Source organism: Macaca thibetana, chromosome 5, assembly GCF_024542745.1.
Source record: "Macaca thibetana thibetana isolate TM-01 chromosome 5, ASM2454274v1, whole genome shotgun sequence".
Taxonomy (NCBI): domain Eukaryota; kingdom Metazoa; phylum Chordata; class Mammalia; order Primates; family Cercopithecidae; genus Macaca; species Macaca thibetana.
Genome location: NC_065582.1, coordinates 15191224 through 15479581, shown reverse-complemented (window position 1 = coordinate 15479581; position 288358 = coordinate 15191224). Strand labels below are relative to the sequence as shown.

General features: G+C 35.5%; 1 protein-coding gene and 1 long non-coding RNA gene across 3 annotated transcripts; one reads left to right on the top strand and one right to left on the bottom strand.

Annotated features, from left to right (window-relative positions):
- Window positions 1–81397: 81397 nt before the first annotated feature.
- On the top strand, window positions 81398–86595 carry LOC126954643 (uncharacterized). Its single transcript, XR_007725678.1, has 3 exons — window positions 81398–81495; window positions 82738–82827; window positions 86578–86595. It is a non-coding gene; the product is annotated as an uncharacterized LOC126954643 (long non-coding RNA).
- A 3727-nt stretch (window positions 86596–90322) lies between these two features.
- GLRA3 (glycine receptor alpha 3) lies at window positions 90323–266433 on the bottom strand. Of its 2 annotated transcripts, XM_050789937.1 has the most exons (10): window positions 265920–266433; window positions 226174–226301; window positions 211098–211165; window positions 170776–170999; window positions 158197–158279; window positions 133917–134054; window positions 128343–128557; window positions 109583–109726; window positions 107270–107314; window positions 90323–96268 (listed from the first exon to the last, which is right to left on the bottom strand). In XM_050789937.1, the coding sequence occupies exons 1-10, from the start codon at window positions 265988–265990 to the stop codon at window positions 95990–95992; spliced, it is 1395 nt and encodes a 464-aa protein (XP_050645894.1). In that variant the 5' UTR covers window positions 265991–266433; the 3' UTR covers window positions 90323–95989. The 2 variants fall into 2 exon arrangements, with proteins under 2 accessions (XP_050645894.1, XP_050645895.1); XM_050789938.1 differs by lacking the exon at window positions 107270–107314.
- Between the last annotated feature and the right edge of the window lie 21925 nt (window positions 266434–288358).

Sequence of the window (288358 nt, the reverse complement as noted above, 5' to 3'; positions counted from 1 at the left end):
GGATGTAGGGAAAGGCCTGGATGTTCAGGCAGAAGTCTGCTGCAGAGGTGAAGCCCTGATGGAGAACCTCTGCTAGGAGAGACTGAAAGAGAAATATGGGATTGGAGCACCCACACAGTGTCCCCAATGGGGCACAGCCTAGTGGAGCTGTGAGAAGAGAGCCACCATCTTCCAGACTCTGGAATGATAGATCCACCAACAGTTTGCACTGTGTGCTTGGAAAAGCCACAGAGATGCAACATCAGACTATGAAAGCAGCTGGGGGAAGAGGGGAGGCACTGTACCTTGCAAAGCCACACGGGCAGAGCTGCCCAAGGCCATGGGAGTCCACCTTTTGCATCCATGTGACCTGGATCTGAGACATGGAGCTAAAGGTGATCATTTAAGAGCTTTAATATTTGACTGCCTTACTGGATTTTTGGACTTGCATGGGGCCAGTAGCCCCTTTGTTTTGGCCAATTTCTCCCATTTGGAATGGCTGTATTTACCCAATGCTTGTACCCCCATTGTATCTGGGAAGTAACTAACCTGCTTTTGATTTTACAGGCTCGTGGGTGGAAGGAACTTGCCCTGTCTCAGATGCAACTATGGACTGTGGACTTTTGTGTTAATGCTGAAATGAGTTAAGACTTTGGGGGCTGTTTGGAAGGCATGATTGGTTTTGAAATGTGAGGACATGTGATTTGGGAGGGGCCAGAGTCAGACGGATGTGGTTTGGATCTGTGTGTCCATCCAAATCTGACCTAAAATTGTGATAATCCCCATTTGTCAAGGGCAGGACCAGGTTGAGATAATTGGATCATGGGGGCAGTTTCCCCCATAGGGTTCTCATGATAGTGAGTGACTTCTTAGGAGAGCTGATGGTTTTATAAATGAGAGTGCCCCTGCACAAGCTCTTTTCTTGCTTGCCACCATGTAAGACATGCTTTTGCCTCTCCTTTGCCTTCTGCCATGATTTTGAGACCTCTCCAGCATGTGGAACTGTGAGACCATTAAACCTCTTTTTCTTTATCAGTTACCCAGTCTTGATTATGTCTTTATTAGCAGAATAAGAATGAATACACACACTACTCATTCTTCAATACATTAAAATTTCTTTTCCCTTCACTTGTTTTTCATTGTCTGCTTTCCCCACTTCTTTTTGATATATCCCAACCACTAGAAAGAATTTACTTTCTATTTCTAAAGCATTCCACTTCTTAGGACATTATGGGCCCTTTAAATTTTTTGAATAAATAAATGGATGATGAATATCAAAGGATGATGAATGATAGGCACTGAAGGGAAGGAGAGGAAATGGTACCACCTTAGCTTTTCTCTTAAGATAAGAGCAATATTCATCATGCAGTGTCCAAGTATACACGTACACGTTGTGGCCTTTGTCATTTCTACTCTCTTTAGCATTTGACCTTCTTTATCTCTTCTTGAACCATTTTCCTGCCTTGAATTTCATGCTTCTGCATTCTGTTTCTTGCTGCCCCAGTTTTTAGCCATTTTAGGGTTCTTTGCAAGGTCCTCTTCTGTTAACCTATTGGTGTTGACTTCTGTCAATTCCTCTTAGGACTTTAACACAGGCTCTCTTATGTTCACAGTCTACATCATGTACACTCCCTCAATAAGTATATTTACTCCCATGGCATCAGTTCTTATGCCTACATTCCATCTATAGTTATCACTTTGCCTTTTTGGCCTCTAACTACCCATCTCTAGCTGTCCATGGAATCAGGTCTTACTCCTGTATTCCATATCTCTGTGAGTTGTGGCACTATATCCCCACTTTCCCAAGTCAGAGACCATGGTGATATTCTCACTCTTCCTTCATCTTTTCTTTTTCTTCCTGATGATTCTTCTTATCAAGTCTATTCTGACTCTGCAGTATTTTCAGACTGACAATAAAACCAATAGTTTTATGGACAGTTTCTACTAACAAGTAACCTTAAACTTACCCATTATAGTAGAAATAGTAGTACTGTATGATAATTATCTGTTCATTTGTCCCTTTCGCTTAAAAAAGTACAAACTCCTTAATGGTAGAAAGTATGTGATAGTCTTTGTATTCCAAGCTCCTCAAACATTTCTTGGAAGTTAGTGTGTAATAAAACAATTTATTGAGTGAGACATTTGAGATAAATTATAATTTTGAGTAATGTAATAATTTCAATATTTTTGAGTTTAATAGTGTTGAGTACACAGTGGCTAAAATTATATATTGGGGTAATATTCTAAGTTTTACCTTGATTGAGGAAATAGACTAGATAATATACATGAGTCAAAAAATCTAACTTGAGTACAATCTATTAATAAATGCATGTGGTAAAGATTTACATATAATCATCAAATTAATACTAGTAGTATGAGTAAATATGAAACCTTTTCTTTGTGTGCATACACTTTAAACATTAGCAGAGATGAGGTATGGCTGCAGATAACCAGAAAACTATATTTGAAAGTAGAGAAGATACCCTAGGAAGATACTTGTCTTGCCAAGTAATGATATTGGCAATGTGTCAGAAATGTAAACAGTATAAGAAATTCCAACTACAGCTTGGCCAAATTAATCTCAACCTGCTGATGTTCAGAATTTTTTAATACTCTAATGGCAGTTGCAAAGTTTGTGAAAGAATTTAACATTGCTCAGTAACTTGAAATAGACTCACAGCCCTTAAATATAATTTATTTTTGAACACATTTTTTGAAATTAATAAGTTTTTTAGAGGAGTTTTAGTTTTATGGAAAAATTGAGCAGAAAGTACAAAAAGTTATTTTGGCCCTCTCCTCTTCTACTCTCTCTCCTCCTGCTCTTATTAATATCTTACATCAGTATGGCACATTCTTTACAGTTGATGATCCAAAATTAGTACACTGTTATTAACTGAGGATCATAGTTTACACTAGAACCCATTCATTGTGTTGCACGGTCTATAAGTTTTGACAAATGCATAATGTCGTCTATCTACCATTATAGTATCATACAAAATAGTCTCGCTGCTTGATATGATTTGGCTCTGTCCCCACCCAAAATCTCATCTCAAATTGTTGCAGGGGTCCATCCTACAGAACCTGACCCAATGACAAATGAATAATGTACACTGACACAGATATTATGCTTATCTGTTTGACTGATGGTTTGGGCCGCTTACATACTCCAACAAGAGTGCTGTAAAGCGTTGCAACTGGGCATCGACTAGCTAGCCCTCCCGGCATTTATTCAGCACATATTAAATGATAAAATTCTCAAGTAAACACCACTAGAAGGTAATTACCATTGCCAAACCCCAAGTAGAGAGCAATCATGCAACTGTGGATGGTCAAAGGTTAGTTTTAGGACCACATGAGTAAATAAGCTATTTAGATAGACTCCTCTACATTCCTATGTTAATTACCCTTGCTATAGTCAAAGAGGATTGGGCTGCCTTCAGTCATAACTCTATCCTGAGGTTTTTTCAGAAACCTTCCAGCTTTCTAAGACAGTTTGTATTTATTTTACAATTTATCCCACCATCCTGACTGAACCCCTACAAATTATAGCTCCCATAATTCCCAAGTGTTGTGGGAGGGACCTGGTGGGATGTAATTGAATCATTGAGTCGGTTTCCCCCATATTGTTCTATTGGTAGTAAATAAACCTCACGAAATCTGATGGTGTTATAAGGGGAAACCCCTTTTGCTTGGCTCTCATTTTCTCTTGTCTGCCACCATGTAAGACGTGACTTTTGCCTTCTGCCTGACTGTGAGACCTCCCCAGCCACATGGAAATGGGAGCCCATTAAACGTCTTTTTCTTTATAAATTACCCAGTCTTAGATATGTCTTTATTAGCAGCATGAGAACAGACTAAAACACTGCTTTAAAAATATCCTGTGCTCCACCCATTTATCTCTCCCTCTCTTTGCCCAAATCCTAGGAATCACTGATTTATTAATTATTAATTATTATTATTTTACTACCTATAGTTTTGCCTTTTCCAGACTGTCATTGTGGAGACTAAAGCAACTCCATCTTGGATGCTAATCTGCCGTGTTGACTTCTGAATAACACCAGTTCCGGAATGCCTCTAAGATTTCCATTTTACCTACCGTTCCTTGTGTAAGAGCATGTACTTACTGTAAATCCTCCCTTAGGTCAAAACAAGCTTGATGTTATCGTATTTACCACAAATCCTGCTCTTAAGCAATCATCAGACACATCCCTTCTGTAACACACATACCCTTTCCCTGTGGCATATTATATAAGCCCTGGGCAGTGTGGCGATCCACCATCTCATCTTGTGGCTGCTTGAGACATGACTTCTGTTCTTAAGTCCCTATTAAATGTTTCTTTCTGAGAAACTGGATTTATCAGCCTATTTCTTCAGCCTCTCAGCTTCCTTGGCCTTTGCGGGTAGGTTTGCATAGACCTGCTCAATGCAGAACAGTCAAATACTATATAGCCTTTTTGACTGGTTTCTTTCACTTAGTCATATGTATCAACACTTAATGAACGCTTAAAATGTACAGAGCAGTGAGCTAGAAGTTGGAGAAATAAGATTTCACCCCTTTAAGGAGTCCGTAATTTAATAGGGCTGGCAGATATGTAAATAAAAAAATAAATTACAATAGAGTTGTGTCCAGAGTTTGTTCCTTCCAGTGGGTTTGTGGTCTTGCTCACTTCAAGAATGAAGCCGCGGACCTTCACAGTGTTACAGCTCTTAAAGGTGGCACAGACCCAAAGAGTGAGCAGCAGCCAGATTTATTGTGAAAAGTGAAAGAACAAAGCTTCCACAGTGTGGAAGGGAAACTGAGCGGGTTGACCCTGCTGGCTGGGGTGACTAGCTTATATTCCCTCATTTGTCTCCATCCATGTCCTGCTGATTGGTCCATTTTACAGAGCACTGATTGGTCCACTTTACAGGGTGCTGATTGGTCCCTTTACAGGGTGCTGATTGGTCCATTTTACAAACCTCTAGCTAGCCACAGAGGGCTGATTGGTGCATTTTTACAGAGCAATGATTGGTGTATTTTACAAACCTCTAGCTACGTACAGAGCACTGATTGGTGCATTTTACAATCCTCTTGTAAGACAGAAAATTCTCCAAGTCCCCACTTGACCCAGGAAGTCCAGCAGGCTTCACCTCTCAGAGTGAAGTAAGTATAGGAGTCTTAATAAAAACATAAAGAGATAGTAGGCCAGGCACCATGTCTCATGCCTGTAATCCCAGCACTTTGGGAGGCTGAGACAGGTGGATCATGAGGTCAGGAGTTCAAGATCAGCCTGGCTAAGATGCTGAAACCTGTCTCTACTAAAAATACAAAAATTAGCTGGGCTTGGTGACACGTACCTGTAATCCCAGCTACTGAGGAGGTTGAGGCAGAATAATCGCTTGAACCCAGGTGCCCAAGGTTGCAGTGAGCCGAGATCACGCCACTGAACTCTAGCCTGAATGACAAAGCAAGACTCAGTTTCAAAAAAAAAACAAAAATAGAGAAAGAGATAGTAGAAAACTATCTATAGATGGGGGCAAATGGTGGTTTTTCTTGGTTAACCTTCCCAGAGGAAATGATTTCTAAGTTGGATTCTGAGAGATAGATATGGTTTTGCCAGAACAGAGGTGTCATCCTCTAATTTCTGTATTTTGACATTTCCAGGGGCCATTTACACTAAATGCATTTCATAAATATAACCCTTTTAATATGTCTTGATGTTCTAGTATTATTAGGTTTGTGCAAAAGTAATTGCAGCATTTTTGTGAATATATTGGCTATATGTTCTGGGCACATGACAAATAGAACTAAGGGAATACAATGTAAAAATCTTGCACTGCATATGCAAATGATGATGTTATTGACCCAATCTGCTTGTACTTTGACTTGTTTTTCTCTCAGTGATGACAGGTTTGTGACCAATATGGGTGGAATTAAGAGCATTGTCAGAGCCTATAAAAGAAAGTCAGCTGTAGTTACATGCTGGACCTAACTATAAGACTTTAAGTTTTATGTCAGAATAAACTCCCAAAATGATTTAAAGATTGCTATTCAAACATGAATATATACACATATATACACAATATATCTCAACAAATATTGCTGGATTTTTCCTTTAAGTAAATTTTTATTCTGATACAATTTGTACTTTAAAATGATTATAGATAGTTTGAAGTTTTGTTTTTTACATTTCTATACTCCCAAGTATGTTTTGGGTATCTGTAATTGTGAATGCAAATTGGATGAAAACACTCAATATTTGTTGGATGAAAGCATAAGTACTGGACTGATAATGCAGAAATTAAAGATGTAAAACCCAATATCACACTGAGGTATTTTAGAACACATTTATTTCCTTTTTAAAACATATCCAGAGTGTTGCCAAACATTTATGTCTATAGTTACTTATTTACGCCTTCTAATTAGACCAATAGTATGGATCATTACAAATAATTTAGAAAACATGAGGGGTCTTATCATCAACCTGTTACTTTAGGTAGCTGAAGTTGGGTTATTGTGCATAATAATCTCACAAAGAAGTTTGCAAATCATGGACATAGCTTTAATTGGCTATTTGCCTCAGCTCTTCTGAAAGACTCAATCTTTAGTCATGTTTTAAAGAAAAAAGAAAACACAGTGTGTCTCAACTTATTTCCTGTACTTAAAACATTTGGCAAAAATGAGTTTCAGCGTTGTTAAAACTGATGTGTTCAAATTTGGCAGCCTCTTTTGTCCTCAGGGTACATTGTAACATCTGCTATTCCACAGTGCATACATTAATCATGAAAAGCCTTGCTTTAGTATTGTTTTTTTTTTAATCCTTAAATATATATGAAAAGCAAAACTTACAACATTTTCGGATGAATGATACTATAAAATTATATTGGCCTACTTTGGGAAAACACATGTTTCTCTTTTGAATTATGTCCAAAACATATGAATTGAGCACCTGCACAAAAATTTTATGCAAAGAGCATGAAATAAATAAATTTTCTAAACTGCACCATTGAGGAAGACTTGTGATGACCTTAGTTCTCATTGACATATCTATAGCAAGAGTCTTATTATATTTCAATTATATTTCATCCCAGACCTGGGGGCATTTTTTGGTGTCTCTTAGATGGGAAATATTAGCTTTATGAAGCACAGATAGACAGATTGAGCCCTTGTAGCAGCTGTTCATGTGATTACAAAACAAACAGCAATTCTAGTCTCAAAGAACTGTATGTTCAAGGGAAATAACAGGCCACTCACTTACTAACTAAAATGTATTGGATTCAAAGCAACCTATCTCATACACCAGAAAACAAGTAGATGTGCTTTAACCCAAGCATCTCAGCAACCCTGTGTGTATGGGGGTGAGTGTGTTCGTGTGTGTATGTGTGCATGTGTGTGCATGTGTTCAGGTATATGATATTAATGAAACTGAGAATGGAAGCCAGCTGGACTTCCTGGGTCGAGTGGGTACTTGGAGAACTTTTCTGTCTTACAAGAGGATTGTAAAATGCACCAATCAGCACTCTGTAAAATGGACCAATCATCAGTCTATAAAATGGACCAACCAGCAGGACGTGGGCAGGTACAAATAAGGGAACAAAAGTTGGCCAACCCAGCCAGCAGGGGCAACCCCCTTGGGTCCCCTTCCACACTGTGGAAGCTTTGTTCTTTTGGTTTTCACAATAAATCTTGCTGCTGCTCACTCTTTGGATCTGTGCCATCTTTAAGAGCTGTAAAACTCACCGCGAAGGTCTGCGGCTCCATTCTTGAAATTAGCAAGACCACAAACCCACCAGAAAGAACCAACTACGGGCCGGGCGCGGTGGCTCAAGCCTGTAATCCCAGCACTTTGGGAGGCCGAGACGGGCGGATCATGAGGTCAGGAGATCGAGACCATCCTGGCTAACACGGTGAAACCCCGTCTCTACTAAAAATACAAGAAAATTAGCCGGGCGAGGTGGCGGGCGCCTGTAGTCCCAGCTACTCGGGAGGCTGAGGCAGGAGAATGGCGTGAACCCGGGGGAGCGGAGCTTGCAGTGAGCCGAGATCGCGCCACTGCACTCCAGCCTGGGGCACAGAGCAAGACTCCGCGTCAAAAAAAAAAAAAAAAAAAAAAAAAAAAAAGAACCAACTACGGACACAAAACTTCATATAAGTAAGATCTCAGGTGCATAATTTGCTAAGTGTTTTATATGTATGTAAACAGTTGAACAATTTTAAAAATAAATGTAATTTTTAAAAATAGTGTTAGATTTTTTACAGAAAGATTATGATAACAGAGTTTCCACATACTTGGCACTCAGTTTCCTGCTATTAACATCTTATTTGTTATAATTAGTATGATATATTTGTTATAATTATTGTACCAGTATTCACCCACTATTATTAATGAAGTTCATATGTTATTCACATTTCCTTAGTTTTTACTTAATGTCCTTTTTCTATTCCAAGATCCCATCCAAGGTAATACATTTAGTTGTCACATTTAGACTCCTCTTAGCTGTGATAACATGTAAAATTTCCCTTGTTTTTTATGTCCTGGACACTTTTGAGGAATACTGGTCAGGTGTTTTGCATAATTTCTTCATTAATCACTCTCTTGAAAAATTACTTAGCCAGTGGATAAATGTATTTTTTGTCTAAGGTTTAGGGATCCAAAAAGTGACACTAATTACCTTGAGGTGAAATCAATGTACCCATTGCTAAATCTCACCAGCAAGAAGCTTCCTTGATATAGAAGACTGGACATTTTTCCATGATTCCTGCTGTGAGAAACAATATCCTGGCACTTGTTATGAACCTTTTTCAAAAATACATTTTTATGGGATGACCTTGCAAACTGCAAAGGTCTTGGGATGACCTAAGTGACTGTAGAGACAGTTCTGGGCCTTTCAGTTAGTAGCATTCAGCTGTAATTAGGTGCTGTTCTGAATCAAAAGTGTAGCTGTTATGGGGTTCTCTCATGTGATGGAAACACTGAGTTATAACCAGTAGTAATGTGTCGGGAATTGGTGGGTTCTTGGTCTCGCTGATTTCAAGAACGAAGCCATGGACCCTCGTGGTGAGAGTTACAGTTCTTAAAAAGATGGTGGGTCTGGAGTTTGTTCCTTCAGATGTTCAGACGTGTCTGGAGTTTCTTCTGTCTGGAGTTTCTTCCTTCTGGTAGGTTCGTGGTCTCGCTGACTTCAGGAGTGAAGGTGCAGACCTTCGCGGTGAGTGTTACAGCTCACAAAGGTGGTGCAAACCCCAAGAGTGAGCAGCAGCAACATTTACTGAAAACTTAGTTCCTGAGCCATTTGCATATCTTTGTTCTGAGTCCCCAGTTTCCCTGTTCCCTATTTTCTGAGTTTCCCAATAAACCATTGAAGAATGCTTCTTAAAGAAATACACTTGAATTGATCTTAAATTATAAACAAGTTGGATCAGAAGTAAATATTTTTAAACTGTAAATAAAGGAAGTTAATTACTATTCAAAGCTAACTTTGTACCTGGGTTATGCCCTATAGTGTAATGTATGATGTAGTAACTTGTGATTTACAAAAGTAAATCATTAAATTGGGAGAAAAGGTTATGTATTAGGTGGCATTACTTTTATCCCCCTATCTCCAAGTCATTTGCTTTTTAAATGTTTCGCAAATAAAGATTTCACTATTTTGTAAGTCAGCTAATATTTTTAGTTCCACGGTTTTAGCAGGTAGATTGCATCCATATTGATGTCTTATGCAGTCAGTAAAAACTGTCCACAAATAAAAAGAAAAAACATTTAAAGGTTCTGTATACAAGTTTTTTAAAAACTTATTCTTGTCATGCCATTTAGTTTTATTTTGTAAATTCCAATAATTAATTGATGTACTTTTTATATCATGTCTTTTGTTGGATATGAAAATCAGTTCTTTCAGTCTCTCATTAGAAATAGTTAAAAAATATCTTGTGTCTTGAGTGCATGGAAAGCAAAGGGAAATTTTTTCTGTGACCCTGGGTAACTTTGTACCTTTAAAAGATATCATGTACTCAAGGTTAATTAATTACAGTATCTTGGAAATAATATTACTTAAATATACAACATCAATATAAAATCAATAAAACATTAGCTCTTGATTTTGAAAATATCTACACATTAAAAAATAATTTCTGCAGAAGTCCAACAGGTTTTCTTTTCTTTTTTTGTTTTGTTTTGTTTTTTAGGATTTTCTTTTTGAGACGGGATCTCTCTTTGTCACCAAAGTTGGAGTGCAGTGGCGCTGTCTTGGCTCACTGCAACCTCTGCCATGCAGACTCAGGTGATTCTTCCGTCACAGCTTCCCAAGTAGCTAGGACCACAGGTGTTGCATCACCACACCCAGCTAATTTTTGTATATATTTTTTTAGAGATGGGGTTTTTCCATACTAATTATAATAACCAGACTGGTCTCCAACTCCCAGGCTCAAGCAGTCCACCCCCTTGGCCTCCCAAAGTGCTGGGATTACAGGCGTGAGCCACCACACCTGGCCCCCAAGCAGGTTTTTGCTGTGTTTGGTTTTATTAAAATTAGAAATGTTGTGGCATCCTGTGGATAGATCTCAAATTAAATCCTGCCTTGTTTGGAGTGTGTCTGTAAAGATGCAAAGTCATCATTAATACGTCAGAAACCTAAATAGAAGGTCAAAAATTAAGTGTTCTTTGGAATTAGGTGTGTGGAAGAGGAGAGCTCAAGTCCTCTACTTATTAGCCATCTAATATTTTTCCTTATGGGAAGAGGGAATATTGATACATTTTTGTGCTCAACTCTTACGTACATTATGCCAAAGGTTTTATTATCTTTTATTATAAGATATTTGCATATAGACGTTAAGAAAGAATACATATATTTGTAGATTCTCTCAATTAGAGTTCCTTTGCTTAGGGACCATTCTAACTCATTCTAACTCTTTGCAAGGTGTTTAGGGAATAACTTGTACCTCTTTTTAAAGATTCACCTAGGACTTTTCAGGCACTTAAATTTTCTGCCTTTGAAAAGAAGGTTGGAAGCAATGTGGATAAAATATACTATTCATAGAGCATTGTATTTATAAATATGTACTAGGAAATGAATGAGCATGTAAAAGCCATTGGCCAGTTTCCTTCTCTCAGTCTCATGAAAGTACTATCTTGTGGATATTAAGATAAAATTTTGTCTAACTCAGACATGAGACGTGCAAGCTTCAAATTCTGTGCACCTGCCATTAATAACACATGTTTCTAGAGCTCAATCAACCACAGAAGGATAGAAAGAAGGAAACAAGAAAAAAAAATCTGATAGGTTTCTTTCCTTATTCTGATGCTGGTAAGCTGATAAAATGAGGGAAATCCTGATATTGGCCATAAGCTGTAAGAAAGAGTGATTAATAATAATAGCCTATTATGTTAGTTTGCTAGGGCTGCACTAATAAACTGCCATAAATTGGGAAGCTTGAAATAACTGAATTTTATTGTCTCACAGTTCTGATGGTTACAAGTCTGAAATCAAGTTCTCAGTAGGACCACATTCCCTCTGAAACCTGTAATAAATCCTTTCTTAACTCCCCTAACTTCCAGTGGTTTGCTGACAACTTTTGGTGGTCCTTGACTTACAACTGCATAACTCCAGTCTCTAACTTTGAGACCACATGGCATTCTCCCTGTATTGTCTTCACATGGCCATCTTCTTATAAGGACAATGATCACATTGGATTAGAAGGCCACCCTACTGCAGTATGAACTCATCTAAGCTTAGCTAGTTACATTTGCAATGACCTTATTTCTTAAAAACATAACCATAGATACTGCAAGTTAGAACCTAAAACATATTTTTGGGGGTGAAAAGAACACAATTCAACTGACAACATTTATTTATTTATTTTTGGCCCAGTTGTTGTACATTACACGGCCATTATTTGCTCTGAAAAGCGGGGTTACATTTACATTGGTGATAATTGTTCAACAAATCTGAGCAGGCAATGTCTAGAGATACCAAGAAGAGGAACTTCCTGTCCTTATTAGAGGGTTAGAATCTAGTTGAGGAAAGAGACCATTTTAAACTGTTTTATGAAAAGTGATAATTTCTGTCATGGCAATATGGAAAAAATACTATGAAAAAAGTTGATGGAGGGATACATTTTTCTTGGTTTGAAGTGATTCTTATTTTCTTTATGCCTTAATGTTTTCTGAGTTTTCTATAATGAGAGTATACTAGTTCAAGGAGACATTCTTGCACAGGGAATAGACAAAAGAATATAATTTGAGGCATTTAAGATATAGGCCAGAAACCAGCTATGCACTGCTGTGGAGAAAGAGAGTGTATAGAAATGTTTTCCGGGTTGGGCATGGTGGCTCACACCTCTATTCTCAACACTTTGGGAGGCCGAAGCAGGCAGATCTCTTGAGGCCATGAGTTCCAGACAAGCCTGGCCAACATGGTGAAACCTTGTCTCTGCCAAAAATAAAAAAAAAATAGCCAGGCATAATGGTAGTGCCTGTAGTCCCAGTTACTCGGGAGACTGAGGTGGGAGGATTGCTTGAGCCTATGAGGCAGGGGTTGCAGTGAGCTGAGATTGTGCCACTGTGTTTGGGTGACAAAGTGAGACTTCTCAAAAAAAAAATAAATAAATGAAAAATAAATAAATAAATAAAAATAAAATTTAAAAGGTAGCAAATCTCATATTTCTGGTTTCAAAACTCTTTTACCCTCTTAAAAACTACGAAGGACTTCAAAGAACTTTTGTTATTGTGGGTTACGTCTACAATGTTTACTTCAGACCTGATCTTACTGTTCTAATTTCGTCGTTCAACTCAGGTTCCTCTTTACTGTGCCCTGGGACCAAGGTAAGCAGGCACAAAAGAACGGCTTCTGAAACAAGTAGGCAAGCATAGGCACATACCAGCGTATGCTTTCAGTAATAAGGAAGAAGAAAATGAATATAACGGCTCAGAAACTTCCAATATCCCACCAAATCTGTACTCTGGAGACTCCCAAGCAGACTGTATAAGCTAATTGCCTCAAAGCATCAAAATCCAAATCTAAAATCATATCCTGTCCTTTCTTCTGGCACCTATCAAGATAATTCTGAGGGATTTATAAGTAAGTTTCTTATAATAACCTATTTCATAGTATGGAAAAATTGTCATGAAACTCCTGTTTGTTACTTCATTATGGTGTTCTTGTTTCTTGTTTAGCAATAGCCTAAACAGGCTCTGCAGGATGCTCAGAAAATGGTTACACGGGTGTAGCTACAAGCTAAACAGGAATGCAAAGAAAAGAACTAACAGGCCCTGCTGGTTTCTCAGATGCACTGCTGAATATTGCAAGAGGCCTTCATTAGGAGACACGCATTAGGAGGGGTTGATGGCAGGCCAATCAACTAGCTGCAGTTTCAAGGCTGCTTCCAGCTTACTCCTCTGAATAAGTTGAGCTAAATTTAACTACAAGGAGACTCCACTTCTATTTAATCAAATAGTCTTAATGCAGTAAGGAATCTTAGTGCAACAAACCATCACCATCCTAATGCGATCACCTTGTAAGATTCCTCTTCCAGTGTTTGAATCCCTTGGGGGTGGGGGGCAACCCCCATTATTACTAACCAGGTTTCCTTTAACATCTTCAGTAATTTAAATCTCACTGCCAACACCAGGGAACCTGTTCTTTTATTGAATAACTCGAACCATTTTGAAGTTGTTATGCTGAGCAGCGAAGTTTTTACTAAGTAGAAAATGCCCTCCTGTTCTAATTCTATCCCTTGGTATGACATTAAAAAAAAAAACAAAAAATTCCAGTCCCTCCTTCTCATGTGATTCAAACATTTCAAAGCAACCAGAGTATTTTGCCCAAATAGTCTTGTTTTCATTACAGATATGTATAGTTTGTTCATCACATGGTTTCAAGTCTCTTTACAATCTTTGTCATTTTTCCCTGGACGTATATGGAATTAAACGTTATCCCACAGTTAAACACAAAATTCTGTGTCTGTGTACCATAAAATTGTACATTCCTATGGCATTTACAGTTATAAAAAAGTTTTAAGTATATTATCAGATACCCTGTTATCTTACCTCTTTCTCTGTATTATACTATCTGGGAACAGTAAGTTCCAAAGTACTTTTTGGGAACAGTAACTTTTTAGGGAACAATTCTTTTTTTACTCAGTTTTTGAATTTTACTCCTAACCCTGTGAAATCTAGTAGTGGATACAATATCACAACCCAAGAGTAATTCTGGATCTCTAACTTTTCATTCAAAAACTGGACTATCTTAAGCAGCTTATAGGAATCCCTTTTTCTTTTGATTTTGAAAATGATTCACTTCACAGAGGTAGCTTTGCTTAGGTTTATGGCTGGGTTCTGATTTCTTGATGTCCAAGGCATACCAATAGTTACGTATTTTGAATGTCACTCATTCCTGATCTTCCATATATGTCAAAGGGATGGAACATATATTGAAATAGACCTAATGTAAAATATTAGAATAGTACATGTATATGTACTCCTCTAAAACACTAGAGAAAATAAACTTATAAATGTTATATTGCCTATGATATGCACGTTAATTAGCCAATTTATATATTTTTATATGATGATAGTTATGAAAGTTAAATGTTGTCTACCCTCTGAAAGTACACCTGTTTGATGTTTTTCTTTTTCTTTCTTTCTTTCTTTCTTTTTTTTTTTTTTTTAAAGTTAATCTCCTTTAAGCAAAATGTGTTTGGTATTTGGAATGCTGGGTCCTTTCTGTGGAGGCTGTTTAAAATGTAAAATAATCCATTGTTCTCAGCTAAAATAGTTCTCTGTTACTATCTTCTTGCTATCTTTGTCCTTCATGCAGTTTTAAATCCGGATGCATAATTTTCCTGCCAGACGTTAATGCTTACTTCTCATTTGTTTTCTTTTCCTGTTGCCTTCAGAGCTCACAGAGAGAAGGTACTATTTCTGCAATCTCTAAGACATGTGGCTTTCCCAGGCAGATTGTTTATTTAACGAAAAAGAAGAGAGGTCCACTCTATTTGTTTGGAGTTACATAAATATTCTTTAAAAGGAGGATTTCCTCATTTATTCCACTTTAGCCTTCCTGTGCAGAGAGAGCTTTAAATACAGCTTTAATCACTATATGATGACAGCTTGAGTTAACACTTTTATAACAGTACCAAATATATTTAAGATGTTGTGAATAAGAAAGGAAGAATGGATTAATTCCTAATTTATCTCTCTGTGTATTACAATATAAGATTATTGCATATCTTCACATTCAAAACCAGTTTATCATTATAAACCTAGTAATAAGAATAATGCATAGTGCTATGATAATAGCTAAGTTTGAATAGAAGGTTCAAAAAGGAGATGGATAAGGTATTATTCTATACATTTAGTACCAATAGTTTGCTTCTTTTTTTTATCTCACATTCTTACTCAGGTAGAGTTTGCTCACCAGGTTGTAACAGAAGTTGGAAAACTCTTTTAAATGTACCATAATAGAAGGATGTTTTAAATCGGAAACAGTGTATTTTTTATTTCTCTTTTCATCATCTTGTGAGTTGAGTTTTAAATTAAACATAGAATTCAGATAACACCATGAATAAATCTTAAAGCATTTCATATTTTGCAAATGTAATTATTTCTCAAATATGTAACCTGAATGGGCATATGGTAGGTACTACAGAGAGAAAAGGATAGCAATGATTAAAATATTAAAAATAATATTGTAGAATGATAATATTTAATATAACAAATGTTTACATATATAATTACATGTAATGTATACGTATATGTTTTACATGTATTACAGATAACACATATAATATATATTTCATATCACATGTTACAAATAATCATATATATTTTAAATATACTTATATATTTATAAATATAAATACACTGTCAAGGGTTGGAATCACATCAGGGTGTTTTCATTTTATGTAGTGAATACTCATAGATCAGGTACAGATATTTTTTCTCAGAACATTTTTATACTACATTAAACATTATAGTATAAAAGTGGTGAAGTGAAGCCATCAAAATGAGTATGCCAGCTCTTTTATAATTACTTTTAAAAAGGCAAATATTAGTATATAATTTTATCCAAAGCATAGTATCTATGGATGTAGATGACCTGTTTAAAGAGAAAAGAAACATGTTCAAATCACATTGAAATAACAGAGAGAAATGTCAGGGTTTCAGTGTTATGTGAGGGAAACATCATGTTTCCTCCAAATAATAATAAGTTGCCAGGTATTTAATCATAGCTTCTTGAAATTGATACAGACTTTTAGATCTGTTGTGCATCGTACATAATTTTCTTGTTTGGCGTTGCACTGGTTTTAAAAGTTCTGCAGTAAAGCACATTAGATTACATTGTTTTCTTTTCATTTAGAATTTCAGACATTATTTCCAGAAAATTCATAGTTTGAAGCACTTCAAAAATCTTTGAACTCAGAAAGGGAAAGGAAGTTGCTTTATGTCAAAACTCTTATAAAAGCAAACAAACATTTAATAAATGTTGGATAGACTTAAAGAGTTTTCCTTGTGTTCAACTCAAGCATACATTGAAAGTGTATTAAACTGTATTAACTTGTGTAATAAATGTTATAAAAGAATTAGAGTTCTGGAAGATTCTTGTTTCCTTTAGGCAGAACCACATTTGAAGCAAACTGAAGTGAGAGAAGGTATGATTGTGCAAAAGTGCTTAGAGTTTTATGCACCCTCCCAACAATTCTTCCTATTAGCCTCACCTGTACTGCCAGGTCATTCATGCTTCCTTTTCATTTGTCTTCTTTGGTTACTGTGAGTTAAGCCAAGTAATTGCTGCCTCTGCTGTCCTTAGGTTGAAACAGAGTTAAATTAGTTCACCTCTATGTGTGCCAGATGTTCCTTTGGCCAAGGTGGCTGGTTCTCTCTGTTTCTGTAGGTGAAGAATTGTAATTGCTTGAGCTTCTAGTCATTGTTCTTTTTTATCAAACCTTTCATCACCATGAAGATTTTCTTCTGCGCTTTTTATAGTCATCCATAGTTTTCAGAATTGAGGTCTAATTATCACTGATGTGATTGACTGCCATTCTTTCCTAGTTATAATTTTCTCAATACAATTTCTCTTCACAAGTCCTCTTAGGATACTTCTGAGCTATTTCCACCTATTAGTTTAACAATTTTGTAACTTCTTTCTTTGTATTTCTTAATGTGGAAATGTAGGTGGATTGAAACCCACATTTCCATGGAATAAAACTAAGAGTGAATTTAAAGAGAAGGCTCATATATACAACTGAGCTTTTCTACTGTCAGAGTATATAGAAGATAGTCTCTTCTTTATTTTGCAAATATGAGAACTGGATCACAGGACATTCATTACTTTAGTAAACCTCTGCTTAGCAAAATCTTTACAACAACTTACTGCTATTAACAATTAGAGTATTGGCAATATTGAGTGATGTAATTATTGCTATAGAGGTGATTTCAGAGCCTGCTTAACACAGAAATCTAAATCTCAGATCTAACTTATTGCATTCCAAGACTAGGCAGGGAATTTTGCTTAGATTTCTTGCTCGCAGTTAATCTTGAGTGGTGTCCAATAGTTCTAAGCCATAGACACTGGGTTTAAGTCACTGTGGGAATTCCTCATTGATTGGTTCCACTGAACCGATAAAATACAGTTATTCACATCTCAGTTAGGTGATATGCTCTGCAGTTAGGCTATAGTGCAAAATCCCATATACTAAAAATTACTGATAATATTTTAAATAGTCCATGAACTACACTAAAAATTGTCCAATGTATAAAACCACCAAATAGTAATACAAAGCCCAAATCAGAAATGCTCTGAAAACTGAAACGTGAGTGCTGACCTGATGCTACTGATTGTCCATATGGGTGGCTAAGATAGGGACACCTTTGCTTTCTGATGGTCTAGCGTACACAAACTTTGTTTTATGCAAAAAATTATTAAAATATTTTGTAAAATTACCTTCAGGCTATGTGTATAAAGTGCATATAAAACTAAATGAATTTTATATTTAGACTTCAGTCTCATTCCCAAGATATTTCATTATGTATAAGCAAATACTTAAAAATTCAAAAATATATGAAATTTGAAACATGGTCCCAAGCATTTTGGATAAAGATACTCAACCTGTAGTGTACATATAATAAAATATAAAAACTACTAAGCTAGACAGAAGATGAAAACTCAAGGAAGATGTATAATGTGTATGTTTGTTTAAACCAGTCTTCTTTTAACACAAGCATCAAATTCCTAGCAGTGACATATATACCTACTATGTTGTACCCATAAAAATTAAAAATTAAAAAAAAAATCCAAGCAGTGAACTGAAGATGAATGGAAGACTCTAAATAAAAGGATCTGATTCCTGGTACATTTTACTTCATTCTATTCTCACAGTAAGCCTTATTCATGCCAATCATGTTGTGAAGACTACAAGAGATAGTAAAGTCACATCTGTGCATAGAGATGAGATACGGGTCAGGTTCTAAACTCAGGGACTTGACTAATTGGGTAATGTTGCAACCCCACTGTGATTCTCCTTTTTACCTACATATGTCTTAATGTATAACACCTATATGGATTACTGTATCTTTTCCTTTGGTTGTTAGTTATTTTTGTATTTGTATTAGCTCTCCTACAGGGTCTAGGCCTTGTATAAATTTTTAATTCATTTTAAAAGAGCACTAAATAAATGCTATTGAATAGCTAAATTAATTTCTGACCTGAAACTTCCTGACTTATTATTCTATATTCTAGTCCACGTCCACTCATGTAGACTGGTGCCCTTTTGCTTCTTTTCATCACTTCTATTTTTTTACCATAATCTGACATGCAGCTTCCAACTTCTTTCCCCCACCTCCCACCTTATCTTTCTCGATCTTTCTCACCTTCTTTCTTCTTTCCCCTCTCTATATTTTCCTTTCAGCCAGCTCCATTCCAGTTCATTTGAACACAGGTTTAAAATAAAAGTTAGTGTTTTTATAAACATTTTAACAGTTCATAAAAATTTTAGCATTACAGAAAGTACAAAGAAGAAAGCAACAATAAGCTTGCCACCCATTGTTACCACTTGTGAGCATCATTCCACCTGGAACAGTCTGTCTCAGATAGATGTCTGAATTGATAATTATAATAAAAGCAGCAGCAGCCAAAACTTGCTGGGAACTGTGAAGAATGCTTTCAGTATATTTATTAAATTCTTCCTGTGAGATCATGATTATTTTCATTTTCATTTTCATTTTACAAGTAAGGAAATGGAGACTCCTAGAAGTTAAGCAACTTACCTAAGGTTATATAACCAGTAAATGCTGAATGAGTAAACAAGTGTCTTTAGAATTAGTGGGGGAAGTTAGAGAAGATGAAATGGCATTACTATTCATTTTCATTAAGAGGCTTTTTTTTTTTTTTTTTTTTTTTTGAAACGGAGTCTTGCTTTGTCACTCAGGCTAGAGTGCAGTGGTGCGATCTCAGCTCAATGCAGCCTCCACCTTCCAGGTTCAAGCGATTCTCCTGCTTCAGCCTCCTGAGTAACTGGAACTACAGGCACGCGCCACCACGCCCAGCTAATTTTTGTATTTTTAGTAGAGATGGGGTTTTACCATACTGGCCAGCTTGTCTTGAACTGCTGGCCTTGTGATCTGCCCGCCTCAGCCTCCCAAAGTGATGGAATTACAGCCGTGAGCCACCACGCCCGGCCAATTAACAGACACATTTTTTTAGAACAGTTTTAGATTCACGGCAAAATTGAACAAATAGTATAGCGAGTTCCTATGTGTGGTCCGTTCCATGCCCCACATCCCTCCCTCCCCTGCCATCACATCCTACACTGCAGTGATACATCTGTTACAATCCATGAACCAACAGCAACACGCTGTTATCACCCAAAGTCCATAGTTTCCATTAGGGTTCACTCTGTGGTACATTCCATAAGTTTTGACAGATGTGTGATGACAGATATTCATCCTTACAGTAACATACAGAATAGTTTCACTTCCCTAAAAGTGACCTGTGCACTACCTGCTTATTTGTCTGTCTCTCTCTTTTTCCCACACCCTGGCAACCGTGTATTCTTTTATTGCCTCCATGGTTTTGCCTTTTCCAGAATGCATAAACGTGGAATCATATGATATGTAGCTTTTCCAAACTGTCTGTTTTCACTTAATAATATGCTTTTCATATTCTTCCATGACTATTCATGGCTTGATAAATGATATTACTTTTGAGTCAGAAAATTTTAAGAAGCACTTAAAAGCAATATTTTTTGTTTCATCCTGAAAAGAGAAGAAAATATGCTTTTTGAATAGAAATTTTATTTCTTTTTTGAACGTTCCCTGCTTCCCACATAGAATGTGGTCAGGAGCATCTGAAAACTATTACAGATCACTTAATGTGGAAGTTAAATAATATAAAAGGTAATAAAAACTAGATTATCAATTCTGATCTGTGTTCGTTAGGAAGCATGCACTGTTAACTAGTATGTAGATAGTTTTTATTGTTGCTCAGCCCTTATAAGCTACAAATGAGAACCAACTGTGTCTTACAGAATTGAATAGAGTGAAACTTAACATTATGGTGCCCAAAGAAAAGAGAAAGGTTTAAATGTAATTTTTGTCTAAATTTATCCAATTTTACAGATTTTCAAAATAGTCTTTCATTCAAATGTAATTAAAATGAAGGTAGACCTTGATGTGGTATACAACGTCAGCAAAGTTTCAGGATACAAAACCAATGTACAAACATCGCTAGTATTCCTGTGTACCAACACCACCAAGCTGAGAGCCAAATGAAGAATGAAATCTCATTCACAATAGCCACAAAAAGAATAAAATACCTAGGAATACAGCTAACCAAGGAGGTGAAAGACCTCTGTGATGAATATAAAACATTGTTCAATGAAATAAATGATGACACAAACAAATGGAAAAACATTCCAGACTCATGGATAGGAAGAACCAGTATTATCAAAATGGCCATACTGCCCCAAACAGCACTGCTTCAGTGCTATTCCCATCAAACTACCAATGACATTCTTCATGAAATTAGAAAAAACTATTTTTAAATTCATATGGAACCAAAAAAGAGCTCAGATAGTCAAGGCAATTCTAAGCAAACACTGGAGGCATCATGTTACCTGACTTTAAACTGTTCTACAAGGCTACAGTAATGAAAACAGCAAGGTACTGGTGCAAAAACAGACATGTAGACCGATGGAACAGAGCAGAGAACCCAGAAATAATGCCATATACCTACAACCATTTGATCTTTCACAAAATCCACAAAACAAGCAATAGGGAAGGATTCTCTATTCAATAAATTGTGCTGGGATAACTGGCTTCCCATATGCAGAAGACTGAAACTAGACACATTCCTTACACCAAATACAAAAATTAAGATGGATTAAAAACTAAAACCAAAGACTAACATCAAAAACTATAACAACCCTGGAAGATAATCTAGAAAATTCTATTCTGGACATAGGACCTGGTAAAGACTTTCTAACAAAGACACAAAAACCAGTTGCAACAAAAACAAAAATTGGCAAATGGGACCTAATTAAACTAAAGAGCCTCTGCACAACAAAATAAACTATCAAAAAGTAAACAGACAGTCTACAGAATGGAAGAAAATATCTTCAAACTATGCATCTGACAAAGGCTTAATATCCAGAATCTATAAGGAACTTACATTTACAAGCAAAAAACAACACCATTAAAAAGTGGGCAAAGGACATGAACAGACACTTTTCAAAAGAAGACATTCATGCAGCCAAGAAGCATATGATAAAATGCTCAACACCCTTATCGTTAGATAAATGCAAGTCAAAACTACAATGAGATACCATCTCACACCAATCAGAATTATTATTATTAAAAAGTGAAAAAATAACATGCTGGTGAGGTTGTGGAGAAAAGAGAATGCTTATACACTGCTGGTGGAAATGCAAACTAGTTCAGTTATTGTGAAAAGCAGTTTGGTAGTTTCCAAAAGAACTTAAAACAGAAGTACCATATGAGTCAGCAATCTCATTATTGGGTATACACCCGAAGAAATATAAGTTGTTTTACCACAAAGGCACATGCACACGTATGCTCATTGCAGCACTATTCACAATAGCAAAGACATGCAACAACCTAAAAGCTCATCAAAGATAGACTGGATAAAAAATGTTGTACATACACCATAGAATACCATGTAACTATAAAAAAAAAATGAGATCATGTGTTTTCAGCAACATGGATGGAGTTGGAGGCCATTGTCCTAAGCAAACTAATGCAGGAACAGAAAACCAAATACCTCATATTCTCACTTGTAAGTGGAAGCTAAACATTGAGTACACATGGACACAAAGAAGGGAACAACAGACATGGGGGTTTACTTGAAGGTGGACGGTGAAAGGAGGGTGAAGGTGAAAAACTACCTATCAGGTACCATGTTTATTACCTGGGTGACAAAATAATTTGTACACTAGACCACCGTGACACACAATTTACCTACGTAGCAAACATGTACATATACCCCCGAACCAAAAATAAAAGTTTAAGAAATAAAATACAAGGTATAGAATAGGGTAGTCATTGGAAGCTCATGATTAAATAAATATAACTCTGGTGGGAGGATCACGATGGAAAATAATTTTATTTTTTTTCTGTGCTTTAAAACTTATGTTCTATGGTTTGTTAATAAAAATCGTGGACTCTCAAAAGTTTAAAGGAACTTAAAATGTCTTCAAACTTGAGAAACTATATATATTTTGTACTTTTTGACTATTTCTTCTTTCAGCTGGTTGCTTTGGCATAGATATTAACTCTGATATTTATCTAAGAAGAGCTGTTATTATTGATTCCATGTCATAGAATATTTTTTCAACCTTGCTCTGATCTTAGGAGGAAATTTAACCAGTTAGGAACTTGATACAGATCACCACAGAAAACTGAGTGGATGATCACTGTCATCAGTGAAAATTTATTTTGTGTGCATATATAAATGTTTCCTGTTTACAATGGCTTGACTTCATGGTGGTTCAAAAGTGATATACATTCAGTAGAAACCATACTTTGAATTTCAAATGTTGATCTTTTCCTGGAATAGGGATATGAGGTCTGATACTCTGGATTTATTAATTTCCCAATGTCTTCTCTAAGGCAAAATTTAATTGGAATTGAAATCAGATACATTAGACACATCGGAGTTAATATAAAATCAAGAAGATTTTCGAAGTATAATATTAACAGTAATCATTCTAATCATAATTATTCAAAAGACCTGGTTCAATACAGCATTGCATTTCTTCTATAGAAAATGAGGTAGAAAGATTAAATGCACTAAAAATAAACTCAACTTCTCTACAGTATTTTCTTTTCACTAAATATTAATATTTATATTTCAAGAATAAACATTGGTACGGAATCTACTAAAATCAGATAACAGTGTTCTATGAATCTAGTGATTAGAAAGGAATTCAACTAACTGGTAAAGGGGATACATTTACATATTTTCCAGGCTACCACCACCCTTTTAAAACAGCCCTGACTCATCTTTGGCAATTGTGCCCTATGGGAAAATAATATAATACTTTGTTTTATAATTTTAACTTTGGAAAAACAAAGCCTCAAGTAAATGACTAAGTTTGCTTTTATTCCTATTAAACGTTAAACTTAAAAGTTCAAATGTAAGGCTGGGTGTGGTGGCTCACGCCTGTAATCCCAGCACTTTGGGAGGCTGAGACAGGTGGATTGCTTAAACTCAGGAGTTTGAGACCACCCTGGCTAACATGGTGAAACACTGTCGCTACAAAAAATTTTTAAAAATTAACTTGGTAGGGAGGCACATGCCTGTGGTCTCAGCTCATCAGGAGGTTGAGGTAAGAGGATCACTTGAGCCCCGGAGGTCCAGGCTGCAGTGAGCTGAGATCATGCCACTGCACTCCAGCCTGGGTGACAGAGCAAGACGCTGTCTCAAAAGAAAAAACAAAAATTCAAACTTAAAAGTGTGAATGCATCCACTGTTGGAGAAATATAGTTGGAAACTAAATCTTTCCCCAACCCAGAACACTTCTCAACAAAGATACTAGAGAAATAAACCAGTTTTATTATTTAAAAAAGCATTAAACCAGGATGTGATGCTAATCACATTGAAAAGACAGAAAGGAATTTCACCCCTTATAGGTCCAAGCAGATACACTTACTACATACATGCACTCAAGACAGACAATCATTAGTCCTCAAGTAAGAGGACTTTGCAAATACCTTTTGTCACATTAGTTTATCTTAATTTTATCGTGATAATTGGGGAGACTCCCTGTGACTGTATTAGGAGGAGTAACAAACTTCTCATTGCAAATTGGAACAAGATGCCCACAGATGTTAAGCTCTTTCTCTCCCACACTAACTGAAAGGTAGGGTCACTATCTCTCTTCATGTTTGCCTTTCAAAAAGATGGCTACCTGATGAAGTCTCCCGAAAAGACCCAAGAGAACGGGATTCAAAAGCTTCTCGATGGCTGAACATGGGGAGGGTCCTGGAGGGTTGACCACCAGGGGAGGACTTGGAAGCTCCACATCCCTTCCCCCATACCTTGCCCTATGTACCTGTGTCCTTTGTAATATCCTTTATAATAAACTGGTAAACAATTTTTTAAAAAAGGCTTACAGGTACCTGAGGAAACATTCTTGAATTGTGAGACTGGCGGAGGTTTATTTCTTCATTATCAAGATCTATATACATTTGAAAAGGACAGAGAAAGAAATTTTGAAATAAAAGGAAACAGGGGAGAAGTCTCTTGCCTGGTAAAATGATAATTCTTATTTTTAATCTGTATTTGCCCCACATCACCCACAGGAATATAGAAGTAGGATTATTTTATTATGACTTTTTTCTCTCCCCAGCCTTTCAAAAATAATCTGGAGAGCTTTCTTTGGGTGCTACCTATTTGTTTAATGGCTTTATTGAAATGTAATTGACATCCAGTACACTGCCCATATTTAAAGTGTACAATTTGATATTTTGACATATGCTTACACCTGTGAATCGAGAGAGAAGAAGAACGAGACTAGGCCCCCCACACTTACTAATGCATTTTTTCCCCACATTTGATGATACAGGCTGAATGGTGTTCCCGCCCAAGTCTCATGTTGAATTGTGATCCCCAGTGTTGGAGGTGGGGCCTGGTGGGAGGTGATTGGGTCATGGGGGCAGAATTCTCATGAATGGTTTGTTTAACTTGCTCTATAATGTTATATAATAATACAACATCTATAATGCAGGTTGGTCTATTTTACCACAGATAGTGAGGATTGTACAGAGATCATTGACAAGCTAGACAACAATCGAGTCAAGGATAGAATTGGTAAAATCCAGCCTTCTCAATTCCAAGATATATTTTTCTTCTCCCTTTTATGTTTCACAGTTCATTTCTACTGTTTCAAAGAAAATCGTTCTTTCTAATTAAATATGTATTCCTTAATAAACATCCTCTCCTCTTGGTACTGTCCTTGAGATAGTGTGTGAGTTCTGGTGAGATCTGGTCATTTAAAAGTGTGTAGCACCTCCCCTCTCACTCTCTTGCTCCTGCTTTTTCCACGTGAAGTGCCTGACACGGCTTCATCTTCCACCACGAATAAAAGTTCCCTGAAGCCTCAACAGAAGATGAGTCATGTTGGCACCTAGTAATACAGCCTGCAGATCCAATTAAACTTCTTTTCCTCAGAAATTCCACAGTATCGGGTCTTTCTTTATAGCAATGTGAGAATGGACTAATCCTCATGCCACACTATCATGTTCTTTATTAAACAGTTATAGTGGTTTTCTATTACATTATATCTTGTGATTAACTCTCTTTATATCATTAATTCGTTTGCTTTTCCTTCTTAGATTTTCCAGTGTACAGGGCAACATACACTCTGCTATTTAACTTACTTTCTACCTTTTCCACAACCTAAGTGAGTGTTGGGGAGTGAGGGGTGAGCTTCTTTTTTTTTTTTTTTTTTTTTTTTGATCGATCTTGCCCGAACACCCAGGCTGGAGTGCATTGGCATGACCTTGGCTCACTGCAGCCTCTGCCTCTTGGGTTCAAGTGATTCTCCTGCCTCAGTTTCTGGAGTAGCTGGGATTACAGGTTCCTGCCACCACGCCCAGCTAATATGTTTTATATTTTTAGTAGGGACAGGGTTTCACCATGTTGGCGAGGCTGGTCTCAAACTCCTGACCTCAGGGGATCTGCCCGCCTTGACCTCCCAATGTGCTGAGATTACAGGAATGAGCCATCGCACCGGGCCTGTGGGCTTCTTAATGGTTTCCTGAATTCCTTTGTGTCTCTAAAAAAAACCCTGCCCCATCCACCAACATTTTGTTAAACATCTATAATGCAGTTCAGTCTGTTTTACCACAGATAGTGAGGATTGTACAGAGATCACTGACAAGGTAGACAATTGAGTCAAGGTTAGAGATGATAAAATCCAGCCTTGGTCAATTCCAAGTCATGTTTATCTTCTCCCTTTTATGATTCAAAGTTCATTTCTATTGTTTCAAATCAAACCGTTCTTTCTAATTAAATATTTATTCCTTAATAAACATCCTCTCCCTTTCTATTTCAGTCATTGATTATCTGTCCTTCTCTAACTTTGGACTTTTATTTATTTATTTTTGCTGAGCAGGTTCCTCACTGAATTTAAAAGAACTCTTTCCCCACAATATCAGCATTGCTTATATCCCTTGAGGGTGAAAGGATATTTCTGATCTGACCTAATTCTTCTCTTTATTCAGGTACTTTATTTTTTTTAATTATTATTATTATTTTTTTTGAGACAGAGTCTTGCTCTGTCACCCAGGATGGAGTGCAATGGCAGGATCGATCTCGCCTCACTGCAACCTCTGCCTCCAATTCAAGTGATTCTCCTGCCTCAGCCTCCCGAGTAGCTGGGATTAAGCTGGGATTACAGGCATGTGCCACCATGCCTGGCTAATTTTTGTATTTTTAGTAGAGACGGGGTTTCACTATTTTGGCCAGGCTGGTCTCTAACTCTTGACCTCAGGTGATCCACACATGTTGGCCTCCCAAAGGGCTGGGATTACAGGCGTGAGCCACCGTGCCTGGCCTACTCAGGTACTTTCAAATACAATGCTTCGTAAAATCTCCATGAGATCTTAGAACTTCTTTTCCTGGTCTAAGCAGTGGAGGTAAATTTACCAAATCCATCTTCCTTGCAAGCATATTGCCTGCCCTCATTAACCTTCTCAACATTCTTGATTCTAGCCTTTCGAATGGTTGTATCTTCATACCCAGGATAGCATATGCTATCCACTATCTTTTTTTCTCAAATACAAAAATCTGGATTTACTTTTGGAACTCACTGAAGTATCACTGAACCAAATCCTGATTATTGGAATGTTTTATTACATTTTACTAAGTTGCATATTTATTTATATTTAAGATGTAGTTTACAAAAATTACTCTCTACTTGGCAAAATTCCAATTTTTGATCCAAATTTTCTGATATGGCTGGTGGAATTATTTGGATTCAAAGAACAGTTCTGCTTGTGTTATAAACTGTTGTGAGATTGAAGAATATGGAGATGTGTATTAACGTAATGAGTAATTAAATGCTTATTTTTCCCCCCTCAGTATTTTGGATAAAAGTCAAGCTAGGTTGACTAGTTTAGTGTGGGTTCATGCTCAGAGCCATAGGATACTTGTTGAAACTTTCATCAAAGTGAGACTAAAATACAAAATCAAATATATTTCTATCTGAGACTAATACAATCATTATAAGTAATAAATAATCTTTTTTTCTCTTGATTACATGCTTCCAAATATTACTTTAAACTTTTCCACATTACATTTAAGCAGTCATATTGTTGTTGTGGTGACTCCATCTAAAAATAGTAATATTATGTTTCAGATGCTTTTGAAGTATACAAAATAGTGTAGAATCAATTGCTTAAAAAATAAACAAATTATGACAATTTTCTACTGTGAATCCAAAAGTCAATTTAAATGAACCAGGATTTTATGAATTATAACAAGATATTTATACATTTAGTGTAGTAATATACATATATAAGTATGTGGGAAACATACTATTTATTTATCTACAGACTCATATTTGGAGCAAATGTTGCTTCCTCGACACGTTAGATTCCAAACAACTGATAAGCGTATGGAGAGCAAATGAAACAACAGGGTGTGATCAAGGAAAGAAGAGTGGTGTTCACAACACGAAGTAAGTCAAAGGGAGGTAGAGATGGTCAAATTCCTGTGGAATAAGAAATACCGGCTTTTGTTCAGAAATCCACACACCTGGCATTCCTAAAATTAAGAATGCAATGGACATTCCAGATCAAAGGAAATTCTCTGGCAGTTAATGTGTAGCTATGCATTCTAACTTGTGTTTGTGGATTCCCTGTCACTGGATGGAAACAGACATTGCAGCACTTTTGCAGATACGTTATAAATTTGATCAGAGTTTATATTTTCTCTTCTGGTGGAGTTTTTACTAGAGTTAGCCCACAGCTAACTGAACTGACCACAGACAACACTATGCTGCATAGCACTGAAGGACATATAGTACAATTAGTAGATTTGTGGCACCTCCATGTAAAATCCAAGGAACTCTAGAAATGCAGCCAAGTCAAACAACATGAGTTGTGAATGCTACGTGAAAATAATTCCTCAGACCATTGAATGCTACTTAGCATTGAATAGCAATGATTTGCTTTATATTGGCTTTATGTTTTACAAGATCAAACTCCTTTTTTAAAGATTTTTTTTCAAATATACTTTGAAGAACAATAAACAATATTTTTAAATTCACTGAGGAAATGTTGGAATAGCTATTGTGCCAAACTATTCAAGGCAAAGGGTATAAGCTTTTTTCTGCTTTAGACTGTTTCATGCTTTGATCTCAATTATGTTTTCTCTCTTAGGCATTTAGCTGGAAAAAGATTTAATTATCCCACAATAAATAATGTCCCTATCTCCCGGAAGTTTTCAGATACTATTACTTTTCAATTTATTTCTCTTAAGAAAGATATATTCTGATTTACACATGATATGGTGCATTTAAAACAAGATGATGAGGGATAGTTTAAAGTGGTGGAGATTGGGATAATCTTCCCAAATTCTGTCTTCCCTCCACCCCTGGTCTATTCTAATTATATAGTTTGGATGTTTTGTCCTCTCCAAATCTCATGTCGAAATACGATCCTCAATGTCAGAGGTGGGGCCCAGTGGGAGGTGCTTGACTCATGGGGGTGATTGCTCATGAATGGCTTGGTGCTGTATTCATGGTAATAAATGGATTTTCATTCTGTGAATTCACAGGAGATCTGGTTGTTGAAAAGAGGCTGGCATTTCCTCTCTCTCTCTCTCTCTCTCTCTCTCATTTCCTCTCCAGCCATGTGATGCACCTATGCCCCTTTTGCCTTCTGCTATGATTGTGAGATTCCTGAGGTTTCACCAGAAGCCTGACAGGTACAGGTGCCATACAGAACAGTAAGATGAATAAATCTGTTTTCTTTAAACATTACCCAGCCTCAGGTATTTCCTTATTGTAATGCAAAAACAAACAAACACATCTAACATACATTTGAAGAACTATTGATTGGCTTGGCTGTGTACACACCCAATCGTATCTTAAATTGCAGCTTCAATAATCCCCATGGGTCATGAGAGGGACCCAGTGGGAGGTAATTGAATCATGGGGGCAGGTTTTCCCATGCTGGTTTTGTGATAGTGAATAAGTCCTACAAGATCTGATGGTTTTATAAAGGGCAGTTCCCCTGCACACACTCTCTTGCCTGCCACCATGTAAGATGTGCCTTTGCTCCTCCTTCACCTTCTGCCATGATTGTGAGGTCTCCCCAGCCATGTGGAACTGTGAGTCCATTAAACTTCTTTTTCTTTATAAATTACCCAGTCTCCAGTATTTCCTCATAGAAGTATGAAAATAGACTAATACAACTCAAATATTAGATATACATTTTATCAATAATATAGCACAAGGACCACACCTGCAAAATATTTAATTTAAAATCTAGAAAAAAGTTTTGTTTAATCAAGGTGAACAGGTATAATGCTGTGCAGTAGTCTTTAAGGAAAAGGAAATAGGTAAGATTATGTTTAAAAGCTTTTTAAAAATAAGAAATGCTATATAAATTTTGAGAACCACTAGGGCTTTCTCTTTTAAATATTAAATTAACCTCATTTAGTCAATGTGACATATGGGAGTAATTTAAAACTGAAGAATCATAAAGTATAATCTCTTGCCCTAATATTCTCTGCACCCAAGTCCTTCCTCAGAGGAACACAGTGTCAAATCTTTTAGCTATTTTTAAGACATTTCCTTTTGTATTCATACATGTTATGCTACTACTATTATTACTTGATTTATCGTGTGTGTGTGTGTGTGTGTGTGTGTGTGTGTGTGTAGAGAGAGAGAGACTCCATCTTGTGATATTAACAGTTTAGACCTGTTATATAGACCTTCATGTTAGTTTTCCATTCTCATACAACATTTTGTATATTCTGGAGTTAATAATTACTCACTTCATCTGGTGTTTAGTTATCAACATACCAATCTCTAATATTTTCTTAAATGTTCCTATATCAATCTCTGTTATTTTCTTTAATGTTCCTTCTGATGTGTCAAATACTTATCAATAAATATACTGAAAGTTCAAGCACATTGAATTATCTCTTAGTTACATTTCCTCCCCCAACCCCCAACGAGAGTTCCTCCTTCCAAAGCCTTCTGCTGCCCAGTTCAAAACAGAATTATTTGTTTCTAGGAGAGAAAATAATTCTTAAACCAGGCATGCAATCCCTATCTGCAAAGGAAAATGTTAAAAAATTGGACTGGAATAAAACCAAAAATTGTTTATCAAAAGATATCATCATGGGCTTAGACAGATAAGAGACATATTGGGAGAAAATATTTGCAGCTTATTGATTTGACAAAGAATAGAAATAAAGAATATTGAAAGAACTTCTAAAAATAAATAAGCAAAAGCTAACACCTCTAACAAGAAAACAGACAAAGACTTGAACAAGAAGATCACAAAAGAAGACATCTAAATGATCAAAATACTTATGGAAAGATGTTCAGCCTATTAATCACCAGGGAAATGCAGACGAAAACCACAGTGAGCAACACCACTGCAAATGTACCAGAATGGAGTTGCCAAATTTAGCAAAGAAAAATATAGAACTCCTAAATATATTTGAATTTTAGATATAAAATGAATAATTTTTAGCATAAGTATATCCCAAATATTTCTCATGTAAGTAGGCAGCCTGCATTTTACATCTGGTAATGCTAGCCAGAAAGTATGAGATTGAAATAATGAGCAACACCAAGTATCAGTGGCAATGTGGAACACCTGGAACTTTCAAAGACTGCTGAGTGGAGTGGCAATTGGTACAACGCCATTTTGCAGAACTATTTGGTAGTATTGCTTAAAGTGGAACATAGTAAATCTTAGAACTCAGCAATTCCTCTCTAAAGGTATATTAAAAGTTATGTAGAAGGATGCATACTACAGCACTCTATGTATTAAAAGTCTTTAAAAAGATGTTCATGTTAAAAAGTTCATTAATAATGTAATAAATAAATAAATGTGGTGTAATCATATGATAGAAGATCAAATAGCAATAAGGAAGAGAAAACTGTGTCTATACTCAATAGATTCATGTCATCCTGAAACATAGGTTGACTGAAAAAAGGCAGACACAAAATAGTACATTTCATATGGTTTCATTTGCATAAAGTTTAAAGACAATCAATCCACTGTGTTAGAAATCAAGAAAGTGGTTACCATGAAGAAAATAGTAGTTGAGAGGAGGCATAGTGAGAGTTTTGATAATGTTTCATTTCTTGACTTGGATATTGGTTTCACGGGTGTATTTGTTTTGGAAAATCATCATGCTGTACAGCTTTTTTGTTTGTGCACATTTTTGTGTACATTATACATCAATAAAAAGTTTGTTTAAACAATTATTAACAAACAGTACTTTGTTTTTAGTTATACGATATTATTTCTGATTCACATGACAATTGATTTTAACTGGTGAGTCATGATGACGCATTTGAGGACAACTGCTGTAAAGAACTCCTATGCCTATGCTCAGGAACAGAGTGTCTTGACATTCTTCCTGTCGCAACTGGGGACGAGCAAACAAAAATGACTGTTCTGGGAAAATACGCTGAGATGCATGTGTTAGCTTTGTTGAGAGCAACTGTTCAACAGGCTCAGGGCATTTTACTCAAGTCTTTTCTCTCTTACTCACTGTTAAACATTGCCTCTCTGGTAGACTATCTCTAATATGTGTTATTTGTCCATCTTCCTAGCAGTTGGCTGGGATTTGGCTTTGCTTTAAAAATTAAATATTTCCTCTTTGTATACCATTAGCTTCATGCTTCATGTTTTCTAACACTTAGGATTATCCGGACCAATAATACCCCATGCCTTGCCTGGATCCTGTGGCTTTGGATTGTGTTTTGTCTAGGATGCAGATAAAACTTAAAGCATTATATTATAAAGAAGTGACATTACTGTCTAGCTATATGGCTGAGGGATTCCTTTATCTCAGAACAGGAAAGTGGGAAGTTACCCTTGAGAGTCATCTATATTTATCATTATCACAAACAATGAAAATGATTATGTAACTCAAAGTGTCATTGGCCTCTTGGCCTCTCGTCTGGTTGAAGACAAATTCCTGGTCTCCTGTGGGTTCTTCTTAAAATCCCCTAGACTTTACTATTATTTTTAAACTTAGAAATAGACCCCTAATGTTTTATGCTCTCCATGACTCTTTCCTGATATTCTGTAAACTTGAGTACAACTCCTCTGGAACACATACATGTTCTTTCGTGTAGTGGAAAGAATGCTTTGGAGTCAGACAGACTTAGCTTTGTACCCAGGCTGCTCCACTTACTGGATGTGTGAACCTAAGCACATTATTCTCTGAGCCTCCATTAACTCTGAAACCAAAGATGATATTGTTATCTAGAGCCTAGAATTATGCTTAGATTATATGAAGTGTGAGACACCACTTTTCTTAGAGTACAAGAAACTTTCGAAATATACTAGTTTCTTCCTTTCTCTTCCATCCCTGCCATTACTTTCACAGTTTACCATGTCCTTCCTAAATTAGATGATCAAAGATCCAGAAGTGCATCAATTGTGCGTTCATAACGTCACCACCATGTACATATCTGTTTGAACATTTATTTCCTAGAGGAATATCAGAATGATAATCTTTGAATATCTTCATTGATCCCATGCAGGAAACATAAGCAAACTGCAGTTGACTAATATGATGGGAAATATTGCAGACAGTTAGATCATGTGGCTGATGAGGACACTGAGTGGTGCAGGGAGGAGGAGGAGAGGTCAAGTGAGTGCAAACCCATCCCTCAGGAGGGTAGCGTGAATGTAATCAGCAACTCCCTTTTTAGCTCTTCTTAGGAACTTCGTAACTATAGTTCCATTTTCCCCAGAAACTCTCCTCTTACTGCCTCTCTATGACAGAAACAAACAGAAAAGTTGTAGATAAGTAATCAGTTTTATTTGTTGACTGAGTGAAATAAATGAATGCAATAATGAGCAGTACCATGTATAAAGAGTATGAATTTTGGTTCAAGACAGCACAGGCCCAAATCCATGATCCACCACTTACTAGCTATGTAATATTGGAAATTTAATTCAGTTATACTCTGAAAGACTCAGTTTCCTATCTGTCAAATGAAGATAGTATCTGTCTCATAGGGTTATGCTAAGAAGTAAGACGATGTTTATACGGTCTTCAGTGCATTGCTTAATAATGTTTATTATTAATATTACTATCACTCTACGACTCCTGTTACCGCTACCTTATTTAAATGTCTCATCCAGACATTTCATGTCTTATGGTCAACACAGTCCCATTCTTGCATATAAAGGACTCAGAGGCCCCAGGCTTCAATTCCAGAAAGGACACTAGGTTGCTTTTCAGAGATACATGCTCCCTCCCTCTGCTGCTTCCAAGAGTCCAGGTTTGCTGCCCCTTTCCACTAAGAGAGTTGTTGGAATTGCAGCTTCTCTCCTTCTCAAGCTTCTGGGATCACCTAAGTCTTCTCCTCCGGAAAACTGGAAAAACATTCTCCTCTTTCATATTCAACATTTGTGCCCCTGACATAGTGGATTTTTAACTGAATAATTTATATACCTTTCAATCTATAGATGGAAATTATAAACACTGGCAGGTCTGTTCAGTTATCCAACATCAAATTCCCCTGGGCTGTGAAAATCAGATGTCTACGTGCTTTATTTTTGTGTAAATAGATTGTAGTTTGTTCCTGAAACTTGTTTTTAATGGCTGAGCCTCATCTTCCATCACATTTATATAGGGTATATGTTTAATAACAACTGTGGTATTGTACACAAGTATTTTTAAAAACCAGAACACGTTTTCTCAAAATATATACCTCCCTTGATGAACTCTTCTGTTGCATTTCACAAAAAAATAAAAAATAAAAAAGGAGCCTTTGCAATAAAATCTAATTGTTTGTAGTATAAACCTTTTTTCTCTTTTTATTTTTTCCCTTATTTGGAATGCTTTTGTTGTTGTGTACAATGCTTGTGCAACCAGTTTTTTGCACCAGCAGGATTTCAATAGGCACAAACATAAAGTAAATTTGTTCGTTCTCCCTAAATGCTCCCTTTGACTTAATCTGCCAAATTGTTCTTTTCTATCCATGGATATCCATGGATGAGGATTCCACAGCTTTGTCAGCTACCCTCTGGAATTAATGAGTAGTGTCAGTTTCCAGCATAGAAAGAACAGCCTAATAGAAAGTGATCCATATGTGATCAGATTTCTTTCTTTTTCTTTGTTTCATTTAAGACAGATCTTGCTCTGTTGCCCCGACTGAAGTGCAGTGGCATGATCACAGCTCACTGCAACCTCCACCCACCAGGCTCAAGTGATCCTCTTGCCTCAGCCACTCAAGCTGCTGGAACCACAGCCACCCACCACCATGCCCGGCTAATATCTGATCAGATTTAAATCTCCCCTTCCCTAGCTCAGTCCTGCTTCTGGAAAATCTGCAGTAAGAAGTAGGTTTTGTTTTTGCTCTCTTTCTTCATCTTTTTCTTCCACTTCCCCTGTATTTACTATGCAACTTCTGACTAATGGTTGGGTGTGAGAGTGAAGATTGGTTAATGGGGAAGTGATATAGGACACAAAACTTCTTACACGACTGGCGCGGTTATGATCTCCTACTGGAGTCCTCTGACACGGCAGATTCCAAATGCTGATATTTATCTTATAAAGCAATCTTGTGGGTTCTTTGAAGTTCCCCTGCTGGGAAGCCTCATGGGCAGTTCCTGAGGTAGGCCATATGCATCTCAGCTGCCCTCTTATGACTCTGACCTCAGTCCTTGGCTTCTATTGGCCACCTACACTGACATCATCTGTTGGGTCACTTGATTCTATATAGTATTCTCAGATATACTCTCCTTTTCAATATAGCACAATCCTAGATCCTTTCCTTGGGCCCTCATCTGGTCTATGGAAAACATGACTTGCAGCCATGGAAAGGCAGACCATGCTCACAGAACCCCCTTTGCGTTTTGCCACAGGTTGCTCTATAAGCCTCTTGCTTCTAGACTTCTCAAGCATACATCAGGTAGCAGACACTGCATTTCTCAAATCCAGAGCTCACCAGACCATCCTCCATTCATTCCTTTCACTTAGCTTGGGGATTTGGTACAAAGACCCATTCTTTCTTTTCCCCAGCTTTATTGAGGTCTTATTGACAACATTGTATAAATTTGTGGTGTACAATGTGAAGATTAGATAGATAGATTGATGATTAGGTAAATAGCTAGACAGATATATGATAGTGAAATGATTACCACAATCAAGATACTTACATCTATCACCCCAGTTACTATTGTTTTTTTTTAATGCTGAGACAAAGACTCTCTCTCTTATACAAACTGTAGCCAGGTTCCTCTGAGCCCTCTTCTTAACTAGACTTCAACCTTGGCCTATTAAGACTTAAACAACACTCATATAGTTTCTAGAAGCTCGAATTTGCATCTGCAAAATAACCTTTGTCCCCCTTAAAGTGCCTGAATGAGAAAACTGAAGGCTGCTGAAAAAATGTATTATTTGTTCCAGCCAACACCTGAGAATAGGGCCTCTGTCTCTGAGTCTCTTGGGGAGAATAGACTCCTACCTTTGATAATTGTTAGTTAGTGGACACAGCTGGCCTAATGACATTTACACTAACTCTTTGTAATTTTTGACTTCTAGGACTCTACTAAGCCCCCAGTTCCCTCTCTTTACTCACTCACTCTCCCTTTAAAACACTTGCCCATCTCTGTACAAATTGGAGTTCAGTTCACTCTGGACCCTTTTTTCTATTGACAAAGTTATTACTGATGAAAATCTGTCCTTACCATTTTAACTAGTGTCTAGCTTTGCCTTTGACCTTGGGGCTGGGGGTAGGAAAGGAAGTCTCCAGGAAGGTTTCTATCTCTTGACCTCGTGATCTGCCCGCCTTGGCCTCCTAAAGTGCTGGGATTACAGGTGTGAGCCACTGCCCCCGGCTGAGATAATTTTTTAAAAGGGGACAGGCTGGCCGGGCGCGGTGGCTCAAGCCTGTAATCCCAGCACTTTGGGAGGCTGAGACGGGCGGATCACGAGGTCAGGAGATCGAGACCATCCTGGCTAACCCGGTGAAACCCTGTCTCTACTAAAAAATACAAAAAACTAGCCGGGCGAGGTGGCGGGCGCCTGTAGTCCCAGTTACTTGGGAGGCTGAGGCAGGAGAATGGCGTAAACCCGGGAGGCAGAGCTTGCAGTGAGCTGAGATCCGGCCACTGCACTCCAGCCCAGGCGACAGAGCGAGACTCCGTCTCAAAAAAAAAAAAAAAAAAAAAAAGGGGACAGGCATGGAGGCTCACGCCTATAATCCCAGCACTTTGGGAGGCTGAGGCGGGTGGATCACGAGGTCAAGCGATAGAGACCATCCTGGCTAATATGGTGAAAACCTATCTCTACTAGAAATACAAAAACTAGCCGGGCATGGTGTGGCAGGCACCTGTAATCCCAGGTACTCAAGAGGCTGAGGCAGGAGAATTGCTTGAACCTGGGAGGCAGAGGTTGCAGTGAGCCGAGATCGCGCCACTGCACTCCAGCCAGGGCGACAGAGCGAGACTCCGTCTCAAAAAAAAAAAAAAAAAAAAAAAAATCTCATTAGCAAGTTCCACATAGATGCTAGAACTTCTCTTTAGATTATATGGGTTCTTACAATCCTTTATTCTGTGCAATGGCTGCTCAACTGAGAGTAAGACAACAAAATGTGTTGTATATTTCTAACAAAGCTGTACACCATGAATAGCATAAGAGCTTATAAACAGTTTCTGATAGGTAGCACATTAACCAAAATTTATTTTAAAACTTAATGTTATAAAAGGAATATTAAGCAAATTGTGGAGGTCTGAAAGTATTGTTGTTTGATATACCTCATAGTATAGCTCATATTCAATTGATATCACATGGTACTATCACATAATGTGATAGTAATGCTATATCAATTGAATATGAGCTATACTATTTTCTCTTCTTTAAAGTTTGAGGATCTTCCTTTTCTATTAATTTTGCCATGTTTATGCGGGTATCTTATTTTTTTTTATGACGGGATGAAAGTTATTAAGCCAAGGCTTCTATGCTAGCTGTACTTATCAATGATATGAAAACAGTCATTTTTGAACAGTATAAACATATTTCAAATGAAATTTGTAATTACTTTTAAAATAGATATGATCATTAAAGTGGTAAATGTCTATTGTAGCAAATTGAAAAATACAAATATATATGAACAGATAGAAAACACCAATAATTGGTGAAAAAATCATGGGTAACTTATTTTAAATTTTGATGTATATTTTCTAGTTTCTACATCCACAGTGCATATTTTGTTTCTATGAATGAAATAATATTGTATATTTGCAGTTTATCTTACTTTACAATTTAGTATATATCAGAATTAATCAATAGTATTTGAGAACATGGCAAATACGTTTTAATGGCTGAATAAAAGTCTATCATATAGTTATAATATCACATATTTTATTGTGTCTCTACTATTGCGTATTTACATAGTGCCCAAGTTTTATTATAATAAGTATATCAATAAATTTATTTATATATAAATCAATGTATAAAGCTCCTTTTATTAGAATGTAAATCTGCACTGACTGAATCAAAGATAAAAATTTGAACATTTTGCTCTTCTTGAAAAATATTTACAGTTTATTTTCTAGATTCTGTTAGTAATGTATGAGTGCCACTATTATCAGACACTACTAGATTGAATATTGCTTTCTAAATATCAACGCTTTTACATGTAAAGATGGTATTTTATTATTTGCATTTTTGTTTCTCTGATAATCATGCCTTTTAAGTGCGTTTCCATTTTCATGAATGAAGCCAATTGAAATACTCAATCTGAATATGCCTTACTCAAAATCAGATATTTAATGAGAATATTTTCTAGTAGTGAAAAAATAATTTCCTTTTCACCATGATGGTGGACTGGTAACTCTGTGTCTGGAAATCTAGGCCAAAACCATGTCAACTATGAGTTATGTTCTAGACCTTTGTAGCCTTGACTTTTCATTTATTTTGTGTGTAGCAGGAAACCAAACTACTTTCTAAATGCAATTCTGGCCCTATTGTCAGCCCAGCCTACATGAGTTCTGTGTAAAGTCAACCCTTGCTTTTCTTGTGAGTGTCATCCTAATGGCCCTTTCACCCTAGTGACGCAACACTCCTGCCTCCTCATAGCAGCAGCTGAATCCAGTTTGCAGCTTCCCCAACACTTGCTAAAGTAGCTCCATCACATCACATCTCACAGATTTTGGCACCAGCCAGCAGGCAGCCTGTCAGCCAAAGCTGGGGTGTCAGGCCCAAGGAGCCCTTCTCCAAGCTCCCATGCACCATCGTCAGTTGAGCTGCAAGCACTTCTAACTCTGAAATCCGAACTTAACCTTCATGAGGTTGCTCCAAGTTTCTAGGTTTTAATAACATCAGCCTCTTCTCTCTGTTTCCCCAGCCCCAATTAGCTATTTCCTTTAATTGTTACTCATCATGGTCCCTTTCAATGCCCCTTTAATCCTTTTGTGACCCTGTTAATAAATAAATGTGTAGTTTAAAATTCTGTATATTATTTTCTCTTTAAATAACTGATGAGATTTCTCTCTCAACTGAACCCTGAGTGATACACTTAGATAGAGGCAATAACCAAAAATACGGACTTAGTTCCTTTATTGAAAAGTATAATGCCTATTATGAAAAGGGCCAGACTTTTATTAATGTGCAGGAACTTTGAGTTATATTCAGATTGCATAGTTTGAGATGTGAAAAGTATTATAGAACACCACCTTTTAAAGTTGAGTAGATGAATACGGCAAAACTAAAAAATTAGGGCGTTTCATAGGACAGAATATTTTTCATCCACTTTGAGAGAAATTATTAAAATTAGATGGTTTGTGGATGAAGAAATGGATGAAAATACAATTTTTCGGGAGAAATCTAGGGCAAAAGAATCATTCTCTGTGCTCACTGGTTCAGATAAATTCTATGCTCTGGAATGCCAGAAAGCTAAGTGATCTTATAGCTGGCAGTCATCAATTTAAGACACAATGACATTTCATTCACTTATAAAACTGGCACCATTGGCTTTCTGATACAGTTTTCCAGGAGCAGTGTTGAATTTTCCCAGATGAAGTCTTACTCTTTCATATGACCCAATATACGCTAATAATTTGTTGAAGAATAAATAGAAAAGAGTTATTTGATCAGGACCAGACTGAATGTGTAATTTTGCTATTTTAGCATTGTGCCCTATCTGATCCAACTATTTTAACATTAACTCATAGAATTTTAGTACACTGAAGGACCAGATCAAATTTCTTGTATTGATTGATGTTTGCCATCCTAGCAAGGCATGTTTAGTCCCAGAAGAATGAGAGACAGGTTAAAATAACCTTTTAGGTTGACAGTTGACATAAGCCACTGCCCATTTAAGAAATAATAGAAAATACAACATGTGGAAGGAAGTATTCCTAAGGGTACTGTTGCCCAGAAACTATGTAGTGACCAATCAGCCACAGAGGAATAGAACTCAAAAAGCTATACAAACCTGTTGAGGGGGAAACGTGAAAAGCAATTCTTTAAGTAAGAACAGGCAGCTTTTCTAAAATGTTTGATAAAAGAAAATAATATGTAAATGGTATAGAAACAGATTAAAAATGAACAGACACATTTATATTTGTAATACATTCTCATTTCCGAAAACCAGATGATTTGTGCTGTGGATGGTCCTCTGGCGAATTTTGTTTTGCTTTGCTGCTGTTGTTGGTTTGGAGGTAGGGGTAGAGCAGGACATACAGAATGTGAATTTGTAGCTGTGAGTAGCCATTTTGTTTTTCATTTTTATATTTACATGCATGTTAAGAGTGAATATATGGTGTAAACTGTAAGATGACTCTATTTGTTCTTATACTTGAAATAAATTAGGGAATTTTCCACTTTTTTATTTCCAAGAACATAACTATAGTTAGAACCATTACTTTACAACTCCAGAGATGGAGAAACATGGAGATGAAATGATGTAAAAATAGTAAAAACATTCACATAGGAGTACATGTGGTTCACAAAAGCTTACATTTTGGGTGGAGTTTTATAAAACTAATATTTTACCTATTAAAACTTCTTCAGTGCTCTCTAACCTATGATATCTGAGAGTCAAAAATCAGCATGCGTGATACAAATATTATTTCTGTAACAACTGTGTAACAGCTATTTGGCAGAGTGAATTACTGATTATCTTACTTTAAACTGCTACCAGATTCAAAACCATAGCTATTACCTGCTTCTTAGTACAGCACAAACAGAAAGAGCAATATTGCTATTTAAGATTAGATTGAGTCTAGAACCTTTTATGACTGGACAGTTACTCATTGTGCAAAAGCCAGATGGATGAAAGGTGCAAATTTTAGAGTCAAAAGTGAAGGAGTAAGAAAGACTCAAGCTTTCCTTTTACATTGCGTGTTCCAGCTGCTAAATTGTCAGCAGAGCTGGTTTTCAGTTGGAAATTGTCAAGAAACTATACCCAAGTTGTGGAAATCTTTAGGATCATGGTATCCTCAAGTTAGAGAGTAGAGTTATATGGATCAAGAAATGTATAAATACAGGAATATAAAGTTTACGTTTGATCACTACTTATTTACCTGAAGCAAGTAAGCAAATGCATTATACATACTAACTGAAGACTTACGTGATTTTAAAAAATTTTCTTGAGTGAAATTATTAACCATTTGATCTAAGTAATGTATAAATACACAGAGTGAGTTATCCTATTTCTTCTTCTGCTTATCAATAGTAAAACAACACAGAATGCTTAAAAATTAGGAAAAAATCACAAGCAATCAATCCTAAAAAGTAACCTATTATTTTGTTTAGTCCCTTAAGGTTGTGTGTGTATATATATAGTAATTGTAATATTAATGAAAATGGCATTTTTCACTGTAATATTTTATAAATTATTATTGGATAAGCATTTTATGTATCATACTAAAGACAATATAACATATGCTGTAACTATATACTATATGTTACATAAATTACATAAAAATAGTATATGTACTACGTATTCTATAATAATTACATACTCTAATTTAACTATTTCTTGTTAGAAAACAAGGCTTCTGGTCTTTTTTTCTATTAGAAAAATTGTTTTGCTTATAGACCTTTTGGGCTTACACTTTGATTTTTACCTAAGATGGCAATGATAAAAGGACTGTATGGGAATGAAGCTGTAGCTTGGAACTCATTAATGCAGTAATCTCATTAGCCAATGTAAATTAGCCAGAGTTGCTAATGGATTCTTCAGCTGAGCTGATGCTTTCTTTAATATGTCCTTCCAAGAATTGTGAGAAAAAGAGCAGGAGGCACTTCAGGGCGATTCTACTTCCTGACTCCAATTTGTGACTCCCAATAGTTTCTCTTTTGGCTGAAATGTTTTACCTGTTGGGAGAATCCCAGATAAATATGGAAATATCACTGTGGAAAATGAAAACATGGCAGTGGTAGACTCTGAAATTGATGAATATTTTGGGGTAGGATGCTAGTGGGCTCAGTTATAAGCACAGTGTGAATGGCAAAGGAAAATGTAAATAAACAAAATTAAGAAATTCTAGCCAAGGTAGAGAGTCCATGTTAAAAAACAAACAAACAAACAAACAAAAAAACAGATTCTATGAGTTTTTTCTTTCCCCTCAGAGACTCTCAGATTTTATGACCAAAATGGTGTTAAAGGAAGAAAAAGAAGAACATTACTGGTTGCATTGTAGCATTTCCAGCTGCCATTGAAGTATTGAGTGTGTGGAAGGAAATGTATTTTGTCTAAATCTAAGAAAAATTAATTTTGATTCAATAGGGACTATTTAAAACAAATATTTGGCTACTTCATAGTGACCTGGGACTAACAAAATCTGTTTTTGCTAGTTTATCATAGCTCAACTTGAATCGAGCTACCAAAATGTTATTTTAATGGATTTTATTGGTCAGTTTTAACTCTTAAGTATAAACACATAAATTCACTTAACCTCAATCTAATCTTATTTATAGTATACATATGGCTAACATAGATTTTTTAAAAAGCATGTTCTAGTCACTGAATACAGTTTTAAGATAATTTAAAATTGTTGACTAGATTTTTCCAAGAAGGGTTTCCATGGATTTTTGGAAATAAACATGCCTTCAAAAATAAGACATTATTAAGTTATTCTTCCTGATCCTCTCTTGACAATCTCCAAAACAAAAATTGAAACTTAGTTTGTCCTCTTGTACCGTACTGTTTGCCATGTATTCAAAAACTAAATTGTACTAACATCACAAAGAAAACATTCAATAAAAGAGCTGCCATGGAAAACTGATTTTGAATGGGACATTCCAGAGTTTAGCATTATCTTTAGCATCGAAATCATACAAAACTTGAGCTGTCGTTGGGTGTTTGGTACTCAAATTGGCAGTTTTTATATATTTTCGTTTTGTTTACAATTTTATGTTCATTAAAATAGTATTACTTAATTCAGTACAAAATAATACCACTTTGTTACTTAAGTGGGGTTATGATTAGAATATTTTTCTACTGAGAGAATCTGGAAAATAATCCTTTTTTATTCAATTTATACTGCAGAAAAGGTACTCTAAACTGACACAATGGCGTCCTGCAAATTTTAATTTGATTCATAAAGAATACGCCCTTTACTGATATAATATTTACTTTTTTGAGTTGGCTTTAATTCCCCCCATGCCACCACCCTGCAATTGCAGGGACCAGACTTCATCACATCACACAAAACCTCCTTGTTTTGAGTGCCATGCCCTGGCACTCAGGATGCCTCTAAGGGTGGGATAGCTGTCCTCCCTGCAGCTCTTACCTATGGGAAGTCATAAAACCAGGTTGGAGCAATTCACTGAGGCAGGTTAATAGTTTTTCGCATTTGTTTTTTTCATTCTTCAGTGATGGGATAAAATTATAAGCAAGAGTGTGTCTTTTTAAAGGGTTGTAGAAAGACACTGATAAAAAGTTCTTGTAAATTTCTTGTATCTTCCCGATATAATCAGGTGACTTTCTCATGTTTTAGATAATATTATCATAGACAATCATTTAACCTGTAGTTGTGGAACTACATGATAACAGTAGCTGTTACAAGTAGCTAACACTGATGTGACACTTCCTCTATTATGTATAACAGTATCAACTTAGTAAGTCATGCAAATCTACATAGGGAGCATTATTGCTCCATTTGATAGATGCGGCAACTTATAGTCCAGCTCAAAGAAGTTTAAGTAACTTGCTCAAGCTCACACACAGGATAAGTAGCAGGGTTGATATGCAAACCCAGGTAGTCAGACTCTGATGATCATTGATCTTTGGTAGTTTATCTTTCTTTCATAAGCAGAATTTAAAAAATAACCTGGATTTTTCTATCTTATGTGTTCTATAACTTAAAACCAAAGACTTTACTTCTAAGGGCTGAGTTAATTTCTTAAACAGAACTCACAATATTTCTGAGGATGACTGAAAGCTGTACACTTTTCAAGAGATTATTATACATGAGATGACTTAGAATCTATGGCTGAGAAGAGATAGGGAAGCGGTAAATGTGGTATCTGATCTGGCCCAACCCTACTCTAAATGGGACATTTCCCTTCACTTCCACCCTTTCTTAGTAGAATGATAAATATTTATCAGTGCTTGCTAAGTGCCAGGCATTGTGCTAAGCATTTTGATAATAATGTATCATGTAATTAATATCCTTTGCATTTTATAGATGAGACAACAGAGGCTTAGAGGGTTATGCAGTTTGCCAACTCCACCATAGTCAATAAGTGGCAAAGGAAGTATGAACCCTGATGAAATTATATCAAAAATTTGCCCCCCTGGGCCTTTGATTATATAAATTAATAAATTATCTATACTGATTAGGCTTGTGTTTTTATTATTGGCAACCAAAAGCATCAGAATTGTCATAAGAATGTATAGCCAATGCCATTTGGGTGTACTTCATAGGAATAGTATAGTGTCTTATCTTGGGTAGAGAACCTTGGGATTTGTTTTCAAAAATTTACATATGCTTCTTCATTAATATTTAAAATGGTGGATGCAGCAGCAGTACATACTGTTAGGATTATGCTTGCTTCAAAAGGAAGTTGTGATACAGAGAAATTAAGTACTCTTGTGATTCACGCCATAATTATGTAAAGTTAAGAAATTAAGGCCGGGCGCGGTGGCTCAAGCCTGTAATCCCAGCACTTTGGGAGGCCGAGACGGGCGGATCACGAGGTCAGGAGATCGAGACCATCCTGGGTAACACAGTGAAACCCCGTCTCTACTAAAAATACAAAAACTTAGCCGGGCGAGGTGGCAGGCGCCTGTAGTCCCAGCTACTCGGGAGGCTGAGGCAGGAGAATGGCGTGAACCCGGGAGGCGGAGCTTTCAGTGAGCTGAGATCCGGCCACTGCACTCCAGCCTGGGTGACAGAGTGAGACTCCGTCTCAAAAAAAAAAAAAAAAGAAAAAGAAATTAGAGAAAAGAGTGTGCAGGAAGGTAGAAGGAAAGAGTTGAATAAGACGTAGTCATTTAAATGAGAAAAAACATAAATGGCATGGAGAAAACTCAATCTGTTGTTGTTTCCTCTTTACCAAATTAAAGAAAAACATATAGGTAAGGTCTCATACTCAGAGAGAAAATGGTTATATATTTTTTTAGTCTCATTTAATATCTCAAATTCCATAGCAGTTAGGCCCCTTTCACGCTCAATATATTGAAGTGAGAAGAAGAAACACACGCAGTCTTCGTTGATTGCTGGACACAGGAAGATTTTCAGTAAGATGGTAAGATTAATAATTGATATTAATATTAATTGATATCGTTTCTATTAATATCTTTATTATTATTAGTTATTATATCTTATTAATATCTTCTCTATTATTTCAGTGATTTGGGTTTGTCACTTTTACACATTATTAATGGATAATGAATAGTATTTTTTTGATTTTAGTAATCTGTTATTCTAGTTTTTCAAAGGAATTTTGCCACACAGCAAGATTCATCCCCAGCATGGGGCTAAGCCAGGGACATGCCTCAGAATGATCAGGATAATCCTGGATAAAGGGGCTGTGGTCACCACAACATTAACTTCCAGTTTTTATTTTTAGCACATGAGTAGCGTCACAGAGCTATGCTTTCAGCCTGGCTGAGTCATGATTCATAAGATGACCACCATTCTATTGCTCAAACTTTCCATCCTGCAAATGGAGAAAATCCGAGTACTCACAAGTCCCAGGAAAATTTTTTTTTTTTTTTTTTTTTTTTTTGAGACGGAGTCTCGCTCTGTCGCCCAGGCTGGAGCGCAGTCACTGCAAGCTCCGCCTCTTGGGTTTACGCCATTCTCCTGCCTCAGCCTCCCGAGTAGCTGGGACTACAGGCGCCCGCCACCGTGCCCGGCTAATTTTTTGTATTTTTTAGTAGAGACGGGGTTTCACCGTGTTAGCCAGGATGGTCTCGATCTCCTGACCTCGTGATCCACCCGTCTCGGCCCAGGAATTTTACGAAAGGGTTCTCAATTCAAGCTGTACATTTAGTGGATCAACAATCCAGGAAATAACCTCCAGAGAGGATATGTGGCATTTTCAGTCTCTTTTCTTACTTGCAGAATGTTGAGCTTCAGTTTATGGCCAATATCTAAACTGTCTCTTCACTGCCGCTGTCTGCCACTTTAAATTATTTCCTCATTTATGTTAGGTGGCATTGTTCAGATTATTCATAAGAAAAACCGTATTAAGACATTTTTCTCTCACTTCAGTGCCTCTAAAATAAAAGACACTAAAATTTATTGAAACAGTAAGACCTTTCATGGTTGGCCACATGTAATATAGAATCATCATATTAATATTGATTAATAATAGATTTCAGATTGACTACTAAATCATCCATTATATTCAATGACATTTGCTACTTGTATAGTTCGGGCCCTTAAAGAGATGGACATATTTTTGTAAAATTTTGTGCTAAAGTGCTTGTATTATTGACCAAAAAGGTTTCATTGTATCATTGTTCAAGGTTGTGGAAGTATTCTTGTTTCTAGTTTTCCTTTATTTGTCTTTTTTGAATGGTTCATTTCGTTACGAAGGATACTCTCACCACTCTGAAAATACTTTTCTCAAGATGCTGTCACTTGAAAAGACAGCCATATGCATATTATCCAACTAGATGACATAGTCACAAGTCTGAAGCCTGTGTCTTTCTGAGCTTTATTAAGAATGTCAGGTACAATATGGAAAGGTCGCACTTTCTTCTAGACCTTTGCTAAAGACTTACATTTGCCTAAATTGACTCACTGGCAGCAAATCAGAGACAAAGATAACTATGCATACTCCATCCTATTAGCAAAAGGTTTTAGGGTTGCATATATCATTTTCATTTGGGCAGGTAGGAGGTCATTTTGTTTTTAGTGTATGTGCCCTGGCATAAGAGAGGGTACTCGAGATTAACAAGGCTATTTGTAAATCTAGTAAAAACCAGGCACTCTTGAGGACTTACGCTTGGTAGATTAAAAGGGTACCATCTTCCTTCTTATGCTTTCATGATTTTCCTCATTTGTAGTGTCCTGCCACTTATACACACAAGGTTCCTTTGTGGTAGTGATGGAATTGAGATTCCTTCTAGAAGAAATTTGCCCTTTTCTGCCCATCCCCACTTCCCAGTTGCATAAAAGGAGATTGAAAAATGTGAATACTATACATAAAAACTGAAATCAGAATATCAATTTCTCATTTGTCTACTTAAAAAACAATGTTAAAAAGACAATTTTATTTAAAAATTAAAAATAATTCTATCAAGAAACCAAAGTATCCCAACTAACATTTTGATCTTCTACATTCATTTTCAGTTGTTCATATGCATAAATATGACCTATGTAATTATCACCAAAGAATGGAAATTTCCTTGTTCTGTAGAGTTTATATTTTTTTCTGTCTGTGTAATATTTTGTCTAATTGATGAAACATAATTTATTTGAACATTTTCATGGAGTCAGATATGTTAGTTTTTTAAATGGGATTTTGCTGTAAAGGGTACTGCTAGGATTAGCATCTTCTTGTATAAAGCTCTTTTGCTTCTTTAAAATAAATTTCCAGGAGACGTGTTACTAGATCCTAGTGAAGATAATTTTAGTTTTATTTGATCCATTTCTAAAAGAACTGCTTCAATTTACTATGTTTTGAGCAGTAAGCCAATGTTCTGGAATCACCACGTGATGGTTAATATTTGAGTACTGCCATTCATGCTGTCACTCACGAAATATTTATGCCAAGCAGTCTCCTAGGAGTTGGGAATACATCAGAGAACAAAAACATGGAGAAACATCTGCCCTTGTGGAGAAAATAAAAGTGTCTATTTAGTATGGTTCAAGATAAGTCATAAAATTGGTTCTAATATACGTTCTTTCAATTGCTAGTGAGAATTAACATTTTTCTATGTGTTTATTTACCTTTAACATTCTTTTCTGTGTGAATTTTCTGCATATTCTGAAGTGAGTCTTCAAAGCAGAGATTCCATGGTCACTGTGGCCTACGTGACCTAAACAAATCGTTCCAATATTTTAAATGGGCTGAGACTGTTGACAGTCATCTCTGCTCCTTATACCCTGATCCAGCATTGGTATTTCAGGTATCTGGTGACACAGATTTCTGGTAATGCCTCACATCTGATCATCACTTCCTGAAAAAGATAACCAAAGGCAATGTAATAGGAATATTAGCAGCCCCACAGCACTCAATCACCCAGGGAAATCTACACGTTTAAGCTTTCATACCCGGTTCGGTTTCTTGTAGAACTCACTCAACACCAGGAGTGGATTAAATAGACGATGTACATTTCAACTGCTTAGAAATATCCATTTCTGCCACATTTCCTGCTGCCTGTTTTACTTATGTGGAGTTATTTAGTCGTCATGTTGGATGAGTCTGAGCTATTTTCCCAGCGCGCTGTACTATGGTGTGAGTGCACCTTCTAGGGAAAAGGGCACAGACTGAACAGCTTATCATCAGAATCTGTGTGGACTGAAGGAAGGATGGCAACAGTCTCCTGTCAGATGATTTTGCCTCAGACAATTTGGCTGTGAGTGCTCAAAGCATGAGGAATAAGTACCCAGGGTGTAGAGCATAAAAGTGGGTGCTATTTATCATTATATAGCATCATTTTGACGACAGGAAAAATGCAAGTCACACTAGGGACCTACAGCCATGTTAGGGTAAATGATTGAATGATTGTACATAACACTTCTCTCAGTTCTAAGAACACTTACTCTCAGATGTATTTGTGGACTACCGAGTCCATGAAAAAAACAGTGGAAACGCAGTCACCATCAGCATGACAAGTCTCCTGAAAAGTGAAGACAAAAGATCAAAATATACTAGCTGAACCCACTTTTCTCAGTTGATATTGAGATTTCTGTCTACACTGGATAGCCGAATATTATTCATATTTCATATCAAATTAGTAAAAGTGTTATTTTAAAATGAATATGGAAGGCCGGACTTGGTGGCTCACACCTGTAATCCCAGCAATTTGGGAGGCTGAGGCAGGCGGATCATTTGAGGTCAGGAGTTCGAGACCAGCCTGGCCAACATGGTGAAACCCCGTCTCTACCAACAATACAAAAATTAACCGAGCATGGTGGTGGACATCTGTAATCCCAGTTACTCGGGAGGCTGAGGCAGAAGAATAGCTTGAATCCGGGAGGCAGAGGTTGCAGTGAGCCGAGATCACGCCACTGCACTCCAGCCTGGGCAACAGAGCAAGACTCCATCTCCAAAATAAGAAAAGAAAGAGTAATGAATAATGAATCTGTCCAGCCCTCTGTCTTGACATTTTCAGCCTGTGTGTATGTTCATGTACTGGTGATCCTCTCTTGTCCTGTGTTTCCTGGGCATTTGTGCATTTGTTGCTGCTGCTTCTGTAAAGATGCTTTTATCTTCTTCTGCTGGATAGCTCCTGATCATTCTGAAGCACAGCCTCCTCTGGGAAGCTTTCCCTAACTCTTTTCTCTTCCCTCTCTCCGTCTCAGGTATCCGTTGACATAGCAATGTGTAGTGTTTATCATATCATTCTGCATGTTAATATTTTATTCTGTTGCCTCTCTCCTTCACCATACTGAGCAACTTGAGAGAAGGAAATATTTATTTTATCATTGTATTTTCAGGAACCAACTATACTAGGTTCTGATAAAAAGTATTTGAAAGAATAAATGACAGAAAAAAGCTAAAGAAGTAATGGCTTTCAGACAATATGGCAATTTCACAACAGAGAGAGCAGAGTCATGTTAACAAAAAGCCCGGTGTGAAGTGATTGCTTTTCTCTGAATCTTCTCTTGCAAGGTTCTTGTAGACTTTTTTAACAAATCTTTGATCAACTAACTGATGCTGTCATAATCATTCATTATCTGTTTGTGGACCTCCACAATATAGCACTCCACTTAAAATGAACAGGGAGTCACCAAACTTAGATTGTGTGATGTCGTAATAGAAAAATAAAGGAAGTCAATTAATAGGAAATGGCAGGTATACCCTTTATCTTTTAGTAAATACATGCATGCCTGTTATTACCTCAAATAAATTGTGATTGAGATGTTGGACTGGAGCTGATTTATAATGCAGTCCTGACGGAATGGTGGAATTAGAGTAGAATTTTTGTCTCTCATTTATTTTCTATATCGCTAAGGTAGTATATGTTAGATTAAAGACTTCGAGTGGACGGGCACAGTGACTCACACCTGTAATCCCAGCATTTTGGGAGGTTGAGACAGGTGGATCACCTGAGGTTGGGAGTTTGAGATCAGCCTGACCAACATGGAGAAACCCCGTCTCTACTAAAACTACAAAATTACAAAATTCGCCGGGGGTAGTGGTGCATGCCTGTAATCCCAGCTATTTGAGAGACTGAGTCAAAATCACTTGAACCTGGGAGGCAGAGGTTGCAGTGAACCAAGATTGTGCCATTGCACTCCAGCCTGGGCAACCAGAACAAAACTCTGTCTTAAAAAAAAAAAAAAAAAAAAAAAAAAAAAAGACTTTGAGTCATTTTTTGTTTTCTTAGCTAGCATGGCAAAAGAAAAAACTTTGTGTAAATTATCAAATTAAGAAGTGTTATCTTTTACACTCAAATAAATTAGCAATGAAGAGAAAGAAACTTTGAAAGTCAAAACCAAAATACCCCTAACCATCAGATTCAGTATGAAACATTCATGAAGTAAGAGAAAACATTTTGGCCAGGCGTGGTGGCTCACACCTTTAATCCCAGCACTTTGGGAGGCTGAGGCAGGCAGATCGCTTGAGGTCAGGAGCTTGAGAACAGCCTGGTCAAAATGGTGAAACGCTGTTTCTACTAAAAATTCAAAAATTAGCTGGGCATGGTGACGAGTGCTTGTAATTTCAGCTACTCAGGAGGCTGAGGCAGGAGAATTGCTTGAACCCAGGAGGCGGAGGTTATAGTGGATTGAAATCACACCACTACATTCCAGCCTGGGCGACAAAATTAGATTCTGTCCCAAAAAAGAAAAAAAGGAGAGAGAGAAAGTTTTATTTGTGAGTAACAACCCAGGAAATACAAGTAAAACTACTTGAAACAAGTGGATAATTCACTAATATAGTGGGTTACTAAATATGTCAAAATCATGAGCTCATCTTTTCTTTTAAATAAATTTTATTGCATATATTTGAGGTTTACAACATAATGTTAAGGAGTACAAATAGCAAGATAGTTGTTATAGTGAAGCAGATGAACAAATTAACATATCTGTCATCTCACATAGTTCTTATGTTTGTGATAAGAGCAGATAAAATCAACTTATTTAACGAAAATCCCTAATACTATAGTTTCACTAACTTCAGAACTCATGATAGACATGAGAGCTCTGAACTTGATCATCCTACGTATCTGCTATTTTGTATCCTTCAACCTAGATCTCCCGATTTCTTCTCCCTCCCTCCTCCTGCTTGTGGTAACAACTGTTTCGTGTTCTATTTCCGTATTTGAGCTCTTTTAAAAATATTCCACATATAAGTGAGATCATAAAATATTTTTCTTTCTGTGACTGGCTTGTTTTACTTAGCATAATGTCCTCCAGTTTCATCCATGTTGTGGCAAATGACAAGATTCCTTCTTTTTAATGGCTGAGTAGTATTCCATGGTTTATTTCTGCCACATTTTCTTTCCATTTGCCCGTCAATGAACATTTTGTTTTTTTCCATGTCTTGGCTATTGTGAATCATACTGCAATGAACATGGGCGTATAGACATTTTTATGAGGTGCTTATTTAATCTCCTTTGAGTATATGCCCAGAAGAGGTGTCGTTGGGTTGTATCGTGGTTCTATTTTTAATTTCTTTAGGAACATCCATACTGTTTTCCATAATGACCCTACCAACATACATTCCTACCAACTGTGCATTTGGGTTCCCTTTTCTCAGCATCCTCACCAGAATTTATTACTGCTTCTCTTTTTGATAATAATCGTCCTTATGAGTGTGAAGTGATATCTCATAATAGTTTTAATTTGCATTTCCGTTTGATTAGTATGAGCACCTTTCCATAGACCTGTTGGTTATTTTTATATCTTTGGAGAAATGTCTGCTCCGATACTTTGCCCTTTTTCTTTTTCTTTTCTTTTTTTTTTTTTTTTTTTTTTTTTTTTTGAGGCAGAGTCTCGTTCTGTCACCCAGGCTGGAGTGCAGTGGCATGATCTCAGCTCACTGCAATCTCCACCTCCTGGGTTCAAGAAATCCTCCTGCCTCGGCCTCCCGAGTAGCTGGGAGTACAGGTACGTGCCACCACACCCAGCTAATTTTTGTATTTTTAATACAGACGGGATTTCACGGTGTTAGCCAGGATGGTCTCGATCTCCTGACCTTGTGATCTGCCTGCCTTGGCCTCCCAAAGTGCTAGGATTACAGGCATGAGCCACCGTGCCTGGCCTTGTTTGCCTATTTTTAAATCGGGTTTTTTGTTTTTCTACTATTGAGTTGTAAGAGTTCTTTATAAATTTTGGATGCTAGACTCTTGTCAGATATGTGGTTTATAAAAACGTTCCCAGTCCATAAGTTGTCTTTCAGATTCTCTTTAAATTATTGCTTATGAGGAAACAAAAATAGTCAATTTACAGTGATCAGGGCAAATGTATCTTTTAAAAACACATGAACATTATTAGCTACTAAAACAAGTTACAACTTTAGACTTTGGCTTTTTCATAATGTAATGCCAGGTTCTCATGAAATGATGATATGACAGGACTGTTCAAACCAGGATACTAGCTACATTCTTTCCTTTTTAAGTTAACTCAGGCAGTGTATCTAAGACTGAATGCCATGAGCCCTTGTGTTTTGGGCTTTCTTAGTTTTCTCTGCCAATTATGGTTTGGTTTTTTACTATGCAACATTGTTCATCAGGAACAAGTTTAAAGCATTTAGGATCCAACAAGTGCTAACCAAACAAAAGTGAATAATGGAATTCTAGGCTTCGTCCCAGCTTCTCCCATTCTCTCCTCACGGATGACAGATGCTTAAGTAATAAGAAGCAATTTTGTGAGTAACTTTTGAACTCCATCTGATTCCCGTTAATAGTCACAACTTGAAAGCATGAGAATATATTTGAAGGCAAAAACTTTTTGCTACAGCAAGTTTGGTGTTCTATGCTAACATTCCTTTAACTATTTCCACCAGCTTTACCGTAATCATATGATAGAATACATGCTAGCACAAGAGTTTGCTGCATATAAAACATGCTTGAGACTAGGCCAAATACATAATCCAACATTTCTATTCTATGGAAGATTTCTTTTCCTTTGAATTTTAGTTATTTTTGTTGTTTTATAGTCACCATAGAAAGTGTAGTATACATAAATTATATACTATAATAATTATTGCCAGTCTCCACCTGTTTCTTTAAGGGGAAGAAACTCCCCAAACATAAAAGCATGCAGTTTCATGAGTTTTGACAAATGCATACACATATGAAACCACGATCCCATCAAGAATAGGATGTGATTATCTCTGGAAAATGCCCTCATACTCTCTTCTGTGATAATTACCACCCTTTCTCCCAGTCTTTAGAGACAGCCAATGTTATGATTTTTTCCCAAACCACAGATTTGCTTGTTATAGAACTGTTTCTACTAATGGACTTACAGAGTATGCACTATTTTGTGCCTGGCTTTTGCTACAGATAATGTCTGAGAGATTCTTCTATGTCTTTGAATGTAACGGTAGGTTCTTTTTTCTTTTTTTTCCTGGGAAGTTTTTCATTGAATGAATACACCAAAATTTGTTTATGTCTTGTCATATTGATGGACATTTGGGTTGTCTATAGTTTTCAGCTATTATAAATGAAGCTGCTATGGACATTTCTGTACAAGGTATTGTGGACATATGTTCTCTTGGCTAAATTAGTAGAGATGTAATTGCTCGACCATATTGTAAGTATATATTTAATCTTATAAGAAACTGCCAAACCTTTCCCCAAGTTTGTTGTGCCACTTTACATTCCTACCAGCAACATATGAATTTTCCGGTTGCTCCCCAACATAACATACTGTCAGGTGTTTAATTTTAGCAGTTCTCATCCATGTATTGCAGTATTTCATTGTAACTTTCATTTGTCTTTCCCTGATAATTAATGAGGCTGAATACTTCTAAAAAGTGCCCTTTAGCCATTCAGATATCCTTTTGAAATAATGTTTCAAATCATTTTAGAATTCAAATTTTAAAATTTGCATGTTCATTTTGTTAATAGAGTCTTTGGATGAGCAGAAGTTTTAAATTTTGATGAAGTCCATTAATTCTTTTCCTTTATGGTTATTGCATTCTATGTCATTCTTGAGAAATCTTTGTCTAACCTCAGGTCAGGGAGATATTATCCTATGATTTCTTCCAAATGATTTCTAGTTTTAGACCTTGTGTTTGGTTTTATGATCCACCTTGAATTAATTTTTGTGCATGGTATGAAGGAGTTGAAGTTCATTTTTTTTTTTTTCTCTCCTGGCATATACCCCATTGCTTAAACACTATTTGTTGATAAGAATTTCCTTGGATTTCAGGACAACTAAAGACAATGGTAGCTGCTTAGGTCCCTGTCTCCCAACTTTTCCCCCCAAAATAACACAGAAAAACAAGAAGGTAAGAAAAGCAAAAACAAAATAATCCTACCCCAAAGCAATGACCTCAGCATAATGTAAGGACAGAGAATGCTCATATCTCAAAATAACTTGAAATTTTCAGAATAAAATTATAAATCTCCAGTGAACAATCTCTTGCTCTCTTATCCTACTGCAAGTATTTGTGGCAAGAAAAAGCACGTCATGAAAAACTGTGGGAAGAGAGAAGAGAGAAAATGATGGCCATAAGATTGACCTTACCTACTGCCAAAAGTAAGTCTGTGGAGAAAAGACCAGAGCATGGTCTGCAGGGAAGAGACTTAACAGCATGTATGATGTGAAGTGACAGCTTTTGAAACCTATAGCCTCCATAGAGGAAAAAATCAAAACAGAAAGAAGTGGCTCTTAGAAATTAGGTGGTCAAAAAGAAGGTAGCAAACGGAGAAATTTTTGAGTAGTACATGTATCACAAAAGACAAACAAAATATGAGGAAACAAACAATCCCTTTTCCTCCTCTGTGGAAATAACCCACTAAGGAATATGGACTTTGTTATACTGAATGAAGGTAGTGCCACTGAAGCAGGAATCTTGTAAATTTCCCCAGTACTACAAACATATGAAACTGCCCCAATAGTCCCATAGATTGTTCTTTTGGATAAACATAGAAATTCACCTTTCTGATTTTAGAGCTTGAAGCTTGCATTTATTTTCTTTGAGGAAAGGACCTTCTGGCCTCTTTAAAAAAGCATAAAACACTGAATCTCACCAGATCACCACATCCTCAAAATGAGCTGACAGGCCCCTCATTCATCATGATTGCTTCCTAGCCCCTCAAAAGTTCTTGAACATTGTTATATTTCTTTCTTGCTATATAAACTCTTAGTTTTAGTCAGTAAGGGAGATGAGTCTGAGACTGAGATCCCATCTCATGTAGCACCCAATTAAAGCCTTCTTCCTTGGCAATATCTGTCATCTCAGTGATTGGCTTTCTGTGCAGTGAGCAGCAGGACCTAGATCAAACCCTGTGTGTTTTGGTAAAAAATGAAGTAAATAATACAGAGTTATGAAAAATTACAAAATGAATTCTGATATGCCTCAACTAGGGAAAATCCTTCCTTCAAAAACAGAATTCATGAACCAGAAGAGATGATAATCCCTCAGAGTTATAATTTGTTGTACAGTTTGTGGACTTACAGGAATTTACTATTTAGCATATTTTAAATTTAAATTTTTAAATTTATTTTATTTTGTTTTATTTTTTAGAAATAGTGTCTCGCTGTGTCACTGAGGCTGGAGTGCCATGCCACCATCATTGCTCAATGCAATCTCAAACTCCAGTGCTCAGGCAGTTCTCCCACCTTCACCTCCTGAGCAGCTGGGACCACAGGCATGCACGATCATGACTGGCTAGTTATTTATTTGTGTATTTGTTTTGTAGAGATGGGAGTCTCACTATGTTGCCCAGGCTGGTTGAACTCCTGGGCTCTAGCAATCCCTGCCACTTCAGCTTCCCAAAGTTCTGGAATAAAGGCATGAGCCACCACACCTGACCTATTTAGCATGTCTTAATATTGTCCTTAGTATTTAATATTTTAAGGACTCTTTGCATGTCTGAACCTCTAATATTCCATTCACTATTGTCTTAAGTTAATACAATACCTGTTACATTCTATTTTCTAGGAAGACAATGAGGTTTGACCATTTTGGACTTCAAAGAAAGGGGAGAAGAATATCTGTATTGTGACTTGGTGCAAAATGCCAAATATTTGCTAACAGTAATGTCAATTTTCCCCTGAAAATCTCGTCAAAAGATTGAATGAGTGGCTAGGAAAGACTCAGATACTGGAATTAGAATTCTAGGACTATAAAGAGGAAGTCTCGCATAGGTTGGGATAGCACAATTTTATATAAAATAAACTGGGCAGATTTTCACCTAAGAGAACTTTGAAAATTATGCGAATTCTAAAATTTGAAAGCTATTTATACATTAAGGGGAAGACACAAATCTAGACTGTAAATGATTAACCACTGTAGGTATATAGTGGCATTACAACATTGTTAATTCCAAAGAGAAACCAAAGAAGTTTTTATATGGTGTGGGAGTACATGAATGTTTACTAAGAATTTGTCAGCATTATATAATACTGACTAAACGATAGCCTCCTTCCTGCATTTGGAGGACACAGATGTTCAAATCACTAAGCAATGTGCTCTTTAAGGTGGATGGGCTATTTAACTCAGACTGTCAGGTTGCCTAAGTAACCATTATGTAAGAACACTTATCTTCCTGTGCTGATTCAACATACATTAAACAATTGAGACTAAAGACCTACTAGGATGTGAGCACTTGAAAGTTGGATTTCTCTTATTTACTACAACATCAGTGCCAGGACAATGTCTGGAAACTAGTAGACACAAAAAAATTAGTTCATAAAACAAAGAAGGCTTATTAGGAGCTGCTATACTTTTTATCCTGTATTCCAATACTTGGCAAATACTAGTAGTTCAATTACTGCTTATTGAATTGAATTCCTAACTTGCATTCCTTGAAATGGTAGGCTAGGAACTATAAAATAAAAATAGACGTGTACCATAAAATGTTAGAAGTTGCTAATAGAAAACTACCTGGTTTTGTGGGAATCCAAAGATATGACTTTAAATATTAATCTGAACTCACTTATTCTACTGGTGGTTTTCAGTAACTATTGAATTTAATCTTTGTTAATAAAGGCATACTTATTGGTATTCCTGAAACTATTTTGATATTTCCTAACCCACAATTCTAAACCTAGTAAAATTAATATTTTAAAATCTGATCTGCCCATGTTATTTTCATGTAAAAAAGATTGCTAATTTTGAGGAATCTCTTCCATTCTTGTGGCTTTATAGGTCAGATGGTGTACAAAGTTTGTTATTCTATAAGCTGGTTGTTCTTCAAATACATATCTTTAATTTACACTTCTCTCAAGCTCCAAACTCTTAAATTCTTTAGAAAAATCTACATAGTAACTTTCTTTCTTCAGAAAACCTGTCAGATGTGCCCTACGTGGAATAGGGTATCCTCCTTTATCTTTCTCTGCCGGGCCTGGTGTCTCAGTGCTCATTCAGAGCTTCAACAGCCAGTTTCCCAAAGCTAGTACTTTTCAGTGACTTTTCAGTATTTCCATCTTACTCTCCACTGGGCCTACAGTGAAATATATTAATAAAGAGTAATGTGGTACTGAGAAAGTGAGACGGCCCAGGGGTTAGTGCAGGCTTTGCCAGTTACCGCCACTGTATCCTAGCGCATGCGCGCAATCTCACTGCTCCCCTCTTTAATTATGCTAAAGGTCAGATGTGCCAGTGGATAATTGCTAGGATTCTGTGAAAGGAAAATAAATCTTGGGGCCCCCAAATCACTAAGTTTCCCCCACTAAGGAAAGTCAAGCTGGGAACTGCTTAGGGCAAACCTGCCTCCCATTCTATTCAAGTTGTCCCTCTGCTTACTGAGATATATGCATGTCTGATTGCCTCCTCTGTAAAGACGAATCAGAAACTCAAAAGAATGCAACGGTTTGTCTCACACCTACCTATGACATGGAAGCCCCCTCTCTGCTTGAGTTGTTCCACCTTTCCAGATGGAACCAATGTACATCTTACATATGTTGATTGATGTCTTGTGTCTCCCTAAAATGTATGAAACCAAGCTGTGCCCCAACCACCTTGGGCACATGTCATCAAGACTTCCTGAGTCTGTGTCACAGGCGTGCATCCTCAACCTTGGCAAAATGAACCTTCTAAGTTAACTGAGACCTGTCTCAGATATTGGCAGTTCACATTTTGGTAACCACGAAGGGATTCTGAGCAGAGGTGCCCCTGACCTTTGACAAATCTATTGGTGCTTGGTACCAGCTTGAGCTATCTTTATGGCTCAAACCAATAGGACAATTTGCTGAGGCCTGGAAGCACCCCTCCAGAGCATCCCTGATCTTCCAATATTTGGTCAAGATCTAAAGTTCATTTTGCTGTAAAACTCATTGTGTGTGTGTGTGTGTGTGGAATTTTATTGTTTCCAACACAAGGAAGGCAAGTTTTTCCTGCTTCCATGACAATGGAAGGCAGATAACTACTGTATGGAGTTTGAACTTGCTTCCAAGAGGGAAGACAAATTTGAGATTTTTCCTGCTTCTAGGATGGTAGAGAGCAGTCTTAAGTCTGAGACCCCTCCCTAGGTGAGTAACTGAACTGGGGTTTGTCTTGGCTAAAGTTAAGATTTTAGCCAAGACAAACTAGCTGATCTTAATTTCACCTTGCCATCAACATACTCCATAATCTTGTAAGTTGTACCATTGTTTGTTTTGTTTAATTTTTGTTGTTGTTGTTTGTTTCTGGTTTTATTGTTATTTCCTTATTTTCTCCACTGGGTTTGATCAACTCTGACTTGATCAAATACAAAGGAAATTTCCAAAATATGGGGAACAAGGCCTCTGAAGCGGCTAAATTCCCACAAGAAAACAACAACAACAAAAAGGTGGTTTGGTAGCGAGGATAAAAACAGACAGCAAAAGGAAAACAGAAAGGAAAGAGTTTGATTTTGATTACTTGAGGGGCTTTATTTACATAACAAGACCACCTTTTTGCTAGCCAAAATGTTAGTTCATGAAACAAACTGAAAGAGCAATGGCTGCCGCCCCACACTGCAGTTCTGTAGCTAAGAGTTCTGCCTTCTATTTTTCCACCATGACAGCCTGGGTTTGGTCCTGCTATCAAACCCTTTCTGAAACAGCAGCAATTTGTCCTAGCTGAAATACGGTAAATAGATTAAAAAAATTTTTTTGAAGGAGCTTAATGGTTAAAAGTCAGCTTAATTAAAAACTAACATCCAAGGTGTGTGTGTGTGTATGTCTGCATGTGTGTGTGTTTGTATTTAAAAGGCCTTCATCTTTTTTATTGTTTTGTGTGTGTGTTCTTTCTCTTAGTGTTACCGGGGGTTCCTTGTTCCCAGCGCTCCCAAGATAGTGGCGAGCCACTTCCAAAATGGCATCAGGCTGCTTCCAAGATGGCCACAAGTCTGGTGTTCTCTGACCTGGGGTTCTTGGCCTCACAGATTCCAAGGAATGGAATCTTAGGCCATATGGTGAGTGTTAAAGCTCTATTAGAAGCCGTGGGTCATGGAAGAGAACTGTGTAACCCAGTGACTAGTGTTCAGCTCGATTAGGACTAACCCAGGCACTTAGCCATGCAGGACAATGGTGAGCCTCTAGCCCAATCAGGAGCGGCAATGGGTGCCTCACTGGATCAGAAGCACAGCCGACACCCTGCTGGATTCGAAGGGATGGAAGTCAGTAGCAGGTCTGTGACGGTGGCAAACAGCAGTGTTGGACGGCGAGCGAAAGCTCAGCTTGAGACATAACAAACACGGACCAGAAGAGAGTGCAGTTGCAAGATTTAATAGACTGAAAACAGAGCTCCCATACAAAGGGAGGTGACCCAAACAGGGTAGCTGTTGCTGGCTGGAATGCCTGAGTTTATATCTCGATCTTTGTCCCTCCCACTGTGCTCTCAGGCGATAGATGATTGGCTATTTCTTTACCTCCTGTTTTTGCCTAATTAGCATTTTAGTGAGCTCTCTGATTGGTTGGGTGTAAGCTAAGTTGCAAGCCCCGTGTTTAAAGGTGGATGTGGTAACCTTCCCAGCTAGGCGTAGGGATTCTTAGTTGGCCTAGGAAATCCAGTTAGTCCTGTCTCTCATTAGGACTTTGTCTTTTTTGGAGCAAATGTCTTTTTCATCTTAGTTCACTGAATTATGTTTTCTTCATTTAACCTTCTGCTGTCTCTCCTTTCTCTTGCACCCTCTGCTGCATGAGGGACCTAAAATAGTTTATAATAGCAGGGGGTTCCTTAAAGAAAACAGAGAAGGTGCCAGACTTCCTTGTGGGGGGAAAAAAAACACTGTTTTTTGTTATGGAACTCCAAGAGTTTACACAGGCAAGTTGGTCTCAGCTCTTTTTTTTTTTTTTTTTTTTTTTTTTGAGACGGAGTCTCGCTCTGTCGCCCAGGCTGGAGTGCAGTGGCGCGATCTCGGCTCACTGCAAGCTCCGCCTCCCGGGTTCATGCCATTCTCCTGCCTCAGCCTCCCGACTAGCTGGGACTACAGGCGCCCACAACTGCACCCGGCTAATTTTTTGTATTTTTAGTAGAGATGGGGTTTCACCGTGGTCTCGATCTCCTGACCTTGTGATCCGCCCGCCTCGGCCTCCCAAAGTGCTGGGATTACAGGCGTGAGCCACCGCGCCCGGCCGGTCTCAGCTCTTAAACTGCTTGCTTTTGTGTTGTGTTACCTGATTTTTTGACTAAAATCGTTATTGCAATAGAGGTTACTCTTGCGTTTTTAAGGAAGTAAAGTTTAGATGCTTGTGTTACCTGATTTTTTTTGACTAAAATAGTTATTGCAACATAGGCTACTCTTGGGTTTTTGAGAAAGTGAAGTTTAAACAAATGTCTTTAAAAAAAATTTTTTTTTTTACTGTAAAAGCATCACCTGGTCTAGCCTCATAATAATTCTCCCTTTTTGGAGACCCAGGATTCAGTGTGGGCTCTGCCTAGAGTTCAGAGATCCAGTTAGAAGATAGATAATCCCTGTCCAAATAGAACTGGTCTCCTCATACAATCCTGTGATAGATTTCTATAATTTTATGTTTGATTTGGCATCGATCTTTAATCTCCCTCTAGCATCACCAGACCTTTTTTCTCTGTACCTTGAGATGTACATTTTGCTAATCTGATTTTTTATCTAAGAGTTGTTTCCTTCAATATGCAAATTTAGACCTGTTTACCTGACAACTGCCAGGGTAATGAATCAGTTTATCAAGAGTTTGCAAGTCTAAGATAGGGGAAAAAAAAGGAGGTCGTAAGAATTTATAAGATGTACTTTTATCATTATGCCTAATACATCTATGTATTTGTGTGTTCTGTACACAATATTTCACTACTGAAATATGTAAAAGAGCTCTAAATAATTGGCTTCAAGAAAAATAAAAGTCCTTAAATCAAATACTTCATCAGAGAAAAAGGAGACTAGTCAAATGCTTTTTCAATTTTATGTAAAATCTTTAATAAATAAGCTAGCTTTAAAATCATTGGTAAAGTAATATTAGAAATGTCTTAAAAATTGCCAGCATACATTTTTGTTTGAATTTATTGATCAAGCAATTTCATACTTATCCCTGCCAAATACTATAAGGTGTCAAAATTTGGCATAGGGGTTATGAAACTATAAATGCAGCCCAAAATGGAATGATCTTTCTTGTGTAATTTTTAATAAATAAGATACTGATATTGGTTTAATGAAAATTGCCACATCTTGAATTATTAATAAAATTACCGCAACTTGTAATCTTGTGGCTTTAGGCAGTCTAGACCACAGGCAATAAGGAGGCTTGTTTGGAAAAAGACTTAACATCTTTTTTCAAAGCTAAACTGTAAACTAAGTTCCTTCCAAAGTTAGTTCAGCCTATGTCCAAGAATGAACCAAGACAGCTTGGAGGTTAGCAGCAAGATGGAGTCAGTTAGGTCATATCTTTTTTTATTGTTTCAGTTGTAATTTTGCAATGGGGAGTTTCATAACTTTAAATGATGCCTGTCACGGTTTTCATAAGTAATCTTGGTAAATGATTAAAATAAGATAATTAGGTAAATGTAATGGGATAAATACTTGTAAATAAACTTGTCATAATTTGGAATCAAAATTTATATTAAATTAAATAATAGATATTTCATTATTTGGGTATTTTTCAATAAAATATATTGTAGGAAAACATTCTTTTTAAAAAACAAGACAAAAAAACAAAAAAGTTTATATGATCAAGTTGTCTGTAATTAAAGGGATTAATAATGATCTTTCTAGAGATTAAATTTGATGATAAATACACTTATACACAAAATAATTGATTAGAACAATACAATTTTCTTAAAAGATTGATTTACTCTTAATGAATTATAAGAGATTTTAATTTGTTTTAAGTCCAAACTTCAACTTGTATGGCTTCTCGGTGTTTTCTGTTTTCTCGTCTCTTTTAGAAAATGTGAAATAGTAACGCTCTTCTTCAACTCTTTTTCAGGTCATATACGTTTTTGTTCCTTCAAGTTCCTTTTGTTGTGTGGCCTGATGTGGACAATGTTTTCTTTCTCTCTCTCTCTTTTTTTTTTTTTTTGAGACAGAGTCTTGCTCCATTGCCCAGTCTGGATGGAGTGCAGTGGTGCGATTTAGGTTCACTGAAACCTCCACCTCCCAGATTCAAGTAATTCTACTGCCTCAGCCTCCTGAGTAGCAGGGATTACAGGCATTTTGCACCATGTGCAGCTAATTTTTGTATTTTTAGTAGAGACGGGGTTTTGTCATATTGGCCAGGCTGGTCTCGAACTCTGACCTTAGATGATTCACCCACCTCAGTCCCCTAAAGTGCTGGGATTACAGGTGTGAGTCACTACACCCAGCCTAACAATGTTTTGTTAAAGGCCTAAAGGAAATGTTTTCTTTCAACATAATATTCTGTGCACTGCAGAAGGTCTTTTCCTCTGTCTTTTGATAACTGGCCTAATAGATTTTATGTTTAATCAAAGTAATACCTATGCCATTATTATTAAGTTTTGGTTTGCTTAGAAAAAACAGATTGAAAAATTTTTTTAAATTAAAGTTTTTATATCTATGTATCTTTCTGTATGTGCTTTTAAAGTTCTTATGACATTGAGCTAAAGGGCTTTGACTCCTGGGTCTCAAAAGTACACCAAGTACTGCCAAATCTTAAACATTGAAACACTGACAGCAATTAAAGCCTCATCTGCAGACCCCGTAGAAGATGCCAATCAAAATAAACTGTGTTCCTGAGACACAGGGGCAAAAATTAAAGCTATTCAACTCCTCAAGGCCAAGGATTATCATGGAAGAGGTGGATGGGTGAGAATGTAAGGGCCAATTTTGAGAGATAAAGTAAATTCATTTTCTCTGTAAACTAACCGTTAACATCAAATGCACCCTGATGCAAGACCAGCATACAGGCCCCTGTGTCAGATTAACAAGGTTTTCTTGAAGCTTTAACTGACTCCTTAATAAAAGTTATAAAGGCTATAAAAGGGAAGTTGTATCTTATGGATCAAGATGAAAATTTTATAGATTGTTTACAAAGTATTGGAAAACAAATATAATTGACTTCATGCTCTTTTTATTGGGGCTCAGTGGCTGAAAAATTAAGTCTCCTCTCTCAAAGAATGAAAGTTTTTGCCATTTTTTGAAATCCTTGAATTACCATTTTTGTTAAATGAATGACTTATTTTACATTGACTTGTGATCCTATTTTGTGATATCAAGTGTTTTAAACCTTTGATATTTGGCAAACTTTCCAAAATCAATTTATAAACTATGCATTTTTCTGATCTAATTAATCCTTTAAGATATTAGGTTCCCTAAAGTCCAAAAATGACATATTTATCTTATTTAGTATAAAAATTATATAGGAAGCATTGTAAAATGTGAAATGGTGTTTGGTTTTCTTTGGGCCATATTCGTATAAATGTTATTGGCATATATTCCAAAATTATGAGACACTTCTTTAATTCTGATATGACTTAGTGTACATTATAAGTAATAATTATAATTGTTATATTAAATTATTGTACACCACAGAGGAAACAAATTTCCTTGTCAATTGTGTCTTTGACAATGTTTTCTCTAAAACATTTTGTCATTCATAGATGTATTAGTCAAGGTTCTCTAGAGAGAAGGAACTAATGGAATATATATATGTATGTATGTTAATAGTTAACTAACTTCCATAGTTAAGTAAGTTAATTATTAACTCACATGATCACAAGGTCCCACAATAGGCCATCTGCAGGCTAAGAGGCAAGGAGACATTCCTAGGATCAATACTTTGTATCCTTCAATCAAGTGGACGTTCAGTATTAACCATCACAATGGACAACTGTCTGTTTTTTGTTTTTTTTTTTTTGAGATGGCATTTTGCTCTTGTTGCCCAGGCTGGAGTGCAATGGCACGATCTTGGCTTACTGCAACCTCCACCTCCTGGGTTGAAGCAATTCTTCTGCCTCAGCCTCCCATGTAGCTGGGATTATAGACACTCACCACCATACCTGGCTAATTTTTGTATTTACTGTAGAGATTGGGTTTCACCATGTTGGCCAGGCTGTTCTTGAACTCCTGACCTCATGTGATCTACCCACCTCGGTCTCCCAAAGGGCTGGGATTATATGAGTGAGCCACTACACCTAGCCTTTTGTCCTCATTAGAAGCTAGTTTCATAATCAGCTATAAAGCCCTAACAGGTTCTCCTGAATGCAGGTTTCTGATAACTATGGACATTGTGACATCTGAATATAGGAAACACTTTCAGGACTCACAGAGAGCTGAAATGTTCATGAATATTATGCAAAACAGGAATTATCTGCATGAACTGAACTAACAGAAGAATGAACTAATCTTTTTGACTTTTTTCTTAAAATGCTCTTGATCAACTGGGCACAGTGGCAGGCACCTGTAGTCCCAGCTACTTGGAAGGCTAGGGCAGGAGAATGGTGTGAGCCTGGGAGCCGGAGCTTGCAGTGAGCTGAGGTCACACTGCTACACTCCAGCCTGGATGACAGAGCGAGACTCTGTCTCAAAAAAAAAAAAAAAAAAAAAAAAAGTTCTTGATCCTTTGTTTAGTTTTTCAGAACCAAGGAAATTTTTTTGAGTTATTGACAGCTTTTTTTTTTTTAAAGTAGAATTTTTTTTTTTTTTTAATACTTTAAGTTCTAGGGTACATGTGCATAACGTGCAGGTTTGTTACATATGTATACTTGTGCCATGTTGGCGTGCTGCACCCATCCACTCGTCAGCACCCATCAACTTGTCATTTTCATCAGGTATAACTCCCATTGAAATCCCTCCCCCCTCCCCCCTCCCCATGATGGGCTCCGGTGTATGATGTTCCCCTTCCCGAGTCCAAGTGATCTCATTGTTCAGTTCCCACCTGTGAGTGAGAACATGCGGTGTTTAGTTTTCTGTTCTTGCGATAGTTTGCTGAGAATGATGGTTTCCAGCTGCATCCATGTCCCTACAAAGGACACAAACTCATCCTTTTTTATGGCTGCATAGTATTCCATGGTGTATATGTGCCACATTTTCTTAATCCAGTCTGTCACTGATGGACATTTGGGTTGATTCCAAGTCTTTGCTATTGTGAATAGTGCCGCAATAAACATACGTGTGCATGTGTCTTTATAGCAGCATGATTTATAATCCTTTGGGTATATACCCAGCAATGGGATGGCTGGGTCATATGGTACATCTAGTTCTAGATCCTTGAGGAATCGCCATACTGTTTTCCATAATGGTTGAACTAGTTTACAATCCCACCAACAGTGTAAAAGTGTTCCTATTTCTCCACATCCTCTCCAGCACCTGTTGTTTCCTGACTTTTTAATGATTGCCATTCTAACTGGTGTGAGATGGTATCTCATTGTGGTTTTGATTTGCATTTCTGTGATGGCCAGTGAAGATGAGCATTTTTTCATGTGTCTGTTGGCTGTATGAATGTCCTCTTTAATTCAAGATGGATTAGAGACTTAAATGTTAGACCTAATACCATAAAAACCCTAGAAGAAAACCTAGGTAATACCATTCAGGACATAGGCATGGGCAAGGACTTCATGTCTAAAACACCGAAAGCAATGGCAACAAAAGCCAAAATTGACAAATGGGATCTAATTAAACTGAAGAGCTTCTGCACAGCAAAAGAAACTACCATCAGAGTGAACAGGCAACCTACAGAATAGGAGAAAATTTTTGCAATCTACTCATCTGACAAAGGGCTAATATCCAAAACCTATAAAGAACTCAAACAAATTTACAAGAAAAAAACAAACAACCCCATTGAAAAGTGGGCAAAGGATATGAACAGACATTTCTCAAAAGAGGACATTCATACAGCCAACAGACATATTGACAGCTTTTAACAAGTTAGTATACTCCTGTGAACAAAATTTGGAGCATATTTGTTTCTCTCTACCTAATTTCTTCAGGATTTCGAAACTACTTGTGAGTATTCTTAATTTATGGCAATATAGTTATTTGCATAAATGCAAGAAGAATCTGTTTTCAATTGTAACAGGATACAATTATAGAAACTGGTTATTTTACCAAGGCTTTGATTGGAATGGTGTGTTTTCCCTTAAGGAATCAAACTGGACTTATAGAGTCAATAAAAGCCCCTTGGGAAAACTGGCCTCATACCTTGTCTACACAGTTACTGTGAAGGGTTCCTGACCTGTGGTAAGTAAAGAATGCCACTTTCTGACAGGCCCAGGAGCCCCAAGTTATCTTGGGGCCTCAGGGCCTGGGATTGGAGGGGCTGTAGTAAAAACCTCTGACATGCCCTGGACACATTTTCCCCATTGTCATGGGGATTAACTTTCGGCTTCTCATTACTTATGCAAATTTCTGCAGCTGGCTTGAATTTCTCCTCAGAAAATGGGATTTTCTTTTCTATCGCATTTTTAGGCTGCAAATTTTCTAAACTTTTATGCTCTGCTTCCCTTTTAAAATGGAATGCCTTTAACAACATCCAAGTCACTTCTTGAATGCTTTGCTGCTTACAAATTTCTTCTGCCAGATACCCTAAATCATCTCTCTGAAGTTCAAAGTTCCACACATCTCTAGGGCAGGGGCAAAATGCTGCCAGTATCTTTGCTAAAACATAACAAGAGTCACTTTTGCTCCAGTTCCCAGCATTTCCTCATTTCCATCTGAAACCACCTCAGCCTGGTCTTTCCTGTCCATATCATTATCAGCATTTTGGGTAAAGCCATTCAACATGTCTCTAGGAAATTCCAAGCTTTCCCACATTTTCCTGTCTTCTTATGAGCCCTCCAAACTGTTCCAACCCCACCTATTACCCCGTTTCAAAGTCATTTTAACATTTTTGGGTATCTTCAGCAGTACCTCACTCTACTGGTACCAGTCCATTACTGTACATTACCAGTCCATTTCCAATCCACTTCACACTGCTGATAAAGACATACCCAAGACTGGGCAATTTACAAAAGAAAGAGTTTAATGGACTCACAGTTCCACATGACTGGTAAGGCCTTACTATCATGGCAGAACGTGAAAAGCACATCTCACATGGTGGCAGACAGCAGAAGAGAATGAGAGCCAAGGGAAAGGAGTTTCCCTTATAAAACCATCAGATCTTGTGAGACTTATTCACTACCATGACAATAGTGTGGGGGAAAACTACCCCCATGATTCAAATATCTCCCACTTGGTCCCTTCCACAACACAAGGAAATTATGGGAGCTACAATTCATGGTGAGATCTGCGGGGAGACACAGCCAACCCATATCACCATTCATGAGGGATCCACCCAAACAGCTCCCACCAAACCCTACTTCCCACACTGAGGAGCACACTACATCATGAGATTTGGAGTGAAAAAAACATCTAAGCCACATTATCAGGTTTAACGAAGAGCAGCAATTCTGGAAAAGTAACTAAATTATGTGGGGAGGCTAAGGGAAGATAAGAATTATTTTAACAAAGTCTGTTTGTAAAGAATTCTCTTGGCTATGATTCCCTGTCAAATATTTTTTTCTCCTGGTACAGAGAGGGCATCGTTCACATGGGAATTTTTATCTCCTGATTTTAGGAAGAAAAGAGAAGATCAGAATGTCCTTTTGCTTCTGCTGTTTCTCAAGTGCCTTTATATGAAAATGATCCTTATGTCAAAGTGGTGTATTGGGGGTAGGGGAAGCATATTCTTCCACCCTTCATTGGTTTCTAAATACGTCTGGCTTATTGGAATCTTAACAGTTTGACCATATCTATCCTTGTTATATTATTGGACTCTTAAAACATTTAGAACATCCTTCTTTTGACAAAGCTTTTTATTTAAGTCTGTAATTTTATTGTAGTCTCGAAAATCTCCTGTATCTAAAGCCTGTATATTCACTCTATTTACATTCTTTACTAGCAATCCTAAGCCACCTTGAGGCAAAGGAATGACTTCCATGGATGATGTTGGACAGATCATGTTGATGATGTTGGTACAACAGATGATGTTGGTAAAATGAAATACAAAGGAGTAAAAGAACATTTGTACTGTTCTGTGACTATTACCGTGATACACTGGTAATGCTATGATGATGGAAGGAACAAATAAATGTCTCAGGATCTTGATCTTCTGATAATAGAGAGATAGGTTAACAGGAAAATGCAGGTAGAATTTTCGCAGGGTAAACTTCAAAACCGGTAAAGGCTTGGGTGTTGCTACTATGAAAAAGAACAAGAAAGCCAACCACAAAAATTAAACACTAAATTAAGCAAATAAAGAAAGAAATGCAATATTACTACTGAACTATTAAAGAGCACTCACTATTTCCCTGAGTATTTTATCTGCATGTATAACCTATGACGCTACTCATTTATTTCTCTGTATGTCATCTGAGAAGTGACTTATGGAGAGAGAATAGATAAAATAATTCCTTAATTAAATATGGTAGGTTGCCAGGTTTATATGACTAATTTGGGATAATATTTCTTGTGTGTGCGTGTGGCTTTTTTTTTTTCCTTTTTTTTTTTTTTTTTTTTTTGAGATGGAGTTTGGCACTGTCGCCCAGGCTGGAGTGCAGTGGCACGATCTCAGATCACTGCAACCTCCGCCTCCCAGGTTCAAGCAGTTCTCCTGCCTCAGCCTCCCAAGTAGCTGGGATTATAGGCACCCGCCACCATGCCCAGCTAATTTTTTTTTGTATTTTTAGTAGAGATGGGGTTTTACTATGTTGGACAGGCTGGTCTCAAACTCCTGACCTTGTGATCTGTCTGCCTCTTCGTGTGTGTGTGTGTGTGTGTGTGTGTGTGTGTGCCTTTTTTTGTTTTGTTTTTGAGACGGAGTTTCACTCTTGTCACCTTTTTATATAAAGAAAATGCATCTAGAACATTAAGATCAGTTCTTGACCGTATTCAACAAATCATATAGCATTAACACAAACCATGTTATCTAAATCTTGGGCTTTTGAGCCTAAAAGCCTGTGCCTTACTTTATAATAAAAGGTCAAAAAGGTCAGATCTATAAAGAGAAGGTACAATGATGAACACTGGGTGACTGCTTTGAAAACTTTCTTGCAAATGTAGCTTCCTTGGGGATTTTTGTTAATATATCTAAGTCTGTAAGCCTGGGTGAGGTCTTAGGTTCTGTATGACTCAGGAGCCCTTGGGACACTCTAGTGCTCTTAGTGGTAGAGCACCCTTTGAGCAGGATACTAACGAAGAGCTATTTGACTTGAATGGCCTGGCTGGGTTTCAAAATTGTCTGGGGTGTTCTTGGACTTCTATTTTTCTAATTCACTTATGTAGCATTGTGAAAAGTTTTCTGAATGTTCTGATTGGAATCACGTTCAACTTACAGGTAAATTGGAGAGGAAATAGAAATATTTACAACAGTGAATCTTCCTATTTATTGATTATGCCTTTCTCAAGATATATTCACTTTGTTTTATGTCCATCTGTTAGATTCCATAACTTTCTGTATAGCAGTTTTGTACATCTTTTTGCATGTTTTGTTCCTAGAAACTCTGTTTACTGCTGGTATCACACATGGAATCTTTTATATTATTATATTCTCTAATAGGTTATTGATGTTGTGCAGAAGCATCATTGACTATTTTGATCCCTCTGCAGAGCTCCTGCTGAAGTCTAACAGGTTGTCTATACATATTTTTGAATTTTTTATGTAGACAGATGTTTACATATAACAGTTGTGTCTCTTCTTTTCTTACCCTGCTATCCTTAATTTATTTTACTTTTTTCTTTTATTGGCAAGGAAATTTCAGTACAATGTTGATTTTTTAATAGTGGTAGTGACCATTGTTTGTTGTCTTCTCTTAATGGATTATGCAGTTGTTTATAGAACACATAATATTATTTTCCACCTTGAGAAATTTTCTTATGCCCATTTCTCTGCCAGGAATGTTATTTTGTCCATAGTCCTCGTATTACTGTTTCCTTCACATTATTCATAGCAAAGTTTACATGCCAATGGTGAAAAATTCTTGACTCTTTCAGTGTAGTGATGTAAGAACAAAACACAAACTAACTAAGGCAATTTAAGGGAAATTTATTAGCCTCAAACTAAAATGTGCAGAGGTAGATTCTCGCTGTCATCACAATTGGATTTGGTATTGATGGTTCCATTTCTTTCTAAATTCTTGAGAAAATTCCCTCTACGTTGAAAATTTGATAGGAGCCTACTTTTTACAAGCTAAGCAACTCTGTTAGGATGGGAACTTCTTCCTGTTTAAAGTTAAGCTTCCTCCCTGACTGGCCTTGCTTGGCTATGTACTCGTCCTCAAACCAATCACTGGTTAGGAGAAAGGACTCATAATTCTCTCGCTGTGGTAGGCAGAGTAGGCCCCTTGGCCTAGTCTTACCAAAATTTTCTAAGCATAGAGAACAAATAGTTCATGGATCCCTGAGATGCAGCTGGATAGAACAAAGCATACAAAATCCACTAAATTTGCTTAAAGACATCCTTCCTGACATGCCCATCTTTTTATTTCTGTACCTAAGCTCTTAGTAACTATTATGTCATGAATCCTGATTTGTAATTTATTCATTTATGCTTCCTGTACTAGAATATAAACTCCGTGTCAGAAGGAACACTGCTTTCCTTGTTTACTGTTGCATCTCCAGGATAGACAGTGATGTATGCTGCATGGGAGGAATTACATAAATAAACTTAACTGAAAATATCAGGAATCTATAATTGGGAAAAATAACATTCTAATTTGTACTAAGAGACGGTGATATTGAATATGATAACCTTAACTTCCTTTTGAAATGAGTTGACAAGAAAAATTTGAAAATTGTCTTTTTGCTTTTCTTTTTTAAGAAGTCAGTTGCCAATTTAATCTATTTGCAGCCTGGAAGATCTATGACTCTCACAGTGAACTTGAATGAATGAAATATTTAGGCTGATTTTTACACATAATGTTCTCTTTTTTGGTCATAGCTATACCTTGCCTTTTATATGTATTAGTTATCAATATGTTTTCATACATGTTGTTTATTTGGTTTAAATTCTATCTCTGCCCTTTGGGAGGCCAAGGTGGGCCCATCACTTGAGGTCAGGAGTCCTAGACCAGCCTTGCCAACATGGTGAAAGCCTGACTACACTAAAAGTACAAAAAATGGCTAGACATGGTGGTGCATGTCTGTAATCCCAGCTACACAGGAGACTGAGGCAGGAGAAGCATTTGAACCCGGGAGGTTGAGGTTACAGTGAGCTGAAATTGTGCCACTACACTCTAGCCTGGGTAACAGAGCAAGACTCTGTCTCAATAAACAAACAAACAAACAAACAAACAAATTCTATCTCTGCCACTTACCTGCTATGTTATCTCAGGCATTTTTTCCCCTCATTTCCAGTGGGGTTGACTATTTCAGGCATTTTACTCAACTTCTCTAAAAGCTTTCATTTTCTTTTCTGTAAAATTGGAGTCTTAACCTCTATTCACATTGTATCATAAAGATTATTTATTTTATTTTATTTATTTATTTTACTTTTTTTGAAATGGAATCTTGTCTGTCACTCAGGCTGGAGTGCAGTGGTGCAATCTCAGCTCACTGCAAGCTCTGCCTCCTGGGTTCACACCATTCTCCTGCCTCAGCCTCCCAAGTAGCTAGGACTAGAGGTGCCCACCACCACACCCAGCTAATTTTTTTGTATTTTTAGTAGAGACGGGGTTTCACCATGTTAGCCAGGATGGTCTTGATCTCCTCACCTCATGATCCGCCCACCTCGGCCTCCCAAAGTGCTGGGATTACAGGTGTGAGCCACTGCATCCAGTCCATAAAGATTAAATGAGATAATGTATTTTGAAAAACCAGTACAATACTTTTCAATACTAACAATTAAAAATGATCATGATTTTATTTGTTTCTATCTTTTTGATATAGAATATCTGTTTTGGGCAGAATGCATGCCAACCACAATAAAGATGGCTGGATTTCCTTACCTGATCTTCATATAAAGTTACCTTTGGCACATGTGGAGTAAATGTAGTACCTTCCTCTGCCTTTAGGTTAGCAGTATTTTACAGTTCCCTAAAGATCATATGGTAGAAGCCACAGTGACTAAAGAGAAAATGAAAAAAAAAAAAAAAAAACAAAAAAAAAACTGGTTAGGACCATTTTCTCAAAAGATGATAGTCCAAATGGCAGGCCCCCAGGCTTCTTGAACTCACCTATGTTCACATTGTTAGTAAAGTAGCAGAAGGAAGGCATGCTAGGAGTTGAACTTTGTGTTTTCCACTAACTATCCTAAAGTCAATCCTTTTAATTCTGTGGAGTCCTAATTGAGAAAAAGAGGCTGACTCCTTTTCAAGAGAAAGCAAAAAAAAAAAGGAAGCAGGTAAGCTATAAGTCTGCCTTTCTTCATGGTCCAGGGCACATAGCTCTCCTGTGCAAATAACTCACAATCTTCCTGTACCCAGTTGTCACCAGACCCTTGGCTGATAAAAAATACGTTAGCTCACTGCAACCTTGGCATTGTCAATACTGCACAAAACCCTCTTTAGCACACAGTACAAGCACCCTATTCCCCAGCCAGCCTTTATCTCCTTCCAGTCAGCGCCTCTCTTGCTAGTCTGCACGTTGCTCCCTTGCAATGTATTTTCTCATCTTCTCTAATAAATCTGCCTTCCTTTACCTACTACTGTTTTGGTAACTTCTTACGACCTGCACCATTGGCCCAGATAGTCACCACTCACCTGTGACAAACTGGCTTGTAAAATAATTTCTAGGGTTATTATGTACCAATATATTAGATAGGTTTATCATTAAAGACAGTATTTTACCTTTGAAGTAGTATAAAATATGTGAAGTGAAATAAAAAAGGTAGAAATAAATGCACGTGTCTGAGCAGCAGGCATGGTCTGAGCTATCCAGATTTACGTGACTGAAACTTCCCTTTCAGCAGGTCCACTCTTTCACCTGAGCCAGATGCTCTCTTACATTTTTGCTCCCAGCGTCATGGCCTTGATTTGTTCTTCTAGAACTTTCCATGTGAAAATATTCAAAGTGCAGTGTGAGGAGAGCTCAAATAGTGGGGGAATGCAGGACCCCACTTTTGCAGGGAGAACTTTATGAGATGTCATAATCCAGTAAGGTGAAAGGTATCTGAAACTAAAGGGATAGAGGGAGGAAAATATTGCTGAAAGCCTGCATTTAGAGATAGAGAATTGCAGGACAAAGGAGACACTTCATCCAGGAGAGCTCTAGCTGGTACCTGGAAGGTGCACTCTGGGACAAAGCTTCCAGAGGAAAGATCAGGCAGCAATCTTTGCTGTTCTGCAGACTTCGCTGGTGATACCCAGGCAAACAGGGTCGGTAGTGGACCTCCAGCAAACTCCAGCAGACCAGCAGCAGAAGGGCCTGACTGTCAGAAGGAAAACAAACAAACAGAAAGGAATAGCACGTCCACTCAAAGACCCCATCTGAAGGTCACCAACATCAAAGACCAAAGATAGATAAATCCACAAAGATGGGGAGAAACCAGCACAAAAAGGCTGAAAATTCCAAAAACCAGAAAGCCTCTTCTCCTCCAAAGGATTACAACTCCTTGCCAGCAAGGGAACAAAACTGGATGAAAAATGAGTTTGATGAATTGACTGAACTCGGCTTCAGAAGGTGAGTAATAACAAACTCCTCAGAGCTAAAGGAACATGTTCTAACCCAATGCAAGGAAGCTAAGAACCTTGAAAAAAGGTTAGACGAGTTGCTAGCTAGAATAACCAGTGTAGAGAAGAACATAAATGACCTGATGGAGCTGAAGAACACAACACGAGAACTTCATGAAGCATACACAAGTTTCAGTAGCCAAATCGATCAAGCGGAAGAAAGGATATCAGTGATTGAAGATCAACGTAATGAAATAAAAAGAGAAGACAAGATTACAGAAAAAAAGACTAAAAAGGAATGAACAAAGCCTCCAAGAAATATGGAACTATGTGAAAAGACCAAATCTACGTTTGATTGGTGTACCTGAAAGTGATGAGGAGAATGCAATCAAGTTGGAAAACACTTCTCAGGACATTATCCAGGAAAACTTCCCCAACCTAGCAAGACAGGCCAACATTCAACTTCAGGAAATACAGTAACACCACAAAGAAACTCCTTGAGAAGAGCAATCTCAAGACACATAATCATAAGATTCACCAAGGTTGAAATGAAGAAAAAAATGTTAAGGGCAGCCAGAATGAAAGGTCGGGTTACCCACAAAGGAAAGCCCATCAGACTAACAGTAGATCTCTTGGCAGAAATCCTACAAGCCAGAAGAGAGTGGGGACCAATATTCAACATTATTAAAGAAAAGAATTTCAACTCAGAGTTTCATATCCAGCCAAACTAAGCTTCTCCTTTATAAGCGAAGGAGAAATAAAATCCTTTACAGACAAGCAAATGCTGAAAGATTTTTGTCACCACCAGGCCTGCTTTACAAGAGCTCCTGAAGGAAGCACTAAACATGGAAAGGAACACCTGGTACCAGCCACTCAAAAAACATACCAAATTGTAAAGGACATCGACACTATGAAGAAACTGCATCAACTAACAAGCAAAACAACCAGCTAGCATCATAATGACAGGATCAGAGTCACACATAACAATATTAAACTGGCTAAATGCCCCAATTAAAAGACACAGACTGGCAAGTTGGATAAAGAGTCAAGACCCATTAGTGTACTATATTCAGGAGACGCATTTCACGTGCAAAGACACACATAGGCTCAAAATAAATGGATGGAGGAATATTTACCAAGCAAATGGAAAGTATAAAAAAGCAGGAGTTGCAATCCTACAATCTGATGAAACAGACTTTAAACCAACAAAGATCAAAAGAGACAAAGAAGGCCATTACATAATGGTAAAGGGATCAATGCAGCAAGAAGAGCTAACCATCCCAAATATATATGCACCTAACACAGAAGCACCCAGATTCATAAATTAAGTTCATAGAGACCTACAAAGAGACTTAGATTCCCATACAATAATAGGGGATACTTTAACACCCCACTGTCAATATTAGATAGATCGACGAGACAGAAACCCTTTAATCAGGCTATAATTGAAATAGTACTCTAGGAATAATGCTGGTGACCGTTTTGAGTTAAGATAATCTGTTTCAATAAATGCTATTTAAGATGTGATGTATGGCAAATTATTTATGTGAGTGAGCAAAATAAAATAGAAGTGCTATATTCAAGTGAACATAGGAAGAGTTTGTTTTATTATTATTATACTTTAAGTTCTGGGATACATATGCAGAACGTGAACGTTTATTACATAGGTATACAAGTGCCATGGTGGTTTGCTGCACCCATCAACCCATCATCTACATTAGGTATTTCTCCTAATGCTATCCCTCCCCTAGCCCCCAACCCCCGACAGGCTCCAGTGTGTGATGTTCCCCTCCCTGTGTCCATGTGTTCTCATTATTAAACTCCCACCTATGAGTAAGAACATGCGGTGTTTGGTTTTCTGTTCCTGTGTTAGTTTGCTGAGAATGATGGTTTCCAGCTTCATCCATGTCCCTGTAATGGACATTAACTCATCCTTTCTGTGGCTGCATAGTATTCCATGGTGTACGTGTGCCACATTTTCTTTATTCAGTCTATCATTGATGGGCATTTAGGTTGGTTCCAGGTCTTTGCTATTGTGAACAGTGCTGCAATAAACATACGTGTGCATGTGTCTTTATAGTAGAATGATTTATAATCCTTTGGGTATATAACTAGTAATGCGATTGCTGTGTCAAATGGTATTTCTGGTTCTAGATCCTTGAGGAACTGCCACACTGTCTTACACAATGGTTGAACTAATTTACACTCCCACCAACAGTGTAAAGGCATTCCTATTTCTCCACATCCTCTACAGCATCTGTTGTTTCCTAACTTTTTAATGATCGCCATTCTAACTGGTGTGAGATGGTATCTCATTGTGGTTTTGATTTGCATTTGTCTATTGACCAATGTTGCGCTTTTTTTCATATGTTTGTTGGCTACATAGATGTCTTCTTTTGAGAAGTGTCTGTTCATATCTATTGCCCACTTTTTGTGGGATTGTTTATTTCTTGGAAATTTGTTTAAGTTCCTTGTAGATTCTGGATATTAGCCTTTTGTCAGATGGATAAATTGCCAAAATTTTCTCAACATGTGAAGAGTTTTAATAGGCCAATGTGTATGCTATGGCAGAACTTAATTTGTGTTTCCTGTCTTCGGGAATACCATCTTTACACTCTGCAACTGGATCTGTTGAAGAATATTCATAATTACAAGAACAGATTAGCATAGAGACACGGGTAACCCCTGACATTTGGTGCTAGTTCTGTAAGTTTTAAACCAATTCCATTTTATTTTGGTGACACAACTGATAAATAAAGTCCTCCTAAATGGACGTTTCATCCCTCTTACAGCTACCCTGGTGGTTGAACTATTTATAAACTATTCCTTTACACGCAAGTGGTTGCATCTTACTACTAATAATTATGTTGTTTATTATTTATTGTACTTTAGGGTTTCCCCCTTTCCCACATGAAACCATTTTTTAATCAATTTGTCTTAGATAGGAGAAGCAAACTTTTTCCTATTTTATACAGTTCATTTCTAGGTAGTTTCCAAACGAATGCCATTCTCACAGTCTTCTTAAAGTTTTCTTGCACAACGATTGCATGCTATCTCCATACTATTTCTGTTTGAGATTTCTGTTATCTTGGCCACAGCTAATGAAACCAGGAGTGGTTATCTAAAACAAACTAAGTCAACTTACAAAGTGGCTAAAAGATTGAGAGGTAGCCTAGATGCAAAACTCTGCCCAACAGAGGGAGGCTATATTGGAATGTGGCCAAAGCAAGTAAATTCTTGTTTTCGGAGGGTCTGACTAGGGGATCTACTGAGGAGGTTAGCAGTTGATGGTGAGAGAAGAAGCTGAAAGAGACTAGAGAAACTACAAGTCAGGAGAAGACTTTCTCCTACTCCCCTCAGTAGCTGCAGAGTAGGAAGTAGTGTATGCTTGCCCTCAGAGTCTAATCAGGTAGTTAATTATTGCTAGTGTTTTGATGTATATTTTAAATGACTTTCTAGCATCTAGAAATACTGGCTTTCCCATGCTTCAACCACTATTATTTACACAAATACTTATCAAGCGCCTATAGGCCAAGTGCATATTCCAAATCAGGATACATAAATGAACAGTAGAGGACTCACCTTCCTGGAGTTTATATCCCAATGGCCAAGATTATTTTCATCATTTTTCTCTGTATTTAATAATTAACTTGTATTACCTGAATTAAGCCAAGCAAACGTTTGTTCCTTGTAGTCTGAATTTAACAAATAAAAATGTGATTTGTTTGTTTCCTTTTAATAGGCATTCTTGTATGTGTGTGTTTTACAAATATTGATTCGTTGAATTTTCATGACAATTTTTAAAAGCATCTACATTTTAATAAGGAGAAGTAAAGAGGTTTAAAAATTGCCTAAAGTAGATGCTGCTGGTAGTACTACCTATTACTAGTAGATGGTACAACTGCCTTTTTAATTTAGGTAGTTTGGCTCCAACAATCTCTTAATCACTTTTCTATGCTACCTTTTAAGACAATTTTGGTAGAATTCCCTTTGTGTTCTCAGTAATTACATTTATATGGATATGATTTTATAATCCAGTACTCATCTTTTATCTCCTAATTTCATTTTTCTTGAAGATAGGTGTCCTATTCAGTCTTTAATATACATCATCACAACTATCTACAGCTAGAGGACTACAAATCTTATAGGATGATGAGGTGATAATATTGTTGGTAACCTTGTCACCAGTTACATCAGCAGGTACTAATTGTTCTTTGAAATCTTTCTAGAACCATCAATCACTGTAGAAGCACATATTATCATATACACTGATATCATGGTGAATCTCGGTGATTCTCAAAGGGATATGTGCATATTAACATATCTTTTATATGCCGTAAGTTCTGAATCATAGGGGTGAATTGACATAACACAGCTAGCCTCCAGGTACTACAGTAATTCTTCTGAAAGATGACTTACATTATTATATAATATCATTGAGAAAGTTTTCAACTTTGCTATGTGTAAATCTCTACTGATTTGGATACACTTTTTTTTTTTTCCATTTTCTTTAGGTTGTTTTACTATGTGAAATTGTGTGAAAAGTTGAAAATATATAGATACTTGAAAGCCATATGCCACATTTTGTTGACCTCATTCTGCCTCCTCAATGTATAACAGTGTGATAAACACCAAATACAAAGTATTATATTCACACTCATTACTGACAAACATATTTTGAGTATGATTTATCTTCCCATTTTTGTTTCAATGATTGCATCTGGATGTAATTTGCCAAGATCCCAGAATCTACCTCAGATGTTTTCGATATTTACCCACTAGCCTCACTGGGGCAATGATTGTTAAAATTCAAAGTTGCACATATCCTATCGTAATTCATTAGTGTAAAAGGATTAAAATGTTCAAAATGTTGCAGGTGGCTTTCAAAGTTATCTCCTGAAGTGTGAACCCGTTACCAAGGAAACATACTGCAAATGTTAGTAAATCTCTCACGGACTTGCTTTTTACACGTCCCCATGGTTGGCGTGTATGCTGAGTGCATTTAGCACAGTGCTGCTGGCAGCTTCCATTCCTGTTATGTTTATAAATACATCCGAGCCTCACAAAAACATTAGGCAGAATTGCTTTGAGAAAATTCTTCTGGTTTTCTTTTGAGTGAGAGAGCAAAACATCAGAGGATCAAATTGATTAGAAATGGTTTCGCCAGCTTAAAAAAATCTGGCGTGATAGAGTTGGAGGGAATTTGGGGGAACACCAAATAGTAAAACAAGCCCAGCAATTGTCACGATAATAATATTTAGACTAAATCATAATAAATCATCTGGTTAATTGCAAAATTGAGTGGTGATAATTTTGGGAACATGTGATTAACATATTAGCGATCAGAGTTAAAATTTGCCTTACAATAATACCACTTTCTGGGACAACTAAAATACCATTTTGTAATTTTAAATAATCTTTTTAACCACATGAAACGTTTACTATAAAAAATTATGGTTATATTGTCATTCAGACTCTTTTTTACTCTCAACTTCCCAACTTCAAGGCATGTGTTGGAGAGACTGTGAGAGATGTGTGGTGCACTGCAATGCATTATTGTATCTGTTTTGAAAGGTAATATGGAAGGACACAGGCATAAGGCAAAGTAATAAGCCATAAATAGAATTGATACTTATATCCAGTCAGAATATTTATATTTAACTTTCTTAAGAAAATGATTAAGTAAGCTAGGCTATAGTCATCCTGACAATCCATTACATGGCTCAGTTTCCACTATAACCAACATTTGATAACTGGCTATATTTCATTGATTCATTTATTAAATGACCACATACTACTGATTACTTACTAGATAAGTGCTTAAGGTTTCAAAAATAAAAAATAAATGGTCCTTACCCTAAGGATTGCAGTTTTAGTGGTGGCATGTCCACAGAGCAATTACAGTCATGTGGTATTAGACATATGAATTAGAACGTGTAAGTCTTCTGACAATCTTGATCCTCATTACTAAACTTTAACTCACCCCATTAATAGAAAGACTGTAAAAACTATCCATCTTGTTGTATGAAGCACAGCTTACTCATGGTTTCAAGCATGGAGTCACATTCATAAGGATTGGGTAAAGGTCTTGGTGACTAAACCAGGCTAATACTAGTTAAGAGGCTGTGACTTCCAGCATTTCTAAGAAAGGAAAATCCATATAATTTTGGCCTCAAGCACTCTTTTTTTCTCTTTCGATTTTTGTTTTTGTTATTGTTTATTCCTCACTAGAGATGACTATAGAAAACTAATGTGGCTTCTAGGTAACTGGACTACTTGAAGCCACCCCTAAGGTTTAGAATGCTTTTCAATGCACCGATTGTGTTATTTAATGTGATATTGTTCTTCCCCTCACATGTGTCCCTCTGGCTCTACTGAACATACTGAGCAAGGACCTTGAACCTAATTAATCTCCTAAATTTTAAAACCTGTGATGACCTAGGGCAAGCATAAATTTGGAAGAAGCAAAGACAATATATTTATCTTGAAACATTTCAATTAAACTTCTGACTTGTTGACTTTATTGTAATAGTTTATTTTTATTTATTTATTTTTTTGAGCCAGAGTCTGACTTCATCACCCAGGCTGGAGTGTGGTGGTGCAATCTTGGCTCACTGCAACCTCTGCCTCCTTGGTTCAAGGATTCAAGTGATTCTTGTGCCTCAGATTCCCAAGTAGCTGGGACTATAGGACTGCGCCACCACACTGAGCTAATTTTTGTATTTTTTGTAGAGGCAAGGTTTCCCCATGTTGGCCAGCCTGGTCTTGAGCTTCTGACCTCAAGTGATCCACGCGCTTCTGCCTCTCAAAGTGCTGGGATTACAGGTGTGAGTCACTGTGCCTGGCCTATTGTAATAGTTTCTAACTTGTCAGAAAGAGTCACACAAAAATTATGTTATTCATTGAAAACCCTTCTGATTATTTCAACCATGACTATCATTTGATTTATGTGTTTGTTTTCAGGTTTTGAAAATGACTGCTAGAGAGTTTGTAAGCTGCAACATTTTAAGTAAATTTTATTGTTAATGAATACACAGAAATTGAAAGTAAACTCATGGTTTCAACCTTTATACCAAACCTCGAGTAAGCAATAAAAATATCATAAATTTATTAAACAATAAACATGTACTTAGGAAAAAACAAAGGGGAATAATGAAGAGCAAAGAGGCACCCAAATTAACTTTTAAAAAGTTTTTATGTATTTATTTAAGTATTATATTTATTTAATTAGAGACGAGGTTTTGTCATGCTGCCCAAGCGGCTCTTGAACTCCAGGGCTCACTCTGTCCACCTGCCTCAGCCTTACTAAGTGTTAAGATTACAGATGTGAGCCACTGTGCTGGCCAAATTAACTTTTAAAGACTAGCCTAGTTCAAATAATTTCCTGTTCCCTTCTTTTTCCAAAATATGCTTTTCTGTATTACAATTTTAGAAGACTTAACATGGGTTTTAGGGATGCCAACTCCTATGTTTTTAGATTATTCTGAAATTGGAGGGTTACATTATTTATATTTTGTCTTCCTAAATTATAATTTTACCATGTGCATAACATGTTGATTTACAGTATATTTCACTTTTCTTCAGAAAGACATAAAGGAGAGATGAATCAATGAATCTTATCCAAATGCTTTTCAAAATTAGTTCCATGCATGAGATAAAAATTTTTAATGTCTAATTGAAATATTTCTATTTTCATTATTAAGTAGAAATTGATATTAAGAATGAAATTTAGCTATATATTGAAAGCCAGAAAGTAATAGTCAAAGAACACATCTAAATTAACAAATATTTGCTTTGTGGTTTAAACATTGCAATTAAGACACTATTGTCACTTTGAAGCTATAGATTTTAAGTCATGCATTGAAATAAGGCAAACAATTATGTCATACAATTGGAACTAAAACTTGGCCATCTTGACAACATATTTTGATATTCCATAGATTATTTCTCTTACATATGTGATATGGTGCTAAAATCTTTACACTATTAATGGCTGGTTAACTCAATCAAATAAACCAGTTGTTTTAGTATTTTAAGGTAGAGGTTTTTTATATGCTGGAATAATGGAGAACTAAGCAAGAATTCTCTTTGTCTCTTCATCTTCTTTTTGCATGTAAACTTGTGTCTACATTTAGCATATCCAACCTTTTGGCATTCAGTCAACTGTGTGGAAGAGTACATTGACTTCAAATGAAGCACAGAGAAGTGGAACAGGAACTTCATATTAGGGATATAAATGCTGATGAGATCCTTGCACATGCTTTCTTGTCTTTGAAATTAATATATATGCTCAGCAGTACCCTGTCTTTCTATTTCTTAAATTAGCTCAAGAGAGCAGCATGGTTCCCAGCGATGGTGAAACATTTCCACCAAGAATCCTTAGTGAAATTGTAAAGTAATTGGAAGAAAAAACACGTACCTATGGCATATTTTCCCTGTAACACTGAAATTTTTTTCTGTTTCTGTTTCAGATTTTATATTCATTCTGATTTTATATTTTTAGTATGTATTTCTTTCAAACTTTGTAGTAAAATTGTCTCCACAGGACTATATTAACATTTATCTCAGTTTCTAAACCCTCTTACTTCAATTTGAAGATTAAGAACAGAGACTGATGGAGAGTGTAGTTCTGGCTTCAACAGTGACTGGGATCAGTAGTGCTGAGCAAAATTGCCGTATATCCTTAGGCTCCATTTCATTGCTGGTAAATAAGGGTTTTGAGAAGGTTCTCCCACAAAACTGTTTCATGAAGCTGTTAAAGTACAAGGTTTATATTGACTCATTGCATTAAAAAAAATTGAAACACTCTTTTATGCCAAAATCTTGGCCCCAATCATTAATGAAATTAGCCTCATGGTTTTTTTGAATGACATTTACAATTCTCAAACCAACGAGAGGGAGCCCTCTTGTGGTTTAGGTGTAGAGTGGTTTATGTTCTATCTACATTTATAAGATACAAGAATGTATAATCTTTGAAAAATGTAACAACCCTAGATACCTTCTGAAAATGATCTAAAATTTATAGGAAATTAAAAAAATACAATTTTGGATATGTATAATTGTTCTTTAAACACTTCAGGGGAGTTTTTGAAACTAAAAGTATGCAGCACATACCATGTTGCTGTCTGTAATTATATTCTTATTTAGCAAAAATCTTTCAGTACATACTTGGTTAGTAGTTGTAATGATCAGTAAAGATATCAAAGTGGTTCAAGCCATCTCGCTTATGAAGTAGAGGACAAAATAATGACATTAAAATAGATAACTGCATATTAAATACCTTTTACACTCTTTAATTGTATTTCTGAGTGATAAGCATCAAACATTTTGATCACTTAGGGATTTACCATGCTTATAACAGCATTTACCATGCTTATAACAGCATTGTTGCTTAAGAATACAATATATAACACATATTAAAAAGTAAGCACTTTGGGAGGCTGAGGAGGGTGGATCACAAGGTCAAGAGATCAAGACCATCCTGGCCAACATGGTGAAACTCCATCTCTACTAAAAATACAAAAATTAGCTGGGCGTGGTGGCACATGCCTGTAGTCCCAGCTACTCGGGAGGCTGAGGCAGGAGAATCACTTGAACCCGGCAGGTGGAGGTTGCAGTGAGCTGAGATCGTGCCACTGCACTGCAGCCCGGCGACAAAGTGAGACTCCGTCTCAAAAAAAAAAAAAAAAAAAAAAAAACCAAAAAGTAAGCATGTTTAGCACAAGTAATACCAATGAGACAGTTAATCAAATATAAATATGCTAACAATATTAAATACAGTATTGTGCTGCATAATGACATTTCAGTCAACTGTGGACCCCATATACAGCAGTGGTCCCTTAAGATTATAATGGAGCTAAAAAATTCCTATTGCTTAGTATTTATTAGACTTTTAATAATTATTTTAGAGTGTATTCTACTTATATAAAAAAAGTTAACTGGAAAACACACTCAGGCAGGTGCTTCAGGATTTATTCCAGAAGAAGTTGTTTTTATCACAAGAGATGACAGCTCTGTGTGTGTTGTTGCCCCTGAATATCTTCCAGTAGGACAAGATGTGGAGGAAGAAGACAGTGACATTGATGATCCTGACCTGTGTAGGCCGAGGCTAATGTGTGTGTCTGTGTCTTAGTTCTTAACAAAATGTTTAACAAGTAAAAGAATAAATAAAATAAAAATTTTAAACAGACAAAAGCTTACACAATAAAGATATAAAGGAAGAAATTATTTTTGTATGTTTGTGCTTGTGTTTTAAGCTAAGTGTTACTACAAAAAAATCTTAAAACATTAAAAAATGAAGTAAAAAGTTTTATGAAGCTAAGGTTAATTTATTATTGAAGAAATTTCAAAAGTTAAACTTAGTGTAGCCTAAGTGTACAGCCTTTAAAAAGTCTACAGTAGTGTGGCTGGGCACCGAGGTTCATGCCTATAATCCTAGCATGTTGGGAGACCTCAGGATCACCTGAGGTCAGGAGTTCAAGACCAGCCAGGCTAACGTGGTGAATGAAACCTTGTCTGTACTAAAAAATACAAAAATTAGCTGGGCATGGTCACGAGCGCCTGTAATCTCAGCTACTCAGGAGGCTGAGGCACGGAGAATTGCTTGAACCCGGGAAGCAGAGGTTGCAGTGATCTGAGATCATGCCACTGCACTCTAACCCGGGCTACAAAGGGAGACTCCATCTCAGACAAAAAAAAAAAAAAAAAAAAAAAAAAAAAAGGTCTACAGTAGGGTCATAATATCCTAGGACTTCACATTCACTCACCACTTACCCAGGGCAACTTCCAGTCCACAGGCTCCTTTCAAGTTAAGTGCCCTGTATAGGTGTACTACATTTTACCTTTTATTCCATATTTTTATGGTATCTTTTCTATGCTTATATATGTTTAGAAACACAACTACTTACCATTGTTTTACAGTTGTCTGCAGTATTCAGTATAGTAACATGCTGTACAGGTTTGCAGCCTAGAAGCAACAGACTATTGCATGTAGTCTAGCCTAGATGTAGTGGTCTAACCCATGTAGGTATATAGAAGTACACCCTGTGGTGTTTGCATAATGACGAATCATCTAAAGACACATTTCTTAGAACATATTCCTGTAGTTAAGCAACTCATGACTTATACTAACACATTAATATTACTTTTTAAAGTTTCTTTTTAGAAATGAAGTTACATTATCCATTAGGTGAATAAGTCATATGAACATAATTACCCTAGTTGTATTTTTGATGACCTGAAATAACATCTTTTTTCACGGCCCCAGCATTTTCATTAGTTAATGTATAACTAATTCATTAGTTCATATAAAAAAGGTATTTCAAATGTAACCAATTCACAACGGTAAATGAATTCTGATATATTTGATTTAAAGTAAATTGCAAATAACATACCATGTCCATTTGTTTCTCGTATTCTTTTTCGTTCGAGAAGGAAAAAACACAATTAATCATCTAAGTTGGAAAGATATTTTAATTTACTATATGCAATGCATCAATATAAGTTCCATCCCTTTAGACAAGACTGAGTCTTGCTTAGAGATTATTGATTACCCAGGAGAAGTACTAACCTAAAGTGAAAATAAAGGAAAACTCTTATCTATGACACACGGTTCCTGCAGATTTTTCCCTGTTTTGCTTTGGTCCTGAAAGTGGAGGAGGCTTTTCTGTTTGCCACCCGTTGAAGTTTTCATGGCCTAATAATGTGGAGACTCAAAAAATTTGCTGACGATAAAGAGGAGAACAAAGGAAGCACCCAGAGTATCGCCAGGTAGGTTTCTAGCTTCAATTCTGGTATTTATCAAATACAATGTGATAGAGTAAAGCTGTGTTTCTTAAAAAGGATCTAATAATTTATTATCGATCTTCTTTAACTTCCAGGCAATTCAAAATAAATTTGTGCTTTTGGATTTTCTATTATCTGTCAAATGATTTGGCAATTTGAATAAATTTATTGTTTTCAATTTATAGTTCATTCCCATTTTCTTTGATTAGTCACTTAGGAAACTCAATGTTATACCTGTAAGCTTGATCTTCCACAGAATAAGTATTTCAAACAAGGTCAATCTGTAGGAAATTTTTGGGAGGGAGAAGTTATTGAAATAAGACTCTATAAACATAATTGTTTCTGTAACAGATCATTTAGAAGAGTTTTTCTTTTCCCCAGAAAGAAAAGGAACCTGACATCAAAATAGTGATTTTTTTTTTTTTTTTTTTTTTTTTTTTTTGAGATGGAGTCTCGCTCTGCCACCCAGGCTGGAGTGCAGTGGCCGGATCTCAGCTCACTGCAAGCTCCGCCTCCGGGGTTCACGCCATTCTCCGGCCTCAGCCTCCCAAGTAGCTGGGACTACAGGCGTCCGCCACCTCGCCCGGCTAGTTTTTTGTATTTTTTAGTAGAGACAGGGTTTCACCGTGTCAGCCAGGATGGTCTCGATCTCCTGACCTCGTGATCCGCCCGTCTCGGCCTCCCAAAGTGCTGGGATTACAGGCTTGAGCCACCGCGCCCGGCCCAAAATAGTGATTTTTAATGGTTTAAGAACAGAGACCAGTTTGGAAGAGCAAGTGCCATTAGGTTACAGAACTGCGAGTGAATGTCATATGATTTTTAACGAGTATTCATTCATTGAAGAACAAGTGTTCAGACAATTCATTCCTCATGTCACAGAATGGACTATAGATGATGATAAGATTTTCTCCTGGGTTACGCTCTGATCATAAGCCTCTGAGCTCCCCTTTTGATTAGGCCCAACTTGGGTTCTGTTCTTGGCCTAGTTAGTTCAGTTAGGCAAGAATTCTGCTGGTTCAGTTTAACGAAAATCCCTTATCCTTGATATCTAATCAAATTTCTTATCCCCCCACGTTCAGTATCTTATCACCCTGCCTGCATTCAGCAAGAATTTTGCTAAGTCAGTTTAGCCGGAATCCCTGTGAGGTTTTCTCTCTAGTAATTTTCCACCCACTGACCTTCACTTATCCCAAATCCTCACTTGTCCTAGTATTCACAATGCAACCCAGTTATATACTGAGGTCTCTCTGTCCCCAATGCAATAGTTTCCGAATAAAATTTGCCTTCACTGCTTTAACTTATATCCAGCTCTGATTTTCTTTCAGAGTGCCAGCTTCTGTTCACAACCCAGCTTCCAGTTAACCGTTTGCCCAAGTGAATTTTTAGATACTGTCAGAGCAGTACAATATTGGGTGAAGAGCATCAACAGAGATAACTTGGTAAGACAACACATGGGGTCAAATATACAAATATAAAGAAACATAAAAACAAACTAAATATTTATAGTGTAGTTCAGTAAATATGGCCTCATTCAATTTAGGATTCCAATGAATGTGTAATTAAAAACGGAAATTATACAAAATTACAAAGAAGAAATATATTTAGAAAATCAGTTTATCAAGACAGAAAGCAACTGTCAGCAAGAGTATATTGAAATAAACTATGTAGAGAAAAATAAACAGTGTAGTGATGCAGAAAATGATGAATATCACGAGAGTAACGAAAATATTTTAAACCATAGTAGTGCAAATTGACTTAATAAATCATAGTTTACCAATAAGCTTCTCATCCTTCTCAGTGTGGTCACATTACATTTATTCCTATACCTTTTGTTTAGGGATCTATTACCCATAGATACCGCCAGCACTTGTACTTACAGATGAGCTGGCCTGATTCTATGGCAGCATTTCAGCACAGAGTTTTTGTTGATGTCACGGTATGAACTATGTAAGCTATTAATGAAGGCCAGCTCATTGAAGAAAACCATCATGCTGATTTAGCAAGGAATTTTCAATCTAAGATTTTTTCCTGAAATTTGTGCTAGTCAATATATAAAAGTGCCAAAGGCTGTTACATATTAATTATAGGTACTTTAAAAATGACAGACTAATTATCACATACGAAATTGTAATACTTTCTTAAATTTCTTGGCTGGGTGTGGTGGCTCATGCCCCTAATCCCAGCACTTTGGAAGGCGGGCAGATCACAAGGTCAGGAGGCTGAGACCATCCTGGCTAACACGGTGAAACCCCATCTCTACCAAGAATACAAAAAATTAGCCAGGTGAGGTGGCACGTGCCTGTAGTCCCTGCTACTCGGGAGGCTGAGGCAGGAGAATCGCTTGAACCCGGGAGGCAGAGCTTGCAGTGAGCCGAGATCGCGCCACTGCACTCCAGCCTGGGTGACAGAGTGAGACTCCGTGTCAAAAAAAAAAAAAAAATTCTTATTTCTTTACTAGTATTCTATCACTAACCTCCAATGTAACTCTGTGGAGGAAAAAAGAAAGATGAAATTATAGATTAAAAAAAAGATGAGTATTCCTTTTTGAAATAGTCTGTACGGGTAAGTCAAGTGAAAGTGGTTTTTTCAATAAACAGATTTTAAGAAGTCTTTCAAACATACAAACAAAAACTACAAAAATACACTAATGCCAAGTCATTTTTCTAGTTAGTAACACATCTTCTCTCATTCTGTCCTTAGTAGAAAAGTTCCATTCACCATCCTTCTCACTGTGCTTTTCCTATAATGAAATGCATATATTAAGACTTCTTTGAATGATATATCACCGACTATGTAATCCTAGATGTAACAGTTTTCATGAGAACAGGAATGGAATATGATTTTTGTCAGGAAGACAACATGATTCTTTGGTAAAATTTGTTCTGTAAAAAAATTAGACAAAAGAGGTATCCATATTCTTGAAAAGTGTTCATTTTTATTGTTTCTGATCAAATTATCTACAGTTACATGATAAATACTTTATACTGTTCACAGGTTAATGACTCTGATAGAGAGTTTGTTAGTTGCAAAATTGAACTAAATATAATGAAAAACAAGTTGATGAAATCGTGCATAAATTTTTAAGTATATGTTCAGTATAATTTCCTGGAAAAATATGACAGTATCTGGACAAGGAAGACTGACATAGACATAAGACTCGAGAAGACAGAAAAATAATTTACACCATAAAAACCATAAAATAGCAATACTTTTTTTGGTAGTTCTTTAAACAACTTGACTCACTAATAATGAAGTCACTGTATATCATATAAAGATGGTACATGGAAAATATATGGCACATTTTCTTTTTGTTTTGTTTTTCATAGCATATCATATTATAGCTGTAGAATGTCAGTGTACTTCACTCTACTCCCCCCCAGTATTATCATTTATCATACATTAAAATACAAATTTAAGGAATGACCATTGAATAATTCATAGAGAAAAAAGTGAAGAAGTGCAAAATTATTCAAGCATATTCAAGTATAACTTCACATCTGAATCCTTTCCTGGAATTTAAGTCACAACTCCTTACTATTAACCAGCCAGGCTGGATAATGTGTATGTGAGCGGGGTTGCCCAAAGGCACCATTGCTAAACCCACCCCAGAGAAAAAGCAGCCATCAAAATAAAACAACTTAATCCCTTGTACTTTTGTTATAGCTTTACTCTAAAAATACATCATATGGTTAATATGGTTTGCTGCTAGTTTTTTTTTAATTCATATTACTTTGTAGAGTTTTATATAATATTTTCATATCTGAAATAAATTTAAAAATATTTAATTTAAATTTATTGCTAAATTACAGGAAGACACTAACAGTTCCTGAAAATAATGTACATAGAAATTTTCATCAATTTCTATTTATCTATGTAGATAATTCATTTTATATTTCATTATTTATAAGTCTGAAAATGTGTCATCATTGTTTAACACTTACAATGCTCTCATGAATGGTTTAAGTAAGAATAAAGCTAGTGATAAGGGGTTGATTGAACTTAAACGCAGACAACAGAAATGTGAAAATATATGCTGGTTGTCTTATGTGAGGGCAATAAACTTACTTGGTATTTTAGGAAGGAAAAGTCATTTTTTGATGAAGATTAACATTTTTATCATCTAGAGTTATGCCACAATGGAACAGAAGACTGTCCTCAGAGTAATGAGCTACCAGTTGCTCTTTGGGTGCTCGGAGAATGTGGATAATGTAATAGTGAAGATTCTGACATTGAGAGGAAAGCTGAACTGAAACACATCAAAGGTTTATTTTAAATTCTTTTTTCATTTGTCTGTTTCTGAGGCAGAGTCTCACTCTGTCACCCAGTCTGGAGTGCAGTGGTGCGATCTTGGCTCACTGCAACCTCCATCTCCTGGGCTCAAGTGGTTCTTCCCCCTCAGCCTCCCTTGAGTAGCTGGGATTACAGGCACCCACCACCATGCCTGGTTAATTTTTGTATTTTTAGTAGAGACGGGATTTTATCGTGTTGGCCAGACTGGTGTCTTAACTCTTGACCTCAAGTGATTTGACCGCCTCGGCCTCCCAAAGTGCTGGGATTACAGGCGTGAGCCACCGGGCCGGGTCTATTTTTAATTCTAAGAATATAAATGAGAGACAACTAAAATTAGTTGCATGAAGAAAGAAAAAATTATAAAACTTAAAAAGTGTTAAATTGATCCTTATTAAGAGAACAAGCTTGTGTAAGCTCACATCAATTCTCTCGGTTTTGGAATTTTTTCAATCATCCACAATTTCATATCTTATTCCAAAGATAATAAATTTAGCACTTGGGACAGTGCCAGGCACACATAAGGTACTCAATGAATATTTGTTTAATCAGTGATTAAATCATAATCTTCTATATTGGATACCAAGCATATGTATGCATTTTTAAAATGTGTAAGGAATTCCAATACATAGCCAGGGTTCAGAATCACTTTTGAAAAATAATACTCTATCACCTTAAATTTCTCCTCTTTGTTTACGTGTTAACCATCAAAAGTACTGAGAAAACCACCTGTTCGGACACTACAAAGTCATCCTATGTTATTAGCTGTCTTTTGAAAAAGCTTTCTGACAATTATTTAGCTGTTCTTCAAAAATGGTTCAAATAGTGTTTTAGAATTCGATTGTTAAGGGTTAAAGACTTGATCCAGTTAGCTTTGTTTATGTGTTTTTGAGGCAAAAGATTGTTGCATGATCAAGAGCTGGCCAAATCGAATGACTGCATGGTTCATATTTTCCACCAGCAATGACTTAATATTGCAAAACATGTCACAGGATTATGAACCTTTGTCTAGGAAAATTTTCTGTCTTTGTATTTTTAATCTGAAAGAATTCATCTCATTACCAATGTGTGTGTGTGTGTGTGAGAGAGAGAGAGAGAGAGAGAGAGAGAGAGAGGGAAAGGGAAGAGATGAAGGCATTATTAAGATGTAAAATGTAGACCAAAAAAAACAGGTAAGTGGGTCCTAGCTGCTAACTTTGGATTATATCTCTTGGCCTTATATCTCAAAGAAGCTTCCCCAGGATATTTTTCCCTGTCCTAGTTCCGTTTAAATTGTAGGGAGTTATATTTTACACATGGCCTGTAAGTATCTTTGTTATGGAAGAATATGCATCACTTTACTTTTTAAGTAATTGGAGTACCAGGTGTCTCCCTATGGAAGTTCACTTTTTAATATCAGTATGTTTATAAAGAGGAGGGGGGCTGAGATAAAAGTTTAATTTTAAAGTTAATTAAATTAATGCAATTTACAGTGTACACTGCTTGTTTATTCATGCAAAGTTTATATAGCAATGAAAAAATTGCAATGGCTATGTTTACCACTGTAGTACACAAATAAGAAAATAAAAACCAATGTATCTGCTGAGGCAGATGTCTCTTAATTCAGGAACAAGATACAATGGGTATTATGGGTGTTTTATTCGCAGGAGGGAATCCGTGTGAACATATACGCTATGTCTTCTAATATATTGTATTAACACCAGATTGTCTTATATTTGGAATGGTTTGCTTTTCTTTGCTAGTTCAATATTAACTAGATGAAAAATACAGGTCATATATACTGATGAATTTTGGGAGTTTATGCTATTATCTATGTTGCAAAGAGTGTGGAATCACCTTTGGAGTAGAAGATATCATGACCTCAAAGACTGTTAATGCTATCTGTCTAAGGATCATTGGATACATTTTTGTTCTCAGAATTTTGTTATTAGAGTGTTGTAAATTTTTATGGGACCCTTGTGAATCGTGGTGTTGTCAGTTTCTTTGTTTTCCATTTACAGTATACTGCAAGTATTTTCTATGTCAATTTTGGCAAGTCTCTTGTATTCTCTCATGTCCATTTCCTGGAATGTGTACTTTATAGATGAAAGAAAAATTTAGCTGCCAGTATAATATTCAGTCCTCCCAAGTAACCAGCAGGTTGAAGTATGTTGTGTTGAGAGAAATAGAAAAGCATATTTTAAAAAGTGGAATTAAATGTTCAGAAAAAGGGGTGTATAGTATGGAAGATACATCTAAATCTTTTTTCAAATATTATAACCACTTAAGTTGCACTGAGTACTAAAATAGTGAACAGCTTGCTCTCTTCTGTTAAACATTTAGATCATTTCTTCATTTTTTTTCTAAAATTTCCCTTACCTTCCATGAGATCCTGGGTATTCATAAACTAATACATGAATTCATGTCTTAGGGATACACAAATATACAAGCACTTATAATTGCAAATTAAGATTAAAGTTATTGGACTATATCAACAGAATAAGAATTCATTCTAGAATAAGATGAACAGCCCGGTTGATTCCCTAATATAGCCACCAAGAGTTGGATGGGCTCTCCAGCCAAGTGCCATGGAGAAACTTTTGGAAGGGTTAGAGAAGTTTTAAACACCCTCAGCTTTCTTGCAAATACAGTGATTCTTGAATCTATTTAAAGTTGTAAAGTAAGTTCTAGAGCCTCATGGTTTACGTCTAATTCTAACGGTTGGGAAAGAAAGAAAAGGTTGAGAACATATATGCTAATGTATAAAATAGCCTATAAATTCATATGCTATGGAACCAGATATTTCAATGATTGAGATACAAATAATGCTTTTTAAGAAAATGATATAAACTGCATACACAAAAATCCCGTATTTTCTAATGTGGCTATTTAAAAATACTTCAGAATATGCACATTGGAATTCCAATTTGTGTGTAGAGTAGTTAATGTATATGCACACGTTTTTAATTTCTTATCATTGATAATTTTTTGGTTGGTTTAATTTGAAATATTCTGGTTGGACACAGGGCTTACTGAGGCAAATATTATCTCAGGATGCTAATTGCGATGTAATTTTTCAGTTTTAAAAGGTCAATAAGAGTTCATAGGAGGAGACACATTCCTTTAAACATATTGGATTCAGCCACATGTGCGTTGTCACTGTTGCCTTGTGAGTGAAAGCTGTTAAAGTATTTTCTTAGTGCAGTAAGACAGTGACAAACGTAATAGGAAAGGAAAACTATGCCTAAGGAAAGTACAATATTTTGAGATAGACTTCTAATGCACCAACGTCCTTGTTGACAACATTGTCTCATGTTTGGTATTTTCACTTTCTAAATTTCAGATTTAAAAAAGACACATTTTTAATATTCTCAAATATGGAAACAAGTGATGTCTGTGGATTTCTTTTGGAAGTAAGCATGTTTGTATTTATTATATTTCTGTTTGCTCCTGGCAGAATTCACTTAAGCAATGTTGGGAAACTTGAAATAAGATGTGGAAAGTATAGAAAAACACATTCAGGTATTTCAGAGACACACCGAGATGACGTAGCTTATAATTACCTCGAACTCTCCTGCTAATTCTCAAGGAATACAAATGACATATCTTGCTCTATCTTTGGCACAAGAATATGTTTCCATGGTTTTGTTAAATACACACCAAATGAAGAAGCATGTGTTTAATTTTCACGTGCACAGTCCTCAACGTGGGTACATAGAGAGTAACAAATTCTTTTAGTTGTGGCATTTGCACATAATGCCAAACATAATATTATTTCCTTATAGTGTTGTTTTAAGTTACTTATAAAGGAGAGGAACTTGGTATTTTACTAGCAAAAACTGCTTAACATTTACTATTTTTAAAAATGTTATTTTTAAAAATTACAATTGTATAAGCTGATGTATAATAACATTGTAAAGGTTTTAGTTTTAAATGGTAGTTTTTGCTTTTAATTTGAGAGTGGTTGAAGGGCAGAAAACAGCATCTCGTTAAATAACTGGCTTTTCTATTGTACATCTGAGTTCATTGTTTTCATAGTGTTTAAAGTTTTCTCTATAAACAATTTGGCAGACTGAGTTTGTGCATCTGACCAATAATTAAAATACCTAAAAGGCATTCCAAAGCTTTCCCAAATACATTTATGGTAAAAATAGTTAAAAAAAAAATAGCAAAACTGAAAAAGAGTCAGAGTCTGGTTCTGTTTACCAAGAACTCTATCATACATTTGCACCCAATTACACTGCAAAAAACAAGTTACTAATGCTCTGTTGTTGTTGAAGTACTCCCATGGGGTCATTGAAAAATTTTACATAAAAATTTCATTTAAAATTATTTTCATCTTGCGAATGGCTTAGATTTTGAAATCATTAATTCAGAAATAGAAAAACAGTCCCCACTTTATAGAAATGACTTACTTATATCATTTAAAATTAAAACTTTCCCTCCTTATATTTGGAGATAGGAGTTGAGACCCATAAAACATTGCTGGGAAAATTGTTTTTATTAAAAAATCTTTCATGAATCCATTTTTGTTTTCATTGTACTCATTTTTATCAAAATGTAAATACTTTAATCCCATTGAATTTTAAAGTCACATTCTAAACTAAAATATAAAAGTCTTACTGAATTTTGTTCAGTTATATCAAATTATTAAACACAATCACACACAGTTAAGCAGCTATTAAAAGTCTAACAAAAACAAGGTGCTGGCTTGAATTGTTCAATGTTTGGCAATAACTAAAAATACATAGCTATGATACTTATTTGAAAACAAAGTTGTTTTCCATATTTCCACCTTCGTTCCTAGAGATATAAAGTTTAAGAAAAGTAGATTGTGACTGTAACACGATCTCTTATGTTATTTGTTTTAAATTTGCACAGAGGAAAATTTATTATTCTAAACAATTAAATTTAGTATTCCAAACCATTAAAGTCTTTTAATGCTCTTATTTAAAAATTTTCAAAATTACATATATTGGTTAAATAGTATTTATATGTACAATCCTCCATTAATATGAGTGAATTTCCCACTGTAACTAATTATTTTCCCATTTCATAACTATACTATAAGAAAATAGTTTTAAAATTCAAATTATTGGTTTTTATTATCTTTATAATTTCCCCCCTTTCCTTTCATAAAATTTACTGTGCAAAATTTGCTTTTGTATGATTTAATAGCATTGAATTACAAATTAAGGAATTCCAAAGTAGTTTTCGTGTCTGTTATTATGAGATATTATATAACATATAAACACATTGGCAGTAAAGCTTCCACTTAGATGGTTTACTGTGAAAAAAACAAATCACCGGGAATTAATATGAAATAGAATCCCCTAATAAATATTTTATATTCATTAAAAGAATCTTATCTCTCATGACTTTGCATAGCTAACCAAATTACGAACCTTTTCCATATACCATTTTAATACAATGGTCATCATTTATACACCACACACACATATACACATACACACCTATGGCAGAGACACTTTCTTCTGAATTGACCCACTTGCATGCCCCCAGAGACTTAATCTTGCTGCTGATGAATATCTTCATGCCTAAGAATTTTATAGATAACCCAATAGAAAATATTAAAAATCAAAAAAGCTAATGGGAAGCAGGCTCTGGAGATGGTGTCAATCTTCTTGGCCCGGTCGATAAAGACCTTCCTCATTTCATCAGGGCTTTTTGGCATTACCTGGACAGGGTGGTTGGGGCCCTTTGGAGTCATGCCGTCCTTTGCTTGTAGACATGGTCCCATTCCATAGGCTGTGAAGCTGAATCGACTTTCCCTTACCTCATCATCCTGTCAAAGAAAATGTGACAAGTCCCTTTAATAATAGAATAGAGCCTGTATAACAGGCATCTCAGAATCATAACCAATTTTATCACGATTAATATTTACATTAATATAAGGAAAAGGTAACCAAAGCATATAAAGATGAATTGGTTTTGATTCCCCATTGAAGTTTTATTTATTCATCCTGCTGCCTTGTATAGATGCGCCCATTAATAAATGTGAAATCCCAAAGGCTATGTTTTAATGGGAAAACTAAACTCTGATATTTTCTACATATTGCTTGAATATCTAAATTAAAACAAGATAAAATCTATTGTGTTATATATATTCATAAACTAGTTTTTTTTTTTTTTTTGCATTATTTGTATAAATGGCCTAATGTGTGATGTCAAAGGGGAACGAACATACCAGGATCATTGACTGAATTTTTCTTTCTCATGGAGACAAACCTTTTCAAGCTTTTTCTTTCAATTCGAAGTCAATTCCTCAGAAAATACAGTCTAGTTCCATAATACTGCTTGGTTTATGTTATTCTCCCTGTATGCTACTTTTCTGTTTTACACTAACCTTTGTGGAATACTTAGAAGATAGTCATGTATTCTAGTTTATATACGACTACCTTTCAGGCACATTGGTTTGGTTGAAATTGTGAATTATATGTGGCAGAAGTTTATTTCATGTTAAGAACATAAACTTTACATAAATTTATTATTACTATATTCTTCTAAAAAGTATCATTTCTTTTAAATGTGGCAAACTGAAGATAATTTTCCATGTTTGTAAATAAAAGGACTTAAAGAAAAATTTAAATAAAAATTATTTAATAATATATAATAAATGAAGTATGCTTATGAAATATAGTATTTAATAACTTATATGCAAATTAATAATTTACTTTAATACATTTATTTAGAATGTAATGGCAGCTGTCTACCAATGAGTAAGGGTTTATTTGATTACTAAATTGAAGGTCTAAAGGATGAGAAGACATTTAATAACATTGTTATATCTCTCCTATGATAATACTTTTTCATAATAATATAAAAGGTAAAATAATTGGCTTGAACTCTTGAAAATTATGGGCCGGTCACAGTGGCTCGTGCCTGTAACCCCAGCACTTTGGGAGGCTGAGGCAGGTGGATCACGAGGTCAGGAGATTGAGACCATCCTGGACAACATACTGAAACACCGTCTCTACTAAAAATACAAAAATTAGCTGAGTGTGGGGGCACGCGCCTGTAGTCCCAGCCACTCGGGAGGCTGAGGCAGGAGAATCGCTTGATCCCTGGAGGTGGAGGTTGTAGTGTGCTGAGATCGCGCCACTGCACTCCAGCCTGGGCGACAGAGTGAGACTCTGTCTGCAAAAAAAAAAAAAAAAAAAAAAAAAAAAAAAAAGAAAATTATGTTGGTTCTGTGAAAGTAGCTCCTCAATAAATAATATATTATAAAGTATGAAAGTAAAAAATAGAAGTTATCATGGATTCTAAAATGAGAAGATGACCAAAGTTGATACAGTAAGGTATAAAATAGTTATTTTGGGAATTATGAAAGTAACATGATTCCACCTGAAAAACAAAAGTATATGATTATTGGAAAGTATTTTGACTGTAAAATATATAAGCAATTGAATTTTGAGGACACAAGTTTGAAATAAAAACGGACAGTCCAAACTATCTGAGACTACTGTTGTAAGCTTGCAAAAATTGAAAATCAATATCAATTTTCCAGTATTCTTTAATAAGCATGTTCATTTAGACTACCATTTCTTTGGCATCCATGAAAATTCCTTAAAGTTTTCCATATCTTACAAATTGGAATTAAATCATTCTTACGTAAGTGCTAAAATAGTATCCTTACAACTCAGAAAATCATGCTGGTGTGTGCATTTCTAAAGGAAAATGTAGGCTACCCGGGTAATTTGCACTATTTTGTGTATAAATCAGCTGAATGTTGAAGTATAAAATAGGCTTTTAAACTATAGCAACCTATGTGTTAAAAAAATCTATCTCAAAGTAAGACAAAAGATAACTTCTCAGGGAGCATTTCCAATGAGGTGTTGACATGTTAACGGAAGCAGTTGAGAAATTCATTATCAAAACGCTCAGATATCAGAATTAGAGCTGATGTGCTTAGTAAAGCAGAATTCATTGATTACCTTTCTAATTATCTGTTATGAATAACTTATTTTAAAATCTTTAGAGACCTTAGCTGCTCATCTCAAAACAGAGATAATCTATTTAAAATTAACATATTAGTGAGCAATTGAATTTTTCTCAATTGTATCTTTCCATATACCCGAGTGTGAGTAAAGAGTTAACATCCAGCCTGGGCTGTTACAGGAGTGCTGAGAATGACCCCTGATTCCTAAAGCATCATTTCCTTGAAAACAATAGAGGTAAGCTACAGAGGGAATTGGAGTCGGCATTATTTACTGTGAGGGGCTGCACCTGCATTGGGGGAGCTGTGCATTGGCCTGAAGATCTTTGGCCCAAGTGACTAGGTGGTGTACAAGTGTGGTTTGGAACAAAGGCTGTGATTCTCTGTGTGAAGGCGATCGTATACACCCTGACTTTTGTCCATGGCAGCTGTACCTATGTGTCCTGTGTGATGAGGGGCAAAAGAAGCTGTGCTCTTGAGAACTTGCTGAGTCTCCTGTGCGAGGCAGATGCTGGAGGCCTGATGGGTTTCCTGCCTCACGTCCTCCTAGGAGACTGAGTGAACATAAGGTTAGATTAAAGCCTATGGGTGTTCTGAGAGTCTGTATGACAATTGGAACCCCAAATCTCAGCAGTGGTGGACAAAAGCTGACCAGGCTTTCAAACTTTGAGACTCAATATGACCAAATGTTCCAGGAGGGAGTTCTGAGGAGAATCTAATGCTGATCCAACCTGGTTTTGAGGTAGTCAAAGTGCTACAGAAAATAACATGCTGAATTTTACTATTGGAATCTGGATGGCACAGGTTTATCCCCTGTTGAATTGGTAGATGGATGATCGGTGAGATAAAACTGAGGGGAAAGTGGCTCAAGAGACCGTTAATTCCTTGTTTCCTATTAATAATTTTTGGGGCTGGGGGTGGAGGCTCATGCCTGTAATCCCAGAACTTTGGGAGGCTGAGGCAGGTGGATTGCTTGAGCTCAGGAGTTGGGGACCAGCCTGGCCAACATGGCGAAACCCCATCTCTATCAAAATTACGAAAAATGAGCCAGGTGTGGTGGTGGGCGCCTGTGGGATCAGCTAACTGGAGGCTAAGGTGGGAGGATTGCTTGAACCGGGAAGCAGAGGCTGCAGTAAGCCAAGATTGTGCCACTGCACTCCAATCTGGGTTACAGAGTGAGAGATCCTGTCTCAAAATAAAAAAAAAAAAAAGAAAAGAAAAAAAAATTATCCTCATGAAACGAACTACTTAAGGGAAAGACACAGCCAGTAAAGCAAGCAGCTTCATGACCTGAGCTCAAGATGAAAACAAAAGCCCAGTTGGTACTTGGAAGGACACCGCACTTAATTTTAATATTCCCTTCTGCAACTCCAGGCAAGTGACACTGCAAACTAGTGACTATAGTGCAGCCCTGTTCCATAAAAACATAATGTGAGCCACAAATAAAAGCCATGTGTGTGATTTTAATGTTTACATTAGCTACATTTAACAAGTTAAAGGAAACAGGTCAAAATAATTTCAGTTTGAAAAAAAAATTAACTCAGTATGTTCACAATATCTTTTCAACATTTATTGAAGTAAAAAATGAGATAGTTTTCATTCTCTATTTCATACGAAGTCTTTGAAACCTGGCATGTGTTTTACATTCACAGTATGTCTCAATTCAGACTCTAAATTTCTAGTGCTTAATAACCACATGTGGCTAGTAGCTACCAAATTGGACAAAGCATAAAGAAACTGGGTCACTTTGCTAAGAAGTGGTAGCAGTTCTCTAGGGAATTCATGCTTTCCTGGATCTTTAGTTTAATTGACTGAGGAGCTAATAACATGTTTTTGGATGCTGTAGTGTGAAAAGTAATGTTTGGTGTGAATGCTAACCCCCAATCTGCTGCAGTATTATCATTCAGGAATTACTGGCAGGTGTAATTTCAATGACCCCTTTTAGGGTAGGTGAAGCGTGGGGCAGTATAAATCCATGCTGAGGACTGAGTGTGGTGGCTCACGCCTGTAATTCCAGCAGTTTGGGAGGCCGGAGGCAGGTGGATCACCTGAGGTCAGGAATTCGAGACCAGCCTGGCCTGGCCAAGATGGCGAAACCCTGTCTCTACTAAAAATACAAAAGAAAATTAGCCAGGCGTGGTGGTACATGCCTTTAATCCCATCTACTAAAGAGGTTGAGACAGGAGAATCACTTGAACCTGGGAGGCAGAGGTTGCAGTGAGCCAAGATCACACCATCGCACTCCAGCCTGGGCGACAAGAGTGAAAACTCCATCTCAAACTCAATCAATCAATCAATCAATCAATCAATCAATCGCTGCTGTGAAGGGAAACTGATTGATGCTCTCACTGCTGTGAAATGTAATACCTCTACAGAAGAGTAGATATGTGAAGTATAGCAGCAAATCTGGGGCGGCCATACGACAGTCAGAAAGGAGCCTACCCAAACCATATCTCCCGACCAAAACTCAGGTAGGCACTGGGTTAGGAGAGTCCTTAGGCATGTGGCCCTTATTCTGGGAAGGCAGGAGGGTATTTAGATTCATGGGTACATTAACTCTTGTAGCTGCTATACTAGGTTTTACTGATGAGAAGAAAATCTAGGGTGTTCAGAAGAAAGATCATGGCCAGAGGTACATCTATAAGCTCTCTTTAGGTGGCTGATAAGACACAAAAAGAACACAGCAAAAATTGACAGGATTTCTGTGAACGATTTCCCGGCACATTATCACCTGCTGGGAGGATGGAAATCTGTTCTAGTTTTGGCAGTGGACTCCCCTAAGCTCAGAAGCTAAATCCTACGGTGCCAATGGGGAAAGGAACAAAGGGCACTGACATACGGTGCTAAATTTACTCCATCAGTTAAGGCAGCTGAAACAAAACAGCCTGACTGGAAGGCCAGGATTTCCTTGCCCAGTTCTCAATGGGATGCTATGACTGTGCTATGGTTAAAGATGAATTGTCATGGGGGTAGTGAACACAACTTCTTGCAATTACCTGATGCCAGAGCAAAATATGTAGTAATATGCTGGGGAACAGGAGAGCAATATAAAGACTGAAAGAGAAACTGCTTGAGCAGGGAAGGAGGCAAAAGATCAGCTATAATAGTAGGTATCACGGTCACACTAAATACTGTAGGTAGGAAAAAAGAGAGTAAGATATACTCAGTAGGTGGCACTGCCTTTAACCAAATGTATGATTGGAAAAGATGTGATACATAAACGAAGGATCTTGGCATCTCTGGCTTGAGCCTAGTCCCAGGCAAGTCATTCCTTAGCCCAGTTTTAATTGGATGTAATAAAATGGGAGCCCTTAGAATTGCCTAAATCTTCCTTTGTAGGAAGATTACAGGAATTCTCAGATCTGATTAAGGGAATGGCACAGGGGTGCTGGTTTTCATTAATTCTCTCTAGAATAGCCTGTGTGGCCTATAAAGCTAGATGGATCCTACAAGCTGACTGTTGACTATTTGGGTTCAGTAAAGAAGTTTCCCAACAGCCTCTACCATGCTGGCTGGATGTGGTGAAAACTATTCAAGAGTTTTGGACACAAAACTCTATCCAAGAGTTAAGGACAGAGATGGCTGGTTGGATTTGATAGACTTGACTGATGCTTTGTTTTTAGTCTCAATGGTACAAAAAAGTAAAACACAGCATGTCTTCATGTGAGGTGGACACAATTATAATCTTACTGTCCATCCCTAAGGGAACCTAAATTCTCCAGTATGTTGTCACAACCGGATAAGAAACAATTTGGTCCAGATCATTGTCAAAAGTAAGTTGTTTAATAAATGATAATTTCCCTCACCAAACAGAAAGTCAAGGAGAGTTTGGAAACTAGTGGCACCTTTGACTCGGTACGGGTGGCTAATTAATCCAGATAAGATGCAAGGTCCAGCCCCATGAGTCCACTTACAAGGCATAACCTGGTCTGAGGACATTAGCTACAAGTCACAAACATTAAAGGATAAACTTTTATTTCTTCTGCATTCTACTATTTTTAAAAAAAAAAGAAAGAAAGAAAGAAAGAAAAAACTTGTGGCACTGTTGAAATTTGGCAGGTACATTTTGGATTTCTATTGGCCCCACTGTATAAGGTAACCAGATGGAATTTCAAAGGGAAACTAAAGCAGACTGTGGGCGATCTAAGGCACGTAGTAGCCAAGCTGGTCTCTCTGAGGTCTTAAAATTCACTGATTGTACAAGTATCTGCTAAAACACACATAGACTGGAGTTTCTGGAAAAAGCTCAATAGTGGCACTCTAAGGTAGTTGCCAGGATTCTAGACTAGAAAATCCTCTGACTCTGTCAGCAGGTATAATCTACGTGAATGACAGCTACTGGTATTCTCTTGAGTTCTGGTTAGAAATAGCCCCCAAGACCAAAGGAATCTGAAGGACATCAGTCTATATTTAGGCCTGAGATACCTACCCCATCATGGGTGATGTCAAAAAAGCATTCCAGTCTAAGTGCCATGACAAAATTAAAATAGTATATTCAAGACGAACTCAATGGGAGTGACTCTGGTGAAGTGTATCCTGTCCATGTAAAAAACCCCTGTGTGACAATGGGCCAATGATAGACCCTGCAGTTGAGTACCCAGAATGGTCTGAACCTCATGACTCTCTTCCAACAGAGGCAAAACAGACCACCTAGTTCACCAATGGAAAGTCCCATGTTGTGGTGAGAGCTTGTCCTGAGTATCAACAAGAGAAAACCTGTATGAAAATTGCTTTTGACTTGAATCTTCTAAGGACAATTGCTAACATACAGTTGTAGATGAAATACTTGGGGTTCTTGCCCATGGTTTCTGGAGGATTCAGTGGCTTTTGCCTGAAATTGACAGATATTCCATCTTGGAATATCTGTTTTGTTTACGTTGTAACAAAAGTCATAGCTGGATACACTATTAAGGGCTTGGAACAAGGCATTTTTATATCAGTTTGGGCTTCTCAAATAGATCTCACTGAAAAACGGAACACATTTTAACCCAAAATGTACAACATGGCCCAAGAGCACAGCATAGGAAGAGTATATCATATCCCATCTGCCCAGAGAGCAAAGGCTTAAGCAGATATTGGAATGGTCAATTAAAACATTTAATATTAGAGATGAGACGACAAGGACATGCAAAGTCTGCATAGCCTTAATTTAGCTACTTAACTCTCTTGGTTTACATTATTGATACTAAACTAGCACTGAAATATTTTATTACTAATTTCTCTGCTTTGCATTACCCAGTCATAAATTATCCTGTGTTTATGTGTGCTTACATGTGCAGTGATATTCCTTATTGTAATTAGCACTCAAATATTTTTTTGAGATAATTTAATTTTCTGGAAATAGCTTCAGCTTACATTTTCATGGATTACATGTCAAAAAAGCAAGGAATAAAAAATATATCTAGAACTTTTGACTCAGAGACATTATGTATTAGCCAATCTTTAGTGGTTATAAAATTAAGGCCCTTGACAACATAAAATATAGGAAGTGGGCAAAATCGCTGATTAAAAAGTTAAAGAAGTAGTTTAGTTTACCCACAAGTAAACCTTCTTACTATGCTTCAAGCAAGTTAGAATGGTAGGCAATGAAGAATGGAGACAGCCATTTAGCTACCACACAATTCTTTTTACAGGAATATCATTTTTCTGTAAATTTAAAACTGACAAAAAGAACATTTCAGTCATTATGCTTCTATATCATACTGTGAGACTTTGTATGTCTCTTTTCATTTTATTTCAATTATGCCAAACACTGATTCATATAAAATGCAAGTTATAACTAGAAATATTAGAGACAGACAGAAAATAGAAGGGTGCATACAGTCATTGAATGAAATTGCTTCATCTCTGTCATCAAACATGATGGTGTGTACTAACACATGTGTAAGGCAAGGACTAATTTTGTATCTTCTTCTTAGTCCTCAAAAATGACCAGAAAAAAGAAAACTTACATGGATGTGAGAGTGATGAAGGCATGAAAATTGCCATTGAGTGTGAACAAAACATTAAGCATCTAGAACAGCATGAAGTATTGATGATGTGAAATGCTGTAAGGTATAACAGCATTAAAAATGACAACTGAATAGAGGATGCAATTTCAACTCCTGTTATTAGAGTCATTCAAATAGAATTTTGTTTGAATCTAAGTTATTGGGAAATAACTATTCTTCAGGTATGCATGGAAGACATTTGTAGGAAACACTTAATCTATTTAAAGAAAATCTTAGCTCTAGAACAGCATAAGCTGACCTGGAATGGAAAGATTATTGAATAATCAGTGTATATGGATGCCATATGGCTTTCAAACATGAATCCTTCTCACTTTCATCAAAATAGTATATATGTACATTTGTATTTATCCTTAGACTATAGACTTAACAAATGCACAGGGCAGAAAATCAATTATTTATTATCCTTAGAAGCTATCTTGAATTATTTTTGAAGTTAGACAGCATACAAAAACATAAGTAAATAAAATAAAGTTTGTGTACAGATGGTCAAAATGCAGTCAATGATAGCTTTATTTTTTCAAAAGATAACCACTGTGCCTAGCAAAACATAAACTTGGTCAGGATTTCTTAAATCTAGAACTAATGGTCCATTCCTATTTCATTTGCATATATAAATAATAATTAATAAATAATCATCAGTAGGGAAACAGGCACTAGAATACTGTGTACATATGTTTTCTTGCAGCAAACCATTGCACTATTACATTGCATTGTGGAGGAAGCTACATGAAATGCATTAAAGCAATCCCATTTCATCCATAACTCTCAACAAAAAACATGTTTGGAAATACCTTGGCATGTCTTTTTAAGCCTCCAGGACTGAAGTAATGATATCATACATGGGAATAGCAACTCTAGCCAAAATGCTTCCATATCATGCATACAGACACACACACGCACACACACACAGCACTGGAGATAGCATCCATAACATGGTGCAGTGCGTAATCAGCACACAGCAGGCTGGGACAGTGTGGGGTGGGGAAATTTGGATACAAGAGCAAACTTGTGTTCTTTCAGAATAGACGCAGGATTCTCTGGTACCTTCACAGAGGAAAAAGTAAGTTTAAAAAAGCTGTATACAATGCTGAGGTCAATGCTGAGCCTAGTTAAAACTTTCCTAGGAACAATAATTGCATTAATGTAAGGTCCCCTGTTGTGGCAAACTTTCTACAGTGAGACTATTTTATTTACTTTGCCTGTTCTGCCAAATTAGAGTACTGAAGAAAATCCATGTAAACCAGTACTCATGACAATAAAGGGCATAGTACAAACATTGAGACTCATTTTGATTCTGTTTATTTCAAAATTTAGATTACTCATACTGTTTCTAAGCAAAATACATAGTTTTAAAGGACAAATTTGATCAGCCCAGAGCATTGTTAGTTTAGGGAAATAGTTTTCAAAAAGTCAAAGAAACCAATCACCCCCAAATTTGCCAAATGCTTGAAATATTTTAAACACAAAAGGGATGTATATACTTTCTTATGACTATATCTGTGTTATCATATTGTTTCTTCTATAAAAATAAAAATTTATTGACTTTCCATACAATAAGCCTGTTTTTTCATTAGTTTTCATAAAGTAATATTTAATTAAATAGATACCTTTCATTCTATAGTTTCTATAAACATTAACTGTTTAGCTACTAGAGATATAATTATGTTGGTCTTCCAAAGAAAGATTAGAGAGTCTGCTATATAGTCTAATACCCACTTGTATCTATAAATATATATTGCAAACACTATATCTAATTATGTAAATTCCATGCCATGAAAAATTTACAGTTAAGATAATCAAGTAAAAGCAAGTGGATCATGTGAAATTTTCTTTCAGGGATGAAAAACAAAGGGAGAAGTGGGATGCTGGGAAATAAGATGTAAATTTTAGTAGCAAAAGGACAATTGCTGAGTGATTACATATTATAAGAGAACTTAGCAAGTACTTTAAAATAATACCAGATCTAGACAATCTGTTATGAGGTTGAGATTACTGCAAGAATTATTTAACATTATGTCTCTTGCAGGGATGCTTACTTGCAATGTACAGTAGAATCATCTGGTAGCTACTTTTAGATATAATTTACCCCAGAAATTAAGTTTAGTAGACAGAACTATTTGTGTGTGATTTCCCAGGCTAAATTCTTGGCTTCAATAGATTTCTATGTAATTACTGTATACTATATTATGAACCCCCAAGTCAAACCACGTATGGACCAAAACTATCTATTTTATATTGCTTTCCTAATATTTAGTCATTATACTTGGACATGTGCCTCTGTGAACTCTTTTTATTTGACAATTTCAAAGGATGCTGCTATCAAAACTAAATTGTTCACTTGCTATAAGTAACCTCAGCATATTTTAACGTTTAGAATGGATTCTAAAGATACACAGAAGGCACAAAGCATTTTGTTGCCTTATTTTGAGGTCTCTTGTGCAGCTGCTTTTAGAATTTGTTTGTATAAATAAATTTTCCATTTATTTTCAACTAATTTTGTACAAGTATCTGAGTGTTTCTTCTATGATGATTATTACAAGATATATGTGACATTTCTCTTTAACATATATTTTTAAATCATTTTGACCAATCAAATAGCTCTGTTAAAAAAATGAAGGGTAATATTTAAATATCCTTTTATGGATGAGAGAAGACAAGAATGAAGTTTTTAGAAAAAGAAAATAACCTTCTTAGCTGAAGGAGGATGGTGTTTGCTCCGCTTTCAATACAAAAGGAGCTACGTTTCCCCACCAAACACTGCCTTGGTAGTGCAGAATATGCTGTCTGCTTTTTACTGATGACCACATTCCTCTATTTAGAGTTAAGAAAGTCAATTTACCATATCTGAGAAACGGTAAAACTTCTCCAATGCAAAAGCTTCTGTCTGTGGGAAGGTAAAGTGGACCAAGAGGAATTGAGAAACCAGAGAATCAATTCATATATGATTAAATATAATTACACAATTGGTTGTAATTGCATATACCATTTGAACAGACCTAGGTAGCAATTAATAGATTTTCACATATGCAAAGTATCTATCCCAACGTATAAACTGAATTTAAAAAAACTCTTTTTTTCATTAAATTAAAATTACATTTAATTACATTTGCTCGCTGAATATATCAAGTAGTTATCAGAAAACAATAAGATATGACTGTTTTTGCATTTCTGCATTTTCCCAGAGTACCAGTCACTGGAGAAAATGAATGCTTCCCTCTTTCTATGAGCTAAAGAGGAAGGAGCATCAAATATTTTTATTTCACTTTTACATGTGGTAAAACTGAGTAAGGAGGCACTTTGGTAAAAATAATTTTTTAAAAGAAGGATCCAGAATTGAGCATACAAACTTGTCATCTAATACTTTGTCTACTGGATATTGTGATTGTTGAATGTGTGGTGGATGTAGGATATGTCTGAGCTTTCACACTTTACCCATTTGGACACCGGATGCATAAAACTTCTCTTTTCCAGAATTTACAGGACCTGCTTGATACATTCTAAATTGTATAAGGAGAAGGAAAAAGGTAAGGAAATGGAAAATCAAAATGACAAAAAGCAAATCATAATGATAGGGAACATGCATATTGCTTTACTTCTAATTAATGATACTAAAAGGGAAAGTGGTCTTTATCAGTCACTAATACCAAAGAAAGACCAGAGCGTCATCCCTGTGATACAGCATTTGTACTGTCATTGTTGTTCAACCGGTGCCAGTTATTATGAAAGAAAACATGAGAAAGTAGGATGTGGAGAGGGAGAGAGAAGAGGAAGAAAAAGAGATAAAGGCAGAATGAGCAGAAATGAGAAAATATAACAGACCAGTAGACCAGGGTGAGGTGAGGGAAGAAGATAAAGTTAATCTCCCCATCACAGTATGTTTCAGTGTACAAAAGATATGCTTCTGTTTTCATAAAAATTTGATTAAACGCAAGTCTTAGCACTGTTTTTTGTTCATGTATTACTGAATCTCTGATGCTGAATGCTGATGTTCTTTCCACGCTGCTGTTAATTGTGTGTTTATTGGAGCAGTGATGCTTTTTGGAGGGCCAATTAGAAATGATAAGTAAGTTACTGCTTTAGAATATGTTTAATACTAAGTAGACTCAAACACTAAGACGTCAAAGCTTTTTAAACAAGTATAATAAATACATAAATTGCAGTATAATTTATAAACCATAAAGAATCCTTAAAAAGTTAAATCTTTACATACTTAAAAATGCACACTATGCGAACTATACTATTATCATTAAGGTTTATGTTTTGACTTAAATATGCCAGGATATTGGATCCTTGCCACAATTACACAAAACTTTGATATTACTGTCCATTGCTTTAAAAGAGCATTTGCTTTAAAATGTCTGTTGGCACATTCACATTAGAAGTAAATGCATAGATCTGCTGTTGATAGAGGATCTCTCTTACAGAAAAGGAAAGCGGATTGGTCAAAACCACGTGCATGTCAAGGGAGATGCCATTACAGTTCTGCATAGAGGAAAAACTTCATTTAGGACATCCAAATCCAATTAGGGGTTTACTTCTGAAACTGGCTATGGTCTCTTCATGATGTTCTAAGTTTCTTCCTGGTTTCATCATTTATCAGATAGTAGCCAGGAAACAACAGGACTTTCTTGTGTTTCCCACAGGGTTTCAAAAGAAATGTCTTTAGTTCATGAAAATATGCATTAAAAAGAGACCACAGAGTTTTTCATGTATTTATCATCATGGTATTAGTAAATAAGTAATATTTGATGAAAATAATGAAATGAATTAGCTCTGACAAAAGAACTTTAATAATTACATTTGATGACTTACGTCAAGTGAAACCATTAGAAATGCTCTAACATTGAAAGTAAGAAATGATATAATTCATTAATTAAAATAAAAAAGGGTCGTTCCAGGAAGCACATTAAAAAGAAGCTAATGTAGGTCTCATGTCACCAGATATGCTGTTTAAAGTAGAGCTAGGTGTCATCATTTTCTCCCTGAAGCTATTTTTGACATTTTTAGTTTGGATTGGAAAAAAAATGAAAGGAATATTATATTATTTCATCCCCAGTCCCAATTGCCTCTCTTTTCATCTCTATTAAATACAACAAATTCACTTTCCAGTGAAAACTGGATGCTGCCAAACCCAAACCATTTAATCACTTACCTTATTCTTTCTCTTTCGTCGAAATCTCAGAAGTTCTTTGTGTTGTCTTGATACAAAATTTACAGCTGCATACTCCAGAAGTGCTGAAAACACAAAAAGGAGGCATACTGCCATCCAAATATCAATAGCTTTGACATATGAAACCTAGCCAAGAGAGAAAGAGAGAACAAGCAAATTCACTTATATTGTTACTTCCTTTGAGAACAAAACTGAGTTTTTCTGATTCTGAATTATGTCATTCATATAGAAGTATTGAAAAATAAAGAAAATGACAATTTTTTCTTGAAGTTTTCAGATAGCCATTTTTGTAAATTTTATGTATTAGTTATGAGTATTCTGTTTTTTTGTTTTTTTCAAATTTAGGCAATAGCCCAAACACGATGAAAGGAAAAGTAAGATGAAATATAACTTTACCTTCAGAACAGTACAGTGCTTAAAAAGTGTGAACATTGAAATATAGATAATGCTGTTGGCTTTTTAGTTCCACATTTTCATCAATATTTTTAAAAAGTTTAAAACTGTATTTATTAATTCTGTTAAGATATTTTTCTTTCATTGCATTTATAAATAATATATGGTTATTTGTTACATATTTTGAAATATTTTTAACTTTTATAAAGACAAGTTATAAGGATAGTACAAAGAGGCCAGGTGCGATGGCTCACACCTGTAATCCTAGCACTTTGGGAGGCCAAGGCGGGTAGATCACCTGAGGTCAAGAGTTTGAGACCAGCCTAGCCAACATTGTGAAACCCCATCTGTTTTAAAAACACAAAAATTGGCTGGGTGTAGTGGTGGGCGCCTATAATCCCAGCTACTTGGGAGGCTGAGGCAGGAGAATCACTTGAACTCAGAGGGCAGAGGTTGCAGTGAGCCAAGATCACGCCACTTCACTCCAGCTGGAGCGAAATAGTAGAATTCTGTCTCAAAAAAAAAAAAAAAAAAAAAAAAAAAAAGAATTGTAAAAAGCACTATCAGCTTCTCCAGTTGTTACTACATTTACTTCTCCACTTTACATTTATTGTTGTGTGTGTATGTATATATATTATTGTGTGTGTATGTGTGTGTATATATATATACATGTATATATTCCTTCAAACTATTTGAGTGTAATTTGTAGACATAACACCATACACTCAACAAAATCAGAAATTTAACATTTATAACATTGATAAAATCCTACCACCTAATCCTTAAATCCCTCCCATTTCACCAATTGTCTCAAGAATACCCTTTTTTATTTAAAAAACAAACTTTTTTGTTATTTTTTTTCCAGCACAGGATTTAATCCAGGATCACGTGCTGCATTTTGTTGTCATATCTCTTTAGTTTTCAGTGTGGGACATTATCTGTCTCTCCTTGCTTTTTTTGTGGCATTGTTACTTTTGATGAGTACAGGCCAGTTATTTTCTAAAGTTTGCCTGATGTTTCCTCATTTACATTCAGATGATGGATTTTTAGTAGGGATTCCTAACGAGTGATTCCCTGTTCTCCACAGTGCATCATATCAGGAGGTACACAATGCTGATCAATTGATGAAGGTAATGTCTGCTATGTTGCTCTATTGTAAAATTGCGAATCTTCCCATGCATGGAATATTTTGAAATTATATAAGTATTCTATTACTCTTTAAATCTTCACACACTAGATTTAGCATATGTTGATGATTTTTGGCTGAAACAATTACTACAATGATGGTTACTCAGTGGTGATTTTCTAATTTCCTTATTCATCTACATTTATCAATTCACATTCAACTGTGAGAAAAATCCCTGTCTTCTACATTTATCTGTTTATTCCTTTATTTATATGTGTATAAACTTATGGATAACTATTTTCTTCCAAGTGATGTAATACATTAACATCATTATTTATTTTGATTCTCACATTATCGCAGATTGGGCCATTAGGAGCCCCTAGATGTTAGCACATATATCATTTTGACAAGTCTCCCTCATTATTTGAGCATTTCCTCACTTTCTGGCACAAGACACTCCAGATTCATCTTGTACTTTTCCTATTCTGGTCTTTGAGTCAGCCCTTTCTCTAAGGAACTCTTCTGTAGTGAAGAGTGGCTTTTAGAAACCAAGATCTGGGCACTGGGTGTACTCACATCTTCCTTAGGGGTATCGTTTCTAGGCCCTCACAGTGGACAGAGCTATCAATCTCACACATACACATATATTCGCGCACACACACACACATAAAATGTAGCAACTGTATACATTTCTTTATCATCTTTCTCTCTCTATCTCTCTATCCATCTATCCATCAAACACGAGCTTCCATTAGTATCTCTAAATCTAACTCAACACCACAGCATTCCCTGTAGCCTATACCCTTTCCATATATGCAAAATTTTTCTCTAAAAGTGGGAAACTTGACTCCCATTATCCTCAACATGTATTTGATCATTCACCATGTATGTGACTAACATCTCAATTCTGCCAACCATCTTTTCAGCCTCAGCACCTTAATATAATGGTAAAACCAGATACTGTGATCATTCAGTTGATTTTTGGTTCTTATGAAGGTGCTTTTTGTGTGCAGATAGTTGTTCCATTTGGCATTCCTGTAGGGGGGATTATGGCTGGAGGCTTCTATTTGGTCACCATTTGCCCCATTTGGCTCCTTGCCCCTGGTCCCATCCCGCAATGGCCCCACTGGCCTTGATCCTAACTATCTATTTATCCTGTTCCATAGGTTCTCGTAATCTGATAGCATCCCTGATCCTGGTTCCACCAGCCCCAGCTACCATCCTTGATTCTGACACTTGCTCAGCTATGGCCTTACAGTCTCACTGTGTCTTGTCACCTCAAAGGTAGAGAAGGGAAGGGAAGGATAAGAAAAAGCGGAACAAACAGACAACTTTTAAAAATGAACACAAAGGGAAGAGACAGGAAGAGAAGAGTAAAAAGAAAAGCTAGGTCCGTATTTTTTAGAAATAGACTTATACAGACCTAAGTCCCTTAGAAAAAGTAATTCGGTAACCTTTAAGCAACTGCTTTCATACTTCTCTCAGTTTAATTTGGAGTGATTTCAGGTTGTAGCTGACCTCGTATCTTTGTATATGTCCATTGCTCAAGGTTGAAAATTTGCTTGAGTATTAGGAAATTACTCAATTAAGGAAATCAATTAGCATTCTACTGTAAGAAAAATCACTGTCTTCTACATTTATCTGTTTATTCATTTGTTTATGTATATGTGTATAAACTTATGGATAACTATTTTCTTCCAAGTGATGTAATACATTAACATCATTATTTTGATGCTACTGTAAGGAAATTTTCTACTCTAAGGAAATTAAGGAAGCGTATCTTGCAAGCAGTGTCAGCAAAAACATACCTTTTGTGGAGTGAGCATGAGATAATTCATTTTATTTCATACTTTATATGGCCAATTAGATGCGTAAAATGCTGTCATTTGCCAAGTATTGGAAATAAAAATGAGAGATACTTTTGTTTATAAAAGGTAAGATGTTTTTCCACCTTTCATTGGAAATGGACAGTTAGCTACAAGTCTGTTTCCTTGCTGTAAAAACAAATATCCTTACTTCTAAGAAGATGTGGATCTGGGAGAACAGAATGCCAGGCTGGGTTCAAGCTAATTTGCCCTACTTCTTTGGACCCAGTGTATAATTATCTTAAGGATCAACACCCTACATTTTGAGATTTTGAGAGCTTGCCTGTCTTTGTGCTGTTTATATCTTCCGTATTCTTTCCTCTTTCATCTTCAATATTTAGTGTAGCTATTTTTATGAAACGTTAGCCCGTGGGAATTTTGGACAGATTTAGATAGTAGTTTTAAAGGATAAGTGGCTCAACATTTGGGGGGAAGTTAGAGTGGCAGGAACGATAAATAAAGTAAGGAAAAAAGCTCTTTCCCATCTTTCCCAGCAGGTTCTTCAGGTCTCAGGCTAGACTTTGCCCAAATCTAGTTCAGAATCCCATGGTACCTGTGCTGACTTGCTGTGTTACCCTAACACATTGCACTGGAATTGTGATTCCTTGTTTTTCTTTTTTTTCCTGTTTGTCCTGTGAACTCTTTGAGGGCAGATGACATCTCTGTTTTGGTCACCATCACATCAGTGTTTGTCACGTGTACATATTTGCTGAGTCAATGGACAGATAAATGAAGGCATTAAATGGTAAAATACGGGCGTGGGGGCAGAAACTGAATATAGATGACATATGGAGATTCACTTTCTGGAGCAACACTTTCTTAATACCTCCAATTGGGTTGATTTTCTTTTTGAAAGAGTTCATTTCTTGACACTGGGAAGAGTGTCAACTTACATACGAAGCATTTCAACAAGGAAGCACTCTGCATCTCCTCCTGCACTTAAGTGTGACTTCTACTGGTCAGCACCATCTCCACCGGGCAAAGAGCAGTGCATCTCACTTTATTCCAGTGCTGTGTCAAATGCCCATCTGTTTGCAAGTATAGATTTAAATTTCATAAATTCTGTAATTCGGCCAGAAATTTCTGGCTGCTTCCAAATATATACAGTCCTGGAACAAGTAATATGGCTTTCAAAGATGCTGTCTCAAGCCACATTATTCCTGAACGAATATGACTCATAAAGTATGTGTGCATTTTTGAGCGTTCTGAATCCATAATGACATGAACCACAGAAATTACCTCAGAAATATAATTTCCAAATTAATTCAATGAGCGTTTTCAGTGACAACAAATACATCGAAACGTCATTTGTGCCTGCCAGGGCTCTGCTAATTGTGAACAGCTTATAAGCATTGAGCCTAAAGGCCTACTTTCCTCATCATCTCTTCGACCCCCTTCACCAATTTCAAGTCTGTTTCTCCTCCTCCATTCCAGCTTCCCCGCCAAGGACAGCAAACACAGGACGTGGGAAGTTTGGAACTTTGGGGCTAGTAACTTTAAAATAAAGACAGCAGTTCTTACTTCAAAGCATTCACAGCATACTCATGACATACAGCACATTCCCCATGGATTCAGACTCATTACCTTCTTTCCTCCCCCTCCTGCATGCCACCCTGTTAGGCAGTATCATTCCAATCTTGACCACCTTCCCAAAAGACCCATTGTCCACTGGAAACCTAGTTCTATTTTCCGGAAGAATCTCCCCTCGGTATCACTCTCCGAATACAAGTGTCTATGGAAATAAAACCTAAAGGTTGACTAATGAGGTGCACTGGTCAGGGGACCTTTGTCATGGAAACCACTCCCAAGCCATCCTGCAGAAGAATGCTTCCCTTTCAAGGATTGCCCTTTCCATGGCTTCTGTGACCTGCATTCTCTGGGTTTCCCTCCCTTTACTCCACCCCGTCGGTTTTCTGGATTCTCTTTCTTTTCTTGAGCTCCTTAGGGAGATGGCCTTGGTCCTCTTCTATTCTCATTGGGACATAACCCACTAATCCATCTTATCTATCCCTATGGATTCAATTCCTCTTCTGTGCTTATGATCCCCAAACCTCTATTTCCTGACTAGATCCCCCTTTATCCAGGTTCTTCCTTCATGGCACTCTGACTGTCTCCCACACCTCAAACTTAATTTGACTAAAAAGGAGTTAAGAATCTCTACCAGACTACACCCTCCCCCACCAAAAACAAAAAACAAACAAACAAAAAAACCCAGCAAATATGCACAGCTCCCCTCTCTTCTCATTAAGAGACTCTACTCGCAGTTGTTCACCCCCAAATCTAGGAGGCTTCTCACTCTCTTTTTTCAAAGATGCAGCCCTGTTAATTATCTTTTCTTTCCATTTCTCAAGTTTATCAATTTCTGTCCTTCCCGATACTGCCATCACACTGATGGAAGCCACAGTGTGTCCTAGTCCCTCAGCTCTACCCTTGCCACAAGAGTTACTGATTTTTAAATGCAAATCTGATTGCATTGCTTTAGGCTTACAATTCTTCATTTGCTCTCTGTTAATTTAATGTTCAAAATCTGTTTTATAGGGTATAAAGCCCTTCATAATTAGCCTTTCATAATAATGCATATTAACCCTTCACATAAAGCCTAGCTTTCATTTCTGTTTTTTATTCAACATTTACTGAATGCCAATGATGAACTCAAGTTCTGTCATTAGGTGTTATAGGTATAGAGATGAGAAAGACAGACAAGCTCTATAATTAATGGAGCTTATACTCAAGTTAGAAAAACATACAATAAAAGCAAACACATATATAAGATAATTTAAGAGAAATGTAAAGAAAATGCAGGAGGGTAAAGATATGAAGGACTGGGTTCTAGAAGGTGGCTATGTTAGATGGCAGTGGCCAGGGAAGACCACACTGTGGAAGGAATAATTACCACCTTATGACAGTTTCTTACTTGCTTATTATGTAGTAGCTACATTTCCCTTCTTTTACTTTTTGAAAACCTGAAAGCAATTGACAAACTCCACTCTGCCTCAGCTGTTTTGTATTTACTTTTGTTTATTTGTTTTTTTTTTTTTTTTTTTTTTTTGCTATTACCTTTGGCTGGAAACCTCCTTCTTTGGGTAATGGATGTTCATCCTGCATGTCTCAGCTTGCAAGCTACTTCCTCAGGGAAACTATCCTCAAATGCCCAGGCCACAATAATGCTTCTTGGCATCCCACTTCTACTTTTTTCATAGGTCACTCATTACAACTGTAATTATATTTATTTTTGTGGTAGGTCCTGTAAGATGTCTGTGGCTAGCACCACTTGAATGCCCCCCCCATCAGTTAATTACACTATCCTGCAATTTTTAAATGCTTTCCACTTTCCAAAAACTTTGGTTAGAAGGATGCAAAAATTAGTATGTCCATGAAGATTTGAAGATGAGATGTCTATACTAATATGTTGACAAAATATGTATTGATAGCAAATACCAAATAACTCCATTGTATTGTTGATTTTGTCTCAGTGTGCTGATATTATCCACTTATGTATCTTCTGCTTTTAGGCTATTACATTCCATGAGCTAAGACAAAGGCCAGACCGTATTCATTTTTGTATCTCTAGGATGCAGTACAGGGTTATTTATGGTAAAGTCTCTCAGTTAGGTTGACTCCTGTGTATTGACTTGTAATCACTAGCCATTTATTATTAGAAACATAAATATATTAACTAATATGCCAGGAGATGTTCTTAATACAGTAGTGTCCATACAGTAACACTGAAACCTCACAACAATAGAGGCAATCATCCCTATTTTAAAGATGAGGAAACAGCTGTAGTGAAATAACTTGCTTAAGGCCACATGGCTACCAAGTAGCAAAACTAGGATTTGAATGTAACTCACACGGTTCCAGAGCCCACGAACTTAACTACTATTCTATATCACATAGTTATTAGGCTGCTTCCGTTTAAGACACCACTGCAAATCAACAACTGTAAACACTGTAAATTGGAATTCCTCTCTGTATCTTAAAATTCCAGGCTTTTTAAATTTCATCTGATATTTAAGAGTAATGTCGGTGCACAAAATACATACTGTGAGATCCTCCATATTTGCTAGCTTTGATCCTAAAATCTGACAGTCAACTTCCTAGTAGACGACGTATAAAAAGAAATGGTCATTATATTTAGTAGATGAAAACAACCTAGTTGCAAAACTTAATAGCAAAACTATTAAGATAAGAGAAATGTTTTATCCTTTGAAATACCATGTGTGTCCCCCAGCAGTATTAAATATACTAAAGTTGTTTATGAGCCAGGAGCCAGGAGACTATTGACTACTTGCCATGTAGCAATCCAGGAAGAGATCAGCTTGATAAATGATCAACTGAGTAACCAAGCTAGGTTATTGCAAGGCCTAGCCTTTTTCATTCTAAAAAAAGTTTTATAATTTAGGGAAAGTAATATAAGCACCATATGTTCTGTAGATTTCTTATATTTTTTCACAAGAAATTATGCAGTTTTTCTTTCTTGTAAAATTTTCATTAGAAATAGAGAAAGCCTGCCTCTTGCATCTCAAGTAAGAAATATATAGATATATCTATATATCTATATCTATATCTATATCTATAAAAATTGGATTTTATTGCTGTCAGTCATCTTGGTTATTAAACAGGGAATCAAGTCCCTTTTTTTTTTTTTGGCTCTGAGAAGCAGTCATGTTCAGGGAGCTTGCCTAACCATAAGATTTCTCTGTATCTACCCTCCAGTGACATGAGGAGTTTGGCATAGGGAGGATTCAAGCTAGGACACAAAGCAATTATCAAATAACCACAAAATTTCTCCGGCTTGAAGAAACAAAGGTTTATTTGGCTCTCATATTCCATGTCTACTTTGAGTTGAATGCTGACCCTGGAGTGGTGTTGTCATTGCTATCCTCACTTGTAACACAGCAGCAGAGGAAAACCAAGTCGCTGGTGGTTCTCGCATTTGGTCACAAATGTTCCAGACTGGTAGTGGAACAGGTTGCTTCCGCTCAAAGTTCATTAGCCAGAAGTACTCACAGTCAACCCTGATCACAAGAGCACTAGGAGATGTAATCCTACCACATGCCTAGAGGGGAAAGTAGCCTTGGTGGCACAGATCATTATGCTAACTCCAGAGAAACTCAGATAGGGGCGATTTCTATTTGTCCTTCTGAAACAAGAATCCTCATAAGTACAGAATTAAGGAACATGTGGATTATGATTTGATCACTGTGATATCTTGAATAGCACATAAAGGCACCTGTGTTAAAGAGAAAAACTCACTGCTGTATAGAAAGAAGCTGTCAATTAATTAGGGTATGATAAAGCATAAGAAATTTCCCCTGATTTTCAGCCAAAAATTTTCTAAAACAATAGTGTCAGGTCCAAATTCAGCAATATGAATTGTAAGGAGGTTCAAAAAAGTAGAGTCCAGGTGGTGCTTTGAAGCACTTAACCTAAGACAGACAATCAATTCTCTAGATGCAGAGAATAAAGACAGGCAGTCTGCAAGCCAAATTTATGTATGAGAATAAGTTTGTTTGGACTGCACAATATCTGAAAAAAGAAAAAGAATATGCTTCTAAGCATGGAATGCTCATCATCAGTTAACCATACTGCTCATCCCTCCACCCCTCATTAATTATACCAGACCACTTTGTTCATTGATTTGTGCATCTGACCCCTGAAGTCATTTGACTTTGTGCTCTCTGATCCTGATAATGGTTTGGATCTGTATCCCCACCCATATCTTATGTTGAAACGTAATCCCTAGTGTTGGAGGTGGGGCCTGGTGGGAGGTAATTCCATTACGGGGGTGGTTTCTAATGGTTTAGCACCATCCCTCTAGTGCTGCCTTGTGACAGAGTTCTCATGAGATCTGGTTGTTTAAAAGTGTGTGGCACCTTCCCTTTCAATCTTCTTCCTCCTGCTCCAGCCACATAAGAAGTGCTTGCTTCCCCTTCACATTCCACTATGACTGTAAGTTTCCTGAGGCCCCCCAGAAGCAGAAGCCTGTGTAGCCTGTAGAATCGTGAGCCAATTAATCCTCTTTTCTTTATAAATTACCCAGTCTCAGGTAATTCTTTATAGCAATGTGAAAATGGACTAAAACAAGTCCAGAGAAATAGATGACTTGCGTATTTCTCACGTAATCCTTCATAAGTAAGTTTACTTTTGCACCAACTTTTGATAGGATTATTGAATAGCAATAATTTTGGATCATATTCCTTAACAAGTACATTGAGTGAACTGTATTATCTATGGCAGTATATGCTGTGGTTGAGAGGCCTGCCAAGGTGTGTACCTTTACCTCAGTCCACATGGAGGTGGTCAAAAGGATTTTCCTGTGACCAATAAATTCCTGCTACAGCCTATAGACAACAATATATTAATGGGCAAAGATACATTTGATGTGGTTAGCTAAATTATAACCCAGATGACTATTAATCAATGGATTCTAGAAATGGAAATTTAAATGTATTTATAAACAGCATAGTTTAAACTTAAGAGAAAGAAATTGATTAAACCAGAACCTGGAGTTTGAATCACAAAATCTCATCTACATCTACATGTAGGAACTCTATAAGGTAAATTTCCAGGGATCCTTTAGAGAGGTAGTTTGTCAATTCTCTTCTCAATCCAAACTTGCTTTTTATTTGAGGAAAAGGTATAATAAAACATGGTAGTGTATGCTTTTGATGAGCTAAAATAGCCCTTTGAATAGGGTAATTTGTTCTTCTTTTAATAACATTCAGTCCTGGTGGATTGCCCTAGTTCCTCAGAAATGTCAAGTAAACTGTGATGAATAATTTTGGCTGTGCAATGGGCAAGTGATAGAAGCCTACAGATAAATGCTTTTTCTCTGGATAAGCTGCAAATGTCTCTGCTTGTGTTATGCCTTGTTTTCTGAGGTTTTAATTTCAGATCTCATTGACTATTCATTTAATCATTCATTTTTAAAATACAAATTTGTAGTACCCTTAATCCTACATTTCTCCTCAGTGCAAGAACCTGCATAAGAATTTTACATTTGGTAACAGGAAAAAGTAATATTAATCTCAAAAGCATTTCAAACTTCATTAAGACCTAAAGCCTGAGATCAAGGAATCTGAACAAAAGGAAATAATAATGTTTTAAAAACAGGTGTTGAAGTGGAATGGAGCTGATACTGAAAAGGCAAAAAGAGGTAACTCGAGGACTACTTTCTCGGAGAACGAATAACTAGGCAATGAAACATACAGCCCAGGATATTGTGAGTTTCGACATTCTAACATTTATCATCCTGGAGGGTGACTCACAACAGTACTGCTGGTGGAACGTTCATGATGATTATCATACTCATAACCCTTAGTAAATGAATGATGCTTCTAACACAATATTTATTTTTCACATAAGGGATTTTTGTTTTGTTTTGTTTTTGTGAAAGGGTTTTGCTCTGTCACCCAGATTGAAGTGCAGTGGTGCAGTCATAACTCACTGTAGTCTCGAGGTCCTGGGCTCAAGCAATTCTCCTGCCTCAGCCTCTCAAGCAGCTAGGACTATAAGTGTTTGTTACCACACTTTGCTAATTAAAAAAAAAAAATGTGGAGACAGAGTCTCACCATGTTGCTCAGGCTAGCCTTGAACTCCTGGCCTCAAGCGATCCTCCCACCTCAGCCTCCCAAAGTGCTGGGATTACATGTGTGAGGCACTCATGCAATGGTTTTTACTTCATGAGATAAAATATAACAGAGAGTCACATAATAACAGAACTTCATTGTTTCCAAAGAGTTAAATTTAACCAATACTTCAGTCACCAGACAAAGAAAGTACAACCAAAAAGGCTAAATAATTTTGAAAAGTCACAGTTATCTCTGACTCCCACTTCAGTAACTGGAGTTTTACCATCATTTTTTCTGTAGTCTGTAGCTCTTTTTCTTATGTTTAACACTTAGGAGAAATTGTCAGACCTAGATGTCACTGAAAATGCTGCATGCTGCATATACACCATGGAATACTATGCAGCCATAAAAAAGTCCTTTGTAGGGACTTCACTATGAGTTCACGTCCTTTGTAGGGACATGGATGCAGCTGGAAACCATCATTCTCAGCAAACTATTGCAAGAACAGGAAACCAAATACCTCATGTTCTCACTCATAGGTGGGAATTGAACAATGAGATCACTTGGACACAGGAAGGGGAACATCACACAATGGGTCCTATTGTGGGAATGGGGAGTGGGGATGGATAGCATTAGGAGATATACCTAATGTAAATGACGAGTTAATGGGTGCAGCACACCAATATGGCACATGTATACATATGTAACAAACCTGCACGTTGTGCACATGTACCCTAGAACTTGAAGTATAATTAAAAAAAAAAAAAAAGAAAAGAAAAAAGAAAATGCTGCATGCTGTTAGACTTCCTAGCATTTCTTAATATATTACCTTTGTTTTTTTTGAACAACTCAGGTTAAATCATATTTGTGACCTCTCTCTTTTGCATTTTTGTAGTGAAGGTTTTGTGTTTCTATAACATCATTTTTTATGGTAATCATATCAATTCCTATTCCCTTTTCCTCTGGAGTTTAAGAGCTTCATTTAAAACTTCAAGTAGGTATCTTGAAGACAGATAAAGCCTGTAAAGGTGTTTGTTTTACACTGATTTTGGGGCAACGTGTTTTCTTTCACTGGCGAGGTGGTAGTTTTACATCCACTTTTGTCTTTTGGGGGCTCATGGTATGATTCTAGCATATATATGAATGTGGTGGATGACTTTATTTACGCAAAGTAGTCTCCACATTGAATACATATCTTTGTTTTTAAACTTAGTTTGATGTCAAAGCTGTGGTATTATGCCATTTTAAAAAGGTTTAAAGTTTATGATTTGACCATATACTTTTCCCTAGTTGTTCTATCAGATTTAAGAATTTATGTAGCAGTCCTGTCTCTATCTCAAGTACAAAGAAAATGCTTGATAATCATTAATCTTTCAGCTTGATGGAATCTAATAATTCTAGTAAAGTAGGTCCTAAGTAGGTCCTTGATGGAATCTAATAAGTCTAGTAAAGGAGGTCCTAAGATGAAATGTAGAGCTAGAGACATCCAACAATCTCTATCCTTCTTATCAAAGAACCCACCCATTTTTTAGGACTTTTTTATTTACAAAACGGATATTTTTTTTATCAGTAATAAAATTAGATGGTATTCATATACATTATATCTTGTGATAAGGGTATGACTAAATAATTATTTCATTTTCTGGGCATTTTTTCTTTTTTTCCATTTTCCTAAATGAGTATATATGGAATTATAGTATTTACTATGATCCATGAACATTTAAAAAATTTAGTTGAATATATTGCTTACATCAAGCATTGTATCATAAAGCTAAATTTATTACACATTCTGTCACAGTAATAAATTTAAAATGAACCCACTTGGATCATGTTTGTACTGAACTTGATTGAAGTAATATTGGTTAGGTACATTTTCAGCAAATATTAAAATGTTATATTTAAATGGTTTGGACCAAAACATTACTGACAATAATAACTATTAATTGCTATATTAATAGGAAAACCTGATTACTATGTAGCTCTCCTAACCCCATTATGTTATCACTAACACAATTTACTCTCCTTTAATATTTAAGGGTATTTTTTTGAGAAGAATAAGAATGTATATTTGCTAATTAGCTATGAACAAACAGTGAATAGAAATCCTTCATTTTTCTTCCCATTTCCTATCTTTTTATTGTAATCAACCTCGCATAAATATCTGTGTGCCAACACAATTGTGGTGTTCAAAAAATGTATCAGTTCAATTTATATTTTCTAATAGTTATAATCACTTTTAAAATTGGTGTCTTTATCAAGAATGAAAACTTAATATAATATAAAAGCTATCATCATTATTTTTCTTATTTTTTACTTTTTATTATTTTTTTGAGATGGAGTCTTGCTCTGTCACCCAGGCTGGAGTGCAGTGGCACAATCTCGGCTCACTGCAACCTCTGCCTCCCAGGTTTAAGTGATTCTGGTGCCTCAGCCTCCAGAGTAGCTGGGATTACAGGTGGCCACCACCACGCCCAGCTAATTTTTGTATTTTTTAGTGGAGACGGGTTTTTGCCATGTTGGCCAGGCTGATCTCAAACTCCTAGCCTCAAATGATCCACCCTCTTCTGCTTCCCAAAGTGCTGGGATTACGGGTTTGAGCCACTGCACGCAGACACCGCCTCTCAAAATGAGGACAATTTCACAGAGAACTTCAAAGGGGAAAAATGAGTGGAATTGAGAGAGGTAAAAGGTTCTAAGTAATCATTGACCATAAACAGCTTTCGGTGAAGAATTTGCAATCTCAATAGGCTACCAGCTTCTGAGTTTCTGTAAAATATTTAATCAAAAAGCCATATTTGAATTTTCAAGTGCTCCTCATTTTTTAATGCTTAGTAGCTCTGTTTTCAATGAGATGGCCATAGTGATGGGAGCAGAGAAATTCACATTGAATCTCCCTGGGATTATTCTCTATTTCTTTCCTATCCCTTCCTCCCCTCCTGTTTTTCTGAGCATTTACTGACAAGCCAGAGTGTGGTCTAAGAAAGGAGACAGAAAACTTAAACAAATAATTGCCCCGAGGTAGATAAGATTATTTACAATTCCTTTTTCCCTTCTTCCGCTCCAAGGCTTCCCTGTGGGTGGAGCCCAGTCTTCCACCCCACTGACTTTCAGTTTGGCCATGAGACTTGGTGTAATTTATGGAACGAGAACAGAAGCGACTGTGTGCCAATTCTGAGCAAAAGCTTGCATGTTTGTGCTTGCCTTCTTGCTCTCCAGCACTCCTCCATGGAAAGAACATCTTACAGGTCCCTGCAGCCCCAAAATGAGGAGACACAGGGAGCAGATCTGAAACCCACTCCACAGCCTAGATCCATGCTCACTTGAATAGTCAATCTCAGGGCAAGCCCAGAAGAGACACAGGCACCTCACAGTCCTGGGAGCAAGAAGAAATGTTGTAAACCATTGAGATTTGGGAGTTGTTATGCAGAATAATTGTGATGCAACTGGATCATCAGCCCCAAGTGCCAAGAATGTCATAATATTAATATATTGTGCTAAGAGCTAGAGTTTGGATAAAGTTGAATCTAGAGATTCCCCACCCTGCCAAATTTCTATCTGTGTACGTGAATGTGTGCATTGTGTATAGTGTGTGTGTGTGTGTGTGTGCACCTGTCTGATATGCTATGTTCAAAAATCTCTGATATGACAATAAGTTTAAAAGACTAAAATAAGGTATGCATAGTGACACTTGTGTACTTCTGCAGATGATATGAAGCATAAAACATGCACCAGACCTGGTCCTTAGCCAGTCTCTATAGAACAGGATGGAAAAAAAATAATGAGGGTAGATCTCTAACAGGAATTAATTGATTGTTGAAATCATAAAAGAAAGGGTAAGGTTTATATAATATTGCTGTATAGCCAAGACTTCTCCAAAGTTCCCTAATGCGGATTCCTTCTAGTACTCAGTGTTTACAAATTAAAACTATGTTTTGTCTCTTCTACAGATTTTCTCTGTTCTTACCCATCCCCATACTTAATTCCTTCACTGTCAAGGTCTTAACTGAATATTGAAATTATATTTATACTAAAAAATAATTGAAATATTATTGCTATCCCCTCTTTCACCCCTGATGAAATGAACCCTCCTAAGAAGGACTAGCTTTCCATATCTAAAAAAAGATTACAGAATGCTGAGATCTCAAAGAATTCAGGAGTAAAGTTCTGGGGTGAGTGGATCTTGCCTTTAACCAAACTATCTAATATATTCTGTGTATGGGTAGGGATAGCCCTGGGGGAGGAACAGAGAGAGAAGATATTCAGCTGTAGGAAGAGGGCCAAGCACAAATACATCTTCTTTCCCTGTCCTTCCAGGCTTTCTTCCATCAGAAAAATCACCTCTAGTCCACTTCTCAATTCATCTGTAGTTTATTCCCTAAAGTCTGAGGGCTGGGTGTTGTTGGTCAGAACTTTGGAAGTTCTTAGTTTTTGACAATTCCATGTGATTGTCTTGTAAATGTGTCCAAGTTAACATGTTTTATAAAAGAACTCACAATTAACCTTTCCCCCAACCTTCCCTATTAGTAACTATCATCTCTACTTGCCTAGTTACTTACTTGAATGCCACCCTTGACTCCTGCATTTCCCTGAATCTTCCGTATTCAATTCATAAGCAAATCCTGTCTGTTTTACCTCCAAATATATTTTTTCAAAAACATTTACTTCTTTCTAAAGCCATCTGCTACTCTCTGTCTCTGTTGTTACCAATCTTGCCAGACCATCATCTGCTGTGGACCACAATAGCTTGCTTGGTGGACTCCTTGCTCCCACTCTACCTCTTCTATCTGGTCTTCAAACAGAAGTCAGTGTAATTGCCCCCCTTATTAAAATTCATCAGTGGCCCATTGCTGCGCCCAAATTAAACCCAATCATTATGAAGTCCTATGAAGTCTTCCTTGATGGGCGCCATGGTCATCGCCATTTTATCTCAGTCTGCCCCAAGCACACGGTGTAAGAAAGCGCTCCTAAAGTTACACAACCTTGAAAATTTGCTTGGAATAGAATGCGTATATCACCTTTTTATGGCCACCTGATACAGACACTGCAAAAATGTGAAAGAGTTCAAGTTTCAAGGAACCAGTCACAGGCGTGTTCTTGCTTTGAGAGACTACATGCTTGATTTATCATGACATTGTAGAGGCTGATGCAATAGAAAATATCAGAGAGGAATATCAGCTCTGTAGTCCTCTAGAAGCTGGCTATAGTACATTCTTTGAGATTTCATTCTCTGAGTCTTACTTAAGCAATTTCTAAGCTCGTTCTTATCTTACAGGAGATACATTGACACAGAGCCTAGACAAAACACTAGGCAAAGATCACAAATTAATGATTTATTGTTTCACTCTCCGATATTTGATAGTCAATTTTCCTGAATGTAACTTTGTGTTTCTACTTCCTAGAAACTGTCAGTAGGTAAATTCTGCGTGATTTAGTGGCAAGACTTTCAGACTTCTGAGGGTTCTTTTGTGAGACTGAGAGTAGAAGATCTTAAGGTGCATGGTCTCACACATGTGTTTCTAAATGCAAGTTGTAACGCCCTCACCTCCTGCCTCTCTGGCCCAATAAAGTCACAGAATCAGAATTGCATTTTTAAAGAGATTTTCTACTCTTTCGAATGTCTCATCCAACAGATCAATTCTTGTTGTTTATCCTGGGTCCTTGGGGTCTGCCCTGCTAAAATTGAACGTAAGTAATTCATTATGCTAAACCTTTTATTCCTGACTTATCCTGAAACCTTTTATTCCTGACTTATCCTGAATTCTAAGACGATACAGTCAACTTCTTTTAAGGTATCACTTTCTCAATCAATTCTTTTTGTGGGTCTGAGTCATCACGTTTTTAGATGTCATTGTCTTTATGATCAGAGAGATGGAGAGGTTTTGTACACGTGTACTTGTATAGTTGAACTCATGGCTGAAAATTTATTTCTTCTCTAAGGTCTTGTCGAAATTAAAGCCTTTTAAAAATGTCTCCTATTTCTTGAGAAAAAAATATGAAGCAGTCCTAGTCATTCTTCTTTTTTTTAAGTTGTGCCTTAATTCTGTGTTTTTAATTTATTGCTTGCTTTATCTCTGCATCCTCTACTCACATTTCCATACAGCCCCAATTCTAGCTTACTCTCTGTATATAAGCGTCTTTCTATCCTGTCTTGTAGAAGCCACAGATTCTCTTTTTTCTGACTGACAGCATACAGACAAATGAGCTTTCATTTCTGTTTAGCTCATAAAGATCAGTGAGTAAACTGGCGATTTCCTTTACAAATTAGCCATGAAATTTCCACTATTACCCAGATATTACTGTTGCAACATTTATCCTTATGTAAATAAGTATTGAGTCTTACTAGTTTACATTTATAAACAGATTTATAATTTTCACATGAACAATATTTTAGAAAACACTAGTTGATGCGAACAATTTTGAAAATACAATTACTTGCTAATAAAAGTAGACATTATTTTGAAAGACAAACATTAAATTTTAGTGAGGCAGATCGTGTTAATATCATATTTTAATGATTAAATCCTATTTTCAATTTTTATTTATATAGGCATTTCAATCTAATAAATTGAATCACGGAATGAATTAGTAGAAAGGACTAAGGGAGCCATGACAATAGATTTATAATTTACTTGGTGTGGCAAGAAGATAGCATCAAATGCACACAAAAAAAGTTAATGTGATTTTATTGCACAGAAGTACTTCATTTCAATGAAAGTAATAGTAAAGCTTTTTGGAAGCTATGCAGAATTACTTAATTTAGATGATAGAAACTTGTTCTTAGACATCATTTTAGGGGAAGAAAATAATTTTCTATTTCTATGCAGCTAAATAAATGAAAAGAGTTTTATTTCAGTATATCTTATGCAAAGCAATATTGGGTCTTTTACGAACCTCACAGAGGGAACAATTTTATTTTAATTCTGGCAGCTCAGCATGGATGAAAATCATGGAATTAGATAAGGTCTCCTTCCTATTGACTTATGGTTACTTAAAAGCAAAAGGGAGAAAAAAAAAACCCACAAAAATAATATATACCATATTTGGCTCAGGACGCAGCACTATGGGCACTCTGATAAAATACGTGTAGTATAATTGGTATATGTCTTCTGGAAATAAATTTGGCAATATATATGAATGCATACAGCTATCATTGCAGCAATTCTGTTTATAAGAATATATGCTAAGAACATAACAAAAATATGTGTAAAGCTATGTGTGTGTATGTGTTTGTGTCTATATATAGATATATATGTATGTTTACATAAAATGTGTATATATAAATATAGATGATATGTGTGATATGTATAGACACAGGTACACACACACATATATACATATACACTAATATATATAACATTTATTATATAAATATTTATTATAATATCAGTCCTAAGAGTGACTAAGTAAATTATGGCATATCCATACAATGGAGTACTATGCCACCATTTAAAATTACCATGTAGATTCAACTTAAATGTTTAATATATTTCTAAATATTTTAAAACCTATTGATACTAATAATTCCATAGTGTATAAGAGTATTATCGATATTTAAATAATTGAGAATAATAACACAAAATGTGAATAGCGGATATCACTGGTTTGCAGAATTTTTTTCATTTGTTTCTGTTTTACGTGTTTTCTGCTTTGGTTATACATTACTTTGAACACCAGTAATGCCATTGAAATGCCATTGAAAAATATCTGACCAAAGCCGACAATGATATCTTTGCAAGATTATAAGTGTGTGTGCAAAGATGTGTATGCTCATTCGGTGCACTTACCTTTGGCAAGGAAGCTCGTGATCCTGAACTCTGTGTCGTCATCGTCAGCACAGTGGTTATCCCCAGAGCTACCCTGGCCGGTGCCGCATCCATGTTGATCCAGAACGAAACCCAGGATAGAATAACGATCAGGAGACTGGGAATGTACATCTGGATCAGATAGTATCCCATTTGTCGCTCCAGATGGAATCTCACTTCTATACATGTAAACTTTCCTAATTGGTGGTAAGGTAAATACAGCAATTAGTACAAATAGGTCTTTGTTATGGCATCAAATATCACAATTTCTTTTCTTTTTCTTTCTTTCTTTTTTTTTTTTTTTTTGAGACAGGGTCTCACTCTGTCCCCCAGGCTGGAGTGAAGTGGACTGATCTCAGCTCACTATAGCCTGCGTCCCCCGGGTTCAAGACTTTCTCCTGCCTCAGTCTCCCCAGCAGCTGGGATTATAGGCATGCACCACCAAACCTGGCTGATTTTTTTTTTTTTTTTTGTAGAGATGTGGTTTCACCATGTTGGTCAGGCTGGTGTCGAATTCCTGACCTCAGGTCATCTGCCCACCTCAGCCTCCCAAAGTATTGGGATTACATGTGTGAGCCACTGCTCCTGACCACACAATTTCATTTTGATAAGGTTTCTGTCATATAACTTTCCATGATAATGAAAAGAGACTCATATTGATTCCTGAAAAAATATTTCTCACTGTTAGCATCAAGAAGCAATGTAGTAAGAGAATGTACTCTTGTAGGAAATAGCAGTAAACTTTATTACTTCCGGCTTGAAAAGCGCTTTACACTTGTCAAAATATCCAAAGATTTATTATTTCACTTGATTACGACAATTGCTTCTGAGGCAGACAGGAGAAACAGATACTTATTATATAAAGATCTTCTTTACTCATTGACTGTTTCTGATGCTTTGAGTGCTTCTTTAAAGCCAGGTGCTATTTGTTCCAGAAGCCTTTCCATTTTCTTTAAAGTAAGTGCGAGAGGATAAATACAATTGAACACGAATGATTCCTTGAATAATAAAGCAAACAAGTAGGAAAATATATGCTATTTCCCATTAATACTTTTGAAAATAAAAGCACACTTACTAAAAACAAGTGGGATCCATTTGTAGTAGATACGTATGCTTTTGTGTCTCTATTATTTACCTCTATTTTGGTGAGCAATACGTGGAGGAGTAAATGATGGTTTAATAAACATTAAGTTGATATTTTTTGTTTGTGTCCTGTTCTACTCCCTACTCTATTGATATTGATTTATACTACTCTATGTTATCTCTCCTTTATAAAAATTGTTCTTCTAAATCACCAAGTTCTTGGTTTAATTGTTTTTATTTGAATTATTTTAAGAAGGATGAGGTCAGAAAGTTATTCTGCTCTTTAAGTAGCATTCTGTTAGTTATCATGAAAGAAAGATGTTAAAGAGCAATTGCTGTCCTATTGCTAGGTAGGACTCAGTGCGAGTGACTTGGGCCATGCGTGCTTGCACAGGTGAGGCAAGGGCGCTATATCTGGATGAACCCATGCATGTGTTTGCGGAGCTTAAGTCTCAACAAAAGTTCACAAAGTCTGGGAAATGTAGGTTCCACTCTTAGGCGAATAGTAATCAGAAACATATGTGCAAACCATACATGATCCTTTTATCAATTTGTCAAATATATACAAAATGCCTAAAGATTCCTGAAACATAATAAATATAAAGATTTAAATTTTTCTATGAAAAATAATGAAATGGAATAAAACAAGAATAACTGATTCAGGTGATTCTCAAGGAAAAAAATAAACTCCATTGTGTTTTTATTTAAAAAGAGTGTTTTTCAAAGTTCAGAATCAGAAAAATGCAAATCAAAACTACAATAAGTACAATCCCAGCACTTTGGGAGGCCGAGGCGAGCAGATCACGAGGTCAGGAGATCAAGACCATCCTCACTAACATGGTGAAACCCCGTCTCTACTAAAAATACAAAAAAAAAAAAAAAAAAAAAAAAATTAGCCGGGCGCCTGTAATCCCAGCTACTCAGAAGGCTGAGGCAGGAGAATGGCGTGAACCCGGGAGGCGGAGCTTGCAGTGAGCCTAGATCACGCCACTGCACTCCAGCCTGGGCGACAGAGCGAGACTCCGCCTCAAAAAAAAAACCAATAAGATATTCTCTCACCCTAATAAAATAACTACTATGAGAAAGGCAGAAAACAACAAATGTTGATGAGGAAGGGGAGAAAGGGGAGTACTTGTACCCCATTGGTGGGAATACAGATTAGTCCAGCTACCAGAGAAAAGAGTATAGGAGTTCCTTGAAAAAGTAAAAGTAAAAATACCATATGCAATACTGGGAATATATCCAAAAAAAAGAAAATCAGTGTATTGAAGAGATACCTGTTCATTGCATGTTTGCTGAAGCCCAATTCACAATAGCTAAGATAGGGAACCAACCCAAATGTCCCTCAGTGGAAGAATGGATGAAGAAAATGTAGTATATATACACAATGGAATATTATTCAAACAAAAAAGAATGACATTCTATCATTTGCAGCAACATGGATAAAACTAGATGATAAGCCAGGCATAGAAAGACAATATCATATGTTCTCATGCATATGTGGGAGCTAAAATAATTGACTTCATTGTTGTAGTAAAGAGAATAGTGGTTTTGAGAGGCTGAGAAGAAGGCAGGTGAAGAGGTTGGTGAGTGGGTTTAAAAATACACTTAGAATGAGTAAGTTCTAGTGTTCAATAGCATAATGAGGATAACTACAGTTAACAATAATTTATTGCACATTTCAAAATAGAAAGAAGAAAAGATTTGGAATGTTTTCAGCACAAAGAATTGATAAATATGTGAGGTGATAGGTATCCCAGTTACCCAGATTTGATCATTACAGATTTCATGTTTGTATTAAAATATCACATGTACCTCCAAAAACATGTACAGCTATTATGGATCTATAAAAATTTAAAAATGTTTTTATAATATTGCTGGGAAAGAAAATAAAGGGATACACACATGAACACAAATATACACCATTGCTTGTATATAAATAAATATACTTAGTGTATGTGGATCTGAAGAGATAAAAGAACAAGTTGGACAAAATATCCATCACTTATGCATGGCAGCAGACCCCAGAAATATAGTGATCAACAGAATCAATGTAATACAAACTTAAGACAGTGAAAGAAATATGCAATAAATAAATAAACATAAAATTGAATGATATAATTTCAGATGGTGAAAGCAGAATTTGGGCATTTAACACTTATTGTGACATATGGATGTTTCAAGAGTTGGCATTTGAATAACCCTGAAGGAAGTGGGAGTATTAGACCTGGAACAATTTCGGGAAGAACTTTACATGCAGAAGGAAGAGCAAGAGCAAAGGCCCTGAGACAGACAGAGATGAGTTTGGAGTATATAAGCAAGCAAGTCATTGTGGCAGGGTACTACGGAGCAAGGGGAAGAGAGATAAAAGATTTTGGAGAAATTACTAGCAGGAGACAGATAACAGGATGCTGTAGCATATAACTAATAAATACTTCAGGATAGTGAAAATACAACTGAATAAATCCTCTAATTTTGTGCAATTAATTTGTATATGAAAACATTTTTAACTTAAGTGTATTTCATTTTATGGGAGGAAAGGGTATTTTATAAATTTGGTCTTAGGTAACCCAGTATTGTTGTTTGTTGTATTTTCACAAGTAACATAAAAGACATATGTGGAATCTAGGCCTATTATTGGAAAACAAAAGAAGATTCTTGTGCATTGTAAAAGCAAATATGAAATGGAGTCTGGGATCTGAAGCAAATTAACCACATACTTGAATGAGGACTCTATGAGATGCTTTCATTCTCTACGTAATTTGGGCAAGTTATTCTGCTTCTGGACAGTACAGTGCTTCTAGAATGTAAAGTTGTAAGGTCTCTATGATATCTCCCAAGATGTCCCATTCCTTGCTTACGGTAGGCATTCATAAATGTAAGTTCTTTTCTTTTAAGCTGTAATAGCTCATTTGATAACTCGAGGAAGTATGCAAACTTCCTTTACACTAAGGAAGCGTCTCGAGTCCCTCTGTCATAAAACTTCATCCCTAATTGATGTTTACAACTTCACCTCTTGTTCTGGGTTAAATGGTATCTCCCTAAGATTCATGTCCACCCAGAACCTGTGAATGTGAACTGACTTGAAAATAAAGGATTTGCAGATACAATCAAGTTAAAATGAAATTGTCCTGGATAAGAGGGGGTCCCAAATCCAACATTACTGACGTCCTTATAGAAAGAGGGAAATTTGGACACAGAAACATAGACACATGGGGGAATCCCACATGACTCTGGAGGCAGAGACTGAAATGATGCATCTGCAAGCTGAGAAACAAGGTTTTCCAGAAACAGGTAGTCAGGAAGAGACAGGGAAAAACTCTTCCCTAAAGCTCTGAGGGAAAGCATGGCTCTGCTGACACCTTGAATGTTGTATTCCTAGCCTCCAGAACTGTGAGAGAACACATTTCTGTTAAGTCACCGTTTGTGATAGGTTGTTACGGCAGCGCGAGGAAACTAATATACCTCCGTAAGTCAACTCTAGGGGAGTTTTAGCATCTGTCTAAGGGAACTGAGCAAGGACGGTGCCATTGACTTGCCTGCTCTTTATCTTTGTGTGGACATGTTAAACTTGAACTCCCTAATAAGTTAGATATCAGCTTCGTCTCTGAGTGAAAAGGAAAACAGTGGTGACTTTTTGATCAGATATTGTGAATTTGCTAAGGAGATAAGAGAGACTAGGGACTTTGTATAGTGAAAGGTCAGAGCACAGTTCTGGAAAATGCTGAGTCCACGATGAATCATAGTAACTGTAATGAAATGATAAGAACAGCAGCTGATGCTAGTGCGAGGCCATGTAGTCACCACAATGGAATGATGCCTCAATCATTCAGAGAATGGAATTCTCTGAATTCCATTACTTTCTAACTGAATGCATACATTCAACTGTGTAGTTAGAATATTTCTTATGGAAATAGCCCATGTTAATTAAAGTAACTGAACAGAATTTGCCGATGTGCAGATACCACATTGAGTCTCTAAATTCTTAGTGTTGATAACTATATCTGATATTTATCTCAAGTGTCTTAGTGTGAATAGTAGATGCTTAGGTAAAAGTAACACTGAAATGCATGAAAATATGACAAAGGGAGAAGTCAGGCAACAAAGCTTTTCTTTTTTTTAGCGGAAACAGTGTTTACTGTCCAAGAAAGGTCAAAAACACATTTTATTGCTCACAGAAATTAAAAGAATAGTTTTGGAAACATTATTACTATGTAATCATGAGCTTTTCATTGAAAATTATTTAAAGATAATTGAACACCAAGCATTACTTTGGTCTCATACAGACCAATTATTTAACAATATGTAATGAATCAAAGTATTGATAAGTTTCAAATGCATCCATTTTCCGCTATATGCCTATGAAAAACGGTGATCTAAGAAGAGTTAAATAACTTAGCATTATAATGAAGAAACATCTGGATATCATAAAACCACAAGTAGTCAGTGTAAAGAACACTACTCAACCCCTACCTGTATTGTAATGTTTTGTGCAGTATCGTAAGTCTTTTTCTTCTTTCAACAGAAACTGGGGCAAAGTGAGTCCTTCTGCCACTTGTACAGGTGCCTCATCTTGCCATTCAAAAATGAGATCATTCATTGTGTACCCAACTAGGCAAAACATAATAAAAATATGAATAGTCTAAAAAGGGCATTCAAAGAAAAGAAATACAAATTACTTTATAGTCACATAGGATGAGAAGACCAAACAGTGTCATCTTATAGTAACTCTCTGGATGGAGCTATTCATTGCCCAATTCCATTTCATAAATGTCTGTGGAATCTATTCATGTGGAACTCCCACCAAATAATATGAGAAAACAAAGTGGACTTATTAAAAGTATACCATGGTGTGTTGAAACTTGAAGGGACATGCATATACATTCTTTCCTTGGGATGGGTATCTACTGGATTAATTTGGTAATTTTTATTTTGATTTCATTCTATCTGCTTTCTCCTTACTTTGAAATTATTCAGGACTTTCTCAACAAAAACTGAAATTGTCACTTGTTAGAAAATGGCTTTTTTTTTTTTTTTTTTGTGAGATGGGGTCTTGCTCTGTCACCCAGGCTGGAGCGCAGTGGCATGATCTCTGCTCACTGCAGCCTCTGCCTCCTGGGTTCAAGTGATTCTTCTGCCTCAGTGTCCCAAGTAGCTGGGACTACAGGCACATGCCACCACACCCTGTTAATTTTTGTATTTTTCGTAGAGACAGGGTTTTACCATATTGGCCAGGCTGCTCTCAAACTTCTGATCTCGTGATCTGCCTGCCTTGGCCTCCCAAAGTGCTGGGATTACAAGCATCAGCCACCGTGCGCAGCCAGAAAAATGACTTAAACTTAGTGTAAGAATAAATGTCAGAAATCTCTTAATTATATACAGATTGTTCAAGGATTTAGGCATGTTAATTTTACTTCTGTTGTGTTTCGAACCTCTCCAGAGTTGCACGTAGATAGCATTTATTTCTGGGCACTTAAACCCAATTAGAAAATATCTACAAAGTGAAAGTGGAGAGGAAATGGAAATTTATGTTTTCGTGAAGATTTTGATACACATTTCATCATTTAATGATTCACCAATTTCTTACATTAATTTGAATTAAGCATTTAATTCAAAGAGAGGGGAGCATTCATTATTGATATATATGGACTTTAAAAATTTCCATCCTTTATAAATAAAGAAAACAAAGTGGACTCATTAAAAGTATACCATGACATGTCAAAACTTGAAGGGACATGCCATGGTATACTATTTATAAATAGTCAAGGTTTGGGCCAGACAAATTATATGTTTATCATGGAAAAATTTCAACTCCTTAAGCCATAATGTTGAATAGAATTGGAGTATTTTCTTTAGAATTTCTTGAACAGGCAAATAAAAGTTTATTATAGAATGCATGTATTTTCTTTGCTCTTTGGAACATCTACACCAGTATATTACTGGAAGCTGTTGTATTTTAAAAAAGTATATTTTCACTATCATAAAGGATTCTCTTTTCCCCCCTCATGAAAATAAATAACAACTTGGGGGAAAAAAACACACACAAAGAAAATGACTTAAACTGTAACATCTGTGGGGGGAAAGTACTACCACATAATACCTCCTTGATTTAATCATTAAACATGGGACAGTTTGTGGAGGTGGAAACCCTTGCACATAATATCAGTGAATTCAGCACAGAATTGATTAATGGATTTTGTAATAGGTCAGCAGCCTTTAGTAAACTAAAATTTCCTATTTCTATATGGGAGCTATCTAAGAACTGCAGAATTTTATCTTTTCCTTCCCTCTGAGTGAGAAGCTGTTGAAATGTATGTTTAAAGACTACTGCAGAAAATGAGTCAAAAGTGAATGGGACCTGTGGGGCAGAACTGTTGTTACTTTGATCAATGAGTTTCTTGATGCACAACTACCACAGAGGTAGAAAGAGAGAGGAGGCATGGTGTGGCCTCTGAACCAAGTCAAATGGTCGACATGTTAAAAGCAGTTGGGGGCAGTGGCTCACGTCTGTAATCCCAGCACTTTGGAAGGCTGAGGCGGGCCAATCACCTGAAGTCAGGAGTTTGAGACCAGCCTGGCCAACGTGGTGAAAGCCCATCTCTACTAAAAAACACAAAAATTACCCGGACTTGGTGGTGGGCACCTTTAATCCCAGCTACTTGGGAGGCTGAGGCAGGAGAATAATTTGAACCCAGGAGGTGGAGGTTGCAGTGAGCCAAGATCGACCATTGCACTCCAACCTGGGCAACAGAGTAAGACCCTGTCTCAAAAAAAAGAAAAGGCAGAAGCTCCAGGTCTGTGAAGCAGCACAGAAGGGAAATGGTCCCAAACAAATTCTCCTGGAAACAAGCTTGTATTGTAGGGAAGAGGCTATGTGAGTGACTGGAAACAATTGGCATGGAGTAGGTTAGGCTGAATAGAACACTGAGTAGGGAAAGGAACTCATCACCCTCCACCCTCCCCAATACCTGGGAAAAACTCTCCCAGACACAGTGAAATCTGATCCAACTGTGGTGGTAGTGACTGGAGCCAGATGCCCTACCACACTTGACCCTTAGGAATACCTCACAGCACCCACGCCACAGGCAGTGGAGATGGTAGTAGTAAGAGCGTCACTGACCAGATCTCTTTGGACTGTATGTGATTCTGCTGCTGAAGATTTCAGCAGAAGTGTCGTCAGTGTGATGGCTCATTGTGGAGCAAGCGCTATTTGGTAGAGTTTGTGAAGTCACTGAGATTGAAGGAAGTGTGCATCTACATCTGAATTTTGACTCCAGAACAGATGTGAGAACCTGAAGGACTGTCCCCTAGGCTGATGGATTTAACACAGCAGGGACTTAATACTTGCTTATACTAGAATACATTTATTTCATTGACCCCTGAAATTAATAATGGTTTGATTGGTAATAATAGAAAGCTTTCACTTTCATTCATAAGTCCTTTAATATGTCCATTATAAATACAATTTTACTGAGAAAGTAGATGCACATTTCTCAAAGATTTAAGGATACTAAAATAGGCACCAATTCTACCTCCTGCCAGATAAGACATGTTTCTCATTCTTCCACACCTATAATCACTGAAGACAAAATATGTTTGATTGTGTCCCAGTTTAGATAGATGAATGGAAAAATGACCTGAAACTTCATTTCGTTTTTATATTCTAAAATTTTCTCAAGGTGTGCTGTGAAATGAAACTAGCTTTATGAAATTTCTTCAAAGACAAGCTTTATTTAGTTGCTAATACAATTTACAGACAGTATATGTAGCTCACTTTTGTTTCAAAGAGTCATCCACATTAGTTTAGGTATGTGTATTTCATAATCATAGTATAACACTTCATTATGGTTCAAAAAGTACTTAAGTTTGAAACCAGAAGGAAGATAGTAAGAGACAATGGTTAGGTGCAATTCCTTTATTTGAGTAACTTACTGGTTGTTAATGACAGCAACTAAGTGATAATATTGTCTCAACAAACTCTCAGACATAATTTTAAAAAATCAATACTTTTTTATAAAATTCAAAATGTTTTGAGATCCTTATGCTATTGGTTGGTAGATCTTTATGCAAGTCTGAGAATGTTAAAGAGAACAGACTGGCTAATGAGATCAAGATTGTGAGCTGAACTACCTTATACCACAGTAAGCTTCCCAATGAATACTAATTTATTCAGGGAACAGACATTAACTCTAACTGCAGTCAACAACCTCGTATGGTAGCTACCATAAAACACGTAAACAAATGGCTCAGTGCAACCAAATGCTTGTTTTATCAAAGAGTTGTTCACCGAGTACCAACTGTATGGAAGGTGTCCTGCTAGGCTTCAGGCAACGTGATATATTATTGCCGAATAAAGAGTAAGTGGCATGGGAGAGGCAGAAAGTGCTGTGTCCTTTTAGCACAGGGTTCTGTGACATCTACCTAGGCCTCATTTGAGCTGGATCTTGAAAACAAGGCAGAGCCTGCATATAAAGTATGCAAAAGGTGAAGAACTTTCGGCTCAAGAAGCAGCAAAATCATTTGAAAGAAACTGCGAACTCCCAAGGTTTATAATAGCAATGGGAACAGCTTCGTTTGTCTAGAGCCAGTTTGCATGAAGAAGCATATAAAGTGACAAATAATGTAAGACGATGTTAAGTTTAAATTTCCAGTTTAAAAGTTTGATCATTGGAATCTTTTGAGCAAGTGGCGAACCACAAAAATTGTAACTGAGTAGCATCACTCTAGCAGGGTTCTTTCATGGAATTCACAAGGTCAAAACTGCTTTCATAATCATTTGCCTTTTTCATTGTGTCAACATTCGCCCTGATGTTGAAAAAACAATGATGGGCAAAACTTCTAGTGCTTTTGCACAAATAAAGGGGCTGGCACCAAACTGTGCTAGGAGTTACTGTATTTTTACTACCATATCTTGCAGTAAAAACAATCCCATTTTTATTTATGAATGTCTTTGATCCTTTATGAAACAGTCAATATCTTATAGTAAAAACAATGTCACTTTTAATTCAGAATGTTCTTGATCTTTGATGAAGCACTAACAATGATTAATTTTATTAAATTTGGACCCTATGTAAGTACCTTTTAATATTCTGTGTGTCAAAATGGGAAGTCTGCACAAAATACTCAGCTGCAGGCTGTAATATGATTCTTTCAAGGAGAATCATTGGTGTCTTTGAGTTGCAAGCCGGAACTAGCTTGGGTTTTTTGTGAAATACTATTTTTTATGTGAAAAAAATGGGTGGAAACTGTGGTTACTGTGCCTAGGTATTTGGCAGACCATTTTCTCAAAGATGAAGGAAGTGAACTTATCTGAACGTGTCATGTTAAGGGAAACAACAGACAGTATTTGCTGTCAATGATACATTTTGAACTTTCAAGTCAAAATTGGAATTTTGGAGAAATTTTTGTTACACCATGAGCTTGATAGCTTCCCAATACTTAAAGATTTTTTGATGGCCTTGATGGTAACATCAACAAATGTGATATTTTGATGTGTACAATGAAGTGTGTCAGCTGTTTGGAAGATCTAAATAACTCATCAATCTGATATTTTCAAAATGACAAAAACGTGTTTAAAAAGCATACACGAAAGACCCATTCAAAGTGCAAGATAGACAAGTTCGTTTTAACTTAAATGAGTAGGAAGAGTTTATTGATATGGTTTCCAATTCCACATTGCAATTAATCTTTAAGAGACTTAAAGTTTTTTGCCTTCATAAGAAGGCAAAACAAAACAAAACCAAAAAACGAAAACCCTCTCATTCTTCTGCAATGGTCCACAAGGATTATAAGTCAGAGGTAACATTTCAGTAGATAATTTAACCAAAATTGGCACATAATTAACTATGTGCTTACAGGAAAAAAAGGAAAATTTCAAAGTTTTCAGTCTAAGTCACTGACAAGTAGCTATGCAACAATATTTGCTTGTATTTCATACCTCATGGCATTAGAGTAGCTTTCTTTGACCATCTAATAAAACATCTTTCCTCCAGTTACTCTACCTTACCTATTTTCTGTTTATTTTTTCCATAGTACTTATCCTTACCTAACGTTATATATATATTCATCAGGTTTTGACATTATATATATTCATCAGGGTTTTTATTTTGTTTTCCCACTTTGTCTCCTAGAATTTACTCTTTATAGAAAAAGAAATTTATTCTGTTTTAGTCAGTGGCATATTTTCTATTACCTAAAATAGTACATGGCCAGCATATAGCAGGTGCTTGAATATTTGAATTAGAAATAGAGAAGATATAAAGGGGAAGGAGGAAATGTGTGTGTGTGTGTGTGTTACTTTATTTTGAGTTGCCTTGAATTTGAGATGGTAGCAGAAGATGAAGGTGTTGAACCTAAGAAGTCGCAACATTGACTTATATGTTGAAGGTAGTTGAAATCATGGAACTAGATATTGGAAATGAGTTTAGGATTGAAGATATAAGTTAAGAACCACTATCTACATATACTAATTTAAATTATTGATTATTTGAAAACATCAGAGAGATAATATATAAATGAAGAGGAAGAGCTATAAAGAATCTTAGAGAATGCATTGGAAGAGAAAAGTGATGACAGGAGAGTAATAATCAAAATAGAAAATCCAAAGAGGTACATTTCAGTTACATAGAAATAAGAATATCTAATGGAATTATCTGATCATTGTATTTTAAGGTGATAAGTTTCCCAAAAGCAGAGGCTGGGAAATCATTTTTCAGGAATGTTATAAGAGACATTCAATGTTTTAGTTAAAACTAACTGGTTTAGTTAAAGTAGATGAACTCTAACTAAGGCTTTTCCAACCCTTTGGTTTTATAATATGCTTAAGTATAGCTTTACAAATCTGTCTAATTAAAATGCACTATAAAATAAAACAATAAGAAGCATTTGGTCCTGTTATAGAAATAGGAAGACTGATCAAAGGAACCAAAGATAAAATTTAGAAAGAAATCTAAGTATGTATACACATATAATAATTGTACTATTTGCAAGTATCACAGTAAGATAGTGGAATATCAAATGGACCATAGCAATGTGAATATCTGTGTAGCAGCAGAGTAAGATGCAGATGTAATCTTGAGAGATACAGAAAAGGCCTCTGAAGCCTGACTTCTTTTTATTTTGTATAAATATATCGAGTACAAGTGTAATTTTGTTACATGCATAGATTGCTTAGCATTGAAGTCAGGGTTTTTAGAGTATCCATTACCCAAATAATGTATATTATATCCATTAAGTAACTTCTCAGCCTCCCCCTCTTCCCACCCTGTCAGCCTTCTGAGTTTCCACTGTCTATCATTCTACACTCTGTCCATATGTTCTTCAGGACTCTTCACAGTAGCAAAGATGTGGATTATTTTTGAATATACAAAATGCTCTAGGCTAACCTTGAATGTAAAGAGGCTAAATGCCCCGCTTAAAAGGCACAGAGTTGTAAGTTGCATTAAAAAAAAAAAAAGCAAGACCTAATGGTATGCTGTCTTCAAGAGACCTATCTCACAAATAATAACACTCATAGGCTCAAAATAAAGGGAGGGAGAAAAATTTACCAAGCAAATGGAAGGCAGAAAAAATGAGGAGTTGCAATCCTAGTGTCAGACAAAACAGATTTCAAACCATTGATCTCCATCAATGGATGACCAGATAAAGAAAATGTGAAATATATACACAATGGAATACTATTCAGCCATAAAAAGAATGAAACTATACCTTTTGCATCAATATAGATGTAACTGGAGGCCATTATCTTAAATAAAATAAGTCAGACAAAGAAGACAAATACTGCATGTTCTCATTTATAAGTGAGAAAAAACATAATATGTACACATTGGCTTAGAAATTATTTAAACACCGTAACTTTATTTGTATATTTTGTTCTCTGTTAGAAGGGCCTACTTCTTTATTATTTTCAAAACTACCTTTGCCGTGTATAGACTTTCATATTTCAGATTAATATCCAATTGAAAATCATGTTAGGATTTTCATTTACATTGCATTGAAATTATGGCTCAATTCTGAGAGAATAACATTTTCACAATAATGTATTTAAATAACCTCAGAAATGCACAATGTGGATAAATCATTCAAAATAGAGTCCAAAATCAGACCTATGTGTGGAAATTTAAGGTAAAAATGACACTTTTTGTTTTGTAGTTTTTAATTTTTTATTATTGTATTTATTTATTCAGTTTTAAATTTTAGGTCTGAGGGTACATTTGAAAGTTTGTTACATACGTAAACACATGTCATAGGGCTTTGCTGTACATATTATTTCATCACCTAGGTATTAAGTCCAGTATCCAATAGTTGTTTTTTCTGCTCCTCTCCCTTCTCCTCCTCTCCCACTTCAAGTAGATGCCACTGTCTGTTGTTCCCTTCCTTGTGTTCATACGTTCTTATTATTTGGTTCCCACTTATAAGTGAGAGCATGAGGTATTTGTTTTTTTCTTCCTGCATTAGTTTGCTAAGGATAATAGCCTCCAGCTCCATCAGTGTTCCCACAAAATACATGATCTTGTTCTTTTTATGACTGCATAGTATTCCTTGTTTTATATGTACCACATTTTCTTTATCCCTTTATCCAGCCTGTCATGGATAGGCATTTAGGTTGATTTCAAGTGTTTGCTATTGTGAATAGTGCTGCTATGAACATTCGTGTGCATGTGTCTCTATGGTACAATGATTTATATTCTTCAGATTATATATCCAATAACAGGATTGCCAGGTTGAATGGTAGTTCTGCTTTTAGCTCCTTGAGGAATGGTCATACTGCTTTCCACAATGGTTGAACTTATTTACACTCCCACTAACTGTGAATAAGTGTTCCCTTATCTCTGCAACCTCACCAGCATCTGTCATTTCTTGACTTTTTAGTAATAGCCATTTTGACTAGTGCAAGATCGTATCTCATTGTAGTTTTGACTTGCATTTCTCTAATGGTCAGTGATGTTGAACTTTTTTTCATATGAAAAAATGTGCTGGCCACTTGTCTTGTTTTGAAAAGTGTCTGTTTATGTCCTTTGCCCACTTCTTAATGGGGTTGTATCTTCTCTTATTGTAAATTTGTTAAAATTCCTTATAGATGTTGGGTTTTAGGCCTTTGTCAGATGCACAGTTTGCAAATATTTTCTCCCATTCTGTGGGTTGTCTCTTTACTTTGTTGATAGTCTCTTTTAATGTGCAGAAATTCTTAAATATAATTAGTTCCTACTTGTTTATTTTTGCTTTTGTTGCAATTGCTTTTGGTGTCTTTATCATGAAATCTTTGTCCATTGCTATGTCCAGGATGGTATTTCTTAAGTTATCTTCTAGGGTTTTTGCAGAATTGGGTTTTACCTTCAAATATTTAATACATCTTGCGTTGATTTTTGTATATAGTGTAAGGAAGGAGTCCAGCTTCAATCTTTTGCTTGTGACTAGCCAGTTATCCCAGCACCATTTATTGAATAGGGAATCTCTTCCCCATTGATTGTGTTTGTCAACGTTTTCAAAGATCAGATGGTCGTAGATGTTTTATCTTTTTTCTGGGCTTTCTATTCTGTTCAGTTCGTCTATATATCTGTTTTTGTACCAGCACCCTTCTCTTCTGGTTACTCTAGCCTTGTAGTATAGTTTAAATTCAGGTAGCATGATGCCTCTATATTTTGCTTAGGATTGCCTTGGCTATTCAGGCTCTTCTTTGGTTCCATATGCGTTTTAAAATATATTTTTCTAGTTCTGTGAAGAATGTCATTGGTAATTTTATAGAAATAGCATTGAATCTGTAAATTGCTTCGGGCTAACCTTGAATGTAAATGGGCTAAATGTCCCGCTTAAAAGGGCACACAGTGGCAAGCTGGATTAAAAAAAAGACCTAATAGTATACTGTCTTCAAGAGACCAATCTCACAGATAATGACACTCATTGCTCAAAGTAAAGAGATGGAGGAAAATCTACCAAGCAAATGGAAAACAGAAAAAGCAAGGATTGCAATCCTAGTTTTAGACCAAACAGATTTAAAAGCAAAAAAGATAAAAAATGACAAAGAAGGTAAAGGGTTCAATTCAACAGGAAGACCTAGCTATCCTAAATATATATGCACCTACCACAGGGGCACCGAGATTCATAAAGCAAGTTCTTAGAGACCTACAAAGAGAAATAGACTCTCACACAATAATACTGTGAGACTTCAACAGTACACTGAGAGTGTTAGTCAGATCGTCAAGTCAGAAAAGCAAAAAACATATTCAGGATGTAAACTTGACACTGGACCAAAAGAATCTAATAGACCTTTACAGCACTCTCCACCCAAAACCAGCAGAATATACATTCTTCTCTTCACTACATGGCACATACCCTAAAATTGACCATGTAATTGGACATAAAACAATCCTCAACAAATTTAAAACTAATGAAATCATACCAAACACACTTTTGAACCACAGTGCAATCAAAACAAAAGTCCACACTATGAAAACTGCTCAAAAGCATGCAAACACATGAAAATTAAACAACACAGTCCTGAACGACTTTGGGGTAAATAATAAAATTAAGGCAGAAATCAAGTTCTTTAAAAATAATGAGAACAAAGATACAACATACCAGAACCTCTGGGACACAACCAAGGCAGTGTTAAGGAGGAAACTGATAGCACTAAATGTCCACATCAAAAAGGCGGAAAGATCTCAAATTAACAACTTAACTTCACAACTGAAAGAATTAGAGAAGCAAAAACAAATCAACCCCACAGCTAGCAGAAGACAAGAAATAACAAAAATCAGAGTGGCTCAGATGGAAATCAAGCCACAAAAAAGCCATTCAAAAGATCAAAAAATCCAGTAGTTTTTTTTTTTTTGAAAACATTAATAAAACTAGGCCACTAGCTAGACTAATAAAGAAGAAAGGAGAGAAAGTCCAAATAAATATAATTAGAAATGATGAAGGGAATGTTACTACTGACTCCACAGAAATAAAAACAACCATCAGAAACTATCATGAACACCTTTACACACACAAACTAGAAAACCTAGACGGGATGCTTAAATTCTGGACATGTACAGTTTCTCAAGACTAAGCCAAGAAGAAATTGATTCCCTAAACAGACCAATAACAACCTCCAAAATTGAATCAGTAATAAATAGCCTACCAACCAAAAAAAAAAAAAAAAAAAAAAAAAAGCCCGGGAGCCGATAGATTCACAGAATCATAGTTCTGAATTTTACCAGATGTACAAAGAAGAGCTGGTACCATTTTTACAGAAGCTATTCCAAAAAATTGAGGAGGAGGGACTCCTCCCCAGCTTATTATATGAGGCCAGAATCATCTTGATACCAAATCCTGGCAAAGACACAACAAAAAAATAAAACCTCAGGCCAATATCCTTGATGAACATCGGTGTAAAAATTCTCAACAAAATAATTTCAAACTGAATCCAGCAGCACATCAAAAAGCTAATACACCATGATCAAGTAGGCTTCATTCTCAGGATGCAACGTCGGTTCAACATATGCAAATCAATAAATGTGATTCATCATGTAAATAGAACAAAAGACAAAAACCAAATGATTATCTCAATAGACTCAGAGAAAGCTTTTGATAAAATTCAACACTGCTTCATGTTAAAAACTCTCAATAAACTAGGTATTGAAGGAAAATACCTCAAAGTCATAGGAGCCATCTCTGACAAACATGCAGCCAACATTATACTGAATAGTCAAAAGCTGGAAGCATTCCCCTTGAAAATTGGCACAAGACGAGAATGTCCTCTCTCACCAATTTATTCAACATAGTATTGAAAGTCCTAGCTAGAGCGATCAGGCAAGAGAAAGATACAAAGGATATCCAAATAGGAAGAGAGGCTGTCAAACTACCTCTGTTTGTAGATGACGTGATTTTATATCTAGAAAACCCCATAGTCTTGGCTCGAAAGCTCCTCCAGCTGATAAACAACTTCAGCAAAGTTTCAGGATACAAAATCAATGTACAAAAATCACTATGATTCCTACACACCAGCAACAGCCAAACTGAGAGCCAAATCAGAAAGGCAATTCAATTTACAAATGGCACAAAATAACAAAATAATAAAATACCTAGGAATAACCAGGCATGTGAAAGAAAGATCTCTACAATGAGAATTACACAACACTCCTTAAAAAAATCAGAGAAGACACAAACAAATGGAAAAATATGTCATGCTAATGGATAGGAAGAATCAATATCATTAAAAAAATGATGCTTTAAATTAACATGGCAAAATTTTAATAAAAGATGATGAAAAAAATTTCTATTTACTTAGAAAAAGGAGTGATGCAAAAATAAAATATAATTTTATTTAAAATATAAACATAATTTGTGCTATACAAGTTCTGGATTAAAGGACATGATAATATTTTGCAACATTGGCATGTACAAAGCATAATTTATTAAGAAAAACAAATTTTATTATATGTATATTTAAAACTTTACTGTGAAAGGTATTGTAAAGTTAAAATATGAATAACATATGGAAAATAACATGTGTAACAAATATGATACAATATAATATAATTTAATATAATATAATATTATAAAAACAAAAAGATAATTCTATATTAATGGTTTAAATAGACAAGTTACAGAAGAAACAGCAATGGTTACTAAGTATGCAGGAAAAAAAGCTGAAACTGAAAGAGATGTAAATACAATAAAATACAATTTTATATCCATGAGATTAGGTAAAAAACCTTAAATCTGACATAAACTGGCAAAGTTCATATGAGTTTGGTACAAAAATGTTTTAAAATTTACTGTATTTTGTTTGAAATATCTTTTGGGTTTATAATCATTCATATAGTATATGCATATATACACATATGTATTCATAGAGACAAACACAAATGCATATGTATGACAGAGAGAGAGGGAGAGAAAGTAAGGAAAAGAAAGTAAAAGGCAACTGGTAATGAGGCAAACAAAGTAGCTAAGACTAGAAAGGAGGATTGTGAGTAGAGGCTACTAATGCATTCATTGTGGTTTGTTTCTCAGTTTCTATTAAAATTTCCTTGCACAAACATACCAATTTTGAAGAAATCATTCAAATTTATTACATTATCACTTTTTAAAATCATAAAATCTTTGGTGGTTTAAAAATAGCTTAAAAGACTGCACACGAGAAAAGAGGTTATACAAAACGTTACACAGTGGGTAAATATGTAAAAGAAGCACGTATTCAAAGGGAGAATGTGGGCTGTGAGTACACTTAAGTTGAAAATGAGTTTAAAGATTTACTAATAAATTGTAGATTCACATTTTGTTTTAAAAGTAAACCAGAATCATATTTGGTTTGGCTAGCTCAAAAGTTAGGCAGGGTTAGGGTGGAGACAGAGAGAGATTTCTAGTTTGACCCAGTTTGCAAATGCTTATGTTCTTAATTAGCAGCTGGAATTCAAAAAGCAGAAGGAAGAAAATGCTCACTCTTGGCACATGCTGACTATTGCTAGGAGAAATATTGCTCAAGTAAATCTCATTGACCTGACAAGGAACAACTGCTATGTCAAAATGTATTTAACTAAAACATTTTTATTTATAATTTGTGCATTTCATTTGAATACTCTTACCATAAATCAGGCCGTTACATGTGGTTTCATTTAAATTATTGGTCCAGTAAATTAAGTATCTTCTTAGTAATTACCTTTTCTCTAAAACTTCTGGTATAGCTGACCTATAACCATTGTCTTATGAGACATTTTAACATATATCACAGACTTAAGGTTTCCCCCTCTCTCTTGGGAAAAGTGTGGATATATAATTTGTGACCCCTAACTGCTCTTCTTAAATGACAAACACAACAATAACTTCGTTCATATTTCTCAAAACTTCACAAAATTGACACACTTTGAATGCACAAAGTTTAAATTTTTGTGAGAAATTTCAATTAAAATCTCAAAATGACCTGACCCTGAGCTCATTTCAATGAGGGAAGCCATCGTGGTTGGTTGGATTTCACTGTAGGAGAAGTTGTAAGAGGGTCTTGCTTGACTACCTTTTTGGAATAAACTTCAGGTTGTTAGAAAACATTCTGTGTCTGCCTCCCAGGATATTGGAGGTTCAGATCTGCTCAAATTTGTGAAACAATTCACTAAACAGGCCCCAAATCATAATTGACACTGTGAGCCAAACCACTTGAGCAGCATCTGAAAGTTGTGTCATGTTTTGAATAGAGAATGGTAAGGCAGTAATGCTGTGACTGGTCTTGGGGTTTTTTTATCTTTGATATATTTATATATTTTTAAGAGATAAGGTCTCACTCTGTTGTCCAGGATGGAGTGCAGTGAAGCAACCATAGCTCACTGCAGCATCGAACTCCTGGGCAAAAGTTATCCTCCCAAGTAGCTGGGACTACAGGCAGGTGTCACCACGCCCAGCTACTTTTTTGGGTTTATAAATTTTTTCTAGAGATGGAGGTCTTGTTATGTTCAAAGTATAGCCATATACAAACATAAAATGTACCATCCTAACCGTTTTAAAGCATTCAGTTCAGTCATATTTGGTATCTTCACAATGTTGTACCAGCAATCTCCCAAACTATTTCATCTTGCAAAACTGAAACTCTACATTCATTAAACAACTCTCCATTCACCACTGCTTTCCACTGAGAACCACCATTCTACATTTTGCTTATATGACTTTAGCTGCTCTAAATTCATATATAAGTAGATTCATACAGTATTTGTCTTTGTGTGACTGGCTTATTTCATTTAACAAAGTTCTCAAAGTTTATCTATGTTATAGTATATGTCAGGATTTTCTTCCTTTTAAGTTTGAATAATATTCCATTGTATGTATATAATATTTTGTTTCTCCACTCATCCATTGATGGAAATGGGTTACTTTCATATTTTGAAACATAAAGGCGGGTAACTTTATTTTGGATTTTCCAGCCTCCAGAACTGTGAGCCAATACATTTCTATCCATTAAAAATGACCTAACCTGTGGTATTGTGTCATAGAAGCAAAATACAGACTAAGATATGGATTTTACCACAATTAAAAGCTAAAAGAAGAAAAGACTGGTGACATTTTGGGGGAGGAAATAGATGGTGGATGCACAGTGTGCGGAAGACCTGTGGTATCATGACATGAGTTGAAAGTAGAACCTGGGTAAATGCAATGAATTAGCCTTCAATAGACTTTTCAGTTATGTAAGAGAAGAGAGGAGTCATTCTGAATAACCAACCTGATGTTTTCTTGAATGGATCTTTAGGTGAAATATAGCTACAAGCGAGCTCTATTAGCTGCACTGTAAAAAATATGACCATATGATTGACTGTCATTAAGAGAAACAAAGAGATCACTGTCTTAATTTTTACTAGAATTTCTAGTGATAATAAGTGAGAAATGAGAGACATTTTCTTGTCTACATGGAACTTGCATGTAGTGGGTGGTGGTGAGGTGGGCAATAAAAATGTTATCAGAAATAAAACAATCATTTCAGATGTTGATATGTATTTTGAACTAAATTTATAATTTAATGAGATAGGAAGCAACTGGGGAGAAGAGAGCTAACTTAAGAAAAGACTATCAGAAATGGCCTGGTTTCTTCAGGAAACATATTTTAGGCAGAGAGAAGAGCACAGTTTTATTTGACATAAGGATTATGGTAACCACATCATTAATAACCACAGAAGCACAATGTTGAAATAAATAGATAAACATTTCATTTGATATCAAATATCTTTGTTAGCAACTTGTCTGAAAAAGTATACAAACATGAAGTAAAGGAGGTAAATGATAAGCCAAACAGAACACTGAAACCAAATATAACAATAAGTATTTTCTTGATGTATTAAGGCTATACATTTAATTTCATCCATATTGAAGTTGAAAGTGCAAACAAGAAAGGGATCCCTGGGTTCTATAAGAATAGGAGGGAATAGGAATGCTGCTTGAGGAGGACAAGAGAAAGATAAACGTTTTATCTGTATCTTCTCTCTGAAGGAAAATAAAATTCCAGAGCATGAATATGTTTGCAGATGAGATTGCTGATGCTATATGGAATCTCAGAGGGGTGATAAAGAATTTTGCAAAGCTTCTAAGAGATTAATGTTGAGAATATTTTCAAGTTTATTAACAGGTAGATTCTGTGAATTAAAGGAGCTTAACACCAAATCCATACAATTCTGGAGTAGTTAAGATTACATCTGGGAGCAGGTAGAGCAGGAAGCTGTGGTCAGTAGGAGCCAGAATTACGGTCATAAAGGAAAAGCCATGCTACATTTATATCATATTATAATCTTATTACTGACTATGCTAGAATATTAAGGGATACTATAGTGTTCTCAGCAAGATATCTGATGAATTCTAATGTTTTTCTTATAAACAAGGATTTCAAAATGTTGAAATTGGTATCAATTTAAGTAGTTCATAGCTGATTGAAAAAGCAATTGTTGATTTTTTTCAGTAGTAATAAATCAAGACAAATACCTTTGGTGCACTGTTGCAAGGCTTTCAGTCCTGTCCTTCTGGGAGTGTGTAATGATATATTGTTCAATTCTCTGGGTGATTAACCAGTAGAGACATGGATCATCAAAGTAGAATTATGTACTAAACCTAGCAAGATGATCTTTAACTAGAAAAAAAGGTAAAGTACTTTGTATTTATCCAAGTGAACCAATTTAGTAAACACGGAATGGGGAACATAGAACTTAGTTGTAGTACTCACCTGACTGTAGATGTGTTCTGAGTTAAGAGTGTTTTGCAGCTATCTCTAATGTATGTGTGATCTGAAACTGCAATAGTAACAGAATGATTGGCACTGTCACTGGTGGGAAGCGCTACTCTACAGTCTCGATTTAGGCCAATTTTAATACATGGAAAGACGTCTAGGAGAAAGGAAATAGGCAAAGGAGGGAACTCTAAGTCTTTTCACATGAGAAAACAAATGAAATTACTGGGTATGTTTAACTTGCAGAGATAATTTAAGAATACCACAGTTACAATATATAAGTATTTGGAAATCATCATAGAGATTTTTAAATGACCAATGGTTGTATGAAAAGTTTTTGAGCTATTAAATCATATTGTTTTCTCTGTCCGCTTCACAGTTGTGTGACCTTGGGAAAGTCACTTAACTTCTCGAAGCATAATTTGACCATATGATTGACTGTGGTCAATATGCTTAGAATACCTGATGATCAGTAAAAATTCAACCTAGAAAGATGTGGACAGATTAGAACAGAATGGCCACTGGTGTTGCATAGGATGGAATATTTAATGTTTAAGTGGGGATTTATTTTATAAGTAGTGAGCTCATTAGTGTATAGTTTTGTCTTGGGAGGACTTCTGTTTTCTAGCTAACACTGTAACTGCAGAGGTTTAAGCAACAAATACTCAGAAAACAAGAACCATCTGTATTTCTCACTAGGCAAACAAAAAACATAATATTATTTTGAACAGTATCCAAACTTTTAAATTATGAAAGAGCTTGGATGACAGTAGAGACTATTATAAAATAATTGTGAAAAATCATCACCAAATCTTATCTTTTGCCTTAGCTAATTTAGCATAAATTCCAGAGTAAGTGATCTGAGTAATGTCAAACATGTTTTTAAATGAATCTGATAAATTAAAATTATAAAAACCTCTCATCTCTCTTCAGAATTTTCTATCCCAAAACCCCATTAAAGTGTATTCTATCTTTAGATATTTCTATCCAACAATACTATTAAAGTACATTTCAAGTTTCTGAAAGCTTTTGCTAGTGTTTTTTTTTTTTTTTTTCAAGTTGACTCTTAAAAATTACTCTGTAATTTTAGAAATTTAGGCTGTTCTTTTTGGCAAACAGTACTTCTTCACTGAGTTATTTTCTTATATTTTCTTTTCAAATCTAAATAATTTTTTTAACTTTTACGCATTGGTGAGGTTTTCCACTTTTATTGTCTACATTCCTCTTTTTTTTTTTTTTGAGATGGAATTTCACTCTTGTTGCCAGGGCTGCAGTGCAACATACTCCTCTTTAGATGTGAACTACAGAATTAGACCCTTTAGGGAAATAGTAATAGTTTATGAATCATGTGTCATCAATGGCTCTTAATTGCTATTCTGATTCTAGGAAACCATTATCCAGTATTTTTACATGATTAAAAAAATCCTTCATGGCTTTTTTTTTTTTTTTTTAACTGGCAAATAAAAAAAACAGTTAGGAATTTTCCTTTTAACGTAAATAAAAAACTGAAAATTAAGTCTTGAGTTTTTTTCCTGCCTCTAGTCCTGTACACCAACTTCCACCAAACATTCCTTAGGGATATAGTCTAGGTCTTAATATAGTCAGTTGTGCCCCCTTCTCTTCTATATTAGTTATTTGTTTTCTGTCAAATAAAATAATTTATAATTGCTTTTATGTAAAAATGTATTTGTGATATAAATGAAAATGTATCTGTTGAAAATTACCTCATGTTGCTAGCACTTCATACGGGTTAAAATAATTCAGGTAATGGCATCTGATAAGTAATCAGTAAACTAATGCAATCTAATCCTGAGAAGGAAGGTTAGTGATCACTTTAGTAGTTTATCTTCACTAGGAACTTTCCTTGGTTTCATTTATTGCAATCAAGAACTGAACGTAAAAATTGAGGCTCAAATTTAAAGCAGTTAGTGAAAAACAAGTCTTCATTGCAGAATTCTGTGTGTGGCATATATGGGTTGATATTTTTATTGTTATTTTCTTAGGTTTCTCCTAATAAAATACAAATTTTGAGAATAAAATGTGAATTCTGGAGATGCATATTGTCATGGGAACTGGCCTATGTCTTCTTACTGACCTTGAGAGTGAAAAATGAGTATTAAAAAGAGAGAGAAATAAATGAACATAACACATTTTCTTCATATCCAAAAGCAAACATTTATAATATTTATCCCAGAATGAAGTTGAATTAAGTATGTTCTAGATCAGAGGAATGAACAGTATGTTGAACTTCTGACTGTTATACAAGCAGTTGCATGAAACTCTGTTGTGATTTGAGGAATAAGCACATTCCCAGAGAGACCTTTATAATTTGATAAGGGAAACATCTGAACTTGGAACATATAAACGGGGCCACATTATTTCCTTTGACTTCAGTGGAATTCTCAGTGATGGGTTAGCTTTCTAAATTACTGTAACGGTAAAGATTCAACTTTAGTGTAGTTATTTTATTTTTATTTTAAATGGCAGCAGAGTGAAACACTATGATAAATACCACTTGTGTTGCAGCGAATACATTTTTATACCTAAATATTGAAGAAGACATAATGTTGATTTTCTATTTTTTTTTACCTTTAATGACTCTACCCTCCATGAATAAACTAGATTAATCATATTTTCCAAATAGCCTCTAGGAAACATATTGTTAAAATACCACAGAGTTCCTTATTGTCTTTCTCTGTTTCTTTTCTTCCTCTATCCCCCATTTTTCTGAAACTTGATGATGCTGGCTTTCTCTGGCTCTCTTTTGGTTGTCGTTTTCTGTGCTATCTCCAGAAATCTTATTGATTTTCATGTCTCCATGCTTATTCATGTCTCAATAAGCACTATTTCTAAGATGATGTCTCTATATTTGCACAAACATTCCTAATTCAAGCTCTATCCTAAAATTTCCCATAACCCAAAGTAAATTTTTAGTGGAACATATATTTTCACAAAAAACACAGCAAGGTTAAACAGACATCAGCTTTGATCCACTTTTTCCATGAATCGCCTTCTTTTTTTCAGATTAATGTAGACATAGCAATATTCAGTTCTCCTGATTGAGAGGAAACTTGAGGAAATCATCTTTATGCATAATTCTTCTTTTTATACAGCAAATATTTGAACAGATTTTCAAAATGTTTTCTGTTGTTCCCATCATTATTATCTCTGCTCTTGGAAATTCTCATTAATTTATAACAAAGTTAGCTGTTTATGTGGATGTTTTCCCCCCAGGCTTCCTTCTTGTTTTCAAATAAAGGTTTTGGCTGAATTTCCTTTCCATAACTATGACTGAAAAAGATAGAATACATCAGGATTTTCTTTCATTGCTTTTAACCTGGCATGCTATGATTGTTTCTATTTCTTCATTCTGTATGTTTTATATTCAATCAACCTAATTTTTTAATTTAGATTATTTCTCCAAGGACGTGTCTAGATTCTGAGATTTTTCAAAGCACCAGTTTTAGGGTTTTTTGTGATTCTTTGGATACTCTGTTGTGTCGTTTTGTTCTTTTTGAATAGAATGCTTAGTGAAATTGTTTTTACTAAAAAAAATCTGGCTTAGTTGTATCTAGAAATTTTGATATGTTGTGCTTTCATTGTAACATCACATTTTTCTTAATTTTCACCTTTAAACAAATAGTCATTTAGTGCATGTTTTTCATTCCAGTTATGCAAGTATATATTAATATATAATAATGTATGGGAACTTGTAGTAATTTACAGTAATTCTATATTGTTATTGGTTTCTAATTTTATAACATGTTGATTCATAGGAGGTTACTGAAACTTCCTTGGTGGTGTATAACATAATCAATTTTTGTAAATGTTTCCATATGCTAAAAACAAAATTAAACAAAGAAACAGTAAGAATTATCTCTATGATTTGTTTTGTTCAAATATACTGTGCTTGTATAATCCAGTAAATTGTTGATTTATCTGTTTTTTATGCAGTTCATCCTGCTTTTGCTTAATATATTTAGAAGTTATATGGTTAAATACTTACATTTTCCTAATTATATATGGAATTTTTTTTTTTTTTTTTTTTTTTAAGAAAGAGTCTCACTCTGTCACCCAGGCTGAATGCAGTGGTGCCATCTTGGCTCACTGCAACCTCTGCCTCCTGGATTCAAGCGATTCTCCAGCCTCAGCCACCCGAGTAGCTGGGACTACAGGCAAGGGCCACCATGCCTGGCTAAGTTTTGTATTTTTAGTAGGGATGGGGTTTCACCATATTGGCTAGGCTGCTCTCAAATACCTGACCTCAAGTGATCCACCTGCCTTGGCCTCCCAAAATGCTGGGATTAAAGGCGTGAGCCACTGTATATTGATTTTTTACCAGCATGCTACTCAAGTATTTGTGCCTCATAATTTTTTTCTGCCATTAATTTTTTTCTGATCAAAATTATTCTGGACTTTTTCAAGGTATATTTCTCACATATACATTTTTAAAATTTTTCTTTACCAAATTATTATTATTTTTTGCGTGGATTTCTTAGAAAGTGTCTAGTTGTCGACATAGTGTTGGGTCTTGATATTGGTTAACATCTAGTTTGAGAATCTCTTTTTTTCCTAAGTGAATTTAACCCTTTTATTCTATTTTTATTCTTTGATATTATTCTTAACTCATACATTTTTTTTTCTCATCAATTTCTAATGCAAGTCTTCTCTTACCCTGGATTTTCCTTGCATAAGCCTCTTCCCCAGTAATTTCTTTTCCTCTAACTAGGAATTTTATATCATCTATGGTTTCAATTATAAGTCGTAAATGTGTACTTTGAGGGCATGGGATCACTGATAGTTTAGACAAGATAGTCTTTTCTAAGTTAGTTATTCATTGCTAATTTTGTTCTTCTCTTATTCACTTTCTCCTTTGTTTTAACAGTATCCCATTAACATTTGCTTATTATCTTTAATTGAATTATTATATTGGCATAAATATCATTTATATCATTATATTTCAGGTAGGCTCTGAAATTCTTGAAAGCAGAGACATTTTTGCTTCATTTGTTGTTATACCACCCAACATAATATGCGGAATATATTAGGTATTTGATAAATATTTTTCAATTGATGCCTAAATGAAAGAATATTTTCCAGGCCACTTGGAACAGTCTTGACCATTGACATATACTTATTGAACTTTTACTGAATTTAAGGAAGTTGTACCATGACAAGCCATTAAAGTGTTTGCTTTTAAATTGTGTTTCCTTTTTGCCTGATTCCCATGTCTTAATATTATTGAACATTTTCTTTTCTTCCTTTTTGCAGTCAGATTTCATTCAAAGGTGGACCCTGGGATTCTTACAGCTCTTGCTTTCCAGTAGCTTAAACATTTTTTGCCTACTTTCCAGTGGGTTCCACTGATTTACAATCTTTTATCTTGACATTTTAGCCACTATTTAAAGAGAAAGAAAAAAATAGATATAAATTTTTCTTAAAACATATATATATACACACATATATGTAGATTCGTATGTATGAATATATATATACATGTGTATGCATATGTACACAGAAATGTAGGCATTTCTTAATATATATGTATGTATTATATATTATGTGTGTGTGTATATATACATGTAATTGTCCTAAAAATGTTTTAAGAAAAAAATTTGACATTAGCATCTGCTGCGGGAGTTTAATAAACAAAGTCTCTATGGTGAACTAAATTAAAATTAATTCCTAATAAGAGCAGGAAGTGCTTAATGACTGAAATATTAAACAACCCCTTGAACAACCCACTCGTATTTCTTATAGAGGAATTAAGAAATAAAGGGGAAAAGAAAAGAGACTCTCTTTTCTTATGTTGAGAAATGTTCTGAGAAAGGCAGACACACGAGAGGTTTTACTATGTCAGCTTTTGTGCCCTGCAAAATAGAACCAGTAAGCTTTCCTTACTCAAAACAGAAGCCCAGTGATCTAACCAACCCTCAGGCACTGTACTTTTTCTCATCTTTCTTTAATAAGTAACATTCATGGAATAAAAGATTTCACTCACTGCTCCCACTTCCTCATCACTCACCTAAAAAAAAAACAAAACCTTTTTAGATTCCAGCTTTGACCATCATTATTCTAATCACATTTGTCTTTGTTAACAGTAACAATTGCTTTTTTCAAGCACCTTACAAAACTTTCTTTGCAGCATTTGATTTTGTTACACAGAACTCCTTCACAGTCCTTTCTCTTTTGAGGTTGAACAGTGTTGATTTTAATCTGCCATCCTTGCCTTTGTCTGGAATTTTTTCCAACAACTTCTAAATGTAGGCATTTTTTAAGGGTCTGTTCTTGTTCGTGTTTTGTTTTCCTCTCTACATTCTCCTCTTCAGCTATTTCATCTGATTCCTTGAACCACTCTGTATATGGCTTTTAATAGTTGATCTTCACTTTTCACTCCCTCTTTGGCTTTAGACCTAAATTTCCCAGATCTCAAACATATTAAGATGGATTTTATCAATTGTTCCATTAACATTTGTTTCTCATCCCCTGTTCCCTTTCTTCGTCATTGCTTCTAAACTGATCCCATTTATCTAAGCTTTTTCGCTTGGACACACGAGAAGTCTCTGACTTCACGTCCGCTGTGAATCAACCTCTCCTGTTTCTACCTTCCACATAAGTGTGCTTTATCCTACTTTCTGTTCTTTTTGCTGGAAAATTATGAAAACTTCTTAAATAATCTTGGTTCATTTAACTAAAATAATCTTTAAGAGGTACAGCAAGGACCAAACAATTTTCTTGCCTCTTATATGTTGAACCATTTCTCAGACCTATTGATTAATATCCACGCCCCGCCCCTGGACTTAGTAATTTGGGTGCCACTTAGAGGGTCGTGCACATTTTTAAACACTATGCGCTAAATGTACTTAATTTTTCAACCAAGATATACAATCAGCCTGTCCTCAAATTGCCCTTCTTCAATTTCAAAATCAGCCCTGCCGCTTCTCCCCACATAGATTGATTGCTAAGTAGCTCCCCCAATTTTAATTTATTTTATTTCCTCTCATTTACGTGAATACTTTATCCATATGTGTGCTAATTATTTAAGAACTATTTATAAAAATAATCAATTTAAATTTTCTGAGGAGGAATTGTAAGAGAAATTCATATTTCCACTTCTTAAGTAAAACCAAGTGGGAGAGGGAGGGCGATAGTCACGTTGCCCCACAAAGTTGGTCCGCCATCTAGTGACAACTCCATCACACTACAAGCCTTGCCTTTGACACCTGGAGTCTGAGGATAGGCCTTCAAATTTTCCTCAAGGAATGTGTCAAACCGTCCTTTTCTTCCCCCTCGTATAACATACTGTCATAAGAGAAAATATTGCATATTGCTTAATTTTTATATGAGATTAAACACTATAAACAATTAATTTAGGTCTGATTACATAGATCAGAGAAAGGGTAGGATGTGAAATGTTCACCTGTATTAACATTAATCAGTGAGGCATATGGGTCCACTTTGAAAGAAGAAATTTAGAGGAATACCTGAAAGTTTAAATAAATCTGTGAGAAAGTGTGAGAAATTTTGTCTTCTGAGATAACATACATAACATACCCAGCAGAGTGACATTAAAATAAAAAACATTGGTTATCGGAAGCAGCATAAGTTTGGAGGCAGTTTGTCATTGTCACCTTTGTGAATTGGAGCCGAATATTCAATCATTCAACATGACCATTTTCACATTTGAAAACATAGGGATAACAATATCTTTGTTGTCAGTATAAGAAAAATATATATAGACACTTGGTCTAAGTGATAAGAGGCTCTTAATAAATGATAGTTTGTTTTTAATGATTGCCATCCTTTTCACTTCTGATAATGTGTATGGTAACATGTACCTAAACTTCAAGCTTTAAAAATCTGTTATTTCTAGATCCTCAATTTGTTTCTTTCTCATAGTGTAGAGTGCATGTATTGGTAGGTATCATTATTTTCAGCACCTGGTGAAAGGTTATATGCCTATTCAGTAAGTATGTGACCAAAATGATTACAAAATAAATTAGCCATCTTAGGCATTCAAAGTTTGTATCTACTATACTGTAAAAGTATTTTAAAAAGTAAGTGGTTCATACTCACAGCTTTCCAGTTGCATTATACATGTTTGCACATCCATGGGAAAATTCTTGAGATCCATTGGACAGGAAAGTGTTAATGTTAATCTGAAAGTGAAAGTAATTATTTTTAAAGGAAATTTATGACATTACATTAATATTCTATTGTACAGGAGAAACAATGTTGCTTTGGTAATGACTAACTCAGATTTAAGTAAAAATTTCTCCAACTTATGTATCTTACTTACTAAAAAATAGCTATGCCCTTATACACAAATCTGGCTTTGGTGGACTGGGGGTTGGATAGCTGCATATCTTAGGTTGGTGCAAAAGTAATCGTGGGTTTTGCCATGAAAAGTGCTGGCAATACAGCAATTACTTTTGCACCAACCTAAATATAAACATTCTGTCATGTTTATATATCTATGCATTTATTTGTTCAGGTAGAAGGGCTGTGGATGTCTAGAAAATGTCTGTATTCCAAGACAACACCCTCAAAAGAGAAATTTGGGAGTGGATCCTATAAAATTAATGCCAAATGTCAAAAGGTATCTTTTCTTGCAAATCACGTGCAATATTCGAGAGGCATTGGAGTTCTAAAGGTGGAAAAGCAGCGTGGATAGGAGCAATCATATGTAACTTTCAGTTATCATTCTAACGACCCTGACGTTGTCAGTGAACATCCAGCAGTGTATTTAGTAAAGTGAATCTGGAGGACTTGAAAAGTTCAGCCTCACGTTCCCTAGTGTGGGATAAGGGAATCATTAGGTTCAGGAAATAGCCCTTTAGAATATTCATGATCTGATTCTATGCTCATCAAACAAACTTCTGATTTGGCTTCACACAAAGGATAACCTAGATGCTGTATACCAGTATTCTGCTCATTGGAAAGGCTCTCCTCCAACTTCCAGAGAGAATTAGTATGTTGATATTCCAGAAAATTCATCACCTTTGAATACTTTTTGCTGGAAAAGCATTCTACCCAGATCTCTTCAGGGTAGTTTTTGTAGTTCTTAGACCTGAGAAAGAGATGGTGGGAGCCACTCAAGTTTATTCAAATGAAGTTCTTTTCTGAGAACTCTTCAGCAAGCCTCTTGTATTGAGAATATTCCCATTGAAATTCATTGTATTCATGAGCACCCTAGGTGGATTAGCTTATGTAAACTTCCTGACCCCAGGCAGATTACTTCAAATCCCCTATTTTGCAGTTTTCTCATCTTTAAAATGAAGATAACAATATTATGTACTCCAGAGAGTTGCTATGAGCAGTACATGAGTTAACACACATAAGTGCTTAGACACGTGCTTAAGTCATAGCAAACACTCAACAAACAGTGGTTATTAGCGATTATTAGTATATTCAACCACTCCTAGATCCCTTCATTTACTCATCCCCCAAATTCTACAGTGTGGGCACAAAGGTGACTAAATTAAATTACATATTAAGAACTATTTAGCCAGGTGTGGTGTCTTACGCCTGTAATTCCAGAGCTTTGGGAGGCTAAGACAGGAGGTTCGCTTGAGCCCAGTAGTTTGAGATCATCCTGGGCAACATAAAAATACTCCATCTCTACAAATATATATATATTTTTTAAATTAGCCAGGTGTGGCATGTGCACCTGTAATCCTGGCTACTCAGGAAGCTGAGGCAAGAGTATGACTTGAGCCCAGGAGGTCGAGGCTGCAGTGAGCTAGGATCACACTGCTGAACTCTAGCCTGGGTGACAGAGCAAGACCTTGTCTCTTAACAAAAACAAAAAAGAAAGGAAGGCAGGCAGGAAGGAAGGGAGGAAGGAAAAGGAAGGAAGGGAGGGAGGGAAGGAGGAAGGGAGGGAGAGAGAGAAAGAGAGAGAAAGAAAAAGAAAGAAAGAAGGAAAAAAAAGAAAGAAAGAAAGAAAGAAAGGAGGGAGGAAAGAAAGAAGAAGGAAGGAAGGAAGGAAAAAGAAAGAAGAAAGGAAGAAAAAAGAACTGTTTAAGCTTTAACAAAAAATAGCTCGCAGCTCTACTAAATACAACCACGTTCTTCAAGCTGACACTTTTATGTAGACCATAGACGTAAAGTTAGAATGATGTATATTCTACAGAGAGTATGCTTGGTGAGCTAGTTCCAATTAACATAATTTGGGACACATAAATGGACAGACAGTGAAGCTGCTGAATTTTTAAGAGTCTTAGGAGGATAATCTGCTAATTCATTCGAGTCAGAGTCCATAATACACCCGAATAATTCATAGAGTTCAATATTCAAAAGAGATTTTTCTCCTGGCTCAGCTAGGTTAAGTATGATTGTGTAAATTTACAAAGTTCTCTCTTAAAAAGGCAATTGTAAAATTAGGTAGACACAGTGTTCTTTGCCTTGTGAAAGGGCTTATTAGAAGTGTATGCACACATAAATTTTGAAGGTACACACATTAATTTTCCGTATATCCAAGGCTCTCAGACAGCCAGTTTCAAACGCTGACTTGCAAAATTAATTCTGTGACCTTTTGTTTGGAAGTAAATAGCATTCTCAGAATCTTTTCCACGCTCTCACCATGCATGTGATGTCAAATTCATATCCTGGCTATTCTTCTGGCATAAAAAAAGAGACATTACATAATTCTAAAAAAATAACACTTGAAAGGAATTATTTGGCAAAGAAAAACACAGCTTGTAGGACTTCTGTCATAAATCATATCCTGAAAAAAATCTATTCATCGACTTTTCTTTCTTTTTGTTTAAGGTACAACACAATTGCTCCTTTCACAGCATACTGAAAAACATGTGTCAACTTGGTGGGTATGATACTGAATTTCTTTATCAAAACACTACGTATAAAGATATGTCTTGACCACATCAAAAGAAAACTAAATCAAAAGGCAATTAATCACATTCTACTGTTTTGGCAATGAATGTTTACTTGTGTAAGAGGGACACTAAGTTCTCTTTCTGAGACAAGATACATAACAGGATATGGCGTTTCTTCTTTTCCTTTAAGAAGTCTTGGGAAAGACTTTTAACATTAGTACTTTGTGAAACAGTAATGTTTAAAAAGCTGATAATAATCTGTGACAAACAATTGACCTCATTAAAATTCAATTATTGCACATTTTTGAACAAGCATTGTTTAATGTGTCTATCTCAACCACAAAACACTTTTGAATTAAAAAATGTTTGCTGACTCTATTATAGACTTTGTATATAAATGAGTATTTTTATTAGATCCTAATATTTCTCTATTTAGTGTCATAAAAACAAAGAACTCAATTAGCAATTTAATCAGTTTTAATCTATATTATTTGTAATATCATATTAGATAACACATCTATTAGACAATGTTTACTGTGCAGTAGACAGTATTTTAAGCACTTTATTTATGTTAACTCATTTACTCCACACTACAAATTTCCAATAATAGGTAAATGATATTACCCTGTTTTAAAGATGAGGAAACTTAGAGGTTAAGTAACTCACCTGACATTTACACAGCAAAAATTGCTACAGCTGAATTTGCAGCCCTGGGGTTCTAGTTCTAGATTTCATGCTTTTAACCTTTAAGTATACTGCCTCTCAAAAGCATTGAAGCATTTTCATGAAAATGGGTTCTGTAATTAATATGACATCTTAAATTTTGTATTTCTTATAATACAAGAAATTATACATTGCATGCACATATCTGTTATTAAATTTAAACTAAAACATGTATAAAAATTTTTATAAAAACCTGCATAAATAGTTCTTCCAAAAGAAATCAGAGAAATGTAGTTAAACTATAGAAAATATAAGGATATCCCCAGCGATTTGACATATTTGAATGATTTGGTATATCATTATGAATGATTTTGTAAGCAGTAAATCATTCTTAGGAGAGATTAGATTGCTGGAGCACTAGAAGGGAGATTAGAATCAGCTTCTGTAACCTACTTCTGGAGTTTAATTGTCATCTGATCGTAGAGACCATCGTTAACTCAACAACCCATCACCAAAGCAATCACAGTATTGTTGATGGTTTCTTTATGAAGCTATGGACCACTTCAGAAAAACACACATAATTACATGTATGCCAAATTCTTCTGACGACATGTATTTTATAGCATTGTAAATTGATTTCCCTTGAATAAATAGCACTTAAAAAAGCAACTGTCAAAAAAAGTTTGCTTTCTTATTTAAAAATTAATGGCTGTCAATGTCAAAAAATACATTATTATCATACAAGTAAACTTCAGTTATTTTCACAAATTTCACACTCTATTTAGCTTAAATAAAAATTAAAATTATATCATGATCTTTGTCAAGTTGCTGTGCATAGCATCTTTAACGTAAATTTTCTTCCCATGATTTGATTTTTAATGCAAGAATGCCTCTGTACTATGAGTAGAAAATTTGGGTTTGTTAGTAACATTAGTAAAGTAAGAAAGTATATCATATTTAACTTCCTATGATGTGATTCCATTTTTCTGTGGTAAAGATATTACCATCTTCATTTTATAAGTGAAAAAAATTGAGGCTGAGACATGTTAACTTAAGAGTCCATACTGTATTGGTTTATGGATTCTGGAAAAAAACAGAATGCATACTTTTCTTAAAAGGTAAAAATAACAACTTTAGTGCCCATTGTATGTCTGGCACTATGCTGGGTGCTTTATTTAATGTATTTTAATACATTATTTCAAACTCAAGGTAATTAGTATTGCCACTGCCATGTATCTAAGAAGAAATGAGCCTTTTAGAAGTAAAGAGACTTAACCCAAATCACAGCTAGTCAATAGCAGACCCTCGATCTAGGCTGGGAGATATATTTCTCCTTGATCCTCTTGTGCTCCTATAACTCCTCTAGTTTGTATACCAAGACTACAAAGCTCTGATCATTCTTTTATCTGAGCCATTTTCCAGGGTTGTTTATGTGGCTGATAATTTTGAGAGATGAGAATATCTTTCACTTGGACAAAGAGAAGGCTTGCTTACAGCTTGCTATGAAAGTAGAGGGTTCCCAAAGTCAGTGGTAGAAAGTTAAATGTACATGGAGTATCATATCAGGGAAATCAACTCTTGTTTTTCCTTTATGAGAATTAATAGACAATTTCAAATATTTTAAAATCCAAGCATGATATTACAGCAACTTAAGTATGTGAATGTGAGTGGTAGACAAATAGCTAAACAAAGGTTACCTCTCTGACAAGCCAGAACTGGGGGTAAGGATGGGCAGGGCAAAAGTACAACTGTTTTTCATATGTTTTATAGAACTGTGTGAACTTTTTTTTTTTTTTTTTGAGATGGAGTCTTGCTCTGTCATCAGGCTGGAGTGCAGTGGTGTGATCTTGGTTCACTGCAACCTCTGCCTCCCTTGTTCAAGCGATTCTCCTGCCTCAGTCTCCCAAGTAGCTGGGATTACAGGCATGCGCCAACATGCCCAGTTAATTTTTGTATTTTTTTGTAGAGACAGGGTTTCACCATGTTGGCTGGGATGGTCTCCATCTCCTGACCTCGTGATCTTCCCGCCTCAGCCTCCCAAAGTGAGAACTGTGTCAACTTTTAAGTGACATTCATGAATTATATAAACATTTGTGGTTAAATTAATATTCAGTGTTTACATGTTATAAATGTATAATTCTTGTTCATGATTAAGCTTGCTAGTTTATTATAGTTCTTGTGTAACTTTTTGTTACATATAACATATATACACACATATATAAACACACAAATATAGGTAATAATTATGTTATATATTTCATAAAATTTTAAATATATTTAAGAATGAGGCACTAAAATCTACCTGGAGCTCAGTTAGTAGCAGATGGCTCATTGAGTAATGGTCTTAACTGTAGGATAGTAATGTGGCTGCTCAGAGGTTCTCCAAGTGCCAGAATGTAGATCTTTTCTCGTAGGCAAGTTAGTTTTCCAGATACATATATATCTATATATCTAAGACAGATATAAATATCATACAACAGGAAAAAAAAAATGTGTGTATATATATATGTGTGTGTGTGTATATATATATATGAAAAATATATGTGAGTGTATATATGTTCATATGTGTGTGTATATATATAATATATGTATTATATATATTACATATTAATATTGTATTTATATATGTATTATATATTATATATATATGGAAACTAACTTGCCTAAGAGAAAAGATCTATAGATTCTGGCATTTGGAGAACCTCTGGACAGCCATATTATCTATACCTGTATCTACATGTATAATCTATCTCTATATCTATCTATATCTATCATCTGTATTCTTGTCTACTGCTCAGTGGAAAAAGTTTAAGTCTGCCTTTCAGCATTTTAGGCCCAGCAAGGGGTCCTGTCATTCTTATTTTCTTGGTATGATGCCTCATGACAAGTACCAGTTGTGCCTGGAACCCCTATGCCTAAAGCTCTTGAAAGAGCCTCTCCAGCATCTTCTGACCTCTTGCTTCCTTCTGAGTTCAAAATGTAAAAAGGGCAGTCTCGAACCCGAGTGCATGGGAAGGAAATCAGGAAGAGAGGGTCCACTTTTTCTACAAAGCTTAAATAAATTATACTCCTTTTAGATCTCTTCTGGCCTCTACTTTCTGAAGTCCCAGGTGCCTTACATTTCTAAAAATTTGAAAATATTTGTTATTCTCTCCCTTTTGAATTCCCCAACATTGACTTAGGTTTCCACTATCTCTGTCCAAGTCAGTTTTCACAACTGCATTCATTTTTAAGTTTCCTAAATATGTTATCACTCATCTGTTGCTGTTTTTTCCCCAATACTTTCATCCTCCTGTGTGTTAATGACATTTTTATTCTTTATTCTGTTTATTTCCTTGTTTTAATGGGGTTTCAGAGGAAATACAGATAAATGTGGAAGTTCAATTAGTCGTCTTTGCAAGGACCTGCTGCTGCTTTCTTTAAAAAAAGCAGGAAAGCCAGATCTCTCATGAAACATCACAGATGCTCCATTTGTAAATTCAACAAGATTTTTTCTTTTTCTAGCACAATTTTTGTTAACAAAGAAACTGAAGATTTGAAGCATTTGAAGATTTCAAAGTCCTGTGAGATTTCCAAAAACAACTCAGAAAAATTGAATTTTTTCTTTGATTGTGCGAGCCAGGATATAGCAAACAAAAACTAGGAGCTGAGAAACCATCTGTTTCATTTGAATTCATACTGAAAGACAAAAGATGCATTTCTAAATTATTTCATACCTTTCTTCAAAATATTAGAAGAAATGTGAGCAATTCATAATGGATGATGTCATTTATAAGAGACATAATTCCAGTTTTATTCCAATACTTTAAGACAGAAAATACTTGAACATTTCCAAGGGACATAGTAGCAAGTTCTTATTAATTGTATTTAAATTATTTAACTTTTCAATACAATAAATTTAGTATTTTTTAATATAATGCATTTGAATTGGCACAGTTAAGGGTTTAGTACAACTATCGTCTTGAAATCTTCTTAATAACAAGATCTATCCTATTTGACAAATTTTTAGGAGGGACAGAGTTAAGCACTTTTGGCTTTGATGACATATTGTTAGCAAGAAGACCCTCACACAAAAAGTAGCCTAGCTTTTATATTGTATTTTGCTCAATGATCAGGGAAATACTAAAAGCTCAGTGGTATGTTCTTTATGTTGACATTGTCCAACTCCAATAAGACTCAAAATAAACAAATAAATATTGATAATCTTGTAAGATACGTTACATACAAACACACACAACTTCAATAAATAATCTAGACATTCTATCTTTGCAAAGTGACTACTCCATGCTACCTGGTGATGTATTTTTGCAACCTATGCAACCCCAAATCTATCTGAAGTGAAACAGTACTTCAAAATATAATTAAAAATAAAATGACACCTTTTACAAAAATAGTTTTTAACTCAGCAGGAAGGAATGAAACTTATTTTACTTATACCCTGTCATGGGTCCCCTGATAACATTCATGAACCCACAGCACAGAAGAGTGAAGAATCATGACCTCATGTTAAGAGACTTTATAACTTAAAATATATGTATTTAATTCATAAGTAATACATAACTTGTTATGAAAAAATTCAAACAATATAAAATTACATATAGCAAAATGTACAGTTCCCTTTTATTCCTGCCCAAATTCCACTATTCCTATTCATTCCCAAATTGTTTGGGGTTAGTGTAAACTTCTTGTATAGATTTATATATATGTATATTTTTACATACATAGTTATGCATATATGTATTTGTGTGTGTGTGTGTGTGTATGCCTTAAATAAAAATATGCAAAACATTTTTCTTGAACTGAAATATATCATGTAGGCTTACATTCAGGTCTATCTCATGAAAGTTATTTTATAACTTTCATTGGGTTATCATTGTGTTCAGTCATGTTCTTATTAGTGAACATATAAAGGCCATTTTTGTTGCTATTTCAGTGTTTCAGTGGGTCTCTTTGTAAAGGTATCTTATCTACACATACGTATGTAATTTAGATTCCTAGAAACAGAAATGCTGAATTGAAGGATAAATGAGTTTCATATTTTTATATATCTGGACAAATCATCTTCCCAGTTAACGTCAAGTCATGTGACCACAGAACGGATATTAGACAACTTGAGATCTTCCCGGTCTTGTTAACTTCTGTCAATGCATTTATAAAAAAATGTTTTCTCATTTGTTTCTTTCATTTTCCCCTTACATCTGCCTTATAATTTTTGCTAGAACTGTCAAATATAATTTAGGAAACTCAAAATGAGTAAGAAAGTCTATTATATTCACTCATATTTTTGCTTCCTGTGTCCTTTTTTCCTTCTTGATATTCGTATGCTCCTTCTTTTATCATGTTCTTTTTTTCAGAAAGCTTCTTTGGCCATACTTTCCAGATAGATTTACTTGTGATTAATTCTCTGTTTTCCTTTATCCAATAACGTTTTGATTTCCCCTTTATTCCCAAAGGATATCTTCCCAGGTACAAGATTCTCAGATGAGAGTTCCTTCCTTTCATCACCTAAAAATATATTTGTAGCTTCTTTCAGACTTCAATAACATCTAAAAAAATCTACTCTCATTCTAATTGTTTTGCCTTCATAAGACGTCATTAATTTCTGGATGCTTTCAGGATTTGTATTTAGTTTTCAGAAGTTTATGCATTATGTGTCTTCATATGGACATCTTTGGATTTATCATGTTAGGGAATTCAACTTCTTGAATCTGTAGTCTTATGCCATTTGCAAAATTTATTAACATTTTAGCCATTATTTTCTCTAGTTTTTTTAGCTTCATACCCTTTCCCCCCCATCTGACACTCTGATGACATGAATGTTAGATCATTTGTTGTAATCTCACAGATCCCTGAGGCTATTTCCCAGGCCCCACCACCAATCTATTCATTCTCTGTTGCTTACATTGAGTAATTTTTGTGGTTCTGTTTTATGGTTCATTGATTCTCTTTTCTATCTTCTCCATTTTTTTGTTGTTCCACCCATACACTGAGTTTTCATTTCAATTACTGTATTTTTAGGTCTAAAATTTTGATTTGGTTTCACTTTATAGCTTCTATTTCTTTGCTGAGGCTTTCTAATTTCTCATTTTGTTTCAAGCATATGTGTAATTGCTCACTGAAGCAAATTTATCATGGCTACTTTAAAGTCTTTGCCAGATACCTAACATTTTTGTCTTTTCCTTTGAGATAGAGACTTGCTCTGTTACCCAGGCTGGAGTGCAGTGGTGCGATCTGGACTCACTGCAACCTCTGCCTCTTAGGCTCAAGAGATCCTCCCACGTTAGTTTTTCTAGTCGTTTGGAACACAGGTGGATGCCACCTTGCCCAGCTAATTTTGTATTTTTTTGTAGAGACAGGGTTTTATCATGTTGCCTGGGCTGGTCTCAAACTCCTGGGCTCAAGCGATCTGCCTGCCTCAGCCTCCCAAAGTGCTGGGATTACAGGGTGTGAGCCAACACTCCTGGCCTCATCTTTGCCATTTTGATGTTGCCATCAGTTGATTGTCTTTTTCCATAATTATTGAACATTTATGGTTCTTTGTCTGATTTCTGGTTCTCTGTATGATGAATGTTTCTTGGTTGAAGCCTAGACATATAAATATTATTTTATTAGAGTCTGGCTCTTATTTAAACTTTTTTGGTTTTCTCTGACATTGCTCTGCTTTGTCAAGGGAAGGTGCTATCTTGTGTCTGTTTCTTAATCACTCTCTATACAGGCCTGTGAGGGGACAGGCTTCTCCTTATTGCTGGATGTCCCACCTGTAAGCATGATGTCCACTGACACTATGGTGGGAGTGGCCTCATAACTGCTAGGTGATGTTGAAAATATTGACTGTCCTCTAAGTCTTCTCTAAAACCACCCCAGCAGGGAGGGAGAGTATACCTTGTTTCTGCAGGGAAAGTGTAGAATTCCTGGCTCTCTATGTGGTCTTCCTGGCACTGGGAGGTATGAGGCTCACTATAGGTGGTGCATGAAAATCCAGTTCATTGTTTGTCCTTTCCTGACACCATCTTGAGTTAGGTGTGACGGTACCTCAATACCACCTCGTAAGACTGGAAGTCTGGGCTCTCCATTTGGGCCTTGCTGTCTGAAGTGGGGTTGCATTTCTTCCTGTGGTGTTGGGCTGGAGTAGAGCAGTTGTCTAAAGCTTTTCTGTCTTGCTAGGCTTCCCCTTTCCTAACCTCCAGAGAATGTTAGATTTGCTAGAGAAATTTGGCTTTTGTTGGGACTTTGTTTTCTGTCTGTACCCGCTGATGTTGCCATGTTGCCAGTTTCTTCATCTTCAAGTCTAGGGTATATGAAGTAAAAGGAAAATCCTGGGAATTCACCTCCACATTGTTTCTCAGGTTCCAAGGTCCTTACCCAGCCTGTGCTTATGTCCAGCACCGGGCATCTCCTTAAGTTTGTTATATATACTGTGTCCAGGGTTTTTAGTTGTATTTAGCAGGTAGAATAGAAAAAAGTATGTCTGTTCCATCTTCCTAGAAGTGAGATTCTTACTATCTTTAGATATCTAGTGGCAGGGCAAGGGAGCAGGGAGATTTTTGGTAATTTTTTTAAAAGGTGCAAAATTTTCTTGCATAGACCTGGAATTCACCATTAATTTATTCATTTATATGAGAATATAGGGCTTATCAGTGGTGGAACCTGAAATCTTCCTTTGTGTCATATGTAGCAGTTAATCACTCAAGATCATATTACTACATATTTGTTGTTTTTCAGAATTCTGATGAAAGGATCTATTCACAATAGAGTGATGTCACCCTGTCACTTTTAGAAATCAAATCAATAAATGTATGGAAAAGAAATATGTTCACATGAAATAGGTAAATGTGAAAAGCAGACATAGTACATTGGGATGCAGAGATGAAGAGTAGACATGGAGTAAAGCATTATTTATAAAACCACTTTGCAGAAAAAAATTTTCAAAATCAGTAAGCTGTTGAGATTACATTTTAGAATCCTACTCGCTTATCCCCGATATTGGGCATAGGAACTCCAAATCAAATGTCCCCATTCCTGATGAGAAGAAAAGTTCACAGAAGAGAAGATAAGAGAGAGAGAAAATAGAATGAATTAAAAATTAAGCCTAAGACCTCAATATTAAGCCTACCTTGATGCCTTTTAAAACATGTTACTGGAGATAAACGTATTTAAATATTTGGCTCTTGCTAGAAGTCTAACATATTCTCCCTCTCCTAAGAAACATAACATGAATTCTGTTCTTATGTCCTGTTCTTCACAATTGAACAAAATTAGAAAAACAATTATGGAAATTTTTAAAATAATCACTTCATTTTAGAAGATTTTTTCAGATGTGACAAAAATCATCAAGTATATCCTGTAAGTAGCTATTTACTGACTCTAAATTTCTTTCATATTTAATGAACTGCTGAAGTTACATGTATCCTAGAGTTCAACTGTCAAAAATTTTTTATTAATGTTTATGGTTTGGTATTAATTATTATTCAATATTGGCATTATTTTTTAAATGCTATATGCTCTTTTGATGAGTCAATAATGAGGAACATAAATGTAAATAAGATCTTTTCCAGGAATCATGATAAAGGTTTTGTCATTCATCTTCACATAATATAGTGATTTTTTTCTTTCCTGCCTTGTTCAGAGTTTATCAACAAATCACCACTTTGCAGCATGTTAGAAAGGATGAAAATTGAACAGCTAGGGCAAACATGCAAAAGAACGACCAGAGAAGCTCAAGGATATTTTATAAAAACATATACCAGAAAAATAATCTATGTAAAATGGATCTCAGATGAGCAAACCTAAACATTTCTTAACACATATATATTTGAAGAAGACACATATACATAAAAATATTATCACAATGTATGATTCTGATGCCTTTCACTTTGGCTTTAAGATTCTTGACAACCTGGCTGTTATTAAGAATCACCAGGACCATTTGTTTTAAAAGTGGATTTCCAAGAATTATTTATATAGTTCCTGAATCTAGGACTTGGGTCTGTTACTATTGATCAGACATATTTGGGAAAGGGTATATTAGAGGAACTGAAGTGCAATAATGATAGCACTTGCTCAAAAATTTCAAAACTGTCACCAAACAAACTAACCAACAAAACACCATGATATTCTATTTCACTGAAATCGGCAATTTAAGTCCACGACTCACCTTATTGAATAAAGAACATTTCCATTTTTGAAAATTCTTAGCAATTTGTTGTCTGTAGTGACTTCATGAAAGTTGGCACCCTTTTCATTGGCAAAGAATAGATCAGGTTTCCAAATGGAGTCCAACATGGAGGGGTCGAGGTCTAAAGAGTCGTCAGGATACTCACTGTACGCGAGGCGGGGATCATTCCATTTCTGGCGAAGAAAGATATTCACTCTGTAATCCTATGATAAAAGAACAAAAGAAAGAAAAAAAAAACCCTGCTTTAAAAAGTTTAGAACCCATAGTGTCAATGTGGTGCCAACGCAGGCTCATCGACTGTAGAAAATGTATCCTTCTTGGGGATGGGTTGCATAGTTAATTGAGGAGGCTATACAAGTGTTGGGACAGAGGGAGGATGGAAATCTCTGTACCTTCTTCTTAATTTTGCTGTCAACCTAAAACTTCTCTAAATAATAAAGTCTTATTAAAAAAGAGTTTTGGATCTTATGTACTGTTCTTTGGGTTTTTCTGAATTATAACAGGAATCAATGACATTCTTGGGTACTTCCGTCCCCCAGGATCCTCACTGATTACCACTTAGAAGAGTCATCCTAGTTCTGAGGTTTTGGCCATATACCTTCAGTGACCTATATGCCTCCAAAGAAAAGACCACAATTTATCATGTTTAAAACTTGTTGTTCCATTCCAATTTTACTTTCCTGCTTTGTCAGAATAAAATGCTGGAATGCTATTAGACGCTTAGAGAAAGATATTTTCATCTTTGCATTTATTTTTAGAATAATTTCTTTTAGTAGATATCCAACAACATCCAGAATATGTTTAGTGAACTTGTCTTAAAAGCTCTCTGTGTTACAAAAATGACCATATACACTTCTTCACAATGAAAGCACATTTTCTCATGTTTAACATAGCAAGTAAGTTCTATGAAATAAGTAATTTAAGAAAAATAAAGCTGATTTTAGAATAATGAAAGAATAATAAAGGACAATTATTGTCAATAATACTTCAAGAAAATTTGGCTAATGAGATTTCCCAATTAGATCTTTCATAGTTAATTGTAAAAGGAGTCAATGATTTCAACCAAATTCTTGCTCACAATTTTGGACTAATGTGTAGAATGACAAATGTTGACAGCTGAGTATATGTGTAGTGTTTTTATATACACAGTATATGAAAATAAGTACCACATATGTCTTTGTAAATACTTTTTTCTAGATTTTTGAAATGAGCCAATAAAATAAATATAGATCTCATTGTAAGCATGATCAAAGCAAACATTTGAAGACCACTGTATTTGCATGCAAAATAGCCAAGGCTGAAGATACTCATAAAAACTGAAAGTCAGTTTTCATCTATTTTTCTATTTCTTGAATACCAAATTATGAGACATCAGAATGTAGTAACCAGGCAATCACAATGAATGCTTTAATGATATCAGAGCAGGTAGATTGCTTATGTTATCAGTAGGTCGAAGTCAGAGTTTGTACTGAATGTTACACATCTGTACATCACCTTGATCAGTATTTGTGCCCTGAGGCTATCTTCTAACTGCAACTAAGGTTACATACCAGAAAATATTTTTGCTGTTTGCTAGCTGCCCCAGGTATCTTCCAAAGTGACAATGGAGCAGAGTTCACTTCAACTTTTTACCAGAAAGCTAACAATATTGTGGAAATCTCACCCGCCACAAGGATCTAGAGAACCTGTAAATGGGGATATGTGAACAAGCTTCTACCAGCCTAGAACAGGTCATCTTCTCTTAGCCTGTAGTCCAGGGCACCAGGAAGCACAGCTCCATGGTTGGTGCCCAGTTCTTGTTTCCTTCGCCATTCTCCAGTGTGTGCCCTCAATACCACTAAAGGGATCAGTGATTGACCAAATCAGTCTCTCTCTGCTTTATAGGCAGGAGAAGACAGAACAAGGTCAAGTTATAATCATACCTGCCAGGAAAGATAACTGACTAGTAAAGAATTTACATTGTACTGATTTATAAGACACATAATCAAGTTGTTTGAAGCATTTTTTGCTGTCACATTTCTTGATTTAGAACTCTCTGCAGCTGTTCACCACACTTAGGCTAAAATAAAAGTGCTTTTTAAGTTGCAGTATATGTAATAAAATTTGGTAGAATCTCTTTATCCTTATGTTATTAGTACTAGTGATACACTTTACAGATACATTTTCAGTTCTTCCGGGAACACTTTTTGCTCCAAATGTGAACTAGAAAAGATGCTAAGTATCTTTCAGTTTCTGTTTCTAAGTAATACAAGGAAAAAGCAACAGTCACCTGTCACCAAGGCCAAATGTTGTGATGCTCTATGCCCATTGTGATGCTCTGTCTGAAATATCTCTGTCTCTTAATACATTTAGTTTAGGAAAGTAAGAAGCATCTGAGGTCACTGGATGCCATTGTGAAAATGTGTAAAGAAAGGGGTAAGTAACCTGACCGTCAAAATAGTACCATCCTAAGAGAATTCACGACAGCATGGAAAATATGATTTTCTGATCTATTGTACTGCATGGTAAGTACAGTTAATAATAATGTATTGTATATTTCAAAATAGCTAAAAGAATAAATTTTTTACATTCTCACTCCTAAATTGTATTAAGAGGTGAGATGCTGAATATGTTAATTAGCTTGATTAAATCTTTCTATACTTTGGTTCAGGGCCAGGATTCAAAGCAAAACAAAAATAATGATGTCCTGAAAACCTTAGAAACTAAGATTTTACTACTCCTTACAGTTTTGGTTTTGCTTTGCCTGCAGATTAGCATTGAGATGTAAAGTTACTAAATAACCACATTCAGCATTTTGAAAATGGTTTTTTAAGGCTGATTCTTCATAGCCACAGTATCCCATTATACCCAGCAACCAACTATATTAATTATTTTTGAATTTTGGCTATTTGTGAAAATGTGTAAAGAAAGGGGTAAGTAAACTGACAGTCAAAATAGTACCACCCTAGGAGAAGTCCTAGTAACTAGACGTGAAATAACTTGCCTGTAATAAAATTCCCTGGAGCGAAGAAGAAAAGGACCTTGTACAACACATTTTGTACACGGCAAAAGGTCAAATTACATCTCAACATGACGCTACTCAAGGTGACTTGGAGTGAATTAAAAGTTCAAATATGATGGGTAAAAATTTTTTTAAAAGGAAATTCAGCAGAGTATTTATGTGGCCTTGAGGTAGGGTAAATTATTTAAAAAGCACAATAATATTGATCATAAAATAAAGGTTAATAAATTCTGCGATGTCAGAATTAAGAAATTCTGTACATCCAAAGGTCACTTAAGGATAATGAAAACATAAATTATACTGCAAGAAGGTGTTTGCCACATATACAACTGACAGTTGATTATTAACATGCTTTAAAAGATTTCATAGCGATAATTGAGAAAAAGAGAAAAAACTGAGTAGAAAAAATGGCCAAAACAATCACAACATTTTACTAGGCAGGCATTGCAAATATCCAGTAGGTATCTGAAAAAATGTTCAACCACATTAGTAAACAAAGAAGTGAAAATTAAGATATTAATGAGATACTATTTTATATTTACTGGGCTGTTAAAAATAAGACTTTTGATGATATCAGAATTTGTCAAAAATACAGGGCAAAATAATGCTTTATACATTGCTGCGAAAAACATAAAAAGATGGAAAAAAATGGCCAGGTACAGTGGCTCATGCCTTTAATCCCAGCACTTTGGGAGGCCAAGGTGGGTGAATCACGAGGTCAAGAGATCGAGACCATCCTGGCCAACATGGTGAAACCCCATCTCTACTAAAAACACAAAAATTAGCTGGGCATGGTGGCATGTGCCTGTAGTCCCAGCTACTTGGAAGGCTGAAGAAGGAGAATCAGTTGAACCCAGGAGGCAGAGGTTGCAGTGAGTTGAGATCATGCAGCTGCACTCCAGCCTGGTGACAGAGCGAGACTCCGTCTCAAAAGTTAAAAAAAAAATTGAAAAATTAACATTGTAACATAAATTTGATATGTGCATACTCAGGATACAAACATTTTGGCTCAAAATACAAAACTTAAAGAAACCTTTGTGTTTGTGCAACAGAAGACATATACAAAAGTATTTATAGCAACACTGTTAGCTCTAATGAAAAACCAAGCCAAACCAAACCAAAACCTGAAACCAACAAATATCCATTGGCAGAAAAATGCGTAATAAACTGTGCCATGTCAATCAAATCAAATATCTAGCAATGAAAATAAATTACCACTATTTCCAATGATGAGGATGAGTCTTATAAATGTTAAACAGTATAAAGAAAAAAAGCAAATGCTGAGGATATAATGTATGGCATCATTTTTGTAAAATTCAAAACCAAGCAATTTCTCTCTTTCTCTCTCTTTTTATATATATCTTTATGTGTATGTATGTATGTGTGCATGTATGTGTATGTGTGTATATCTGTATACATATCCATCAATATAGAATTATAATCACCAACTTTATGATAGTGATTACCTAGGGAAATGCTGGGGAATGAGACAGTGGATTATACAGGTATTTTTAATATTGGTAATGTTTTAGCTCTAAGTCTAGGTAAAGGATTCAATAATGTTTATGTTATTAAATTATACTTAATCACATATATATTATGTATGGAATTATATACCAAAAGAAATCTTGTTATAAGAATTCTTATAGCTGAGAGAGGAGAAAGAGAGTCAGCGCTAAAATGATGTGATGTGAAACTGACTGGGTATCTGCTGGAGGAAAAGGGTCAAGAAAGAACCAAAGAATGTGGGCAGCCTCTAGAAGCTGTAAAAGCAAAGGAATGGGTTTTCTCCTAGAGCCTCCAGAAGGAACACAGCCCTGTAGACGCCTTGAATTTAGTCTGGCAAAACACACTTGCTTCTGACCTCGAGAAGTGTAAGGTAATACATTAGTGTTGTTCAGGCCACTTGCAGTATAAATATTTTTAAAGTTTTCTGTATGTTGTGTTTTTCTGACATCTTAAAAAACCCTTCTGGCTGAGGAGAGACTACCTCTCCCAGTGCTAGTCAAATTTCAGAGATAGCAGAGGGCCCAGCCTGGAGCACATCTTGAGTAAACAAACTAGTAAGCTCAGAATCTTCCCTCCTCTATCAGCCAGTGCACCCGGAAGACAGTGTTCCTGTGCCTTAGTCATCTCTGGGCTAGGAACCAGGCAACTAGAAACCATCTCTAGAGCCCAAATCCTGGCAAAATTATTCAAGCTAGGCAACCCTAAATAAACTGTCCACCTTTGCTTTGCCTGCCTTTGCAGCGGAAACCCCAATAAAGGCTGTGGCTTGAACTTTCATGTGCCTACCTTCTGCCTCCTGACCACCATGATGTCTTTCTCACATGGTCCTGCATGGGATGCTGTGCCTCTTGTTTCTAGGACCTGTGAGTATAATAAACTGTGTTTCTTCCTGAGTCTCCCTGTTTCCTCTGTGGCCACGCCTGACTGACCATCTCATAAAAGAACAGAAACACCACTAAATTTGTGGCAATGTGTGACAGCAGCAATGGGAAACTATTATATCTTTTTGAACTGATTTGCATACAATATTATTACCAGTTTTGGAAGACATCTCTAAAACAATAGATTTTTTTGGCCAGTCATCGGAGAGGGTAGAACACTTAAGGCAAATACCACTGGATTCATAGCCAGATGGAAAAAGTAATCCAGAATTCTTTTTGTTTTAAAAAAATCCTAATCAGAGATCTTGGCAAGTTTCAAAATGTTCAGAAAATAACTCACCTATGTCAAATAAACAAGAATGAAGTTCATACTCCCTACCAATGTTTCACTGGTTTAGCTGTATAAGCTTTTACAGTTCTGAAGTATTGTACAACATAGGTTCCCATGCGTCAGGAAACAGAGAATACCGACACCCAATGGTGCCATAATTGCTACTAACATCATCTCTATAATATCCCCCATGTTGCCTATACCATCTGCTCTGTGAACCCCTCCACAGGGAGGATGGTCGTCTGGGGCCACTGATTCTGCAGTAAAGGCCCATTGGGAAAATGTCTTTCAATTCTCTAAAGCAACAGGGAAGAAAGTCATTTTATAAGAACTATTTAGAGGCTTAAAAGGTTATCTTAAATCTCCCTCTGATTTCTCCATTATCCATATGTACAATTATTCTCTTAGAAAAAAGAAGATTTTAAAATTCCCAAATTTTTTTCAAAAGCAATCTAATTGTGTACCAGTTCTGGAAACATACAATTAAGAGGGATTGATTAGAACATAAAATGTGCTGGATCAATTAAATAACACTCTTCATATCTCATTTAGTAACTTCTGTGTAAATATAAGATTGAAAATTAAAATACTAGCAAAAACAATACAAAGCTATATTCCATTAAGCATACTACCCATTCCGTACACTCGAATGCAATAATTTCTGGAGAGGTAAACTTAGTTCATGGAAACACTCTTCCAGAAGTTGAAAGAAATTGATTCAGTTTGTGGGTGCCTCGATTTAGGTGTAAACACCTACAAAGGGCCAGTACTCCCAGTAGCTGCTTGCTGTCAATGAAAAGTAGTAATTTTTGTTGCTCTTGAGTCGCATGGTAACAAGTTATTCTCCCGCTAAGGTGCTGCATAGCCGTGCTCCACAAGCCCCCATTCATCCACCAGCCCCTTCTGTCTTTGTGCTCACTTAATACTTCTACTCAATTCTCCTTTGTCTGCTAATTGTATGACTAATTTCCATCCTTAAAAGGCTAGATAACCAGGTGGACTGCACTCTGTCCTTCACAGCAAGTTTCTACATCATTTTTCTGCCCGCTTCTCAGCTCCTAAGCTCCAATTCACTCCATTTTGCGTTATACCCACTAGGAAGAGGAAGCTTATCTCCTAGTTTAGACAACATGGGCATGGAGGTCCATTAATACTTTTGTTCATGACCTGAAATTTGCATCACAAATCCACTCATTCCAACAGAATATTCTCTCTGGATTGATTTTATTGCTGCTTGATGTTAATTACACAATTTGCATGTTATAATAAACATAATCATTTACACATAAGACATTATTTTGCATTTTGTATATTTATTTATTTATTTATTTATTTACTGAGACGAGCCTTGCTCTGTCTCCCAGGCTGGAATGCAGTGGTGCCAACTCTGCTCACAGCAACCTCCACCTCCCTAGTTCAAGCGATTCTCTTGCCTCAGCCTTCCGAGGAGCTGGGATTACAGGCACCTGCCACTGTGCCCAGCTAATTTTTGAATTTTTTAGTAGAGATGGAGTTCTGCCATGTTGGCCAGACTGGTCTGGAACTCCTGACCTCAGGTGATCTGCCCACCTCAGCCTCCCAAAGTGTTGAAATTACAGGCATGAGCCACTGCACTTGGCCTCATTTTGTATATTTAATATGTGGGTATCTGTTTACTATTATTTTTGGACTTTCACTAAACAATTGTTCTACTACTGGAACATATGACTTGGCTCCTGAAACAGTGAAAGTCTCTGGGGAAATTAAGTATCATTTGGTCTTTGGAACATTCTGTTACCAATCAACACTACAAATGTTCTTCAAATTAGAATTCTAAGAATTTCTTCCCAGTAATGGGAAGAAAATATTTTGAAAAAAGTTGAGAGATACTTCAAAATTTTGAGATGGATAATAGTGTCATAGAATAATAATTTTTTTGAAGACATTCCAACTAGTGTGTTTCCTTAAATGTCTGATGTAAACTGTATTCTATTTTGTAAATGTGTGTTTTTAAAATTTTAAAAATCGTGGTCAAATACACGTAACATTTATCATGAGAGATGTTTTATATATTAACAGTATTACGCAGCCATCACCACCACCACCTAGTTTCATAACATTTTTTTTCACCCCAAAAGGAAATCCTGTACCCAGTTAATGTTCTCCTTTCCTCCTCCTCTAGTCTCTGGCAACCACTCATCTGCTTCTGTCCCCATAGATTTGCCTACTCTGGATATTTTAAATAAATAGAATCACACTATATGTGACCTTTTGCATCTGGCTTCTTTCACTTAGCATAAGTTTTTACAAGGTTTTATGGTGTATTTAAGAACACAGAGGTCATTTGTTTGTAGAAGCATGAAGGGCCTTATTGAGAGAATTATATATGTAAGGTAATATAGTTTCAGAGATACATTTTTGGAAGTGAGTGCTCTATACATAATGATGTATATGTACATGTATAAGCCATCACAATGCCTGTATATATGTATTATACATAAAACCCACGGGAATCCACAAACATCATAAAAGATGAAAACAATAGCTATCTGTTAATAAAATGATACTAACTTTTGGGCATAAAACTAGATGCTTTAAAAATAATTTAGAATTGAAAAAATGATAGTAAAATTTGCCCTGTATATAAAGTTTCAGGATCGAACTGATGCTTGTAAAGGCCTAACAGCTTCATCTTGCATACAAGTACTTTTCATGATAGCAACATCTGACACTATCAGGGTTTATCTATTTACCTCCCACCAATCAGTGTTTTTTTTTTTTTTTTTTTTTTTTAAATATCATATGTAATTTGGGACTAATGTTATAGAAATAACAAAGAAGAAAAGATTTATTTTGGGCCTGTGTAAGATCAAATTTTACCAAAGTAAACAATTATGTGAACCAAGTTTGTTTACCTCAAGTGTTTCCAGTTTAAAGATATCTAGATTTTTAGTTATACACACACATATTTAAAAATTTAATCTGTTTAAAAGTTCACACTTCCCTTCACACTTTTAATGAACTATTAATATGTAGTAGCTTGGCATTTGATAAAAGATATGGTTTAGTAAACAAGAACAAAGGAATAGATACTATTGACAAAAAAATTTGTTGTATTTGACATTTGTCCTCAGTAAGAAAACTGAACACGTAAATATAATTATTCCAATAATTATTTTCAAATTTTTCTGAATGCTAAGGCATTTTTTTTTCTTTTGAGACAGTCTCTCTCTGTCACCCAGACTGGAGTGCAGTGGTGCAATCTTGGCTCACTGTGACCTCTGCCTCCTGGGTTCAAGTAATTTTTGTGCCTCAGCTCTAGGTAGCCAGGATTATAGGCGCCCACCACCACGTCTGGCGAATTTTTGTATTTTTAGTAGAGACGGGATTTCTCCATGTAGGCCAGGCTGGTCTCGAACTCCTGACCTCATCAGATCCGCACACCTCAACCTCCCACAGTGCTGGAATTACAGGTGTGAGCCACAGTGCACAACCAACCCTCATGCTTCTTATCACAGTTTGACATTTTAACTGATACTTAAATTTTCAGAAATTTAAACCACTTATTGTCTTTTGGGAATTTTTTAATTTGTGAGGGCTTATATGCCATATAACTAACTATGAAATGTGAGAGGTTAAAAATTAAAGGGAAAATGTTCCACTTTGGAAGAATTTTAGTTAATGAAATATTATATGTCAAAGAAAAAATTAAATTGCATTTGGTTTCTTTCTGAGCAATCCAGATAATTCTTAACTAGTTGTTTATTGATTTGGAGACTGGCCAAGGAGCTCTGTGGAGGCTAAGTGTACTGTAAAGCTGGAGAGGAATTAACTTCTTTTAGAAACCATCATTGAATATTGCTGCCTCATTTAGGATAGCTCTTGACAGTAACAGATGAAATGTTTGCTTCATCTGCAACAAATAAAATTTTAAAATCCACAATTCACTCTAACCTAAAGACATACACAACCTAAATACATATATAACCTGTAATACATATACAACCTATTAAAATCAGAATTAAAAGAAAAATGTAATAAATCATTAGATATTTTCTACTTGGGCAGAGAACACTACTCATTTTAATATTTCTACATTTACAGGTATTTGGATTTATGCATACATATTTATAAGTATTTGAATGTAGGGTTTCATAGGCAAAAGATAAGTTGCAAAATTTTGGTGTGTTCTTGTATCGCATACAAATATTTGGTAACCTGTGAGTATTACCTTCTATCTGAGCAAGTAAACTTGAGGAAATTCATATTTTGTTGAATGTAAATCCTACTGTAGGTTTAGCATAATGTTGCAGCTGAAACTGTTAGAAATACTTAAGTATGATTATTTCATTTCCATATTATAGTTTTGATCTGTTCTGAATCTATTGATATTTCTTTTCTCTGTACAATTAGCTTGCTATTTATACTCGAATACTTTCATGACAGAAAAATTATTTGAAGTGATGAGAGCACATGGACTAAATTAAGCATCTTTACCAATGGTGTATCGTAGGACAAAAACAACAGCTGAGATCTCACTGATTTTCATTAGGCCTTTTGCTATCAAAATAACTCAGCATGACATATAATATACTGCTTACTGCAAGTGACACCATCTCATAGACAACGTCTCTTTTATGGTGGCAGATTATTTTCTCTCAGGGACTATGCCCATATACCAGCTAAATACCACTGAGCAACTTCTGTTCAAACAATGTGGAAAAGGCTTAGTAAAGCCCTGCTCAGATCTCTGGCTTACAAAAATCATGGCATGTAATAAAATGTTTGTTTTGTATAAACCACAAAGTTTTGGGATAGTTTGCTATGCAGCAACAACTGGAATAGAACTAAGAAACTAGAAGTGGGTGCTGCTCTAAGAAGAAAACTTAAAACATGTTCCCTTGACTCTGGGACCAGGTAGCAAGAAGTAGCTTGCAAGGATTTGAAGACATTGTTGTGATGGCTAAAGGAATGAGAAGGAAATCCTTATTAGAGGAGAGAAAAGAAAATCCACCCCTACATTGTGGGGCAGAAAGCTTGACAACTCATTTCAGTAATGTAGAAAACAGAAAATGCAACTAATGAGCTGTTGCATTTGGCTAAGAATATTTTCTGGTAAATTCCAGAAAAATTCCACCTCACTTTTTTGTGGGCTCCGGGTAAAGATCTTCTCAAGGATGTGGCTACGACCCTGTGCCTATACTTCAGAAATATTAAAAATGTGCCTCATAAATGTTCTCATGTAGATTAAAAAGTTTCTAAGAATCATAAGAACATTATCTCAAAGAAATCTTGATTCCCAGCCCAAGGTAGAGAATCATAGGAAGCCCACATAAATGTTAAGAGAATTAGACTAGTAGAAGCACCATTGGCTTCATTTGAAATCGGCAGGGACAGTTCAAAATGTAAAGAGCTTGCAAGGTTCCCACATTTCTATGAGCAGGAAGTGGTATGAAAAGGCTACTTTGTAGCAAATGTGGCTCCTTTTTACAGAAAAGGAAAGATAACTCAGAAGGCAGAAACAAGAGTCCACATGGTCAAGTCAATATCCACATTTTCTGCGAGCAGGACTGGGCCTTAATAATGTAACTGGAAGGATATGCTTTCCCAGGCTTCAGAATTGCTATGAACCAGTGACTACAATGTACTTCCCATCACGCCTTCCCTATTGAACAGCAGCATGTTATCCCCATTGCAGTTTTCCTATTCTGTATGACCTCTGTAAGCTGCCTTTGTGTGGGACAGAAAACTTGTTCTTAAATTCACAGGCCTTTTGATCAAGAGGAATCATGAGATCCACCCTTTGGGAACCTCATTTGCACTTGCGTCTAATTTAGTTGACACAATTCCAGACTTCAAGACAATGCTACAGTGGGACAAAAAAGCTGGGGTCTTTAGGAAGGGGTATTTATGTTTTGCATATTGGAAGAACTTAAATAATATCACTAGAAGGCCGACTGTGTCAGATTAAAGATGTCCTGTGGGTTGTAAGAATTCTCAAAGCTTTTACCCTGTCTCTTGAAGTGCTCTGAGACATAGCTGGCTGCCATGTCAGAAGTAAGAAACCCCTGAGAAACTACACTGGAGGAGCCACATGTAAGAATCTGGTCAACAGTCCCAGCTGGGTCCAGACTTCCAGGCTTCCTCACCAAGGCACTAGGCATATGAATGAAATCATCTTGAAGACTTAAGGCAAGCTGATCCTCCAGCTGAAACCAGAGAGTTTATACCAATGACAAGAGGAGCAGAAAAGTTACCCAGCAAATCCCTCCCCAAATTCCTGATCCACATACATGTGAGACCTAAGAAAGCTGGTGTTGTTTTAAGCTATTTTATAGTTAATGTTCCTGATTTAACTTGTTTTAAAATTCAGATAGCGCTTACACATAGAGCTGTACAAATGCAGAGAGATGTGTAACCACCATCATAGGCAGGTTACAGACTAGAGCTCACACCCGCAAATATTCCCTGTGTTGCCCTTTTGTATTGAAACCATCTCTACACCTCTTCCCTCAAAGCCAGTGATGGTTTCAGCCTCATTGTTTTGCCTTTTCTAGAATGTTGTCTAAACGGAATCATATGATATTTAACTTTTTGAGTCTGGCTCCTTCTTGACTTAAGTTATTATGTGTGTCAGTTTATTCCTCTTAATTGCTGAGTTGCATTCAATTGTATGGGCGTGCCACAGGGCTTATTCATCCATTGATGGACTTCTGGTGTTTTTCTAGTATTTTGTGATTATGGATAATGCTAATGTATACACTTGTTTACAGGATTTTATGTAAGCATACGTGTTTGTTTCGCATAAGTAAATATCTAGGAGTGAGATTACCATGTCATATTAAGTGCATGTTTACATTTAGAAAAAGTTGCTACACTGTTTTCTAGAGTGGCTGTGCTATTTGCACTTCCATCAACTATATAGGAGAGTTACAGTTTTTTTGCACTCTTATCAGTAATTAGTAAATTCAGATTTGTTTAAAAAAATAATCTCACCTTTTCTAATATGTGTGTAGTTGTACTCATTGTGGTTTTAATTTGCATTTAAGTAATGGCTAATGATGTCAAGTAGCATTTTCTGCCTATTTGCAATTCGTATACCTTTTTTAGTGAAGTGTAACAAACATTTAAATTGCTCATTAAAAGTATTGTTTTTATTTTACTATTAAGTTTTTAGAGTTCTTTATAAATATCCTTTGCCAGACATGAGATTGGCAAACTTGTTTTTTCACAGCAGATAGCTTTTTTTCCCCCTTCTATTAACAGCATCTTTCACAGAAAAAAAGGTGTTTAATTATGATAAAGATCACTTTATCCATTATTTATATTTCTTAAATTGTGCTTTAGGTGTTATATCTAAGAACTCTTTATCTAATCCAAAGTCACAAAGATTTTCTATGTTTTTGTTTTCTTCTAATTATTTTATAATTTTAAATTTCATATTTCTGTTTGTGGTCAACCATGAGTTAATTTTTCTATGAGGTATGAGTACATATTGCAGTTCACGTTTTTCTTCTGCATAGTTGACAAATTATTCCAACACTATTTGTTGAAAAGATTAGAATGCTGTTTTCTTATGATGCAGAACCTAGGAAGAACAGATTTAAACCTGTGTGAGGCAAGAGGTTATTTGTTCACACCCGAGTTTTGCTCATCTTTGAATCCAAATATATAAAATGTTTTTTCTTTTGCTCAGACACATAGAATAATTTGCATTTGCTAGAAATTCCCTAGCATGGTTTTTGTGAGAGTAATTATTAAAAAACAAAAAAAGTCAGGTATGACAAAACACAATATATCACAACAATTTTGTTGTTAAAAGAAAGAAATTTTAAAAATAATAGTTAAAATTTTAAGAAATATTATTTGTTAGAAAGCTGGCAAGCTAAAATTGAATCTGTAGTTCAATATTTTACATCAGTAGAAGCTGTGTGAATGGGTATTGACCAGGGACTCACCTAATTAATTTGAGGGTAAGAAAATGTATTATTCGATGTTTTTAATAAGCTATTTTAAGAAACATAATTTGAAGAGTAGGAACACTAAAGCTTGCTTTGAGTATTGTTCAGAATGAAATAATTGTATAACATGTTCTGCAATAACTCTGGTACTAAAATTGTCAATAGCAAGCAATTTAGTCCTAATATAAGTAATAAGAAATAGAAGCCCCAGAAAGGAAAGAGAATTGCAAAAATATATTGCATTCTGAATCAAATAGCCACTGGGCTTTTACAGGGCAAGACACCGCCAAACTCATGGAGAAATTTAAGACGGAAAAATCTCTCTCCTTTGTTTCTGACGTTTACTTTTTCTTCAGTGTTTTGAGAATAAAAAGAAGATAGATGGAAATTCAGACTTGCAATACGAGCCACTTGCAAGTTGTAAAACTCTTATGATCTCAGCAGAAAAATGACAGCTTTTAAAGCCTGTTCCCTGGTGTTTCATCACCTTTCCCAGAAGGATATAAATTATTGGAAGATAATTGCCATGAATACATCATTCTTTTTCTTGAGATTCCCTCGTCCTTGTGAAACTCAATCTATGTCCCTAGGAGCAGAGTTGGTGGAGAAGGATGATACCATAGAAGAGAGATGCAAAATTATTGAAGATCCATTCTGTTGGCTTGTTTTGTCTTACTTTACCCTTCCCATTTAATAGCATCAAGAAAGGACAACCTATTTGATTATAGAAAACTATGTATCTGTTGTGGAATACCCATAGCTGTTGTGGAATAAAAATTATTTCAAAAGGAAATTCAGAATTAAGCTATTTCCTCTCTTTTAAGTTTAGTCTTACAGAAAAGTTACAGAAAATAAAAGTTTCTGTAAATCTTTTATATGGCTTCTGCTAATGTTAATATTTTATATATCCATAGTAGTTTTTGAAACCTGAAAATTAACATTGATACAATACTATTAACTTACCTGCAGACCTATTTTGAATTTCACAAGATTATGAATAAAGAATTCAAGATTATAAAATTAAAGAATCTAATATCCTCTAATATCCCTTTTTTCCTAGTCTAGGATCTAATCCAAGATCCCACATTGCATTTAGCTTTTAACTCAGTCTCTTCTAATCTGTGACAGCCATAGTCTTTTTTTCTTTTTTCATTTTTTTCAGGTCCTGTTAAGGACCTGAAGGATACCAGCCAGTTTTTGAAGAATACCAGCCAGTTATTTTGTTGAATGTCCCTCGGTTTGGGTTTGTCTGATGTTTTCTCATAATTCGATTGGTATTATTCCTTTTTAACAAAAATGCTGCCGAAAGGAGACTGTGCCCTTCTCATTGCATCATTTCAATAGCACATGATGTTGACTTGTTTCATGGGTGATGTTTAGTTTGATCACTTGATTAAAGAATTATCTGCCAGGATGATTCATGGTAAAGCTAAAGTGAAGCTTAGTTGGTACTATTTGCATGATATTTTAGTTTTCCTCATAACCCTTGCATCTTGATTGATTTCAACAATTCTTATAGATATTTAGTGCATTTTTGAAACATTTCGTAATTTCTAAAATTGAGATATTACATACAATAGGTGTTTAAGTTGAAAAAAAAAAAACCCACAAATAATGTATCTTAGAAGTGACAGCTCTGTGCCTGGGTTTATGAGTACAGAACAGGATCCCCTCTCTTCATCCATATACCACTGCGGCTGCAGCTGTTGCTGTTGCCACTATAGGCTGGAGCAGGCAAGCCAGAGGGCCGCCAGTCTGCAGCTGTGAGTGGTGACTATGTCCCCACTAGTAGCATGGCCTTTGTGCTTGGGCTCACAAGGGAAGAAGAGAGTTCTTCCCTACTCTGTATGGTGCTGTGGTGCTGCTGCCATCAAAAGTAGGTAGGCCTGAGAGCTTCGTGCTGGGACTATAGTTGGCAACCCCGTACTGCAGCCACTGGCAACACCAGCGTGTAGTGCTTGGGACACAGAGGGTTATAGTGCCACTGCCACCGCCATTGCCCACATCACACTGGATGCTCAAGAACCTGAGAACCCACTCACCTATGTGACCTGGGACTGCCATTACTGGCATCAGAGCAAGCCACTTGGAGGACCAAGAAGAGGCCTGCCTGGTCCTACTGACACTGGTGCTGGTGTATGCTGCCCTGGGAGCCCAAGAACAGGCATATTCAGTACCCTGCTACCACCACTGGGACCAGGACCTAAAGACTGGCCCACTGGCATCCCTTTCCCCAGCAAAATTTAACCATACCCTCCACTAGTACCTGTACCCTAAACTACTGAGAAAATCACAGATACCACCAATGCTGTTTATAGTCAAGTAAATCATACAAAGATTGCACAACAGTATGCACCCAGAATCAAAGCCAAAGGTTTCTAACCAATTGAAACCATTGATACATATTCAGGAAAAAGTCATTCCTCGTGAACTCAAATAATTGTAAGAAATGACTATTACACCAGATACGTAGATATCAACATAAGGACACCAGAAACATCAGAAACATGATAAAGCAAAGAAATATGACACCTTCAAGGCAACACAATAATTCCTTAGCAACAGATCCCAAAGAAATTAATGAAATTATGAAAAAGGAATTCAAAATTATGATATTAAAGAAGCTTAGTGAGATAAAGAGACTTTGAAAATACAATACACAGAAATCAGAAAAACAATTCAGGATATGAACGAGAAATTTACAAAAGGGATAGCTATCTTAATAAAGAACCAAACATAAATTCTGTAACTGAAGAACTCCCCGAATAAAATGCAAATACACTCAAAGGCTTCAACAATAGACTGAATCTAGCAGAAGAAGAAACCACAGAACTTGAAGACAGGTCTTTTGAAATAACCTGGTCAGACAAAAAAAAAGAAAAGAGAATGAACAAAATCTTTATGATATATGGGATAGCATAAAACAACCAAACATACAAATTATTGGTATTCCTGAAGGTGAAGAAATGTTAAAAGGGTTTGAAAGCCTATTTAGTGAAATAATGGATGAATACTTCCCAAGTCTAGCAGGATATTTAGACATCCATATATAGGAGGCCCAGTGTCCCCCAAAGAGATACAATGCAAAATGGTCTCTGTGACACTTTATAGGCAAACTGTCTGAAGTCAATGGCAAAGGAAAATTCTAAAAACAACAAGAGAAAAGCATCTAGTCACCCCTAAAGTAGTTACCATCAGACTAACAGTAAGTATTTACTATGTATTTTCATAGATTTAGGTCTTCCATTTAAGTATACTTACTATGTATTTTCATAGTTTTGGGTCTAATGTTTAAGACCCATTTAAGTGCTGACTTTTCCCTATAAAAAGGACATTGGTCTTGGCAAAGATTTTATGGCTAAAACCTCAAAAGCATAGGCAACAAAAACAAAAATAGACAAATGAGACCATATTAAACTAGAAAGCCTCTGCAAAGCAAAATAAACAATCAACAAAATTAGGAGATAACCTGCAGAATGGGAGAAAAATATTTGCAAGTTACTCTTCTGACAGGGGACTAATATTCAGACCATATAAGGAACTTGACCAACTCAACAGTTAAAAAAAAAAAAAGTGCCAAATAATCCCATTAAAAGATGGGCAAAAAACATGAGTATATATTTCTCAAAAGAAGACACAGAAGTGGCCAACACATATCTTAAAAAAGTATTCAACACCACTGATCATTAAGGAAATTCAAATGCAAACCACAATGAGATATTATCTTATGCCAGTTAGAATGCCTATTATTAAGAAGAAAAAAATAACAGATGCTGGTGAGGATGCACAGAAAAGAGAACTCATACACTCTTGGCAGGGATATAAATTAGTACAACCACTATGGGAAACAGAATGGAGATTTCTCAAAAAACTAAAAGTTGAACTACCATACAATCCAGCAATCTTACTACTGGGTATCTATCCAAAGGAAAAGAATTCAGTATATCAAGGGGATACCTGCACTTGCATGTTTATCACAGCACCATTCACAATAGCAAAGATATGGAATCAGCCTAAGTGTCTATTAACAGATGAATGAATAAAGAAAATGTGGCATATATACACCATGGGATACTGTTCAGCCTAAAAAATGTAAGAAATAATTTCATTCTCAGCAACATGGAAAGAACTGCAGGTCATTATGTTAAGTGAAATAAATCAGGTATGGAAAGACAAATAGTTCACCTTCATACTCATATGTGGGAGCTAAAAAAACTCATGGACATAGAGAGTAGAATGATAGATAGCAGAGACTGGAGAGAGCAGGTAGTGGGAAGAGAGGGTTTAAGAGAAGTTGGTCATACACAATTAGATAGAAGAAATAAATTCTAGTGTTTGATGGCGGGCAAGAATGGCTATACTTAACAACAATATCATGTATATTTCACAGTAACCAGAAGAGTTACTAAGACAGTTACCAGTAACCAATACTATTCCTGAGTTACCAATACCAATATCTGATGCCAATATTTCTGATACCATTACATAAAAATGATAAACCAATGTAAAAATGATGTATGCCCCAGGTACGCTGACTTGAACACTACACATTCTATGCATGAAACAAATACTCACATGTACCCAATAAAGATGTAAATCGTTACATTAGTTTGGTGCAAAAGTAATTGTCATTACTTTTAATGGTGAAAACCACAATTATTTTTGCAACAACCTAATATATCAACAAAAGAGGGAAAAACAGTGACAGAATCTAAGGTTGACATGTACTCACAGGAAGAATGAAGTCTTACAATTAAAGAATATAGGCTTGTCTGTGTTACACTCAGAATTTGTTTTTTTTTTACATAATTATAATCAAACTACACATACAATGGATCGTTTTATGATGTGTTCTATTATTGGTCACCAAGTATTCTGGCTTCTGCCTTTGTGCTTCTTTCCTTGACGATGAATTATATATCTCTGCTTTGCTGTACTCAGGAGTGGCCATGTGACCTAAGAGGTAAATATCAAAGAATTAGACAATGAGGAGGTAAGGGTGATGGTGGAAGGAGTAGTCGAGGGGGGAACAGCAAATGCAAGGAACAAATGTGAGATAAAATATTGCATACTCTAAAAAGTAAGAGTTCAAAGGGCATGTCTGAAATGCACAGTGGGTTAGGAGATGGGGTGGGGAGAGAATTCAGTCTGATGACTTAAGGTGAGACAGATTATATAGGCTAGTGTAAGCCATGGGAATTTGAATTTTGCTCCAACAGGAATTACTTGAGAGCCAATGAAAGAACAGAAAAATGACAAGTTCTTATTTGAGTTTTAGAAAGATCCAGCGTAGTGATTGGGTGGGCAGTAAGGTAGGAACAGAGTTAGATTCTGTGACAGTTCCTGTCACAACAGTGAGAGATGATCCGCAGAGTGATGAAAAAGTGACATATTTGGGAAATATTTGGGGGGTAGAATGGCCGTGCCTTTGTAATTCTTTAGGTATTGTGCTTAAGAGAGGAAGAAATAGGTCCTCAATTTTCTGGCTGACTCAATGAGATAGCAAACAGGTGAAGTAGATTTGGATATGATGAGCTCCAGGAATTTGTACAATTGAGGAAGATAATCAGCTCAGATATTTGAAAAACCAACTTACTGATTAGACTACTGTGTCAGTGTACAGTTAATCTTGCCTTTAACGTTATAGCATATACATATGTTGTTCCAAATACTATGTTTCAGTGTTATTTTGGTTTGTTTTGTACTTCCCCAGGCCTTTCACCTGGAGACACTTGGGCTATAGCTATTGATTGAACAATTACCACTATACATGTGCATGGCCATAAAGCCAAGGGCGAGGATAAATGTACATAGAAAACATGTGTGTAGCAAAGGCCGTGCCTCTGACTGAACAGTAATAATGGCCAGCATTCAAGAAATAGAAAGAAGATAATAGTGCAAATAGATTTGGGAAGGAGTGGCCAGAGAGTTAGAAAACCAGGAGATGGTTGAATCAGAAAAGCCAAAGTAAGACAGTTTTCAAGAGCATAATCAACAGTGGCAGATTCTACAAAGATGTCAAGAAAGTTAAAGCTTAAGTGGTTCATTGTTGTTATTGAATACTTTGGAAATAATAATTTTAGTGAAGCGATTGGTGAAAAACCAGGCCTAAATAAGAGTATTCAGTAAGAAATTGAGGAATAGCATCAGGTACAACCATTTAAAGTAATTTGGCTATGAATAGAAAGAGAAATATGGTAATAACTAGAAATAAACAAATCCATGGAATGCTTTCATTTTAGGAGGGTAGCTAGCAAATCAAAACATCAAAGGGAGAGGACACATAAAGAAGAGTTGAAATACATTGAGTGTGGTCCTGGAGTAAAAAGGACTTCAGAATTTGATCCAGAAAAAATTGGGAACTAATCTTATGCAAAAGGACGGAAATATGCCTCAATGTATCGGCAGGAACATTATACCCAGGTTAAATTTTAGGTTTGGTGGCAGGTAGCTAAAGGTTTCTTGTGTTCTTGTCTCTATGTTTTCTGTGAAGACAAAGGTAAGGTCATCTGTTGAGAATCAGAGGACAGGTTTGGAGGTAAGGGGTAGGTTTGTGTGGAAGACTAGCACTCACCCTCCATTTGACCTGTCTTGTAAACTGTCAGCCAGTATTGCAGAAATTAGAAAGATAGAAAGATATTAAAGCTAGGGACCTTGATGTGATTTCTGTTTAGTCAATTACATGCACTTGTGGGAGACTGAGACAAAGCCATGATCTCCTCATTCTGAGTTTCTACTTGCAACTGGAGTTATGGGATTATAGTATCATTGAGTTTTTTCCACAGTAGTGTTAATGGAGTTTCCCCGTCATGTCTTTAGTTTCATGATTGTTGAAAGAACAAATGTAAATTATCTAGTAATAATTATAATTGTGGCTCAGTGACTGTGATTGTTTCTCGATTTGTAGATTTCAGCAGTGTGTTCCTGGAGCCAACTGTTCCAGTAGAAGCCTTCCCAATTCCTGATTTGGGCAAGGGTAGCAGCTTTGCTAACAAGCCAAATCTGTGGTATAATCCTCCTCCCTGAGCTTTCCAGTGCTTTTATAAACATCTGACTCCCAGAAATAAATTCCCTTCTGTGAGGTGGCTGGCATGGTTTCTGTTACAATCACTGAACACAACTGGATCAATCTTTGCCCCAGAGAAGTTGTGGGAATAGGAACTTTGTACTGTTCAGTTGCCCTATTTGTGTTTGAAGGCCTGGCATATCTGAATCCATTAAATGACAGGATACTGGAAGTACACAGAAACCTGCGGCAAAATCACCTAATTTTTTTTTTTTTACCTATGGCCACCTGAAATGAAGTACATGATTTTGCAAACCAAGTATTGAAAGCCATAGCAAAGAATAATGTCACAAGCTTGAGGGAGTCAGTGACTGAAAAATGGGTTGCCTGCTTCTGATTGCATTAGGGAGCTCAAAGAAAAAATAAAATCTGGTGCAGAAATTTAAATTCTCATATATTAAGGCATGGTCAGAGAATCGGGGATTTTTCATGACTCTTCGGAATGTGTATCTTATCTCTTGTACCTTCATGGATAAGAATGGTGTGGCTGAAAACTAAACACCACATGATTAATTTGTGGACTATAGACTAAAAGGTACGTTATATTCACTCTCTTGCAGAGTGACATATATGAGTGTTAGCTCCTTGGTTAGGAAAGAGTAAAAGTTCAAATATTAGAATAATAAAATTAGGAAGATTTAGAAAATTCTAACAAAATCTAAGACTCTTGTGTTAGCAGAAGCAGCTCCTCCTCTCATCTATGATGAGGATGGGGTATACCTATTTTTCTTATATCCCACCTCAACCTTCCATCACTGCCCTCATTGAGTAGATCTCTGAAAGCAGCTAGAAAGCCAATTATAGTCAATCCAAGGAGGAGAAGTCTTGGATCTTAAGGAAGTGCTAGATTTTACCATTTTTTTGGTGCAGAAATTGTTATATGTGGAATAGATTCTGAGAGTGCTAGACCATGGCTTGTGAAACAAAATTTTAGAATTGGCTAAACTGATTGCTATAGGTCTGTTTACAGAGATTCTAGATGCTGTGTATTAACTCAGATAGCCAGGAATGGCTCCTATGGGTTTTTTGACTGACTGAAAGCTGGGCCTATCAGGGGACTATGCTGAATTATGTTTATATATTACAAATTTCTTAGTCTGTCATATAGGAGATATCCAAATACATAGAAAATAAGAGACATAGAAATGAATTTAATATGTATCCTCATTTAATTATCTTTTCCCAGCTATGTACCCTAAGAGGGCCCATTTACCAAGGGATTAAAATCATATTAGTAAGCGAAAGGCCAGCATCTTAAAAAAAAACATGCACTGTGATGGCTGTCCTCTGTAAACTGAAAATATTGCTCCCTGAAATGAACTCCCAGATTTCAATAGTGATAATTGCCAGGGTGACAGATAAAAACTTAGCAGTGCTTAATCCAAGTAGCAAAATGGACCCTGTTATCATAAATGGAGCAGTTTTGGAATGCTGTTCATGACATGTAAATCTTAGTGATCTTTGACTGTGGATGGTTGCTAATGAGGTTAATAGGCTTGAAATAAATGGGTAGCTCATTAAGGAAGATCCTACTTGTTTTGAATAATCAAAATAACACTGGGAAATAAAGGGCCCAGGACATTTCTAGGCTGGAAGCTTTACTGATAGATGAATTTATGATCTTCAAGTTCTTAGGGGAAGTTTTCAGACAAAACTTAAGAGTGTCTCATGAAGAACTTTTATATAAGATCCATCTATGACATAGTTTCGCAACAAAGTTTACCCTGATACCAGCTAACCCAGAAAAAAGAGAAGCTTGCCTATCTATCTATCTGTCTATTTATCTACCTATCTATCTATCTATCTATCTATCTATCTATCTATCTACCTACCTACCTACCTACCTTCCTGTTACCTACCTATCTACCTACAATTTTTTAGTAACTTACACCTTTATAGAACCTTTTTCTGGTTAAAGCATGATAGAAACATCATAAGTATGGTGTGCATTTCATAAAGAATTTGTTACCATCGAAGGAGACATAAAGAATGAACTCTATGGTAAATAAATACTTTGAGAACAATTTTATCAAATAATGAAAGACAGGATGCAATAATGATTTCATGAGTGAAATAAAAAGATAAATATAATCACAGCAGAAAAAGAAAGTAATATGGCCCTTGTGTCAGATGTGGAAGGTAAATGTGAAACAAGTCTGAATGTACTTATAATTAGTATACATGTTTGTGTGCAGGTACACATGCAAAGTTTAAAAAATAACATCAAAGAATAAATTCATACAAAAATAAAAGAGGATATAGTTTGATCTCCAGTTTATAAGTATTACTAATTTTGCAAATAGCTAGGGGCATAATCATGAATCCCTTCCTCTTCAGAATACCCAGTGCTCTTACCATTATATGACAGTATTGCTGTTACGTAGCCCACTGAGCAAAGAGTACAGAAATATTACTCTTGGGCAAGTTTACTCATTAGTACCCTTGTAAATATACACTTTAGAGCACACATTATTTTCAAAGAGGACAGTATGGTTCCTGAGGGAGCAAAAATTGGTTCTTGGTGGGTGAAAGAATGCTTACCCTTTTAATGTATAAGTCAGAGATACATACAGAGTATATAAATAAATTTATAGTTCATCTGAAGTACTGAAATTTCATGGGGAGGGCAATTAGGGGAAAGATGTCTACAAAGTGTCTTTAGGGAGGCATAATGAAAAAAAGTGTTTGAGAAACACGGCTTTAGGAGAAACTAAACAGAAAAGGGATGCAAAGCATAGTCATTTCTTTTTATGTCTGCTGTCAAATTTTGATTAATCATCTTAATCTTATAGTGCATGGATAAGGAATAGCAATTATCTTTATAGCTAGTTATAATATGAAAAGAAGTAAAGTATATTTAGAATCAGAATTTTTAGCCTTTTTAGTAACTGTTTCTTGGGATGTGTATATAACAAGCATACGATGTAGGGCATGTTAGCACAGTGAGTGATCATTGAAAAACGGAGTGAGCAGAAAAACACAAGAGAAGCTGATGCAATGTAAGAAATGATGCTCATGGGGAGAAACAGTGAAATGACAACCCAAAGCAAACAAAGTGACTTCCATCAGGGAAAGAGGTTAAATTCCATCTCAGCAGCTCAGAGAGGCACCTGGCTCTTCTCTTATTACCTCTGGTAGAAAGTCTTGTGACAGTCCGGAGGCTTCCTGAGAGACTGGAAGTGAAACAATGTCACAGTCTAGTATCATTAAGGGGTGGAGGCAACTCCACTGGAGAGAGAGAGAAAGGGGTGGGTATGAGTCCTTATAGGAAAAGGTAAAGAGTAATTCTTCACTATTTCAAAAGTTTGAGGATAGAAGAGAGTCCCAGAAGCCCTGAAAGACTTAATGGAGAAGGAAGCACTCCCAAATGTCTTCTTACCTTAGGAGGAAATTAACACTTTATTAATGTCCATAGTAAAGTGAATGGATTTTGCAGGTGAAGGTTGCCCAGGATTTATCAGTGAATATATTCAGTGAATATTTCAGTTTAATTAACATTAAACTTAATGTTAACATATGTTATAAGTTCATTTTTGTTAATTATACCTCTTAATATAACCTTGTGACAAGATTATTTGTCTTATGCTTTATCTAGCCTCTGGAGTGTTGGCAATATTCCTAGAAACTACTAAAATTTTTGAAAAGATGCTGCAGATTAGAGTACTACATTTGTGCCAGTAAATCTATGTTTCTTCGTGTTCTCCATAGAACAAATAGCTTATGTTATCAAGCCTCCTTGATGAGATTGAGAATAACTTCTCTTTTGTTTTAAAACCAAATTTTAAGAACTAAATTCATTTTGATATACATATGTCATTGTTGAAAAGGAATCTTGCAGTTTCTAATTGACTTCCTAATTAACCAGGAAAGCTCAACTCTTGAGTGCATCTGTTCTACTTGACAGGACACTTGTGGCACAGCCCCAGGTTCTTGTCAGTCTGACATGTTCGAATCCTTCTGAAGCAGTTAGTTGGCTTGTTGTTTTGTGGGTAACCTCGAAGTCTCATCGCAGCAACAGAAATATGCCATTTGACTGGTCCAGAGAGCTTCAGTGTTAATATTAACTCACACATCTGTCAGAGATTCAGCCTAGGAGCTGAAAAGCTATCTGCAATTTAAATTGGTTGCCAAAAACTTAACACTAATTGACATGCTAAATTCATAACTAAGTAACACATTATGACTAGTGCCAGTCATCTTAGAGAACACAATTCCCAATCTTGCTGCCCATTTTATCTTTAGAGGCTGAAATGACATTTTGGAGAGGATTCTTTCAGAAAATCAAATTCTCTTAGAAAAATGTGATGATGAATATTATGAAGATGAATAGCATTGCTATGATCTCTTCATGATAATCTGATCAGTTCTATGTTATGAGAAGTGGCCAAGAAAAGTGTTTAATTGATCTCTATGATGCCTTCCTCTAGAGAGATCCTTGACCAAGTAAGAGTCATTTTCCACTGCAAATTCAGAGGAGACAGAAAAGAGAAGAGTTGAATTTGACACATATCTTTGCCATTACATTTAACTCTATAATCTTTATTTCTCTTTCTCAGCCCAAATATTTCAAATGCCTTAAAAATGCAATTAACCTTTTAATTTACTTATCAAAAGGAAGCTCTACAACGATATACAGTCTAATAAGGGAGATATGTTATAGAGGTGTGTGCCCGATGACTCTCAGGATACAGATTTTTTTTCTGTTGTCATGAGCACCAGTTTCTCCTTGGCATTTCCCGCCATAGAATTGGAAATGTGCCTTTTAACATTGTTTTAACAACATTCTAGCACAATGAACAATTGTATTCTCTATGGTATTCTGTATGAGAATTTTACCTTTGTGAACAGGATCTGTAGACAGACCCTTTTTGAGCACAATGATTATAAGGATGATCTGGTGGAAGAATTCATTAAGCAGAGATTTATTCATATGTCTGATGGGGTCACCAAAGTGTATAACATTCATGTATACTTATCTTTTGCAAGCATCCCCATAAATAAGCTCATTTCTGATTGATGCTTATACGTGATAGATCAGAGCACATTCATGCTGCCAATCACTGGTTACTCATGCATGGAATTAAAAATCTTCCAGATCCATGCCATTTCTATACTTGGTTTGGCTTTACCTATTACTCAAAGTAAGAAAAAAAAAGAGGAGGAGGGTAAGATGTAAACAGATATAATTTTAACATTAAAAAGATAGCAGGATACTTTCAGACTGTTCCAAAAGAACTGAAATACCATCAATCTAATAATATCCTACATGAATATTGTTGAATTTGTAAATATGAATGACATAGCAATAGTCACTGAATGCTATTATGGGACTTACAAATAGTGAATAAATGTACCTTTATAATAATTTAACTCATTGGCATTGGATACAAAGGACCAATGGCACATTTTAGGAAACGTTTACAAAAGAACAGAAAAAAAAAAAAGGACTTTCCTTCCAATTACACACATTTTACTTCAATTGTGATAAAAATTACTGTAAAACCTGGTCTATTTCTGAAATAGTTACACCCTAATATTTTTGATTTTGATTTTTGAAATTATTCTTGGATCACTATAAGCACTATATAAACAGGAACTCTAAGTTCTTATCACGGAGACATCTCCATAATAATTTCAGCATTTTTCACAAAATTATCTTGCTATACAGGCATGAAAGAGCAAATGCTTTTAGAGGAAAGATTATAGAATTACATGGAAAGATTTGAATAAAAAAGCCAAGTTCATTTAGGCTACATTATCCAGCATTAACTTGATTGTACAATTAGCTGCTTAACTCATATTTTAGAGACTGTAGCGTTGATTTATGACAATGATCAGGACTCAGAATGCAGAAGCAGATCATATTGCAAAGCAGTAAAAATGGCAGTTTATCCCCTTGTGTCAAGAACACAATAATGAAGTTCTCTTTTTGGAAAAAATTAGTCTTTTTTGGCCAGAATAAATACATGCTTACATATATTCGACAATATAAACTTAAGAGCTACTTTATGCTGAGCATGTTGCTAGCTGTTAATGATATAATGAGGAGCATATCAGAGAGAACTGTTGCCCTATGGACACTGTATTACAAAATTTTAAATAAATATTCATGGCTTTAAACAAAATATTTAAAAAGGAAAAAGGATACTTAAAAGTAAATTGGATGATATAATAGTATGTCATTGAAGTATGATGTATTAGCACAAGGACAAAAGGCAATTCTAACAAAACCAAATAAAGTAGCACAGGAAAATATCATCATAGATTGTGAATAAATTGCCTTTATGTAAGTCATTAAATTATTTGCAGTGAAGGAATCTAAAATGGATTGATATGAATTATAAGATATTTGGGATGTTTATGAATTTCCAATAATTTATTTACCAGTGGCAATTCTTAAATGTAGAAATATAAGAGATAGAAACACAGAAATATAAAGAGATATTATAGAAGCTCTGACAGAGAGATTAAGGTATAGAGAAAACAATCAGAATATACAGTGTAGTAGGCTCTGCCAAAAGAACAAATGACGAGACAAAAATGAACTATTATTATTCACAGAAGATAAACATTAATTATAAATTCAGAAAGCAGCAAAAATATCTAGCAGAACAAATAAAAATATACCCATATATAAACTAATTTAAAAAACAAGTTAAAGCCAAATTACCAGTAAGAATAATAAAAATGGAAACATTACAACGACTTCTCATCTTGCAAGATAAAATGTGGTAACGATGTGTAAATAATTTGACGAGGAATGGAAAATTTCATTGAAAAATAAAACTATTACAAAAGTGATGCTAAGAAAAACTGAATAGTCTTGTATTTCAGGAATGGAACTTGTAACTTAAAACCTTTACACACAAAAAATGACTGGCTTAGATGGCATTACTGGTGAATTTTAATAAATACTCATGGAAGAAATAACAGTTCATCAATTATACATGAACTATTTTAAAGAGTAGAGGAAAAAGGGACACTTTCAACTTAGTTTTAGGAATCCAGCATAATACTGATATCACATGCCACTCTTGATATTGTAAGAAAATAATAGTTCAACATCCAAAGTTAACACAGTAGCAAATATCCTAAACCAAATATTAGATATTTAAATCTAGCAGTATATAAAAAGAATAATAAATTATGGCCAAATGAGGTTTATACAAGGAATACAAGAAGGATTTACTACTTGGAAATAAATCAACATAATCAATAATATTAACAGAGTGAATGAGAAAAACATATAATCATTTCAATGAATATTGAGACAGCAATGAATAAAATTGAATTCCTTTTCATAATAAAACATCTCAGCAAACAATAGTGGAAGTAAACTCTCTCAATCTAATAAGGAGGATTTATGAGAAACCTACAGTTAGTGTCATTCTTAATTGTGAAATGCTGCATGGTTTTCAACTGATATCAAAAACCAAAAAGACAAAGGTAGCCATTCTCCATTGTTATTTAGCATTGTATAGGAGTTCTGAACCAGTGCAATAAGGTAAGAGGGATTGGGAAGGAAAAAGTACAACTGTCTTAACAGTTTGCATTAACATATTCATAGAAAATACAAAAAAATGAAAAATTACTAGAACTATCGAATTAAGTTATCAAGTTGAGAATATGTCAATATTGCAACATTTATTGTTGGCCCATATATTAATTAGAAACTATTGGTAAATAAAATTTAAAATACAACGTTTACACACACATACACACACACACACACTTCCAAGCTCTGTCTGCTGGGAAGCCTAGATGCAATGAAACCTCTGTAGCAATGAATACATCCGGTGATCAGATTTGGGTTTCTAGTACCATTCTCCAATTAAAAAAAAAAAAGAAACAGAATTCTTGGAGAAATGACTGATCTACGTCTGGGGCGGGACAAATACAAGATGAGTCTGGAACATCTTATATTTACAGAACACACGGAAGTGCTCAAACGCCAAAGTGGTAGGAAAGTGTCAGAGATACAGAGGCTAAGTGAATAAACTCCCAGTGGCCAAACTGGAACAATTTGAGCAACAAATTAAATAACAAACTTAGAATTTTAACTCAAAACATAAAATAAATGTGCAAGAGTCTATATTGATATGAATAAATTATTGTATAAATAAATAAGGGGGAAGGAATAAATCTCTATCAAAGAATCTCAAATAATATGCAGAAATGGTTCCCTCAAGGAGGTGGAACATAATCTCTTTATCCCCTTAAGTTGGGCTACATACACTGACTTACTTTCGAAGAGTGCTGATACACTCTTTGCGCCTTCCAAATCTCGTGTTGAAATTTGATCCCCATTGTTGCAGGTGGGGCCTGGTGGGAGATGTTTGGGTCATGGGAGTGGATCCCTCATGAATGGCTTTGTGCTGTCCCCATGGTAACCAGTGAGTTGTCACTATATAAGTTCCCTCAAGAACTGCTTGTTAAAAAGAGTCTGGCACCTTTCCCTCTCTCTCTTTCCTGCACTCTTATCCTGTAATCTCCTAATGCTGGCTCCTGTTCCTCTCCTACTTCTGCCATGAGTGGAAGTAGATGCTGGTGACATGCTTCTTGAACAGCCTACACAACGATGGGCCAAAAAGCCTTTTTTCTTTGTAAATTACCCAGCCTCAGGTATTCCTTTATAGCAATGCAAAACAGACTTTGACAAGAATAGCACAGTGAAGGTTAAAAAAAAGGAGTTACTTTACAGTGGAAAAATCAGACAGATACCACCTCAGGCCTATAATCAAGCTTAACATATTAAATAATAAGTCATATTGATAGTACATACTCTTGATAAAAAGTAATGAGAGTGGCACTTTACTTCTGTGGTCTTCCTTCCAAAAATCTCATAATCCAATCTACTCAAAAGAAAAATATGTATGAACCCAATTGAGAGACATTCTACAAAATACTTGACCAATACCAGCTGAGGTTATAAAAAATAATGTAAAAAGTTTTCACAATCTAGAGCATCCTACGGAAACATGGCAACTAAATATAATGTAGTATCCTGGATAGGATAATGGGACAGAAAAATAATGTTAGTAAAAAACTAAAGAAATCCAAAAAGCACAGACCTTAGTTAGTAATAATGCAACAATATTTGTTCACAAATGTTAACAAATATATCATACTAACTAATGTAACATGGTAATAATAGAGGAAACTGGGTATGAGATCTAGGAAAATTCTCTGTACTGCCTTTGCAAATTTCTTGTAGACCTAAACTATTCTAAAATAAAAAGATTATTTTAAAAATATAACATTTACAAGCATGCATCAATACTTAGGAATAAACTAAGAGATATGACAATCCCTGAAAAACATAGTTCTGAGTAACTGGAGAAGACAAATAAATTGATATACTATGTTCATGGATTAGAGCACTTAATACCTATTTTATGTTTGTTTTGTATTTAATGCTTTTCACATTCTACAGAAAGTATGGCAGAGAGAACTTTGAATTTTGATAAAGGATATTTATACAAAACTCAGCAAACACCATATTTATTTTGGAAACATTAGAAATATTCTCTTTAAAGCCAGGAACAAATCAATTTCATTTAACATTGCTTTTGTTAAAATATCAAGACAAGAAAAAGTTGCAGATTGTATAAGTACTGACAGGAAGAAATTAACATGTTACTATTCTTAGGTGGTATAATTATATGAAGAAATTATAAAGCATGAGGCCTAAAATGAGAGTATTTTGGGCAATGTAAAAAATGATCATGTTCTTATGTATCGACAATGAAGTGTTTAAAAATAAGTGAAAGGTTATAATTTTTAAAGTCTATTTTAATAATGAAGTATAAATAATTAAATCTAAAAGATATTCAAGAAATTTATGAGACATGTGCATTTGTTAAATGATAATAATATTTAAATAAAGAGCGTGATGCATTGTATTCATGGATAGAAAGATCCAATATTTTGAGATGACAATTTCTCCAATGCTCATCTTTATATTAAACTCAAGTTTATTTTGTGGAATTTGACAAGATAATTCTAAACTTTATGAAAAGCCAATCTCCCAAGAACACTAATTAATACTTTAAACAGAATTTTTAAACTGTGCGTTTGGTAAGTTGTCCTATTAAATATCAAGTCTAATATAAACTGTATTAAACAAGACAAAGTGATATCAGTGCAGGCATAGACAAATAGATCATTAGCATAGAACTTGAAACTGACTCATTAAATTTAATTACAAATTATTGAAAGTAATTATTCAATTGTGAAATAGAAATAAATGCCTATGTTACATATTACATATATGTATACATATGCAATTGTACAAAACGCCAAGAGGACTAAAACCTAAACAAGAAAGCAAAACTCTTTTATCAGAGAGTATAAGAAAATATCTTTATGCACTTGGGTGAGAAGAATTTCTTATGGCAAAGAAGCATAGACTTTTAAGTAAAACAAGGTTACATTTTGTGAATTAAAATTATTTACACATCAAAAAGAATACCTTGAAGAGTAGAATAAATGTTTAAAACGCATACAGCTGACAAAGTATTCATCTTCAGAATATTGCATGTGTGTGTATGTTGTGTGTGTATAATATAAACAAGCAACCTTAAATGGAGAAAATATATTAAGAAGCATTTTGCATAAAGAACATCTGAATCATTTATTAAAATGCTTAACCTCACTGTTTATCAGGGAAGTACATGATAAGCAGCAATTAAATCCAACTTTACAACCATTACGGAAGTTAAAAAATTGAAAGCGGGTAAATACGAAGTGTTGGAGAACATGTAAAACAATCAGAAATCTCACAATATTGCTAACAGGTGCTTCAAACAGAATGACCACCTTGGAGAGCAATTTAGTAATTTGAATGGGGAGCAATTTAGTAATTACCAAGTAATCTCACCCCTAGGTATATACTCTGTAGAATAGCTTGCATATACACACACACACACACACACACACATATATATACACACACACACACACATACATATAACATTAGAAGGTAATATGCAATGATTTTTCTTCTTTTTTTGAGATGGAGTCTGGCTCTGTTGACCAGGCTGGAGTGCAGTGGCACTGTCTCAGCTCACTGCAAATTCCACCTCCTATGTTCAAGCGATTCCCCTGCCTCAGCCTCCCGAATAGCTGGAATTACAGGCGTCTGCCACCCTGCTGGCTAATTCTTGTTTCTTTTTTAGTAGAGATGGGGTTTCACCGTGCTGGCCAGGCTGGTCTCAAACTCCTGACCTCAGGTGATCCACCCTATGCAATGATTTTCAATGCAGAGATGATTTGTAGTATTGAAACCACTAGAAACAACCTACATGTCTAGCAAAAGTAGAATGGATAAATATATTAAGAAATACTGAAATGAAAATGAAAAAAATACCTTGTCTACATATACAAGCATGGAGTATCTCAAAAAAACATAAATTTATACCTGAAAAATGAAGCCAAACTAAGTTACATGTGGATACTTCAATATGGTCATTTTGATTATATTTTCATACGTATAGAATGAACATTTATATCTTAATATCAAACTCAGGAATAAAGCTTACTTTAAGAAAGGAAGTTTCATGTATTTGTACTGTTTAATCTCTTAAGACGGTGGTAGTTTTTTTAGTGTTACTTATAATCCATGCATCTTGGTATGCCTGTAACTTTTTTTTAATAAAAAAATACTTTAAAAAGAATGTCTAGTAGTTTAAAGATTCCATTAACATATATATAGATATATATAGAGAGAGATAATATCAATTTTTATGCTGTGTTGGCTTAGGTATCTCTCGAGAATCTAATGACTCAATAATTCAAAGTAGCATTTATATATATGTGCTTATTGTTGCAAGTAAAATGTGAGCCTATTATTTGTATGGAAAATTGAAAAACTGTACGTTTGGACAATTCTGTGAGATCACACTGGACCCTCAGATCCTCCCTTCCAACGTGCCATGCATCTATGTACACCGACACCTGAAAAACTATTAACCCGAAATGTCTCATCTTTTTTGTTCTCAATTTATGAAAATGGTTTATTATGGGCACTGGTGAAAAGTAATGGTTCAATGTATAAATATTGATTTAAATCACATAGCAGCGCAATTCTTTTTCTAACATATGTGTAACAAGATGGAGAGTCATCTGTTTTTTGAAGGTAGGCAGATAAAACCAATATGTTCATTTAAAAATACTGTACTATTATATATACATGCCCAAACTTATTTGGAGACTGGGAGGGGTAGGATTTAAAAGGGATATAAGTACCGCGCGCTAACCGATTGCGCCACTGGAGCTGTCCCTCTTTGCAGATGACATGATTGTATATTTAGAAAATCCCATTGTCTCAGCCCAAAATCTCCTTAAGCTGATAAGCAACTTCAGCAAAGTCTCAGGATACAAAATTAATGTGCAAAAATCACAAGCATTCTTATACACCAGTAACAGACAGAGAGCCAAATCATGAATGAACTTCCATTCACAATTGCTTCAAAGAGAATAAAATACCTAGGAATCCAACTGACAAGGGATGTAAAGGACCTCTTCAAGGAGAACTACAAACCACTGCTCAGTGAAATCAAAGAGGACACAAACAAATGGAAGAACATACCATGCTCATGGATAGGAAGAATCAATATCGTGAAAGTGGCCATACTGCCCAAGGTAATTTATAGATTCAATGCCATCCCCATCAAGCTACCAATGAGTTTCTTCACAGAATTGGAAAAAACTGCTTTAAAGTTCATATGGAACCAAAAAAGAGCCCGCATCTCCAAGACAATCCTAAGTCAAAAGAACAAAGCTGGAGGCATCACGCTACCTGACTTCAAACTATACTACAAGGCTACAATAACCAAAACAGCATGGTACTGGTACCAAAACAGAGATATAGACCAATGGAACAGAACAGAGTCCTCAAAAATAATACCACACATCTACAGCCATCTGATCTTTGACAAACCTGAGAAAAAGAAGAAATGGGGAAAGGATTCCCTATTTAATAAATGGTGCTGGGAAAATTGGCTAGCCATAAGTAGAAAGCTGAAACTAGATCCTTTCCTTACTCCTTATACGAAAATTAATTCAAGATGGATTAGAGACTTAAATGTTAGACCTAATACCATAAAAACCCCAGAGGAAAACCTAGGTAGTACCATTCAGAACATAGGCATGGGCAAAGACTTCATGTCTAAAACACCAAAAGCAACGGCAGCAAAAGCCAAAATTGACAAATGGGATCTCATTAAACTAAAGAGCTTCTGCACAGCAAAAGAAACTACCATCAGAGTGAACAGGCAACCTACAGAATGGGAGAACATTTTTGCAATCTACTCATCTGACAAAGGGCTAATATCCAGAACCTACAAAGAACTCAAACAAATTTACAAGAAAAAAACAAACAGCCCCATCAAAAAGTGGGCAAAGGATATGAACAGACATTTCTCAAAAGAAGACATTCATACAGCCAACAGACACATGAAAAAATGCTCATCATCACTAGCCATCAGAGAAATGCAAACCAAAACCACAATGAGATACCATCTCACACCAGTTAGAATGGCGATCATTAAAAAGTTAGGAAACAACAGGTGCTGGAGAGGATGTGGAGAAATAGGAACACTTTTACACTGTTGGTGGGATTGTAAACTAGTTCAACCATTATGGAAAACAGTATGGCGATTCCTCAAAGATCTAGAACTAGATGTACCATATGACCCAGCCATCCCATTACTGGGTATATACCCAAAGGATTATAAATCATGCTGCTATAAAGACACATGCACACGTATGTTTATTGCGGCACTATTCACAATAGCAAAGACTTGGAATCAACCCAAATGTCCATCAGTGACAGACTGGATTAAGAAAGTGTGGCACATATACACCATGGAATACTATGCAGCCATCAAAAAGGATGAGTTTGTGTCCTTTGTAGGGACATGGATGCAGCTGGAAACCATCATTCTTAGCAAACTATCACAAGAACAGAAAACCAAACACCGCATATTCTCACTCATAGGTGGGAACTGAACAATGAGATCACTTGGACTCGGGAAGGGGAACATCACACACTGGGGCCTATCATGGGGAGGGGGGAGGGGGGAGGGGGAAGGGGAGAGGGATTGCATTGGGAGTTATACCTGATGTAAATGACGAGTTGATGGGTGCTGACGAGTTGATGGGTGCAGCACAGCAACATGGCGCAAGTATACATATGTAACAAACCTGCACGTTATGCACATGTACCCTAGAACTTAAAGTATAATAATAATAATAATAATACATAAAAATAAAATAAAATAAAATAAAATAAAAGGGATATAAGCAGGCTCTGGGATGCTACTTTTGACTTGAGTGTGGTTACATGAATGTGTGCACTTTGTATTAATTCATTGTACTTCACTCCTATAATTTGTGCACTTTTTTGCATATGTATTGAACAAAAAGCTAGGAAAAGGAGGCTCATTATTTTATCTTTATAATGGAAAAAGTTTATGATTCACTAATAAGTAAAAAAAGAGATTTGTCAGAATAAAAATGATTATATCATCCTTTGTGCATAGCAAAATGTTTGGTTCATTATATGCTCTCACAAAAAGATTCATTGAATGAATGAATGCATAAACCATGTAAAAATATGTGCAGTCAAAACATTTAGAAGTAAATATAAATGCAGCTAACTACTAACAGTGCTGGGTTTGTGTGGGGGCATTATGGGTGATTGTTTTCTCTCTTTTTCAAATAAGTAATGGACTTTTAATGTCATCGTGGGTTTAGCCAGTCCCATAAGGTGCCTCTATGATGGGCATTTCTCACTTGCTTCTGTCATAGTTATAGTTATGCTTCGCAGTGTGTATGTATATATATATATATATATATAAATGTTTCTATTTTGGAGTTTTTCTAAAAGTTTTCAGTTAGCTGAGAACATTTGGGCTACCTATAGCCAGCCCCAATCCCCAGACCACAACAAATGGAATTCCCTTTTACCTACATCATGGAAGCTTCTTATCATCTCAGTGATTTTTTTCTTCAAGATTATTCATTTTTGGTCCTTATAACTAGGTATTTTAAGTACTAGAAGGCACAGGGTTAGAGAAATCACATATTCATGCTCTAGACATTCATAGTCCTGCAGACTGTTTCTGGTGAAGAATAAAAGCTTTCATATAAAGCTTTTTGTCTAACTTCTAACGTTCTCACCTGCGATCACTGAATAGATAACGCTCTGTGTGACACATTTGGTGTGTTAAATTTTAAATTTGTGAGGTTTTTGTTTACTTTTAAATAATCTTTTGAATTAAGATACAACAGCCATTCATAACATACACAAGTCTGCAGTGTCCATTCAATAATTCTGACATATGTATAGACCTGTGTTACTACTACCCAGATCAAAATATAGAACAATTTTGGTACCCAGAAGGTTCCGTAGTACCTCCTCACCATCCGTTACCAGCCAACTCCCACCCCCAACCAAAGATAATCTTTTAGAATTCAGAAGTCTTTTATCAACAGAATTGATTATTTCATGTTATCGAACTTCATATAAATGAAAGTAAACACATATTCTATTGTGTCTGTTTTCTTTAGCTCATATTCTAACACATGTTCTATTGTGTCTATTTTCTTTAGCTCATAATTATATTTATGAGAAATATCCATGTTGTTGCTATGTAATATTCCATTGCCTGAATTGTGAAAGTTGATGATATGACTTCGGGTTATTACAGTCATACCCAACTAGATGGGAGTTAAGGACCATGGGGAAAAAGCACTCAGTTCACAAAGCTCCTGCTCCAGGAACTGTCTGGCAAGCCCAGCTGCAGAAGTAACTTGCTATAATCTTAAAACCCATTTTACCTAGTAATTGCTGAAACTACCTTCCATGCCTCTAAGATTAGTTTTACCTTCCATGCCTCTAAGATTAGTTTTACCTTCCACCAAGATTAGTTTTACCTACCACCGTCACTCTACAATTACAGCTTGCCAGAGCTGGAAATACTTCTCCAGGCCAATGAACTTTCTTTCAAAACATTTTACAAAACGTTTCTCTTAACCAATAAAACCCCAATCTTTTCTTTTGTTCTGTGGACACGCTGAAGACCGGCCAGGTCTGTGTGTATGCTTCAAATTACAATTTGGTTTTTGTGTATATTTCCAAAGAAAACTTTTGCTTAAGAGTTTTCCTTGCATTTGCATTTCTTTGCGTTGTTAAGCCCAACTTAACAAATGCTTTCATCCTGGCACATAAGCCTTATCCACAGCTCAACATAGGTTTGCAGGAGCACACTTAGTATGAGAGCCACTTAATGTGGAGATCTTAAGCTTCCCCTCATTGAAATAGTCATGTGCTCCTTTTGTCACCATAGTTTAAAAGGCAGGACAAAGGTGCCTCTCTCAACAAGACCATGTTCCCAAACAGCAGTGATGATAAACTAGTTTTATTTTTAATTTAATATCTTTGAGAACTGGAGTTTCCATTAGTTGTTAAGTCATTATCTGTTTAAGAAGAATGTGAACTTGAAATATTTGAGGCTGAACAAGTCCTTAAAGAATCTCATTATATGACTCAAATATGAGGGAAATAGAGAAATTAAAATTCTCATAATATTTATAGAAAAAAATGTGGTGACTGTGTAAAATAGTGAAACTGTACTCAGGTGAGAATGGTTGGCACTACGTGAAATTAATCAGATTAACAATATTGGCTAAGGAATTTAACAGCTAAAAAGAAATTTGAGTTTATATTGTTAAAAAACTGCACATGCATTTTTTTAAATTTGCGCAAGAAAAGTATGAAAAATACATTGCTTGAATTAACTTAGTTAACAAAAAGTGGCCTAAAAAGTAGAATATCTACTAGAGAAATTTTCCCAAGAATTGAACAATAACCTGAAATGGGAGAGCTGTATTTGAAAGTGAAACATACCAGTTATAGACTAGACCAGCAGAGGGCGCTCAATATATTTAGCCAGTAAAGACATTGAAGGCTTAGTCTTGTTAAGCAGACACATATGGATGAGGATACTTATGTAGTTTTATTTTAAATATGAATTCTCAGACATAAATATATTCATTAATGATTACAGATAATTTGAGATTCCATCCTCTCAATTTTAATTGACTGCCTTAGTTGAATTCAATTATTCGTATTATAAGAACAGAAGTCAGCCTGTGCCACAGAGTGAGACTCCGTCTCAAAAAAAAAAAGAACAGAAGTAAACTATACTCAGTGTAAGAAGTGTGAATAAGTTTAAAAAATACATTAACACATATATTAGCATTTGTACTGAATTTTAAAAAAAGAGACCAATAGAATAATGAGATAAAGTTTTGTTGTAGAGTCGTGATAGTGGACCGTGTGAATAAAATACAACAACTTAACCAAGTGGGAGCAAAACATTTTATGATTCTTATGATAAAAATATACAAACAAGTTCTAATTTTCTTTGTGCCTATATAGATGAACATCGAAATCACAGCTATTCTAGATGATACCATTAAAAAGTAATAAATATTGAATCTGATCATTTTAATGGAAATAATATATGTTTAGAAATTAGGAAGAATAAAAAGAAAAAATACCAAGGTGGACATGATTAGGTTTGTAATACTTAACTTCTGGGATATTTGAACAATGTTCATTGACACTGTTTTAGACTGTGAAGAGGTGAGTGATAGATGCTTAAAGTGATTTCAGAAAGAATACATAATGATGGAGTATGTAGGTGAGAAAAGGCTTGCACGCTGAAGGAGGGAAATAAAACTGTTATCGTGAGAGTGTGTTTGCAATATTCTGCAAGCTTTTTGTAGAATGCTATTCTGTAAAGTCTGGCTAAAATTATTAAGGTAAGAAATTTAACTGTTGTAGGCATCTTATAGATTGTGTTATAACCGTTCTAGTGGTAGACTGATGAATTATGTCATAAAAAAGGCACTTTCAGAAAACTGACAATCTTTAAGTCTTAATGGGAAGGAAATCCACCTATGCCCTCTGCTTTTTCCAAGTCTCTTCCTTCCCTACCCCATAAAGATGGGTAAGACTTTAAATCTGTCCAACTATTGCTGTGGGAAGTAGTTCATGGAAGCAATCATGGAAAAGAAAAATATAGAGAAGTATATTTCCAGGTTTTTAGGATTATACATGTATAGAAACAAAATGAGAAAATCATCAGGTCTAGAAATACAATTCGAGAAGCCTAAATAGAACAAAACCAATAGTGATTCTTTCATCTGTGGATTATATGGACTGAATATGTACAAATGTTGGATATAAATCAGGGCCAAATTTTCCACACGAATCTAGAATATATCAAAATCTAAAACAGGATTATAGCCACTGAAAGAGGAAATTGCACCAGAACCGCACTGTTTCTAACCAAATTACATGCATCTTCTCTGCATTTACACTCATATACACACATTCATGTTAACTTAGATTGTATCGTATTGAAGATAATTCTATATAGTTCGGTTCTTCTCCACAAATGCTTTATTGTAGTTAAGCTATACTAACTTTGAATAGAACCACAGAGATGCTGGTAAAAGACTTACATTGCATACATGAGGGAAACAGCTTTTTAAAAAAAATATATATATGCCTGTATAAAGCCTCTTCTTGTTGAGATGGATTCCAACACACACTCACACACACCTCTACACACACTTACACCATCATATATGTAATAATTTGCATATTAGATTGTTTTTCCTTAGAAAATTTACTATCTGTTTACTATTCTAAGTAAAGTGAATGTAATTATCTAATATTGTTTTTTTAACTAATAAATCCCTGTGTTTTATATCATATTTTAGTTAATATTAACTTTGAGAAGTATTGCAAGCTATACTTACTAAATTTAAAAAGATAATTCTAGCTAATTTAAGAATCATCATCCACACAGTTTCAAAAAAAGTAAATTGGCTGCTAGACAATTTTATAGATGTTCAGTGGTTCATGTGTCTATTTCTGCATTTTATTACAGTTAAATTGCCCAATAAAAGCTAAAGGGCAAAGTCGAGATACCATGTGCTCTTTAGAAAAAGCTTTAAAATTTAAGACAGAAGAAATTTGGTCTGTAATGACAATTTTTCTGTTTTTCTGGCTTTAATAACTTGATTATATAAAATGTCTTCAAATACAGTTAATAAAATTTCTAAGTATAAAGTTTTGGCAAATACTGTATTCATTTGAAAAAGTAATCAAATTGAATATTTAAAATAACTTTAAAAAATGTGTAAGTGGGGTACAGAGTAACCATGTAAGTATTTACTATTCTGTTTACATCTGGATATTAAAGATTATTGGAAAAAATAATTGCTATGGTGACATTTTAGCTTTAATTTGAAGTTTAATATTAGATTGTCGAATTGAGAAAATCAATGTTGTTTTGCTTATATTTATATACTCTAATATACCATCTCTAACTGAAATGTTATTACCCGCAGGTGACTGTAATTTAATTATACTATTATTTTATCTTTTAAAATCTTGTTATATTAATTTGGGTTTTAAACTACATAAAATGTTGCCATTAAGGTAATTATAGATTACTCTAGCGTGAAACTTGTTGCAAAGTAAAATGCCTACCATGGTCGTCTCTGCGATAGAGCCAAAGCTGTTGATGAATATGTTGCATGTGACATTAACTGGAGGACCTGAAAAAGAGAATAAAACATAAGGGCTGTTTAGAGACTTATCTAAAACATTTTCAAATAATTTCTTGCATTACATTATTTGTGTGTGTGTGTGTGTATATATATATATACACACACACACACACATATATATATACACACACATACACACACACACACATACACACACACAAAGAGATGCTCACAATTGAAGCAATAATTCCACACAACTATATGTATTGAGAATCACAAGGTTCACAAGGAACACTGATGCTGATTATGTTTTTACTTCTCTTGGTCTTAGTTTTTAAAATCTAGATGTCTCTAATGGCTCTGTAAATGCCTGATGCAGTAAGTCCAATATCTAAGCTCCTTCAGGGATAGTGTCTATTGATCTTTTCCCCGCTGCATGGGCTATGCTTTTCTATTTCTTTGCATGTCTCATATTTTTTTTGTTGAAAATTGAATAGATAACATAATGTGGCAACTCTGGAAACCAGGTCTTCCCACCTCCAACCCACAGTTTGTGGTTGCTGGTTTTTCTTGCAGTTGTTGTTTCTTCTTTAGTGACTTACCTGGACCAATATGGTAAAGTTTTCATTTCCCTAGAGTGCACAGCCACTGAAATCTCTGTTTAGTGAGTTTAGTGGTAAACTAATATTTGGTTAGAGATTTCTTTAAAGCCTTGAGCCAATAAATCTTCCACTCTTGCCAAGGGTCTTCCATGGGTTTGGGGACATGTCTTCAGTGCTCAGTTAGTTTACAACTCTACCTTACCCTTCACTTCCTGCTTGCACAGGACCTGAGGTCCACCAGAGGTGAGATACTGGGACTCTCTGAGGACTTCCCTGGGCATGCACAAAACCCTATATGCAAATGTAAACTCCAGATTGCAAAGATATGTTAGAGCTTTTCAGAACTGCCTAAGAACATCGAATTTTCCAGGTCCTTTATAATTTTTGTTTAGGCTCTTACTTGCCCCAACTAGTGTCACAGCCTTAGGCAGATACAATGTTAAACAATCTTCTGATTATTTTCCACAAATGCCCTAGAGATAGAAATTTTTCCCACCAACTGAGTTCTCAGTCATGCCAAATAATGGAAAGCCCTTTGAGCGAGGCTTTTCTGGGGAGCTACCAGACAGGCAGAATAGTGACAAAGCTCTGGGGATGGACTTTCTGAGGAACTCCAAACCTGGTTAGCCGGCTTCTGGTGGTTTTACAACTTCTACTGTTTAGAGGCGACTGGATTGCAAGGCTGCTGTGGAACTGGGAAGGTAGGCCAAATTAATATGCCTTCTGTTCTTACAGAAATTCATCAGTTTTTCTTGAATAAACACTCTTAAGGTTGTTGTAAGCTTTCAATCAATTTTTAAGAGTTCTAACGGTTAATCTTGATAATTTTGCCAGTGGTTTTGTTGCTTTTTTGGAGAAGTGAACTTATTGAGTTTCTCATTCCTCCATTCTGGAAATTTCTTATTAATGCCGGATTTAGTATTCATCATAAATCCAAAGATTTTCATTTTCATAAGTCCCATTTATTCATTCCTTTACTAAATACCCAAAACCTTTGCACACAAAACTGAAGAAGACACAAAGAGATTATCATCTAGCAGAGAAGGAGGAGCAGAAATCGGTGAATTGTTCTAAGTTTCTTGCTTACAACATTAGCTGATTCATAGATATTTAACCCATAGTAACTCTGAGAGAAGGTAATATTCCATCATTTATGCTTTAGGGAATTAAAGCACAGTGAGCCTACATAAGATGCTCGTATTTAGAATGTGAACCATTGCTCTGATTCTAAAAATCATTCTTTTCCCACCATGTTGTTTACATGACATTCAAAACATTTCATTATCTGGCCACAAACTTTGTTATTAGGCAGACACCTACATAAATAGAAACATAAAAATATTTTGGCTAGGGGCTAAAGTAGCTCTACCTGAGTTACACTTTACCTAAGTTAGTCAGGGAACACCACATACAGAAACTGATATCTAAGCCTAATTTCTTTCTTTTATTCAACCTGAGTATAATTTTTGAGTAAATTGATTTTACAAGGTTTGCTACAAAAATGCCTAGTATCCTCTTGCCTTATTTCTGTTTCTCTCTTTTCAGAGATAATTATTTCAATTCATTTAATCAATTCTTTGGATATTTACCTCAGTTTCTCTACATAATATGTTTTTTCTTTTAGTCACATCTTCTGATGCCCACAAAGAAGATGAAGATTTAGCCTTTTTACATACATCATCCCTATCTCTACTAATACAAGCCTTTGTTTCTATGTTCCCATTATCCAATATTTCTGTATGAAAAAAGGCTTGGTCTTTTTCGTTAGCTCAATAATCACTTTGTACATTAATATGACAAGGTAGATATTTACCCAAGCCAAACAATAGAGTATATTATGCTTACTTTTTCCTTTCCTGCAGAAAATTTTCCTGAGATTGGCAATTGTTTCATGTATAATATTTCACATAGCTTTCTTCACTTGAATCGTTAACTTATCGACAAGCGCTGAAATGTCTAAATTTTGATTCAGTATGTACAGATCCATCAGTTGCTCTATGAACTTTACCTTCCTCTGGATTTACAGAGGAATGTAATGAGAATGTTTTGCTCTGGTTCAAAGCAATCGTTCTATGACCTCCCAATCATGCTAGGAATTACTTCCATAGCTTTCTGTTGTGGGATCCTCTTTCATGGTCCCACACTTCTTTCTTGGTTCATTTCTTCATTTTAGTGGAACATACGCTTCAGCAATATTTTGACAAAGGCTGCATAAGGTTATAAAGCTTTTGAGAGAGTCCCTGTCCATAAATGTCTGTTTTTGTTGTTGTTGTTGTTGTTTTGCATTCACACTTAATGTATAGCTAGTAGAAACTTTTAGGCTGGAAATGATTTTTTCTTATGAATTGTGAAGATAATTTTTCATTATTTTCTATTTTTCAGCATTGCCATTGAAAAGTCCAAAGCCATTTTGTAGATGACCTGTTTTTCTTTCTGAAAATAACTAGCATGTTTCATTTGTTCCAATATTTTTTTTAAAACTATTTCATTAGTTAGAATGGTCTAAAATATCATTTGAGGTTGCAATTTACATTTATTTGATTACTGGTTCATGATTTTCATCTTAATTTGCTTTTCAACCTGTTCTCTAGATGGCTATTTATCTTGCTGCATTAAGGTAGAGGAAAAATCAATAAAATTATTTAAAAATAAAGTCTAGGTTTCAAAGTCCTTTAAATTCTATGCTGCACATTGAAATCACCGGGGAATCTTTACAAAATATGCATACCCGAATCTCACCTACTTTGGTTGGTATGGCATGCAACCAAGGCATCAGTATTTTTTAAAGCTTCCTAGGTCATTATAATGTGCAAGAATGTTTGGAAATGACTGTCCTAAGGAATTACCGACTCGAAAATATCTGGGGCCACTATACTACAGGGCTAACAGAGATTTTCTTAGAAATAGAAATATACAGAGATAGGAGTCAGGGCTTGGGAGCATTGAAAATTCAAGGCTATTAATTTCAGTAGAAGAATAGCCTATTATAAATTTGGTGAACACTGTTAATAAAACAGAGTAGATGCTATGTACTTAGAAAGGGCCTAAAGTTTACTAAACATGGGAATGTCTAGAACATATAATTCAAACCGATATAGAAGTTAAATTGTTTTAAATATGAAGGATGAACATGTAATAATAAGAACCTAAGAAAAGGCCTGAATCCTAGAGGTGCTGTATTTTGTTACTAATGAGCATTTTAAAATATCTTCATTGCTTATTTCTAAGAGTTTACAAATTTCTAAAATTTGTAAGATGAGAGCAGTGTCTTATATGTCACTATATGAGAGAGGAATATACATAGTTTTCTCCATGATTAAAACAAAATTCCATCATAAAAAAGTATGAGGTTACAACTGTCAGAAGTTAATTTTTTCTTAATGTGAGTCTAATATGAACTCTGAAAAGTATCTGTAGGCTAACTGGCATCCTTGAAAAGCTAAAACCAATCTTTCATATTTTCTAGGTTATTCTCTTGTTCCCCCAGATAATACTACAATCCTACTAATTTTTTTTTATTGGAATAGCAATATGAATGTGAGGAACATTATTTGGCTTGAGATAAATTCTGCCATGCTCTCTGGTAAAAGGAAAACATAAGAACATCAGAATTGGGTTAAATCACCGGCAAATAAAATGCTGATGGGTTACACCCGTTGGGTGCCATTGGGGAAACATGGCCCAGGGGGAACCTACTACTAGAACATGCTATCTCCATCAGATTGGGATCTTTGTGGCTGAAACAGAAATAAATAAAAGAGTGGGGAGATAATTTTTCTTATTTTAATTTAGAAAGGGAAAGAGTTTTTATTTGTTGGATTTTAATTTGCCACAGGCATTGAATAAAGGATGAGGTATGCTCTATAATATATTTTGTCTCGTTTTATAAATTTAATTAGTTTCTGTATGTTTATGGATAATAGTGGTGAAAGAGCAAATGGAGGCAAAAATTCAGCATAGGCTTCAAGGTTCTGAAGTTAGTGAAATGCGTTCTGATACATTTCAGTGTCCCCTGGGAGCAAGTGTTGTGTGGCACATCTAATGACTCCAGGAAGGTTCTGAAAGGAGCAGTGGTAGGTACAGTCTTTGGAGGAGGAAACCTCTGATATTTTTGTTTTCTTTCTGAAATATGGTGCTGACATCCCTAGTTGACCAGAGGCTCAAATAGTAAGGCCGATGGATGAAATAAAGAAAATGACATGTTTCCACAGAAGAATAATGGTCAAAGAATTGACTAATTTAGGCTTTCACTAATAGTTGGGATCATAATGCCTCACTGTATTTGAAACAGGCTCCAGCCTCAGCCTCCTTAACAGTCCTCCAAGAAGCAGCAGAAAGCTCTTCCTAAAGCTGAAAAGTCATCTGGTTTCAAAACCTAAATTTCATGTGCAAATAAAGTAGCTCACAATCGTCTCAGGCCTAAACTTTATTCTCCATATGGTTATAACATGTTCCTTGCGTGGATATTAGAACGTAAAAAAGTGTGATTTCATTCCCGTTTGACTATTTGCTTGTGTATATATTTTCTTCTTCAGCAGAAAGAAGGGTGAATGAATTTGGACACCACATCCTAACTCCAAATTCCAAAACTATGGTAGACACTTACTTAAAAGGCAGATAGATAGATGCACGTGAATAAATAAGAATAACTTAAAATTTTAAAATATTCAAATAAAAATCAGTTTGGAAATAAAAATGATTTCAGATCATGGAATGGAGTCTCTTCAATGTAATAACAAGGTTATTTGGGATTTACTTTAAGAAAGCTTTGGAGCCATAACAGATTCTTGACTTTGGAAGTGTAGGAACTAACATGACTCATGAATGTTCGCATGAATAGGCAAAAGCATAGAGACAGAAAAAACAGAAATTTATGATAATAGTCTGAGGTGGGGACAGAAGCGACTTGACCCCCTAGGACAATGACAGTCCTTGGAGTTAGATTACAAAGAATGAAAAGGATACGGCATCATAATGTTTTAAAGGTACCACGTTCTACCCCTTGGGTTTCTGGTCCATGTGAGATTACTGCAGCAATCTTGGAGTAGTCTTTCTATTCTAGCTTTGACATAGACATTCAAAAATTGTGTAGAGAACGAGGCTCAGAGAAGATTATGAATCTTCTATTACCATTACAGAGAGCACCTGTTTAGCATTCTTGGCCGATCTGCTACTTCTCTGTGCCAATGCAAAAGCTGTTATATCTATCCAATACACTCCTATGTTAAGCAACAGAGCAAATAACTGCCATAGCATCCATATGGCCAATTGTGCTTTTAAATTGTTCACGACTTTAGGCGTAGTCCTTAAAAACAAATGACAGTAGCTGCAGATGTTTTCAGCAGTAAGTTTTCTTTTAGATGTTATTTTAAACAAATAGAAGGTGGCCCTTTAGTTTAAGACATGAAGTGATGGCAGAATAGCAAAGTACAATGCAAAATCTTGGCAATGATATTATTGTTATTCATATTGGGGAAAAATCGTTCACTAGGCAGATCTAGAGCAAGTAAGAAAACAAACAAACAACTCAGTTGTTCATAAAAATGATGAAAGAAATTTTCATGTAATGTTGTATTAAAGTTTTATCCTTTTTATAGATACAGAATGCAATTAAAAGATTAAATTTCAAAATAATTCTAACTAGAGACTTGTTTTATTTTAGATAAATGCACACACATGTCACAAGGAGAGATGTTATTTTATTTTTTATTTACAAAGCATATTTGGTGACTTAAAATCTGGATTTTAAATTATTTGTTAGGTTCTTTAAAAAGGTTTATAAATCATGGCATAGAAGCAGAATCCTATTTGTTCTTCCCCTTTCTCTTTCCCTTCGCTTCTCTTTCCTTCCCCCAAATGCTGCACTAAAGCCATTTGTTTGGGCAGTGCAAAATAGGCTTAAGTGCTGGGATGGCTGAGGGGATTGTAGTAACCTCAGGCAGGAGAGAAGGACATTGTGGAGAAATTCCACATGCAGGAAATGTTGGAGGCCCAGTGAGAGAGGAGGATGTGCCCATGATAGGGAAGCCTGGTGTTGGGTATTAGAACCATAGATGGTCAAGGTGTGTGTCTCCATGGGGCCATCCTGGCTTGCGGGGATGGAGTCTGAACAGGCATCTACACAAGGAGATGAACCTGAGGAAGTCTTCGGAGTCCCACCAGGCCGAGGAAGGCACTTGTGTAAAAGAAGTAGCAGCAAGCAAGGGAGATTCATTACATATTGATTAAATAAGTAATTATATTGAGAATAATGGGAGCCTGGTTTCTTGCTGTTGGAAGAGGAAGTTAAAGTATGGAAGCTTAGAAACTAGACTAAACATATGGTATTGAGTTAATCAGTGTGAACTCATGGTTTTCAAAAGATACAGAAGTATAGATGAAAATTGGTGTATAAATGTGTGTGTGTGTGTGTGTGTGTGTGCATGCATATGTGTGTGTTTATTTATGCTTATATGTGGGTATATATAGACTATCCTGGCAGGCACCAACTTAATCAGGTAATCAAAGTAAACATAACCAGTAATGGCAAAATCTGCCATGGTCCACCATCAGATAGAAGGCAGTCAAAACATATCATCATTCCTGTAATATCCCTGCTAAATGTACTACCTAATTTGAATCATGAGGAAGCATTAGACAAACGCAAAGTGAGGTATATTCTTTTAAATAACTGAATAAGAATATTTTTAAAATGTCAACATCATGACAGTCACGGAAAGAATAAAGTGCTGGTTCAGACTGAAAAAGACTATGAGAAATGACCAATAAAATATGAAGGGGTTCTAAACTGAATCCTTTTATCATAAATTATCAGATAATGGATGAAATTTGAATAAAGATCAGCAAATTAGATGGCAGCCATATATTCAACTGTTTTTCTTGTTATAATGGTTAGATTGTGATTATCGACGAGAATGTTTTTATTTGTAGTAAATACTCAAGTACTGGGGCATCAGGTCAACAACTTACATTGAAGTGGTTCAGAAAAAGCCTTTGTACTTGTAACACTTCCGTTAGCTTGAGATTATTGTAAAATAAAAAAAAGAGAAATAATTACTACAGAAAGAATTCATTAAAAACAAAAAGCAAACACCAACCAAAAATGCAGGGTTCAGATTCCAACTCCATCAACATTTCAAATGAATATGTATAGTTTTAGGAAAGCTTATTATTCAAGAGATACTTCTTGTTAAAATGAGTTTTTAAGTAAAAATTCAAATAGAAATGTACCTTTTTCAAAAATAATTGTAAACGTTATTCAAGAACAATAGTATCTTGGTGGATAGGAATGGTAAAAATGGATAAAGGAGACCTTTACAATGCTAACATTTACCCTAATAAAAGTACATGTAGAAAATGAGTTTGGGTACACATGCCACCCTTGGCGTAGATGGTGTTTTAGAATAGAGTACTAGAAAGAGTAAATTTGTGATGAAGAGAGAAAAGGATTAGTGAAATATTTAAGGGTAAAAGACAGAAACCACAAATACATTGTGAAGGCAAACAAAAGTTATATCTACATAAAAAGAGAGTGGCCACTGGAGATAACATAAGAAAACTTAACAAAAATGCAGTGAATACTTGGGAGGAAAACAGAATTGGGTGATTACTGAGAGAATACTTTCTGAAGTTGCACTTAAGAGTCATAAGAGACCAACGGAGGGAGACCAAGATTAGGATCAAAAGAAAGAAGTAAAATCCAGCTGTGATTGGTAAAATATTCTAGTGAAATAATGTTTTGTTGTCTTATAAATGTACTTTTACTTGCAATTCAATTGTTTTATGTTAAACATGCTTCTAGTTTCAGATGACATCTAGAAACTTCTGTTTCAAGACAGAGAATTGAACATCATTTTCTTTTTCTCTGAAGACATAAAAATGATGTTACATAATCAAATTTTGATGAGAAAAAATGTATCATACCAAAAAGAATAGGAGAAAAATTATAATTAGTTTAATGACATAAAATATAGAGGTAGATAAAAATGGTTGACAAACGAAACAGAGGCAAGCCTAAAATAAAAGCAAGCAGGGACTGCATGGAGAGGAGAAGGAGGTGGGGAGTGAGAAGAGGACCCCAGGGAGAGGGCCTGGTATCTGTCTTGAAAGCTTCCTGCTTCCCCTCTGTATTTCTGTTGAGCAACGGTGTCCTGGTATTTAGCCCTATGGAATTTTTGAGGAAATGGAAATAACTTCATTGATGATTAGGGCAAACATAGTACCTGACAGTACATCAAACCTAAAGCCTGCTCTATTTCACCATCTGTAGGACCCAAGAATAAAGCCTAGTCAAATCTCAACACTCACCTAAGCAAAGCTCCGGCCAGAGCAATGCAGCCTGTGTCAGAGTTCCCTTTCGAGGTAGAGAAATAGCAGAAAAATGGCCCTCCTATCCCACCCAAGCTAATCACCCCTCAATTCTTCCTGAGTCACAGACATTCTATCACACATAAGAAAACTAGTGGTTTAAAGAGAATGAACAATATAAATAATTTATCCTGCAGGATGACACAACAAATCATTGGGCAGAGAAGAAAAACAAAAGGGGCAGAATGCAATAAATGAGGCATTAAATTATCAGTTTAGTTAGTGCAAAGGAATCTCGTAATGCCTGCATTGTGAAAGGCCTAGAAAGCAATCAAACAGATTGGAACAGACAATCAACAGAAATACATTTTTTTTTGGAGTGTGTGCCTCAGAGAAGTGGAGCTGTGCATCGTGAGTGTTGAGGGTGAACCGCTGCTTTTCATCACTGACACTTGTAGACATTTTTTTAGCAACTTCAGGTACATGATTGTTACTATTGTCATAAACAAAACTGACAAACAAATAAACATACAAATTAACACCTGCGTAGCAATTTGTAACACAACGTCCACAACTTCGCATTCAGGGAAAATGGTTTAGGATAAAGAGGATTGTGAAGAGATCAAAACACAATTACAGAGTTAAAATCTCCCTAAACATTCAAAAATTGGATAAATGGTACCCTGTAATATCAAATCTGTGATTCTGAGGACAAATCTGAACAGTTCTCTTTAAATGTAGAGGGAAAGTAGAAAGGAGAGAAGGGGATGAGTGAAATGTGCTGGGTACAGATGACAGGGGAAGATAGCAGAATTTTTTTTTTTAAAAGAAGTATTGTTTTACAGAAATAACACAAAACAGTGCCAGCATAAGCAAAAATCCTCCTACTGAAAAATGTCCAGAGATAGGCAGAAAAAAAAATAGCCTATATATAAAGGAGCAGAAATCAAAATGAGATTTGACTTCTTTATGATATTAAATGTCAGCAGGCAATGAATCAACATCTACAAACTTCTGAGCTAGAATTCTGCAGCTCGATAATTGTATAAAGTTTCTTTAATGTCAAATGCATACAAAAGAGATTATCCTGGAATATTATTCAGTGATAAAAAGAAATGAGATATCAAGCCAGGAAAGACACAGAGGAACCCAAAAAGCGTATTGCTACCTGAACGAAGCCAATTGGAAAAGTCTAGATACTGTATGATTCTAATTATATGACTTCCTGGAAAAGGCAACACTCTAGAGACAGTGAAAAGATCATTGATTGCCAGAGACTGGGGGTAGATGAGAGGAAGTGGGAGAGAGAGATATTCAGAGCGCAAGCACAGGAGGTTTTAGGGCAGTGAAATTACTCTGTATGATACAGTAATGATAAACACACGTTTTTATGAATTTGTCAAAACCCATAAAAATGTACAGAACAAAGAATGAACTCTAATGTGAATTATGAACTTCAGTTAATAATAATGTACTAATCTTGGTTCATCAATAATAATAAATATACCACATGAATATGAAGATGCCAATAACAGGGTACACTGTTGAGGAGGAGAGGGCAAATATGCCCTTTCCAATCAATTATTCTGTAAACCTAAAACTGCTCTTTAAAACAAGTCTATTAATTTAAGAAAATCAGAAAAACCAGAACTCAGAAAATATACGAGCATTACTCCTGTCTTGAAAATGAAAATCTATTTTAATTTATTTTATTTTATTTTGTTTTTCAGTGAATGGAAACAAGGCTAGAATATTTTAGTTTTCAAGTTTTAATTTATGTGTGTGTGTGTGTGTGTGTGTGTGTGTGTGTGTGTGTATATATATATAAAGAAGCTACCATTTTCAAGGATTATTAAGTCTTCCCTTAATTCTTCATCTGTCCCTCCAACTCTGTAACACCATTAGGCAGTGCCGTCCAGTGAGCACCACGGCCTGTAGTCTGTGCCTGGGGACGTGGTACATTCTCTCACTGGGCCAGTTCTGTTTCTGTTCTTTTCCCTAACCAAAAAGGCTTCTAAAGAGGAAAGATTTCAAAATTCTGAGAAAAAAATGGTGCAATCTACCTATTATTTTCATTTTCAAAATAAAAATAACGATTTCTTTTCTTTTTTTTTTTTTTTTTTTTGCCTTTACAATGTGTCATATATTTTTCTCAGTCACATCATGGGATAAAACAATAACAAGCTAACCCGATTTGACGTGAGAAACACAAAGAACCCCTGATAACATCAAAACTTAGATGCAAATACACTGTTCTTACCAATGACCTTTGCCAAAGTGAACATAAAAATAACCATTTCTATACATAACATTTCTCCTCCTTAAGACCAAATTTTTGAAATAATGACTTGGACAAAATTCTAATTTCTATTGCATGATCAACTAGTTGAGTGATATTTGCAGCTTTACTTTCTAGTTCTTTTTAGCAGCTCTCAGAACATTTCTAAACGCATATGTCATTATTAAATGCCTTTTAAATAATAGTTTTTAAAATCATTATATTTAATAGGACTAAGATATAATAGAAATTTGAAGTAGTTTTTATACTTATGTCAAATTATCCTAAAGGCACTGGATCATTATCGGAGAAATCTGATTCTCAAAAATGTTTCAGATGAATTAATACTACTCTGGAAGTGAAGAGAACAGATTAAATCAGTGAAAAGGAAAGATAATGTTAATGAGTTAAGCACCTAATTATTTTAACTTATTTCAGTATTGATTTAAATAATGTTCAATGGAAGAGGCTGTCTTATCCATGGTCAATACCAATTTAAAGTGCTTTAAGAGAATTATGTATTTATACTTTTCTGTGGTACGTTTTAATAACATTAAACTACTTCGTCTTCAAGAGGTGAGATTTTTTTATGTACTTTTTAAAGAGAAGTGACCGAACAATCGAAACAAACACCATAATTTTGGTGTTTATAATTTCGGTTAAATAATACTGGAACATTTCTTATTTTTATATCTTTGAAAGGTAAAAATGTCATATTATTGTTATACACTTTGCTTTTGGCTAATGAGATTAAACATTTCCATTTCTTTTCTGTTAATTGTCTGATAATGTCCATAGTGAAATTTTATGTTTGCCTTTTACAAAACTTATGAATTCTAGACAGGGCAAACATATAGGTATTTTCCAATGCTTTCATATTTTATAAGCACTTTTCTATCAACTGATCACTTATCTAGGTATGTTATGTTTCTCTGTGTTTAAGAAGAAGGATCAAATAATTTTGGTTATTGTAATATATTTTTACATATATTACAATTCCCATTCTTCTTCTTTTCTTGGAGATAGAGTCTTGCTTTGTCACCCATGCTGGAGTGCAGTGGCACAACCATAGCTCACTGTAAACTCGAACAACTGGGCTAAAGCAATCCTCCTGCCTCAGCCTCCCGAGAAGCCGGGACTAAAGGTGTCTGCCACTATGCCTGATTAGTTTTTGTTTGTTTGTTTTTGTTTTTGTTTTTTTGGCGAGATGGGTGTCTCAGAACTGGTCTCTAACTCCTAGCCTCAATCAATCCTCCCGCCTCAGCCTCCCAAAACACTGGGATTAGAGGCATGAGCCCCCATTCCTCTTTTAAAACTCTTTTAGATAATTATGCTTATTTAAAAAACTTTAATATAATATAACACTGCTAATATTCATGTCTCTAAACTCGCTTACTATTAATTCATTGTCTTTGACAATTGAATGGGAAAGCATACATAACACCAATTTTAAATTAGTTCATTTGATGAGCTAACTAGATTTCTTCCAAAAACATTGATGTGGGGAAAGGTACAAAATCAACATGGCAAGGGATTGTATTTTTAGTCATGTGAGCTACCACAGAGAAAAAAAAAATGATTGAGATATTATCAGGAGAACAGATTCTTAATTTTCTACTTCTATGTTTGATGAGTTTATTTTTGCCTGAGGTGAGGTGGACCCCTGGTACATGACAACACAAGGGCTGATCGTTCTCACCTTCTTTTGTGTAAATATCTTCTGTTAGGTATTGGATTCAGTTTGTTAGCACCTACATATCCTCCTGTTAGCCGTAAGGAAGAAATGGCATGTAAAGACTATTTTATTTATATTCCAATATTGGGCAATGAAATGATGGTCAAACGATTATGATGTTATTTTATCCAATGAAATGAAACAGAGTTGAATATGCTTAATTAGGAAATGGAGTTATAAGTATGTTTGCTGAAGTCAATAATATTTGACCCTTGCAAAAGATGAAAAAGCAAAAAGTGTTAGCTAAAACCTAACCTATTAAACTATTATTTTTGTATAATTGATAATATTATATTTGGTTATTCAATGCAGCCTGCATTGTTTTCCTGATGTTTAGAGCACAAGATATTTTGAAAAACAATGAGAGAAAATCTCTGTTTTTCTTTTTCTTTTTCTTCATTTAGTGACACTGGGGTGTAAGCATGAATTTTAGTCTCCCCCAAAATCTAATCACTTCTGATCTGGCTTGGTGATCAGCTTATTTTTAGGAATGCATTTTTATTTAGAAAAGAATCAGTATTTGTTTTAAGCAACACCAAATCCTTGGGGTCCTTTCCTGAGCTTATATATAAATAGTGATAATCACATTTTAAAATAGTTTAATGTTTCTATTGTCTTTTAAACTGTTAAAATAATAAACCAACACTAAACTTTCCAAGAGAATGGCAAAAGCTCTGAGGCCACTCTTGTGTGGTTAGTAACTTATTTGCAGTTTTATTAAAATATCTGCTGAGACTGCTTACATGATTTTTAAATATTCACAGACATTTAAAAATAGAATGCATTTTCTTCTTTAATTTTCAGTGAAAAGAAAGCAATACTTCTGAATCACTGAATATGGACTCACCACAATGAATCTGCTAATTCCCGATTATGTTTCTTGTGGTTTATTTAAATGACAATTTCATATTTTTCAAGATCAATTACTAATTAGTTCTCAGTGGATTCACAGGAATATTGCTTTCCCTCAATTTGGAAAAGATCATTAAAATACTGAAATTTCTCATTTTTATTTGTATATTGTACCCCGTAAGCTGTACTATTTTTGCACAGCTTGTACTCCGTGTTTTTCTCCTGAAGTTAAAAATATTTATGGTTGAAAAGCTTAATAACAAATCAAGAAGTGTGATCCACAATTTAAATATTAAATTCATTCTAAAATTGAATCAATTCATAATTTTCTACTCAGACATTATCAGTGAGTTTTACTTCTTTTGCTACTGCTACCCAACCTTGATATTTTTTACTCCATTCTAGTTAATTATTTCACCCACTTCTAAGCAATTCTTTTTTTCTTCCATAAGGACAAATTCAGGAAAAATGGTCATTATAGACAACACTTTTTTAAACTTTAGCAATGAAATAGCTTAACCGAATCCCATGAAAAAGTCTATGTTCTTTAACTTTGTTTATTTTCTTTACTGGGTAAAGTAATATTCAAGGACATGTTAAATAAGTTGGGGTCTGGAAGCAGCTTTCTAATATTTTACCATTAAAGTGAAATTACAGGATATATTGTGGTTCTGGATAAGTTACATATCCTTATATAAACATGTTAGTTACAACTATATTAAACAGAAGAATAAAAAGTGGTGTTTAAATAATTGACAATTACATTCTTTCATAGAAATTCGGGTAAAGAATTTGGTAGGTGGAATAATGTCTTATGTATTTCAAAGGCTGTCAGTTAGCAATCCAGCCTATTTCCCAATAGATGAATTCAACAATGGTTAGATTCCTCACAATATAGAGAGTACTACAGTGGCAGATTTAAAAAATGGGAAAGTGCATCACTAGCAATTAAAGTAGATTTCATTCGAGTTAGTTAGAAAACTGATAGAATAATTAAATAAAAGATACCTACATACATGTATATTCCTGAAATCATTGGTCAAGACAAGAAGTATTGTAACAGTTAGCGAAGGCAAAAAAACATAGCTAGGCCAAAGAAGGTAAATTATGATAATTGAGAACATGGGAATGGATTTCTTTTTCAAGACACATCTGTGACTAATGCAGTATTTGGAAGATTGTTGAAAATAAGCATTAGAATTTCTTGTGGAATCAATTTAAAATTGTACCTTGTTGAAGAATATTTAAAACACACATATAACGTAGCAAATAGAACAATTACCTTTAAAATTGGGTCTGATTCTTGCATCATATCCTGATGTCCTCCCCATTAATTTATCCAGAAAATCAGAAGGTGACATTGGAGCACTTCGAGATCTTGCACTATCTGTTTCCTTTGTGGCAACCAAACTACAAATAAGAACAAAAATGTAGACTTTACAAAAAGGAGCATTTCTAATCATTGTTACCTACAAATACAAAATAGCAATGCTAAGCTAAATATGTTTGGCAACAAAATATAAGACTTTAGATATCACACAGTGAAGATTATAATAAGATAGACATTTACAGATTTATAGTCAATACTTGTGAGGTTTCCTATCTATTCAGTCCAATTTTCAGAGGTGGCATTCTTTTGTATTAAACCTGAAAACAAAGGCCACTTTCAAAATATTAAGCTTTCAAATCTGTATTTACAAAAGCTTGATATCTGATAGCAATTTTTAACCAAATGTATCCTTATTGCTTTAGGTGTAAGAAAATATGAAAATTCAACTGTGAACTACAATCTTATTGCTTTTATTGAGGGAAAACATCACCTTTCAGGTTTTGTGAATTTTTCTTAGCAGTAAAAAACTTCTGTCTAAAAAGTTAAACAATCACATTTTTTTCTTCAATTAGAGTGTTTCCTGAATTGGTAACACATCAAGTTAAATTCACTCTACTTTCACCTACATGTCATTAATCTACAATACCTTTTGTTCAGATATAAAATTTGTGTGTCACGACTGAGAAATTACCATAAATGTACCATGTGTACCTGGATATTATATTAGACCTGTGTCCAGGAAAGGTAGTGTGTTCCTATATTCTTTTCATCCAAATTTTTTCCTTTGTGTCCAACTACTTGTCCCAGAAACCCATAGTGTAGGCTATTTCTCCTGTCCAGGTTTTCACTTACATAGGCTTCTCCAACAGAAGTTGGGCCTGCTTGTTGAGATCAAATGGTTCTTTTTATCCACAGAGTTTTGCTCAGGAATGTGAAACTGACTTTCTGGAACTGATGTGTCCAAGCTGTTGTCACTTCCTGAAGATCATCAATCATCACTTGCTCCCAGCTCTGTCATTCAACTCAGGACATTGCCAAATCTCAAACCATTTGGGTCACCATATGATCATAACAAGATCAATTATTAAATTCCTTAGATATCTCCTGCCAGAATTTTAGTGTGAAGTAAAACTGGGACTTAGAGTCATCATCATTAAGTTGTCTACCACAGGGATATATGCAGTGATTCATGGGCACAGTTTTAAAATCTCATCAATCTCGGTGATAATATGAGAATGAGATTTCTGTAAGCACAGAATCACAAGTTACAGTGTCTATTAGCTGTTGCCCTGTTCTAGAGGTTCTGTCCTGTTCTGGGCACTCTGAGTCACTTTCCCCAGTGATTCTCATTCTGTCATTCTTGCTTTCTTCCAGAATGGAAGCATTTTTCTCCCTATTCTGTTGGCTCTATATGACTTCGTGATCCTTTATCTCTGATTATTATTGCTCGACCAAACTGTCATTGTGGTCACTGGGAAGTTTATTCTAATAAAAAAACATTATAATAATACAGTTTTTTTTTTTAACTATCTTCTCAATGACTCTAGAGCTCTCTTCTACCATCTGATTTTAAGGAAGTTTTTTCTGTCCTATCAAGAAGCATTTGTTTATATTCCATGCTTCAAGAATAGTGTGGAAAAGCATCGTTGAAGCTTTTGTAGCTACATGCTGCTTCTTCTAAACCATTCTCTTTATTTCCCTTGCAAAATCTCTCCTTTCAATGACCAGAAAATAAACTTCTACATCCTCCTACCAACAAATATACCAATTTACCTTGATTTGAACCAATAATACTCTGCCTCCTTCTCTATTACAAATACTAGATGACTGTGTATACTGAACACAATCCTTCACATTGAGTGTGGGAAGATTATCCTAGATTATCAGGGGCAGTTCTATATGCAACAACATACAAGGATATTCATCCTTATAAGAAGGAGGCAGAATTATATCTGATGAGAGACAGAAGAAGGAAGGCAATGTGACCATGGAGACAGGAATTGGGGTGACACGGCCACAGCGAAGGAATGCCGGCAGCCACCAGAAGTTGGAAAAGAAAAGGAATGGATTCTACCCCAGAGTTTCTGGAGGTAGCATGGACCCACTCACACCTTGATTTTGACTCAGTGAATGGATTCCAGACTTCTGGCCTGCAGAACTGTTAGAGAATAGATTTCTGTTCTTTGTGGTAATTTGTTTCAGTTGCCATAGGAAACTAATACTAACCTTCTAGTGAATTTTTCATTTCTGTCAGGCTGCTTTTCAACCCCAGAATTACTCTTTGGTTCTTTTTTTATAATCTCTATCTCTTTATAATTTCCTTTTTGGTGAGATATTATCATACTTTCTTTTTAGCTCTTTGTACATGGTTTCCTTTAATTCTTTAAATGTGCTTAAAATAGTTCATTTGAAGTCTTTGTCTCATAATTGCAATGTCTTTGTTTCCCTAAGCATGCTTCTATTGATTGCATTTTTTCTGTGTTTGGTCCATACATTTTTGTTTCTTTGTGAAACTTATAACTTTTATTGAAAACTGTACATTTTAAGTAATATAACTCTGGGAATCATATTGTCTTTTCTCCCCAGAGTTTGTTGTTGTTGCTCTTTTTTAAAGGGACTTTTCTGAGCTAATTCTGTAAAGTCTACTTTCTTTATAATATGTGACCATTCTACTTGGTTAGCTTAGAGATCAGCTAGTAATTGAACATGGATTTTATTAACTTCTAGAGCCAATAAGTCTCTCAGTATTTGCTGGGGGTTCTGTGTCATGGGGTCATACCTTCAACACTATGTCAGGCAGTTGATTACTCTAGACTTTACTTTCACTTGTGTGAGGCCTAAAAGTCAGCCAGAGTTGAGAGCTAAGGGTCTTTTCAGGTCTTTCCTGAGCATGCGCACAACCCTGGGTGTGTTACTTTGCTAGATCTGCCATGACATAGTATCATGAACAGGTGGCTAATGCAACAGAAATTAACTTCCCCACAATTCTAAAAGTCCAAGATCAAGTTGTCAGCAGGGTTGGTTTCCTCTGAGGGTCTCCTTGTTGGCTTGTAGATGTCCACTTTCTGTTTTTTCATATGATCTTTTCTGTATGTGTGTCTGCTCTAACTTCTTATAAGCACACCACACATATCGGATTAGGGCATATTGTTTTACCTTAATTACCTCTTGGTAAGGTGACAAACCTTACCTCCAAATAAAGTCACGTCTGGAGGTAGTGGCAGGTAGGACTTCAACATGAGTTTTGGGAGAAAAAAATTCAGCCCATATATGTGGCTTTCCAGATAACCAGGAATATATGCCGATTTTCCAAACCCATATGGACATATCATTCCAATGCTTTTCCATTTAACATTTTTGTTAAGCATATTGTTTGTCCCCACTATTACTGATTGCCTTAGGCATCTGTGAAGTTAAAAATTGACTCTAAATGTTTTAAACAAACTTCTCCAGGAAAAGGGCTTTTGGCGGTAGGTGAACTCCAAGTTAGGTCACAGAAAAATAGATTTGCAAATGGTGTATTCCAGAAAACCTGCAGGCAAGTCAAATAATGATCATTCTTAAAGAATAAGGCCTTAAAGGAGTTCGGACTCCATGCTGTCTCCTCTGGTGGCTGCCAGGTTGTGGATTTGTCCTCTAATTTGGGGCTATTGGTTTACTTTGTCACCACAGAGCAGAAGAGAGGGAGTGGGAAATAGAGCAAATTATAATGCCATAAATCCCGCTGTTTTTACTAAGAGAAATATATTTTTCTTTAGTAAACAACTTCAGGAATCACTACAAGCCTCTGATTAACTGTCAGGCTTTTGAAAAATTTGATTCTCACAATTATATTTTTGCCAGTTTCCTTGTTGCTTTCATGAAGGAGAGAATTTGTCGATGTCCTTACTCTCCTGTATTTTTCTTACTCTACTGTTTTTGCTGATGTCACTCTCTAATAATGCCTCCCTAGACTTATTTTTATATTTGTTTTACTGTATCTTTGCTTTAAATAACCATATTCCTCACAGTTCCATTCTGGAGCTCTTCCTCTGCTCTCTTTGTGAATAATTTTATTTACTCTCATGGTATCAACTGCATACCATGATACTATTTTGTAGGTCTTTCAAAAAAACACCTTTATTCATAAGTAATGTCAAATTTACATTTATTTATTTATATTTAGAGACAGGGTCTTGCTCTGTTGCCTAGGCTTGTGTGCAGCAGCATGATCATAGCTCTCTGCAATGTTGAACTTCTGGGCTTAAGCAATCCTCCTGTGTCAGCCTCCTAATGGGGTCTCACTATGTTGTCCAGGCTAGTCTCCAGCTCCTGGACTCAAGCAATCCTTCTACCTTGGCCTGCCAACGCACTGCAATTACAGGCATGAGCCACTGCACCTGGCCAAGATTTGCTTTTAAAAGAAAGGATGCAAAGTCTGTCTTTAGGATTTTCCTATAATATATGTCCAAAAACTGTAGAGTAAATATTCTAAGTGATTGTTATTCTTGTGGCAGTAATAAAGAAGTAATTATATCTATATATCTATCTAGGATCTCAATTTTCATATATATTTTCAGATACAGCAAGTATTAGCCAGCACAATAAAGAAAAAAATAAAAGACTAAGATTTAATTAAGATTAAAGATTTAATTAAGATTAAATCTTAATTAATTTTAGATTTCAGATTTTCACTATCTACCAATAACTTTGACAAAACAGTAATTTTATTTATCTAGGCAGATCAATGCTAAATTTTAATGATAATAATCTCTCTTGTATTTATACAAATCATATCTTGCAAAAGTCTGTCCTTTTCTAGTTTTCATTAACCCATTTCTAAACTATTTTTACAAATGTTACAATTGATGATCAATCTTAAAATAGAATAAGAAAATCAAAAAATCACATTTTTCTCATCTCATACTAAGCAATCATTTATCCATTGCAACCGGCTATTATAATAGTTTAATATTTGAACCAATGTGAGAAATAAGGTATTAAAAATTTTCCAATAGTGGATGTAGAGATGTCATCTCTGTATACTTTTTAAAAATATATTACTCCAAATACAAGTAGTGGTAGGGACTGGCAGGTTAAGTGCCATGAGATGCTTGCATTTTTTGTAGTATATGATAATGTTGCTTAAGAACTCCTAGAATCCTGGACATTTATAGGAAGGCAACAGCATTAAACAATCAAAATACAACACAATTTTATGCACACGCACACACACACACATACACACCACACACCATGCTCACTATAATTGTATTGTCCCAAATTCTTGGTTGAATATTTCAAACCCTATTAGCAAGCACTCTCAGCGCCCAAATATTCCTTTTGAATAACTAAATTAAAAAAGCAAGATTGTTGTTGTTTAAATATGACAAACTCATTCTTAATCTTTTTAAAGGTTAAAAATTGTTATTATTTTAAATCTTATTTCATTTCTTTTGATGTATTCAAAAAAGAATAATTGAGCTACTGCAATAACTGCTTTCCTGAAATTTGATCTGATATTGGTTCTGTAAAAATTCTATTTGAAATACACTTTCATTGCCAAAAATATTTGCTTCCAAGTATATTATGGAAAAATCATGACTAATTTACCAGGGTTGGGAATATATAAACACCATTAAACAGGGGACAATAGTTTTATGAGTAGTAGCCCATTCATTTATTTATTTAGCAGCCATTATTGACAAGTTCCAAGGAGCCTGGCATCATGCCTAGAACAGTCTCAAAGAGAAAAAAAGTATAAATAAATACATAATTATATATATTTATATTGCATCTATATAACCTCAATGTTTAACCTTTTTAAAGATCAACTTGTTAAAATCGTTTCTGCTAATATATAAATTTTCCTTGTTTATGCAATTAGTAATTAAATTAAGCTGGGGGAAGGAAAAGATACCACCTCTTATCACTAACATAGACCAAGATGAAAGATACATCTTTGGTTAATACCCTTAGAAAGATGTGAGTTATTTCATCTTGTAGCAGAAAATCTACTAAAATTATCTGCTTTCTCTAAAAACAGTTATATATTTTATAATCCAATGTCTCATTTTTTTTCTATTCTTCTTTTTTTTTTTTTTTTTTTTAGACGGAGGAGTCTCACTCTGTCGCCCAGGCTGGAGTGCAGTGCCGCGTTCTCGGCTCACTGCAAGCTCCGCCTCCTGGGTTCACGCCATTCTCCTGCCTCAGCCTCCTGAATAGCTGGGACTACAGGCACCGGCCACCGCCCCCAGCTAATTTTTTGTATTTTCAGTAGAGACGGGGTTTCGCCGTGTTAGCCAGGATGGTCTCAATCTCCTGACCTCATGATCCACCAGCCTCGGCCTCCAAAAGTGTTGGGATTACAGGCCTGAGCCACCGCACCCAGCCTTTTTTTATTCTTTAATACTTAAGATTAAAAATATATTTTACCATGAATGTGAATTAAACACAAAATTATGGTTCTTTTGACATGGCATTTAAAATTAATAAAAGCACAAATATAATTTGATAAATGTATTGAGAACTATACATGAAATACATATTGGGCTGGGATGGAGGAGGAATATGTAATAAATGATAAACTATTTTTAAAATATAATACACAAACTTTTATAAGCCTTTTATCAATGGAGACAAGTTTACTACTAATAAAATTATAGTGCATTTATTATGTAAAAGTATCCTTTCTTATACCATAATGTAATCAAATACAAGGCATATATTACAAAAATTATTTTTGAGTTCTTATATAATTTGTTAGATGCAAAGCACTGTGCTACGACCCGTAAAGTATATAAAACACGAATCTGAATCTTTAACATGTTCACAGTTCAGTTGATTACTCTGTGTGGTCTCCTTATGAAGTGAGCAGGAGCTGCAAAATGAGATGACACTGAAGTGAATGATCAGTTGGTTCCCTTCTTAATACGGTGTGAGCAAAATCCTCACGTTTTATAACAGAATTCAAAACCAAGCTCTACAGATTGGTGCCTTTAAAATGAGAAAATTCTGAAAAGATAAATATTTAAATTTTCTTTATGAGTTGCTATGGTCTCAATGCCACATGGTCTCAATGCCATGCATTTTGGACTCAGCAAAATTCATATGTTAAAATCCTAAACCCCAAGGTGGTGGTAATAGGAGTGGGGACCTTTGGGAGGAGATTAGGTCATAAGGGCTCCAAATGAGATTAGTGCCTTTCTGAAAGAGGCCCCAGAGATTCACCTTGCCCCTTCCACCATATGAGGTTACAGTGAAAAGAGAGTGGACAATGTACCGGGAAGCAGGCCCAAAACCAGACAATTTGCTGGTGCTCTGATCTTAGACTTCTCAGCCTCAAGAACCAGGAGAAATAAATTGTGTTGTGTATAAGCCATCCAGTTTATAGTATTTTGTTTTTGCAGCCTGAATGGACTCAGGTACTATTGATGTTTCCTTCAATGACACAGACCCATTCAATTGCTTACGGGCAATTGATTTTACTTCTAAAGGTTCACATTTTTTACTCAAAAGAAATTATTGTTAGCAAATTTACATTGAGTTATTGGCTAAAAAGCATTTTTACATATTCTATCCCTTCCTTTTCTTTTCTTTCTTTCTTTCTTTTTTTTTTTTTAAACAGAGTCTCACTCTGTTACCAGGCTGGAGTGGAGTGCAGTTGTGCGATCTCGGCTCACTGCAACCTCCGCCTCCTGGGTTCAAGTGATTCTCCTGCCTCAGCCCCCCGAGTAGCTGGGACTACGGGCATATGCCACCACACCCAGCTAATTTTTGTACTTTTGGTAGATAGTGGATTTCTCCATGTTGGCCAGGATGGCCTCAATCTCTTGATCTCGTGATCCATCCTTCTTGGCCTCCAAATTGCTGGGATTACAGGCACAAGCCACGGCGCCTGGCCCCTTCCTTTTCTGAAAGGGGTGAGGCTTTGCTCACAGAAAGACTTCCTATTAGCTAAACTCTTACTCTAATATATTTCTCCTAAAACTCTCTTCTTATTACAATAATATCTGAGCCTTGTACCACGTGAACATTAGCAGACAGCCCTTAGAAAACCAGTCATTTAAGGGAACTCACAGGCTCCATATAACCAATTTGGCATCCTACTCAAAGTTTTAAATAGCCCACATCATTTGTACATACATATTCAAAAACTTTTTTTAAGATTTTTAAAACTCAGGGTAGGAAGAGACAGTGAAAAGAAACCCAATATTAATTTAGAATGAATTTTGGATAAGAAACTTTGCCATTAAAGCCATTTCTATTTTGTTTAAACCTCCTAGTTTCAACAGAGCTGATGTATTTATAGCAAGTTACTAAGATTGTTAGCAAATTAGTTATGATCAGTACTTTGGAAGGAAGCAGCTTTGACTTTTTTTTTTGTTTTTTGAATAGTCTTTTATTTATGAATCTCCACAAAATCTGTGGTAATTAGCTTGCCTCCCACACTTCACTCTTCTGTGCTGCACCAAGTATTTCATTTACTATTAACTTTTCTTGGAAACTCTGTGTGGGCTCATACACATTCCCATCAATGAAAGTTTTTAACTTAGGTATTTTATATATTTTTATTTATAAAAAGACGTGCCACTTGAAAGTTCAGAAACTTTAATTTCATAAATATTGACAGAAACCGATTCATTCAAGTATTGAAACAGAACATCAAAATTTAACAATAATATCCAATAATATAAGGGAGGAATAGCTGGGCACATTGGCTCACACCTGTAATCCCAGCACTGGGAGGCTGAGGTAGGAGGATGACCTGAGTCCAGGAGTTCGAGACCAGCCTGAGCAACATAGTGAGACCTCTTCTCTACAAAAAATCAAAAATTAGCTAAAGAGATAGCAAACGCCTCTAGTCCCAGCTACTCTGAGGCAGGAGAATTGCCTGATCCGTGGTGGTCAAAGCTGCAGTGAGTCATGATTGTGTCACTGTCCTCCATCCTGGGCAACAGAGTGAGACCCTATCGCGAAAAAAGAAAAAGAAAAAGAAAAAAAAGATAGGGGAGTAAAATATATTCACTCACTTTTGGAGGATGAAAATAGCCAATAAATATAGATGGTTTTATGTTGACTTTAATATAATTGCCAATAAGTATCTCTGCTAAATACACCTTAAAATTTTGAGAGAAAATGCGGAAGTTGAAGGTGAGAAACATCATGTGGGTTTGAGACAGACCTTGAGACATGGGGCCACAATGTTCCATGCATCTATTTTCAAAAGTTATTTGCACAGAGGGAAGAATGACTCTTGGGGAACAAATCAGTGCCTAGGCTCCTGAAGCACAGAAGGTTTGGGGTATGACGGAGAAAGAGAGTTTACTATGTATTCACTCCCTCCATGAGCTAGTCCTGTAGAGTTATGGGCCCTTATGAAAAAAAAATTATTATTTGGGCTTTTCTAAGTTGTAAGTAACATAAGCAATTGATATTTCTAGCCACAGTTTGAAAAATAAGATGCAGAACGGAAGATACGAGCATTTTACCCATCTCCCTATACTTCAGTGTAGGGACAACTTAAGAGAAATCTGGTCATCTGGGAATATGTGATGTTTTGAGTATCTCAAACTAAAGCATAGTGGCTAAGAAAAAGAATCATTGCAGGGAAGACACTACTAGCGAAGTAGGCCTTAAGTTAATTTTTGGACATCAATAATTTTTTAAAAAAGGCCAACGTGGTAGAATATTTAAAAGACTTTTAAGGCCGGGCGCGGTGGCTCACACCTGTAATCTCAGCAGTTTGGGAGGCCAAGGTGGTCGGATCACGAGGTCAGGAGACCGATACCATCCTGGCTAACACGGTGAAACCCCTTCTCTACTAAAAACACAAAAAAATTATCCAGGCGCAGTGGCGGGTGCCTGTAGTCCCAGCTGCTCCGGAGGCTGAGGGAGGAGAATGGCGTGAACCCGTGAGGCGGAGCTTGCGATGAGCAGGGATCACGCTACTGCACTCCAGCCTGGGTGACACAGCGAGACTCCATCTCAAAGAAAAAATGAAAAGAAAGGAAAAAACAAAAAAAAACAAAAAAAAAAAAACCAGACTTTTAAAACACCTCTGGAGACACAGAAATAGCTAAAACTTGATGGGCTACTAGCATCTTGATTCTTGTCACTGTTGGCAATGTGCCAGTGAAATATGACATATGGTTATCATTTTGAAGTGATCGCATTTCTACCTGCAGTTGAATAAGGACTTGCGAATTTTAATTTTTCAAAGAGAAATGATAGCTGCTTCCTGATATCTTAGGGACAGGATTAATATACATTTCATTTAGTTATCATAATAATGTTATTAGTCATAATTACCTATGGATTACAGATGAAGAAACAAAAGTATATAGAAAAGTTAGTGATTTTTCTAGGCTGCGCAAATATTGAGTAAAAGCCTACATTTTAAAACAAACCAAAGCTTCCACTTAAAGCAACTAGAAAAGGTTTTCTAAAAAGTGCCATGGCAGTGCTAAAAAACACAGTGAAAAATTACATGTTTAAAACCTAAGTAAAAAGAAACTTGAAGGCAATCCCTATATTTGGAGATGCATTTCCCTTTGGGGTGGCAATAAATTCCATATGTAGTAACTGAGAGGCTAACAACCTGAACACCAGTTTTGAAAAGTTTATGGATTTAGTAAGGCAAAAATTGCATTCTAGGATTCACCAAAATGGCAAACTCATATGAGTTAGAGATCTAAAACAATTACAACTTTTAAGAATTCAATGTTAGTAAGAATGACCCAGAAATACAGAACCTTAGAAGAAAGATAAGTATTACTTGAAATCCTCTCAATTTCCCAAGCTGGAATGCAGTAATAATCCCAGGTTGCTAGCAACTTACCTCTCTAAAAAAATGCCAACATATTAAATACATCATTTCGGGAGGAAGAATATATCACTCTAAACCTCAAATTTTATCTGATTCATATGTACAATATCTGAGATGTAATATAAATACGCAGGAAAAAAGTAAAAGAGAATTAACTTTAAGATCTTAAACTCAAGGCAGATGTGAAATAGATAAACCAAAGATTCAGATGATGAATTCGTCACAGTGATTAGGTTATATGTTTAAGTAGATCAAAAATTAAAAAACTGAGAATTTCAGCATGGATGATTCGACTTACTATTTTTTGACTTTCTGATGGTGTGGGCCATTTGTTTGTTGTTGCTGTTATTAGAAAAACTGACAATGTTTGGCTTAAAATAATAACGATTACACCTGCTTTTTACTCTCAGTACAGTTTTCAGTACATTACATGAGGATATTCAACACTTTGTTATAAAACAGACTTTGTATTAGATGATTTTGTCCAACTGTAGGCTAATAACATAAGTGTCCTGAGCGCGTTTAAGGAAGAGTAGGCTAAACTATGATGTGCAGTAGCTTAGGTATATTAAATAAATTTTCAACTTACGATGAGTTTATCAAGATGTAACCCCATCATAAGTCGAGCAACATCTGTATTTGCTCTTGAATCCACACCAGCCTCTTTCACCACTCCATTAATAAAATGCTCTTGTCAAGGTCCTAATATCCTCCACAGAGCTAAATCCAATTAATTCATATTGAGACATTTTTTCTCCAATGACATTTCCCTTGGTGACATCATCTAGTCTCATGGTTTCAGACATAGTATAGAATACACTGGGCAATTTTAGTTTATATCTTGAGCTATGAATTCCCCTGCACTGCAAACTATTGGGTCCAACTGCTTACTTGTCATCTCCACTTGGATATCTGGCATTACATCCAAATCAAACTCCTGTCATTTCCACACAAGTTTGCTCTTTCTGCATTCCTTTCAAACTTGGTTAATAGCAACTCTGTTCTTCCAATTCTCAAGATGAAAATCTTTGCTAATTACTGACTCCACTTTTAACTTTTACATATGATATCCATCCTGTTGGCCTTACCATCTAATTTTATCCATAATCCATCCACACCTTACCATGTTCTCTTTGACTGGTCTGTTCCAACTTAGCACTAGTGATTACCTTTGTCTAAAGTTCATTGGTCCTCTATTCATCTCATTGACTCTTACTAATCATTATGATCCAGATTTAAGCATAATTTCCCCAGGAAGCCTTAACTATTCTCTCTGATTTTAGAAAATACTGCTAAAATGTGTCTCAAGTCTGTGGCTTTCTTTTTTTTTTTAATTTTTTTTATTTTTTTATTTTTTATTTTTTATTTTTTTTAATTTATTTATTATTATTATACTTTAAGTTGTAGTGTACATGTGCATAACGTGCAGGTTTGTTACATATGTATACTTGTGACATGGATGCAGCTGGAAACCATCATTCTTAGCAAACTATCACAAGAACAGAAAACCAAACACCGCATGTTCTCACTCATAGGTGGGAACTGAACAATGAGATCACTCGGACTCAGGAAGGGAAAGTCTGTGTCTTTCATTGGTAGCACTTGTTGCAATTGTAATTGGATTGATATATGTATATCTGCCTCCTTTGTAGGATATACTGTTTAAGCAAAAATTGTGACGGTTTCATTTGTTTAGATTGCCCTAAAAGTAATTCAAAGTATCTAGAGTAACTCCATAAATATTTTTGAAATGAATTAACTGAATATAATGAGGGAGATGTCAAGCCTCAGAATTTGATCCTCCAAACCAACCAGTAGTCATGCTTTGAGTACATGTTTAACACTAGAGAAGGTCTAAACTTTCTCCTCTCTCATCTTTGTGCCCAAGTTAAGAGTGATGCTGATGAATAATTTAAAAATATTGAAATTGGCCCAATTTTCCCATAGAACTGACATTTACATTTTTTTTTTTTGAATAAGCATAGAAATTGCTCCTCCTGGTCTTAAAACTTGAAATTTACATTTGTCTCATCTGAGTTCCTTTCTCAGAACACCTGCCATCAGTTCTCCCAGATGGTATCAAGGAACTGAAGTGTACCAGATCACTACATCCAGATAATGAGACAACAAAACCCTCATCTATCATGATTGTCCAACTGACCACATGCTGTCTGTTGATCAACACCTCTTCTTTACCCCTCCCTAATTATTGTCTTTGTGCGTAGTTACATTCCTTCCCTATTATATAGACCTCCAGTTTTAGTCAACTGGGGAGGAGTTGAGACTAATCTCCTGTCTCCTGGCTAACATCACCCAAATAAAGACTTTCTTTCCTGGCAATACTCATTGTCTCAGTGATCAGCTTTCTGTGAGGTGAGCAATGGGACCTAAACTGAACCCCTGGTGTTTGGTAACAGTATTATGGTACAAAGATTTAGAAGTAGATAAAAATCAAGTTGTAGAAATCTAAAAGAGAAACTTGAGTCATCAAAACCATAGTCTGAAAATTGTCATTTAAAGTTGAAACTAGAGAGTTGTAAATTGAAATGCTGTCGGTATCTTTTTAATCAGGCTTGATATTGCAGTAGTGTCACATTCAGGACTTACATAAATTAGTGCTTATTAGGGGTTATCTATATCCAGTGCTTGCCAGTTGCCAGTGATAAATTATATATGTTTGAGTGTGAAGAGTTAATATTGGGTTATGGTGCGGATGGGGTGGGGAAGGAGGACTCCATTCAATAGTGAAATATATGACAAAAAGCAGTGTAATTATTTGAGATTTCTTAAATCTAATCTTTATACAATTTGTTGGTTTTATCTATAAAATTTATTTTCTTCATACACTCATTCATTTTTACTAAGCTTTGAAAATGCTAAACTTGAAATTCATGGTAATTGTTATAACTTCATAAAAAACGATCTCTTCTCGTGGGTAATAGTTTATTTCTTTATAGATTTGGCATCAGCTTATTTAAACTGAAAGAGCTAAAAGACCATAATGCAACTAATTAACTCACTGATTTGTAGCTTCTTAATGACTTATTTATTTTAAAGGAAACTAATTAAGTGTTTCAGAATACATTGAAAATTACTTAGAAAAGACTTAATAGCTCCTATTGTTCACACTCAAGATAATAAAATGCAAGACGTCACAATACAGTGTTTGAGGCTCCAGATGGATAGTCAGGAAGCTTGTATTTTGTTCTTTTCTGTCATTAACTAGTTGTTTGGCCTTGGGCAAGCCAGATATTTTACCAGTACACATTTTTCACAGATAAGTTTAGTAAAACAAATGATGTGACATACACATATGTTTAGAAAACTGCCAAGATCTTACGCTGAAGTTTGGCTTTTTCATTGGATACCATGTCTCTTGTGGTCAGGGACATTTTTAATTGAAATGCAGAGAAATCCACTTAACCTAGTTTATGTAAAAGAGCCTGAATGGTGATAGTAGTATCTTACGAGACTTAAATGTAGAAAAAACAGACAAACTTCAGCAAAGACTGAGCATCATAAAATTAAGAATCTGATTGACTCATCCCAGTTCATGAATTCAACTCCTTGCTAAATTGCTTCAGCAAGAGAGATTCAAAGTCACTTTGCAAACATGTAGTTGTAGGGGCCTTGACTGAAAGACTTGTCGCCTAGTTTTCCTTAAATAATTTCTCATTCATGACATTTGTTTTTTTATAGCCCAACTACTGAATGGATATTTAAAGTATTCTGGGGTTTATATTGTTTTGTATTTAATAGTTTGATTTTGGTTTTGGTATTCTAAGCAAGATTTTTAATAATTCAAAAGAAATCTATCAGTTTATGTGAAACTCAGTGAAAATTTATAGGATGAAGGATTTCTGAAACAGTGCTCCAGAGTTTCAGGCAGGAAAATGTTGAACAGACAGGTGAAAAGAGAAAGTCTCCTAGAACCTGTGATAGGAAAGAGCATGGAAAATACGAGAGACTAGAAAAATGTCAGCATGGCTGGAAGAGAGAGAGCATCAACCTAATAACAAATGAGGCTGGAGAGCACTACAAGTACCTGATTATGTAGTACCTTACAGACCATGTTATGGACATGTATCTTCATAGCCCCATTATGAGACAATTCTAGTGGTCAGGAAGAAAGTTGAGGGTAGTCTTGGTAATTTTAACAGCAACAGGGGTGGAGAAGAGTGGAACAATCTAAGAGATATATAATTAATAGAATCCACAGAATTTGGTGGTGGTTTGGTACCGGATGTGAAGGAGAAGAATGTCTTCAGGATCGAAGTAGTGTCATTCATCTGGGATAACACCTGCGGTTTGTTGTCTCACGGCCACAGAAAACTAGGACGTGGATACCCCAGAGTGAAGTTAAGAGTGGAAGTTTAATAGGTGAAAGAAAGAGAATAGCTCTCTGCACAGAACATGCAGTCCTGGAGAAAATGTGTTACCGCTTCCACAGCGAAGTGCAAAAGGTTTTATAGATGAGCTTGATGGGGTGGTGTCTGATTTACATAGGGCATGAAAGATTGGTCAGACCAGGTGTGTCATTTGCATAGGGTGTGAAGAAGCTGGCCACCTCACCCTAATCTTTTATTATGCAGATGGCTTCTCTACTTGGCTGGTGCCAGGTTTCCTGGTTCTTTACTGTACACGTAGTGACAAAGAAAAGTGAAGATGGAGCCTACGGGTTGAACATACCTGGCTTCCAGATAGCCCCTTTCTATTGGCACAGCTGTCAGCATTCCCCTGTACAAGCTTCCAGCTTGCTTATCTATGTTTGCAGTTCGATTTTTCAGGCTGCTCTTTGTTAGAAAAGAAATGATTCGGGGGCTGCTTTTTGCTAAAAGGGAAGCCTTGCTGAGGACTCCTTTAACCTCTCTATCTACCTAATAATTTCTTTCTAGCTCCTGTATCAGGATGACTGTGGTGGCTTTAAAATTGTTTCTCAATTTTTTTTGCCCTCCTCTCTTCAAAGAGTGCTGCCTAATTTCCTTCCTCTTGAACACTGGCTGGGTAAAATGACTTGATTTTGCATGAATTTTGTGGTTAGATCATAAAATGCATTGCAACTTCCATCTTGCACTCTTTTGGATCACTCACTCTGGGAAGTCAATCATCATGTGGTGAGAACACTCAAGAAGCTACAAGGGAGAAACCAAGGGCTTCTACCAGTAGGCTTCATCAACTTCCCGCCCATTTCACTGAGCCATCTTGGAATCAGCTTTTCTATCCCAGTTAAGCCTTGCTCCGACTTGACTGAGATCTTTACATAAACGTCATGAAAGATTCGGAGCTAGGACACCGACTTAAGCAGCTCCTGAATTCCTGACTAACAGAAACTTTCAGGCTAATAGGTATTTATTGTTGTTTTAAGCCACTTAAATATCAGGGTAATAAAAAATATTTTTTACCGGGAAGTTTCTGCACAATAATAAAACAGGTTGATATGGAATCCATAGATTTTCAATAAGTAATAACATTTATTATTATTATGGATATTATAGAAGTCAGGTCTTCAAGAAGATAGTTCAAATGAGGAAACGTTTCAATGATGCTATCTGACAAAGGCAGTGATTCTTCAACTCTTCAAACTTTTGTGTAGTTCCAGAGAGCAATAAAAGAACCCTTGATTTGAGTTAGAGTATCACTGTCTCTTTGGGAAGGGATCATGTGGAGCCTTTGTCCGGATACGACTTCATATTTTCAAGGTCTTCCTTGAAAAGATCAGGTGAAAGGTATAGCAAAGACTTTCCAGGAGCTTATAACCCCTGTTCTTATTCCATGTAAACATTTTTGACAAATCACTTTTTAAAATCTGGGATGTTCAACATCATTAATTAAACACTTAAAATAATTAAGCTTAAAATTATAAACTTAAATCTGTAGCTTTACACACACATCTCATTACACTAATAGCTGCATTCATAAGCCTTTCAAAAAAAAGCAAGATTTAATTCCCCCAAGAAACTAAAAAAGCAGGTTTTGAAAATCTAAGAGGAAACCAAACAACAAAATTTCAATATTCTTATAGAAGCACAAAATTTGCAGATTGTTAAGATAAGACAAAGCAGAATATTTGTTCCCCATATTGTATTTCATATACATAAAAGGTACTCCTCTGTATCTGTCTCAAATTCTGCATCTGTGGATTCAAAAAACCAGACATTGAAAATACTCAGAAAAAGAGGATGGTTGTGTCTGTACTGAATATGTAAAGGCTTTATTTCCTTGTCATTATTTCCTAAACAATAGAGTATAACAACTATTTAAATAGCATTTACCTTGTGTTAGGTATTGTCAGTAATCTAGAGATGATTTACGGTATGTGAGAGGATATGGGTAGGTTATATGCAAAGACGACTTTATTTTATATAAGGGATTTGACTATCAGTGAATTTTGGTATCCTCAGGAGTCCTAGAACCAATCCCTTTTGTATACAAAGGGACAGCTGTATATGTATCTGTATATATTTCTATTGATATCAATATGCATACAAAGCACACATTTGTATATTCATTTAGTTGTGTATATGTGTTAAAATAAAGTAATGGTCGACTCTACATGCAGTAGGTAAAATACCAATAAAGTCTCTGTGACCAACGAATGTACTTTATGTTGGAAGAAACAGAAAATAAACAAAATAAACATATACATAATTAAGATAATTAGAGACTGCTCTATGTTCTCAGAAGAAAATAGCCAGTATGATGATACAGAAAATAAATGAGAGTCTATCTTGAATAGGTTGCTTGAATAGACTTAGAAAGTCATTACTGAGCTGAGTGTGAAGCATAGGAAAGAAGGTAAAGAGAACAACTACTTCAAACTCATGGTATTGTAGCAATAATCAATCTATTGGAAAATAATAACATAAATTTGTTCTCTTAAACCATGAAAATAAGTTACAGATAAATTAAATCTCTAAATACATGTAAATATTTAAATAAAATATTCAAAAATAGTTCAAGAGTAAGCACATTTCTATTTTCTTTCCCTTGCAGTGTTCATTAAAAGACTACTAAATGACTAAAGACAGATGCATTTTCAAAGGCAACAGGAAGGAGATATCAGCAATGAGAAAGTTTTACAAGTAAATTTCTGAGAGATGAAAAAGAAAGAAATAATCTTTTTTATTTTTTATATTTATTTATTTATTTTGAGATGGAGTCTCACTCTGTCGCCCAGGCTGGAGTGCAGTGGTGCAATCGCGGCTCACTGCAAGCTCCGCCTCTCAGGTTCACGCCATTCTCCTGCCTCAGCCTTCCCAGTAGCTGGGACTACTGGCGCCTGCCACCACGCCCGACTGATTTTTTTTTTTTTTGTATTTTTAGTAGAGATGGGGTTTCACTGTGTTAGCCAGGATGATCTCGATCTCCTGACCTCGTGATCCGCCCGCCTCGACCTCGCAAAGTGCTGGGATTACAGGTGTAAGCCGCTGCCCCTGGCCGAAAGAAATAATCTATAAAGAGATTTATGTGTATCTATCCAGAAAATTTTGGGAAATGATAAAAACAGGTATTGTCAAAGTTAAATGAGCCTATTTGAGTTCAAAAGAGATTGAGCTTAGAGAACTGTCTAGACCTATTTTTGTAAAACTGCCAAAAATTCTGAAGAGAAGATTCTGAAAGATTTCCTGAATGAATATTTTGAAAGAAAAAGTAAAACACAAAAGAGTGAGACTGCTTTCATTTATGGAGGCTACAAGATAAAAAGATAAAAAAACTCTTTCAAAATTCTCGGTGAGCATTATTTTCATTCAGTATTTTCAATCCAGTTTTCCAGCCAATCTATGAATCAGGTGAGAAGTAACTAAGCAGCCATAATACATGGAATCAAATACTCTACCTGTATAAATACTCTCCTGGGAAAATGTTTGAGAAAATACTATAGCAAAATGAAGAAACAGACAAGAAATAGACCAAGAATCCTAGGAGCTGATCCAACTTAGACAAGTAGTGATGTGATTTCCTCAAATGAAATCCATGCAGAAGGTCTTAGAAAATACAAATATAGTTTTGATCAGAAGAAAGAACTCTAGGATGGCCACTGTGCTGTGGAGTGCAGTGAAGTATGGAACGTATTGCAAAGACGACACCGTAGGATTGAGAGTGGGAGGAAGAAAATAAATATTTGAAAAAGCACTTAAAGGCAGAAGAAAACATGTATAGAATTAAGGAAAAACAAAAGGTGAACCAAAAAATAACATAAGGGTATTATTCAGATGTATGGATATACAGTCACGTACCACATAACGACATTTTGACCAATGTCAGACTGCATGCAGAATCGTGATCCCATAGGATTATAATGAAGCTGAAAAATTCCTATTGCCTAGTAATGTCATACCCATGGTAACATCATAGAGCAATAGTTTGCTCATGTGCTTATTGTGATGCTGGTATAAACAGACCTACAGCATCGCCAGTCACATAAAAGTATACCACAAACAATTATGTACAGTACATAATACTTGAATAATGATAATAAATGTTACTGGTTTATATATTTATTATGCTATACTTTAAATTTTTTATTTTAGACTGCATGCCTTCTAGTTATATTTGTAAAAGTTAGCTGTAAAACATCCTCAGGCAGGTCCTTCAGGAGGTATTCCAGAAGGCATTGTTATTGTAGGAGATGACAGCTCCACACATGTTATTGCCCTGAAGACTTTCCATGGGACAAGATGTGGAGGTGGAAGATGGTGATAGTGATAATCCTGATTTTGTGTAGGCACAGGCTAATGTGTGTGCTTGTGTCTTAATTTTTAACAAAATAAAATTTAAAATGTGAAAAAAGTGTAAACATAGACAAAAGCTTATAGAATAAAGATATAAAGAAAATATTTTGTAAGCTGTAAAACATGCTTTAAGCATTGTTACAGAAGAGTCAAAAAGTTAAAAAAATTTAAAAGTTAATAAAGTAAAAGAGTTACAGTAAGCTAAGGATGATTCATTATTGAAGAAAGAAATTTTTTTTTTAATTTAGTGTAACCTGAGGGTACAGTGTTTAAAAATTCTACAGTAGTGTTCAGTAATGTCCTAGGCCTTCACATTCACTCACCACTCACTCACTGACTCACTCAATACTGCAAGCTCCATTCGTAGCAAGTGCTCTATAGAGGCGGCCATTTGTTTTTACCTTTAGCAAACATAGTTAGTTTTACTATATCATTTCTATGTTTAGATATGTTTAGACATACATATACCATGGTGTTACAAGTGCCTACAGTATCCAATACTGTACATGCTGTATAGGTTTGCAGGTTAGGAGCCACAGGCTATACCACATAGCCTAGGTGTGCAGTAGGCTATTCCATCTAGGTTTGTGTCAGTACACTTTATGATGGTCATACAATAACTGTATCGCCTAACGATGTATTTCTCAAAACTTTTCCCTGCTGTTAAGCAACACGTGGATCTAGTCATAACAGTAAGAAAAACGTGAACATTTAAAAATGATTGCTCAGCTGGGTGCTGTGACTCACTCCTGTAATCTCAGCAATTTGGGAAGCCAAGGTGGGCGGATCACTGAAGGTCAGGAGTTTGAGACCAGCCTGTATAACATAGCGAAACTGCATCTCCACTAAAAATACAAAAATGAGCCAGGTGTGGTGGCGCATGCCTCTAATGCCAGCTACTTGGGAGGCTGAGGTAAGAGAATCGGTTGAACCCAGGAGGCAGAGATTGCAATGAGCCGAGATTGAGGCTACCGCACTCCAGCCTGGGTGACAGGGTGAGACTCTGTCTCAAAATAAACAAACAAATTAATTAATTAATTAATTAATAAATAAATTAAAAATTATTGCTTTAAGGAAGCATAACTCAGTATAAGGGAGGTAGGACTAAAGAATGCTATGAAGAATATTAAAGTGCTATCCTAACCATTTGATTTTTTAATTCATAAGCAAATTTTACTTTAAAAAATAATTCAAAGTAAAGGATTAGAGATATAAAATAAATTAAGACTTTTATGGAAGAGAATTTTTTAAACAAGACAAAATAAAAAGGCTTAAAGAAAAGGCTGATTTATTTAGTACCCACACTTGCTCATTTTCATCTTCGAATAGGTTTTGAAAATATACAATGTGCCAAGCACTGTCTGAGGACTCTGGATTCTGCAACAAATAAAATGGAACAGAACCTTTGGTCTCATGGAGTTTACATTCTAGCAGAATGGAACGTTATAAACCAGAAATACGATAAACTAGTAAATTACATGCTATTTTGGAAGAAAGGAGCAGTTAGAGAAGAATGCAGCAAAGGGCAATCAGAAGTGAGAGAAAAGGTAACAAAAGAGGCGGGACTGAAAACTCCCCAAATAGAATATTCACTTCTCTATTCTGTGGCAGAATGGATTAGTGGTGGGGAGAGGCAAGAACAAATTCTCAAGGTAACTCTCTCCCCTTGAAAGTAAAAGAAACGCATGGAATAGATACGTAGTATTAATCTCCTAATTAGAACATTTTTTCTTAAATATATATATATAAAATATACATATTTATTTGTTTGTGGTCACATATAATTATAGAAATATATAAAACATAATCTGGAAAGAAACATATTAAATGATTTCAGTCATCTCTAAGAAGGGAACTAAGACAGTATTGGCAACCAAGGGAAACTTTTCATTTATCCAAAATATTTGGATTTTTATATTGAAGACATAATTATATATTACCTAAGTAATTATAAGTGAAATTAAATCCACATAAAAACTTTGAAATCCATTTTAATTAAATGTCTCTAATGATTAGAGTCAAAATTATAAATGCAAGTTTGTGGTTATATATCAATTACCACAGTAGCAGCTTCATACAGAGTCTTTAAAAAAAAAAATGCCAGTTACATTCTAAATCCCTAAAGCAGTATTTCAGGGAAATACTTTGTCAATATTACCTTTCCTTTGTCAAATCCATGAAATAGCAGTTGACTTCTTAAAATAAATCTCAAGCTATAAAATGTTTCTCCTAGGTATTGTTGCTCCTAGCTTCCTTCTGGGAGGGGATAGTCTTCATTTTCTCTCTTGTTCTTTTCATATCCAAAAAGACTTCCTCCCTAAGACTAATTCTAGACAATTCGTCTTTACAGTTTGTTTTTTGAAACCGTTTTATTCTAGTTATGTTCATTCACCACACACATAACACACACACACACACACACAGACGCATGCACACACACAGACACACACACACAGACAGCATGCACAAGGTACTTCCCCACCTCTATGTTTTGTTTTGTTTTGTTTTTGTTTTCCAAATGAAAAAAAAAAACAAACAGGGAATTTGCTCTGACTCTAGCCTGGAGTGTGTTGTTGGATAACAAACTTAATAAAAACATTCGGTTACCAATAAAATCAAAATTTGGAAGTAAAATTTTCTTGGAAGAGCAGATGTTACCTCTTCTTTAGTCAGAAAAAGGTCAGGGCACCCCTAGAGTCACAAGAGTAATTATTCAAAATCCAGGATGTGGCCTGATCTCTGTGAATTTGAGTGTGCATTTTTGCCAAAGGGAATTTTATCAATTCTTTTGCTTAAATGTCATGTCCTCCATATTGCCTTTATTGGCTTAACTGAGCCAGAAATTATCCCTCCTTCACTGAATTCTTACAGGCCATAGGTTATGTCACAAATATTGTTCTCATTCACTGGTTTTCAATGTTGATATGTAATACTTACAAGTCGTAATTCTCTTTACTAGCCTGGAAACTTCAGGACTAAGGGCAGTGATCGTGTCATATGACACATTTTATGTTGAATTAGAAAAACAACACAACTATGTTGCTTTGCTATAATTTCTAGAGTTCTTCTAGAACTCAGTTTCATACAGGGTGGATCATTTGAAATTCAATTCAAGAACATTTTCTTCCTTATATTCTAAATATATCTCGATCAGTTTAACTTACCAAAAGGTCACTGAGCATGATTTCAGGTACATTTTTCTAGTCACAATTTCAAAATGATTACATAAAATCAATGCAGAAAAAGTTGATCAAGAATTGAGATTATCTTCTAAATTTTATGCGGTAAAATACTTCCTAGAACTTTAAAATAAGCACAAAGCACGTTTAAAATAAAAACACTATATACGTTTTATTTTAATTTATGTGTATTATCAGAAAAAAATACTGCAAATATACTGGGAAAAAGTAATTTCACCAATCAGAAATAAGCAATACTGACAGAAATTACCATTATACTTGGGATTTTTTAAGTTATATATTTACAAAGGAAAAGATATAGCAATAGTACTAATGAAATGCATTTTTATAAATCTTCAAATCAATAAGATTCAGGACATAAAAGCATGATATTTTGAAGCACCAATCTCTAGAGTCTCCAGACTTAAAAACAGATGTACACAGAATATTGCAATGAAGTCATTCTAAATTTATTTTTATAAATAGTATTGAACCAGCAGAGTAGGGACTCATTCAGATTATGGTAGATATTCATGCTTGTATAACTACAGATGTTTATGTTAATATCCCCTTTAAATGGAAGGCTTTCTATCTTAAGTATATTCAAGACAGATTGGGCCTTTTTATTCCTGTGGTGCAAGAAGCCCCACCTCTGCCTGACATTCCTTTATGGAGAGAGAAAATGGCATAGAACAAAGGAGAAAATTAAACAATAAAGCAGAAAAAAGAGTTTATAATTGAAAGTGGTAAGGAGAGGTAAATATAGCACTAGGAATGGTGTCATTCAATTTCACTCTACTGAAAATTAAGCTATACCTCAAGGTTTTTATAGAATTATATTCTTTTTAAAAAGTAAGAGAGAGAAGAGGTTACAAGATGCAATCACTGATGTTAACATTATTCTTAAGATTAATACTCAGTTTATACTTAAAGCTAATATTCTAGGTTACCCACTCTCTCACCCTTCTCTCCTTTTCTCCCCCTTCCTCCATCCTTTTTTCCTACCTTTCTTCTATCTGTATGCCTAAACTATTATGGGCAAACATTAACAGTTTCCCAGGAAACAAAAGGGTTCAGACAGCCTCTAAATTACAGAAGTTATTTCCTGTGGCAATAAGAGCACACACGTTCCTTTAATCAAGCATAACAAAATCCCTAGAGACTGTGCTTTGTACAAAAAGGCAGGTATTTTCAACATGTAAAGAAAATGGTTCAAAAATGTAAGTGAAAAATATAAGCCAACAATGCCAACCTTGGTGCTCATATACAGAAGAATTTTTAAAAAGAGTTAAACGTCTGAATTTGTTTCAGTCTCATATTTTCCAATGAAAAGATTAAAGATTGTCCTATAATTCTAATTAAATGAGTCATATTTTACCTTTTACAGAGTGATGAGATGATTATTTTTTCTCTAGAAAAGTCTAATACAGTGCTCCTTTGGAAAAATAAACAGAGAATTTTAGTTAGGTGATGTGGGTCCTATCTCTGACGTTGCCACCAAAATTAGTGGAGCCTTAATAAGTAAAGATCATTCCTTGGCTTCATTTGCTTCCTCTTCAGAGCAATAGAAATGTCTGCTGCAATGAGGTTGGACTGAATCCTCTTTGAAAACTACAGTGTGGCCACACCACAGTACCAGAAATAACACAGACTTGGCTTTATTCTGTGTTGCCTCGTAACCAGTTGCATCAGCCTACACTGGTCTGTTTCATTGTTCATCTTTATCACACTTGAGATCTCCCACTTCAAAGATATAATTGAGCATTCAACTAATGAATTATGCTGAATTATGAAATTACAACCTCCAATTCTATAACTTAATATATTCTGCCTCTATTCTAACCTCTTTCTATTTAGTTCCAAAGACTTAGCCCTTTTCTGATTTAAAAATCTATCCTTCAGCTATTGCTATTAAAACTCTTCTTTGTCATCTTAATTTAGGTAGTTTGCCGTATGTCTTCTGTATCCCTCTTGTGTCTTTCTAAGCATTTCCAAATCTGTTGATGTCTTTTCTCCAGACTATAAACAAGCTCACATCTCCTTCTGAAACAGATCCCTTGGCAAGACTCACAAAGGGGTTAGCTCGTCTACTCAGCCTGCAGCTCTCGAACCCTCATGGGAGGGTGAGCACACAGGTGAGAGGGTGCAGGGATCAGGACGAATGCTTCTGGGTGCTGGCAGGAGTAGAACTCTGTGTGGCCCTGCGGCAGCTGCAAGGGGGGTATCCATGACCCTTGGAGCTCCAGGGAGCACATATTACAGTGTGCTCCTTTAGCTTCACTGTCCATGGATGGCTTAAGTGTTTAAAAGCTCAGTGGAGGAGGTGGGGGAGTCAAGGTGACAGCCTTTTGCAGTTGCCCTCTTAGTACCTGAGTTCTTGATGGTATCCAGGAAGAATAAGGTTGCATGAATGAATTGAAGGGTGGTGAATGTGGATAATTATATTGATTAGTGGAAGTGGCTCTCAGCAGGATGGGGAACTGGAGAGGGGATGAAGTGGGAACGTAGTCTTCCCCTGGAGTTTGGCCATCCCTGACTGAAATTTTCTCCAAAGTTCCACTGTCCAAGCAGTCCCTCTGAAGTCAACCTGCTTCTCTCTGATGTCCAGCTGCTTCTTCTCCTCTCTCCTTTTCTGCCTCTCTGCCACTCTGCCAGTGGAGCATGGAAAGCTTGATGTATTAGTCCATTTTCATGCTGATCATAAGGACATAACTGAGACTAGGCAATTTACAAAATAAAGAGTTTTAATAGACTTACAGTTGTATGTGGCTGAGGAGGCCTCACAATCATGGCAAAGGAGCAAGTCATGTCTTACATAGATTGCAGCAGGCAAAGAAAGAGAGCTTGTGCAGGGAAATTCCCCTTTTAAAACCATCAGATCTCATGGGACTTATTCACTGTCACAAGAACAGCATGGGAAAGACCTGCCCCCATGATTCGATTACCTCCCACCATGTCCCTCCCACAACATGTGGGAATTCAAGATGTGATTTGGGTGAGGACACAGACAAACTGTATGATTCCATCCCCAACCTCACCCAAATCTCATGTCCTCAGATTTCAAAACCAATCATGTCTTCCCAAGAGTCCCCGCAAAGTCTTAACTCACTTCAGCATTAGCGCAAAAGTCCACAGTCTAAAGTCTCATAAGTGACAAGGCATGCCCCTTCTGTGCAGGAGCCTATAAAATCAAAAGCAAGTTAGTTACTTCCTAGATACAATGGGGGTATAGGCATTGGGTAAATATAGCCTTTCCAAATGAAAGAAATTGGACAAAAGAAAAGGGCTAGAGGCCCCATACAAGTCCAAATGCAGCAGGGCAATCAAATCTTAAAGCTCCAAAATGATCTCCTTTGACTCCATGTCTCACATCCAGGTCATGCTGATGCAAGGGGTGGGCTCCCATGGCCTTGAGCAGCTCCACATTGTGGCGTTGTGGGTATAGCCCCACTCCAGGCTGCTTTCATGGGCTGGCATTCAGTGTCTGTGGCTTTTCCAGGTGCACAGTGCAAGCTGTCGGTGGATCTACTATCCTGAGGTCTGCAAGATGGTGGCCCTCTTCTCATAGCTCCACTAGGTGATGCCTCAGTAGGGACTCTGTGTGGGGGCTCCCACCTCACATTTCCCTTCTGCACTGCCCTAGTAGAAGTTCTCCATGAGGGCCCCGCACCTGCAGCAAACTTCTGTCTCAGCATCCAGGCATTTCCATACATTCTCTGAAATCTGGGTGGAGGTTCCCAAACATCAGTTATTGACTTGTGTGCACCCCCATGCTTAACACCACATGGAAGTTGCCAAGCCTTGTGGCTTCCACCCTCTGAAACAACAGCTCGAACTGCACCTTGACCCATTTTAGTAATGGCTGGAGTGGCTGGGATGCAGGGCACCAAGGCCCTAGGCTACACACAGTGAAGGGATCCTGGGCCAGCCCACAAAACCATTTTTTCCTCTTAAACTTCCAGACCTGTGATGGGAGGGTCTGTCACAAAGGTCTCTGACATGCCCCAGAGACATTTTCCCCATTATCTTGGTGATTAACATTTGACTTCCCATTACTTATGCAAATTTCTGCAGCCAGCTTGAATTTCTCCTCAGAAAATGGGAGTTTCTTTTCTATGGCATCATCAGGCCGCAAACTTTCTGAACTTCTATGCTGTCTCCGCTTTAAAACTGAATGCACGTGGGAATTCAAGATGAGATTTGGGTGGGGACACATCCAAACCATATCACTTGATAAAATGCACATTCTGAGTCAGTGAGTATGTGGTAAAAGACAGTGTTTGTAGTTCTAATAAGCTTCCAGGTTGATGATTTTCCTCCTGGTTAAAGGACCACACATTGAATAGTTAGGTCCATGATGGGGAAAGACTTCTCCTCATCTGCATGCCCCGGTTGGTTATAGGTTTGCTGTGTTTTCCGTAGCTCAGTCTTTAGGGTGTGAGCTGGGGCCTGGCACAGCTGGAGCCCATAGGCCAGAGATCTCTGTGAGTCACCAGGTTTATTTACCCCAACAGGATGAAACCTCAAAGTGTGCTTCTCAACAATAAAAAAATATTGGAAAACCCTTCCCCAGAATTCTCGCCATCCAATCTCACCTATTTCCAGGTCTTATACTCCCATTTGTATATTCATTAAATGGATATCTCATAGGCATCACGTTCACTATATATATCAAGAACTTAACTCACAATATTTGTCTACAAGACTGCTTGTTTTCTTGTATATTCTATTTTTCTCATGACACTATCATTCTCCAAGTTACTAAAGGAATAAATACAATTATCTTACACTACTCTTTCTTTTTCTCACATCCAATCAATGGACAAGTTTTTTTTTTTTTTTTTCTTTTGGTCATTTCTCATTGTGTTTCCTTCTCTCTATTTTTGAAATCTGCTGTAGTACTGATCATGTACTATGCTCTTTGAAGCCAGTTTTGCCCCTCCCCAACAATAAACACATTTTCTTCACAGTTATCCATATTATTTCTCTTTTTTTCATTTGTGTTGTCAAATTCTTGGCATGCTTTTTTTTTAATTTTTAATTTTAATCTTGTGGGTACACAGCAGGTGTCTATATTTATGGTGTACATGAGATCTTTTGATATAGGCATGTGATGTGTAATAATCACATCATGTATAATGGGGTATCCACCCCTCAACTATTTCCATATTACTTCTTTAGTGATATTTCTGAGATGATCTGACCATGCTCCTTTCCTACCTGTCACAGTCCTTTTTGCTTCAGTGAAGGTCTGAGTTCCACAAGGCAGAATGCATCTGGAGCTCTGGACATCCTTTAGAGATGCTTCCAAGAAGTTCAGCATGCCATTTCTATTTACAATTTCTTGGCCAAAACTTGGCCACAGAAGCACATAAGCCTGCCAGGAAAACTGCAAAATCTTTAACATCTTGGAAGTGCCTTTAAACGGAAGGCTCTTCTTTCTGATGGCTAAAAAGAAGCCAGAATGAATGAAAGCAGAGCATCTATCTTCTATCTCAAAGAAGCAATCCCACATTAAGGGTGGCAAAACAGCAAGAGAGAAGGACTGGCAACCCTCTATTCCAGCCTTGAGCTGTTCAATTGCTTCTCTTTTCTTTTCTTTTTTTTCTTTTCTTTTCTTTCTTTTACTCTTAAGAGGAAGAAAAATCTTTCTTAAACCAATGTTATTGCGCATTTTCTGTCACTCACAAATGAACCTAATCTGTACTAAAACAACAATAAGAGGCTGGTCTGTTCATCCCTTGCTTACTTTCTTGCCATTCAAAAGCCCTCTCTTCTACTATACAATGAATTTTAGAAACAAAGATAGATATCTGGCATTAAGGTTACTAATATATGTACTTTTTTGAGATGGAGTCTTGCTCTGTTACCCAGGCTGAAGTGCAGTGGCACGATCTTGGCTCACCGCAACGTCCACCTCCCAGTCCAAGCAATTCTTCTGCCTCAGCCTCCCTAGTAGCTGGAATTACAGGTGTGCCCCACAAAACCTGGCTAATTTTTGTATTTTTAGTAGAGATGGGGTTTCGTCATGTTGATCAGGCTGGCTGGTCTTGAAGCCCTGACCTCTAATGATCCACCCACCTCAGTATCCCAAAGTGCTGAGATTATAGGAGTGAGCCAGTGCACCCGACCAAGGTTACTAATATTTAACTAAATAAGAAATTATAGCTTTAATGCTAAGGGTGTATTTTCTGCTAAAGAGAGATCATCAGATTTTGACTATATTAGTTTTAAAAAATTGTAGTTGGATAGAACAGATCTACACTTTACATTTTAAAAGTAACATATTAAATATAATCACTCAGTCTATAGAAAGATCACTCAGTTCTTCAAAGAGAGAACCAGGATCTAAATCCTGAGTCTTATTTCTCCAAATTTCTTCTTATCTTCACATGGCACCCAAGTGAATGAGGAGAGGCAATAGAATTCAAGGACAGTTAATTTAGAAAACATCTGAAATAAATGAGATATTTCTTATAAAGGCATATATCTCATCCTTTTACTACTGTGTTTTAAAATTTAATTATGATTTTTCTCTAGGAATTTGAATTTTTTTCATATCAATTAAGCGTAATCTTTGATGTGAGATTGTATTTATGATAACTATACATATACCCACAGGGAATGATATGCATTCGTCCTTTTGAAATAGAGCAAAATTTTATGTTCACAGTTATCACTTAGGGGGAAATATTTAGGCTGCACATAAAACCTAATTCTCCACTATAGTCTCAGGAGGCACCAGCAAAGGTCTGCAGCAGAGTCAATGACTTTGATGATTCTCACCCTATTTAAGATTTGCAGCAAGAGATATCCTAAATTTCAGAGATTTAAGGGGAAAAATATTTTAGAATCTTTTCAAGTGTTTTAAGGTCTTTACAAAGAAACAGCATAAAGCAGAAGGAAGATTTCTAATAGTTCTATCTTTATAATCCTCTGCTGCTTCTATTCTTACCAATAAATAAAACAGGAGTCAAGTTAAGGACACAGAGGTCCATTTATTTGTGCTAGACAGTAGGATATACAAAAAAAGAAAAGTCTCTTGGTACTTTAATAGACTAAATGTAAGTCACTTCTTATAAAGGAATGATTTAATAACTGGTGGAAAATATTTAGTACATATTAGATTGTTTTGTTATTAATAAGAAGGTAATTTATAAAGACAGATTTTCTCTAAGTTCCTGGGATTAGGATTTCATTACACACTTCCATCTTCATCACTTATCAGAAATGTAATCACTTGTTTATAAAATCAAGAAAACTTATATCTCTCTTTTTTATTGGATGTTTGTCTCGTTTAACCTACTAATAATTTAGTTTCTGTCTTTAAACTTCTGATAAGTAGAACAAACTGATTTTAAATGACGGAAATTAACAAAAACATGTGTATGTTGACATCAATTGGACAAGTGAATACAGAATAGCTTATTAAAATATGTTCTTCCCTTACAATCAAGTGCGGACAATGAAATATTTTGTAACAGAAAAATTATTATTTGAATAAACATTTGCTGATATTTTATAATTCCCTTGAAGAGTCATACAGATTTTCCTCAGCAGCTAGTCCTAACACAACAATACAGCATGGATTCATTTGAAAAGAAAACTTGAGGGCCCATGTGGAAATATCTCCATGAAGTTCACCATATTCTCCATTCCACATGGAAACTGTGGCCTGTGGCAACAATGCTTTTCCTGCCCATTCTAATTCCATCCTCTTTTCTGCCTATTCAAATTCCATCACCTGCTTAAGATTCATATAATATTTTCTCCTTCTTTTTAAAGAATTTATACTCCTTTCCATTCCAGAAAAAAAGGTTTTTCCTCAATATTTATTATTATTATTTTGGGTAGTTATTCATAATTATATTTTCAGTTATTGTCAGCAAAGAATCATCACTCAACTACCTTTTATAGAGACTCATAGGATTAACACATAAATGTATGTAAACAAAGAGATTAAAAGACAAATACAAATGTTCTGTGATACCAATGGTTCTCCATCTATCTAGAGAATTAGAAACTTATTAGAGATTTTGATCCCAGAACTCTGCTAGGTGTAAAACTAGAAATTCAAATATGATACCTTGAGAACATGCATCATTTATTTGATTAATATTTAGTGTTGTCATTTAGTTATGCTTTCTCTTTTCAGTGCAAATATCTTTTTTAAACTAGATGATTACATCACAAATTGATTTAAAGATATGTCTTCTATATGAAATAGCAATTTTCTACACCTATTATGGTATGAAGCATTATTTTAGTTGAAAATATTTAAGAAAAACCATCACACATGAAAGCTGACTACTGATGAAATAGTAGGGTGGGGAATTGTTTCCAAATAAGAACAAGTAAGGCATAGGTGAGTAAGAAAATGAAAATTTTTAAGATTTTTTTTCTAGACATTTTTCTGTGAAAAGGAGAGATAAGAGGCAAGTGGGGATATATTTTACCACAGACACATAAAATTGGGAATAAAGAAAAATAAGCTACACCAAATTCTTCATCGAATGTTCACCTGAATGTTAGAAGCACAGAATGACAGCATAGTAATTTTGGCTATGCCTGGAGTTATTTATCTGAAATTGTTAATTTGCTTTTGAAAAGAAGAAATAGTGCTTCATACCAGAAATTAGTAAGCCCTTTTAGCATGCTAGACACTCTTTCAAGCCCTGCATATAGAACTGGGAATGTGTTTTGGTCTCTGCCCTCAAAAACTTCACAGTTTGAGCTAGATGGAGAACTCAGACAGTGGCAACAGTCCTGGGAAATGTGGCATTGGCACACAGAGGAAGCATCCTCATTTAGACTTCAGGGAGACCAGAGGCTTCTTAGAGAATGTGAAATGAGTTAAACAGGAATTAGCCAGGCAAAGAGATGGGATTCACATTTTTCTCCCAGTCATTCAATGGAGGACATTTGGGTAGTCATTTCATTGAGACTCAAATCACTTAACTTCTTGCAGGCTTCCACCTAAAGTATTAGATGACCAATCTGACACACTCCCCCCACCACCCACAGAGAAGGCAAGCATTATTTGCTGGTAATTTCCTCACACCCTACTGCTCTAGTAATTACATCTATTTTCTTTTCATTAGTAGTATTTTACTCGTTGCCACAATTAGCTGCCAATTATATATTTTTTTAATTTTTTAGTAACATTACTGTGAGATTGTTGTACATATTTCCTAACTCCTAAACTGGAGAACATCCAGAGCTAATATCAAGACCAACTGTTGAAATCTTGCTTTGTAACTAAAGGTTAACTTTAAGAAGGAATGTAAACTTTTTACATGTATTTGACATCAAAAACAAAGTCAGCAGAGTCTAAACCTAGTCAACAGTGTGTAGAAAAACAAATGACATAGAAATGAAAATATATCCAAGATTATTTTTAAAGATATTTGAATAAAATTATGATATGACATTAGTAAGAGCAGCAGTGTCTACAGAGAAAGTCTAGTGGCTTTTTGAAGCCATATGCATTTATAGAAAAATATACTGCTAAAGTTCTCTAATGCTTTTAAGACTAACTTGTTTTACAGACTGTTTTACTTGTTTATTATAAAAAGCTGTAAAGTCATAGTAAAATTCAAAATAAATGAATACTTTTTTATGGTTTTATTTCTATGCCATGACCCAAAATTATAAGTTATATGGCCCTAGTCAAAGAAGCATCATAAAAGCATAGCAACCATTATAACAAGGGGTGGTATCATCCCAAGGTGGGTGGGCAGAAGATTTTTTCTTGGGGGGATAAAAAGTCTTATTATTTTTATTTTAAAATAAATATATAGAGAGAGGACATAAGAAAATACACGATATATCTATGGTATTACAATTTCATGGAAGTCAGTTACAAAAAATGTCTATGAAAGGTGCCTTAAGAGGCAATAATGAAAAAAGTTGAGAAGTATACATTACATCACACAATACAAATGCTTTACACAATACAAATTCAGTTTTCCAGGGGTGAAAGAATCAAACCCTTCTCTTTTCCACTAGATGCTGCCAATTGTATCTGTTTTACAACCTCTTCTTGTTTTCAAAGAAGACTGTTTGATCCTATAAACTTTATGAGATCTTAAACACAATACTTCCTTTTTACTCCACATGATAACACAGACAACTAAATAGAATTCAAATCTAAAATCCTAGAAAGATGTGACAGACAGGAGATGTTATCTCAGTGCTTATGTATTATTTGTTGAGCATGCATGGCATTGAAATGAACATTATGGAGGTAAAACAAAGGCCAGAAATGATTCTATCTCCATGGGAGTTAAAATTTAGATACAGAGAGAAAACTTGTATGAAAATCTAAAACACAAATTGGAAACGGATATCACAGGTTCTCCTCTCCACAGTGATATAGTGTTAAAAGTTGGGGTTTTGTTTCCCCAGTACTTAACACACTGCTTTGCATGTAGCCATTGCTCCCTACATTATTATAGAAGTTACAGAGATATTCAGGTAGAATGCCATGGGCTCTCTGAAACTAGAGAATCCAAACTTCATGCATGGAGTGCCTGCATGGAAAACATTATCATTTAAAACCATGGCTCAAATATATGCACAATTTTTATGAACAGGAAGGTCATCGTGCATGGATAAAAACCCCAAAGAACACAGAAACAAATATTTGTGGAGGTACATATAGGAAAAAGTAGTTGACTTTGTCTAGGAGAAAACAGAAGACATTTTAGTTTTTGCTAATTAAAAACAATAAATATTTTCCTTCTGAGTAAACAAGTCCTTATCACAGGGAATTTTAAAGTTTAAGGGATGACCACCTGTTGAAGGTGTTGTTCAGAGATTCTAAAATTTAGTTAGGATATTGGATGGACCAGTTACCTCCATTGTAAGCCCAATCATTCTGTGTTGGCAAGGGTTGTATAATATTATCAGAAATATATCAGGGTTTGTCCACAATTCCTAATTGGTTATGGCAAATGTTTGTATGCACTCATGGAGAATTCTTCATTGCTTACATCGGAAATCCTTCCAATCAGTAAGCTTTTTCCAGAGACCTTTAAATTTTATGCTATTCCTAATTGTACCACTGAGGTGATTGCCTCTGTGCATCGTGTTGCCTACAAGGTACTCATAATACTTCCTCCTAAAAGCATCTCTAGTAAGGAAAACATTTCAGAAATACACTATGATTGAGCTGTATTGTTTTATGACTGTTTTCCCTTCTGATAACATCTCAGGATTTAAAACTCCATTTATTGAAAATGTGTGTTGTTGCCATGCAGTTGTTAGAATAGCTTCATTGACTGTCACTGAACAGCTCATTCCATTTATACACTGTGTCTGTTGCTAAACAGTTAGTTCTGTCTTGGAATTTCTGCCTTCACTCTAGAACCAGTTCTCTGGAGGAGTCAATTGTCTCTCTTGGCCATTTCCCCAAGCAAAATAAAGCCACAGGATATACCATCCACCTAATAAAAAAACAAAAACCTAAAACTCAAAAAATAAAAACATTGTATTTCCACATATACATGTGCATACATATGAATTTGAGGCGGGTGGATCACGAGGTCAGGAGATAGAGACCATCCTGGCTAACACAGTAAATCCTGTCACTACCAGAGATACAAAAAATTTAGCTGGACATGGTGGTACGTTCCTGTAGTCCCAGCTACTCAGGAGGCTGAGGCAGGAGAATCGCTTGAACTTGGGACGCAGAAGTTGCAGTGAGCGGAGATTGCACCACTGCACTCCAGCCTGGGCAACAGAGGGAGACCCTGTCTCAAACAACAAAAAACACCCTGTAAGTACTGTTAATGCAAGTATATAAATAATCCTATAGAAAAGGGTAAGAGACACGTTTGGTGGGAAAATTAAGGAGACTTTACTAGATATGTTTCAGGATATAAGGAAAAGTAGATGATGTACCTTTTCCAAAATAATTCCCTGAAAATGTCCTGAGAAAACTTGGGTAAAGTATGTTATCTGTAAATATGGACTAGTTTATTAGATTAGCTAAAATTAGAGAAATGCTAATAATAAGGTTCTCTTGATAAGTGATAGAAATATATTAATATATGCTATTAATAAGAACTGGTCCTTGAGATAAATAGCATAAAACTATGATAAATCTGCAACTTCATCATTTGGTTCTGATAAGTCTCATCAATACAGCTGAGCTCAAGGATCTTTGAGTACTTCTCCATGTCCTGCTCCAAGTGTTCTATCCTCATCATTGACAAATGTATTTTCCATTCTTTCTTTTCACCACAGTATACTCACCTTTATAACCTTTTGTAAATCCATGCTTTGGCAATTAAATCTATGCAAATATCTGAATTCCCAGCTGATGGCAGGAAACCTAGCTTTTCTGCAAGCATCTTAACCTCAAAATACCCCAAACCAAATTCAATGTCTTATTTTCTTCCAACTATGCAAATCCTCTACTATATTTCACTATTTCTTTTAAGAAACTACATTTTGGAGAAATATTCTCACATGGTTTCCAAATTCTAAAACAATCAGAATAAACTTTTATTCTAGTAGTTGTGTCATTGTTTCTTTACATAGCTCTTATATAGTTACTATCACCAATCCTATAACTAATTGTAATTTTGAAGTAAACACTACCTCTTAAAGAAAAGAACTGACAGGGAAATTTTGAGTCAAGTTATAAAACTATTCCTGTAATGATGACTTCTCAGTTACAATTAAATTACTTGCTTCTAAATTTTAGCCATATTCCATTGTGAAGCAATGGTGTGACTCCTCCATATTTTTGTAGTTTTATTCATGTAGCTAGCTCAATAGTTTTGCTTGTAGAATACAGTTTTGAATCATTGACTGTAATTTCAACTAAATTTGACAGCCACCATTTCCCAATCACATACTATGTATCTGTATCATTCCTTTTGCATAGAATATTCCCTTTATATATCATTTTGTCCCTTGAACAAATATCTTACAAGGCCCACCACAAATACCAAGGCTTCTTGATGGTTTCGCTTCCTTATATTCCCTAAAATATTGCTATCTGTAATTGTTTCTTTTGTTGTTTGACCCTTTTCAGTTTATTCTAGACTCCAAGTTGCTAAATGGAAAAGGTAATATTTGTTCAATCATCCATAGCTAAATTGTGCTTAGCACAAAAATTTGTGCACAGAATTTCGTGAATAGATCTTGTTGAATTGCTTAATCTTATACAGTAAACACATAATTGCTGATTGGCTTGCCTCAGTACACAGTTGTGTGTTTAAGGGAAGAAAAACTATGTAGAAGAGGAAATATTTTTCAAGATGTTCTTTCAATTGGCAGCGCAAATTGCTCGAGGCATGGACTGGACTATGATTCTTCCATACATGGGACAATTTATTGTTATTTTCAGAGAAAAAGGGAAGAATCACGTTATATATATCAAAGATTCTTTAAAAACTATATAGAATCTTGCTACACCTGCATGTAGTAAATCATAACAATAGTAAAAGTTTATTCCTAGAAAGACAGCTTTCTTCAATATCTTACATAGACAAATAGAGACAACATTAAAAATTATTCCTCTCATCCTCCAAAAACATACCAACAGCAAAACCAGTAAGTTCCATGCTAAAATAGTTTACTAAGGCTTTGAAGTAAACCAAGAAAATATTATATTTTTTATTGTTATGATATCTGAAATTCACACATTCAGGTTTTGATACAATGTGCCCTAATTTATTCAAATAGAAATCCTGTGTTGATATCAACATGTAAAGATGAAAATTTAAATGATATGGCAAGAAAGTAATCAACTTAAATGAAATATTTTTGGCTGTTTCCCTGCTTTTGGAAGTTGTTCTGCAAGCTCTTCATAATGATCACTTATCTGCATTTCAAAGAAAGCTGAACACTGATGTTTTGTTCTTTATTTTATTAATATGATAACTAAAATCCAAAAGTCATAGAAGAATTATTTCATAAAATAGCAATATCCAAACCAAGTATGAAAGTTTTAAAAACTTTTTTGTAAATATTTTGTAAATATTTTTCTGCTGCTTTTGCCTTAATAATGTTTATTTACTAAAGTATGGATGATATTTTAGTGCTTTTAAAAACATAAAAGCACTAAAGTATCATCTGTAGGTTTATAAAAATATGCTAGAAATACTAAAAATTTGTATATTATGATAACATTGCACTGATCAAATTGTGTACTAGTAGGCAACAGAAACTCTCATACATTACTGATATAAGTGTAAAAACATACAACTACTTTGGAATAATGGCAGTATCTACTAAAGTTAAACACACCCATGCCTATGTTATGCTTAGCAATTCCCCTTCCAGAGAAAGTCTTGGACCTTAACTTCATGATCCCAAAATGCATACATGTATTCACCACAAAAGATGTTCAAAGATATTCACAGCAGTACTAACAAACCCGAAGAAATACCCAAATACTCATCAACAGGACAATAGGTAAGTTAATTATGATGTATTCATATAATGGCATATAATACAGCAATTAGAATGAATAAGCTATTGTTACATGCAACAATATGGATAAATCACATAAACATAACACTTATAAAAATAAAGCAGACTCAGAGTAATTATATAAAATTCTAAAATGGAAAAAAAAAACATATTTATTATATAAGTCAGGAGAGTGATTACCTTTGACCAAGGTAGTGCCTTGGAAAGGATTATGGTGGAGGAAGAGGGTGGGGTGGGTGCTTCTGTGACAGTCACACTTCTACTTGTTGAACTGTAGTCTCTTCACTTAGGTGTGTTCCCTTTGCAAAACTTTTTCTAGAGGGAAATGTATTATTTGTGCATTTTTCTCTGTGTATATTGTATCTCAAAAATATGTTTTTAAAAAATCTTCAAAGCCTATGAAATAAAAAGTCTGTACCAGTAAATTATCTACTTATAAATATCTGTGGTTTCTGATTGTTGTTGCCTCCAAATTGCCCTGGTAAGCTGTTTTCAAACTTAAAAATATGTTAGAAATTAATGCCATTACTTTCTTTTGTCTTTATCTTTTTTCTTGTTTCCTCTGTGCTCAACACATCAGGGTTGGAATTAGAGAATAAAGAATCATTTCCATGAAGACATTTATTTTACAAAATATTTCCAGTAGAGGGAGCTTTCTTTTTTTTCCACAGGAAATTCTGTTTTGGCTGTCATCACTAAAAGTGAAAATGCTTAATTTTTTACATATAATTAAAGTTCTTCAGAGAGTGATAACTTACTCTCATCTAAGACTAGTCATGGATAGGTAAAAATTTATTTGTTTTATGAAAGTAGAAAGAAAAACTTGATGAAGAATATAAGTTAAGAAGTAAAACTTTTGTATGTTATATGTCTTTTCAAAGAATTACATTTTTGCGCTACTCATAAAATGTATTTCTAACTACAATTACTTAAGATTAATGAAGATAAATTCTTATAATCACAGTCATCCATTTGAAATACTTTTCATAGCTTTTAACACAGTTGGACAAAAATCAGGGAATCTAGTGATGCAAATTATTTATCTCAGAACATGTTTTAACAAATATCATAGTGAATTGCCATTATACAAATTTAACCTCATTGACCAAAACATTTTGGTTTCTGATTTTAGCTTCCTAAATCTAAGTATCTATCAACTAAGCTAATCTGATTTCTTTGAAAAAATGCATTTTACCATCTAAGCCATGAAGAAATATATTACAGGGAAATTATCAGTTTATATTTTAACATGAAGTTCGTACTCCTTTACATAAAAATTTCATAAATATAAAAGCTCCATATATTTTGCTTTAATTATTACAAATAAAATTTCTGACAATAATAAAGTTACAAAAATTTACTAGATCATATAAAAATGATTTTCATTGAAAATATTTTGGTTAAAAATAGTTGAATTTCTTATTTTGGGAAAAAATCAATAATTTCAGAAATAATAACCATCAAAATCAGTTTCTATTCTATATAAGCAAATCAAAATAATTTAAGTTTCTATAAGGTAGTTTGAGATACACTATTGGTTTTTCTAAGGTAGCCCAAAGATGAAAAATTGACATAACAATAAAGAATATTTACATACTCCTAATAGAAATCAGTATACATATAACTTGGTTACTCTAGTTATTTGACTTCAATCCTCCTTTGAAAACCTTGCAAGCCATAAAAATGGAAATCCTATGGTAATTAATTGTAATAGTAAAATAAAATTTATATTGGTGGGTTAAAATTCTATGTGAGCAGTACCTTACCTTTACACATTCATTAAGAATGGGGTAAAATTATCTGATCCTTTGCCTAGTTCTCTTATACTCTTTAAATTATTTTTTAAGCCTGCCAAATATGACAGGATCATGATAAGAAAATGACATGTTATAGAACAATTTCATAGTTTAATGGCTTTGTTATAATATTACTTTCATCAAGAAGATTATTCCTGACATAGAACATATCTAATAATCTATTTATGATTTTGCTTTCATGTATTACCTGAACTAGGTCATTAGAAAATAGTACTTGCAAGGCCCTTATTTTGATTCATTTAACTTAACCTTTGAATATACCAACAATGTTTGGAGTTTCTCTCATCAGTAAACGACTGTCTTCTATATTTCTGCATTTAAAAAAGTAATGTCTCATTTCTAAATAGTAAATGTTTTGTAACTTTCAAAAAGAGAGTAACACCCAAATTATATAATTCACTTAGAAAAGGGGAACTTTAAAAGCAATTTGAGAAGGAAAACGTAGGCTTTTGAAATAATTTGTATTTTTTTTTTCTCAGCTGCAAATAACTCAAGATGCCGGTTGCTAAAATGCACGAATTAATGAAAAAACAAATGAGTAGGTCTCAGTAGATAGACAGCTAGATAATTTAGATAGACAGCAATGCTATTAAATTGATTGTTTCAACAAGTCAATATAGAACTGCAAATTTCCCGGTTTCATCAATAACAAGTGGTTGTAACGTAATACACAGGCTTAATGAGTTCTCCAACTGTTAAATCCAAGCGGACTCACCTGAGTAACAGTGCTGCTTCCCAGAAGTAAAATCCCGAAACTAATGTCCGAAAGTGTCTCACGTGGGCCATGATACGGAGAGATATTCACGATCCTGAAAATAGTCTTATCCAAGGCATGGGGAACCAGAAAGACAGAATGAAAATGTGCAATCTAACCCCGCACGGTGTTGGTGTAGACTGATGCTTGGGAAGCTTCAGCACCTTAGACAGCTCCCTGCAGTATGCGGACCCCTTCTCAGCATTGAGCAGAAGGGGAGAGTCACAGGGTTATAAATGTGCAGGTGATTTTTAGAGTGAAATTACAAAAATGAGTGAGATGAAATGTCTGAAGTGCCTAGGTGCTGGGCAACAATTCTCTAAAGCTCCACCAGCAAAGGAAGAATGTTCGTCCTTCCCTGACTGAGACCCAGGATTGGAGGAAGAAGAGCAGCAACAGCGGGAAAGAGGATGCCTCTCCACCTGCTCCAAGCGCCGCCCGCTGGAATCCCGCTCTCCACCTTGGGCTAAAACCCGAGACCTGGAGCGCGGCAAAGGGAAGGGGGGGTGGGGCCCGACGACCCTTCCTGCTGGCCAATCACGACCGCACAGCGGGACGGAGTGACAGGCCACTTACGACGGTAGGCGGGGCTTAGCATTTCACCCTTTAACAAAACCCAAACAAACCAAAAGGCGACTGGAGCGAGGTGGGCGGTAAAAGCCACAGGGAAAAGTCAGCGATTTTGTGATTTAGGTAGTATAACCCCGCGGGAGGGACCCTCTAGTGTTCTCTTCCGGGAAAAGACACACTTTAGGTCTTTTCGGATGTGACACTGTCTCTTAGACTCTGCACCGAAATGCGAGAGTCAACAGTAAACCCAGACCCTGGCGGAGGGCTGGGGAAGAGAAGACAATGTGGTGCATGAACGCCCGTGGAACGGAAGAACCAGCTGCTTCCAGAATCCTCTCAAGCCTGGCCAGCTTCTGGCCAGGAAGCATTGTTGACTGGATTTAAGTTGGGTTTCCTTCAGTAATAGTAAGGGTTCTAAAAAGATGAAAGTGTGAAGTCTAAAGAGATGGCTACTAGAGACGCAATCCTTCCCACTTGTTTTTGTTTTGTTTTGTTTTTGTTTTGTTTTGTTTTGTCTTTTCCCTTTTACATCTTCATAGTAAGTTCAAGTGAGAAGAACAGCTAGGTCACATGGTACCATAAGGTCCATCTTTTCTCCATCATGTTAGCCTTTCTGTCCTTCTTTTTCTCTATTTTCCCCCCTCCTTCTCTGTCCCTGTTTTCCTCCCTTCCCACATTTATTTACTTTGGGTTTTGGATGGAAGACTGGAAAAGAAAAGTGTGTGTGTGTGTGTGTGTGTGTGTGTGTTGTGTTGTTTATGTATTTCAAAGTAATCGAATTTTTTAAAAATTAAAACTTATTTGATCTTTATAGTGGCTTTTATTTACTATCAGCCATGATCAAAATGTTCACTCCTTGAATCTTAGATTTTCCCCAAAACTTCCTCAGATATTTATTCTGAAATCCTTACTTTCATCTCTTAACTTAGTCTATTGACATGTCAAAAATGATTCCTTATTTCGACACATTAGTTATTCCTGAAATTCTCTGTTTAACGGGAAAGCATAAGTCACCACCTTCCAACCCTCTCATATGAAAAATTTCTCTCTCTACGCTTTAGTAAAAAAGCTTTATTTACATTCAGTGACAATAAAGAGTTTCCCAGATTTATTTCTAGATGTTCTTATTATACTTGTCTCTTTTCACATAGTGGTTTTCTGATTTAAATGATAAATTGCCACAAGTTTCATAAGGAACACCATTGATTCTGCCCAGGAATATTTGCACCTGGAGAAGATTCACACCGTTTTTATTAACTTAATTATTCATGATGAATCTTTTGAAATCTCACTAAGCACAAAAGCTTTTTAGTTGGTCATTCTTTGAATAGCAGTAATAATTGTTTAAAATCGTACACCGTAAAAAACTTCAAAACTTTATTTGAAGAATACGTGGATTCCTTGCTATGCTTAACCACTGATTGGGTACTTTTAGAAAAGTTATGTTCTTTAAAAAATATTTTTTTAATATATATTTTTAAAGTATATTTATTGAGAAAATTAGATTAAATGACCTTGCAGATTTATTCTCTGGCTTGAAGGAGACAACTAATGTATGTTTAAGTCAGTACATTAATAGATAATATTAAAACTCTTTATAGTAATCTGGAAAATTAAATTACACAATAGCTTAAAAGACAGGATAATTTTAACTATTTCATCTTGCAGTTAACATAAAATGTAGGAATATACTTTATAAAATTAGTATGACATAAAATTAGTATGGATCTAATTCTTTTTTTTTTTATATAAAGGTCATGTGAGAGAATGGCTGGAATCCTCATAATACTCATTTTTCCTAACACCATAAATATTTTCTTCAAATTACTTATCACTCTTTGTTATCATCCTCCTCATTTATTTGTTTGACTTTTTCACTAGAGTGAGGACAATGGCCTCTATTTAGCACAGCACTTAGCATATAGTAGATACTAAATATTTGTTGGATGCATTAATTATCATATTGGAAACACAATATGCATTTTTTCTATTAATAAATGAATGAACTTGTTACAGTGCATTGGGAAGTAGAGTAATTACATATATTAAAAATTGAGTTGATTGTGGTGCTCTGTTTCAGATAACATTTGATGTTTAATTTCCTAGTGTATTTTTGTTGATGAACATTTATATTATTTGTTTTAATTTATATAAGGTCAAATGGAATATTATGCATCTACATATTTTTGGTAGCTATCTTGTAAATCTTATTCTTTTCAGAATAATAGTCCTGATTGAATGGGTAGGCGACTGAATGTGTTTCTGGGGCAGAGGGAACCTTCTGTAGCTGAAGAGTAGCTGATCAGCCCATTCATATACAACTAAGCTGGATTCTGACATGATCAAATCTCAGCTTAACCCTTTGTGGCCTTTATTATTGCTTTCTTGCACTAACAAATTCTACTTCACATTATATAGGACATGGGACTTCGGAGCTTCATCATGCTTAATTCTTACTTTTCAAGAGAAAGCAATTGTAGACCTTTGTGGTTAAGTGATGGTTACAAGCCCTCGTATCCAGTAAGCTGAAGATATCAAACTTGAATTTGGGACTTTAGGTTCATTGTCTAGTTTTTCTTTTTTCACTACCATGGAGCTATTTTTAAGGCACATTTATTCTATTTTTTCAAAATATATGTACATTGCCTAAGCTACAGAAAGATCAACTTCAGTATAATGATAAAGATGCCTCTTTTATTTAGCTTTTTTTTTTTCATTTTCTCAGTTGTTTCTACCAATGCTAAACCTATAATATTTTCCACACATTGTTGAGATGCTTTGCTATTTAATGAAAGCCCCATATACTCTTTAAGTCAATGTAGTATAGAATTAGTGCTAGTTTACTGAGAGTTGATTGGATTCAGTAGCATTCAATCATTCTAACCATCTCATCAAAAATTGATATACAGCACAAAATGCCAGTTTAAACACTTACCAAAAGTAATGTTACTTTTGAAATAATTAGAATATTGGCATATTTGAATTAACACTCCCTAAGTTTGAAAGAAAGTTTTAATTTTGGGATCAATCAGAAAGTTGCTTATTTAATATACATCTAGTAGAGAATAATTGGCCTTATGGCAGGCTTATATATTGTCACTGAATATATGAGCCTAGTGAACTTACCTTTGGCATAGATATTGACCTACTGAGAACACTGGAATAATCATGAAAAGTTATTAGTTGATTAGGTGACACTCTGTTTTGAATAGTGGGAGAAATATCCAATAATTTATTTCCATTTGCTTGTCTAGGCTACACAATTTTGTACATGAATCTCAGCAACAGCTTCCTAATTGTTTCTCCTGCTAATCTAATTAAAGCTCCACTATAAATATTAAGTTTTTTTTAAGTAAATCAAATGATGCTACTTCTATTCCCAAAGCCCTTTATTTCCAATGCAACAAATTGAAATTCATGATCCCTTTTATAGCTCACGAGACTCTGAATAATATCCCATTGGTAATCTCCTGAGCCTCATTTTTTAAAATGTGAAATTGCATTTATTTTTTGTACATTTTGTAGACAGTTTTAACTTTTCAGAATATTTAAATGAGTAATTTATTGCTTATTTAGTTTTAAAAATATTTATTAAGAGATGATTGATGTTCAAAAAACTATGGATATTTAATGTACACATCTTAATGTGTTCCGAGATAGAGATACACCTTTGAAACCATCAACACAATTAATGCTATAATCCCATCCATGACCTCCCAAAGTTTTCTCCCACTCTTCCGATTGTTTTGTTTTTTCTTTTTGTGGTAAGAGCATTTAACTAAGATTTATCTTCTCAACAATTTTTAAAGTATACAATACAGTATTGATAATCATAGGACCTTTGCTGTAGAGGAGATATTCAAAATTTTTTTTTGTCTTGTGTAATTGAAACTTTAGAACTTTTGTCCAATCCTTCCCCAGTTTCCTCCTCCCCTATCCTCTGATAACCAACCCTTTGCTCTGCTTCTGTGAGTTTGACTGTTTTAGGCTCCACATATACATGAGATCATATAGTACTTATCCTTCTGTTGACTGGCTTATTTCTCTTAACATAAGGTCCTTCAGGTCCATTCATGATGCCACAAATGTTCAGGTTTTCTTATTTTTTTAAGGCTAAATAACATTCCTGTGTGTGTATATATTACCATGAATCATGGTGTCACAATTGATTTCTTTATCCATTCATCCATCAATGGACACACATGTTGTTTCCATATCTTGACTACTGTGAATAATGTTGCAGTGAACATGGAAGTGCAGATATCTCTTCAACAAACTAATTTCAATTCCTTTAGAAATGCACCCAAATGTAGAATTTCTGGATCAAATGGTAATTTTAGTTTTAATGTTTGAGTAACCTTCATCTTGTTTTCCATAGTGGCTCTACCAATTTGCATTCCCATCAACAGTATAAAGTGTTCTCTTTTCTCTACATCTTAGCTAACACATGCCCTGTGTTTTTTGATAATAGCCAACTTAACAAATATGAGCTGATATCTCTTGTGGTTTTAATTTGTATCTTCCTGATGACTGGTAAAAGCCATTTTTCATTTACCTATTGGCTATTTCATGTCTTCTTTTGAGAACTGTCTGTTTGGTTCCCTTGTCCATTTTTTGTTTGGGTTGTTTTATTGCTATTGAGTTGTTTGAGTTTATTATAAGTTTTAGATATTAACCCCTTTTCAGATACGTGGTCTGCAAATATTTACTCTCATTCTATAATTTACCTTTTCATTTTGTTAACTGTTTCCTTTGCTGTGCAGAAGCTTTTTCATTAGATGTAATCCCATTTGTTTATCCTTGCTTTTGTTTTCTGTGCTTTAGTGTCACATCCAAGAAATCATTGCTCAGTCTAATCTGTAGAAGCTTTTCCCTAAAGTTTTCTTCTAGGAGTTTTATTGTTTTATGTTTTACACTTAAGTCCATATTGAGTTGATTTTTGCATATAGTGAGAGATCAAGTCTAATTTCATTTTTTTTTGCATTGAATATTTGATTTTTCCAAAACCATTCATTGAAGAGACTACTTTCCCTCATTGTGCATTCTTGGCACCCTTGTCTTTTCAGTTGGTCTGTATGTGTTTTTATGCCAGTGCCTTGTTTCAGTAACTGTAGTTTTGTAATACATATTCAAATCAGGGAGTGTGATACTGTCAGTTTGTTCTTCTTGCTCAAAATTGCTTAGGCTTTTTTTTTTTTTTTTTTTTTTTTTTTAACTTTACTGGTTTCCCTTTTCCCCACTATGTATCAGTCATATAAGCTGTTTCTTTTCTCAGAATTTGTCTACTTTAAACACCTGTCTTCTTGGGCCTTTCTATCTTTGGTCACCTTTCAGCCTTTAACTCACAGGACGGCTATCAGTTTCTTTCTTGAGCACAATATATAACAAAATTTCTCCTTTACCTTTAATTCAGGATGTTTTTTTTCTTCATAGATGAAATATAATTTGGTGTTTGCCCTTGTCTGAATACTCCATGAAGATGAGGAAAATATATGTTTGTGTCTAACAGTGTCTGGCATGTGGTATGTGGTCGGTAAATGTGTGTCAAATCAATGATTGAGTGCATAAATATTCTTTGTTCTTTGGTTATCCCTTTTTTAAATTCCATGCTTACTAACCTTTTTAACCCATTCTTTCTTCGTCAAATTATTTAAGATCTCTAGATTGTAGTGTGTTTTCTGTGGCCATCGAAATGTATCTTTGGAGTTTTTATGTGTGTCCTCAGTTCATTCTGAGAGTACTTTATTTATTTATTTTTGAGACAAAGTTTCCCTATGTTGCCCAAGCTGGAGTGCAGTGGTGTGATCTCAGCTCACTGCAATGTGTGCCTCCCAGATCCAGGCAGTTCTCCTGCCTCAGGAGAGTGCCTTGTTTATGAAAAATAAGTTAATATTATCCATTATATTAGAATTTTTACAATTTTAACACTTGTTAAAAATATTCAAGACATTTTTTAGAGACAGTATGGAAGAGCTTATTCAAGCGAGAATATTGTGATAGGTATAGGGATTGCTGCAATGGGTCTTATAATGTGGTAGAGACATTGGTCTTGACTCTGGTTACATAAGGAACAAGTGTGAATTTATGGTCAAGGAGTAGGGGTCAGTGAATGAAAAATTACCAAGAGAAAACATCAGGGATGGGGGATTCTTCTTACACTGAGTTGACAGGGTTTTTATTGAAGGCAAAGCAGCATGACAAGATATTGAGGGTAAGGAATAAGGAATTTGATCAGATATCAAGGTTGTTTATGTACAAAGGGCAGGGGATTTTCACTAGACTAGCCCAGCAAGATTCTTGCTAAAAGTGCGCTACACAGGCAGAGCCCACTGGAACTAAGGACAAAGTCCAAGGTAAGGGCCTAGTCAGAAAGAAGACTCAGAGGAGACTGACTTGGGCTTGGGCAATAGCTTAGACTTTTTTGAAGTTTAAATATGGCAATTCTATTACATTGTAGTGTAACATGTTCATGATGCATCTATTCATGTCCACAGCTTTGGTCAGAAACACATTAAAAAGAAACGTTAAGAACTTACCTATTATAGCATTTAAACTGGATAATAATTAGGCTACATATGGAATCATCACAATATCTAATGATACGCTACAGAATTAATAATTTACCTCTATAGAAAAAATTATCATCTCTTAATTTGTACAGCTAATAAATTTTCTGAATTTTGACTATTAATTTCTAATATAACAACTATCACATGTGTAAGTATTTTATAAGACCATTATCACTTCCAGCTTCTTCCAAAATCTCATTTTCTTAACTAACGTTTATAGTATTTTTGCCAGAGCAGATATCCTTTAAAAAGTGCCCATTATCAAAATATCTAAAATACTGGAAATATATTCCTTTAAAAAAAAAAAAAAACTAAATGCTTAGCTGAGATTTCACAGATAAATAATAAAAAATACCCACAGGACCAAACTACCGAAAAGGAATGAAGCACAAAAAGCAAGTGAGGACTGAAGCTGAAAGGTGCCCAAGGGGGGACAACTGATCTATCTTCGACTAGAGCTTCTGTTTTAACTCGAGGCCCACAGAATTGGAGCAACGACTGCAGCCCAAACAAAGACCTAAACACTCTGTCTTTTAAAGCTAGCAGTCCCTGGAGTTAATAACCACAGGATACAATCGAGAAAAACTATTTATATCCTAAAGGAAAGAAGGAAACTTGTCTGTCTCAACTTTAGCTCTGAATGAGGCCAGAAAAATCTCGCTAAAAAGTCATTTACCAAAAACATACACACAGTTTTTGAGCCAGAATTAACACCACCTGTGGCCACAGAAACACCAAGTTACAAATACACATTTAACTGATGCTGTGATTTTAATGTCCCAGAAATCTGGTAGAAACAACCATAATTCTCCCTGGAGGACTATATCTTTGTTTTTTTTGTTTGTTTGTTTGTTTGTTTGTTTGTTTTTTTGAGATGGAGTCTTGCTCTGTCGCCCAGGCTGGAGTGCAATGGTGCAATCTTGCTTCACTACAACCTCCACCTCTCGGGTTCAAGCGATTCTCCTGCCTCAGCCTCCCAAGTAGCTGGGATTACAGGCGCATGCCACCACGCCCAGCTAATTTTTTGTATTTTTAGTAGAGACGGGGTTTCACCGTGTTAGCCAGGATGGTCTTGATCTCCTGACCTCGTGATCCACCCGCCTCAGCCCTTGGAGGACTATATCTTAAGCTGAAGTCTGAAGGGAAGAATTCCCACAGATAAAGTTCCAAAGAACATATGCTCAATATCAAAAACAACACATGAAGAAACAAGCTACTATGAATTCAAGTCAAGAAAGCAGGTAAAACAGAATTTGAAGTATAAAGATTGTAGATATTGGAATAAGTGGCTAGAGAATATAACATAAGTGTGTTTGTTAGAAGAATAAAAATATGGCTGGCACTATAAATCAGTCAGATTTTTTAAATAACCAGGAGATTATGTAGAAGTGAAAAATACTGTAGCTAGAATTAAAAAATTATGGATATTTTTAACAGCAGATTAAGCATGCTGGAAGATAATAAGTGGGTTAAAAGATACATCTGGGGCCAGGCCTAGTGGCTCACGCCTGCAATCCCAGCACTTTGGGAGGCGAACGTGGGTGGATGACAAGGTCAGGAGTTCGAGACCAGCCTGGTCAATATGGTGAAAGCCCGTCTGTACTAAAAATGCAAAAGAAAATTAGCCAGGCATGGTGGTAGATACCTGTTGTCCCAGATACTTGGGAGGCTGAGGCAGGAGAATCACATGAACCAGGGCAGTGGAGGTTGCAGCAAGCCGAGATAGTGCCACTGCACCCCAGCTTGGGTGACAGAGCGAGACTCCATCTCAAAAAAAAAAAAAAAAAAAAGAAAAGAAAAAGATATATCTGAAAATTATACAATGTTAACCATGCAGAGTCAAACATATTTACAAAAACAGGCTTAAAGATATGGAGAAGACATTTAAAGACATAGAGAAGAGATTCATGATTTCCAGCAAAAATTAGATGCATATTAAGAAAAAATATAAATTAAATGGGGATAAGTAAAATATGAAGAGACAATAACTGAAAATTTTATCAAAATGATTAGATATGAATTTTCCATATTATGGAAGCGAAAATTATCCCAGCAGGACCATGGAGAAAAACTGTAGCTAGACTGCATAATACTAAGCTGTGTATGCAGTCTAGCCTAGACTGACTAGTATTTCTTATAAAACACTTATATATGTGATAGTTTTTAATGTTGGAAATTAACAGTTACAACTTACAGACTGACTAGGCTAGACTGCATTATGCTAATGACAAAGACATCTCAAAAGCTGCTACAGAGGAAAGCAGCTTTTATTATTTTAAAATAATAAAAATAATGAATAACAGCTATATACAGTTTATAAGAATCGAGTATAAACCAAAGGATATTTAGAAGCATAAAAGTAAAAAGAGAGGAAAACACATCAGGTAAATGCTGAAACCTGCAAAAGTAAAATCAAATATTAGGCAAAGTAAAGAAGTTAACATATTTACACACAAACCCACAAAAAGCATCTTCGTATAATGAATAAAGTTTTACCAGATGGATAGGAAATTTCTAAATTTGCATACATCTAATAGTATAGCCTTGAAACATGTAAAGCCAGAAAATCTAAAGGATAAATCTAGCACTGTAGCAGGGCATTTTAATATGCTATTCCATAGCTTTTATGATATGAATTAGGATATCAATTTTCAAAAATATGTAATATGAGTAACAAATTTGATCTAATGAGAATAAACAACAATACAACCACAATTGTGTCATAAACTTTTTTTTTTTTTTGAGACAAGGGTCTCTGTGTCATCCAGGCTTGAGTGCAGTGGCATGACAATAGTTTGCGGCAGCCTTGAACTTCTGGGCTCAACAGATCCTCCCATCTCAGACTGCTGAGTAGCTAGGACTACAGACTTGTGCCACCATGCCAGACTAATGTGTTTTGCTTTATTTTTTGTAGAAATGGGGGTCTTGCTATGTTGCACAGGCTGATCTTGAACTCCTGGCCTCAAGCTATCCTCCTTGTCCTCCCACAGTGTTGGGATTACAGGCCTGGACCACCGGACCCAGACCATAATAAGCATTCTTTTTAAGCACACATTAAGCATATAGATACTCAAAGTATAGAATTTGAACATATAGACTATAAACAAAGTTCAACTAATTTTAAAATGTGCTGTCATCTCAGAGAATGAATTTAAAATTGAAATTGAATTAAAATGAATAATTATATATTGCAAATTAGGAAATATTTATAACTTAAAGTAATAAGAATACTACATATTAAAAGCCTCTAAAACTGTGATTAAAAAGAAATAGGTATCCCTAAATTGTCATAAAGGCTGAAAATTAATGATGCACACATAGAAATTAAGATGTTGTCATGAACAGTTCAATAAATCTCATAAATATGCAAGGAAGTAAATACACATAAGAGAATAAGTAATTAATAAAGTAGAAAACAAAGATAAAATAGATCATTATAAAAGCTAAATGTTTTTCAATAGGGTTTAAATTAGCAAAATTTCTCACAATAATAAAAAAGCAGAAAAAGAGAGAAGCAGCAAATAAAGAGTATTGAATACTCAAGTTTGGAAAATAATATGATAGTCAATTATTGATAGCCAGGGTATTTCCTAAAAAATAAAAAAGAAAAGTGACAATCTAATAAAAGACAAATATGGAAATATTGCATTAACAGGAGCTTAAAAATACAAAATAAGTGTTTGCATAATTAAAGATGTTAAACTTTGACCAGGCACGGTGGCTCATGCTTGTCATCCCAGCACTTTGGGAGGCTGAGGCAGGCAGATCACTTGAGATCAGGAGTTTGATACCAGCCTGGCCAACATGGTGAAACTGTGTCTCTACTAAAAATACAAAAATAAAAATTAGCTGGGTGTGGTAGTGTGCACCTGTAATTCCAGCTACTCCAAAGGCTGAGACACAAGAATTGCTTGAATCCAGGAGGTAGAGGTTGAATTGAGCGCAGATTGCACCACTGCACTGCAGCCTGGGGGACAGAGTGAGACTTTGTCTCAGAAAAATAAAAAAAATAAAGATGTTAAACTTGATTTGTAACTAAGGAATACAAATTAAATTATGGGCGAAAGTTTAGAGCCGTATTGACAAATGTGTAATCGTAATGCCAATTGTTGCATGAATGTGGATCAACAGAAACTTACATAGGCTTAATGAAAACGTATACCCATTTTAAAAGACAAGTTTTCTCTACATTAACTGTAATCAAGAATGCTAATCTTAATTAATATCATAGAAAAGAATCTGGCATTGGTAAAATAGGAAGAATGTACAAGAATATTCATAGTTTTTAATGGGAAGTTGGCTTGAAGTAAATGAAATGTCTATCAGTAAACAAAGAAACAATAAGTAAGTAAATGAGTGAAGTATGTTCCTGTAGAAGAATATTATACAACAATGAAAATGGATATAATTCAGCTACTTATTTCAACATGAGTGAATCATAACAACACAGTGAAATACACTGTAGAAAATAGAGAATTCCACTATAGAAAGTGTCATTGTTTGTGTCAGTTGATTGATAAGTAGCTGTATTGAATACTTTACTGTCTAATAATTGCTATATTATCTGTTGACTTGTGATTCGAAACTTTAAAAATATTGTTTCTAGAGTTTACAATATTATTGGAGAAATCATACTTATATACCCAAATAGTAAAGACCAAAACAAAACAAACAAAAACATTAGAGACAATGTCTAACCAACAGCTAATATGATTGGTTCAGATAATATGGATTTTAGGAGTCTAGAAAAATGTGAAGCCAGAATAACAGGGTGCACTCTTTGAGGAGGTAAGTGAGAATACAGTGAAAAAGTTAGATAAGTTGTTGGAAGGCATATAAAAGACACCAGACCCAGTTTACGTGCCGTACGATTTGAGATTCTGCCCCAATACTTCAGCTAGTAAATTGCTCCCCTGGTGGAGTGATGTACACTTTTAATCCTGAAGGATGTGAAATCTTGGTTACCTTGTCCTTGTTCAGTCATGTTTGGTGGATTTGACAACTGATCTCTAATCTCTAGTCATGAAGCAACCAAGAGACAATGCATTGGATCTCCTGGATTCCCAAATAGGTACTGTAAATTGTATTGTATAGCAGAAATCTTAGTTTCTCATTGTAATCAAGGCTGATTACCATGGCTACATGGCTACTGAAGTGAAGTGACTCTTTTTTTTTTTTTTTTGGTCTACAGATCCACTGGCATGATAAAGGCATGGTAATTGGCCAGATGGTACATGCAGTTTCTAGTTCAATGGAACTCTTCCTGTATCTCTAACAGATGAGTTTTCCCTTGACACCAGGAACTATTGCCTGTTAGAGACAAACGTTGTGAAGCTAGGAAAAACAAACTCTCTAAATAAGTGGAGGTCAAAATGAGAAGATTTGATGCTACTTGTACTCCTAGGTTCCTGAACTCCTATGTTCTCAGCATTAGTGTCTGTATTCATTTGCTAGGACTGCCAAAACAAAATACCACAGACTGGGTGGCTTCAACAACTGAAACTTACTTTCCCTAAGTTCTGGAGGTTAGAAGTCCAAGATCAAGGTGCCAGCAGGTTTGATTTCTTCTGAAGCCCTTCTGTTTGGCTTGCAGATGGCCACCTTCTCACCTCGCCTCACTGTGGTCTTTCCTCTGTGCATCCATATCTCTGCTTTCTCCCTGTGGGTCCTAATCTCCTCTTCTTATAAGGATGCCAATCAGACTGGATGAAGGCCCATCCTAAGGGCTTCATTTTAACTTTAATACCTCTTTAAAAACCCTATCTCCAAATACAGTAGCATTCAGAGGTCCTGAAGGTTAAGACTTCAGCATATGAATGTCTGGGGAAACAGTTCAGCCCCACACATTGGCAGTTGATTTGGGGAATGACCTGCATTGTGGAGAACAGTACTGCGCAGCCACAGGGTGTTGTCCTCAAGCAAGGATATTTGCTGAACCTTCAACGGGGTACTCAGCCATTCTATTAGGCTAAATGTGTATGATACAAGACCAATTAATCTAATAGTGGTGAGCTCATTATTCTGTATTTTGCTGGCAATAGAAAATGTTGATAAAAAGAGTCAAACTCTGTGAAATATTTTAAGAGATTTATTCTGAGCCAAATATGAGTGACCATGGCCTGTGACACAGTCCTCAGGAGGTCCTTAGAACATGTGCCCAAGGTGGTTAGGGTACAGCTAGGTTTTATATATTTTAAGAAGGCATGAGACATCAATCAAACACATTTAAGAAATATATTCGTTTGGTTCAGAAAGGTGGGACAAATCAAAGTGGGGTCTTCCAGGCTATCGGTAAATTTAAGCATTTTCAGGTTGACGGTAGAGTTTGCCTAAAGACCTGGGATCGATAGAAAGAAATGTTCAGGTTAAAGATAAAGGATTGTGGAGACCAAGTTTTATTGTGCAGAGGAAGCTCCCAGACAGCAGACTTCAGAGAGAGCAGGTTGTAAATTGTTTCTTAATTGGACTAAAAAGGGTGACTGGCTCTTAGTTGATTATCTCCTGGATCTAGAAAGAAGGGAAGGAAAACAAAGTGGGTAGGGGATTCTCTACAGAATGTGGATTTTCCCCATAAGAGACCTTGCCGGGCAATTAAGGTAGGGAAATGAAATATATTTTGGGGTTAAATATTTTTTCTTTGTCTCATAATATTATGCCAGAGTCAGACTGAGAAGTAAGTCACAATACATAGGGTCAAATAAAACCCATCTGATGAGAATGGTTTGTAGGGCATGCCTCCTTAGACCCCTTAGGTAGGAATTTGGGTAAGATAAAAAATCAGAGCTTAGTCCTCAAAATTTATCTATTTTCTTTTAAATTGACAACATTTAAAAATCCTTTTGAGGGGTAAATTTCAAATATTCCTTTTTAAAGGTCTATTTAACTTTCTCATACACACATATTCACAAACACTGAGAAATTATTTCTGTTCATGAAATGAAAAATGGCATTGTTTAAAATGATTTACCAAATCATATAAGCCTTCAAACTAAAACATATTATTCTTCTCTCTGTAGTTCCTTTTTCTGTTGCTAAATGTATTTGGAATGCTATGTGTTGTTTTACTAGAGAGCGTCCCACGTGGTTCTTAAGTGATTAGACAATGACTAGCCATTAAGCCACTTTTTTTGCTTATTATTATTTTAAATTTTAAAATGGGAATATTATATGATTATTTTTCACTGAAATGAAAATGCAAATAAATTACCCAAGAGGTGGCTTATAGAGGAGATACTTTTGTCTTAGGTATAATACCTTTTAGAGTTTTATGAAAATCCTCATTTGTTTCTCAGCTGGTAATGTGTCAATAGGATGTACGTGTGAAATTCTCGAGTTGCCTGTGATAATGTTCTCTTTGTTCCCATGACCCCAGCAGCTCCTCCTGTGTAGCCCTTAAGGCTAGAGTGCCTTTATTATTCCATCTACCTCCAGAATGTTGTTCTGCCATTTACCCATTTTTATAGCATATAGGACCATGACCAAACAATCTAGAGTTTATGTCATACATTCAGTAGAGTATTCGGGGTAGACAGTTTACCTAAGTATGGCCATTTAGGTTGAATTTTGTCCTTCCAAAAGAGATGTGTTGGAGCCCTAACCTGGGGTATCTCACGTGACCTTATTTGGAGATAGGTTCTCTATAGAAGTAATCAAGTTAAAACAAGGTCATTATATTGGGCCCTAATCCATTATGACTGATATCCTTATATAAAGAGGAAATTTGGACACAGAGATAGACAAGCATAAAGGGAAGGTGATAAAAAGAGAGAGTAGATGGTGGCCATCTGCAAGCCAAGGTAAGAGGACTGGAACAGACACTCCCCTCACAGTCCTCAGAGGTAACCAACTCTGCCATTTCCCTGACTTTGAACTTTTCACCTGCGGAAATGTGAGGCAGTAAATTTCTGTTGTTTAAGCCACCCAGTCTGTCATACTTTGTCACAGCAGCTCTAGAAAACTAATAAATTCAGCTCTCTACAGCTTCTATTCAAATTCCTGATAATCTGTTTGTCTTTTCTAAATCAAATTGCCACTGGAATCAATGAGATAATAGGCTTGAAGATCTTTACGGAAAGAACAGATAAGGACTCTTTCCTCCTTGGGCTGAAGGAGAAGTTTCCAGATTCTTGGAAGAACCTGTCACACAGAGACTCTTCGGTTCTTAGAAGGAAATTTGACATTGGTAAAAATTTATCCAGTCAGTATGACCTTAAGGACTAGGGAGGAGCTGGACTAGGTCCTCTGCCCCTGAGGTTGAGTATCTGCCTGGAGACCTGAGAACAGGAAGGCTTCATCCTGCTCCTCAGCAGTGGGTGCTGGCAGCCCTTCTGCTCCTGCACCACTAGCTCAGTGTTGTAGAGAGTAGTCTGCCTGCTTCCACTTGTTTACCCCCACCACCAGATCTAAGGCTAATAAAGAAAATAACAAATAGGGGTTCTAACAGCCAGAGAGAGGATCAGTCAGCACAAACAGATCTCATGACAGCAAAATAGAGTTGCTGCAGGAGACAGAACATACTTGAACAAACAAATTATAAGAACTCTTAAGAAAACTCAAGTGCACCCAGTCACTTGAACTAAATCACATGATTTTCCAACTAAATATTTCAGTAGGTAAACTGAAGGATGCTTTAACATGAACCCATTCAGAGGTACAGAGGATCTTATAGAAGAAATATATCGAAGCACAGAGGTACAAGTTATAATAAACAAACAAACAACTAGCCATTTGGAGAGTAGATGAAATAAAAATAACCCGCAAAACTTGGACTTATATAAGAAAAAACATGACAGAAGCTTAAGTAAACAAACACAAGAGGAGATATCTTGACTTGAGACAAAATTATCAGAAGAACGAGTCTTACTAAATTTTAGGCAATTTTAAAGTGAAATAAGGAAAGTTAGCCATAGCCTGCCATAATTAAGTTTTTTAAAAAGAAAAAAAGTTATATTTCACACAAAGATTCTAACAGAAAAATCTAAACAAACAATTAGAAAAAAAGAACCTAGCCTATTTATCAAATAAAAAAATGTACTCTACAACCAAGGAGGGTTTATAGCAAGAAGACAAGACTCTTTCAATATCAAAAAATTGCCAACATAATTATCAACAACTTTAAGAAATAAAGCACATGATCATGTATGAATTTTGGCAAGCATTGGGTAAAATGTTTAAATTTCCAATTAAAATGGGTATGTTTGTAAAATACTTGAATTTAGTAAATATTGTCAAAAATTCTGCTTAAGCTGGGCATAGTGGTTCATGCCTGTAATCCCAGTGCTTTGAGAGTCCCAGGTGGGAGGATCCCTTGAGGTCAGGAGTTGGAGGCCAGCCTGGGCAACAGAGTGGAGACCCTGTCTCTACAAAAAAAAAAAAAAAAGAAAACAATAAAATAACCAAGTATGGTGGTGCATGCCTTTAGTTCCAGCTATTTGCACACTGATGAGGGATAATTGCTTGTGCCCAGGAGTTTGATGCTGCAGTGAGCTATGACAGCACAATTGCACTCCAGTCTGGGTGACAAAGTGAGTCCCTATCTTTCCCCCCACCCTCCAAAAAGGTGTGTAGACTATAATGTTAAAAGTTAAGGCACTAAACCATTTCAATCAAACCAATTATTCTTCTATAATGCCTTGAAGATTCAGTGAATGTAATGAAGTAATGACATATAAAACTCAAAAGAAGGTAACTAGTAAAATAAACTCATATAGGCAGTGAATAAAAGATAAAATATTTAGGTGTAGGTAGAGGGAATTGAAAACCATGTACAAATGGACAAAAAATGCATAGAATCCCTCAATGTTATGTCTAATATCATACGTTTGCATTTATAGAAAATGATATATGGTGTGTATACATGCAAAGAAAAGAAATTGGCAAATTTTTCAATAACTACTAAGATTAGCAAATCTTATTACCCACTGTTCAGGAGCTATAACTGAAAAAACATTTTTAGACAAATGTTCTTATTTGGTATTAACAGATTGTTTTAGTTATATTCTTCAAATTATGTAAGAAATGTGGAAGCCAGCCATTAGAATTTGGTTTGTCACATGCAGTTTTGCCAGAGCTTTTTCTCTCATGTTTATTGGTGTTCAGAAGTTTAATACTTACTGTATTATTTACCATAGATAATATTCATGATAGGAATCCTATGCCTTACAAGCACAACTTGACTTTGTATTTATTTTCTGCATTACTAAAAAAAAAATTACATTCACAAATATTGACTGAGCCTCATTCTATGTAGTGTTAAAGAAAATAAATAAGGGAGTTTTATTTTTTAAAACTTATTATTTCCTGGGCTGTGTCCTTTACATTTTTGAAGTTAAAAAATATATTACACAGTTCATTTCTTTTATACTCAGAATATTATGCTTTTTGCCTTTATAACATTAATTTAAAACATATAGATAATTTTATTTGAATAAGCTATAAAATGCTTACATTAAAATTATATATATTATGTATTTCTTTTTTAATTGACTTTTTTCTGTCACTATTATTTATGCTTTATTTTGACATTGCATTTTTTAAAATTTAATTTAATTGTTTTTAACTTCTAGGTTACATGTGCAGGATGTGCAGGTGTGTTGCATAGGTAAACATGTGCCATGGTGGTATGCTGCACCTATCAACCCATCACCCAGATATTAAGCCCAGTATACATTAGCTCTTTTACCCAATGCTCTCCCCTACTGCCCTTCCCCGAGAGGCCCCAATGTGTGTTGTTCCCCTCCCTGTGTCCATGTGTTCTCACTGTTCAGTGCCCACTTATAAATGAGAACATACAATGTTTGCTGGTCTCTTCCTGCATCAGTTTGCTGGGGATAATGGCTTCCAGCTTATCCATGTCTCTGCAAAGGACGTGATGTCATTCCTTTTCATGGCTGCATAGTATTCCGTGGTGCATATATACATATATATATATACACACATACACACACACATTTTCTTTATCCAGTCTATCATTGATGGGCATTTGGGTTGATTCCATGTCTTTGCTGTTGTGAATAATGTTGCAGACATTGCATATTTTTAATGTTTTTCCTTTTAGATAAACATTTGATACATTTTCATTGCAAAAGATTTTCTCCACTCAGATTATTACAATGACTTTCCTGCTAATTATTTTTCCTTTCTTCATTATAACATAATTTTCCTATATACTACTTTAAGAACATTTACAAGTGTATTAGTTGAAAAGTACTGTAATATCAGAAGAATTGTGATAATTTATGTTACAGATCTTCAATGGTACCCAAACTCTTAAGTGTTTTGTTTTATGGATGATACATTACCTGTTGGGGGGATAATGTTTCATTAAACTTATGCCTAATCTTGTGTTCATACTATCTGAAACTATATACTGAATTCTTTTTTGTAAGTACAGTAGTTTGGTTGTAGCTGGGAGTTGCTTTTAACTTGAAGTCTGGAATTGTTATACTCTCAATAATTGTCACAAATTTTTTACTTTGTAAAAGAAAGTTAACTTCTCAATTGAGAAACTTTATTTTAACCCCTCCATTTATTAACACCCTTAACAAATTAGGCAGCCCTTTTCTATACTGGATGATTATTTCAATTACAGAGTTTGTCATAAATATTGAAATTTTTATTTACATTCTTGTTTCTTCATTTTTTAAAGGGCAATGTCTTGTTTTCATTTACATCACAACCTTAAAACTTACTGAAGTGCCTGACACAGATATAGGATAAAATTAATATTTAGAGTCAATGAATAAATAAAATGTTTATTTCCATTAACAAGTGATGGGGCATCTTTTTTGGAAAGTTGGAATTTCTCTCCAGTGTGATCGATTTGCCTTCATGTGATATTAACAGAACTGATAAATGGCCAACATAACAATTCAGCCTGTTCTCCTAGTGAAGAATATTTTTCATATTAAACAGATACCATTGAAACAGATGTTCCTGCATTAGGTTCTCAAAACAAATGAAGCATGGCCTTGATTTCACACATACAAAAACCAGTGATTCACAAAGGCAGTTTCAAATTTGTGGTCACAATGATTAGTGTTCTACTTGTTACAAAGGATTTGATTAGTCATTTTCTAGACATTTTGAAATTTTAAGTATCTGGAACATTTAATATGCATTTTCTTTTCTTATGCCCTGTAAATGTTTTAAGAGGATGAATTTTTAAAACCTTGTAGAATTTTTGTGTTCTAGAAATATGATTTAGTGCGACAAAAATCTTTATTTGCTGAGATAGCAAAATGTTTAAGAAAACCTCAACAGCAATAAAAATATTTTTAACATTGGCTGTAACTGGCCTGAATTCAACTCCCAGCATTGGCACCTACTCTCTTATTACCTTGCAAAAAGTCATTTTAACTAAGCTTTAATTTGTCATGTATAAAATAAAAGTTGCAATCTGTTTCATATTCATATTTCATTTCATACATTTTTCTTTGCTCCCAATTCCTTTCAAAAACTTTGATTTTTTAAGAATTCCTTTTGAAACTTCCAATGTTATTTATGGGAACATTTGTTAACTGTAATACCATTTTATTTTTTCCACAGAAAACCCCAACAATTTAAAGGTTAAAGATAATATTTGTATTTTATTATTAATATAACTTTGAAATAACAGCTTTATTGAGGTATAATTTATATTCATACCATAAAATTCACTCTTTGAAAGTGTACGATTTAGTAGTTTTTAAGTATATTCATCTAATTATGCAACTATTACCACTCTCTGATTTTAGAACATATAACCACTCCAAAAATAGACCCCACACCATTAACAGTCACTTGTCATTTCTCGCTGCCTCTGGCTCTTGGAAACCACCAATCTGCTTTCTCTCCACAGACTGACCTATTCTGAACATTTCATATAAATCAAATCACATATATGTGGGCTTTTGTGACAAGTTTCTTTCATATAGCTTAATGTTTCTCAAATTTGTGGTAATACCCTTATGTTTAGAATTAGTTTTATGTCTAGCAAATATATGTGTTTATGGTTCTATTTTTAATTCAGTTGACTTTATTTTTCTAGAGCAGTTTTAAGTTCACAGCAAAACTGAGTGGAATGTACAGACGTTTCCCAACTGTATGAAATTATAGTCCCCTACTTCCACAAAAGTATAGCCTGTGTCATAATCAACATCCCCTATCATATAAATACCTCCACTCCCACAAATATGTAGCCTGTATCATAATCAACATCCCTTACCACAGTGGTACTTTTTTAATTTTTACAAATGATGAACCTACATTGATAGATCACTGTCACCCAAAATCCATAGCTTACATTAAGGTTCATTCTTACTGTTGTACATTCTATAGGTTTAGACAAATGGACAGTGGAATTTATCAACCACTGTAATATCATACAGAGTAGTTTCACTGCCCTAAAAATCCCTTGTCTTCTGCCTATTCAGCCTTCCCTCCCTCCATCCCTGCCATCTACTGATCTTGCTATACTCTCCATAGGTTTGCCTTTTCCAGATCTCATATAGTTGGAACCATACAGCATGTGGCATTTTCAGATAGGCTTCTTTTACTTAGTAATAAGCATTTAAGTTTCTTCCATTCTTTTTATGACTTCATAGTTCATTTCTCATTAGTGCTAAATTATGTTCCATTATCTGCATAGAGCACACTCTATTTATCCATTTGCCTACTTTCGCAAATATTGGAAATTATGAATAATGCTTCCATGAATATATTTGTGTAGGTTATTGTGTGGACATAAATTTTCCTTTAAGTAAATATGAATGAGCATGGTTGCTAAATCATATGGTAAGGATATATTTAGTTTTTATAGAAACTGCTAAACTGCCTTCTAACGTGTCTGTCCCATTTCACATTCCCACCAGCAATGAATGAGAGTTTCTGTTGCTCTACATCCTTCCCAACTTTGGTAGTGTCAGTGTTCTGGATTTTGGCTTTTCTCATAGGTGTGTAGTGTTACCCCACTGTCATTTTAACTCCCATTTCCTGATGACATGTGATGTGGAGCAGCTTTTCATATGTTCACTTGCTATGTGTATATCTTTGGTGAGGTGTCCGTGAAGATCTTTGGCTCATTTTAAAATTACATTTAATTTTAAATTGTTTTCTTACTGTTGAGTTTTAAGAGTTCTTTGTATATTTTGGATGCCAGTACTTTATCAGATAGGTGTTTTGCAAATAATTTCGCCCAGTCTCTGGCTTGTCTTTTTATTCTCTTCACAATGTCTTTTGTAAAGCACACTTTTTACAATTTTAATAAAGTCCAGCTTATTAATTCTTTCTTTCATATATTATTCCTTTGGTGTTGTAACTAAAAAGTTACCACCAAAACTGAGATCATTTATATTTTCTTCTAGGCTATCCTCTAGGAGTTTTATAGTTTTACATTTTACATTTATGTCTGTGATTTATTTTGAGACAACTTTTGTGAAGAATATAAGTACTGTGTCTAGTTTCAACATTTTTTTAATATGGATATCCAGTTGTTCCAGCACCATTTGTTGATAGGACTGTATTTTCTACATTTTTTATTGCTTTTGCTCCTTTGTCAAAGATAAGTTTATCATATTTTTGGGTTGTGGGCTCTGGATGCTGTTTCATTGATCTATTTATCTATTTTTTTTTAATACCTCTCTCTTGATTACTGTAGTTTTACACTAGTTTTGAATTTGGGCAATATTAGACATTTGACTTTAATTTCTTCAGTATTGTAATGGCTATTCTGGGTCTTTTGATACTACATATAAACTTTAGAATCATTTTATCAATATACGCAAAATAACTTACTGGGATTTTCATTGAGATTATGTTGAATCCATACAGCTGACATCTTAACAATATTGAATCTTCCTACTCATGAACATGGAATATCTCTCCATATATTTAGTTCTTTGATTTCTTTCATCAGCATTTTGTGATTTTCTTCATATAAATCTTATGTAGGTATTATTAGATTTCTACCTAAGTATTTCATTTTTGGGTGATGCTAATGTAAATGGTATAGTATTTTTAATTTCAAACTCCACTTGTTCATTGTTGGTGTGTAGGAAAGTGGTGAATTTTTGTATCTTACCCTTGCCTACTGCAATCTTGTTATAATCTTACTAGCTCCAGGACCTTTTTCGTTGATTATTTTGGATTTTCTACATGGACAATCATGTCATCTACAAACAAAGATAGTTTTTTATTTTTTATCTTCCTAATCTATATACCTATCATTTCCTTTTTCCATCTTATTGAAATAGCTATGACATCCAGTATGATGTCGAAAAACAG

Excerpts from the sequence above, each read along its gene's own strand:
- GLRA3 (XM_050789937.1), bottom strand. The coding sequence starts at position 265,990 with ATGGCCCACGTGAGACACTTTCGGACATTAGTTTCGGGATTTTACTTC. Across the intron at positions 158,280-170,775 it reads AATGTTCTTTATTCAATAAG|ATTAACATTAACACTTTCCT; the intron begins GTGAGTCGTGGA and ends TTTCACTTTCAG. Across the intron at positions 107,315-109,582 it reads GACGAAAGAGAAAGAATAAG|ACAGAAGCTTTTGCATTGGA; the intron begins GTAAGTGATTAA and ends ACCTTCCCACAG.